Here is a 243,793-nt window from a genome sequence, read left to right on the forward strand (position 1 = left end):
GGGATGTTCCAAAAAGAGAGGGCCCTGGGGGCAAACTGCCTGTCCCCGGGTGGCAGCAAACGCAGAAGAAAGTGGCAGTGGTGGCTGCTCAGAGGGGTCTGGACTCGGCGCTGCAGACCCGACCCTGCAGGAGGCAGGCAGAGAGCCCGCGAGCAGGAGACTCAGCTGGGGTCCGGCCGCGCCAGTTCCTGGCCGGGTGGGAGCCTGAGTTTCCTGGAAGTGGGAACAGTAGCAGTGCCGGTCTCTCCAGAGGATTCACAGGCTGCCATGTGTAAGGGTCTCAACACATTTTAATACTAATGTGCACACCATTGTTATTCAGACGTCATCCCCACATCTCAGATGAGGAATCTGTGGCAAAGTGAGGATGAGTAGCCCCTACAAGGGATGCACTTTGGCCAAAGCCAATTCTGATGCTGCCCGGCCTCTGCCTCTTATGCAGGACAGAAAGGGGGCAGTCACCTGCCAGAGAACGTGCCGGGAGTGGACTCCGACCCAGGCCCCTCGGACCCCACACCCACCGCTCCAGGGTGGTGAGCTCTGCGGTGAATAGAAAGTGAGGGAGGTGGGGGTGGGCACGCGGGGGACTGCTGGGGACTCAAGAGGGGACGTCAGCCACTCAGGTCCAGCCACTTATTTTCAGGCAGGAATATGGCTCAGTAAGGCCAGAGCTTAAATGTTTTCCAAAAGAGTGAAGAAATCTGTATTTTTTTGGTGAGCAATAATCTCACTTCTAAAGTTGACAGCTAATTTGATGAATATATACTCCACCTGCTGACTGACTGGCCCCCAGTCCTCTGCTTGGAGAATTCTTCTCTATCCCGCACTGCCTGGAATCTAGAAAACCACATTCTCTTCTTCTGTGGCTCACACTACCACATCTGGAAGCATTAAGGAGGGCCAATAAACTCCAGGAAATGCCTCTTGAAGAAAAAGGTTGCTCATACCTCAATCCAGCCATGCACATGTCTATGCCCCCGTCATACATTCAGACATTCACTATTCCATCCATCCATTCCTCCATTTACCTTCCCAACCATCCAGCCAGCCAGCCAGCCATCATCCATCCATCCATGCATCCAACAACCCATGCATGCCCGCATCCATCTATTCGTCCATCCATCCATGCATCCATTGTCTATCTATCCACTCATCCATCCATCCATGGATCCACTAAACAACCCATCCATTCATTTATCCATCCATCCATGTGTCTTTCCATCCATTCATAAAACAAATCTACCATGTGCTGAGACTGGGAACACAGAGATGCAAAATGTGGTATATCCACACCACGAAATATTATTCAGCCTTAAAGGAGGGAAATTCTGCAAATTCTATACGATGGATAAACCTTGAAGATGTTACCCTAAGTAAATAAGCCAGTCACAGAAAGATGAATACTGCATGATTCCACTTACATGAGGTCCCTGGAGTAGTCAAAATCACAGAGACAGAGAGAAGGAGTGTAGTTTCCAGGGGCTGGGAGCAGGGAGAATGGGGAGCTATCGCTTAATGTGGGTAATTTTCACTTTGACCAGATAAAAGCATTGTGGAGAGGACCGTGGAGATGACTGGCAACATTAGGGGTGGGTTTAATACCACTGAACTGTGCAACTAAAAATGGTTAAGATGGTAAGTTTAATGTGAGATGAATTTTATAATCCTAAAAATTGGGGAAAATAGGGGGGGACAGGGAAATGAGAAACTCCCAGGTCCATTTTCCTGACCACTGGTGAGTGCAGGGATAGAGTCCAGGCTGTTCTAACACCACAGATCCATACTCTCTCCCACCAGACCCACCCCAGGCCCCCAACTTTTCACCAGCCCCCAAGGCAAGGCCAGCATCACCTCTTCTGAAAAAGTGCCCTCCCAGCCTGGCTGGCTGCCCTGTTTCCATTCTTTTTCCCATTCATCTTCCACGCTGCACTTGACCTTTGCAGAAAATTTAATTCATTGTTTTACTCTCCTGCTTAAACTCTTTCAATGGCTTCCCTTTATTCTTAGGATTAAGATCAAAATCCACAGATTAAGCCTCTGAGCTCATCTGTCACTGTTCTCTTTCAACACGAATACCACACAACGGCCGTGGTTCAGTCCCGTTTCCTGCCCCAGGGCGTTTGGTCAAGCCAGCCTCTCCGCCTGGAATTCCTTCCAGCCCCACGATTGGATCCTTCAGCCCTTTCAGGATTAGCTTAAATGTCACCACCTCTGGGCTCCTTTGCACCCTCTCCCCCAAATCTACCTCCTCTACAGTGTAACCACAATTTCTGATTAGACATTCACTTCCTTGTTGATTTTCCATCTCCTGATGGTAGGATGTGAGCCCTGCGAGGGCAGGGACTGTACCGCATCTGCCCTCTTCCACCAGCCAGTAACCAGCACGCAATAGGTGCTCAATAAATACACGTTGAACAAATAGAGAGCAAGACAAATGAAGAACAACCCATTTCTGTACTGTCAGTGGGCATGAAGGAGAAAGGCTGAGGCTGGGAGAGAGGGGAGGGGGCCACATCCGGGCAAGTACTTTGGTTTTCCGCGAGTTTGGGGTGCTTACTATTTCAGAAGCCACAAAGAAAGCGTCCAGGACTCGACGATTTCTAAACTTCTATGATCCAACCTCTAGGTTTGGAAGGACTTGCCAAATTTTATGTCACTTCCCATCTCTGGGAATGTAAGATGCCCTCTCTGAAAATGATGAAGAAAATGGAAAAGGATTAAAGTTCAGGGGTGTCAAGGAATTAACTGAGGTGCCTCTTTCTATGCAGCTGGTTGTTTCTCTGTTGAACTGGGCACTTCTATTAAGCAAGATGATGGATTTCCTTAAAGTACATCCTGGTGGTTTGAATTTGGAATTTTATTGGAAAAAGCAGAACTGAGTGGACAGTCATGCTCTCCTCCCTGATGCGGTAGGTTAACCACGTGCGACTCTTAGCCGCCAACTCTGCAAAACTGGGCCAAGAGGCGTCCCTAGGATGCAGCCGTCTCAGGACCCAGAGGAAACAAACAGAAACACAATAGCAAAAGGTGCAGCTGCTGCCCTCCAGCCCCCTAACCAGGCCCTCAGACAGCCAGCATTTGAGAACCCACAGCAAAAATGTTCAAATTCCATGCGGCTCCTGTCTGCAGGCCTCCCTTCCCACCCCCTTTCCTCCCTGGTAACCATAAGTTTGTTTCCTATGAATTCTTGAAATGAATCCATCAGTGTTCTCGTCCAGGATAGGAAAGACGGATGAGGACCCGTTGTGGGTGGAATGAAAACTGGTCCTTGCTTGTAGCAACAGCGACCAAGGCGAGAGAAGATCTAGGGGGAACAGAATCTGGAACTCTCCAAAGGCGAGCCACCCTGACTGTTAACGCTACATGGAAATCACAGAAGAGAAGACCAGGCAACCGCTCCTCTCTGAAAATTCAGGCAAGTTAACCTCACGTGGAGATGAGTAAACTCGTTTGACCTCAGAAAAGCACCGAGATCAAATCCCCTGCAGAACTATACTACGTTAGAGTGACGAGAGGAGAACGTCCCCGCTGAAATAAAGCCACGCCAACTGCGGTCTTCTATTTCACAGTGAAGTGAAAGATACAAAGGGAATGGGATATGACAGACAAAGACAATGGGAACCAGAATTAGAAAAACTTCAGAGGTGGGGTGACAGAACTCAGGAAAGAATGAGAAATAAAACAAAATAATAATTACAGAGATAAAGACTAAACTAGGAGAAACACACGCGTGTACAAACAGAGCAGATGATGCCCTCAGAGAAGCAGAACGTGAAAAGGAGAAGACATTTTAAACTCAGAAACACAGGCTTGCAGCCAGAATGGTGCAAAGGGAACGGAGTTCTGTTCCGGCCCCAAACAACGAAAAAGCCAAACAAAATACTTGAAACATAATTTTCAGACAGTGGAAAACAGGCAGCACAGGACAGAGAGTCCCTGAGAAAAGGAAAGGAAAAACAGACGGCAGTGCGCCCTCGGCCTGCCCAGCCATTGACTGAAGAGGCTCCAGGGCGTAGGGTTGGGGGCAGGGACCCACGCAGCCAGGCAGTCTCCCTGGGCTGGGAAGGCAGAGCTGACGATTCAGGGAGGCCAAAATTGCTAGAACTTAGAGCAGTGGAGCAGCAAGCAGAGAGCTGCACACAGAGAAGATTCCAGAAGCCTACAAAGCGTTTCTCTCAAGTCTTCAGGTAAGTACTGATCCGTGCCTGCATGTGAAGACGTGACCCCAGGGGCAAGAAAACAAGTCCACGAGGGTTACATCAAAGGACAGAGGAGCGAACTCACAGAGGCTCCCAATAGCCGAAGAGAAGGCAATTCGAACTTCAAAAAGGAAACGGTTTGTAACTGATTAAAACTCAGCTAATATGTTTAGATCTATGCGTACATGATGACACTTAAAAAGTAAAACTGAGCATCTTTGAGGGATGTTGGGAGTCACCTCGTCATCATGGAAACAGATGCATGAAGAAAGGATCGTCGCCTCTCTTCCTCTCGTGAGCGGTACCACTGGGGAATCGGAGAGCAGGTGAGGGGAAAATGCTCTTTCTGAAAATACTCCGGCTGATAAACGAAGAAGGAGAAGCAGAAGTAGAATATGGCCATTTTGCAGTTCCTGGTGGGTTAATGGGTTTAGCACAGAACACCAATCGCTACTCGCATCAGAAAGACAGAGACACCAAGAGACGTCAGACGGGGCTCGCCTCCTGATGAAAGAACACGGCGGCATCTGTGGTCCAGCTAAAAGCATTGAACCTGAGTCTGATCAGGCCACTGGACCAGCCGCCAATTTACAGAAAACACAGAGGACAAAGGAACATGTTAAACTGCCCAGAGTTTGCAATCAGCCAAACCCAGACCGTGGGAAATTCTACAGGTCAATTTTCTTGGATCCTTCTAGTTGCAACAAATTAAAGGCCAAAAAAGGAGGGGGGACGGAGAACGAAACTGTAGATTAAAAGAGACTGAAAAGACATAACAAAAATTTTCTAATGGGAAAGACTAAACCATAGTGGCTAGGGCAGCCCACCCGGGTAATAAAAGTATACAGAAATACAAGAAAGAGATTGCTCTAAAAGGCAGGTAGCAGATCCTTATGGAGGAAGGGGTGGGATACGTGGCGCGTCCTTGAGGGTGGAAGGCAGTGTTGTTTCTTTGTCCAGGTGGGGCTACAGGGATGTTTTCCTTACAGTCTTTTGTGCAGCTGTACAGTTGTTTGGTGTGGTTTTCAATCTGTTTGATTTTACAGTTAAAAAAAAGAAAAGCTACAACTCTGCATATACAGAATCATCTTGAGGACACTTAAAACCCACACATTGGAAGAACAGCAGAAAATACACTGAAATGGGGACAGTGACCGTCTCTGGGGGAGGGGGTCTTCTTTGTAATTTCCATATTTTCTACTTTTCAGTCGGAGAAAAAGTTGTATGTCTGTTTTCTACTTGTTTAATCTTTGATGTTTTAATCGGATGTCCCAGAGGGAGGAATGATCTGTGTTTGGGTTTTCCTGTCTTGTTAACCACTCTGTCCCCCTCACCTAAAACAGTGTTTGGGATGTAAAGGGCGGTCTATACATATTTATGGAATAAAAGGATAGACGGATGGGTCCAGAATGCTTAAACATCCTGGAAGGGGATCCTCACCTCAGTTCCTTTCAGAAAACAACTGACGCATCCATCAGAACTCATCTCGGCCTTCCCACCTGATGCTCGGAGGTCTCCAGGCCTCGTTCCGTGCTGGTCCCCCCATTAATGGACAGCTGGCCTCAGGGACATTGCTGGATGCACGCTTGTCAATCAGCCATCCTCCCAGAGGAAACATCAGGGGTGAAACTTGCTGTCCTGCCTGAGAGCCCCAGGGTGCGCCCCCACCCCCTGCGCTGCAACACCCAGCAGACCCCTAAGTGGGTGGGAACAGAGTGCCACCCAGCGTGTCCCAGGGAGTATGGGACTTAGAGCAATGTTTGAGTCACAGGAACAGAATCCCTAAAAACAACCCTCCCCTCAAGGGAAACTTCAAAGTGCCGATGACCAACAGGTGTGCTGAAGCAGAAAACAATTATGAGTGCCAATCCATCGTTTCAGTAACGGAAATGTAGTACCATTGTTCTCGGGGTGCAAAAAGAATGATAGAAAACACTGCTAACTAAAGGGTCTTGAGTGTTTGCTGTGTTCCAGGCACCATGAGGTGTTCATTGACCCCTAGGACCAGAAACCCACAGTGGGAGGAACTATTATCATCCCCAGGGGAGAAGAAAGAAAACCGATGCTCAGAGAGGTTATGTAACCTGCCCAAGGTCACACAGCTTTTAAGGAGAAAAGTTGGGATTTGATCCCACTTCGGTCTAACCTGGAGCTCTTAACCCAGTGCGGGGAGCTCAGGGGAGGCGGGGTGGGGGACACGATGCCCCCTGCTGTGTAACTGTGTCACTTTGGATGTAACAGAAAATCCATCTCCAAACGGCATGGGCTCATGTAACAGGAAATCCAGAGCAGGGGGTGTTTGGCAGCTCAGTGATGTCCTAGGGCCCTCCCTGGTGTCTTTCTGTTTGGTTCTGCAGTTCATCGTGCGTTTGGCAGGCCCTGGGTGGAAGCGCCAGGTCAGACCTGAACTTGGGGCTCTCCACAAAGGGCGGCAGCCCCCCAACCCCGCCCTGGGGGACAACGGGTGAGTCTGAGCACGAACAATTGTGTGAGTAGAAGTCACTCCGCGGTTGAATGACCACTCCCATCCTTTCTAAAAAGATGGGGGTTCCTCTTTGTGGGCAGCTGGATCTGAACCTCCCATCCCCTAAGAGCGGCCTGAAGGCTCTCTCCCATCGCAAGTCCACCTTTGAAGGCTTCTCTGTATTTTGCAAAGAGGGTCTCCTCCCCAAGCCCCTGTGACCCGCCTCACCCCTGTGCTCCCTCTGCTTCGACCCACTCTCTTTTTCAGCTCGTTGAGCTATTAAGCTGTTGACCAGCTGCCCCAGCAAGAGCTTCAGTTAGAAACCGGGGAGTCGCCGGTCTTGAACCCTGAACAGAGAGGATGGTGCTGGGGGCTGGGAAGAGGACAGCGGCCCAGACGCCCGCCCATGGGTCCCTAAAATCCCTCTGTCTCCTCAGCGCTGCACTTGGGCTGCGGTAAGTTCACAGCCCGTCCATCCACCAAGTGTTACAAGTAGCTGCGAAAGACTTAATTCTGAGAATACCTGGGGTTTGAGCCTGGGGAATGTGGGGGCCCTGCCTCCCGTTAACCTGCTGCCTGGGTGGGGTCACACTGCAAGGCAAGTTCACTGCCAGGGACGTCAGAGGGCCCTCGGGCTTGGAAGGGATTCTCTGGGAGCGGAATAACTGGCAGGTTCTGACGCGGCCACGGGCCAGATGTTTCCAGCCACTGAGGCCCTAAGGGGGGCACAAAGATGGTCACCCAGATGTCGAGCCCAAGATGACATAATCCCTGCCACAGATGACACCCACAATGCGCCAGCCTGGGACGTGGTGACCATTTAGTCTCCCCCAAAAGCCTACACAGAAGGGGCCATTCTGCCCCTGAGAGATGAGAGGCCTGGGCCAGGATCAAGGTCACCACCAGCAAGAGGCCAGACTGGCATTTCCACACTCACAGCACAGCTTCTAACCGCCGGCCTCCGCCCTTGCTCCCTCTGGTCCGTTCCGCACCCTGCGGTGAGAGCAGGACGCCCTACCCCAGAAACTGACACAGCATTGTAAGCTGACTATACTTCGGTAATAAAAGAAGGAAAAAATAGTACAGAATCCCAGCATCATTACTCAATCCCGTGAGCTTGTTTCTCTCGCAAGACCAGCAAAGCTCTTTGAAATCTATGTCCTGAGTGGCAGGAATTCAGACCCCAGCGCGACTGTTTCATCCTCTGAGACACATCTTCCTGAGGGCTCGTCAGCTTCGCTCCTGAGGCTGTTGTGGAGACTGGACGAGAGCAGGAGGATAACTCAGTCCGCACACTGCCTTGCGTGTCGCAGCTGTGAGCACTGTTCACTCCTGGTAGTAACGCTACTATTAACAAGGGAAGCTAGCATTTGCTAAGCACTGCCTGTCTTCCAGGTGAGGCTCTGAGTGCTTGACCTGGACTGACGCATTGAATCTCACCACCCTGTGAGAAGATCGTTGTTACCCCCATTTTACAGATGAGGAAACTCAGACACAGACAGGTGAAGTCACTTTTACAAAGCCACACAGCTGCTGAGCAACAGAGCTGGGATTTGAACCCAGGCCAGCCTGGCCCCAGGACACGATGCTAACGTTCCTACTGGACTTTATCTGCATGAGAACTTCACGAGGAAGGAAGGGTGGACAGGATGACCTCACCTCAGGTTGCTATTGCCATGTCTATAAAATGAATCTAAGTGATTTGTCCAAAGTCACCCCAGCTCAGAGGTGGAAGAGCGGACAGGAGCCTGGACCCCGACTCCCAGTGCAGTTCCTAGCCCCCCACTGCGCATCATCCTAGGTGTGTGGCTGGTACCTGATGGTTGCTTCTGAGTTTTCCAAGGCAGTTCCCTTCTGAGCACACCTTCTAGACATGGAGACGAAACTACAGACAGCAGTGCAGCAAGTCTGAGCCCGCCTTTCACCCGTCTCTGAAAGGTTGCTTCTTCCCCCTGAGGCTAAAGGCACAAGGGGTGATTACAGCCAGGAGGAAAGCTGGAAACAACAGAATCAGACAACGTGGAACAGACATTTTTCCCTGGTGACGGGTGCCAGGTATTTATGCTGCAGTGAGACAAAGGCAGATGATTTCTCTTCAGATTTCAGCATTTGCTTCCAAAACAGCAGAGGCCCAGGCAGGGGGACCAGTGGAGGATGGATGGGCGTCTGGCATTGATTGGTACCCAGCCTGAATAATACATCAAGGGCCTGTGACTTCATCACAAAAGCCTTGAGAGCCAGCCTTCTGCAAACCAGACTCCCCAGGGACTTGCCTCACCAGGTGTCTGCAATTGCAAATGAAGTGGGAGGGATGTTCCTGAACAGACTCTCAAAGTTGAGCTCCAGGCTGAGAGATGGAGATAAAGGAGCATTCCTGAGACTCCTGGAACTCAGGCATCATAATGGGTCCTAAGCCCGGGGAGTGGGGCCCCCATCGCTTCTCTTGAGCTTTGCTGCTGCTGAAAATGAGTTGAATGGGAAGATAAGGCTCCCTCCCAGGCTGTGCTCCCTGTGGGAAAGACACAGGCTGCTTAGGAAGGAGGGATGTGGCCACGAGCTCCAGGCTGAGAACAGGGAGAAGTATGAGCAGCCTGCACCCCTCCTCCCTCCTTTCTCCCTCCCTTGAACATTCACTGAAGTTCTGACTACGTGGCAAGTGATGTGCAAGGAAGCAGAAACACCGCACTAAGGAAGGCTGCCCTGGCCGTTGCCTCACACTCCAGAGAAGGAGTCCTCGGGAGCCCTTTTACTGAACATCCGTCCAGCACTTACTTGGTGCCCCTCAAAGGACTGGAAGAAGATCAAGCCCATTTTGCAGAAGAGGAAATTGAGACCCCAAGAGGGGTGATGCTCTGTCACTAACCCTGTGACCTTGGGCAAGTGGCAGAGTGGGGACTGATTTTTCCTACCCTACGTCTGGTGCGCTCCCCTCACGCCTCCTGGCCTTCTGTGAAGATCCGTGTGAAAAGGTCAGCTCTCCCAGTAGAAGAGGAACTCCTAGCTCATGCCTGTGTTCTAAACAGAACCCAGCACAAAACCAACACCATGGAATGAAGACAGGAAACCCTTGGCCTCATGAGCACCCTCTCCCGACCAGGTCTGGCTGCTGTCCATGGTACCAGAAAGAAGCATGGCGCCCGCTGAGCGTGGGTGGCTAGAGCAGTTCTAGGGGAACAGAAGACTCTCATCACCCACCTTCTGGTTCTGACAGCCTCCAACGTGCTCCATTTCTCACCTGTCCCCTCTTCCTCTCCCATGAGCTTTTCCGTTAACCAGTGAAGACCTTGTATTAGATGTCTTAGCCTTTTTTTTGTTTCTTATTTCTTAACCTTCGAAGCAGAGAAAACTCACAACTAGCTGTACCTGGCATAGCAAATGCCATTCCAAGAGACCTCAAATTAATCATAAAACATTTTTTGTCCAATGTGTTTAGCTCTTTTTGCCCATTATCCTGCATTAACAGAGACCCCAGTCGTAATACGTATTTCTTACATCATGCTTCCCAAATGTCAATCACCCACAGGCCTCCCACATGATTTTTGCCATATTCTTATACCCCCTACTGTATTCTGTATTGAATATATTTCCTAAAATCAACTCATTTAAAATAATTCCTAAATAGATCTTATTTTTAACAGCAGTTTTACATTTACAGAAAAATTGAACAGAAAGTGCAGAGAAGTTTTCCCCTCCTCCCTGCACACACTCTCTCTATTATTACCATCTCACATTAGTGAGATAAACTTATTACAACTGATGAACCAATGACCAGTTTAGTTATTATTAACTGATGTCCATAGTTTACATTAGGGTTCACTCTTTATGCTGTACATTCCATGGGTTTTGACAAATGCATAAAGACCCGTATCTTCCATCACATAAACAGAGTGCTTCTGCTATTTTGAAATTTGCCCTGGGCTCCACCTACTCATTCTTATCCCCTCCCTATGAACCTCTGGTAACTGTTGATTTTTTTACTGGCTCTGTAGTTTTGCCTTTTCCAGAATGCCATATAGTTGGAATTATACCATATGTAGCCTTTTTAGATTGGCTTCCTCAACTCACTACTTTTTTTTTTTTTTTACAGAACTAAATTTATTTGAAGGGGAAACTTTATATCATCATCAGGTAGATATTCAGAATCATGTGAATAAAAGGAAGTCATAGGGATTCAGCAAAAATGGCAGTGTAAGGATCTTTGACAATTCTCTATGCCATAAAAGAGATCACAAAAACTGGCAAAAAGTCAGAACTGACTTGTTCAGAGCTCTGGAAATTAACCAGAGGCTGAAAGCAATCTGAAAAGCATTTCTTCAAGAAAAATGGCTGAATCTCAGTAAGAACAGTGAGTTTCATGGCATTTTGACTTGTTCTATCTTCATTCTCTCCTGTCCAGCTCTCAGTTAGCCTTGGAAGGCAACAGCCTATGATCGTGGTGAGAACTAACAGCCTGGAAGCCACTGGAAGGGACAGAGAAATGCTGGAGCTCCATCGAAGTCTCACTCCCAGAGAAGTGTCATTATTGAACTTGTCTGGTGGACCCCTGGATGACTCTACTTGCAAAGTCTTTATTTTTAACTTTACTCTAACCTCGTTCAATATGAAAATCCAGGGCACTTATCGAAAACTATTTGAAGTAATTGACTCGCTTCCTGGGTACCTGAGGTGGTGAATAGCTCCTGGGGTAAACTGTAGGCTAATCAAAAAGCTTAAAATAAAAGGTTGGAGAGTGAGATGCCCACAAGGGATCTGAGAAGTTCCAATATATTCCTGAGACTCTAGAAGACCACGTGCACATACGGGTCTGTGAAAGCCCTGAGGAAGTCTTAAACTCCCACCTCTGTCTGACCTTGAGGTTCTGCACAAGCAAGAAGTGAAGGATAAGGCAGGGTTGTCAACTTCCTGGCCAAGTGTTGACGAGGTGCCCCGACGAGGTGCCCCGACATACACAGAGAGTTACCATGACAGAAACTCAGAGACTTATTAGTTCTAAGGATGAGGAAGTCTCTCTCCAACCATTAACCCAACTCAGTAAGCTAACTGGGTGGAGACTTCACTGGCCACACCTGAAAAACAATGTAATATATATACCGTATTAATGAATAAAGGGCAAAACCACATGATCATCTCAATAGATACAGAAAAAGCATCTGACAAAATTAATACACATTCATGACAAAAACACTCAACCAGCTAGGACCAGAAGGGAACTTCCTCAGCCTGCCAGAGGGTACCTATGAAAATTCGCAGCTAAAATCACATTTAATGGTGAAACGCTAACTTTCTCCCTAAAATCAGGGAGAAGACAAAGACAGACGTCTATTCTCGCCATTCCCATTCAGCACTGTGCTGGAGGTCCAAGCCAGGCAATTAATCAAGGAAAGGAAACAAAAGGTATCTGGAGGGAAAGGAAAAAGCAAAACCATTTCTCAGTGCATAATCTTGTACATAGAAAATCCTGAGGAATCCACAAATAAACTATTAGAGCTAATAAACAAGTTCAGAAAGTTTGCGGGACACAAGATCAATACGCAAAAATTAACTGTGCTTCTATGCATCAGCAATGAACAGTCCAAAAAGGAAATTAAGAAAGTAATACCGTTTATAATAACATCAAAATGAATAAAATGTTTAGAGATAAATTTAACAAAATAGGAGCAAGACCTATACACTGAAAACTGCAAAACATTGCTGAAAGAAATCAAAGGCATAAATAAATAGAAAGACATGCCAAGTCCATGGATCATAAGACTTAATATTGTTAAAATGATGTTACCCTAAGTTGATCTAAGGATGTAACATAACCCCTAACCTTGGATTAGGCAATGGCTTATTAGATAAACCAGCTAAAGCACAAGCCACCAAAGAAAACACAGATAAATGGTTCTTCGCCAAAATTTAAAACTTTTGTATTTCAATAGAGTTTGAGGAAAGTGAAAAGAAAACCCACAGGACAGGGGAAAATATTTGCAAATCAGATATCTGGTAAGGATCTTGTCTCTAAAATATGTGAAGACCTCCTTACAACTTGACAATGAAGACAAGATACTCCGAAGCAGACTGAGCAGTCAGAGGTCAGAGGGCACACGTCATCTCAGCTCTGCTAGCACAGCCAGGATGAGTCACATCCCACCCGTGGCTGAGCCGCCACTTCTCCATCCAGAAAATAAAAGAAAATCTTTTACTCCTGTGGTTCCCAGCTTTGACTGCACGCATATATCACCTGGGGAGCCTTCCGCCTTCTGGCACCTGGACCCTATCCCCAGAGGCGCTGAGGTCATGGTCTGGGCTTCTCAAGGTTTGGAAATTTCCAGGTGATTCTCAGGACCCACCACATGTGAGCAAGAATGGCTTCCTGTGGCTCGTCATCCTTGGACCACCGTCCACAAGGAGAACTCAGGATCCAGTGAAAACCCACAGGGATTTTGAACATGCCAGATGCCTCTTCAAGTACATCACAATGCCCTGATTTATCTGCTGTAGAATTTCAGTTCCATGCATTGAGCACAGTCTCAGTGTTGGTCTCCACCCACTGCCAAATCAAGTTGTGTCTACACGGAGCTCATCCCACCTGGACCTGAGATCTGTTGCTCTGCTTCTTCCAAGAAGCTTTTGTTCTGTGGTTTTCTTTTAATTGTCCTGTTATTTTTCCCCCTTTCTAACATCTTGGGCAGGTCTCGTCACTTTCTAGTCACAATGAGGGCAGCCTAGTTTAAAAAATACAATCTAATATTCAGTTAAAATCTTATCTTCTCCCTTCTACAAGGTTTGGTGGAGTTTGAGGCTCCTAGGACTTGGGGGAGGGGGCAGAGAAGGATACAACAAGCTATAAATATTAGGAAAGGACACCAAGGTGTCGAAGGATGCTTGCCAGAGGAGATGGTTCATTCTGATGGAGGCTCTCAGGAGGCTTTTGGAGACCGTGGCACCTGAGAAATGGGGTCATGATTCTGATAGGTGGACACCATCTGGGGGTGGGGGCTCTGCCCCCAGTGAGGATGTGAGCAGTCACCAAGGCGTGAGTGTACAAACAGGTTTGGAGGTGGAGATCAGGGACACAGGGTCGACTAAGAGTTCCATCCAGGCCGTGTCCAGGGCAGAGAGCAGGGCTGCTGGCACCCACCCTTTGGTTGCTGAGCAGGACCCTCCTACCCACGGATGCCGAGAGGGTCCTTTGCCAGCTCCATGAGGCTCCCCACCCTCCATGCTTCTCGGAGAAAACAAGTCCCTGTGCCCTCCTGGCTGGGCTTTCTGACCCAATTTCTGGCGGCCGTGTTTGCTCACTCCCACCCTCCCTGATCTACAAGTCTGAACTAACTTTTCACCCAGCCTCAAGGGGACTCAATTCCCAAATCCGGAGTTTATTTTATGGTCTTGAACTAGAGTGGCCCCTCCTGTCCCCGGCCACACGTGGTGGCTACTTTTACTTTATGAGGCCCCATGCGCCTTGGCTACTGACTGGACGGATGTGGATACCTGCCTGCTGCTGGAACAATCAGAACCTCTCTCCTGGTTATCTGGAACTAGGACTCCAGGCCCCAGTGTCAGCCTCGCCCAGCGGGGGAGCCCTAACCCTTCTGGTGCGTTTCACTTTGGAGGTGGGTCTCTGCTACTTGCAAACACGAGGACCACTTGGTAAGGGAACACTGGAACCGAGAGTGACTTTCTAAGCCTCTGAATGGCCTGGGCTCTCCGTCAGGAGAGTGGGAAAGGCAGCAACCAGCGCTATGCCCTCAGCATTCACTGCGTCCCTACTGTGCACGCAGCGCCGTGCCAGGCAACCACTGCTTCCTGCAGGGCTGGAAGCACCTGAAAGCACCCTCCGTGTGGTTAGGAATGCCAGGCTGCGTGTGTGCACGGCTTTGATGTTATCAGTCATCATTGCTTCTCCTGAGAGTCATCGAATCTCTGGCACACAGCGGCCCTTGGAGTCAGTTTCATTAGAGAAAAAGCCAACTTAATTCCAGCCCTGCGAGGAGGCTCTGAATCATACCGCTGCCTCTTCCCTCCAGAGCATCTCCAGGCTGACCCCCAGGTGCCTTTGTGTCAGGGGAAAGATTGGACCGCCCGGCAGTTATCGACAGAGACGGCAGACGGACATTGATTGGGAATACGGAACGAGTCTCTTTCATTTCCAAGCACCAGCTGCGAGCAGGTGATGGACGGGTCTCGGTGAGATTTCACGTCTCCCGGAGCTGGGTGATACTGGGAAGTCGGTGAGCAAGGTCTGCCTGACTGCACAGTTCAGGGACATAATCACCCGCAACAAGTCGCTGACCTTTAGAAGGAGAAAAATAATAATACAGCCCAGCAGCAGCTGCTGACTGATGGGCAGGCGACAGTGAGAATTTATAAGTTCAGATGACTTCAGAGGAGTAGCCACATGCTTCCTCCAGCGCAGATGTTTGGTCCCACTTGGAATCCTCCTTCCTGTCCCTGCTGCCCCCTCCCTACAGGTGCTTCTTCCCTGGAAGGTCTCCAAGCTGGCCCCCTTGCCTCCCCACTCTGGTCCGCCCCAGAGCAGGTGCCAGGGAAGAGCAGGTCCTGACAACAGCTTTGTGGGGCTCACGCCAAAAGGAAGGGGAGCAGCTCCAGGGCACCGCTGGCTCTGAACCCTGCTTGCCTTCCGAGGTTCTCGCTAAGGGAGCCGCCGCCAGTCACAGCAGTTGCCATATTGCACCGCACACCTGCTCTGCCACCCAATCCTCAGCACCACACCCAGGACCCACCCATGCTGCATGTCCAGTGAGCTTTCCAAAAAGCTTCTGGAGAGTTCCTGCGGCCGGGGGCCTTCTGCAGGGCTCATGAGCCTTGGTTTCCCTCTCCAGGGCACAGCTCTGCGGGTGCTTGTTCTGTCTGGCTCATTCAAAGCCACTGGCCAGCCTTCCTGCACACAGGCATCCTTTCAAGGGCAGATGCCCTGACTCTCGCCTTAAGGAGATTTAATCTCCCTTGGCAGCCAGGCTCCCCTGTCGGTGAGAAGGGACTGCAGCCCACCTCTCGTTCCACCATCCTGGGAGCTGGGGCTGTGGGAGGGGAGGTTAGGGGGATGGATGCTGGGGGGAGGGACAGATAGCCACCAGATTTATGAATCAATGAGGTGCATCTGTCTGCCGCTTTGTCTACCCAGCTTTCAGGGTTTTGTCATTCCTTTGTTTCAAACTCTTTTTTTGGGGGGGGGTTGTCATATTGAGGTTTTTTATTGTCATTATCACCACTTTTTTATTGAAGTAGAGTCGATTCGCAGTGTTGTGTTACTTTGTGGTCTACAGCATAGTGATTCATTTATACATATATATGTATTCCTTTCCATATTCCTGCTCATTATAGGCCATTGCACGGTATTCAATAGAGTTCCCTGCACTATACAGTTCCCTGTGGACCTTGTTATGTTTGAAACTCCTTTCGTGGGGACCTTCCCACTCAAACAGTGGATTGGAATTGAAGCCCACAGGAGCACTGCACGGTGAGCCTCAGCAGACAAGGCTGTCCTGCTTCTGCTCAGCACTGTCCCCGGCAGGAGCCCGAAAAATACTGAACAAATGAATGAATGAACGAATTGCTGAGCCGCTTTGTTCGTCCTCATGTTCTCCATTAGGATAGGGTCTCCCAGAAAGCGTCAGAGGCCGGGAGATTGAAGTAGCCCAGTGCTGAAGCCTGTTTCACCAGGTCGACCTGGAGCTGCTGGGGTGGAAGCAGGGCACCTTCCAGAGAAATCTCGTAGGGAAAGTGCCCAGAGTGGGACAAGCATTCACCGCACCCCTGAGGAACCGGAGCTCCTCCTGGTCTTCCTCACGTGCATTATCCCACATGAGGCAGACCTTCTCACCCTCCCCGCCTCCCCTGCCACCGCCCTGGCCCAGGCCACCGTCACCTCGCCTGGTCTCCTGGCTTCTCCCACCCACACACTGTCTGTTCTACTGACAGAAGAACCGATCATTTTAAATGGGAATCTGAGCCCGTCACCAGCAGCCCTCAAACTTTCAGAGGCTTTTCATCCCACACAGAACAAGATGCAGAATCCTTCCTGTCCTGGGCCTGCAAGCCCTCGTGATCTGTCCCCAGCCCAGCTGGTCTCATGGCTCACCCCCTCTTCCCGTCACCCACTCTGCTCCCCAGCAAGGGGCCCTGCTCCTGAGGTGCCCTTCATCTGGATTGCTCTTCCCCCAGATAGTACCAAGGTGTTCCCCCTTGCTTTCTTCCATCCCTGCTCAAATGCCACCTCCTCCAAGCAGTCTTCCTTGATTGCTTGGGTAAAACAACTGCATGACCAACAGACTCTGCACCCACTTACCTTCCTTTACATCCCCTCTCCCGACCTGGCATCCCATCCCATGGTACAGGTTTGTTTATAGTCTCTGTTATTTAAAAGAGAGCTTTGTGAGCACAGAACCCATGTCTGTCTAGCTCGCCACTAACCCCAGCGTGGTACAAAGTCGTGTGCAATCCAGAGCTACTGACTACACTAATTCCCAACTCAGAGATGACATGAACTGAGACGTGGAGAGATGAAGAGACACCACCAGAAGATGAGTACAGAGGCTGGTCCTGCCTTCTACCTGCTGGGCTAATTCTTTCCAAGTCAAGCCGATGGTGGCTGCTGTGGGGGGCCTGAGCCCCTGGGAGAGACATAGGTCTTTGCTCAGAGAATGACATTTTATGGGTTTATTAAATTTGGCAAGAGATAATTCACCACATCTTGTATCAACAGCACTGGAGAAAGAGTGGCCTTAGCTTCTGCAATTGCCTGGGCAGTTTGCAGAATAATTTAGATCATTACTAAATATCAATATTTCATGAGGCTTGCCCTCCAAATCTCCCTTCCTTGTCTACAGTCGTTAAATAGAATCTTGCAGCCAAAATTCCAACTCAGCTAAGTCTTGTGTGGGAAGAGGGAAATTTCAAATCCACTCCAGATTCCAATTAACTTTCTTCTTCTTTACTCTTAATAACAGATTAAAGAAAAAAAGACTAGACAGATTATACCAACACTTTTCAAAAGCCCCAGTGGGCATGGAGGCGGGTTAAATGGTGTCCCTCAAAACCTCGCGTCTCATCTCATCTTGAGATGTAGTTTCAGAGAGGGTAAGTGACTTGCCCAAGGTCACACAGCCCACACGTGACAGGATCAAGAGCCCTGGCTGTTTCCACTGTGTTACCTGTTTTGAGAGTAAGCAACTTCCTGGGATCGTTTCCCACCTGGAATGATCCTGAGAGAACAAACAGGGGAGGGAAGACTGGGGGGACTTGCCAAGAAGGACCAAATTGTGTAAATTACCAGATCCAGCCTAAGGCACACGGGGTACGCTTGAGTCTATGAATAAGTGAACGCCGCCGATGAACGCTTCAAAAGCAAGTGCTCATGCTTTTTGAAAGTGGTACTTCCCCAGTTCTCCAGCCCTGACTGTGACCAGTGTGTATCGAAGGAATGCAGACAAGAACGCAGGGCCAGAAGGGTGGTTTAGAAGGGCAGACCCTCATCATGAATTCTGTTCCTTAAAGGGAGATGCACTTTCTCTCCTCATGCAGAATGAATTGACTTCCACGTCAATCAGAATGGAGTTCGCCTTCCACTAACTCACGTAGCAGATTAGGAAACTGATCAAACGCTCTGTTAACATGGCACTTCAGTATCACTTAAATCTCACACCGCTTAATTAGATTTCACTCATCACCATCACTCGCCTCATTGGAATGGCTCGTTTATAATTTATGATCTTGATGCATTTAGTTGTTCATTTGTAAAATGGGAGAAAACAATCACCAGACACAAGGAAAGCTGGAGAAGAAAGGAACTGGACTTTTATCCAGGGCCAGGGGGCCTCCACGGTGAGGCACGGGGCAAAGGGGGGAACCTGCTCAGCATCTTCTGCCATTTCTGTTAGATCTCCTGAGGTTCCTCTGGAAGCATCTCCAGCTCTAAGTCTTTAGAACTTAGACCCACTCCTCCAGCTCCAGAAGGGATCCCAAGGCACAGGCCCCACCCATCAGCTTGTCTGACACCATCTGCCCAGGGATTGGTTCAGGAATGGGGACATGACCCAACCCTGTCCAATGAGAGTGAGCCCTGGGACATTTGCTGCACCTACTGGGAAAGAGGCACCCTGGACTGGGAATCTCAGCCTGCAGCTGCCTCCTTCCCGAGGTGGTTGATGGCTGCAGGCTGAGAATGGTACCAACACAGAGGGAAGCAGGGTGGGGAGGTGGGGAGGACAGATTCTCGGTGACATTTCTGAGCACCTGGATCCAGCCATGCCTGAACCACTCCTGGATATATTAATCTTGTGAGTCAGGATGTTTCCCTAAGCATACTGAGTTGAGTTTCTTTCACCTGCAACAGAAAGATGCTCAACTGATCAAATACCTGAGAGAATCCGCATGAGAAGAGCCCAGTCGCCAATTCTTCTACAAACCCAATTAGCCACCAATTTCTAAGTATAAAAAATGTTAAAAGTGCTGTGGTGACACAAAATATGCCATTTTGAATTCATAGGGAAGACAATAGTTACTTTAGTGAGGCTTTCCCTGAGTTTTCATCCGGAATTTCAATATCACCCCAACCCCCAAAACATACCCCCTTGCCTCACTTTATTTTTTTTCCTTGTAGCACTTATGACCTAACACACTAAGTGTTTTCCTTGTTTCCCTTCTTTTCTCATCTGTCTCTCCCTATTAGAATGGCAATTCCATGAATGACAGGGATTTTTCTATGTTTTGTTCTCTGGTATGTCCTCATATCAATGGGAACGGGAGCATAGTAGTCATTCAGTAAATTATCATTGTATTTGAATATAGAGTGATTTAATCTGTTGGAGGAATTACATTCAGCTTCTAAAAGGAAATGGAAAGCAAGCAATATATGGGAGGTTATCCCTCTTGCATATAAAAGAAATCCCAGAGTAGATGGTCCAGGGCTGGTGTGGCAACCATATGTTGTCCTCTGGGACTCATGCCTTCTTTCCTTATGTTCCTCTGCTCTCGTGAAAAGCTTCCTTCCTCAAGGTCATCTTATGGTCCAAGGTGGCCGCTGGTGCTCCAGCCACATCATCTGCATTCCAGGCAAGAAAAAAGGAGAGACCCACATAATGTGCTTTCCCAGAAGAACAAACAACTCTATCTACATCTTATCGGCCACCCTGGCTGCAAAAGAGGTTGGAAAAATGTAGCCTTTTAGATAAGCACATTGCTACTCATGATGTTCTTTTACTAAAGAAGAAGAATGAAGATCTTGGATAGGTAACTAGCAATCTCTGTGGGGGAAATAAACCCCACAACTGGAAGCCATGTAGACAAGTAAATGACGGACATCAACAAGAGGAAACTACCCAGCCATTAACAATCTAGATTTTTGGAAAATTCTTACTAGTGTGAGAGAATGTCTATGACAAAATGTCACACACAAAAAAATCAGATATAAAACTACCCAAAGATCTCCATTTTTGTAAACACACTTCCCAACCACACATACAAATGCATGTACACACACACACACACACACACACACACACATCAGCACACATGTGTACAAAGGACAAAGATTTCAAAGACATACATCGTGACTTTCATAGCATGTTTCTCTAATTAGAGCAATTACGGGTCTTTTATTTTCTTTTTTATGCTTTACTTTATTTTTCAGGTATTTTCAATAGATATATTTTGCTTAATGGTGAAAGACACATTAAAATTTTAGTAAAAAGTAGGAGTGGGTGGAATCCTCCCTCGTGGTTTAGCTTGGTACCATTTCACAGTGTGGCATAGCCTGGCATCAAAAAAGAAAAGAAAGCCAGACGGAGAAGAAACGGGAAAGGAAAAAAGAAGGTGAGAAAAGCAGAGGGGAGGGGAAGTGATGAGAAAGGAATCATCAGGAAGGGGGAGGGAGGGGAAGGGGAGGGGACAGGCGGGTAGGGAGGGGGAAGCAGGGGAGGGAAGAGGGGAAGACAAAAGATTCCGGAGATGCTGTGCTTTTGGCTGGGAAGGACTTCAGAAAGAGCAGTAGAGTCGTGTTTCTCCACAAACTCCCAAAAGCCGTGGCTTGCCCCTGACCCCTCCCTAACGTCAACCCCCATCCTCTCAAGGGCAAGCTTGAAGGGAGGCCCTTGGGTATTTCATTTGATCAAGTGAACCATGCAGGGAAGTCCACAGCCGACACTGACTCACCTCCTCTCCCCAGCCTGCTCCCTGCCCGCAGCCCCTGTTGCTCATTTTTGGCTGCTTCCTAGGAATCCTGCAGCTGTCTCAGCTCAAAAACTTCCCCAGACCCCAATCCTGGCTTGATCTTGGACTTGGACTGGGGAGGGAGGGCTGGAGATGGAACTCTCGAGCCAGTTATGCCCTAAGAGGAGATGGAAATCAAAACTGATAGATAAATAATGTGGTTCACCAGCCTTTCCAGACATCCTGCTTGGAGCAGAGTCTGACCCTGGAAAAGTTCGTGGGAAATCCTGGGATCAAATGCTTACTCAGCAACCACAAGCTCTATCTTGGGTCTGAGTCCCAAAAAAAAAAACATGTAAGTTTCTCTTACGATGCTCTCCTCCCCCGGACCAGCCAGCACCCCATTTCCAAATACGAGGACCTCCAAAAACAATCCTAAAACAGAACTTGAAATTTAAATTACATTCTCAAAACTCATGCAGTCAAAACACAGGCTCGACCCCAAAGAGTTAATGGGCAAGGGTAAATGTGGTTCCACCCATGCTCCACTCTCCTCTCTCACTGCTTCCAACCACCAAGAAATGCAGGGACGCAACCAAACCTGGACGGCTAGCCATTAGGAACATGTGGTCACTGAGCACCTGCATCGGGCATGGTGCAACTGGGGAGCTGAATTTTTTATTTAAGTTTCATAAACTTTAATGTTAAAATTGTACAGTAAAAAATATTTTTCTGAAAGACAACTTTATTGTTTTGCAGAAGGTATTGCTGCTGGGATAAATCATCAGAAATTTTGTAGCTTGAAACGACACAATTTTTTTTCTCTTACAGTTCTGGACATCGGAAGTCTGAAAGGGGTCTTACAGGCTAAAATCAAATTGTCTGCAGGGCTCTGTTCCTTCCCGATAACTCTAGAGGAGAACCTGTTTCCTTGTTTTTCAAGCTTTTAGAGGCACCTGCAATCCTTGGCTCATAGCCCCTTCCCTTCAAAGGGAAGAATGTTGAGTCTGACTATTCTTCCATAGTTAGAGCTCCCATCTGAGCACAGCTGAAGAAGATTCTCTGGGCCCTTGTAAAAGATTCTAAGGACTCTTGTAATTTCACTGCACCCACCCGGGTAACCCAGGATAATCTCCTCATTTCAAGGTCATCTGATTAATTCCATCTGCATCTTTAATTCTCTTCACCACATAAGGTGACAAATTCGCAGATTCCATGGATTAAGATGTGGACATCTTTGGGGCACCTTATTCTGGCTACCACACTGCAGTTCACATCAACCTTTCCATCCTGTCAGCTATTGTTGTAGTATTATTGTATGTGTGTTGGGCAAGCACACTATTTCTGGTATTCTGCATAAGCCTATCACTGACCTAGCTGGTATCAATGGATCGGCCCAGTTAGGATAGTTATTTTTCTATGCACTAATGTAATATTGTAACATATTTACTTTCATACCTTATGCAGATAATTAAGTTGAAATTCTTATTTTCATTTTAATATACTTAAATTATTTTTCTAGTTTAAAAAAACAAGTATGAAAAAACTTTTTGATCTGAAATGGAGGAATTCTACTGATGCAAAATCAAGTAGACATGCAGAACAGTAAAGGAAACCTGAGACAACAAATTTCACAATGAATGGTCATTGCTATTTGCTTTGGCAGGGAAAAATGAAAAGTTTTTTATTTGCTGGGTAAAAAATAATGAAATAAGTAATACTAACAGATACTTTTATCAAATACATAAGGAATTTGAAAAGAAATTTCCTCTCAGCCATCAAAAAAGAATCAACAAAATAAGTCAACTAGAATCAGAGTGAAATGTCCAAAAAAAATAATCTGTAATGAATCTTAACAAGATCTGAGCTTGTAACTCTGGCCAGCTATAATATGATTTGAATTCTCACACAGAAAAAGGGAACTATTTTTAGATGGAGAGAATTTTTTAAATTATTATGTCAGTTATAAAAATTGTGTTAGAATATGAGGAAAAGAATAAAAAAGGTATTTCACAAAAAGTATACAATCTTCAATTAAGCTAGCAAACAACTGACTGTGGAATTCAAAACCTCTCTAAAAATATCAGAGACTGGAAGTGCTAGTTAATGTGATAAGACAAGAAAAGGAAACAAAAGGCATACAAGTTGGAAAAAAAGAAATGAAACTGTCTTTGTTCACAGATGACATGATCATCTATGTCAAAAATCTGAAAGAATCAATTAAAAAACTCCCGGAACTAATAATCAATTATAGTAAGGCTGTAGGATACTAGGCTAATATACAGAATCAATCCTTTTTCCATATATCAGCAACGAACATGTGGAATTTGAAATTAAAAACACAATACTATTTATATTTCCCAAAATGAAATACTTAGGTACAAATGTGACAAAATATGCATAAGATCTGTTGATGAAAATGACAATATTCTGATGTACAAAATCAAAAAGGAACTAAATAAATGGAGAGAGATTCCATATTGATGGTTAGGAAAACTCAGTGTGGTCAGGGTGTCAGTTCCTCACAACTGGATTCAATTCAATCCCAGTTAAAATCCCAGAGAGTTATTTTGTGGTTATCAACAAACTGATTCTGAAGTTTATGGAGAGGGCAAAAGACCCAGAATAGCCAACACAACACTGAAGGAGAACGAAGTTGGAAGACTAACACTGCCTGATTGCAAGATATACTATAAGGACACAGTAATCAAGACAGTGATATTGGCAAAAGAATAGATAGACAGACCAATGGAAGAAAACAGACAGCCCAGAAGCAGACCCCATAAACACAGCCAACCGATCTTTGACAAAATAGCAAAAGCAATAACAGAGAGAAAAGACAGACTCTTCAACAAATGCTTTTGAAACAACCGGACATCCACATGACGGAAAAACAAAAAAAAAAAAGGAACTTAGACACAGACCTTACATACATCACAAAAATGAACTCAGAATGGATCACAGACCTGCTAGCAAACTCCTGGAAGACAGTAGCACAGAAAACCTCGATGACCTTGGGTATGGAGAGGACTTCCCAGCTACAACACCAAAGGTACAATCCACAAAAGAAATAGCCAAGAGGCTAGACTTCATTAAAATAAAAATGTCTGTTCCATGAAAGACAAGATTAAGAGAATGAGGAAGCAAGCAACAGACTGGGAGAAAATATTTGCAAAAGACACATCTGATAAAGGACTGTCATCCAAATAAACAAAGAACTCTTAAAAGTCAACGAAAAGAAAACAAACAGCTCTATTTAAAAATGGGCCAAACACCTTAACAGACACCTCACCAGACAAGATACACAGATGGAAAATAAGCATACGAAAAATATGTTTTACATCATATATCATCAGGAAAAAGCAAATTAAAAGAATGAGATACCACTACCCACCTACTAGAATGGCCAAAATCTGGAACACTGACAACACTAAATGCTGGTGAGGATGTGGAGCAAAAGGAACTCTCATTCATTGCTGGTGGAAATGCAAAGTGGTACAGCCACTTTGGAAGATGGTTTGGCGGTTTCTTACAAAACCAATCATAATCTTACCATACGATCCAGCAATCACACACCTTGGTATTCACCTAAAGGAGTTGAAAACCTGCACACGGATGTTGAAAGCACTTTTATTCATAATTACCAACACTTGGGAGCAACCAAGATGTCCTTCGGTGGATAAACGGATAAACTTGGTCCATCCAGGGGTATATTACTTAGCGCTAAAAAGAAATGAGCTACCAAGTCTTGAAAAGACATGCAGGACTGTTAAAGGCGTATTACTAAGTGAAAGAAGCCAATCTGAAAAGACTACATCCTATATTATTCTGACTGTATGGCATTCTGGAGAAGGCAAAACTATGGAGAGACTAAAAAGATCAGTGTGCTCCAGGGTTTGGGAGCATTGCATGGAGTGCTGACAGCAGAACACAGAGGATTTGTAGGGTAGTGAAAATACCGTGCATGACACCATAATGATGGATACATGTCACTCATTTTTCCAAATTCAGAGAATGTATGACACCAAGAGTGAGCTGTAATGGAAACCACGGATTTTAGGTGATGATGCCCTGTCAGTGTAGGTTCATCAACTGGAACCAAGGTACCACTCTGGTCTGGGATGCAGATAATGGGGGAAGCTGTGCATATGCGGAGGCAGGGGTGTGTGGGAACTCTCTGTACCCTCCCCCCAATTTTTCTGTGAACTTAAAACTGCTCTAAAAATGATCATAATTTAAAAAATAAATAACGCATGACATAGATAATTTGGAATCTTCTATATCTGTCAAAAAAAAAAAGCATTTCAGCTAGAAATGAGAAAATTAGTTTCTATGACGACAGATGATACTCCAGCTATGTTAGATCAAAAATTCAGATTTACTGGAATTTTAAAACAAGAGACGGATGTTTCCCTTAACGTTTTGTTTCACTCTATGATACTTATAAAATATTTCTGTTCAGTTTTCTGGAGCAGACTCTGAGTACTGTCATGGATACATTTAAAATCATTTCATATTTACTCACAAATGCTATGAATCACCCTCAATTTAAAGAAGGGAAAGACAATGAGTTTAATGACTTTATGCTCTTTGCTCATTAGTTGAGTCATGGAAGAGTTTTACAAAGATTTGCTGCAGTGTTAACTCCAATTCAAGATTTCTTTTAAACAAAAGATACCCTTGCCATGGAGTCTTTAATCAAAGACCAAAAAATGCGGGTTTGATTTAAAGTTTTCTCACTTTTCTCACACAACAAATGAAAGGCCTACATTTGAAGCTCCAAAGAAAAGAAAAGCTAACTGATGACCCAGCTAGACAGGTAGGAGAAATCATACTGAAACATACACCTTTCATAAGACAAATCAGTAACAACTCCTTTCACTTTTTTTCCAATGTGAATCAATATGCAGATTTTAATTGCAACTGACAACGTTATGTAAATCGGCCACAAAAGCTATTTTAAAAATTTGAGGAACGCTTTGTTGATGATGAGAAATCTAGAGTTTCTTTTCAACTTATGTGATGCCTCAGTTGCAGACAATGGTAATAATACTGAGTTAGCACAAGACTTAGTGGATTTATTTAACCTGGTTTTAAAACTGATACGTTTTTACTTCAAAGTCAAATCATTTCTAAAAAAGATGGACCAATTTTGTCAATGGGGACGCAACGATTCAAAGAAAATGACTTTTTCATGCACAACGCAGTTATTGGAAAACTTTTCTGTACTTGGAATAATTTAGGAACAGGAGTCTACTTTTCTGACTGCAAACTTTGCAAAATCTGAATACAGATCAAGTATTTCTGATGAAAACTTCGCAGCTAAGTTGACATGTACTGTAAGTATGAAACACCCATACTAGATTTCAGAGATTTAAAACATAACAAAATGAATGTAAAATAGCTCATCAATAATTTTGTATTCATCACATGTTGAAATGATATTTTATATACAGAAAATATATTTTAAAAATTAATTTCATCTGTTTGTATTTTCTTTAGTGTGTTTCTGATTTTTTACCAGAAAAATTTAAATTACTCATGTGTCTCCCATTATATTCCTACCAAACAGCGCAGGGTTAGACTTTCTTTTCAGAAGAAATGAAGGTTATAGTAAGGGGATACCTTCCCTCCGTTGGTTCCTTGTTTCAGGCCATGGGTCCAATTCCAGTCTAGTAACGACTGCAGAATGGTAGCCAGACCCAGTCAGCAAATTTGATTTTGTCCATGTCGGGTGTTTTAAAAAAACCATGCGTTAGTTGCCAGCACAGAAAAATTGGAAAATTACACACAAACATTCAATTCTTGGCCTTCTTTGAAAAGCCAGATCCTGCCAATCTGAGCCCGTATTTCCAAGTGGTGATACCTGGGCCAGAACCCAGTGCCAAGCGGTCCTCCTTTGCCCAGCATGGCTCTGCTTATGAGCCAGTTTATCAAAGATGGGCGTCCAGAGATTGGCAGCCTCATTAAATTAATTAAGAAGATTTTGTTCTTTCTCAGTAGTCTGATAAACTTTAAATGGAATTACCGCTTCTTTGAAGATTAGCTTGAACCCACATAAACTCAAATTCTTTTAAAGTATTTTTTATGAGAGATCATTGATAAACTTTTAAATTTCTTCCATGGCTTCTCTAATTAGGAGTTTTTTAAGTCTTCTTGTGTCAATTTTACATATTTATATTATTCAAGAAAGTCATTGATTCACACAATTTTTAAATGTCCTCTTATAATTTTAAAATATCCTCTATAATTAAAAAACTCTTGTTCCCGTCTGAGATCATATACCCTTTCTCTATTTTTATGTTGCAAATATTTGTTTTACTCTCTTTATGATAGTAACAAACTATCAACTTTACTATTTTTCTTAATTAATTTTGGTTTTAATCTCTCATAACTTTCTGTTTTCTGATTTATTTATATTGTTTCTTTTGCATTATTTACTTAAACTATTAGTTAATTTATAGCCACTCACTCTTTTTATTTAATAATAAAAATATTTAGGCTACGGAATTCCCTCTGAATGCAGCCTTGGCTACATCCAAGGCATTGCTACAATATATTAATGCCTAAAAGAGCTACCATTTAAGTCTCCATTCCCTCCTTGATCTGAAAATTATTTAGAAGAGTATGTGTTAAACTTTCCCAGTCAAATTATCCATCAACAAGAGAAAGAATCATTAAATTGTGGTACCTTCATGCAGAGAAATACTACACAGCAATGAATAAGAAGGAGACCGATACACACAACAGTATATATGAATGTCAAAAGCATCATGTTGGGCGAAAGAAGCCAGCCGCAGCAGGCTACTTGCTGCATGATTACATTTGTACATGACTCAAGAGCAGATAAAGCTAATCGACGGTGACTGGGGTTAGAACAGCGGTTGCCTCTGGAGAGGGGGCATTGACTAGAAGCAGGGCAGAGGGATGTTTAGAAGGTTCTGGGTGCTTTTCCACATATAAAAATTAAGGTGCATACTTAACATTTGTGCACTTTATGGTATGTAAGATATACTTTAATTTTTTAAGGGGAAAAAATCTAATTTTCTTATAAATATCATAAAGCATTATTGTCAGAGAATGTGGCCAGTAAATGATCTCTCTCTGGGATTTGTCAACATTTCCTTCCTGGCAAGAGTAATGGACCATGCTGATCCCTAGTCAGCATCCTTCTCCCCTCCCTCCTTCCCACCCGAACACTAATGTTGCTCTCTCCATGCAGCCCAGGGGGAAGCTGGCCCCATCCAGTCTGGAGCCAGTTACAAGTGGTCTCAGACATTGTGATGAGTCCATCCATCATGTTGGAGTTTCCAAGTCTAAGCCCATCTCTGTGTTCTCTTGGCAAAACGTTCAGAATTCAAGGGCAGCCATCTGATATCAGTTATCCCAAATATGACTACAGGGAAGGGCTTCTATTCCACTGATGGAAAGAAGTTCCCCTCACTTTCTCAGGGAGTCCTACCCAGGTCTTTGAAACAGGCCGCCCTTCCCAGACCTCCTGGGTGTGGGCTCACACATTTGCTCCTTGTTTAAAACCAAAACCAAAAAAACCTGTTTGAGTCCAGGTTTCTGCTCATTGCCTCTAAGAACTGTTACCAGGGAGCCAAGTCCATGACTAAGCAGTGAAAGTACTCCATGGGTTGAGGAGAAAAATGCGGCTGTTCCTTTGGAACAAAGTTGTATTAATAAAAAACAAATCCAGTTTGTTCATTGCGTTGCTCAAATCCTTTATCTTCTTAAAAGCGATCTACCCACTATGAGAGAAGGATGTGGATGTCCCCTGCTGTGACCATGGCTTTGTCGAGCCCTTGTATTAGAGCCTGTGTCCAGTTTGGTGGATTCAGATTTGTGCCTCTTACGTCATCTTGATGGATGGTAGATTTTATCAGTATAAAATACTTCTCTTTTTTCCTGTTTACTGCATTTGGTCTTTGGTTCTGCTTCATCTGATATTAATATTTCCACTCCAACCTTGGCTTTTCCCTTTGTGCCACCCAGTGTATCCTGGTTCACTACCATCAAACTTTCCAGATCATCTTATCTGAAGTATGTCTCTAGGTAACAGTATATAGTTCACTTTTGCTTTTCAAACCAAATCTGAGTCTCTCTCTCTCTGCCTGTTTGATAACATACATTTGCCATCTAACTTTGTTTTGTGTTTACTATATTATTTCTTTCCTTTAATTCTGTTGAATTCATCAAGTTTTCTTTTCTCCATATTTTCTTTTTGGACTTTGGAAATTTGACTACTGTTTCTGCCTTTAAAGATTTTTACCAAACATATTTAAACCTTTATTTCTTTGTCAATATCAAAATTTCTTAAATATTTATTTCTTAACACCTCCACCCCTTGCCCAAAGGAAACCTGCAGAAAACTTCTTTGAGCAAACTGTGTACAAATGACCCTCCCCCTCCAAACTGGTATTTTTCTACCCTCCCCCCAATTGATTTCCTCCATCAAACTTATGGCCAACTGGCTGCTATAGATTGAGTTATTTTATCTACTATCTTTCCAAACTAGCTCCAAGAGGGCAGAAATTTTTATCTTTTTTCATTCGTTATATCTCAAGGGCCTGGCATAGTGTCTGGTACATAGTATGTGCTTCCTAAATGTCTGTTAAATAAATGAATGAATGCCTTTATATCTCTCTCTTCCCAGGCTATAAGTGATTTGGAATTTCAGTCCCCAGATACAAATTTTTTTCCTTGTTTATATAATTTACCTATAGAACAACCTATGAGGCAAGTACAAGTGTTATGTCCACGTTGCAGGTGAGAAAATGTAAAGCCAAAAAGGTTAAGTCATTTCAAGGTAACACAGGTTAGGAATGGCCAGGCTGGGACTTGAACTCAGATTTCCCCAATTTAAAATTTGCATTCTTAACCACTCTGCTAGGCACATGCCTAACTCACCCCCCCCACACACACACACACACAAACACACACACACACACACCACGTCGTAAATGCTTGCTTTCTGTCACCTCTCAGCTCAGGTGGAGAAAGCTCAGGATGAAACCCACAAGTCCTCCTGATCAACGCCACCCCTCCCTCGGGGTCCAGCTCCAGTGCCTCCTCTGTGATGCTTCTCCAGGTCCCATCAGCCAGAATAAATCTGAACTTGTTACCCTTTCTTTTTTGCCGACGGCTTATGTTTTAGATGTGTAGGAGTGAGCATCCTCTCAGCTCCCTAAGTAAACTGTTTCCTCCCCACAGGGCTCCATCTGAGGCCCCTGGCCTGACTGCTGCGCCCAGGACAGTACCTGGCCACACTGAGGACTGAATTGCTGAGATGTGGTGCCAGTGGCCTTGAGCCATCCAGACCAAGATCCACCTCCCCCAGGCAGCCTTCCTGGACTACTTCTTGTAGCTGAATTTCAACTCCCCCTCTCTGACCTTTAACTGCGGTGAGAATTAATTCTAAGATTTCTGGTGCTTGGTTGTTCTCAGACAGAAGAAAAGGCAACCAAATGAGAGTGTCACTGCAAAGCCCCTGGGGAAGAAAGCAACGCAGGCTTGGAAGCATCATCTCTCCAGTGCTGCCCCCTTGTGGCTGGATCCTGTAACTCCAAGCAGGCAACCAGATCTATTGCATGATTTTTCACCTACGGTCTGATTTCATGCCTAGCTGGCTAGCCCAGTGTTGCTCCAAAAAATTATTACACTCTGTTACCTTATTTTAAAATTCCTGCTACTTTCACCCAGAGATCACCACTTAGAGTTGCCCATGTATGACGCAGCTTGATTGCAAACCAACAACTGCATTTTGCAGCATCTGCTGTTGTGACTTCAAGTTTAGGGCTCAATTTTGAAAGTTCTGTTTGTTTCAGCAGAAACAACAGCGAATGGAGCAGACATATTCCCTGTATCCATGAGTGAACATGTTAGTAAGGGAAGACAAACATTTAACAATAATCCCAGATACAAGCACGCTTGTGATCACGGGCTGTGAATCCGACCATCGAGTACAGAAAATGATCGATGTCATTATGGCCCAAAGTCATGATGTCCCGTGCTCCATGCTGTCCTCTCGGACTCAAGTATACTGAAGTGCGACCGTACTTCCCTGGGAGGAGAAGCCAGTACCGAGTGGTCCAGGGCCCAGACTCAGGAAATAAGCTTCTTGGATCCTCACTCTGCCTGTTGCAACTTATTTGATCTGGGGCAAGTTATTCTGAAAAGCCTGCACTTTCTCATTTGCATAATGAAAATAATAATAGTGCCCACCTCACAGAGTTCTTGAGAATAGAGAATCGTGCTTTAACACCCAGTGCTGGGCATACAGTAAGCACTTAAGTGTAGCTCCTGTTTTACTCACTTGTGTGCCCCGTGTATGAAGCTGGGTCTAAATCCTTCCTAACTGATTGACAGGCATTTATGTGCAGGTAGATTCCACTCTATAAAGGCAGGTTAGCACCAGCCACCTCTGCTTTCCTGGACAGTGGCAGGTCGGTGTTGAGGACAATGCCACGTAGGATACTATCAGATCCCTGCCCAACATCCACCCCCTTCTTTATGAACAGCTCCCAGGCTGGATTTGGGCATCAGTGGTCAGCTGTGGATCATGAAACATCCAAGTTGATTCAGAAATCTAGCTCCTCATTTTTCCAGCCTCCCTTGCAGCTAGGAGTGGTCATGTGGTTTGGCTCCGAGTGGCAATTTGACGATGGCTTTTCTGGGAAAGCTTTTTTTTCTGATAAATGAGTCGTGGCTAGCACAACCTTTTTCCTTTCTTCTTGCCTTGAACTCAGATGCAACATCTGGAGCTATGGCCACCTTCTTGTGACCATGAGGCAAAAGCATGAGTAAGATAAGTCAATATGATGGGGATGGTGAAACAGAGAACTAGAAAAGGCTGATTCCCTGACGGCACAGTTGACAGCTGAGCTGAGAACCAAGAACCCACCTAACCATGGCCTTGCTTATAAGGAATCTAGGGCAGGTAGATTTTATTTAATCTGTAGCTGAATGCATCCTTCATAGGTTTGCTTTGCATGACCCCCAAGGAGCAGCTTTCATCGCAGGGAATTTTCTGAAAGTGGCTCTTCCCTCTTGGGGCTAGTTGGCAAGGTTAGGCTCCTCTGTTTGCCCAGACAGTGGACTGACCACTAAGAAGAGGAGACTTTTTGTCAAGAGGAAACCCAAAGCCTAGATATTTTTCTGCCTTCCCATGGCCTACATGGGTCCAGCCTGCAGGAAGATATCAGGGCAGTTAAATAAGACGTTCTCAGCCTCCCCTCACCAGCATTCATGATTGGAAACATGCGGCAGACTCAGTGACCCCAGAAAAGAATTCTGGAAAACTGCGGGTTCCTGAATTTCCATCCACCCCTCCTGATAGGCTCGCCAGTTTCTGCTCAGGGTTCTTGTTTATTATTATTAAAAATTCATGGTAGTTGGCCAACTGCATGAAGTGCGAAATTCCTAGAGCCGGCAGGGGGTGGGGGGGCTGGGCATATTGAAGTAATTTTATGGTTGTCATGCTTCAGGGTAAAAGGGGTTGGCATGTGCCCAAAACAGCCACATCCCTCCCACCCCCTAGTTGGCACACATCCAGTGTGCGCTCCCAGACTGAACCCAAACCTGCCCTGCGTGATGGACACGATTCCCTTGACACATCAACCGGGGTCCTCTTGTCCTCCCTGCTCCACTGGAGGGACAGAATTCTTGACACCACCCCAATCCCAAACCCGTCCCTCCCCAGCCCTCCATCACGGTAACTGCTGCTAGCATCCAGCACCCAGGCGTCATTCCTGAGTCCCCTTTCTTTCATCCCCTGCCACCAACTCAATATCAGTCCTGCCCGAAATATCCACCAACTTGCCGCTTCTCTGTAGCTCCACCATTCCCCAGCCCGGATGCACTTCACCAGCCTTGTTCACCTGCAGGAAGACACAGTGCTTCCGGCCCTGCCCCACTTCCACCCACTCCCTCTCCTCAGCCACAGTGCCCTTTGCATAACCCAGATTTGATCTTGCCACTCCCTTGCCAAAGCCCCCCGCTGGCTTCCACTGCACAGAAAATCCAGGTGCCTGAGTTCGCTCTTCCTCGAGATCCACGAGCCCAGAAGCCTGGCTCCTGCCTCCCATCGCCTTTGCTTGCTCTGCTCCAGCCTCAGTGGCCTCCTTTCTTTTCCTGGGACAGGCCGGTATCCCTTCCGCCTCCTAGCCTTCCAGCTTGCTGTTCCTCAGCCTGCACCATCTTTGTAGGCCTGGGGGCTCCACGGCCTCCAGAGCTCAGCTACCTTCCCCGCCCACTATGACTCACGTAGCCCCGCCCACTGTGGCTCACGTAGCCCCGCCCACTGTGGCTCACTTAGCCCTGCCCACTCTGGCTCACGTAGCCCCGCCCACTCTGGCTCACGTCGCTCCCCCCACTCTCCCCCATCACCCTCCGTCAGTGATCGTCTTATTTCCTTCGTGGCCGTCTTCACCAGCTGCGGTTGTCTTGTGGATTTATCTGATATTTGTCAGCTTCGCCGCGCTCTCTACCTCCAACTAGAATGTAGGGTCTTTCAGGGCAGGGGTTCTTCACTTCTGCTTTCCCATTGCCTAGAGCATTGCCTGGAACATAGTAAGTGCTCAGTACATCCTCACCGCTCCCATGACTCTTCAAGTTGGAAGAAACCCAAAACACCATTTAGCATAGGATTGTAGGTTTTAGAAGAATAAAGACGTGCAATATGCCAGTTAAATTTGAATTTCAAATAATTCGAATAAACAACGAATCATTTTTTTTAGTGTAAGCACGTCCTCTGCAGTGCTTGGGACATATTTGTACTAAAACCTTATTCGTTGTTTATCTGAAATGCAGAATTAACTGCACACCCTATGCTTTTCCTGGCACCCCCAGTCTGATGGAGCTGTCACTTCCTGCTAAGACCCTGGTTTACAGTCCTGGCTGGGAAGCTTCCTAGAATATCCCCACACTGCCCCTGGACGGAGTGATTTGGCCTCTGGTTTTGGACCCAGCTGCTCCCTGATTCTGGGCATTAGCCAAGTTTGAGGAGCATGGTGCTGAATGTCTCAAAACATGTCTAGCAAGAGATGACCCCAGCTTTGAGGGGTTGGAACTCACTGCCAACACTGGGGAGCTCTGGCTATTGAGAAAAACTCCCAACGTCCTCTCTTCTCTGCACAGAGGGAGGCAGCCCAGCCCCAACCTGTCTGGCCGGTCCCATCGATCCACGTGCTTAATTCTAACTCCGGGTAGTGCGGAGAATGGTGGCCCCCAAAGGTTATGTCCACAGCATAACCTCTGGAACCTGTGAACATGACCTTATTTGGAAACAGGGTCCTCGGAGATGTCAAGTTAAGGATCTCCAGATGAGAGCATCCTGGATTTAGGGTGGTCTTAAATGGCTTCTGTCCTTGCAAGAAAAAGGAGGTCAGAGACATGGAGCAAAGAAGCCATGTGAAGACGGGGCAGTCTCCAGGAGCCGGGGGACAGGCAAGAAAGGGATTCTCCCTCCGAGCATCCACAGGGAACCAACGCCAACATCTTAGTCTCCAACTTCAGGCTCCAGAAATGGGAAAGAATTCATTTCTGTTTTAGCCACCCGACTTGTGGAGCTTCGTTGCCACAGCCTGAGTCCTCAACTGGATTCCAGGCAAACGGAGGGCAATGACTGCTTCCTTTTTACAAGCCCCCCCCCCCCCAGCACACACTGAAAGTGCCTAGCTTCTTCCTAGGGATGCAGCGAGAGCTTAAGATGAACCTAAAGATGAGCTGAGGCCAGTTAATGACCGTTTTCCATGACACACTAAGATCTCAGGATCGGATAAATGAAAGACAATGTAGTCTTTCGGTGGGTGACCCCCAGCAGGATTTCCTGAACGTTGCTTATTTGCACAAGGTATTGAAATGTGAAGCCCAAAGTAAAATGCATCCAAATGATGGCTCTTCACAGCAGGGGCTCTCAAACGCAGCCACACATCCCCAGAGGTCTTGTTAAAAGAGCCTGTCTTGCCGGACATCACCCCCCGCCTCCCGCCCAGTTTCTGATTTGGTAGGTCAGGTCAGGAACAAAGCCTGAGACTTTGCGTTCATAACATACTCCCAGACAAGACGCATGCTGCTGGCCTGTGGACCACACTTCGAGTAGCTGGTGTGGGGATTTCTCTATAAGCTGTTGCACAAGAAGAACATGGGACTCTGTTGCTCAGTGAGGCATCGTTCACTCAGCAAACCAGGAACCATGCTCAGCCCTGAGAATGTAAAAATAAGGGTGGCGTCCCCACTTCCACTGCCACAGCCTCCAAATGGGACTCCTGCGTCCACTCCTGCTCCTCTCCAACTGCTCTCGGAGCTGTAACCCGGGTGATCTTCGAAAACTCCAGATCCTGTCTTGTCACCCGTCTCTTTGCCCTCAGCCTAAAGAAAAGACACTTCAACATCACTGCCAAGGCCCAGCACTGGGGTTCTCAACCCTGCAGGTCAGCACCCCCTGATGTCCAGGGCCAGCCCAGTCCATTCACGCATCGTGCCCGGGGCCCAGGCAGCGGTGCCTTTGGAAAGCATTCAGGTGATGCTAACGTGTAGCCAGGGCTGAGCACCCTTGCCCCGTGTGGTCTGAGCCCTGCCTCGTGCATTCACATCACGTGGAGTCTGTTTTCCCATCATTCATTCATTCAACAGATTGTTACTAAGCACCTACTAGGTGCTAAGCGCTGAGTGGTGAGCAGGAGGTTACAGTCTGGTGCAGGAGGCGTGCACTAAGGAAGCAGCAGGCAAATATATAATCTGATGCAAGACAAGGCTGAATGGCAGGAAGAAAGGAGGAGCAGAGCAAGACAGAGAGGGGTGGGAGAGGGCAGGGGTTATGCAGACATGAGATGGGGAGTCCTCTCCCCCACCTGAGGGGTAAGAGAAGGGCACATGGCAGCAAGTGGGGCAGAGCAGAGAGGGCAGCATGTGCAAAGGCCCTGAGGTGGGAGCAAGCTTGGTGCCGTGGCCAGCTGGCCGGAGCAGGGTGAGGGGGAGGGGAGGCAGTCGCCCATCGCCCGGCCTTGCAGGAGAGATGGGGAGTGTGAACACCAGCAGTCGTAAGGCTGGGCTTTGGGAGGAACACGGTGTGAGCTGATTTTTCTTTTAAGATCGCTCTGGTTGCGATGAAGAGGACAGGCCAGGAGGGACTAGAAGAGAAGTAGGATCCCAGGAGGGGGCCTGGGCTGCGGTGGCCCCATGGGACGGGGAGAAGTCCCAGACTTGGCGCACGCTCTGCAGGTGTGAGTGGAGGGGACAGGCTGCCTTACAGGCCTCCTGTTGGAGGGGGTGCACCACTCAGTGCCCTTCCCCCGACTGCATCCCCCCAGCTTACCTGCCGCCGACCCCAGGCTCCACAGGAGTCCCCTGGAGTCCCTCTCACAGCCCCAACCCCACCCCACCCCATGCTTATATCCCAGAGGCCCCCTCCTTCCCTCCCTCCCCAGCCCACCCTCCAGATGGGGAAGAAAGAAACCTAGGCATTCACAAGGTGGGCAGGGGCGTTAAGGGAGGTGACAGAGGCAAGCAAGGTCAGTGTCAGACTGGGTAGGGTACAGCCCCAAGGTCTGAGGTGAGGAGAGAGAGACAGGCTTGAGGAGGGGCCACCCCAAGAGCTGGATGCTCAGCTAGTCAGGTGCCCATAGTGGGTCTGGTGTCCCCCGCCACCACCATCAACCAGCCCCAGACACCCGCCTGCCGGGCGGGGGCAGCAGGGCCTGGGGAACAACCCCAGGAGAAACAGCTGAGTGGTGGCCTTCCCGCTCCCTACGCCCCTTCCCCAGAAGGTAACGGAGGGACCCCTGTGGGACAACAGAGTTCTCCATATGGCCTATACCCCATTTGCAGCTGGCTAGGCCTGTGGGTAATTAGGAGCAGTGTGAGTGTTTCATCTCATGGCGGGGGGTAGGGGGAGGAGGCGGAGGGAGGGGGAGGGAGGGGAAGGGAGGGCCGTCTTTCAGGCTCCAGTCTGAGAGGCAAAAATTCAGGCCCTGTAGCTCTCCCTTGGTGGGGGCGACAGGTCACCCCAGGCTGTGTAGGGGCCACACATTGAGGCCCGTTCTCTCTGGTAAGAAGTCAGACAGGGCCCACGGAGAAGAAGGCAGGGTCATCGGGACAAGGGGCTCCCCCGTCTCCCCCCATAACCTGCCTTCAGGGGGGCACAGCCTGGCCAGCACGCCCTGGGGATGTGGCCTCCTGGGACAGCCATCATGCCCTGCAGGGACTCCACACCCCCGGTTTCGGCCACAGGCTGTCCTAACAGCCACCCCAACCCTGTCCTCATCACAGCTCTGATCCTCCCACAGCCCCCAAGCCCCCGGAGGGTCTTTCAAAGGACTGAGGTCCCGGAAGGCATAAAAGAGCCCCTTCTCCTGCCCCTGAAGCGCCCTGTTGTTCTCTGATGCTCACAGGACCTCTTTGTTTGGGGAGAAAGCCGAGGGCGTCATAAAAGAAGCTGTGAACTGACTGGTCCCTTCGTTTGCTGCAAATCATAGCGCGTCCCCTGAGTTCCAGACAGCTCCCTCAGATCACTCCTCCTCCGCATCCCAATGTCTTTCCAGGACTTTGGGGGGCTGAAAGCAGGAGTGGGTGGAGGTCCAAGGCCAGTGGGGAGAGAGCATCAGGCCGGGGGCAGGTCCCTACTCTAGGGTGACTGCGTCTTGCACTGCAAGTCCCTCTCCTACCACCCAGAACCCCCTTGGTCCTGGGAGGACTGAGACCGTTGGCCACCCTACCCGATGGCTCCCACTTCTGGAGTGATTTGCTCTTGGCTTCCTGGACAGTAAGTGGGAACAGAGAGAGAGTGTCGTGCAGAGTTTACACATGTACTGTCTGGAGCCAGGTTCCCTGGAGTCAAATCCCCGCTGCACCACATCAGAACTGTGAGACCTCTGGACAAACCTACAGTCTTCTCTGGGCCTCAGTTTCTTCATCGACAAAATGGGCATGAGAATAGTTCCCACCTCAGAGGATTGCTTCTGGAATCAACTGATTTAATGTAGGTAAAGCACATAAAAACAGTGCCAGGCACAAGGCAGTGGATGTGATGGCTATTGTACGATTAATCATTTGTCTAAATAGTCACCTAAGTGGTCCAAGCCTTCATTTTTCCTGCAATGAGAATAAAGGACATTTAAGGTGATTTCAGTTGGGTTCAAAGAGAACACCTGCTAATTCACCATTTATAAGAGAGACACTAAAAATCAAATTACCTCCCCCCCAGACAAAGGTAAAGAGATGTGCAAAAGAGACATATGCAAAGTGCACACACACAAATGTGTATCATGCACGTACCTGTGTGTGTGTGTACATACAGTCAACCCGAAGAGGCAACCGTGAAAAGGACTACTGGAAATATTACACAATAGAATTCAAGGCAAAAAGCATGACAAAAAGCTTTACTTTGTGTGAGTATATATATATATATGTCTATATTCATATGTTTGTATATATATTATATGTCAACATTCACAATAATGATATAATAATCATGAACCTTTATATATTAAGTAACATAGCACAAAAATGTATGTAGCAAATGGATTGGAGATGCCATTAATCTTAGATGGTCGTTCCTGCAGAAAGCCATTGAGGGCACCTCAAGGTCTCTACAGGACACTCTACGGGTCTCATCACAATATTTATGGTCAGTATTTGCAATTACCTGTTTAACTTCCCCTCCGCTACTCCCACGAGGGTTTAAGCCCTGGGTGTCCCAGAGAAGTCTGTCTTGCTCGTTTTCCTAACTTCAATGCCCAGCCCGAGGCTCACCAGCTAGTGACATATTCAATTCTGTATCCCTGATGAACACATTTTTTTTTCAGATGTTCACAGATGTTTATAAAAACCCATCATACACATTTGGTCCAAAGAAAACTTTAGTAAATCTCCAAATGCAAAGTCGATACAGATAACATTGTCTGACTTGACAGCAAAAGGATAAACAAAAATAAAGGAACAAATAACAAAACAAACAAAAAATCCCAACGCACCATAAATCCAAAAGCACTTTGTGAAATGACTCCAGTCAAGGAAGAAATCAAAACTGAAATTAGAAGTTATTTATAAGACATGACGCAAACAGCAATCCACATGAAGATGGATGAGAGGTGGCCAAGTCTGAGCTCAGGGGAAAAATGAGAGATTGAAATGTTTTATTTGAATGAGAAATAACTAAGCTAAGTGAAGAAAACAGTCAAAGCAAGGAACTAAAAAAGAACAGAATAAACCCAAGGAGAGCAGGAGGAGGGAGTTAATAAAGATAAAATAAAAATTAAATTAGAAAACAGAACAAAACATGGAATTTATAAACAGATTCAAGAACGTGTTCTTTGAAAGGCAAATAAAGTAAACATGCATTTGGAAAGTTCAACAGATAAACATAAAGATGTAGTCTCTTCACAGTTGCTTTTTTAAAAAAAACTGTAAAATACCTAGGAGTGAACTAAGGCACAACTTTGCAAAGTCCACAGGAGGAAAACCAGAAAATCACAGCAGATTAGTAAAGAACATCTAGAAGACCTAAATACCCAAAGATACAGAAGGTGTTTCTGGAAGGAGAGATGCAATGTTTGTAACCATAGCAGCCTTCCCCAAATTAATAAGTGAATTTAGTATAAATCCAATCGCAAGGGGTCAGAGAGAGGGAGGTTCTGACAAGCGGATATAGAATTTCCCTAGGGAAACAAATGTGTAAGAAAAAGAAAGACAGTTTTGAAAAATAGGATGATGAGGGAAGCTGGACGAAAGCAGGGGTGGGGTTTGTATATGGCTCAGGAGTGTGGATGAGAAGTGAGTGAATAGGGGTTCACTGTCCTGGGTACCCCGAATTCTCTCTCCCATCCTCCCAGCCTGCTGGCCAGACTAACACCCCACCTTGTTGCCCCACAAAATGCTTTGACCCACCCCGAGTCCCTCATCAGATGAGGTCAGCACCCCTTCTCTGCCCCCATCCAACTTGGACTTATGCCAAAGACTTAAAATTTGGTGCAGATGTCTGAGTCCTAGTGCTTCCAAGTGTAAGCCTATAGCTGTTGGTATGGGGCCAGTGAAGAAAGATCATTCGTAAACAAAGTTGGGACAGACCCAAAGTCATAAAACACAGTGTGACCCTTCAAAGGCCTTAAGGACGGCCTTAAAGGACAAGGAGATAAGCACTGGTGCCACACTTGCTCAGGACATTGGACCAACACAAATGGAGGGGCTGGGGAGGTACCACCTGAGGCACAGCATGCACTGTGCCCCAGGCGTGGGCACCCTCCGTGGCCAAGGGAAGGTGGAGAACCTCGGTTGGTCCAGTGGATGCGAGACCAGAGGAGGGTGACACGACTGTTGGCGCTGTGGCTGCAACTGCAGTGACCTGTGACGACTGAAGAAGTGAAGAGGCTGAAGAACTGCTCAGACGGCTACACGCTTTACAGACGGAAACCAAAGGAATGGGGCACCGCCATCTCTCACCCAGCGAGAGAGGGTTGGGAAAAGGAGTCACCAGAGTAAAGAAAGGGAAAACACGGGATGACAACTTAGGCAGCACTGAGAACACGAAAATCAAGGGCGGCTTTTTAATCCATATTTGATTGACATATCAAAAGTCCTGAAATATGAATTCCAGGATGCTTGCAGTGAAAAGAAACAGCCTAGTTCTGGTCTCCAGAGGACAGAGATATTTCTTCTCCATCAGTGCCAGAGAAAAGCCTAGATTCTAAGCTCTCATTGGCCAGAACTTGGTCACGTGCACATCCCTGAGCCAATCACAGTGGGCAAAGGAATGGACCCCACTGATGGGTTTAGACTGAGGTCTCTGGCCGTCCATGCAGACGAGTGGTGTCAACTCCACCATGAGCACGGGGACTCCAGGGAGAATCCAGGTGTATTGGGGGCAGGCAGACAAGACAGGTGGGAATTACAGGAAATGGCCATGAGAGTCCACTTCCCCCAGAAGAGAAATGCAAGGTGTGACGTCAGGCTTGGGGACAGATCATCTTTCACTGGGATTCATTTTAAAGAACAAAACTCAGAGCAGTCTCGGCAACGCAGCCCTGATACCCCACCAGCCAGCACAGCGGTGCCTCCATGGAGGCAGCCTGGGTCCCCGCAGTCCTCACCCGGTGGGCAGCCCACATGGACAGTGAGAAGCGCCCACCTGGGCCCAAGGTGGGCGAGATCACTTGCCACCTTCATCGACACCGGCCAGGACAGCAGCAGTGGCCCTCCCCACCAGGTACAGCAAGGAAGATCACGGTCACACCCAACTACGCTAAGGAGACCCACGGGCAGCCCCTGCCACTGCCCTTGACGGCTCTTTTTCAGACCACGTTGGGGGCTGTTTCTGAGCACGGTGCTGAAGCCCATGTTCCTCTGAAGCGCAGCGCCCAGCTGGCTAGTGGCGCGGTACATCGGGAGGGGGACGGAACAAGCTCTCACCCCAGAAGGTGGCAGAGGACGCCTCAACCTGCGGCCAAAACGTTGGCTGCGAGGTGCTCCATCTGAATCTGCTTAATTGATGGATTCTCATCAACTGGCATTCAGATGAATAGGATTCTATTGGCACAGATCAAATGTTCAAGGAGACGGGTACACACACAGTGTCATGCGGAACAAAACCTGCCAGGCAGTCAGCAAGTAACAAGAGGCCTTCCAGGCAACCTCACAAATACCTCTCTTAGAGCACGTTGCTTGGCCTTTAGTGGGGGACCATCGGTCTCCCCACCAGCCTGTGACCCCCACGAGAAAGTGGGCCACGTCTTGTTCCCCTGGGAATTACAGTCATCACTCAGTATCCACGGGGGTTGGTTCCAGGACCCCCCAGAGACATCAAAATTTGCGGATGCTCCAGTCCTGTATATAAAACGGTGCATATCAAATGCGCACACCCTCCTGTATACTTTAAGTCACCCCTGGATTACTTATGACACCGAATGCAATGGAAAGGCAGAGTAATAGTTGCCTTTGAGCAACAAATTCAAATTTTGCTTTTTGAAGCTTTCTGGAATTTCTTCCCCAAATATTTTCAATCCTTGTTTGGTCGAATCCACGGATGTGAAAACCCGTGGATTTCCCATGGATAAGGAGGACTGATCGTACCCTGGGGCCCAGCACAGAGCGTGGGGGCCATAGGTGCTTAGCAGATGTTTGGCAAGAAGGAAGGAAAGGAGGAAGTGAAGGAAGAGGCAGACGAAGAAAAGAGGGGCGATGGAAGGAGGGAGGCCTCGTCCAGGCATCTCAGACCCTCCGAGACAGTCGCAGCCACAGGAAAGGAGCTCCAGTCCAAGTCTTCATGGAAAGGAATAGAAAGATTTTTCACACGGGAACTGATTGTTTCTTCCCGGCCCCTTCCCCCGCTTCCAGGAATTTTCACCTTCTCTTTGATGGAGTGAACCTTCGGACCATCAGAGCCCCGGCTCCAGGTAGATTTCACAGGAAAGGGGATCTAACCTTAGCTTCCTGGTTCTTCCTGGAGGCGGCTGTAGCTGGTGGGCGCACACTCTGAATCCGAGGCCAGCGGTGGTGCCGCTGGCTGTCGGGTTTTCGGAGGCAGTCCCGCCCTCCGTCTCCTGCCTCGTCCTCAGTCACTTCCTACAGTTGCTTCCTGCTCATGAATCCCTGGGAGAAAGATCCATCCCACAGATCCGGGCATCAGCAGAGAAAGTTCAAGCTCTTCCGTGGGATCGCCGCTGTGTCTTCCCTAGAGGTTGCTGCTGGGTGGGAAGGGATAAATTGGGAGTTCAAGATTTGCAGATATTAACTAATATATATAAAATAGATTTAAAAAAATTTCTTCTGTGTAGCACAGGGAACTATATTCAATATCTTGTAGTAACCTATAGTGAAAAAGACTATGAAGACGAATATATGCATGCATGTGGATGGCTGGGACATCATGCTGCACACCAGAAACGGACACATTGTAACTGAGTGTACTTGAATTTTTAAAAAAAGCGTTGCCGCTAAGAAAAGCTCCTTCTAGGGACACATGAGAGGGAAGAGGGTTGGGTCGGGGGTGGGAACCTGTGTTCCTAGTGAAATCACTGCATTTCCACTTGTCATTTCAAAACAGCCTCAGAAAAGAAAGGCTGTTCTAAGGGAAACAGGCTCAGGGAATATTCATTTCAAAAAATCCATCCTCCTGCCCTTTCCTTTACAAGATCCCAGGGGCAGCCACTTCCAAAGCAGTGTGGAGCAGAACGGATTTTGGCCAAAGGCTGGTCTCAATGCGACCATGCCGGTCCCCAGGGGTCTTCTTCTCTGGACCTTCACGTCCCCCTTTGTCACAGCAGAAACTGGGTCATTGTCCCTAAGATAAACTCATGATAACAAGTAATATCTATATTGCATCTTATATTTTTAAAGAACTTTTATTTCACTTGCCACATGTAAGCCTATGAGTCGGGTACTGTTTGTGTCCTTGTCTTATAGACGAGGAAACCAGGACTCACAAAGATGTTGTATCTAAGCTCTGAATAACCATCTAGGACTGGATCAAGACGGCAGAGTAGAAGGACGTGGCGCTCACCACCCCCCACAAATACATCAACAATACATCTACACGTGGTCCATTCTCACAGAATACCTGCTGAATGCTGGCAGCAGGCCTCCTAGGTCACTGTCTAGATAATCATCTCAAAAATATTGAAGTTAAGACTGATTGATAGCCAGTCCTTCGAGAACACACACATCATTTAATTCTGCAAGTTCACTGTAAAAATAATAATAATAAAGCTTAAATTAGCCACTCGCAATCAATGTTGCATTTTAGTGTAACATCCATCCAGATTACGTTTCTTACCCAAACTGGATTCTTTTGCAAATACTATTTTCTAACTTGCTATTTTCTCTGTTTTGACGGTTGAAGAGCATTTCCTTGTGAGTCTGTTTGGTCATTTATTTAACCAATCCCCTCTCGCTGGCTATGAAGGCTGTTTCCAGCCTCCCCATCCAGGCTTTCTGGGGCAAATTCTCAGTCCTTCCTAACATACAAGGCAGCACTCCCTCCAGAAAGAGACTTCCCTGAGTCACTGACTTAGTGAGACTTTGCACCTCAATTGGAAACCGGAGTTAGAATAGCCCTCTGCCTAACTTGCTCATTCACTGTCACATCCCCAGGGGTACAGGAGGAGATGGTGACAGAGTGTTCATTCTGAAGCCGCTGCTGCCCGCCTCCCCTCAGCCTCCTTGTTTCAGGCTCACGTCCGCAGGTCTCTGGGCCTGCTTCCCTTGGCAGCCGGGACCTGCTGAGCGGGGACGGCGGTGTGTTGATAAATGTTCAACGACAAGCTCTCTGGGGAGAAAAGGAGCCCTGATTTGTAGCATTCGACAACTTCCATGACATAAATGTTCTTACCACGGTTGATTGTAAGCTACTAAAGCAGCATCAGTGGACGCAGGGTTGGGGGGAGCTGAGTGCAGTGGGTGCCCGTGAGCCGGTAGGAGTTGAAGGTACCATCCGTTGGGGTAACTCAGTTACATGCTCCACACGTGCTCCCAGGTCTCCCCAGTGGCACAGGCTCCAGGTACTGACAGAGACAAACTGCTTAATAATGCTTGGCTTGGCTTCCTTCCCTCTCCTGTCTTCTTACACCCCTGTGGAGCTTCCTGGGACCATCTTCCAAATAAACTATATAAACTCCGAGTCTGCACCTGGGGGCAGGGAGTGGAGGGGAAGTCGACCTACGATGCCCTTTAATACAGACGTCGCAGCAACGGATAGTTTTGAACTTGAAATCACAAGAGGAAGACGGGTTCAAGGCAGGGGTGGGAATTATTTCCCACAAATGTTCCCCATCAAAAAAAACTCCACTCAAGTTGGCTGCTGCAAGGAGATGCCAGGAAATTTGGGGTTGGCTGCAGGCTGAGCAAGGAAAGGATGTATCTCTGCAGGAACAGAGGGAGGGGCATTTCCCGGGGTCTGGAAGCCAGGGAGGAAGAGGGCATTTCTCAGTGCTGTCCCCACCTGCGACTGCCTGGTTCAAGCCTGCATCACCTCTCGCCTGGACCACAGCAGCAGCGCCCACGTGGGTCAGCCTCACTCCACATACCGCCTCCCCAGTTCTCCACCCAGAGCTGAAACATGTGACCATGCGAACCTCTTCCTTCTGCTACTTAACACACTTTAGAGGCCCTTAAAGATCCCAGCCTCTGCACCATGGCCTCTGGACCCTTCCATGGTCCTGCCCAGGCTCCAGTCCAAACCACAATGTTCCCAGCCCCTTGTCCCTCCTTCCGCCACACCCCCTGTCTGGAATTCCCTTCTCCTCTTTGCCCAAATCCTGCTCATCCTTTTAAACTCAGCAAGAAGGGTCTCTTCCACCCAGGAAGCCCTCCCTGACTCCCCCTAGCCCAGCCTGGCCAACACGCCTATCCTCTGCTCCCAGGGGTCCCCGTGGACCGCGCTCCTGCCTCACACAACCTACCGTATCGTAATTCTGTCTTCCTGCCTCAGTTTCCTCTATGAGGCTACGGCTTCCCTGAGGGCAGAGTCTTTGTTTTAATCATCTCTGCATCCTCATAGCTTACCATCTTGTTTGGGGAATGGTGGCTGCTTGATGAGAATTTTATGTCCATTCCTCCATTCATTCATTGCTTCTGGCTGCACAGACAGCCGCAGTCCCTCCGTGACTGGTGGCTCAGTAGTGAGGGGACAGGGAGGGTACAAGCCAGGTAACAAGATGGATTAAGTGTCTCTGTATGCTCAGTATAGCACCGCTGGCTCTAGGTCTGGAGGAATGGGGTCTCTGAACTCGAGGCGTCCACCAGGAGACAGGATTCACACACCTCACATGTCAGATTGCGGCGCCTGGCTTTTCAGCCTGAACACAGACCAACCAGGGTTCGTGTTAAAGCGCGGACCCCCCCCCCCCCAGTGGGCTGGGGAGACCCAGGGTTCTGCGCTTCTCACCAGCTCCCAGGTGACGCCGACCTGCGGGCCTGCAGCCCACTGCGAATGGCTCTTAAAGAGCGACGGCCGGTGGCTGTAACCCAAGGGGAGGCTGCGTAGCGCATCCCCGACAATCACCACCCCAAACTTAATACAACCTTTAAATCAACTCTCGCTTTTGTAGCCTGAATGTGTTTATTTATTTTTAATTACTTTTTACTACCTTGTTTCTTTTTTTTTTAATTTTTTGGGGGGAGGGGGAGTTAATTACATTTATCTATTATTTATTTGTTTGTTTTTGTTTACTTTTTTTAATGGAGGTACTGGGGATTGAACCCAAGACATCATGCTCTCTACCACTGAGATACACCCTCTCCCCATCCTAAATGTATTTAAAAGTAAATTTTAAATTACTATCGTAAAGAAAAAAATAAGCATTACTTTCCACAAGGAAAAACTACCCAGAAACAGAAATATAATAGAATTTTCTAAATGTAATTCGCCTCTGGTTACATATCTTCTCCAGAAGGTTCTGAACCTGAGTCCTACTCTGTCTTTGCTAAAAAGGGAGATGAGGAAACATTAGAGAAGGTATTAACAACATCTTAGCACTAGGCTAAGACTTTCCCCTTAATGTGGTTGGGGGATTAAAAACACTAGAAAAGGGAATGAGTTTTTCAGTTTGTGGTTCTCTGTTATTTGAAGCCACACCAGGGTGCTACAGGCAGCAGTCAACCCAGGCTTTGGGAGACCCTGGATTTAACACGTCCGAAGGGCAGTCTGTCCAGCCCAGGCATTCTCCAAGCTCCCAAGGGCCTTGGCGAGTTTTGGAGCAAATCAACAGAGCACAGAGTCAATTGACCAAGGGTGGGAGGGAGACAAGACTAGACACTATTTGGCCCGAGAGTCTCCATGCACGGTCAGAGCCTAGCAAATGCCTTTAGTGCTTCCATCATTTGACCAGCTTGTCCCATTTATGACACCACACAACATAATATACCGCAGCCTCTCAGCTCAGGTCCAGGAATCTCATCACCCTCCCCGACCCCACTGTAATTGCTCTAGATGAACCCTGCCCATAGGCTGCAAGAAAGGAAGTAACAAATGTGGAAATAAATTACGTGCCACGGGCAGCAGAGATTTAGCTGTGTGGCTTTCCCTCCTTTATTGTGAATGTGTCTGGGAGCCAATGGCATTGGATAAATGATGGTGATAGTCATCAGGCAGCTGTTGCTACACAGCCACCAGAGGAGAGGCAGGGAGCAGGGAGAAGGATGAACACAAGACTAAGGTCATAGATTGAGGAGCGAAGACCAGTCCACTCAGCCCCTGCCACTATCACCAGGAAAAGAAAGTCTGAGCACCTACCGTGAGTCAGAAATGACCAGTGCACCTGCCCTCTTGGAGCGCAGCCAATTGAAGGGGAAACTCCTGCTGGCTTCTAATTACAAGCTCAGCCTACCCTAAATGCCAGTCAAATGGTTTCTCCCTCTCCTCAAAACCCTTTAACGATGTAAAGGACATCTTCTGTGTTTGCTTCGCCGATACCAATCTGGCCTCTGGTGAAAAAGATTCTGGTCTATGTGGGGTGATATGGGGAGTCTCTATCTGTGATGGTTGATTTTATGGGTCAACCTGACCAGCCCACCAGGTGCCCAAGGATTTGGTCAAATATTATTCTGGGTGTGTCTGTGAGGATGTTTCTGGATGAGATTAACATTTGAATCCACAGACTAAATAAAGCAGATCATAGACCCCAATGTGTGTGGGCATCATCCAATCAGCTGAGGGCTCAAATTGAACAAAAAGGTAAAAGAAGGCTGCGTTTGCTCTCTGCCTGACTGTTTGAGCTGGGACATGCATCTTCCTGTGTGTGTGTATGTATGTGTGTAAAACACATTAGTTAATGCATATATATATGGTTGACTCCTGAACAACATGGGGCCTAGGGGCACCAACCCACCTGACAGTGGAAAATCCTCATGTGATTTATAGTTGGCCCTCCATATCCACAGCTCCCCCATATGTGTGGTTCTGCATCTATAGATTCAACCAACTTCAGACGGTGTAGTACTGGAGTATCTACTATTGAAAAAACATCCATGCATAAGTGGACCCACGCAGTTCAAACCTATGCTTTTCGAGGATCAACTGTGTGTATGTATGTGTGTGTGTGTGTATATATACATATATTTTTTTTTCCTCCCTGTTGGTTCTGTGTCTCTGGAGAACCCTGGCTAAGACCATCGCCTTGGGAGAGGCCCTGCTCTAGGACAGCATTGTGACCCAAGGCTTCAAACGGTGCCAGGCACATGGTAGATGCTCTTCAAACATTTGTTCAGTAAACAAATATTCCAAGAAAATCACTTTCAACTTCACTGAATGAGACCCTTGGCACGACATGCCCCACCACCCACAGTCAGTAAATTAACATGTCACAAAGCTCCCTCTACCATCATTGTCCCCTAATTTCCTAAGGGTCCAATTGGAGTCGGGAACGGTTGCAGCCAGTTTGTGCACTATCGCAAGGGCTGAGCTAACATCCTTTAGAAATAAACTAGGACAGCATTTTCTTAAGTGTCACCAATTTTTTTCCTGCAGTCTATCCTTTTTTTCCTCTTGCTTTTGACTGGGATTGAAGAGCAGACATGCTAGGAGACTTAGAACACAAAACGAACCCCAGGTACTGCATTCAAAGCAAGCATCAAACACTTCAACCTTCTTTTGGGCGAGTAAATAGAAACTTCTCATTCTCTAAGAGAAGCCCCAAAGGCAGGGGAGTTGTCTTCTGTAGGTAATTAGTTAGAATACGTTCAATAGGGTGGCCCTGGTCCAATATGACTGACGTCCTCATACGAAGAGGAGATGGGGACACAGACAAGCACAGAGGAGAAAGCGAGTGAAGGCACAAGAAGATGGCCATCTGTAAGCCCAGGAGGGAGGCCTCAGAAGAAATCAACCCTGCTGACACCTTGATGTGGAACTTCCAGCCTCCAGAGCTCTGAGAAAATTAACTTCTCTTGTTTCAGCCTCCAAGTCTGCGGCCCTTTGTTCAGGTGGCCAGAGCTGGCGATTATAACTGGACAGCAGAGAGGAGAAGCCTGAAGGAGAGGCTGAGATGGGAGTCACCTGTTCCAGAGACAGAGATGGAGGCTCCCTGGCTCGTGGCATCTTTCCTGTTTCTGGTTCTGAGCCTTCATGGGCTCCGACTCTGCTTCCCAGTCTTCAGATCTCGGAAATCACAAATCCCCTGCTAGTCAGTGGAGCTCTGTTCTTGGAACCAAAACAGCCTTAAGCACATAATTTGGTTTCATGATTCCAATCATTACCCAGAGACCTAGAAAAGAGACATTTAATGCAAAACACTTTTGTGGTACACAGAACGATGGCCTCCCAAAGACGTCGATGGCCAAGGAGACTTTGAGATGTGATTGCATTAAGGGTCGAGGAGGGGAGACATCCTGAGTTATTCTGAGTTACCTCGGTAAACTCAATGTAATCATAAAGGTCTTAAAAGAGAAAAAGGGAAATAGAAGAGTCAGAGAGGAATTGGAAGATGCTGCACTGCTGGCTTTAAAGACAAAGGAAGGGGCCACCAGGCAAGGAACACAGGCAGCCCCTAGAAGCTGGAAACGGCAAGGAAATGGATTCTCCCCTGAGCCTCCAGGAGCACAGCCCTCCTAACACCTTGACATTGACCTCCTGAACCGTAATAAATGTATGTTGTTTTTAAGCCACTAAGTTTGCATTAATTTGTTAAAGCAGCAATAGGGAACTCTGACTAGTGCACTGCTCACTGAACTTGTTTAAATTCTCGTTTCCTTTACCCCCCAGCTATTCATACTGAAGACGGGTCAATCAGAGAATGCACCCAAGTGTTGAATTCTGGTTGAATTCCAAACAGGAAGCAATTCATGGAAAGAACAATTAGATATTCAGCCAAAGTAGTTAAAACCTTCACAGCCATGGGAATCTTCAAAAGCAAATTCCCCTCCCTTCCTCCTGCTGTTCCTTGCGCTCAAACAGTTTATTTGGTGGAGTGTGTGTTAACAAAACATCGGGGGGTTTGGAGAAGTGCTTCAGCTCTGCCTTGGCGCCCTAGCTCATGGGCCGACCAGGGGCCCCCACCCCAGCAGGAACGGAAGACATCAAGAGCCTTCAATCCTAATGCAAGCAAAACAATGAAAGAAAACAGTCAGCTTTTCCAGTTGCTGATGGTTTGGCCTTGTTTGGACTCTAGTGTCCCAACAGGTCCCCACCCACACCTTAAGTGACATCGCAGGTTAGCGGAGTGGAGCTGGCCAGAGAGATGCTCTTTTGCCTACGTCGGTGCTGCGGGGGCAGTCACAAAGGCCTCAGACTGGAAAAAGCAGACAGCTGCGCCCGGCAGGCTCACATGTGCCGGCTCCATCTGCTAAATCATTAAAACTGAGCCTTGGCAGAGTCTGCAGAAAAACACATTTGTTTTCTCCATAAAGAGGAAGAGTAAACTTTCCTGTCGTCCTCATAAGTTTTTGCAATTACTTTCATGTGCAAAGCACCTTGTACCAAGGCAGGAAGCTGTTCCACAGGCGAAGGGGCCAAGATGCAGACTTTCACAAATTACGTTATAGGTTAAATTGTATGTTCGCTCGTGCTGGCGGCTTCATTATCATTTCACAGTAATAAGACACGTTAACGCCAAAGCTCACAACGACGCTCAGAGCTTGGGGACATGCCTCTCACACTAACACACGTCCTGGGGACACGTCCAACATGGTGGTCTGGGAGGGTCACTCAGAGAGAAGGGACTGTCTCGGGGAGCGTGAGAGGTGTAATTCACACACAGTCCTGGAGTGACCAGGGAAAGAAAGGATGAGTCCATGAAACCTGAAAAACAGGGGTGTCCCAGCTTCTGAATCCAGAGATAAGCCTTTATTTCCATCTTTTTAATGTGTGACAGAATCTGCCCCAGATTTCATATTTCATTCACCACTTACATTCCCAATTCACCCCACCCAACGTGGGATTGACTGGAGCCATTCGGACAGCCTGAATGTCCTCTCTCTCTCGCTTGGTAAGTATGAGACTCTCTGAGCTTCAACTTTCTCTTCTGTTAAATGGGTGTAACAATAATAGCTCCTTGTTAGAGCTGGGAGAGAATTGAGGAAGACAATGTATGTAAAAGATTGAATACAACGCCTGTCTATCAATACCTATCATTAGCATCGTTAGCATTTCTCTGTGACGAGCATATTAGATACTTCAAAGCTTACATCCCTTTCAAACGCAGTCCTCAGCCCCCATTTTAAACCTGGTACCGACATCTATGAGACTTAGGGCAAAGCTTGTGGGCCAAACCCCCTGCTAGCCACCTGTTTTTGTACACCTGTTGAGCAAAATAACAGTTTTTACATTTTTTAATAGATAGAGGAAACTAGTCTTCTTACAAAAAAGAATATTATCATGTGATGTATGGAAATTAAATGAAATTCTAATTGCAGGGTCCACAAAGTTTTCCTGAAACACAGCTATGCCCATTTATTTACATACTGTCTGTACTTTGTGCTAGAACAGTAGAGTTGAGTAGATTGCAACTGAGACGTCACCCATAAAGCTGAATGTACTTACTACATATCCCTTACAGGAAGTTCACTGACCTTCATTCAAGGGAATATAGCCATTATCTTTGGAAGCCTTGGCTCAGTCTCACAGTCGTTGAAAAACTCCAGGACCTGACCTAGTAGAATGGATGTGAGAAGCAACTAGAAAGACAGATATCTTTACATCTCAAACAAAGACAATGCCAGGAGGGGCTAATGATTTAGAATCATGGGAAGGACTGTAGCATCAGAGCCACGTTTGAAACCCAACTTGACCACTGCAGACTGTGTGGCTTGAGACTGGTGACCTAACCTCGCCAAGTTCTCTGCTGTAAATTGGGGTATCGATCCCTTTGGCACAGGGTCGCCATGACAACAGAAATAAATGACATCCCCTCTCCAGAAGATCACCTGCCCTGCTGGTGAATGAAATGTGTTGGCTCCCTCCTTCCAGTTTGTCTTCCTGGTCCATCAAAAAATAAAACATACCAAGAGAGAAAAAATAGTCCTATATTATAAAAACAAACAAACAAACAAAAAACACTGTTGACTTCAGTTTCAGCTCCAACAAGTGAAGAGCTTGGAAGCCGTCCCTCCTATTCTTACAACAACAACAACAAAAGCTGAACTACCTGAAAAATCAATGACTTTTCTTGGACCCATCAGATAACTGAGTTTTCAAGGTACACTGCCACTCTGAGCTCCGGAAAGACCGATGACTTCAGAGTCGCAGCTGAGCTGTGCTTACCTGGAACAGAAGCTGCTGGAGTCATAATCAGCAGTAAGAGTTCGATGGTAGTTTTTATGAATGGCTGGTGGCTGGGTACGAACTAGCTGAGAGTGAGAAACTCATGGGGACTGTGGTCCTTGGCTTGGTGGGGGGAGCAGATTTCAGGGGCTTTATCTCCTGCAACTCCACCAGTTTCTCTCTGTGAAGATCCAAGAAGGATCCCCTCCTGGCTCTGGCAGGGGAAGGGAAGCATAATCTTTGTGAAATACACTTTCTCCATAACCAAGGCCCACTCTGAAGGGGAAAGAGAAGAGCATTACCCCAGCTGGGGAAAGGGCTTTCCTCTGCCTTTAGCCCCTCCGGTCTTCCTGCCTCTTCTAAGGACAGGGATATGGGTGAGAAACACTCATGAAGCTCACAAGCCAGATATACACTGGTCCACTAAAAGATAGATTTAACCTGAAGATTATAGAACACTCCCCTTCTCCCAATCCTTACCACCAGACCAACAAGACTCCACTATAATGGCAGCATGTTACACCTGAAAGTATATTACTTGATATGACATGTCTGGCTTGCCACAAAAAAATTACAAGGCATACCAAAGTGGGGAAAAAAGAACACAGTCTGAAGAGACTAAGTAAGCATCAGAACCAGACTCAGATACGACACAGATGTTGAAATCATCTGACAGGGAATTTAAAGTAACAATGATGAATAGATCAAGGGCTCTTGTGGGAAAACATGCAATACAGATGGGTAATGTAACCAGAAAAATTAAAATTCTAAGAAATAATCAAAAGGAAACCCTAGATATCAAAAACATTCTAACAAAAATGAAGAATGCCTTTAACGGGCTCCTCAGCAGGCTGGATGTGGCAGAGGAAAGAATTGTGAGCTTGAAGATACAACAGTAGAAACTTCCCAAACTGAGAAGCAAAGAGAAAAAAAGGATAAAAACAGAGCACCCAAGTAGTGTGGGAAATTGTCAAAAGATGTAACATACATGTTATCAGGATGCCAGAGGGAGAGGAAAGAGAATGGAGAAAAATATTTGAAGAAATCACGGCTGAAAACTTTCCCTGATGAATGACAGATACCAAGCTACAGATCCAGGTGGCTCAGAGAATACCAAAAAGCTACACCTGGACACCTCCTATTTGAACTGCAGAAAACCAAAGATAAGGAGAAAATTTTGAATGAAGCCAGAAAGGGTGAAAAAAAAAAAAAACAACTTACCTCTAAATGAAGAAGGATAAGAATTACAGTGGACTTGTTATCAGAAACTATGCAAGCAGAGAGTGGAGTGAAATATTTTAAATACTGAACGCGAAAAAGGGCCAACTTAGAATTCTATATCCAGATAAATTAGACTTCAAAACTAAAAGAGAAGTAAAAACTTTCCCAGACAAATAAAAATGAAGAGGAACTGTTGTTTGTAGATGTGCTCTGCAAGAAATGGTAGATTTTATTCAGGCAGAAAGAAAATAATAGAGGTCAGAATTTTTTATATCTGCATTTTAAAAAAAAGAAAAACATCAGCAAAGATGTAAATAAAAATAAAATCTTTTCTTTTCCTTATTTGTATTTAATCTTAAAGATAGCTGTTTAAAGTAATAGTGGTTTCTTAGTCTGTTTAGGCAGCCATAGCAATAAACCACCACCAGGTGGCTTGAAAAACAGACATTGCTTTTGGCTCAGTTCTGGAGGGTGGGAAGTCCAGGATCGAGACTCTGACCAGTTTGGGTTCAGTGAGGGCCCTCTTCCTGGCTTGCAGACAGCCGTTCTGCCCTCACATGGCCTTTCTTTGGTGCATTAGCACCAAGAGAGAAAAAGAGCAAGCTCTCTGACGTCTCTTCTTAGAAGAACACAACCCTGGGTGGGTCATGGCCTCACCTTTATGACCTCATTTAACTTTAATTACCTACTTATAGGTCCTGTCCCCAAATACAGTTGCATTGGGTGTTAGGGCTTCAACATGTGAATTCAGTACATAGAAAACAGTAACACTGCATTGGGTGATTATAGCATATGGATAAGTAAAGTGAAGGACAGCATCCCAAGGGATAGGAGGGAGGAACTGAGAGTACTGTGTTATGAAGTATCTGCACCACATATGAAGCTTTACAGAACTGTGTGATGGTGGACTTAACATCAGTTAAAAATGTATACTGTGAATTCTAGGGCAACCCCTAAAAATGTTTTTAAAAGAAGTAAAACTGATACACTGAGAAGAGATAAAATGGAATTATATAAAACGGCCAATGAAAACCAGAGAAGGCAGAAAAAAAAAAAGAAGTCTCCAGCAATGAATAAAAAGCAGTTCTACTAATAAAATTATACTAGTGGTTGATAGTAATACAATTACATCAGTAGTCAATTTAAATGAGCAGGATCTAACGTGCCAATTAAAAGACAGAGAATGTCAGAGTGCATAAAAACAAGACCCAATATATGTCATATACTAGAGATGCATTTTGAACATAAAGAACCTGATAGGTTAGAAGTACAGGGAGCGTGGAGAGGATTCAGGGAAGACGGCAGAACAGAAAGTGTTAGGAATCTGTTTCCCTGCTCAGACAACAGTTGCTCAGGCAAGATCTGTCTGGTGTAACTATCCTGGTATTCTGGGGTCTATTGGAGGCTTGCAACTTGCAAGGGAAGGCATGGACAGTAAATTTTGGTTAATTTTGGTCAATTTCAGCTCTTAGCACAGTAGCAACTACTCATCCTCAACCTCCAGCCCTATGGCAGGTAGCTGTGTGCACTGTCCCTGGAGCAGTGTGTACACAGCTTGAGGGAGCCAGGGTGGGCGAAAATGTTCCTGTCTTCTAAACGTCAGCGAACTGTGCTCTGATCACTGATTGCTGCTGCTGATCACAGAGGTGCAGACCAAAAGGTCAACAATTGTTATACCTCCCTGCATCTTTGCAAGGTACCTCCTCAACCCTCCCCAAAATGACATGACTTTCAGGGGATTTAAAGGGGAAGTGCCCTTTTTGCCCACCATCATTTTTCTCTTTTTCTCCTTTTGGGAACCAGACACTAAAGCCTAGGACATTCAAAACATAACTGAAGAAACAGGAAAAATTAGAAAGTGACTATGCATGCCCAGGGAAAGGGTCAGAAAAGACCTCATACCCAATGGTGAAAGACGAAAAGCTTTTCCTCTAAGACCAGGAATAAGACAAGAATGATTGCTTTTGCTATTTCTATTCAAAATAGTACTGAAATTTCTAGCCAGAGCAATCAGGCAAGAAAAAGAAAAGGGATCCAAATTGGAAAGGAAGAAGTGAAATTATCTCTGTTTCACATGCTTGATATGATTTTATATGTAGAAAACCCTAAAGAACCCATTCAAAACTTGTTTGAATAAATTAATTCAGCAAAGTAGCAGGATACAAAGTCAACACCCAAACGTTTGTTGCTTTTCTTTACACCTGCAATGAATGAACAACCCAGAAAAGAAATAATGAAAATAACTCCGTTTATTTACAATAGCATCAAAAAGAATAAAATACTTAGGAATTAACTTAATTAAGAAGGTAAAAGACTTATACAATGAAAACTACAAAATATTGCTTACAGGAATTCATGATATAAATAAATGGAAACATCTCACGTTCATAGAATAGAAGACATTACTAAGATGTCAGTACCACCCAAAACAATCCACAGATTCAATGAAATCTCTGTCAAAATCCCAATAGCATTTTTTGCAGGAATAGAAAAAAACCCATCCTAAAATTCATATGGAATCTCAAGGAATTGTGAATAGCCTGAACAATCTTTTCAAAAATAAAGAAGAACAAAGATGGAGATCTCATATTTCTTGATTTCAAAACTAACTACAAAGCTACAGTAATCAAAACAATGTGGCACTGCTATAAAGAGACCTATAGACAAATATAATAAAATAGAGAGCCCAGAAGTAAACCCTTGCAAATATGATTAAGTTATTTTTGACACGAGTGCTAAGAACGCTCACTGGGAAAAGGACAATCTTTCAGCAAATGATGCTGAGAAAACTGGACATCCACATGCAAAAGAATGAATTTGTACCCTTAACTAACATCATAGACAAAAACTAACTCAAAATGGATCAAAGACCTAAGGATAAGGTCTAAAACAATAAAACTCTTAGGAGAAAACATAGGGCAAAAGCATCATGACATTGGATTTGACAGTCATTTCCTGGATATGACACCAAGGACAGAGTTAACAAGAACAACAAAGTGACAAATTGACTATATGAACATTGTGCCATCTCAGGATATCTGTCATCTGTGGTGCCTTCCCAATCTGGACGTTTAAGGGTGTGTTGTGTATTCACACAAAGAGACACAGACATGCACCAAGACCCGTAGGGCAGACAAGCTGCACACGTACTGCTGGGGGGACACACTCTGACACAACACATACAGACACGGAGTGACAGCAGACATGCATTCTGTGTGCCTATACAGATATGCTGTAATAGTAGTTGAGGTTTGTTTTGTTCCCAACCAGAACAGAGCCTGAGAAGACTTGTGTACAAATAATTCACCTGGGAGGCACCCCCAGGGAGCAGTAGTACAGAAATAGGAAGGGAGGGTCTTCCATTTCTGACCATGACAGACAAAGTGGTATCGGACTAGTCTTCCCATCCTAAGAATAAAAAATTGGACAAGACATATGAGGCAACAGTCTCCAGTCAATGGACAACAGGCAGCATAAGGCAATAGCCCCTAAGAAGGGGAGAACCCACAGGGTGAGCCCAGCCGCTGCTCGGTGTGCAACTGGAGGCAGTTCTCAGCTGTGCTGCAGGAGCAGCCTGCATCGGGCCTGGCGGTCCCACGGAGCTGAGATGGCAGAAAACAGAGTTCAAGGCAACTGAAGCAGCTGCGCCTATGGACTGGGGCATCAGAAGTATGGAATCTCATAGGATTGGGGCTAGTGGCATCCAGTTTATGACAGTCTGGAGATTTTGGCACTGGAAACACTCTTCCTGCCTCCTTAGGGTATCCAGACACATATCATTTATTTTGTATACATTTATTCAACACACATGACTGAGCGCCTACTGTATACCAGGCACTGGGGTCCCAGCAGGAACCATTTCTGTTGTTTTACTCCCAGTGCCAAGGCCAGTGCCCGGCATAGGGTAGATGCTCAATTTGTTTCCACTGGGTGGATGGATGGACAGATTATGGGTGGATAGGTGGGTGAATAGATGAGTGACACAGGCCCTATGCAGAGGGGTGCAGGCTGACAAATAAGACACAGTTGTCATCTCACAGGAGTCCACCCTCAGGGGCAGAGTAGGGCCAGTGGTAGAGTACGTGCTTAGCATGCAGGAGGTCCTGGGTTCAATCCCCAGTACCTCTGTTAAATAACTAATTAAATAAGTAAAAAACCTAATTACCACCCCCCAAAATCAATCAATCAGTCAATCAAACAATTAATTAACTAAACAATTGATTGATTAATTAAATTGAGTTCAAAGGAGTCCCCCCTCTAGCAAGGCTTTGCGTATGCCAGTCTGTTCCCAGGTTACCCAAGTTCTAGGAGGGAAGACAGGAGTAAGGAGAGAGGTGCCACATCCAGCTGGGATATTTTAGGCAGAGCATTTGGGGGAAGCTTCTAGATGACCTCAAGCCCAGTTGAAGGAGCAGTGCCCACCCTCCGTCCTCGTACCTCACAGAAAAGATTAGCCAGGAGGGTCCTTACTGGGGGTGACCTCGGGGCCACTGGGGCCACTGGAGTGGGAACTGGCATCCGGTGGTTTAATCAGGTGCAGCCAGACGTGGCTCCTTCATAGTATCCACCCACGTCAGAGGGTTTACTCCGCTTTACCACAGTCACAACAGGCGGGTGGGCACTCTCAGAGGGTCCATCTCATCATAATCACCCCCGTTTCAGCATCTGTACCCCGCCTGGCTGGACACACGTGCCTTCAGCCTTCACACACTGCACTTCAGCACGTGTGCCCCTCTCACGTGTGCACCTCCTTCAGTGAGGCCCTTCCTTCCCCAAATGCCCCCCTCCTCACCAGGAACACGGCACTCCAGGGGCAATCAGTGATTAGACCTGCCCAGACTGGACCCACTTCCAGGCCACCCCAGAGGTGTAATAAGCATTTCTACAAAAGCCAGCCCAGACCCGCAGCCATGAAACCCATTCCTGTTTTTAAAAACAAGAACACCATGGAATACTACTCAGCCATAAAAAAGAGTGAAATAATGCCATTTGCAGCAACATGGATGGACCTAGAGATGATCACACTAAGTGAAAATCAGTCAGAGAAAGACAAATATCATATATTGCTTATATGTGGAATCCAAAAAAAAAAAGACAAATGAACTTATTTACAAAACAGAAACAGACTCACAAATGTAGAAAACAAACTTACGGTCACAGGGGGAAATGGAAGAGAGAGGGATAAATTGGGAATTCAAGATTTGCAGATACAAACTACTATATATAAAACAGATAAACAACAAGGTCCTACTGTACAGCACAGGGAACTACATTCAATATCTTACAATAATCTATAATAGAAAGAATATGGAAAGGAATATATATGTATAACTAAACACTGTGCTGTGCACCAGGAACTAACACAACATTGTAAATCAACTATACTTCAGTAAAAAACTAAAATAAAAATAAACACAAGAACATCCAAGCAAGCGGGTACCCCCCAAATTCTACGCTGTGTCACAGCAGAATGGCTTCAATACTGAGTGTCCCTGGGCATTCATGGAACAACTGTATTGAGCCAAGGACTGGAACCTGCTCAAAATTTTTGTTTCTCGTTTAATTGGCGGGAACAAAAAGTCATGGATTCCAACCAAAAAACATTCCACTCCATCAACCCCGTTGTCAAAACTGCTCCTTTCTCGAGCTCCAGTCTCATTGTTATCGATGTGTTTGGTTGACAGGCAAGCTGGTTTCCCCACAATATCAGGTCAGAATTACCCCAATTTTACCTTCCCCCCTGCCCCACCCATTCCAAGCATCACTGGAGATTCAGGGTAAGCACGAGTGACTTTAAAAATGCAGCTCTTCCCTTCCACCCCCTCAAACTCAAGTAGTGACTTTGGAGCTGTTAATAAGGATCGCGTGGAGCCAAAAGTTCCTCCAGTTTTTCTTCTGCACTTGCCGGGGAGGTCATGTGCAGACTTTGAAGGTTGCCATGGAACTTCAACAACCAACCAAAAGATGTTTCCTTCTGCAACCCACGCAGAGATGTCCCATCTCTTCCTTCTCCCACCCTTGCCCTCCCTCCTGAGCCCTCATGTTCTCACACCGTCCATTTCAGACCTGGGCCACCAGCTGGGGAGGGCCTGTCCTCCTTGGGTTGACAGCAGCATTTACCACCTGGCTTGTGTGCTGGCGCCTCGCCTCGCTCCCCTGTTGCCTCCATGATCACGCCCTCCCCTTCCCCGCAGTCACACGGAGCTCCACGGGGCAGGGACTAGGGTCTTTTTCCTTTCACTCTGTAGGTCACCCACAAATGCTCCCTGGATTTGTAAGCCAATTGTCTGCAGGCTTGTACACCAGATGTAAACCTACAGCCACAAATTCCAAGGCTTCCAAACTGTCAGGTTCCTTTTTTTAAATTTTTTTCCTTTAACACAAACAAAATCCCACCCTGATCTCCCATCTTCAGGAAACTGGACCACTCTCCTTGTAGTGAGCAGCCGAGGGTCTGCAGGCGTGAGAGCCAGCGAAGGTGGCCCAGGATACACTTCCCACAACTCACTAGCTGTTGGGCCTCAGGCAAGGAACTTACCCTCTCTGGGCCTGGTGTATAAAGTGGGAATGATCGCAATCACCCGCACACACAGGCTGCCCGGGATAACAGGTTACAGCACCTTGCCGTCCAAGGCAGAGAATAAACAGGCCCTGCTAGTGCTGTGACTAACAACAGAAAACCAGAGTGTTTGCATGTTTCTGTTTCTCTGGATCCCTCCCCCTCAATAACTTCCCTTCTAGAGGTCAATTTTGTTATGTCACCAGTAGTTACAGGCTGCCACAGTCCCAGCTAGGGGACGGCAGGTCCCAGGGCTCTGAGTAAAGACTTTGCAGTATTGATCACTGAATCATGCAAGAGCCCGTTTCACACGCCCTCACCATCCCATTTCACAGCTGAGCACACTGAGGCCCCAACAGGATAGAACACACTCAGGATCACCCTACTGCCGAGGAAAAGATGCACCGAGTTCAGGCTGGGGTCTGGGGGAAGTCCCCAGGAAGCAGGAAGGAGGAGCGGAACAGACAGATACTATAGAACACTGTATCTTATGAACATTAAAAAGAATTTTTAAAAATTCAAGCTTAGGGCAGTTTCTAAACATTTCTGAAGGCTTTTCAAACCTTCTCCCCCTCCAGCTTCATACCAGCAAGTCAAACCCTTGGACAGAGTGTGGGCACTAGTGTTTGTCAGTTTCCCTTCCTCCCTGTCCTCGCCCCACCCCCGGCCCCCTCCGATCTGCCCAGTGGAGGCTGAGGAATCATTTGGCCGATGGCTTTGAACGTGGACCCTCAGGGGGAAGCCTGTATGAGAAAATGAGAACCTTGTTCAGATGGGTTTGCAGTTTTGTTCCCCTAGTGAATTCTTTTCTGATTTTCATCCTGATTCCTGCACAACAAACTGAAGCCATCTTATTTCCCACCCACCCCTTCTTTGCCTTAGTTGAATTAACTTAATTAGGGCACTTGCTTTTGACTGTGCTGGGAGATTTTTAGATACTGAACCCCCCTTGGGAGACCAGCAGAAAGTCTGACACTCTCCGTGCACAATTACGGAGTGAATCGCTCAGAACACACTCACACACTCTGCGTGTTGTATCTATTTCCATCCTGGGATCTAAACCTTCATTTCCATTTTCTTTAGTTCTGCCACTTATGCCAGGGAGTGAGCTAGATGCCAGGGGCAGGAGATGAGCCCGAGTTTACGGACAGCAGCTGGACCCACAGGCATTGCCAGATAGTAACACACAGAAACATCTAATTACAGGGTGCAAAGAATACTGCCTTCTCTCTGGAGTTCTTTGGAAGACGGCAAACGGGAGCACACCTTTCAGAGAAGAGTGAGCTCTGCTTTTTTAAATATTCTGCTTAAAATCAAATCCATTCCTCACCATAGCCAATGGTAGGCTCAAATGCCCTTTCTGTTCATGGACTGCCTTCTCCCGTCCCCAGGGCCCAGCGCAGGGTGCACTCCGAAAGGGAGTGCACTTCTCAAACTCCCACTAGAGCTACAATAGCAGAATTCTCGATAATTAGGCCTATTTGCCAGCTTTTCCTTGGGTCACGGATGCGCTGTTTTCTACATCAGCTCATCAAAAAGACAAACCGTTCAGTGTCAGTAAGGAAAGCAGAGATGAACAAAACAGAAAGGAAAAAAAAATAGAAATCTCAAGATCAGATTCTCTGTTCCCTTCTGACTTGCCAGAAATGAATGATCTTTCCCAGCAGTGACAGGCAACCACTCTGAAAACTACACCGAATTATGACTCCTTCCTGTATAAAAAAAAAAAAAAAAAAGGCAAGGGTATTTAGTTGTCCTTGGCTACAACCAAATTTCTCTAAACATTTCATGGCATCTCAAGATACTGTGCTGACAAGTTCAAGTCATGAAAAACTGCATCGGGAGTTTTGAAAAACGCAGCAGTAGGGTTGTGCAAGTTTCCCTTCCACTTGAGGCCTCTTCTAAAGACATGTTCATTTTTAAGCATAAGTTGTGGTATTTGTCAGACGGAAGACTGAACTCAAGCTATGCTGGCTTCAGGGAGCCCTGCTGTCTCCTCCCATCCAGTGCCACCAAATTAGCAGTACCTGGTGGGGGACACATCCCAAGGGGAGGTCACAGGGCGATCCCAGAGGTCAAGTGGCTGCAAAGAGCACAGAAACACACACTGCCAAAGTTCTTCCTTTGTAATCCTTCTGCCTTGGCCAAGGAGAGCCTCCGCGGGGGGCTAGCCAATTTTGAACACATCCCGAACACCGCCACCACCCTTTTTAATAAACAGAGTGAGCAACATGGAACTGGAATTTAATGACATCGCCTTACGTTCATTTTATGACTGCCTTCTACATATGGCAACTACCACTGGGTTTCCATTGGTGGTAATGATTTAAAGTTTCCTTTTTGAGTAAATGTGTGTTTTCCAAAGGGTGTAAGTGTACAAGAGAAGATTAAGTAAATCATAGCACAGATATGGTCGGTAGGATGCAAATGACAGTTTTGGGAAAGAGTACAATTAATAAAAATAAAATCCACCTTGGTTCTCATGCTTTCCCATCCCTGCAACTCCAACAAAAACTAAAATTAATTCCTCTTGCAGTGAGATGCAGGCGGAAGAGCCTCCAAAAGGAAATTCACTAAATCATTAAAAGTGATGTCCCCTGGGGGAGGGGCTTGGGGGCAGGGGAAAAATTCACTTTTCACCTTAAACACATCTGGATTATTTGGAAATGTTGTGTTGCATAGAAATGAACCCTTTTGGTCTGACTTCTCAGTGAGAAATATTTTTTCCAGATTGGTCAGATTGCATCGTGCCTTTGTGATGTCTTTGGCATGCAAAACTTGTTAGTTTCAGAGAACCAAAAACATCCATCTTTTCTTCATAGCTTCTGGGGTTCCGGTTTGGTTAGGAAGGTCTCCCCAGCCCCTAGATTGTGCATGTCCTACTGTAAATTTCTTGCAACACTATTACTATTGATTTATTACTCGTAAATCATGAATGCATCTAGAATTTATTTCTGTATGTGGTGGACGACCGGTTCCCCTTTTCTTTTCTCCCATTTGCTAGTGGGTCCAACCTGCCCCTTCCAAACTGAACCATGCCATTGGCTCGAGAGAGAGTAGACACTGTCTGCGTCCTACCGGCAGTTACTGCTTCCTGCACCAAAACTGACTCGTTTGCTGGGCCTTTCAAGCACATACTAATACCTGGAGGGGTTCATTCCCCATCACGGTCCTTCTTTTTCACACTTTCCTAGCCATTCCGGGGGCATCTATTCCTCCATGTGAATTCTAAGTATAGTTTTATGATATATGTGACTCTACACAATATATGACGCTGTATTTGTGACATAGTGACTATGCATTATTTCAGTAATTTTCAAAATAAATTTTCTTTCATTATTAAAAAGGAGAAAGGGGTCTTTTAATGTCTCTTCCTAATATACCAAGAACTGAGATATGCCAGCATCTGCAATGGAAAGTGGCTGAGGGGTTATTTGGCAGCAGCCCCTGGTCCACAGGGAGGTTCCCCGAACCTCCTGGACCGGGAAGGGAGGGGCATGGGAGGATGGAGCTCCAAACACAGACACTGTCCTGTGCCTGAATCCTAGCAGACAGCTATCGTTACCCCATGTCACAGATAAGCGTCTCAGAGAGCTTAATTCTTTCACCCACGTCCACACAGCTCAGGGTACCAGCTGAGCTGCTCACTCCACACCCATACCACGCTCCGTGCAGGGGCAAGGCAATACACTGCTGGCACCACCCTGGAGGAGAAGATTCATCTCTGACCACACATCTCCCTGCCACGCGGACGCACAGGGACAAGTGAACTCAGCGCTAGCGTGTACGTACACACACACACACGAATGAGCATGAGCCATCGTCTTAGAAGCGGAGGAGATACAGCAGCACTGATGCTGGAAGCCGCACCTTCGAGCAGACAAAACCAAAAAATGAGAATCACTCTAAGTATTTTTGCATCAAACCCCTTATCTGTTCAACCCTTTGCTGTTGCTTAAAGGATGTTGAAACTTTCCAGTGCACAGCTCAGTAAAAATCTTCATTATTCCACCTTCGTGTGTCTCGGCCTAAAGTCCTCGTGAGAGAGCGTGAATAGTACGAGACAAATAAAAAGCTCTGGGCGGCTTCTCCCTTCTTGACTTTATAAAAGTTTGGCGTCCAACTGACCTGACAAATCCAGACCCTAACAAGCGAATACGGTGCAGAATTCTGGGATCAAATACAATTTCAAAAATAATGTACTTTCTGACATCCCCCCAGAAAAAAAAATGACTGGTTTCTTCCCTGTAAAAGGCTTTAGATGGGATAACATCTGTGTGGAGAACACTGTGAATTTGTTACACTGACAGGCAGTCTCCCAGGCGCTCCACTCACTACCGCTCTGTGCATAAAATTAAAACTTGAAATATATTTTTAAATCCATTTTGAATCATTTAAGCAATTCTCCCGCAAAGAAACTATTGTGCTGAAATAATATATTTGGAGTGAGGAATATGAAAGCTATTAAAATGTCTTAGACCCCCTGCCTTTCACAAGAAGAAGAGGGTGAAATGTTCTCACTTTCGGATTTGAAACACGCTCTCTATAAAATAGACCCAAAAGAAAAAAACCCTACTTTGAAATTACACTCAGAGCTTGACTTTAACCCACAAGAACCAAAGAACTCAAGTTGGGTGTTCATGCTTCTACCCTAGTGTACCTGGCAGAGCTGGGAGCGGCCAGCGGGGGCGTGGGCAGGGGGCGCACCTTCCCCGGCCAGCAGCGCTCACACCTGGGGGCATGAAACCCCAAAGGAGGGGGCAAGACAGAGGCGCAAAGACAGTCATGGTTTCCTCTCACCTTGTGCTGATTTCTGCAAACACCTCCGCATACGGTCAGAACACTCATCAGCCCGGTTGGGCCTTGGAGCTGTCGGCATGAGCGTGTGCTAAGAACAGCAGAGAGAGATTCTCTCATCGTCTCATCCCTCCACTTATACAAAGAATCACTGAATGTCAACCAAGAGCCACCGCCGTCCTAGACCCTGAGAGTTCAGTGTTGAATAAATGGAAACCATGGGGACACACAGTGAGAGAAAGGACACGATGCTGTGAAAGGGTGGGGAGGCCATCTGGCTGGTCTGGGAAGGCTTCCCGGAAGAAGTGAAAGCGCAGTGACATTCTAAGGGAAGAGGAGAAAGGACAAGTGCGTTCCAGGCCAAGGGAACAGCACGTGCAAAGGCCCTGGGGGTAGGGATTTGCCTGAAGTGTTTCCTAGGTGGAAACCAGGACAGCGCGGCAGGAGCACAGACTGTGGGGAGTTGCTGAGAGGGCGGAAGTGAGAGCCAAGGTAAAGGGGTCAGCCCGGGGGGAGGGGCGTGTCCCCCGTGAGAAGCCTCAGCCTGACTCTCACTGTCCTTCGCACAAGCCGGGCCTTTCATGTGTGGTATGAATTTGTCTCTTCTTCACAACAGCTGCCAAGGTGGGTGCGATCCTGACCCCCATTCCACAGATGAGGAAAGAATTTCCACAACTTCTCAGAACTGGTACACAGGAGCAGAGGATGGGAACCCGGGGCCTCGCACAGCAGCCCAGCCCTCACACCCTGTGGCATCACCACTGGGAACCAGGGGGCATCCTGCAGGGAGGGTGACCCTGTCCAGCCTGTGAGTGTCCAGCCCACTCTGGCTGGAGCGAAGGATGGGGACCACCAACCGGGGAGGGTCACAGAAGGGCAGGGACCACACAGCCTTGTCCTCTCTCCACATGAACAAGTGGACTCACTTGTCGAGTGAATTTCAGTGTGGACCAAACTAATCTGAAAAATACATGCAGTCGTGAACCCTTAGAGCTTCCAGAACCGACGAGGGCGTGGATTTCTGGCACCTTTCGGCTTAAATAGCTGAGGTTCTAGGAGATGGCTACACTGTCAGCCACCTGAGAACGTCTGAGCCCGCCTGCACCAGGAGGACGTCCCCTCTCATCTTGTGCTCCAACGTCCCATGTGCCCAATATTTCACCAAATCTCTGGCAGAGATATTTCATCCACTGTCCCCACTCCCCTGCCACTAGGACCTTGAAATTCACTGTCAGCCCTCAAGACAGAGATTAAATCTGCCCCGTGCATGACCTGGGAGGGAGCAGCAGAAGTGCACTGTGCAAACGCAGGGATGTGACCTGGCAGGAGAGCCAGGTGCAGGGCGGAGCACTGGGCTGCACCCTCCTGCTGGGCTGGCACTGGTCACGCAGCACCTGGCTTGGAGGGGACCAGCCGAGGAGAGGCCGGGCCCCTTCACACTGGACGCTGGCTGTCTGTTCTCAACAGACCTGGGTTCAAGCCCTATATTTCACTGAATCCAAAAGCACATTATTTCACATTTTAAAGGCTCTGAAGCTGAGACACAACTCACACTTGATGAATGTCAGGCTTAAAGGGCAGAGTGAGGATCACATGCAGGTGGCTTCTGAGGTTTAATGTCTCCCTCTTTGGAGAGCTTCATGCGGAGCTGGCCCCGCAGGTCTGAGTTTGCTCTGCATAGAACAGGACAACCCAGCTGCGAGGACCCGGAGGCTGTCTGTTCCAGCAAGGCCACCAACAGCTGTCAGATGTCGCCTGGCCTCCATCCCTGTCCAGGGGTAGAGCATGGCGAGGACAGAATCCCTCTGTCCAAGTCTTTTCTGAGCTGCTCCCCATCCAGCCAGGCCCAGCCTGGCCGAAGCTCATGTCCCCCACAACAGCAAGAGCTCGGGGATTGCGTGGGCTCAGCTGCTTCTTGGCCAAGTCCCTCAGCAGCAAGCTCGATTGTATGTGCATTTGTATACAAGCCCCCTTTCCACATCACAGCGTTTTTATGGTACATGAAATAACAGCAGGTCTACCAACTGAAAGCACTTTAGATTTCATCACACTCAGTGGTCAGGGGACCTAGGCTGGTAGCGCCTCTGAGCCTCAGTTTCCTTATCTGCATAATGAGATAATAACATCTATCTTACAGGATTAATGCAAAGACTCAAAAGAGTACTGTAAGTGCACAACACCGGCAGAGAGGAAGTGCCTGACAGACACTGACAGCCCCAGATGAGGTCACTTAGCTCCTTTCTAACTTGGGCTCTGTTGATTAAAGTTTGCAGTCGGATCTAGAAAAGGTCAGTGTTCCAGCCCCTCGCCCCCCAACCAATCTTTCCCAGAAATTTTCCTCAAATCCCTGTTTCCTGGGGAAGCTTTCAAGAGAGCGAATGTGTAGCCATTTCACAAGTGAAATGAATTATGTAACAGAGCCCAGAGCAATTGGAGATGTCTTCTGCACCAGGCTGCACAGGTTCCTGGGACGATTAAAATTTCAGGCAGACATTTCTGGCAAGATCCTCAAAGCAGCCTGAACTCCCAGAGTCCTGTGTGATTTCCCCTCTGCAATAGGCATGTGTTTCTTCCTCATCTCTTGTCTGCCACCCTCAGTCTCCATCCCTCTGCCTTCTTCTTCTTGTTTCCAATTTCAGCATCTTCAGGGAAAGCCCACTTATAAAGTATAACTTGTGTGCATCACAAGCACAGAGCCTTCGTAGGGATGTGGTCCCCTCAGCTCCAGGAAGATGCTACAACCCTCAGATAAGCTGAGGCAGGTTGGTGTCCTTCCCAAGGCTTTCCATGCACCAAACTCCCTGCTGAGCCCCGTAGGGTGGGTACCACTGTCTTGCCCACGTTACAGAGGTGACAGAGGCTCCAAGAGGCCAGGGGGCTGGGCTAAGAACTCATGGCCAGGGGCTGGCAGGGCTGGGATGTACGCCCAGGTCTGTGAGGCTGAAGGACCGAGCCCTGGAGCTCCACCCACACCTCCCTCCACGCTGCACCCTCACCACCTGGGAGACAGGGAGGGTGGGGTGACGGCGGTGAGAGAGGAAGTCAGCTGTGTTGGGCCAGGATGGTTCCAGTTCACTGAGTAAGTCGACAGTTCACACGCAAAGGCAGCTCCTCTTCCCAAGGACCCACGTGCGTGATGGCATTCTGCTCAGAGCCCCAGTGACGCTGGGTGTTTGGCTCCTGTGTCTTCCTCAGGTCCCTTCCAGGAAGCTCTCCCAGGCTTTATGAACCTGGATTCCATGCCCGCGGACCTGGCTTGTCTCCGTCTAAGCCCTCAGCACCGTGTGCCAGAGTTGCTGAGAACTTGTGCTTATGTCCTGGGGCTGTGAGAACAAATGACCACAAACTCAGGCAGCTTAAAACAACAGAAACTTATTCCCTCAGAGTTCTGGAGGCTGGAAGTCCAAAACCAAGGTGGCGGTGGGGCCGCATCCCCTCCGAAGGCTCTGGGGGAGGATGCTCCCCGCTCTTCCAGCCTCTGTGGCTGCTGCTTCCTTGACGCTCCTCACCTTAACCAACTCCATCTACCAAGATCCTATTTCCAAAGAAGGTCACATTCACAGGTTCCGGATGCACGTGAATTCTGGGGGACACTCTTCAGCCCCGTACAACCCCCGAGCAAGATTACTGCCTTTTGAGATCAGAGCTGGTGCTAGTTTACCCATGAGTGTCTGATAAATAAATGAATAAATGCATGTATTAGGTGCGGAAACGCTACTTCTTACTGCCAAGCGTCACGAGCTTCTGAAATCTGCCCAGCCTGGGGGCACCTCAACACACAGGAGCCCCCCGCTCACCGGTGGGGTCTCCATGCCCAGCTCAAGGGCTGCCAGATGGCAGCGGGGTCCCCTTCCCTGGGAATGCTGTGAGTTTGGAACATAAGGCTCAGGGGTTCTCAGCAGGGCCCAGGGAACACTTCAGAAATGCTGAGGGGAGGCACATTTGGGGGTTACCACAATGATGGGGCCGCTGGTGTGGTGAGAGGCTCACAACACATAGGACAGGGGGTCCCACAAAGACTCCCCACCCCAACGACTTGGGAACTTTCCACTGAACATTCACAGAGGTTCGTTCATGAAAATCTTGCTTATAATGCTCTGAGCCGGGAAGAGTCCTCCGTTTTACATATAAACACAGAACCATTTCACACATATAAATACAATGTCCTTGCTCAGTTTTAGTTGACTTTAAATTCTCCAGGAATAAAACTGTATTCAAGGAAGATGAAGTGTTGTTTCACAAAAGCATGTCAACAACAGCCCCGTCACCAGTGGCACTTGAGGAGCTGGATATGCTCCACCGTGGGCATCCTTGACCGTGGGCATCCTCGACCGCACACCCCAGGGCTCCGCCAGGCCGTGCCCGAGGTCCGGATGCCTGCCTGGCTCCATGGCTGGGCTCCTGCCTGGGGCACTTGCGTTATTATTAGGGACCAGAGTCCGGGTACGGTGGAACCCAGGGCTCCTTCGAGCCCGCACCTTTCACCAATTTTGAACCACAGCTGAGAGGGGAGCCAGGAACACCGTCATTTACAGACAGGGACCAGCCACAAGCACAGGGACCTCAAGGACAAATGGGAGGACTCGAGGTCAGTCTTCAAGGGCAAGGAACATGTGAGTGGGAGAAGGCCCAGCAAAGGGCCAGAGGTGGGTTGGAGTCCCCCAGGCTGGGTGGGGATGGAGCCTCTAATTTTAACCCAGAGCTGCCCTAACACACCTGGAGACACCCCTGAGCCCAGGTTCCAGCAGTCCCCACCATGGACTCGCCAGCAAAATGTTTTCTGTATTGGACCCCCAAAAATAATTTTCCTATAAAACCCGTCCTGATTCTCGTCAGTGTGATAAGCCAATTGTCCCTGGAGATAAAAAGCAAAATTGCATTGGTTCATCCTTTTCCCCAAACAAGGAATGGCGAACACATCACAGGGTGACACGATCTTAATTGAGAGATAACGTGGAAATGACAGCTGAGTTATAGGCAAAGGCCGGGTCATCACAAATCTTTAAATCAGGAAGACCTAAATAAGGCAGAACCAGACTTAGTTTAATTTGGTCCAAATGTTGCTGTCTTTGCTGCTCCCTCACCCCTTGGTCAGTGGGCCCAGGTCACGGTACTGAGCCCCAGCCCGGGGTCACACCTCAGAGTGATGCTCAAAGTCACCTGTGACATCTACTTCCTCCCTCATGTCCACCAGACCTCCACGCCCTGTGCAGTGGACGTTCGCTGGGTTTGCCTGCCCGCACCTTGATCACTTCTCCAGGAACCAACGTGCCTCCCTGCCCCTCCAGGTGTTTCAGTGAACACATGGCTCCAGCCCGTCCATCAGCTCATTTGGTCTGCTGGCTATGGTGATCCTGCCAGAGATCGGCACACAACAGGGACAGTCCAGTCAGAGAGAATGATGAGACTGGTGTGGGATCAATGGGGAAAGGAGGAGCTTCCATCCAGCCTGAAGCCTGGAGCTGCCAGCGGCCACTGCCAAAAACAACCTGCCCAGGATGAGCCAGCAGGGAGGTGCACAGAGCCCAGGAGTGGAGGAGACCAGGTCCTGATGGCATTATTCTAACTCCTGGATACAGCCTTACCTGAAGCCTCCCAACTCTTCAAACACAGGAGCTAAACAACTCTCCTTTTTTATTCAAGTGATTTGAGCTAAATATCTAACATTTTCAACTAAGAGTCCTGGCTAATACCGCCTCGTAATTTCTCCCATATCCCACCAACTCCTTCTCCCCATCCCAAATGCCACTTCTCGGGGCCCAGGCCTCATCACCACTTGTCCAGGTATCATTACCCACCTCCCAACGGGTCCCCTGGCCTCCAGCCTGCTTCACCATCCATTGTCCAGGCCAGAGCATCCTAAACAAAACAGGGCATGGCACCCCCTTCCTCAGAGCAAAAACTAGGACCAAGTCCAAGCTGATTTCAGGGCATTCAGGGGTCTTACACTTGTCAGTTGGGCTTTGGGGGTCTTCACAAGTGGGCTTCCCTTTCCTCCAAGCTCCCTCTCATCCAGGGGGGACCAGCAGCTTCCCCGGTGAGTCTGGAAGATTCCCTGTATCTTGGAGACTAGGATCTCACCTCCACAACGTACAGCATCGGAGGACCACAAAAATTTCATAAACTCCATCCTGGCTGTTTCCCCCCCCTCCCCTAATCACAGAAAAAGCAATAAAGGGCCGTGAGACCGACTGCAGACAGCGGCCCCTCAGCTGTGTGCTGGGTGGCCTCCCCAGATTCCCACTCGAATGCCCCCTTTTAAAACCTCTTCAATGACGAGACAGACGGGCAGGAGCTGGGAGCCGCTGCAGCTGCTGCTCTTACCAACCAGCTTTTAAAAACCTGGCAGGCATGCAGCCCCTCAGTGATCACAGCGGTAGCAAGTCTCTGAAATAATAGGTATTCCCAGCATAGCCTTCCGGATTTCATAGAGCCCCCAAGCTTTCATTTAAAATCCATTTTATAAGAAGTTATCCGCACATGAACAATGGGGGCCTCCTCGAGATGTCTCCCCAGACGCCAGCACGACGGAGGCAGAGAGAGATCAGTGCACAAAACCAACCTGCCTCTTAGATCAAACCTGCAGAGTCCCGGCGGGCCCAGCCTTCACGTCCGGGATGGGAGAGGCCGCTCCTTGACACAGAGATGGGGGACCGCGTTTCTTAGCCGCTCGTGTTGCCTTTTCACGTCCTGGGTGAGGTTTCTAGCGGCAGTGTGGCTGGAACAGCCCTCACTCAACCAAACGAGTACCTGCGGAGGGCCTACTGTGCGCTGGGCCCTGGCCGGCGGCTGGGCCTGGGGGGAGGAATGAGACCTAGACCCTAAGCAGGCGCCTAGTAGGTCCCTAGCAAATGCCCAGCGGCTACTCATCTGAAGGGCCTGTCACTCAAGCCTGTGGGGCGGGGCGTGCGGGGTGGGGGGCGGACACAGAAGCGTGCAATGCTATTGGCTTCCTTTATTGGCATTGCGTGTTCAGACGGTAACATGGGAAAGGTCATCTTGACTGTTATCTCTCTTAGAGGCCTAAACAAGGCATTCCAGGTGATCTTTCTCCTTGCAATTTGCCATGTTGATGATTAAGTGCACCTGGAGCTTGGCTTTCTATCGTTAACAGCTGTGTGACCGTGGCCAAGGCGCTTAACTTCTCTGATTCTGTAAAATAAGAATGTCATCATTCCTCCAACTGTTGTGAAGTTGAAATGCTGTGGTGCTGGGGAAGCGAGTGTTAATCCACTTCAGCTATGATTTATCATCGTCATCAGATCGGCAGCTAAGCGGTAAAGGAAGCAGGAAGCCCTGCTCCCAGCACCATAGAGGAACGAAGGTCTGGAAAGGGACAGCCACAGAGTAGCTCCAGGTGCTGCCTGGAGCCATGGGGAGACATGAGGGTGTCCCCAGAGCTCTCAGAGTACAGTCGCAGTCCTCAGGCCACCCCTGCGGCTCCTCTCTGCTGCTTCCTTATTCCTCCAGCAGTGACTTTTCTCCCAGCCGCCAAGTGGCAGTTCCTCAGGGCACTCCTGGGACTTAGCCCAGGTCCTGGCACGGGCAGCGGCTCCGCGAACACTTGCAGAGAGAGCCAGTGAGCTGTAGCCAAGCAGGGCCTGGTCCCTGGAGGCAGCTGAAGCCGCAGGGCAAGCGGGGGATGGGCGGGTCAAGCAAATTAAAACAAAGACCATTTGACCAGAAGGATCTTAAGACGCTCAGTTAACCACATGACCTTCCCCCAGGCAGGGAAGTTAGAGGACACTCCAGAGTGAAATCTGTTTTGTTGTAAGAGATGAAAACCTACCACAAACAAAACTCAAGTGGGATTCAAATCATCGTAAGATTCTTTCTCTCTCTCCTTCCCCCTTCTCCCCTCTGCACTCCAGCCTCAGTTTTTTCCCACAGCATTTAGGCTTCTTCTCTATGAGGCGGGGGCGGGAAGGGGGTGGGGAGCAGTAGCTGCAGGGGTGGGAAGAGAGGGGACCGGCCACAGGCAGCTCTAAGTTTTCCTTACCCCAGACACAAAAGAGACGAGTTGTCATCCCATCCCAGCCTGGTGTCTGCTTATAAAATCTCAGGGAAGGACTCTGAGCGGCCCTGCTTACATCACATGTCCTCCTGCAGGACCAATCACTGCCGCCAGGAGAGTGAAGCCTGGGGCGGGGGCTGGAGCGGGGCAGTCAGATTGGCTGCTACCCCAGAACCACTTCAAGCACCAAAGGGGATGGTCCGTAGGTTTCAGGAGCTCAAGCTTTCTCCTCTCTCTCACGGGGTCTCAGCCCTGAGCTCGCTGATGCCTCAGGCCAAACCTGGGAAGCAGCGATGAGAACAGCAGAGGATATCGTCTGGGCGGCGGCGGGGACACGGGGTGTCCTCTGCCAAGCCCAAGGCAGGAAGGCCTGTGTGTTGGGCTGCACAGAGCTACCCAAACTCACTAAGGATCTCCCACTGAACTCAGGATAAGGTCCAAACTCCCGACCCGCACCTGCAGGGCCTGCCGGGCCCAGCCCCTGAGGACAGCCTCTGCTGTCTCCGGGGGGGGGGGGGCTCCATGTTTCACTCGGGTCTCTGCTCAAATGCCACCTTCCCTGACCACCTGCCGAGAGAACTCCCTGACCCCACACCTCCCTTTATATGTTCCCATAACACTTGTCCCTGCCTGAAAAGCTCCTGGTTTCTTTGTTTACTGGACTGGAAGCTTCCTGAGGTTGGAACTGAACTGGCTTGTCCCTGCTGGGTCCCCTGAGCCTGGCACGAAGCCCAGGACATAGAAGAAACTCAATAAATAGTTGCTGGTTGAAGGAATGAACGAATGAATGGTCATTCAAAGCTGTCTTGCCTTAAGCCTCACCAAACAGAGGATGGAAGATGCTTGCCTGGTGCCACCCTGTGAGTTAATGAATGTATGTTGTAATCTTGTGGAGCAGAACAAGGAAACCGGCTCCCTCCTCCCCGCCCTACCCAGCGATCCGCCTTCCCTTCCAAACTCTCTGACCCTCTGTCGGCAGAACCCCGGGCAGCCGGGCCTCTCTGGGAGCAGAGCCCTCCATGTGGCCAACCCAGCTCCATAAAGCATCTCCGGGATAACGGATCATCGCAGCACTTACACGCCCGCTCAGGCTCAGTGTTTGTGACTCAAAGCTACATCCAAACCCTTCAGAGGCGACACCTCTAACCTCAGCTCATGTGCCCCTCTGACCAGAATCCTTCTCAAGTGCCTCGTTGCAGGCGCACGGACACCCTCTGCTTCCAGGCCCAACAGCCACCGGAAGAGGGGTTGAGGCGCCTCACCCACCAGCGTTACCGAGGCCGGCGAGCCTCATCCACACTTGGAAATCAGAGCTGGTCCTTTTCCCTTGCATTCAGACTTACTTTTCTTTTCACACAGTGGTTGGGCTTTTCTCGCCTCCTGAGAGCTGGGACAAGAGAGGCTGGGGAGGAGGGGGCAGGGGAGAGTAAAAGAGCAGGACAGACCCCTGGCCCCGGCGCGGCGCGCGGTCTCTAACTGGAGCAGTGATGGGTAATTAAGCCCAGACGAGGATAGGCTCGGGAGGGAGGCTTCCGGGGCGCTGCGGGGACAGGGGGCGGGGACAGGGGGCGGGAGCTTGCTTGCTTCCACAATAAGATGCAGAGAATAATGTTAATTGTTACCTTAGGTGTGTGGAGTGTAGACTCTTTGTGAAATAAGAGAAGCGTTTTTTTCACTGTGACTAAGGAGAGCATGATGGGTGTGTGAAGGCTAGAACTTTCGAGCTTCTTACGCTGAAGCTCGGTGAAGCCATCAAGCACATTCCCTGCAAATTGGCACCTTCAGTTCAAGCCTCCACGTCTTCGTGGTGCAGTCGGGGTAATAACCACCCATGCTGAGAAAAAGGCACGCTGGCTGGCAGGGACCGCTCGCCGCACAAAGCCTTCTTTGGTTAAAAAAAAAAATGTATACAATAAAAAAGAAAATTGTTTAAGCTTAAAAACTAAAAGAAAGCAGTTGGCTCCCTTGTTGAAAGGTTTTGTAAAGCAACAGCAAGAGGGAAAAAAAATAAAAAATAAAAACTCGATGGTCCCAGAGTGCTGAGAGAGGGCCAAAAATATTAATATCCAGGAACATGGCAAGCCTTCTGCAAGCTGTAAACACTGCCTTCGTTTCCCACATATAATCAACAAGTCTGTTTTCTCCCTCAGCTCTCCCTTCAAACTTCCTGTTGGAAATCTATGCTGCAAAACACTTTTGCCAAATAAAATCAAAGCATCAGGGGAAGAAGTTGTGTCCATGAATTTTGTGTTTCAAATATCATAGGGAGGAGGTTTCAACCCCTAGAACCAGGACAGAAGGATATGGATCTATATAAAGCACAGAAAAACAGACCACCAGAAATAAAAAAATAAATAGAATTTCATCTATGTGAATGCATTCATTTGCTGAGCATGGTAGGCACACTGATGAAGAAGTTCACAGCAGGTAGGGTGGTCATGTAAGGTACAGGACACCCAGCTGAATTTAATAAACAATAAATAATTTCTTAGTATAAGTATAGTATAGGTATGCTGTAAGAAATCCAAATTTAACTGGAAGTCTTGTATTTCCATACGCTAAATCTTGCAACCCTACTGATAGAAGGTGCTGGTGGTTATGCTAATTAAGGATTAATAATGCACATTCCAACTTGACAGCGAGTCCAGGCTCTGTTCACACTTAGTTGAAGCAAGTCGGTCCCCATCAGTCAGGAAGGAGCCTTCAGAAAAGTCCAGGGAGCTGGCATCTCGGGGTCCTGCATGATCTCGGTCTTCTACCAGCTCCGCCTGCCTGAAGCACAGCAAGGAGAAACTTCGCCTTCTGCAGACGTCACCTTGGAGAAGCCAGAACTGAGCTGCTTCCCCCACCTGCCGTTTGCTGATCATTTCAACCCGCACAGCTAAGCTTCAGCCACTTGGAACGCATCCAGAGGGAAGAGGACTGGCCAAGGGAGACAGGAAGACCAGGATATGTTGACTCCCCCACCCTCCTGCAGGGTCCTACCCCTGGGAATGTGGAGCCATCCTCTAAGGAAAAAGTTGATGGTAAGACTGTGGGGGGAGGGCTTTGGGGTTTGGTTCAAATCCTTTCTCTTCCACTTATGGTTTGAGCCAGTTTTTCCTTCTGTGAAACGGTCACAAATGAATCCCTCCTACACGAATTTCATGAATCTCCATGAAGTTAGATTGTGGGAAGCATCCAGCCAGTGAATGCTGGCGCCATGATGGTCACTACATCACTGCAGGGGCCTCAGGGCAGGGTCCCGGGAGCAGTCCCAGGGGAGCGTAGGGCTGGTTCCTCTCTCGCATTTCAAGAAAGAAGGAACCCTGCCTTCCAGCCCAGTCCCCTGACCGTCCACAGCCTCGTCTTCAAAACTGACATCTTCAAGAAGCCAACCCCAGTTCCACTCAAAGCCCCATTTCCATCTGCCCACACTGTCCCCCGGACTTTTGTGTGTTTGTCTCTTGGGCTGAGGACCCCCTCCCGAGCAAAGGCTACCAGCATGCCATTCCTTGGGTGGCACTCTCCATTCCTGGTGAGGACCAGTCCTCCAGCCACTGTGTGGAGCCCGTTTCATTTGCTCCTCACAGCCTCCTAAGATCCCTACCAGCTCATGTTACAGGTGAGGAAACTGGGGCTCGGAGAGGTTACCCGGCTTGCCCACGATCAATGAGATGGTCCACAGCGGAGCCAGGATTTGAGCCCACATCCAATCCCAAAGCCTGTAAACTTAACCACCATTCTCTACCCAATTCTCACCCTGGACCCGTCCTCCAGGGTGCCCTGTGCAGATATTTCTAAGGAGAATGGGCAAGACTGGCAAATGCCTCTTCATCCTTCAAAACCCCACTCACTCATCACCTCCTCTGCACTTTTCTGCCTCATCTGGGGCTCGCTCATGCTTTTATCTTGTAGGCTGCATTATCATGTGGCTGCATTCATACCCATGTGCCCTTCTTAACTGAACTCTTAGAAGACGTGCTTGCTTTTCCATTTCTGCACCTGGCACTTTCTAGAGAACCCTCCAGCTGCACCGGCCTCCTTAGTGGTCTTCAAACACCCCAGGCTGGTTCCACCTCAGGATCTTTGCCCTGCACTTCCCTCCTCCACAGAGAACTCCTCCGATCCCTCCGTAAAGGGCCCTCCCTCACCAGATCTATGCTCAGACATTCCATCCACAGAGAGGCCTTCCCTGACCACCAACTTAGAGCAGTCCCTTCCACACCCCTTCACTTGACTCTCCTTTAGCCTCCTTCCCTGTTTTCACTTCCTGGGCAGCAAGCGTCTCTCCCTGGCATTGTGCTGTGTGCCTTTGTTTATCTGTCTTCATTTGCTTCATAGTCTGTCTTCCCTCCAGACAAGTCAGCCCCAGGAGGGCAACGACTCTGTCAGTCTTGTTCCTTCCTGCAACCCCAGGCACGTGGGAGGTGCTCAGCAAGCATCTGTAGTATGAACGAACCCTTGGTGTCTGGCACATGGACACTCAGTAAACGAATTTATTCTTTTTTTTTTTTTCTGTTTTGAGAAGAGGGAGGCAATTAGGTTTATCCATTCATTCATTCATTCATTCATCCATGTATTTATTATTTCTTAATGGAGCTACTGGGGATCCAACCCAGGACCACACACATGCTAAGCACACACTCTACCACTGAGCTATACCCTCCCCTGCTACAAATTTATTCTTAATTAATCATTTTAACAGAATCATCTTAGAAGCATCCCAAAAGAGCTGCACTTTGCCTGCTCTGCACGATGGCTCCTCTTTTCTTCCCAGCCATCCACTATTCACAGTCCTTCCCAGGATACCTTCCCTCCTATTGTAGGAATGGCGGCCTCAGAGAAAAGGCTGGGAAGAAAACCCCAGGCGCACCTGAAAACCTGTCCACCTGAGGCAGTCCAGCCTGGCGGGCCGGCTTGCTCAGCCGTGGCCCTGGCATGCTACACATTCACTGCTGAATCCCCGCGGCTCCCACTCGAGCCCCTGCCTGCCCCCTCACTATCTGGGCTGGGGCAGCAGTTGGGACCATCCCAGTTCTAGCCCTTTACCCAGCGTTTCCAGCAGCCACGTAGAGCATCACACACCTGGAGCATGGGGAATGTCATTGAGAGGGGAAAACACATCCTCCCAACACCCCCATCAAAGCACAGACCTGCAGGTGAGGGAGGAGACCAGGGATAGGGAGATGGAGACACAAGCCGGGAGAGTCACCGGTACCCAGTGAGGAGATGAAAGTGCCATGTCCTCTAGAGAGGTCTTGCTCAGTATCTGGGACATAGCCTGTAGGTCAGCGGAAGCATGCTGCCTCCTCTCAGGCCCACAAGGCTCTGGACAGCTGCACATTCCATGGTTGCCCGAGTAGAGGAACACTCCCCGGCCCATGCCGCTGATGCTCTTAGTGTTTTCTTTTAGACACATTTTCCAGTCCCAGACCTATGACAAGTGATGTGATGGAAGCCTGGGGGGTGGGGGTCAATGATTCAGTCAACAAACACCAATTGAGCACCCCAGTGATGAGGGATTAGTGTTGACAGGCATAAAAGAGATAGTGTGGGGTGCGGGGTCCGGAGGCAATATTATCTTTGAATTCCACTTGGAGATGGTTATAAAGAATGGATGCCAACAGAAGGGCAGGCGTGTGTTCTCCACAAGCCATGTGCGGGAAATCGCAGCAGCACTGTCGTGGTGGCCCGGAACTCAACCCCCGTGCCCTCAGCATCAGAAGGGAACACTCTTCCGGAATGGAAGTGAACACACTCCCGCTACTCACAGAGAGATGGATGAACCTCTCACATGTAGCACTGGGCCAAGAAAGCCAAGTAAAACCGACACGGGGATGATTCCACTTACACAAAGCTCACGTTGTGAAACAAATCTCTGCCAAGAGAAGTCGACAAGGCGGAGCTGGGGTGGACTGGAATGTCCTATTTCTTAACCCAGGCGGTGGTTACAGGGGTGTGTTCTCCATGACAGAATCCATTAAGCTCGGTACTCTAGGGTGGGTACACCTGGCGTGTATAGGCACGTGGCAGGTCTAAATTTTAAAGGAGAAGGCGTAAGGTCTTGAAGTTTCCTCAAGGTTTTGTGCAGAGGAGGAGGCTGCTGCATCCCGGTGCCAGGCAGGTGGGCTGGGAGGCGGGCGAAGAGCGCAGCTGCGGACAGACTGGCAGCGGGCGCACAGACACAGCCCTCGAGAGCGCAGCAGCCCCAGCCCCGCCAGGTGCTGCGCCATCTCCGCCTCCGCGTCCCGCGTTGCTTAGCAACCGGTCTCCCAGGCGACGCGAGACGCGAGACGCGGAGCCCAGGGCCGGAGCCCGCGCGGCGAGCCAAGACCCCAGGCCCCATGGCACAGAAACCCATCGGCACGGAGGCGGCCGAGCGCATGAACCTCGTGGCGCAGGACGAGATCTGGTAACGCCCGGGATTCGGTAACCCAGTGGGCAGGGGTCGTCCCTACCCGAAGTGCGCGCACCTGGAGGCCTCGCTTTTCCCCACCAAGTCCTGGAGGTAGTCCTCTGCACGTGAGGAGCGTGCGCTGGAGGTGGTCAGGGGACCCGCGGAAAGGGAGCAGTGTTAGGGACGCCAGGGACACAAGAGAGCCTTTCTTTCTCTTCTCTTACGCACACCACAAAGGCCTGAAAGATTTTGCATCTGGCTTTACAACCCTCTGCAAAGCTTTCCTTGTTGAGAGCCGACTGATGTGTGCTTATTTTTAAGATTTATCAATTTTTTTTAAAAAATCGTAATATTTGTTCAGTTCGAATGAGAGCACTTTACATTCTTGCTTGTCTTGGTGTTTCAAGTAACAAGAAATTTTAATGTAAAGAATAGATCAATTTTCTAAAAGATTTCTATTCAGTGGACATTTATAATGGATGTTTTTATTTGGCATTCTATCCCATTGCTGAATAGTATCCCGTCTCTTTGAAGTTTTAACCAATATGGGAAGTTACTAATCTAGATGCAAGTAAGTGAATATTAGCGCCAACAAACCATCACTGCTAACCTCTTAAACTTCAGTTATCCTATATGTCATCGCTATGACTCTTACCATTTCCTTATAAACCCTGTAATAGTCACTTAATATCTTTCTTTAAATTGGATTTATTTCACTTTAAAAAACTTATTTTTATAGGAAACTTTACATCACTCTTGAAAATGGAAAGCAAGTATTATTTGCCATAAAATACATAGCCTTTTTTTTTTTTAATTCTTTATCCTAGTACCTGCAGTAGGAAATACTACAATAGCAGGGTCTGTTCCTTCTGCCTAGCATGCCCTTTTCTCCCTTTCCCACCAAACTCCTACTCATCCTTCAAGACCCAAATCAGACAGCCTCTCTTGTGTGAACAGAGCCAGTTAAGCCCTTACCCTGTTCTATCCCATGTCCAAAGTGGCTTTTGAGCACTTGAAATGTGACTATTCCAAACTGGAATGAGCTATAAACATAAAATGCCAGATTTCCAAAATTTCATATGCCCAAAACGTGATACCAAAATTAAGTTTACCTGTATATTTATACTTTTTTTAAAAATCTGGCTACTAGAAAATTTGAAATTACATACATGGCTCATATTTTTGGCTCATGTTACATCTCCATTGGAAAGTCTCTGCTTTAGATGCTCAGTGCCCAGGGAAAGAGCTTGGCTGGGGCATCTGAAACTGTTGAGACATGGGGCAGGCGGTGGAGGGGGGAGCGGGGGATGAGGTGCAGATATTTTTTCCAAAATAGGCAAGGAAATTTGAAAATCAAAGTGAATAAATGTTTAATTATATTTTTGCAAAATGTAACACACCTGCTCTTCAATTGCAACTCCATCAGCTCACAGGTAGTTATATATAAATTATATTTAATGTGGAGCAAAAGCAGGGCCGGGTTAGGGCGGGGTGAGTGAGGCACCTGGGGTACAGTATTTAAGAGGGGCTCGATCTCAAGGTCATGCAAGTGCCAGCTCTGCACTTGCAGGAACCCGGGACCGGGCATCTTAAATTTTCACTTCAGTGCCTCACTCCCTCTACCCTGGTCATTGCTCTGAAAACAGAGGTACCTCCATAATGATTTAACACATGCCCATCACTGTGAGTCACAGGGGCCCCCCAAATAAGGAGTCTAGTACCTAGAGGACCCCTCATGCAGAATCAGCCCAGTCCTGTCTGCTCCCAGAGGTACCATCCAACCAGCATCTCTGGTTCTTAGGCACGTGTCTGCCCCGCAGTGGTGAGACGTCCTCAGCGACAGGCACTCCCACTCCCTTCCCCGCACAAAATCATCATCCAGTCCACGTGCGGTGAAGAGTGGAAAATTCTCCCCAGTGGACCTTTCAGGATTTGCGACTTTAACCCTTTTCAAATGTTGTCCAGCACTTAAGAACTTTCTTTTGCAGGAAATATCGCCTGAAGGCTGAAAACGAAGCCCGGCAAAACTGGGCCCAGAACTGGGGATTTTTAACAACCCCCCTTGAGGAGGTAAATGTACATTTTATGAGCCCAGAAGTTATAGAATCAATCATTTCCAAGAATAAACGGTTATGAAGTATATAATTTGCAAGAATAAAATTAAGGAGCGTGCTGTCGGCGAAGGCGGCTGGCTCTGACCCCTGAAGGTTCCTGCTGTTCACGAATTTATTGAGAATGTGCCAGGCACGTTCTAGGTGCCTCCTCTGAACCAGCTCATTTAATCCGCATGACGACCCCTGTGCAGAGGGGGGTGCTGTTGGATGCCCATTTTCCAAGTTAGGAATTTGAGCTCAAAGAAGTACAAAGTCACACAGCTAATAAAGGGAGGCACCAAGGGGAAAGCCATTCTAGCCAATCCCAAGGTCACTTGGCCTCAGACCTCCCATCTGTAAAATGGGGTGATGGTCCTCACTGCCTCACTGAGTGACTATGAGGTTCAGACAGAATGAGAGGAGAAGCCAAATGAATACTTGAGGGATTGTTAGGAAAATGCTGTTGGTATTTCCTGCATGAAATAGGTAACAGACACGGGGGAGAGGACCTGGTGTACTTAATAGGGCGTGGTGGGGACGCCAGCAAAGAGACCACTGACCCCATCCAGAGGCAGCCACTACCAGCCCAGCTGAACAATCCCAGGCAAAGAAACTAGCTGCATATTCTGATTGTTCAGGAGAGTCCGGAAACCCACATGCTTTCGTGAAATCTTCTGAGTCTAGAATAGTGGCTCAGATTTATAAAACACCACACAGGTCCACGCAATGCTTGTGTGGGCTTCCCTGAGATGGCAGCCGGCGGTTTGCAACCTTTCAAACTACCCCCAGGACACAACATGAGGAAGCCACATTTCTTTGGAGAGACGCAGAACTGCATAAAAGCCACATCATTCATTCAAAACGTTCGTGATTCAAGGCAGCGTAAACTCCATTTGTAATTCACCCCATCCCACTAGCTCTGAAATTATGCCATTCTTAAAGAGTTTTGTTAAATACTTAGAGAGTTACGCAATTTGAAATTTTATGCATAAAATGAGTCCTTATTAATGTAATATGCAGAAGAGTCTATATTAATATTCTTTATGTGTAATTAAATCAGGTTTTCAAAGAGTTCAAAACTGCTTTAAAAATTAAAAGGTGGGGGATGGGCACTCTCTGCTGATATTTTAAAGATTGGTCCTGGAACCTTGCTAGCATTTTTTAGTTTGCGTCCATAACTTGTAAAGTGTTCTCAAATTATGTGCTGGGAATATAAATTGGCAGGAGCTTGGGGCTGAGCTGGCCTGAGTGCAAGTCCCCTCTCTGTCCCTTTTGTGATCTGAGCCCTGCCTCTGTCACCTCTAAAGTGTGTTGTTCTGGGGGGAGGATGAGGGGACACTTCCTTGGCCTCAGCCTGCGGGGCCCGTCTCTGGGGATTGTGTTTCAGTTGATCCAGTGTGGTGAAGAGCCCAGCACCCCGAAGCCCAAAATCGAGCTTCCCGGGCGGTTCCGCATCCGGCCAGTGACCCCGGTGGAGAAACACATCAAGGTTTGAAAAGATTCTTTAAATACTTGTTTAAGCAAGAACTCGCCCCACCAGGAATGGTGTTTGCTCCAGGTGGGCCAAGCCATCCCCACAGGATGGATAACAGCAGTGCCCGGCCCGTGGGGAGGCCGCTTTCCACGCCCTTTCCACGGGAGACACGGCCGGTCACTGGTCCCTACACATGCAGGCCCTTGAAGGCCAGAGGAAGGAGCTGGGATTTGAGCCCAGTTTTCAGGAGAAGCAGGGCTGCGGTGTGCTGAGAATTGCCTTGTTCAAAGATCGCTCTGGTTGCTGAGTGAGCGATGGGACCACCTGGTGGGGAAGATGCAGGTGATGTTCCCACCTGAGCCAGCCAGCTGTGGACCTGGGGCAGATGCCTCGAGGAACTGCTGAGCTCTGTACATCCCTGGGTCTAGGCTCACGGGCCTGTTATTTTAACCCTGAGTTCTGCCCTCTGCCCAGCCCTGGAGAACGACGCAGTTCTGTGTCCTGATGGGGAGAGGGGACAAAAACTCATGATGAAGGTGGCCAGGGGTGCGGAAGTTAGGCTCCTCACACGCCCTCAGGGTCTGATGAGGACACACCTTTAAGAAACACCCTTGTAGACACAGTGTTTGCTCCCCGTCGATAAGTTTATTGGGATAGGTGCCCAGAAACGTAGTCGTTGTTCAGTGAAATACACACCCCCCCCACATACATGGGGAGCTCACTCTGCTCACGGACACCCTGACTGGACCCCCAGAGCTGCCCAGCAGACAGACCAGGAGGGATGGGAAGCAGGGCTGGGTTTTAAATGTGGGTTTTAATCCAACTCCCTACCCCCATCTCCACCCCAGAAGGGGACACAGTGGTGAGGGATCCTCTGTCTCTCCAGCCACCAGCGGTCCCCATAAGTGCCTTGCCCTGGTGGAGCTAGACCCCTCCTTCTGCCCTGGTACCTGCTCGAGCCGGGCAGCTGCGACCAGAATCAGCATCCTTTCAGGGGAAGCATCCCCGCCTGGAGATCAGAACGGAGTCTCCTTCTGGAGGGAGAAGAGAGGAAGCGCCCTGGGGCTGGAACGAAACGGAACATGGTGTCCTCCTGTGTGAGCTTCTGCTTAGGAGAAGGGCAGGGCGTGGTAGAGCACGTACTTGGCGTGCACGAGGTCCTGGGTTCAATCCCCAGTACCTCTGTTACAAAATAATCATAATAAATAAATAAATAAACCTAATTCCATCCCCCCCCTCAAGAAAAAACAAAGATAAAATACTGGGCTTTAAAAAGAAAAAAAATGTAGGAAAAAAATGAATAAGAAAAATAAAAGTTCTTACAAAAAAAAATACAATTATGGTTTAATAGGTATTTTGTACCCAAAGGGCGTGCTGCGAAAAGCCCCCCTCCCTCCCCGGCTCCCAGGAGCCGTTTTCCCCAGTGGCTCCACTCTTCCAAGATGGGATGTGGGTATGTGGGTCTCTAGCCTCTTTTTTGTCCACAGATTATACCAGATTGTACATATTTTTATGCATCTTTTTTCTCTTAGTGGTTTATCATCAAAGTTGTTGCATCTCAGAACACACAGAGCCACCTAATTCTTTTAAGCTGCCGAGCAGTCTTCCACAGCTCAGAGGGGCCGTGGCTGAATGAGCCCCCATGGATGGACACGTAGGTGGTGTCCAGTTACTTGCTATTACAGATAGGGCTGTGTTGCCTCCCCGACACTCACACTGGTGTGTACGTATGTGGGTGTCGGAATGTCTTAGCATAAATGCCCAGGGATGGACTGTCAGCTCAGAGTGTTTGCGTTTTCATTTTTCGTAGATTTCATTTTCATGGATAACAACAGTATTGCCCATCACGGAGAATGAACGAGGGTGTTCCCACAATGCCTTTGTTAATGGCAGTTATTTTCATCTCTTTGCCAACTTGGTGGGAGAAATGTGACATCCAGGGTGGTTTTTGACTGCACATCTCTTACCAGTTGGGGATAGACTTGAAAGCTAGTGGGTGGGTTCCTGAGGGCTCCCCTGGACGAGCACCCAGGAGACCTTGCTGGCTGGAGGAACGCTGGCCCCGCTGGCATTGATTCCTGACCCTCCCGGCATGTGGCCTCTCCGGAGATTAATTTTCATACTTCATCAAGAACAGATGTTAAGGGGCTTCATCCTCCGGTGGCAGCTGGCCAACTAGGACCGTCCCCTCCCGCCTCCACCTCACTCAGACAGCCTTCAAGCTAAGCGTGAGCTCATAATCCAAGCATATTAAACCTGTTCATCTCAGCTCTGCTCCACAAGTACTCCTCACTGCGGTCTTGGTTCAAATCATCCTGTAAGAGCAGATCAGGAGGTTATTTCAAACAGAGGGAGGAAACCTGCATAAACATTTATCCTCTTTTTCCAAAATGTTTCCAAATTTCAAGGAATTGACAAATGCAATTTTTTTTTCCATTCAGATGGAGTCCCATTTCCCTTTTGGTTTTTAATTCAATTTGATTGCTTTTCACTTCTATGGTGTCTATGGTTTGAGGTATGTGAGTATGTACACACATATTATAAAGCTTTCTAATCAAAGCTGGAAGATGTCTAACTGCCAGGATACCATCTAACAATAGTGCCATATATTTTATAAAGGGCACTGTGAACCGTAATATTTGGTATTTTTGCACATTAATTTTCCTCCTTTTTGCTCTTTTACCAGAAAAAAATATATTTTACTGGATGTCGTAAATTAAATGTGCTAAGCATTACAAGACAAAGAAACATTGGAGAGGATGTGGAGAAAAGGGAACCTGTTTGATAATAGCCATGCTGACAGGTGTGACATGATACCTCGTTGTGGTTTTGATTTGCATTTCCCTGACAATTAATGCCTTTGAACATCTTTTCGTGTGACTGTTAACCACTCGTATATCTTCTTTGGAAAAATGTCTATTTAGGTCCTCTCCCCATGTTTAAATCAGGTTGTTTGTTGTTTTGATGCTGAACTGTAAGAGTTCTTTGTGCATTTTGGATACTAACCCTTTATTGGATACTTCATTCACAAATGTCTTCCCCCGTTCAGTAGGCGGCCTTTTCGTTTTGTTGATAGTTTTCTTTTCTGTGCAGACGAAGTTTTTTAGTTTGATGTAGTCTCATTGGTTTATTTTTGCTTTTATTTCTCTTGCCTGCAGAGACATATCCAAAAAATACATTGCCAAGACCGATGTCAGAGAGTGTACCGCCTATGAGTTCTCCTAGAAGCTTTATGGTTTCGGGTCTTCCATTTGTCTTTAATCCATCTGAGTTCATTTTTGTGTACGATGTGAGACGCAGTCCGGTTTGATTCTTTTGCCTGTAACTGTCCAGTTTTCCCAACACCGTTTACCGAAGAGGCTTCTTTCCCCATTGTATATTCTTGCCTCCTTTGTCAGGGATTAACTGATCACAAGTGTGTGGGCTCATTTCTGGGCTCTGTATTCTGTTCCAGTGAGCTATGTGTCTATTTTTGTGCCAGTTCTGTGGTTCTGTCTTTTCCACACCAGGCCCATGCACCAGTCCTGACGCCTCCGTGGACACACATCATGTTTCTGTGGCCCACGGCAACCAAACCCCTTGCATTTATCTTCCAGGTGCTTCCATCCCCCCCATTCCCAAAGACGACGCAGGGCTTCATCGGCTGGAGATCCGGGGTGCCAGGCCTGAACAAGTGTCTGGAGCACGACAGTGAGATCAGAAGCTGCAAAGGGGCATACGCCAAGGAGCTAAACTGGCCGAAGCAAGGCATTCACTGAGTCCAGGTGGAGACTCCGGCCCCTGGGGCAAGGAAGGCTAGACCACCGGGCACCTGCTGCCCATGCTCAGGGAAGGAAGAGCTCCCCGGTCTCCCCTGAGGGACGTTCTCCTCCACATTTGCTCATGGGACGTTGTTGCAGGAAACACAGAATCGCGCTCAGACATTTTCAACTCATCAATGCCTCCCTTCCAGAACATTCTTGTAACATATTCATTCTGGGCTAATGCAATGAATAAGGCAAAGTAGAGCCTCTGAAAGTTTTTTTAACACTTTGGGAATTTCTAGGTATAGCTTTAGAAAAAAAAACAGTGTGATTTCATTTTTAAGTGTTTGTCTAAACCCTCGAATGTCACCTTCACCCCCTACCCCTCACCATCCCGATTGTAAAAAGATTGGTGGCCAGCTGTTTCTGTACCCAAATACCCCTGAGCCTGTTGTTCAGGAAGAATAAAGCGTTTTAAGGATCCCTCGACACTCCTTTCCCAGAATAGGTGCTATACTTCAACAGTGTTAGAGCAGAAATGAGCCGAAGACTCGCCACTGAGTGAGGAGTCCCTGGAGGGGACGGGTTTCCCAAGTGCTCCATAGGATCCCTTCCCCACCTACCTGGTCAGGCCACCCCATGGAAACACAGACGGCAGCCCAGCTGGCCAACTAGGCCACTGTCCTTCCCTCACGGACATTTGACATTAGCCCCTTGGTCAACATTTTATTTCCAGCCCCTGCCTGTCCCTGAGGCTATGCTTCAGTCCCTGCAAATGTGGGTGTGGGGTGGGAGTGGGGCGTCCAGCTGGGGAAAGAGGGTGGAAAAGACCAGTCAGCATGCACACAGCCCCTGCCAGCTGGACCCCAGGGAGTAGGAGGGCAGCAGACGGCCTGTGAGAGCTGGCTTGTGCTTTGTATCTGAGGAGCAGAGGCTGGTTCCTTCTTCAGACCTGGGATGTGCAGGGTGGGAGGAGCCACATCAGTTACCTGCCCTCCGCAGAGATGCATTCCTCCCTCCCTTTGGCTGGTCAAGCATCACTGTTCTTAGGATGAGTTTCTCCCTGTGTTTGCTTGACTGAGGGGGGCCTGGGGACACTTGAATCTGGTGGTATCCACCTCCAGGGCCCATCTGTCCAGATGTTTCCTCTGAGCACATCTCCTTCACTGACCTTGACCCAGACTATGTCTGTAAGAGACCAGGTCACGTGGCTCACTCAACTCCAGAGGTGCTTCCCACCACCCAGGAGTCTAGCTTGTTCTAGACTCAACAACAGGGTGCTCGGCCAAGCCCATCCCTTTGACATCCTGATGTTTCAGTGTCTTGGTCATCGCTGCAGGCGAGGCACCTACCCCGGAAGAAACCCATGCTCCTTGTCATGATCAGATGCTGCCACCACAGCTGAGCAGAGGAGAACCTCTTCCGAGGGTCGCCTCGGCCCCACCAGGATCACACTTCCATCTGGCTGCCGTGCGTGAGGCAACATAAACCCGTGGCCCCAGACATGAGTTTGAGCTCAGACGTTGTTTTTTGTTCTAATTCCTAATCATAAAATGAATCTGAGCACCATCTTCCACAACAGTTTGACAACAAAAAAGCTTAGCAAAAAAAGATGGGCTCCTGTGAACTGTCTGGACACCAAGCCTGGACCGGAATTCAGCATGTCCGGTTTGACTTTCCTGAAACTTGCTGGTAGGTTGACTTTAATTCTGACTCTATCTGGCTGGTCTGTGTTGACCAGCAGCCTGGCTTTAGGGAGACTGGACAGCAGATACTGTCAACAGAGATGGTGAGCCGAAGGAGAGCAGGGCACGCTCCGGGGGGAGCAGCGGAACCTTCACAGCGACCAGCGGTCGGGGCTGTAAGGGCTTTCAAAGCTGTCCTGGCCCCTGTGGCCACCGCGTACCAGTGGAGGAAATGAGCCCATCTCTACTTTGATCTATGTTAAGTCCAGTTCCTTGGGAGAATGAAAGCTCCAGAGACTCAGGTCAACCCTGTGCCCTGTTGGTGGGAATGTAAATTAATGCAGCCACCATAGAAAACAGTAAAGGAGGTTCCTCAAGAAATTAAAAAGAGAACGATCATCTGGTCCACAGCCCCACTTCTGGGTATATAGCTGTGAGAAGCGAAATCTCTGTTTCAAAGAGACATCTGCACCCCCATATTCACTGTAGCATTTTTCACAGTATCCGAGATATGGAAACAACCCAAGTGCCCATTGATGGATGGATGGATAAAGAAAATATGGTGTGTGTGTGTGTATATATATATAATATATATATATATATATATTACAATGAAATATTATTGTCATAAAGAGGAAGGGATTCCTGTCACTTGCAACAACATGGATGGACATGGAAGACGTAAGGCTAAGTGAAATAAGTCAGAGAGAAAGGCAAATACTGCATGATTTCATTTACCTGTGGAATCTAAGTAAACCAAACTCATAGAAACAGAGAACTCAGACGGTTGTCAGAGGTGGGGGTGGGGAAATGGGGACGGGAGTCAAAGGCACAAACTTCCAGTCGTAAGATAAGTGAATCCTGGGGATGTAATGCACAGTATGAATACTTTAAGTTTCTAGATTTCTTTAAAAAGAGAGAGAGGGAGACTCAGATCAAAATCTAAAGACACACACCCCCTCAGGCAGTGAGAACACAAATGCATTTCAATTTCTAGGAGATAATTGAATGCTTTTTCTACCCCTTAATTTAGACGGCACTCACTCCAAGTTTCTGTACATGTGTTTAATGCCCCATAAAACTACTTCGACTTAAAACACTGAGGTTCCGATCCTTTTTTGCTCTTTCGCTGTTGTCAATACACAGATAGTTGGGTTTTCTAAACTAACCAACATCTCGGAAACATTAGTTGGTGGGATTTTTTTTTCCTGCCTCCAATAATTTATTCATCAACTAACCACGTTTGTGTTTTATTTAGAAATTAAAATAAGGCAACATTTCTGCAAGTATCAAATCACGCTGCCATGGTCCTCCCCGCTCCCACGGATCCCCTGGGACCCAGCCTGACCTCAGTAATTTGGGCTGCACTGGTGGGCTCATAATGAACACTTACGTCCAGTCAAGGGCTTCCGTTGAGAATGGAGGTGGACAACACTGGGGGATTCCATTAGCCTGGACAGTTTCAAACTTGACATTTAATCTGTGGAAATCAACCTCTTTGTGGGTGTCCAAATGGGCTCATAAATGTCACCACACACTGAAATACCACAACATTTCCAAGGTCAAGACGAGGCTGGTGAACCTGGGTACCCAATGCTGAAACATATCACAGCCATGAACGTCCAGAAGGGCCTCGGCCTCAGTGAGTGACCCCCAGAATGAAGCCAGGCATAAGCGGGCTGGGGACTCAGAACGGATTCTGTCACAAGCACAGCTCAGTCCAAGACAAGTTAGAAACGCTGAAGTTTGAGTTTCAAGAAAATGACACGATCGAATAAAATAAATCTGTTGGAAAATAAGACTCTTGAGTACAGCGGTCCCCGTGGCACTGGACTTCGAACACTCACGCCCCGGACCAGATGTGCTTGCGAACTTAGAACTCCGCGGATTTTAGGTGGCACATGTCCTGTATTGTATACATGCACTGGTACGGTCTAGGGCAGCCCCACGAAGTGAAATCCATCCGCAGTTTTGTAGCAGAACATCTGAATAGTCGCACGAAATGGAACCAAGATTCTAAGGAGCCACTGATCTGTTTGGTTCAGGTTTTGCCACCAAATGAGCTTTGCTGTCCAATAAATACCAGTATTTCTGGACTTGGGAGTGTTCGGGAGTTTGGAATTGGTAATAGATTTATTTTGGACGTAAAATGTTGTCACCACTTTCTGGATGAGGTTACACAGGTCTGTGGCTCCCTTCCTGTCACTGTCTCCTCTCCTTCCCTCTCCCTGTCTGTCTCTCTGATGAAGCCAGCTGCCATGTCAAGAGATGCCCAGTGGAGATGCCCACCTGACAAGGAACTGAGGGAAACCCCTGTCCAGCAGCTCCTGTGGCCTTACTCCAACAGCCCACAAGGAACCGAGTTCTGCCAGCGATCACGGGAAATACCATGAAACATCCTTCATGAAGCTCTTCCTTAAAATTGCAGAAGCTGGATCAGCATTCCAGGTGACAGTCACCATTTTAAGTGTGAGGGACAAAGCCAGAAAAGTAATTCACAATCCCTCTGTCTCCAAATGACACTTTAAAATTGTCTTTACAGGTCCACCAAGGGCCAAGGTCACTTCCCTTGTGTCAGTGGGAAGTCAAGCGGGGTGGTGTGGGCTGGGTGAGAGCCGGGCTCAGGACTCAGGCTGGCCTGCATCCAAACCCCACCATCACCTTTCAGACCGTGTGGCCTTGGGCAGGAGGCCGGACCACTCAGATCCCTGATTCCCCAGCTGTGAGGTGAGGACACAAGCTCAGTCTCACGGGAGGTGGTGTGAGGATTCCTGAGGATGAGGATGGAAAGGCTTGGCAGAGGAGAGACAGAAGGCAGATGTTAGCTCCATCCCTCGTTGCACAGGGATCGAGTCCGCAGACGCGGGGTGGAGGTGGAGTCCGCAGGCGCCGGGCCCGGCCGCGCGGCTCAGCCAGGGGGCTGGTGCTGCTCCTGTCACTCACGTCCTTGTGGATGGAAACGCCTCTCCCTCCACGAAGTAAGGCTTTCCTCAGGCTTTTCGGTGACGTGTACAACATCTCTGCAGCACCTGCCGTGTTTAAGGGTTGGCTGTTGCCGGAGCTTCAGAAGTTGGGAGCGCCTTCAAAAATCCATGAATCAATTAACCTTCCCTATGTACCCCCATAAAAAAATTAATGTCTTTCTGGGGCCATTCATCCAAACTTTATAAGCGAAGCCCAGGGTAGTCGCGGATTTTACACTCGCCGCAGGTAATTGTAGTTCTAGGAGGCGACCTGATCGGGTTTGCGTTTTAGGAGACGATCATGAGGTTAAAGGCTGTGTTCTGCCTGGGTGGGTCATGCTTCTGATTAGATGAGACACAAACGGTGACTCCTGGAGAGGCCGCGGCTTTTGGAATCCCAGGCACCGAGAGAGCCGCCCGCTTGCTCCCCCAGAGAAATGAGGCTCTGGTGGACACAACGGTGGTCTGTGTGTTTGCGCGTGGGTGTGAGTGACTGTGCGGGAAGCTCTTTTAATTAGGAAATAAATCTTGCTCTCAGTGTCTGACTGTAACACTCCCATGGGGATGCACATAGAATGTTGATCTGGGCACAGGGCAGAAAACACAACCAGCCCTGGAGACAGAAACCAGGGCATGGGGTGCCCACAGAAGGGGTGCGTGGCCCCAGCTGAGCCGGCTGGTGCCCCTTATAGGAAAAGGGAGGGTCGAGAGCCACTGGAGGCGGGGAGGATAAAACCAGGGCTAATGTTGATCACATTTATTGGGTCTCCGCTAAGTGCCAGCGGAAAAGTCAGACCCCACTTTCGCTGTTTGCCTGCTGACGCCTTCCTTGTAAGCCTCACCCCTCCCTCTCCTCTGCCGAGCACATCTGGGCACACTGGTAAGGAAGCTCCTTTGGCCCCGGAGGGAAGTTCAGACCATGCATGGGAACCCTCACCCCCACCCCAGCCCCTTGCCACCATCCAAATCCCAGATCAGTCTCCTTTCCCAACTTCCCTTTTTAAGACCAGCTTGGGAAGCCTGCCCTGCTCCCCCAGGAATCCTCGTCTGGCAGGTGATAGATTTGTTCCTGCGGTCTTGGTGTGCGTGACGCCATCAATCTCTACGTAGGACCAAATCTCTGCAGGTTGACTGGCTGACCACGGCAGCCAGATACCACACTGAGATCACGTCATCTTCACAGCGATCGGGCAAACGCAACCCTGTTGCAGGAGGAGAAACAGAAGTTACACCAGGTGAAGTCTTGCCCAGGCTAGAGCCGGATCTCAAATCCCACCTGCGTGACTCCAGAGATGCCACAACCCCGCCCTGGGAATGGTCCACATGCCGGACGCAGCTGCTCCCTCTGCCAGGGCACACCTGTGTGAGGACCCGAAAATTCCCTCCCGTCCCCAGGATCCCACCCCTCATCCCCAGATCCTGTGGCTCTGCGGAGACATCACAGTTGTGATGATACTACATTTCACGGCATCTTTGACCTCACACTGGGGAGATCATCTGGATTATCTCATGGGCCCAACATAATCACATGAGCTCTGAAAAGTGGAGGTGGATTAAACAGATAAACAAGCTCATAATGTGTATATAGCACAATATCCTGCAGTAACCTAGAATGAAGATGAAAAAGAATATGAACAGGAATATATGTACGTACGACTGAAACATGACGCTGGACACCAGAAGTGGACACAACATTGAAAACTGACTATACTTCAACTGAAAAAGAAATAACTAACTAACTGTGAAATTTTAAAAAAAGAAAACGTGGAGGTGGAAGGGGAAGTCAGGAGATTTGAAACACGAGAAAGATTTGATGTGTCGTCAATGCTTTGAAGACGGAGGAGGCCACGTGAGAAGGGAGGTGGCAGCCTTTAGAAGCTGGACAACAACCAGCAAGAAGACGGGAACCCTGGTCTTACCACCGCAAGGAACTGTGTTCTGCCACGAACCTGAATTAACCCAGGAAAGGGTGGGCTCGAGGAGCTCGGGCAGCCTTGAGCGATGCTAAGCAGAGAGCATCGGAGCCAGCCCGGATTTCTGACCCGCCGAGCTGAGATGATAAAGGAGCGTTATTTAAAACCCCTAATAGCATGGTCAGTGAGCACTGCGGCAATGGAAAACTAAAACCTACGACACCAGGTGTGCCCAGAAGGCAAGCCCCTGGACCCTTTCTCAGGGCTGAGCTGCAGCAAACAGCCCTGAGGGACAGGCCTGCTCGCTACTGGCTGTGAAAGGCCTGGCTCCCAGGCTCAGGGCTCCTCAGCCGTGACTCAGACCCAGCACGGTGCCCCCGTGGAGCCTGAGGGTGAGTGACACACATGATGACGTTCACGCAGCTTGTCATACAAGGAGCAGGTAGCACGTCCTTCGTCCCTGACCCAGGCGTCCCGTGTCTGCTGCCAGCGTTCGTACGTCAGTAACTTCTCAGCTTAGGAGTGAAGTCCAGTCGAACCCCAGACCCGGCAGCACGTCCTTCCCTTTCGCTACTCATCTCCAACTTGCTTTCCATCTTCAGCTGGCAGCGCTGCCTGAGGGCGGCCTTCTCTGCCCGGTCACCCCCCAACCCCTGACGCTGTCAGAAACACACAGCAGCCAGCAGGCTCACCTTTGTTTGTGTAATATTTTTCACTAAGATTTTACTCCCCTACTGGCCTGCTATTCCAGGTAAGCCAGGATCTGTGTCTAGTCTTTCCCACCATTACACACACAGTGTCTAGAACAATACCCAGCACGTAACAGGTTCTTGGTATCTGTTGAAAAAAGGAAGATACTCGAGATACTGAGTCACGGCCGTTCAGCCCCGAGAGTCATGGTCCAAAGTAATCTTCCTAACATAGAGCTCTAATCCAGGCACAGGCACCGTGGGTGTTCAGTATGTGCTCTCCTCAACACATACGCGAAAGGCAAATGTTTAACATCTTAGCAGTCGCTTTACGTGCCATAAGGAAGTTTCTCTTCTCAGAAAGTGGAACTACTTTAACCAAGTCCCTACCCACCCTTTGCCGTTTGGATGTGCTACTTAGGGCCAGGGTTCAAAGTCAGTTCCTGCCACTTTCTGTTGTTTTTTCCGAGACTGAGCAGGAAACCATCAGATCTGCCTCCCTTGGCACGAGCTCCCACCTGGCCGGGGATGTGCCCTGTTGTCCAAGACACGTGTTATGGCTGGTTGTGCGTGTTAACTTGACTGAGCCACAGGAGCGCCCAGATTAAATGCTGTTTCTGGGTGTGTCTGTGCAGGTGTTTCTGGGTGAGATGAGCATTTGCACTGGTGGACTGGGTAAAGCAGATCGCCTCCCCAAGGGGGTGGGCGTCCGCCAATCCATCCCAGGGCCTGAATAGAAGAAAAGGCAGAGGAATGAGGGATTTGTGCCTTTTTCTTCCTGCCTCACCATTTAACCCGGGACGTCTTGTCTCACGTTCTCCTGTCCTTGGACTGGGATTTACAACATCTGCTAAACTCAGAGTGGGACTGCATCACCAGCTTGCCAAGGGCAGATCATGGACTTGTCATCCCCCATAATCACATCAGCCAATTCCTCATAGTAAATCCTTAGATAGTACATAGATAGATAGATAGATAGATAGATAGATAGATAGATAGATAGATAGATAGATAGATAGATAGATAGATTGATAGACTGATAGATGGATAGATGGATAGGTGGATAGATGGATAGGCTGGTTTGGTTTCTTTTCTTTCTTTTTCTTTCCTTGAAGTTTTAGCAGGAGAGGAGCCTGCATTCCCAGGAAAGGGCTGCTCCCCAGAAGCCGCCATGATGTGCACTGAGCGACCAGCCCAGGGACCAGATCCCAGCTTGGACCCCCTTGCTGGCATAGTCCCCGGGGACAGGCTGCTTTCCGGGGGATCAGTCTGCCTGTGACCCCTCCAGGAGCCGGGAGAGGGCGCCCCACCCGGTGTCTGCACGCGGCGGGCACAGGTCGTCCATCCAACACCAGCCGCCCCTCCCAAGGACAGCCCCCGGTGACCCCACTGTCCAGGTTAGCATCTGCCCCAGACAGAAGTATCCCAGTTTTGTCACTTACTCTGTCCCCCCTGGTCACCAGCCAGGGCCAGCCTGGGTTCACGTCCCACCTCCACCACTTACTCTGTGTGACGGGGACACCCCCACATGTGGGACGAGGGCTCAGTGGTTCTGGCCTGACGCTGTGTTGAGGGTCAGTGTCGTGGACCATGAGGCAGGAGAAGCTCGGGTCCCAGCCCTGCAGCCACGGAGGCACTTACCTTCCCCGAGCGCACAGGCCTCGTACCTGACCAAGCACCTGAGGGGCCTGCCTTGTCAGGGTCCCTGAGGAGCAGAGCCTTTGAGGAGCCCTTGGAAGCAGGGATCGGGGGCGTGGGGCTCATGGAAAGAGAGCAGCAAGGAGGGCGCCGTGATGAGAGGGCCCTGGGCTTAATCCTGCTGGAGGCTCAGCAAGGAACCTGGAGGACCCGGATGCTGGGCACCTGACCAGCAGCCGCCCCACCACCGAGGGAGGCCCCAGGTGTTAACTCCCCGCTGGGGGCTGGGCCAGCCTGAGGCCAAGCAAGCTCACCTAGGTGCCTCCAAGTCCTCCAGCCGAGGGACAGGTGGCCTGGCCGAGGGGGGAGCGCCAGCCAGCAGTGTGGGGGCTCAGCTGGGCCAGCCGCTGCGGGCAGGCAGCACCCGTCTGGGCGTAGAAAGGACTCGGGATGGGGGGCTTGGCTCAGACCTGCTGGGAGGAAGCCCCCACCTGTTACCTGCGGTTCCAGGTGTAGCACCTGAAGCCCGGCAAAGCTCGGTAGTCAGCCGCCCCTCCGCTCCAGGTCGTTCGTTCAAAGCCCAGGGCCTCGCACCCGGACCGCTGCGAAGGCACCTCCCCCAGCTGACCGCAGCACCCGCTGACCCCGCACCAGCCTGTGCTGGTGGCCTTGCAGCTGCGTGTCGCGAACAAGGCCAGGAGCAGGCTCAGCACAGGGCCAGTCAGCACACATCAACCTGATGGAGACCAGGTCCCTGTGCCTAGAGAAGACGCCAGAACCAGCCAGGCTTCCCTGGGGAACACAGCTTGCCGTGGGGAGCAGGGGATTCTGCCACCACTCGGGAGGGTGTTTAGCACAAGAGTGAGGCTTGGGATCTGCAGGTGTTCCCCAGCCCCTGCCCAGGAGAAAAGAGCGAAAGCTCCTGGAGGAAGCAGACGGAGGATCTGACCACCGCGTGAGCACCAGGCCTGTCTCCCCCTCCTGGAACCCGCGAGGTAGAGCTGCGGACCAACACGCCCATTTCACAGACCACTTGGCAGGCGGGCAACTGAGACTCAGAGAAGGGGAGAGCCCTCCGGGGCCCCGTCACACAGCCAGGACGTGACAAAGTCGTCCATCTGTCTCCTGAGCACACACGTGGCTCACAGGTGGGGGGGGCAGGGGATACATCCCTCAAAGGGCTTGGTCCCTGAGCTCAGAGGTGCTGGGACCAGCTAGTTTCAGCACTGGAGATCGGAGCCTGGGGGCCCCCAGGAAGTCAGAGCTCCTACAAGAGCAGCTGAGTCCAATGTCCATGGTCCCTGAAGCAGACAGATCCCATTCCTGTTCCCTGGCCTCAGCTTGTCAGCCATGACCAAGGGGCAGTCCCCAATGGTGGCCCTGAGTCCCAGCTTTCTGGCTACAAAATGGGGGGCGTGCATGTAGCTCCTCTCAGAGAACACCAAGGAGACCCACTGAGATGACATGCAGGGTGGGCTGCCTTAGGGGGGCCTCCTGTCACTGGGTTACCCTTGGGGACACCACCCCACCAGCTGGCAGGCCAGCCCCCTGCAAAACACAGCAGGGAGTCTGACTCCTCCTGGGCTTTCCAAACACTCCCAGCCCACACTGTCCTCAAGCCCCCAAGAAATGCCTCAAGACCCCGTCCCTGGGACCCCAGCCCACTCCTCCTCGGAGCCCCAGGGGTGGGCTCAGAGCCACACTTTTGGGGCGGGGGGGTACAAGACCCACAGTCCACACTGCTGAGTCACTACTTACGCAAACAGCAAGAGCAAGCATTTATTGAGTGCTTCCTGTGTACTCCCTGTACAATGTGTGAGCACTTAATGAGCATTTGCTCAACTCCTGTGTGACTAAATCATCCTCACTGAAGTTGACAGGTGGGTGCTGCTGCCCCAGTTTGCAGATGAGAATACTGAGGCACAAAGGGCTGAAAGGGGGACCCAGCAAAGTAGGGGCGCCTGCTTTCAACCCTGTCCATTCAGACTCAACCCAGCCATCAATTTACATAGACCTTAGGGGTCCCTTCAGGGTGGTCGCCAAGAGCCAGGAGAGAGGGATCTTCAGAAACTTGGAGCCCTCAGCATGCAGGGTCCAGGCCATGCCACACCTGTCCCCAGGCTCCCCCACTGCCGCCCCGCCCCCTGCTGAGGCGCTCTCCTTTTGAAAATTAAAACCAGGAGTGGCATTGTCCTTCGGCACAGTCGGCTCTCTGCTCCCTGCCACGAAACTCTGAGGAAGAACAGGGGGCAAACTCCAGCAAGAACAAGTCACAGATGACTATCCCAACCTACCAGGAGGTCACACGGCTGTTTTCCGAGGCTCAAGAGTCTGTCAGGTGTCCCCCAGCCTGGTCCTGCTGGGATGCACTTCCTGTCTCCCAGTGACAGTAGGGGCCTGACATTTAATGCCGAAGATGTCTCTGAACTAGGCCTCGACAAACAGCAGTCACTTCTGAATCCATTCCTCCCAAAGGTCACCAGCCAGACTCCCACAGAAAACCCAGCCGTGGCCACCACCCACCCGGCGGCCCTGCCATCCGGTGTCTCTCCAGCCCGCCTCCTCCCCAGTCTGTTTGGCTTAGGGACCCCAGCGCAGGTGGGAGGGCACCAGCCCAGGCCTCCACCTGCCAGGACTGTCACCCTCCCGATTCCTGGCACCCCCTCCCCCGCCGAGGGACGGGGCAGTGGGAGATGCTTGTCTCTGTCTTCGCCTGTCGGGACTAGGAGGCTCCTGGGCCTGGAACGCTCCCCTCTGCCTTGAATCAGACGGGGTGGGCTGCCCTACAAGGCCCCCTCCCTGCACCTGGAGGAGCCGCAGCCCCAGGTGAAGGCCTAGGGAGGGAAACTCCTCGTGGAAGTGCAGTAAATGCAGACCCCTCCCCAGCTGGGCTCTGCGCAGGTCCCCATTACCTCCTCACTTTGTCACAGAAATGGCGGAGCAGCTGTCCCAGCCCATGTCTGTCCCCCGGGCCATCTGCAAGCCTTGGCCACCCTGCCACGTGCCAAGGTGCCGGGCCCAGGACTGAGAGTCTGGATTCCCCTACCCTGCTTCAGAGGGAAGTGGGGGACCGAGTCCAGGACAAGGCACCGCAGCCCCTCACCCACCAGAGGGAAGAAAGAGCTTCTCCCAGATGCAGGCTGGGACAGTCAAAGCGTGAGCTCAGCTGCTTTCCCTGGGGAACGGAAACCAAGGGCTCCTTGCATGATCGGCACACATTTTTTGTTTTTCTTCAAAGAGAAAACTGAACCGAAGGCCCGCCGCAGCTGACAACCCTGCCTTGCCCCTCCCCTGGCCACCTTGCAACCTCTCCAGGCTGGCGTGCGCACCTGCCTCCCTTCTGTTCATTCTTTCGCTCACTCATCAAGCACTTGGCTGAGAACCTAGTCTGTGCCGGCGCCAACCGGAGCAAGGCTGAGTGTCCTGGCCCTGGGGCCTGAGGGTCTCGTGAAGACATCACCCCAACAGCCTCAGACCTTGAGAGAGAACAGCAAACTGGGACCAGCGCAACCAGGGGCGCCAGCATAGGGGAAGGGGAACCTGACATAGAGAGGGGGCATCTTGGAAGAACCCCTGGGAAAGTCATGATGAAGCTGAGAATTTGGCCAGAAGAGGGCAGATGGCGGAGTCGAGGTGGAATGTGCAGACAGGGGTTCGGATGGGCGGTGGATGGAGGCCCCTGCAGGGGAAGGTGGCACCAGGGGAGACTAGAGGGTCAGGGACGGCACACCACCACTGCCCCGGCCTCTGCTGGCTCAGAGGCGCGCCACGGTGCCCCCACCTGCGGACCCAGCGGCAGGCACAGAGTCCACACCCGGCAGGTGCCGGAGGGCTGCTTCCTTGGCGGCCCCCTTCGGGCAAGGGCTCGGCATCTCTGCACATCAGTTTCCCCCTCCGAGGTTACAGAGGCAGGGGTGGGGCTGCAGGGCCTCACACACCCTGATCGGCTGGCCCTCAGCTTCTTCGGAGGACATCACACTCTCTTTGTTGACCTCAAAGTCTCTGGCTTGTCCGAAGTGAATTCACTAGCTCTGGAAATGTCTGCTTTTTATGGAGACCATGCTGGAGTCCTGATCGAGGTGGGGCGGGGGTTGCCAGGGAGCTACAATGGGGCAGCATCCCACTGGGGTGAGGACCTGGCTCTGGGGCCAAATTCTGAGACAAGAATTCTGATCCACCCCTTTTGTGTTCTGTGACCTTCAGCAAATTACTTACCCTCTCTGGGCCTCAATTTTCCTGAAAAATGGGAAGAATAATAATAATAGTAAAACCTACCTCATGGTATTACCACGGAGATGAAGACGGTTAACGACACATGGCCATCACAAAGTGTTAGTAACTGTCATGTCCCTAAGGGCAGGACTCCGGAAGGGGGGGCAGGCAGTGCACCCTGCCTTTCAGGAGGGGACAGTGGGCAGACACTGATCATCCAGGTCCAATCACCCAGTCACTCGTCTTCATCCCAGAAACCACTTTTGACCAGGCATGCTGCTAAGAGCTCACTTTAGCTACATTTGCTGTTAATTTATGTCTAAATGTGCTTTTATCTGAAAACCTTAATTTTTTATGGTTTTCTTTTCAAATTATGAAAAGTGATACACCCTTGCCTATGGTAAAAAAAAAATGAGTAAAATATAAAATGCACAGAGATAACCAAAGATCCCTCCGCCCAAGGTGGCCCCGAGTGGGAGTGGAAGCCTCCCCCTCCAGGTGTGACCCTCAGAGCCTGTGACGAGCCCCAGCTCCCCCAGACACACCCGTGATGTCACGTTTCCTGGAGCCAGAAGTGACTGTCCTGGGAGGAATCCAGGCCCCATTCTTTAGTCACTCCTTCATGCCTGGAAAACCTCTACCTGTCACTTCTCCACTCTCAGGTTCATTCAACTAGCTAAGGCTGTCAGACCTGGGTCTGACTCCCAGGGTCTGTGACCCGGCCCCTTCCTCATCCATAAAGTGGGGCTGCTGTAAGGATCCAATAAGGAAAACCCTGCAAAGCCCTTTACACAGCTCCTAGCATACAGTAAGTGCTCAATAGACAACACTCATAAATGTTACTGCTGGTGGGCGTGACGGTGGGACAGGGGAGGTGTTACCAAAGCCAATCACCACCATGGGCCCCTGAGGCTCCAACCCACCTGGAAACTGGGGCAGGGGTGCCCCAGACCCTCCAGCCATCTCACTTTGCGGGCAGGGGCTGGGCAGTGGTTCTCCGCTCCCAAAGCCTTGGCTGGCGGCTACTCTGGGGAGGACATTAACTCCTGGCACTTGGCCCTGGACTGGAACAGTGAGTGACTGAAAGAACCAGACAGGACTCCCAGTGAGGCGCCATCAAGTGCTGGATCCCAGCTTGGGGGTCTCCTGGGAGACCCCCACCCCACCGAGCCCGGGGCAGGTGCACATCTACAAAGTGGGACTTAAGTAGTGACTGCCTCTAAGGGCTGCTGTGCAAAGTCGGTGGGAGAAGAGCCTGGCACGTGGTAAACATTCATATATACTTTGTATGTGTGAACATGTGAACTTTTTTAAGCTCAAATCCAAGAAAAACAAAAGCTTCTCCCGAAAACAGAACTCAGAGGCTCCTCTATCTCGTCATCCATCCCCAGGAGAAGGACTGTCAGCAGGGGGATAAAAAGCAGCCTTGTGGGCTGTCACTTGGGATTGTTGCAAAAAGAAGGAAAAGCAGCAGAAGTCGGGGGAAACCCCGCCCCCAGGTCGCAGGCTGGGAATGCACGTGCCCACACCGCCCCCTTCTGGACAGATGTGGCGTTGCAGGAGCAGAGGCGCGGGCCGCGGGGACTTGGGCGCCCAGACGGCCGCTGCCTGGGTCCCTGCCGGGGAGGCTCTGAGCTGGGGTCCTCCGCTGAGCACCGGGCTCTCACCAGGGCCATCTGACGCCTTAAAGAAGAGAGGGCGGTGCTGACAGGCTGGGGAGCGCCGATGGCGGGGATCCTGGCAAAGGACCGCCCCAAATCAGAGAAGAAGGTGGTGCCCGCGTCAAAACAGCCCCGCCGGTGGCCCTTGAAAATGCCAACATCAGTTCCTACCGTGTGACTGACTGCTGGGAGCTGCTCCCCCAAAGCCGAGAGCGCGATGAACGGGCTGCAAATTTTAAGGGAGGGGGGCAAAACAGTGTTCAAGATAAATATGGTAAAAATTCGAAATTAGTGCAAGCGTAACAATGATGAACAAAATTTTTAAGTGAAGACAGGATCAGTATTATGGATTTTCTCTTTGCCTTAAGCTCCAGTGTGGCTCCGCACAGCCTTGTGACTAACCCATCTTTAAAGCTTTGATACTTTGTTCATCATGAATTTTTGCATTAATTTTAATTTTTTGCAAATTGCATGAAAATATCACTTATCTGGATTACTGTTTCTGGTGTCCCCCTGAATTTTTGCACCAGAGGTGAATGCCACACTGGCCTCACCCTAGTCCGAGCCCTGCTTGCCCCCCAACCCTCATTCTCATCTGCTGCCATGTGTCCCCTCTCCTTGGGCTCTGCAGGCAGGCAGACCTGGTAAAGTCCCAGCATGGCTTCTCACATATGTGCTACTTAGGGTCAGTTACTCAATCTCTCTGACGCTCCTCATCTTCTCCCTAGGGAGGGTCACAGTTGTTTCTGCCACACAGGTTGTTGGGGGCATTAAGTGAGCCACTAAGGCATGTGAGGCAGTGAGCCTTGGGCTGGCATCTTTGCAGAAGACTGTGACAGCCTTGTTTTCACAGGACGCGATTCAGAACCCAGTGACGGTTTAGAAGGATGTGTACATGTAGCCCATCAGCAGAAGGAATGACGGTCCACTTGCTGAGGATGCCTGTGGAGAAGCCGAAGCCTGGGGCAAAACATCCATGCCTTTCCCAACACCTGTCCCCCTGAATCCTCCATTACCTGGCCCGGAGGAGGCGGAGTCCCTCAGACCTGAATACCACCCCCGGCTCCACCTTCCCTCATTGGGACCCTTGGGACAGTGACTTTCACTTCCTGACCTTCAATTTCCTCCTTTGTACAATGGGAATGCTGTCCCAGGAACAAGTACTTGGAGAGTTCCTGGCACCAGGTCTGCCCTCGGTACATACCAGCTAATACTGTCTTTAGTAATAGCACCACAGTTGATAGTGTTGGATGGATCACAGGGCCAGGCCAGGTCTGTGGCCTTGCACACATGGCCTCACATCTCCCAGCCTCAGTTACCTGGTCTGTGAAATGGGGTGATGACTATGACCACATGACACATTCATTGGAGAAACTGAGAAAATACACATTGAAAGTTGCGCTCTCTGCCTGGCCCATGAAAGGGCTGCCCCCACCCCACCGCCCGCAGAAGGAGAACACCCCCAGGAGAATTGATGGGAGAACCAGCGTCCAGGTCTAGCTTCTCCTCGGTGGCTCAGCCCCCAGCCCCACACCCCTGCACCCCAGCACATCCACGTCCTTCAGACTTGGATTTGTCCCATTTTTTACATGATCAGCTGTCTTTTCATGCAATTTCTGGTGACAGGAACCAAACTCACAGGGCTCCCTACACATGCTCAGTGGTTTATGATCCCTGCAGATGGAATTACAGCTTTATTATGTATAATTGGTCATGTACAAGCCCACATTTTATTTTTATTTATCATTATTGCTAATTATATGGGCAAACCCTTGTCACTTAGGGGAGAATATAAATTATATCTCAATCATTTGTGCAGAGCTGATTTCCAAAGAAAAAAGAGTCAGCGGGCCCATCTGGCTCAGCAGAGACTTCATAGGACTGTATTACACATACACAGACATCCGTTCATTTACACATGCACCCACAGAAACACATATATTTACGCATGCATGTATACACATATGTACACATCTATAGATACATATATTTATGTTTTTTCCCACCACCTCCAACCTCCCAGGATTTAAGGATGTATTTTCAAGGGAAGATTGTGAAGGACAGACAGCTTGATGTACCAGTGTGGCCAGGCTACAATCCCAGTTATTCAATCTAACAAATATTTAGGTGTTGCTTGTAAGATACTTTGTAGCTGTGATTAAAATCCATAATCAGACATAAACTCCAATGTTCATAGCAGCACTACTGACAATAGCCAAGACATGGAAACAACCTAAATGTCCATTGGCAGATGACTGGATAAAGAAGCTGTGGTATATTTATACAATGGAATACTACTCATCAATAAAAAAGATTAAAATCATGCCATTTGCAGCAACATGGATGGACCTGGGGATCATCATTCTAAATGAAGTAAGTCAGAAAGAGAGAGAGAAATACCATGTGATATCACTCATACGTGGAATCTAAAAAAAAAAAAGACACAAATGAACTCATCTACAAAACAGAAACAGACTCAGACATAGTAAACAAGCTTATGATTACTTGTGGGAGAGGAGGTGGGAAGGGATAAATTAGGAATTCAAGATTTGCAAACACTAACTACTATACATAAAATAGATAAACAACAAGTGTCTACTGCATAGCACAGCAAACTATGTTCAATATCTTGTAGTAACCTGTAATGAAAAAGAACATGAAAACAAGCATATGTGTGTGTACATACGACAAACACTGTGCTGTACACCAGAAATTGACACATTGTAAACTGACTATACTTCAATTAAAAAAAAAATCCACTATCAGTTGACTTTAAGTAAGGGTGATTATCCTAGATGGTCTGGGTGGGCCTGGTCCAATCAGTTGCCTTAAGAACAGGCCTGGCGCTCCCTGGTGGAGAGGAACTTCTGCCTGCAGACAGCAGTCTCAGTCTGCACCTGGGGTCCCAGCCCCTCCCTCAGGCCTGTCCTGCCGATTCTGGGCCTGCCCAGCCAGCCCACGGCCACCTGCGCTGGCTCCTTCCCCTAAGACCTGCCTGTAGCTGATTTATTCTCCGGTTGAACCTGCCTGAGACAAGGACCCTGGAGACACAACTCGCAAGACAGGCCAAGCGCACCCTGAGCTGAGATCTGGCACAGGCATTTCAAATGGAATTACTGGAGCCCTCTGAGCCATAGGCCCTCCTGAGTCCGGGGGACTCCTGAAGACAGTGTAGAAGGCCAGCAGCCTGCTCCAACACCTTCAAACCCCTCAGCCCACGCTGTTAGTGGGGCCACTGAGGCTTATGGAGGATGTGGCTGCCTGGAGACCACACAGGAAGGCCAAAGCTGCCTCTGCCACCCCCCCATCTCCCCAAACTCCTGCTCAGTGCAGGTCCTCAGCGAGCCCATCGCTGACTCCCCTCTGGCAGAGGCCCTGTTTCCCGCCCTCAAAAGGCCCTCCCTGCAGCCGCTGATTCTGCAGTTTCTACAGGGTCCCTCCTTCAAGGGGGCCTCTCCCAAGTTCACACGCCATCGTGGCCCGGTGCCCAGCAGGGGAATGTTCAGAGCACGGTTGCTTACCGTAACAGCCCGAGATCAGTTAGGAAGGAGATGCTGGGGACTGAACCCAGGACCTCGTGCGTGCTAAGCACACACTCTACCACTGAGCTGTGCCCACCCTCCCTGGGCTTCTTGTTTTTGATTCTTATTAGGAAAGTGGGGCGAATCTCCTTCTGTTTTGGGTCCCCACATATTCAGCCATTCATGGTATTTGTTGTAAATGAATTCATGGGCATCCGTTTCCCAGACGGGAGGACGGTCACAGAGCTTAGAAATAGGGACACAAAAAACCACATTTGACCCAAAGGCCATCCTTTACAGATTACCCCAGACGAACGTGGGTAGAAGAAAGTTTCTCGGCCCCCAGGAGTCCCCAGATGACAGGGACGCCTAGGTGGCCCCGGGCACTGCGGAGGCCAGAGTTGTTGGCCAAGACGCGTCTGTTGGAATCACAGGTGGTCACAGGCCCCCCCAGACTCCCACAGACTTCCCACTTTAGGTGCTAAAACTCACGCCTCTTGGCCAGCTCCTACCTGAACCTCCCTTGCCTCCCAGAATAACAGCTTGGCTTTCAGCAAAATTTCAGCCGTGTTAATGGAAAAAAAAATATCCTGAACTTAGGCTTTTAATGACCAGTCATGCATTTGTCATCCGCCAGCCCACGGGGGAATGGACCTTGTCCATTTACTGTCCCCGGTGTGATTTGGGGTAATGTGTCCCGGAACCTGATGCTCAGTGTATAATGGCAGAGAAAAGCCATTTGGGGGCCACATTTTGAGGTAACGATACACACTACCTGAGTGTGCGGACGGCTAAAAGCAAAAAACGCCGCGGCTAGAAGATTACTGTCAAATCCTCCTTTTCCACTTTAATTTTGTTTTGTTTTAAGTTCCATGTGTCACAAGAACTGTGAAAGTTCTCAAAGGTAGACAAAAAGCCACACACCAAGTTTGCTTTCCAAACCAGGTCAATCTAAGAAAGGACAGAGATGTCGCCTTTGTTTAATTATCAAAGAATTTAATGAATAGAAAGATGTATTCCTTCTGCTCAGTGCATCTCATTTCAGCAAACCGCCTCCCGCGCTCCGGGGGTCCCGTGTGCCAGTTACGGTACCCGACCCCCAGCACGTGTGCAGGGGCGGGCCATGAACCGGGCTGGCCAATTAGAAGGCGCCATCCTACTGGGCACGTGACCAGAGCAGACCAATCAGGGGCTTCCCTGGGACGGAGCGCAAGGGGGGGCGTTGCTCTTTCTCAAGCCCTGAGGCCCACGGAAGCGGCAGCTTCCCGCCACTGCTGTCCCCTGACACACGGCGGGGCCCGACTGCAGGAGAAGAGAGCGACGCAAACACGTTAAAAAAAAAAAAAAAAAAAAAGCAGAGGTGTGTGGAGATGTGAGCAGAAGAGAGAGACCCGGGCGGTGCCGTTTGGCTCCTGGGAGCCCCTCAGCCCCGCAGCGGCCCTGGGCGTCTCTGTTGGGCGAGCCAGCGCCGCCCGCCGCGGGCCGCAGCCAGTCCGGGCTGACTGTCTGTCCGGCGCACGCAGACACCCTGCGCGCCGCGGAGCGCGTCTGTCCTGCACTCACTCGCTGCTTCGCTCGGACGAGAAGGGCGCCGTCCTGGTTCCTGGGGCGCAGGGCGGGGTGGGGGCAGCAGCCGTCGGACAGGAGCGGCCCGGAGAGCGGGCCGCGGCCGGGGCTGCCGGCGCCACCCGGGAGAAGCTGGGGTCTTCAGGGACGTGCGCAAGGAGGGCCCAGCCCCGGCTGGGAACCCGGGCGCGTCCCCTAGAAATGACCCAGGAGACTTGACCGCAGCTCTCAACCCTCTGCTTTTGTTTCAGAGAGTTTCTTTTTTGGGCTGTAAAGTCATCACGGATACTCAGGCCTCCGGGGGAAAACAAACATTGCCATTCTTCTGTCCCGAGGGAAACCTCTGCTTCCTCCCTACAGAGATAAACGCTCCCCTCGCTGCCACGGAGGCGGGGGGCGCGAACAATGCGTGGAAGGCTGTGCGCGCCCCGCCCCGCCCCGAGACCGCGCGGCCCAGCGGCTCCCTGGACGGAGGCCCGGGCCCCCGGGGGCTGGGAAGTCCCCCCACCCCGCCCGGGGGTCGCACCCGGGAGATCCTCCGGAGGAGGAGGTCTTCCAGACACACCGCAGCCTCACCTGCGGTCACAAACACAGGCGGAGGTACCCACAAGCAGACACACCCGCACACAGGTAAAGCACGGGCACGCGCAGACCCGCCTGCGCACAGACACACGCGCGCGCGCACGCAGACACAGTTCTCACACCGACGCAGACGCAAGCACCCACACGCACACATAAAGAGGATTCAACTGCCAACTCCTCCCGGAGCCGCCCGCGCCTCGGGGGGTCCTTCTGTGATGAGTGGAGATGACGGCGCCGCCTTGGCAGGGGCTGGGAGCCCCCAGTGAATGTGGGCCGTGAAGGTTTCAGCAGAGCCCCTGGCGCGGAGCGAGGTGCAGTCCCGAACAGCTAAACGCAGCCTCAGGGGTCACCAAGGAGAAAGAAACCTCACGTCGGAGTCAGAGAGAGAGAGGACGGGGAGCTGGACAGTCACATCAGAGGTGGCGGGCTCCCCCCGAACCCTGTGAGCGGTGGGCTCAGTCAGCATCGCTGGGGACCCCCAACAGCATCACAGCTGTCCCCAGACCTAACGCTGATGTGGCAGCTCCCAGGAACACCAGCAGAGGGCAGTCACGGCCAACAAATGGACCAGTCCACATGTACACGTGTGACAAACTGGAATCCTGCAGAAATGCAGGGCTGGAGAGGGGACGGGAGCTCTCCAGGGGCCCCAGGTGACAAGGGAGAGTGTCAGTGATGCCTGGACAATCAAGAGCAGAATTCGGTGCCCACCAGGAGACAGCACTCAACAGCCAGGAAGGGCGAACACTTCCACGGGGTGTGCAACGTTGCTGGCCACAGAATAAAGCCTTGCCCTGCTCCTTCTCACCCCCGCCCTAGCTCTGAGCCCCGGGGTGCAGGAGCAGCGGGGGAGGGGAAGCCCAGGAGCACAGAGAACAGAAGAGCAGACCGTCCGCTTCTCCAAGACCTGGTCCCCCCGTTCCGCTCCACCTCGCCCCCAACCCACTTCCTCAGTTCTCTCCCTCGGCCTCTTCCTCCTCACCCTCCAGGGTTCCCTGTAGGATTTCTTGTGGTCCTGCACCCATGTGCCTCAGAGACCCAACGTGGATGCTGCCGCCCCAGTGTCCCGCTGGCCTGAGACTCAGCAAGTCCCCACGCCTCCCACGCCACCCACCCACTGCGCCCATCTCACCAGCAGCACCCGTTCACCAATCACCAACATCCTTCTCGCATCTTTCCCTTCCTCCCATTGGGTCGGCAGGTCTCTGAGGACCCGACCAGGCCGTGGACCTCTCCTGCACTGCTTTCCCCACGCCATTGGCACGCTGTCCTGAATATTCACGGATTAAGTCGACTGCTTCTCTGCAAAAGAGAATTTCCTTTTCTCTTGAACTTCACAGCCTTTCATTTGTTTAAGTATCTGCAGGATGCTTTAAATATATACAATATTGTGGAGATGTAACTCACACACCATAAAGATCACCCACAGAAAGTACACAATTCAATGGCTTTTAGTCTTCTTACAGAATTACACAGCAGGATCCTAACCTCATTTCAGAACATTTCCATCACCCCCCACAGAAACTCCCAATCCATCAGCAGTCATTCTCCATTCCTCTTGGCTCTACGCAACCACTACTCTATCTTTTGCCTCCTTGGATTCACCTGTCTGGGGCATTGTGTATCAACGAAATCCTACAGGGTGATGGTTCCTGTCACTCAGCACCGTGTTCTTGAGGTTCTGCCTTTTAGATGCCGCCCACAAAGACACGATGTAAACCTAGAGGAGAGGTGGTCCCTTCCCTCGTGCAGCCCACCTCCACGAAGGAGGCAGAGACAGAAGAGTCATGACACCCCTATAATTCATGACAGTGTTAAATTAAGAACCAAGGGCTGCTCTAAGGAGTGTGTCAGGGTGATGAGGAGGAGCGGGCTGGGAAGGCAGCAATGAGGCTGCAAAACGGGAGAGTGGGTGGGGTTAGCTGGACGAGCAGAGGCAGGAAGGGCACCCCAGGTAAAGGGAACAGCATATGCAAAGGGCCTGCTCCAGGAAGGCCACATGCTTGGGACCCAGAGGAAAGGAACATGGCCCAGAAAGATCCACAAGAAGTCACAAGGGCAGGGAGCCTTGAAGCCTTCAATTGGGGGCTTTGACTTTATCTGAAGAGCAATAGGGAGCCACTGAAAGTTCAAAATGGAGGAGAGATGTCATCACAAACTTCATATGCAAGATCATTCTGAAGGCTGGGTGGAGACGGGGGGCCCTGCAGGGCTGGATGAGGGACCTGGTGGTGGAAGGGGAGGGATGACTTGCCGCAGGCCTTGGAGGCAGGTTGGAGGTAGGGGTAAGAGAGGAGAAGGGGTGAATAGAGCTCCATCCTGAGATAGGATGGAGCCACAGCAGCCACAGGGCATGCAGGGCTGGACACCCTCTAATCTGTATTCCGCACGATTCTCGGCCACAGCAGCTGGTGACTTGCAGGCCCCAACCTCATTACCTAAGGCTGCTCATTAGCCCCTCTGTGCTGCAGAGGATTCAGGATGCACGTGGCCTGCTCCTCTGAGCGGCCACCCCCTCGCTACTTCATGTCCTTGGCCAACTGGCACCGCTGTGAAATCATGCTTCACTCTCAGTCCATGCATTAAACTTAAATGTTTTCTATAACCAGCGCACCCTGTGCCTGCTTTAATTCCCAACTGATTTATCTACCCAATTCATTACCAGGGCTCGATCCAATCGATACTGGCTGGGATTCAGCCCGCAGAGGCGTCTGATTTATGCATGCAGCACCCCCCCCCCCCACTCCAGGATGCCTGGAGATGCCACGCTGCAGCCCAGTGCCCCTCACCCACAAATGGATGGGTCTGCCTCCAGCTCAGCATCCAAAGGACCAACCTGAGATCTGTCAGACCCTCTGGGTGCCACAGACACCCTCTCCCGTCCCCAAAGAGTCTCACAAACGTGCTCTGCACCTGCCCTGGACCAGCCCTGACCTCAGGACTCCCTGGGGGGAAAAAAAGTTTCACAGACTACGCAGGCTTTGCGTTAATCTGGGCAGAAACAGGCTCTGGGAAGAGGGAGGCACGCATGTCTCGTATGAATTGTGTCTTATTGCACTAGGATCAGAGTTTAAATTAGATCCTTATCTTTTGCTCTGGACATATAAAAACAGGATGTTGGGGTTTCTGGTTCCCAAGGATTTAGCAAAACTTTTGCTTAAAAAAAATTGAAAAAGATGCCAGAAGGATTTTTTCCCTTCCAAAAGGAGGGTCATGGGGTCTGAAACCAAATAGAAGAGGTCAAGGTCTTCCCTCTTGAACTTGCTCTGGCAAGAGTTCAATAGAATCATATCCTCTGGTTCTAATTCTAAACTTCCTGGAGGAGGGGCAGCAGGAGGGTTTGCTCAATCTATAGCCTTTCTCAAAATAAATCACCAGCAGGTCATGGCAGCAGCCGTTATGAAGATATTAAATGATTTGACATCTTCACGTTTTTCACTTCCCCTTTCTTTCAGTAGACTTGGAAATGCCTTGAGGCAGGGAGAAAACATTTTAAAAGCCTGAACCATTCATCTAGTACTAAATGCCTTTAGGAGCCTGGCAAGTCATGTAAATGGGTGGCAGGGCTGGGTAGGAGAGGCAATAGGGACTGGTAGGGACTGGGGCAAACTCGGGAAGGGGGCAGCTGCTACTTGCGCCAGTCATTGCCCAGGAAGAGAACTCTAAGGAGCTCAGCGTGACTCCACTTTCCCTCTCCTGCGCCTCTGCCAGTGCTGCAACAAGACCACACTCCAGGAACCTGCTGGTCCAAGGAGGCTGAGAGGCACGTGGAGCAGTGCTGCGCCCCTCCCCCTGCCCCTAAGCCCAGCCTAGAGCAGTCAAACCCCAGCCGACCTACAGAAGAAAAGTGCTCGCAGACATCCATGTCTGTTGGCTCAAGTCACCGAGTTCTGAGTGGTTACCCAGCACTGTGGTGGCAAGGGCTGACGGACACAGCCTCTGTGCCCTGCCTGACCCGGACCCTGCCTGCCTTCCCACCCCCATCTTTTACTCTGTTGACCTTGTTGGTAATGGTTTCTGGAAGTTTCTAAACCTGCCCAGATTTTTCTTCATTCATCAAATCTCAGCTTGCATTTGACCTCCTCTGAACAGCCACCCAGATAGATGACTGCTTCTAAGTTGTCCCCTGTGGTCACTCTCTGCCACATCAGTCTGCAGATTTCCTCCCTAGTGCAAGCCAGCTGCGCAACCTCCTCTACTGCGTCTGTTGTGTCACCCCCAGCAGGCGGTAGCTTCACGAGGGCAGGGACCGGCTGGCCCACCACATTTCTCAGGATGTCAGGATGCATCCTGCTTTCTCAGAATCTCAGCCGAAGCCCGTGCTGAGAACCAGTGATGTGTCTCCCATCTTCCAAACAGAGGCATTTACCATGCAGGTAACATCCGTGCTTGCTAATCCAGCCAAAGCCATTTCTGAGACCCACACCCTCTTCCCACACACACCCCTCCCCCACCAAAGCACAGCCAGCCACTGCTTTCTAGAGCATTAGAAACTCAGTGTAGGGAGGGAGGACCTCTCTGGAGAGAGTTATTGCCCGCAGGCGCGCTGGGTGTTTCCCCACCGTCCCCGTCACCGCCCACAGCCAGGCGAAGAGCACAGGAGACCCTCCGTGGGGACTGGGGCTACCCCCGGGGAACCTGACATCTCAGCCTGGGGAGTGTTCTCCACGCTGCATCCAGGGCAGGACCTTGGGAGCAGCCCATCCTTCAAGATTCCCATAGGACAAGGACAAGGACCAATTTCCCAGGGGCCAAGTGGACCCACGGAAGGCGGGTCATGGGGCAGGTGCGGTCTTAAAGGGACAGCCGCTCCCTCCCCACCAGTGCCACCTGTGGTGCCACACAGCCCCCGCCCAGGGAACAGGCAGGGGGAGGAGGAGGGTGGCGCTTAGCGGTCAGCAGGACATTACCCCTGTGACAGTCCCAGGTGGGGGACTCCAAACCCACTCAGTACCTGGTACCCCCCGACAGAGGGCCTGGGCGGCCAGGGGAGAGACGCGCATCCCCTCCGACTTCCCCTGCATCCCAGGCCCCCACCAGAGGCACAGAAACAGCTGGATAAGTGGAGACCCGTGGGGGACAGAGCATGAGGGCTGAAGCCACGGAGCCACCAGCAAGCCCTGGCCAGCCCTGAGCCGAGGGTGGGACAGTGGGGCCGGCGGCCTCTCTGCTGGGGCCAGGCTGGACTTCCTGAGATTTGCAAAAGATGGCTACTGAGTCACAGCTGCAGATGGTCAAAGGATCTTGTAACTACCCGAGGCGGGGAGAGGAAGCTGCGGGGTGGGTGTGCAGAGTGATGGGGGCTGATGCGGGGCTTTGTCCCACTCGAGGGCTCAACCCCGCATCTGTGGAAGGAGGGGCGGCGGCAGTAGGTCAGACGCCTCCCCTCGGGGCCGGCACGTGCTGAGTCCGTCTAAACCTCCAGCGCTCACAGCTGCAGGGGACCGATTCATTTCTTTTCAAAAGCGAGCACTTTGTTCCCCAAGCCTCTGTCACCCTGGGGCGGGAACAGTAACGCCTTATGGGGTCCTTACAAGAAGCAAATGAGGTACTTTATAGCGCTGGCAAGACCGGATCGGACACATTTCTTTTTTCACTATTTAAATAGAATTTCTAAACATGCATGAGATGAACCAGGTAGGAAATAAACCACAGGTTGCTGAAAGGTGGAGATAAATCATGAAGTTCTTTGAAGGTGTAATTTGGTTAAAAAAAATGCAGCAATACTGACGCATGCTTGTTTTCAACCTCAGCCCTTCTCTGTGGACTACAGCTTATACTGTGCTTGGGGGATGTGATACTGAGGATCTTGAGCTTCGAAATACCTAATTCAGGGGCTCACAGTCTTGAAGGCACTAGCCTGCCGTGACTCCCTTTGCCCAGCAAAGCAATAAAGCTGTGTTTTTCTATCTTTAAAAGAGAGAAAGAAAGAGAAAAATAAATACCTAATTTAGCAAAATTCTTTCTTGCTTTTCCTGTCGCAGACCCTCTTGGGTGATAAGACATTAATTTAAATGTTAGTGAGAGTTGCAAAGGAGGTCCTAGACTTTTCCTCCTTTTGGTGGTTTAAAAGAACTGAATTGCTCGCTAAAGCTGGCTGGCTCTTATCCCTGACCCTAAGACCATAGTTCGTGAGCCCCTAGAGGAAGAATCTTTGGAGGACTTAATTTCTTTCTAAAATTCTTGTACTATTAATCTTATGTGAAAATACTACCCACATAAAGTTAGATTTTTAAAATATTCCATACGATACAGAGATCAAAACAGAATAAAAGAAACGCGCGGGGAGTCCTTGGGGTGTAATATCTAAAGGGAGAGGGGAAGATTAGACGCACCAGGACCGACCGCCTGGACCAGGGGCTCACGTACAAATGTGCTCTCCTCGGATCAAAGGACGTTGTCGGTGTGGAGAACTGATCCGCGGTCTCGCTGCGACACCTGGTGGCCGCCGCATCTGCCCATCTGCGGCCACAGCGCGCAGCAGCGCCACCTGGCGGGAGCCATCGAGCCGACTCACGGGAGGGCTGGGGAGGGTCTTTAACTGAATCAGAGCCTGAGAGGGGAAGAAAATACTCAGGACCCCCGGGGCCCTGTCCTGCTGGGCGCTCTGATACACGCAGAGGTGAGGAGGAGGTGTGGGTGAGGTCTGATTACCTGCTCTCCATCCTGTGCTCTGCCCTGCCTGGTGGTGCCCAGCCCAGTATCTGTCCTGGCAAGGTGCTACGTGGGCACCTCTGAGTGAGAGAGAGTGGGGGGTGGGAGGGTGTAGGGTATAGCTCAGCGGGGAGGGTACAGCTCAGTGGTAGAGCGCATGCTTAGCACGCACGAGGTCCTGGGTGCAATCTCCAGAACCTCCTTTAAAAAAAAAAAAGTGCCAGTATTTTCTGTGCTTAGAGAGGTAACCGAGGTCAGAGCCTCCAGGAAATCCTTCCAGGCAGGCTGGTTCGCCCCCAGAGAAGGATAGTGGTTTGTGATCTGGTGAGCTTAACACTATCACGTGCTTGTTTATAAACCATGGTCTAGGGTCAGGCATCCTCACTCTGCCATTTATGTGCGCGCTGTGTGACTCCGGGCAAGTTGCTGACTTCTCTGAGCCTCCGTTTCCTCAACGAAAAACAGGCACGGACTAGACCTTGCTCAGTGCCATTCGGCACCAGCATCCCTGGGAATTTGGTAGAAATCTCAGGTTCTGCACCCCCAACCTCCTGAATCCAGGCTCTATGGGAGGTGAAGCGAACCAATCTATGTCTTAACAAGCCCTTCCAGGGACTGATTTGAACTCAAGGTTGAAAACTGCTGACTTACAGGATTACTGAAAAGATAAAATGAGATCATTCATGCAAAATGTCTGGCCCAAGATAACTGCTCAATAAATGATTAATTCTCAAACTTTGGAGAGCTCGGGTTGGAGGATTCTTTTCTTTTCCTTTTTCATATTTTTTAAAATTACAGATGTAAGATATGCTATTAAACACAGAATTTCCTATCACCTCTCCTGGGTACGTACTGAAAAGAACTGCAAACAGGCATTCAAACAAATCCTTATACACCCATGTTTGTAGCAGCATTATTCACGATCAAAGATGGAAATAACTGATCTTTGCCCATCAACCGATGAATGGATAAACAGCGGAACATTATTCAACCATAAAAAGGGGTGAGTAATGATACATGCTTCAACGTCGTTGAACCCCAAAAACATTACATTAAGAAGCTGACACAAAAGGCCACATCTTCTATGATTCCATTTATAAGAAATATCTGGAATGGGCAAGTCCATAGAGACAGAAAGTGGACTGGTGGTTGTCTAGGGCTGGGGAGAGGGAGGGGTGTGGGAGGGGGCTGATCATGGGTCCAGGGTTTCTTTTTAGGGTGACAAAAATGCTCTGGAACTAGACAGTGGTGATGGTTGCATAACACTGTGAATGTACGAAATGTCATTAATGGCAAATTGTACGTTACATGTATTTTACAACAATGAAAAAAAAAGAAAAGACAGGTAGGTTGTGATCATTTGGAAATCTGTAGAACAAGCCTGCTGCCCGAAGTAAGCAATGCTAAGAGTTTGAAGATCTTTGACATCATCCATTTTGCTCAAATAAACTTATGTGCACAGTTATCGGATTTGCCTCCTTTTTAGAATGGCAACTCAATGAGCTCAGACACGTTTCCTGGGCAACTTGCTCTTTCTCACTTAATGACACATCACAGACACCCCTCGCGGCCGTCCCTTGGCCTGGATGTACAAATCAAGTCAGTTTTTTAATGCACGGCCCTCCTTCCCACTGGTGGGCATTTGGAGCCTTTCCAGGCACTTGCCACCAGGAACAGCTGCTGTGAACATTTACACGCACATCTCGTCACGTCCTGGGGCTTTGTCTCCATAGGACGGATTTACAGAATCAGGCAGCCAGACCTTCAGAATACCTACTGTCAGAGAGGAGCCCTGCGAGGCTGTGGGACTCTGCAAGGCCCCGCTCCTGAGAGACAGCCCCGTCCCAGACACCCGGGGACGCGCACGCACGTCGCAGCACCAGGCGTTATCGGTGTTTATAATGTTTTCCAGTTGCAAACTGACAAGGCACACCCACCAAATGGGTCGAAGGGGATATTGCATTGCTGCTCTGGTTTGATTTGACAACCAGGGTGGTCAGTCTCCCCGTCTGTGCCCAGGTTTGGGGGATCCACAGACCCTCCCAGGAGAGGACGAGAGTTACGAAAGCTCTCCCCAGAAAATGTGTGTGCGCAGACATTTTGCAGACAACTCCAGGGGCTCAGGCAGAGGAGCCCACCTGGGAGCCCCCACCGCTGAGCCCCGCTCTTGAGTGTACAGCGTGGCGCAGACTGCGGCAGCTCTGACATTTCCGGGGAACACAAACACCAGCGTTTTGCTAAATGTTAATGGGCCTCTGTGCCCTCTGCTGGATGCCGGTGCAGTCGGTGCGCACTGCGGAGGGAGAGCCGAGACACTGGAATTTTCCTCTGCCTCAGAGTTTTGTTTTTTTTTTTTTCCTCTCCGGCAGAACTGGTCCTAGAGTTTTGGGTTCAGAACGACTTTCTGGAAGTTGCTGAGGAAGCCCTGTACTTAATACTAAAATCAGCAAGTTTCAGGAAAATTATTTATCCCCTGCTTGAGAATGATTAGTTCTGGATGGAGGCTCATTGTAGAAGATTTGCTGAAAATTGATGAGCCTGTCTGGAAACCGGGAAAGTATTGATTCCCAGTGAGTAAACATTTTAAGCAAATTAAGTGGTGGCAGTAATCGTAGTGATGATGGCTACTATTTTTCAAGCGTCTGCTCTGTGCCAAGCATTTAATTCCTCCAACGATGACGGGGCGGGTTTTATCACCCAAATGTTACCAACGAAGAAACTGAGGCTCTGAGAGATGCAAGGGCTTGGCCCCATGCCACACGGCTGGTGGCAGAGGAAAAGTCTAAACCAGACCCATCAGACTGCAAGCCTGGGCCCTGCCTTGGGGCTGCGGGGTCCTGCCGACGGGGCTTCAGGCCCTGGGAGCACAAGTCATGTCTCTCGTCTCAGCCAGGCTGGGATGGAGGTGAAGGGCGCCCTCGATGGACAAAGAAGCTGGGGCCCTTGGGAGGTGACCGTTTGCCCCAAGTTCACATACTTCACATAGTTAGGAGTGAAAAATGGAAGAGACTCCTGGCCCACAAATATACTGAAAACCAGACAATATTATTAAATCCTAGCAAAACACTGTTGCCTACAGAAGACCGCTCTGGGTATTTTTAAAAGGGAGATTAGCGAGGGTCGGGGAGGGATCTGAGACAGTAACATCACACAGGGACTTTCTCCGTGTTGGAATTAAAAGGAAGGAGCGGGATTCGTAAACGGAATCACTTTCTCACCCTGTGTTGCTTTGTCACTTAACACAGCATCGGGAGCCACCTGAAGTCCCCTGAGGTGCCACCAGTGGGTGCCATTCTGCCTCTCTAGGAAACTCTGGTCGGAGAATACGCTTCTGTAAAGGAGCATTTGGGTCTGGGACAGAGGGAGGAATCAGCGGCCAGAGCCCAGACGCGCAGCTAAAACCTCAGGGACGAGTCTTTGGAGAGAGGAGGCAAGGTGCCCAAGCCCTGGATAGGGCTGAGACACCCAGCCGGTGAACAGGGGTCCAGAGGGGCAGCCAAGGCACCCTCCACCCCCAGGTTCCAGAGGATGCTGGCGACCAGGCCAATAGACCGGATGCAGAAGAAAACTCAGCCACCCCTGAGACAGTGGGGACAGGAGGAGGGACCAGAGGCTGAACGGCGGGGAGCCAGGGTCAGGCAGACCAGGCTTGGGCAAGATGTTTGAGTCATCCACCCTCCGAACCCCACAGTTGCTGTGATCTCTTTCTAATCAACACCGCAGTGGCTTCCAGAAAGGATTGGAGGCAACTTACAATTAAATGTATAAAGGAGGAGGTCGAGCTCAGGGGTAGAGCACATGCATAGCATGCACAAGGTCCTGGGTTCAATCTCCAGTACCTCCATTACAAAAATAATAATAAAATAAAATAAATAAACCTAATTACCTCCACCCACCCCAAAAAAAATTAAGTGGTTGGACAAGACATGGAAACTCATTATAATTCATTCAGGAGAAGAGAAAAGGCAGGGAGAGTGGGGCTGGGCATTTGCCCCAGGTGGGTGCTAACCGTGGCTCTAAGCATCCCAGAGCCAAGGTAAGTGGAAATCTGTAGGGGTGCGGGGGCACCCAGCAGCCATCATCCGCTTAGAATGAGCAGTCCAACTGTCAGTCCAGTCTTCTGTGGCTGTGGACATATTTTATTGAATAGGGGACGCAGACTTGTTTGAATATAATAGCTAAGATGTTAAGATCGTCTAAAATGAAGAGCCCCCAGGACTTACAAAGGTGTCCGAACGACCCTGCCCCGGGCTGAGCGGCAGCTCACCACGGACACTTTGGAACTCACCCAGCTCCTGACCACACGTTTCACAGAACTGGGGGCATGTGAAGATAGAGTGCTTCTCCCTCCAAAGTTTTAGGGACAAGTGTCAGGCAGCTGGCTCGCCCGGCGATAAAGACAGCAGAGCAAAGCTCTCGGAAAACACAGGACTTTGAGTCATGCCACTTGTTAAGTTAAAAGGGTGCCCAGGTCCCCCTGCCAAACACACCTCATTAGCTAAATGAACTGACCCCGCTGGTCGAAGTGATTTAATATCTGCCTATTGACTTTGGAGAACGTCTGCCAAACACATGCTCTCTGTTGTGACACAGTTGATACTGAGCTGTATTTTTTTTTCCTGACTATTCTTTGTCAAACAGATTGCTGAGCTGGGTGCAGCCAGTCCACCGAGTGTCAAGCCGTGTCATCAACGCGGATCTCACTCGCACTGACAGCAGGAAATGCAGCCAATTAATGTGAAAGCAGAATCCAGTGGTTGGGATGCAAGTCTGAAAGAAGGGCGGTCAGCAGACAGTCCCATTTTCCAGCACCTTAAAAAAACAGAACTTCAACAGTGGAGAGACTGTGGCCACGCAGACTGATTCTGGAAGTTGGGTCAGGATGGACGGCTTTAGGGAAGCATCGTGGCTGCGGGGTGGGAGGGTGGGCAAAGCGTGTCACCCAGCAACACCCATTCCCACCCTGTGGCTTCAGAGCCATGGAATGTTCCAGCAAGCCTCAGGTTGTTTCCACCTCCTTTCTCAGTGAGACAAGTTAGTCTGTTAACGGCAGACAGTCCCATTCGTGTGCCTCAGATCTCCTACTCCTTCTGTACCCTGGGCTGATCTTCAAAAAATTCAAGCCAATGCTTTAAAAAAGCAGAACTTATCATATCAAAAAGCCGGATTTCCAGCTCTGGAAAGCTCTGGAAAGATCTAGCTGCCTTTGGCTCACTTTTCTGCTGGAGCTGAGTCATGGCACCCTGGTCAGACAAGGGTGCGCATGTCAGTCTGCCCCAGTCCTCACCTCTCCCTCTTGTCTCCCACAACCAGCTCACTCACCCACAGGGCAGGCCACCCGGAGGTCTACAGCTTTTGTGGGGCATGGAGCCTCAAGTTAAGCATAGACACTGCCCTGCAGTAAGGATGGTGAAGCCACCCTACTTCTGGCAGGAAAGGCGGGAGCTAGTGAGAGGAGGGTGCTTGGAACTTTGGGGTTGGAAAGAAAGGCAAAAAGCAGCTGCCAGCTCTGATTCCCTCCCCTACGAGCTCATCTTCTTCTTTTATGCCATGTCCTCCAAATCCAGTGCTGACTCACCACCTTGAAACCAAGAGCTATCAGGCACCCCTCGTGGAGAACCAAGCTCTCAGCACCCCCGACCCCGCCAGCCTCATGTCTCCCCCAGTCCTGCCACTGACTCAGGCAGCAGACCCGTCCAGGAAGGCTCAGGAAAACTTCCAGAACGTTGCTAGCTGTGAGAGCACCTAGTTCCATGAGTTTTACAAACTGAAATTCTCAGGTCACCCTGCACACTGACCTCTCGACATCTGCCCGTCCTCGTTTTGTCCGGAACAACAGGGCCATTGTCATTATCGCTATTACCCCTGTTACGCCAATGCATTAGACGGTGTCCAGACGGGAGGGGAGGTAATTGGTTCCCATCACCCCAAGCAGCGTTCCTGGCTACAATGAACAAATAGCTGGCTACAATGAATTAAAGGCTGGCATGGGAGCCTGTTCAGTCTGTAATGGATGAGGAAATGAACACAAATTCACCCCCTTCCGTCAGTCCCCTCCCCAAGTCATTTGCCAACAGGACAGGTCATCTCGTATCTGATGCAGATTAATTGCCATGTTTCCCTGCCATCCTGCTCTGCGGGGGACGTGAACTCTGGAGAGCAGCCCCGAGTAAGTGCCGACACACAGACATTCCCAGCGGGAGCTACTTCTTGCTCTCCTTCTTGGAGCCAAACCCGGTCTTAACTCTCTGAAAACCCTTGTTCATGGTGGGGTCGGTCAGGCCCTTGGTCCCCAGCTTCGTCATCCAGTAGAAGAGGAACATCCGCCGCTCGCTCTGGCTGCCGCTCAGGCGGCGGGCGACGGACATGGGCGTCTCGCCCTTGGCATCCCTGGCATTGATGGAGGCCCCATGGTTGAGCAGGAGGCTTATACAGTCCAGCTGGCCCATGGCTGCGGCCACGTGCAGGGGGGTCCTGCCCACGGGGGTCCTGCCGCGACAGCTGGCTCCTGTGAAATAAGAAAGTTGGCTGAGGGAGGACCACCATGCTGGCTGTGAGCCACACCTTCAGAAACCTATCCAAGAAGAGAAGCACAGGAGGGGCCAAGGCTGGGAACAGAATGCCTGGGAGAATTAACAACTGCCCCCCACCCCTGGCACCCAATGCAGCAGAGGGGGGCACTGCTGCTCCCCTCAGCATCCAGCACTGCCTCACCTCCCGTGTCCCTCTGATGCCAGCCAGTGATCTTCCTACAATGCCCTTATCACTCCCTCTGCTGCTCAAATTCCCTTGTTGGCATCCACAACACTTGGGGCCATATTCTAGGTGTTTACTGCGCCGTCTCACCCCACCTCCCCTTATCACTCCAGGTTTAGCCCCCTCCCCAGTGCTCTTCCTCCCTTCCTCCATGCTCCACTCACACCAGCCTTCTGGCTTTATCCCTTCAGTATACCCGCTCCCTGATCCTGCCCCAGGATCTTTGCACATGCTGTTCCCATTGCTAACACCACTCTCATATCCTTCTGTTTGTATTTTGTTTTCTGGGCTAACTCTAACTTCTTGAGATTTCATTCACTTCCCCTGGAAAACCTTCCTTAGCCACCCCCCTTCTCCACGAATCCCCTGCCTTTGCTCAGTAGACATTCTGTGTCTCCAGAACACGCCACGCACCATTGACCATGGAATTAATTATTTGTAATAATTTGCTGACTTCCCTTCATAAACTCCACAAGGGCAGAAAACACACTTGTTTTGATCACGGCTGTTTTCACCCTCAGCACGTAGCACAATGCCCAGCAAGGACAGCCGCCTGGAATATGACAGACGACCAGCAGCCTGTCTCATGGACAGATTTCACTTCGATTGAATTCCTCCCTGCCTTCTGCAGATGGATGGACTAATGACAGTTGTCCAATATGGACTTGTTGAATTGAATCAAATTCTGGGTAACAAATATCATGACACAGAAAACAAGGCAATTCAATTACAGGCAGCTGACATTTTGGTAGCCAGTTTTTATGAGCTATGGCTGGTCTGTGAGGTAGAGTTTTAAATAGGTTCTCACAACGCCCAGCCTCGGCCCTGGCGCCTCTTTGCAGCCACTGTCTGCAAAGGACAGAAAACTTTGCAAAGCTGGCTGCAATTTTTTAACTGGTGCTTCCAAATACATCCCAGTTCCATCAGAGTGAAAATGACTTCTTACGAGCTTAAAGGACTGCTGGGCTGTGAAAAGCCCATATTTCATCGTACAACAGGCAAAGTCCAGGAAGCAGGGGAGGAAGAGGGGAGGACAGTCGGGAGAACCTTCACCCATCACAGACACGTGGTCCCATCATCCTGCCCGGGCTTCTGAGATGTTTTCCCAGCTTGGCTGGTGGAAGTGGGGGAACTAGCACAGAGAGCCTGGGGTCAAACCCAAAGCCTGGGAAGAGGGGGGTCTCTTTCGGAGACAAGTTGATATGGGAGACCCTCAGAGGAGGCTCCCTCCTAAGCCTCAAACTGTTGACCGAATGCTACGTTCTCCCTTTTCCCCAGGAAACCTGGGCTGTCGGCAACTATTGCTTATGGCTCGTGAAGGGTCTACATCTCAATCAGTGGCCTCTTTCCCCCCAAAATATCTTCCATCCAAGGAAGATAAAGTATACACCCAAAAACCTCAGGCACAGCCCTTTAATTCAGACACCAGGTGGGCTAAGGCTTCTATCTATGGATGGAGAGAGAGAGAGAGAGAGAAATTGCCTTTTGGTGGAGGAGAGAGAAAAAGAGACTTTGGGGCAAATATTTCGAAGGCTTGGAGAAAAAGGAGATCGGCCAGCCTATCAACCACCAAGAGAGGGATGCCGGCCTGGGGTTAGGCCCCTCGGGTCACTGCAGACATGGAACTTCAAGTAGGGAAGGAAGAACACAGGCGGTTTGGGGATCTCCCCAGCAGTGTGTCTGCTTGGACATAACAAGCCAGGAAACGCTTTCGGCTGCTCCTTGGTCTTGGTGTCCTGAAAGCTCCGTCGCCCCACAACAGAATGCATCTTCCTGAGACCTGGCCAAGAGGGGGGACACAGCCTCCGATTAACAGGTCCTAAGTCCCCTGAGACAGGGACTGAGTGGCCCGTAATGGTGCTTGACAAACCTGGGTCCAGGGAAGCCACTGCTGAAGGTCCAGGAGGACGAGCCACGCTGTCCCCTTTCCCTGCAAAAGGCTCCCCCCACTCTTGAACATACTCAGCTTCAATCAGAATTACCGTGTTCTAGAAGGTACTGCACCACCTCCACATGACCTCGGTGCGAGGCGATGTACAAAGCCACGAATGCTCTCTGAGACACCCATGTCTTCCACTGCTGGTTGTTAAAACGCTGCGAATTTGCAGTCTGGTAGAAAGAATCTTCAGTAACACCGAGGAAAGACAGCTGGGCAAGAGAAACAGAGACCAGCCCCGTGAGCCTGAGTGGCGGCAGGAGCGCAGACACACCTGGCTGGGGGGCGACTGACGTTCCCGAGGAAAAGTTCGCTCAGATGCCAGATTCACGCTGGGATCAGAGAGGGGCAGCCCCCGACGGCGCAGCTGGAAGCCGCCCAGAGGGTGACATTGTGTAACGCTCTATACATGGTCAGGAAATACGAATTTACCATCAGGCAGGCTGGGGAGGCAGGAAATTCTTCCTGTCCATGTTTTGAAGAGAGAAAATAGCTTTTCTGGGTGTCCAGAGGAAGGTGGTTGCGAGCACAAGGAAGACCCCAGCCGGCACAGAACAGCCTCCCCAGAGGGGCGCAGGCTTCCCTAGAGACTTGATGAATTCTGGTCTTCCGGGCTATTTTGGGGCCCATTGTCTCCACTAACTTTTGGAACACTCTGAACTCTGCTCCCAGATGAATGATAGCCTCGCGATGTCATCATCTCATGGTGAATTAAGGCTCTGAGCACGGGAGAGAGACCGCGGGCTCCAGCAGAGAGGAGCCCTGTCCCAGACGCGGGGCATCCCGGACAGGGCGGTGAAAGAAGTGAGGGCCCCCAGGGAGGGTGATGGCAAAACTCTGGCTCGAGACAGGAGGGGATCACCCCATGTCCAGGGTGGGAGCCCAGGCACAGACCCGACTGCCCCAGGCAGAGGGGAAGCAAGGAAGGGGCGGGGGAGAAAATCGGAGAAGGGACCAAAGGGTTATGCCAACAGCTGGGATGGAACCCAACCATCCTTCCAAGGCTCAGGCACACAGGACAGGCAGTGGGGTTCCCTGCCTCCCAGAGCCCACCTGCCCTCCCCAGACCTAATCCCAGCCCTCTCTCTCCCCCAACCTGATCCCCATCCCCACCAGAAGTAAACTCCGTCTCCTCTTCTCCGCAAGCTCAGTTTTTCATCCAAATTTATTTTCCAGAAAGAACAAGCACTTGCCCCCTCGTGTCCGAGTGATTCATCCTCACTGTGGGGTGGACATCCTGATCAGAGCCCAGCTCGAGGTCTGGCCACGAGTGGAGACGCCCGCTCTGTCTCCAGGCAGTATGAGGTCTCTCCCCCTCTGGCGGGGGCAGCCCCCGGGAGGGGGTCTGCAGCATCCCATGCTCTGGGCCGCGCACTTGCAAGTTATCTGGGGTTCTCCACTGTTACACTAGGTTTTCAACTTTACAAAATATACATGCGAATAGAAAACGTGCTGCCCTGATTCTTTTTGGGGTGGGGGAGAGTGGGTTATAAATCACAACTAGGCAAACGCGGTAAAATCGCAAACCCAAAGAGCAAATGGAAACACTCACTGTAGTATCTGGTTGTGGTAACACGAGTCCTTGTTATCTTTTCTCTCTACTCAGAAAATTTTGCTCAAATATTCACATGAAAGACTAAGCGATTCCCGCCCCCCACCCCACCCCCGCGCACGCGCACACGCACACGCGCACACACACACACACACACACACACACAATTTACAGTTGCTTCACGAAGTAGAAGGTCCATTTAAAGAAGCGTGAAGACACCTTACTGGAATCTCCTTCCACAGCCGCCAGAACGAGGTCCATCCATCCATCATAGTGCCAGACACATAATGAAATAATTCCACCGGGAACAACACCATAGAACTTCAGTGGAGCGTCATCCATCAAAATTCCTGCGGGGAGTCATTTTTTCTTTAAAAAGAAAAATTGAATATTAAAGATAAACTATTACATTAGTTAAGGAGATGATCTGACCTTGGATATCACAAAGATCATTTTAGAACCTCAAGCACTAATCTCATTTGACAACTCCGCCTCAGTCTGTGGTTGTTAATGCTTTTTAGAAAATTAATTTGGGTTAGCTCAAATAGAAGCCAAACCAAAAAAAAAAAAAAAAAAAAGGCAACGATTTATAAACTCTGTACTTATAACTTGTCCTATTGCAAAAAAAAGTACATGAGTGAAATAAAGTCAATTTAGGAGACAAACTCTAAGTAGAACTACCTGAGCTTGAAGTAACTGTATATTACAGACATGACGCAACGTGGTTATACAACTTATATACGTTAAGCTGAAACAGTAACTAATTCTGGTTAATGCTGTCATCAGTTAGCTTAAAGAGGTAATGATGACAAAAATCTGTTGGATGTTTTAAACTCTGATCCATGGCAACATTTCTTAACCCTGGTGCTACTGACATGCAGGACTGGCTGAGTCTCTGCTTTGGGTCTGTCCTACGTACGGTAGGGTGTTTAGCTGCATCCTTGGCCTCTATCCACCAGATGCCAGTAGCCTACCCACCTAGTCGGGATCATTAAAATGTCTAGATGGTGCCAAATGGCCCCTGGGGGACAAAACTGTCCCCAGAGGAGAACCTCTGGAAATGCACGCATCGTAACATTGACATCCACCAGAATTTGGACTCTGGATGGGAAAATTCCTTTTCTGTGTCATCACCCAAAACAGCCCCTGACTCACATGAAAAAAAAAGGGGTGGGTGAATCTATTCACCCTTCTTAAATTCAGACTTTTGGGGGAAGACCGTCAGCATTAGTAGATTAGGACTATAGAACATTTTAAGAAAACGAAGTTGTTTTGGGCTTACCTTTTTAAATGCACACACACCCCCTCTTACCCGGCCACCTGTAATCTTGCTTAGGGATAAGGGGACTAATTTGCTCTCTCCAATAAGCAGTGCCCAAAACATCATGTCTCAGCGCTGCCCAGGTTGGATTATCATTTATTCCGAGTAGAATTCATGAGTTTTTTTGGTTTCCTGAGTGAGTGATTGCTAAGTGCCTTTACTCAGCTCCTGCGTTCTTTAACCCTCACAACAAGCCGGGCTGGTCACTTCTGACTGCCGCAGGAGCAAACAGAGGCTCTCGAGGCCAGGGGACGGCAGAGCTGGGCAGATGCGCCTTCCCGCCAGCACCGCGCGCTTCTCAGTCCTGACTTCCTTGCCCCCCCGATGGTTCCCCGCAGTTCCGGGTGGTGGATGTAAACTCGGTATAGTGATTAGAAAAATCTGTTAATTAAGGTCTTATTTGTGGTTCTAACACAGAGGATAATCAGTAATTAGTCTAAGTAAGGCAGCTTGACTTCCTAACAACTTTGAAAAAACGGAGTCAGGCTGTGTTTCCCCAAGAAAGACAAGGGTACAGTTCACACATGCTAAACAGCTCTTAGAGAAATCAGAGCAATTCTCTTTTTGCAGCCAGGCAGCAACTGCCTTCAGCTTAGACAAATACTAATTATCACCAGCTAAATAAATTATAAGAGTTGACGACAGCAGGGGAAAGGCGACCCCATCCGTGAACACGCTCACTCCCTTTCAGATTTGCCTCACTCAAGGTTTTCACACACATTATCTCATTTCAACCTCCCTGGCAACCTTGGAGGTGGGGAAAAAGGCGTCAGACTGATTCTTTATCGGCAGAAGCCCAAATTTCTTCTATCAGCAGAGGGCCCCTTGTCTCCTTCTTGTTTGCCATCAGCAGGAAGGATGGCAATCCCGAGAGAGGTCAAGCTTCTAACAGTTGCTAAGTGCTTGCTGAGTGATAGGATTGTGACATCAGTGTTAAGTTGTCCCAGCTCTTCCCTTCCCTCCTAGCTTTCTCAAATTTACTGCTCAGCATAACTCACCAGTGAAAATAAATTAACAGAAGGCATGCCAGGCATTGGTAGTTCAGGATAGGTAATTTTCAGATCTCTTGTTTTGAAATCTAAGTCTTTCTTTGCCCAGCTCACTTCACTCTTAACACATTCAATTCAGGCACATTTCTTTCCAAAGACAGCCTCAAAAATGCCCCCCACACTTCTTCCAAATCCCCCCATAGCAAAGCAAATACATCATGAAAAATGCTGAACTCGTTTCCAGGACGGCAAAGGGAAGGATTTCGGCCTTCAGTATACATTCTGAGCTTCCCAAGTCATTCCTGCCTGGAGTGGAATGGCGCTGAGAATTTTAGCGTTAACAGGGTTCTGTCTCACAGGTCAGGAAAGGGCAGGGCCTGGGAGAACAGAGCTCCCGGAGACAGGCTGCTTTCAGACCTGCCCCCATCACTCCCCGGCCCTGGCAGGATGACCAGCCTCTCTGCAATATCGGCTGTTCACTTTCTCTGTACAGCAGCCTAGAGAGCTTTTAATATCTTCATTCTCTTGAAGTGTTTTTGTGTTAATTTCACAAAGCCAGGGGCTTTCATTCTGTCCTCATATCCTAAATATTGCAGGGATCGGGACACCCCAGGTCCTCTGGCTGAGGGAAGGGGACTGACGGAGGGAGAGGTGGGGCCCTAAGGCCCTGGCCTGCCACTGGGTGCCTCTCGTGTGGGATCTGTCTGGATAAAGGGGCGCTGGGGTCCTGATTCAGCCACCGTGAGCTTCAGGCTCTGGGTTCCGATTCCGGCTGGGCTAGCTTTGAGTTCCTGACGTGGACAAGGACACAGCTTGAGATTCGAGGTCCTGATATGATCTGGGTCAGTGCCAGTATTCGGGATTCTAACGTGAACAGTGCCTGCTTTGAGATTTGGGGTCCCGATTAGGGCACTCTGCCCTGGATTTTGGGTTCTGGTGAAAGCAAGGTTCGCTTTCTGCCTGGGGGTCCTGGTGGGGGAGGGTCTGTTCTGGGATGCGGAGTCCTTCTGTGGGCAGGATTTGCTGCGGGACTGGGGGCTCTGATGGAGTCCTGGGTAGTGTGGCAACTGGGGGTGAGGAATCAGACAGGTCTGCCCTGGAATGTGGGGGTCTTGATGGCTCTGAGATTTAGAGTCCTGATGTAGGCAGGGTTTGGTCTAGAATTGGGGGTTCAGTGTGGATAAGTTTGATGAGGGATTTCGGTTTCAAATACAAGCAGAGTTCGCTCTAAGTTTCGGGGTCCTCACGCAGGCAAGGCTTGTTTTGAACTTTTCCTTACATGAATATGGCTGGCTCAGACCTTAGAGTGCTTGTGTAGACATGGGTTCTGTGGAGGTTTGGGGCTCAGATATGGGTAGATTGGACTTGAGTTCTGGGGTTCTACTGTGGGCAGAGTTTCTCTCATACTTTGGAGCCCTTGTGAAGACACTTGGCTTGGGGTTCCGGGGTAGTCATGGTAGCTTTCAGATGTGAGCAGAGTTAGCTCTGAATTATGGGGTCCAGTGTGGGAAGTGTTCATTGCGCTGGCATCGTTATGTAGACAGAGATGGCTGATGAGTTGGGGTTCAGATGCACGGCTGGTTGGGTAGAGATTGGGGGCTCAGAACTGGGTGTCGTCTGCTCTGGGATTCAGGGTCATGATCCGGGTAGTCTGCTCTGGGATTTAGGTTTCTGCTGTAAGCGGGGCTTGCCTAGGGATAGGGTTTGAGGTTCAGACATCGGTATGGTTTGTGGACAGACACACGGTCCTGAGGAGGGCAGAGTTAGTTTAGGGCTTTAGAGTCCTCGAGTCTACACGGCTATGGAGGACACAGAATTCTGATGGTCACATGGTTAGCCTGGGGACTTGGGGTTCAGTCTTGGGCAGGTTTGTCCTTGGTTTGGGGTTCCTGAAGTGGGCAGGGCCTGTTCTGAACTCTAGAGTCCTTTGCGTGGACACAGTTGCCTGAGGATTTGGGATTCTGAGGTAGTCATGGTAACCCTGGAGATTTGGGGTTCCATCTTGGGCAGGTTTGTTCTGGGCTTGAGGTCCTTGCATGGACATGGCTGGCTGGAGAACTGAGGGTTCTGATGTCCCACAGCCCAGCACCGGGACTTGAAGTTTGCCTCCATTTGGGGTCCTGACACCAGCAAGGTTGTCCTAGGTTGTGGGGTCCCATTGAGGACAGGTGTTTCAGGCTCGAGGTCTTGTGAGGCTGGTTTGGTGACTTGGGTCCCTGATGAAGACATGGGAATTTGAGAGTCCTGCTAAGACCCTCAGACACCGTCTGTCTTGGGACTTGGGGTCCTGTCACAGGCAGGGTTTGCTCAGGCTGGCAGGTGGGACTGGACAGCTTGCTTTGGGATCAGAGCGCCAGCACAGGCAGAATGTCTTGTGGATTAGGGTCTTGCTGTGGGCAGGGTCTGCTTGAGATCTGAGGTCTAATGTGAACCTGGTTTGTCTGGAGTTGGGAAGTCCCTGTGTGGCCAGGGTTCGCTTTTCCACTTGGGGTTTCAGGGGCTTGGGGTTTGTTCTGATATCTGAGGGTCCTCGTCTGGGTTCAGAAAGGGACTGGGCACCCCGCGCGTAGGGAGCGCACGTGGCCGGGAAACGGGTTGGGCAGGGGCCACCTTGGTCAAGGAACTGGAGCCGCTGGAGGTTGAAGGGAATGCCAGCCATCAGGTCCAGCTCCTCTTTGAGCTCCCGCACGGTCATGTCGCTGCGGCAGTTTGTCACTCGGAACATCTCCTCGGAATCCTCCAGCAGCACCCGCATGGCGAAGACGTCTGGGGTCACGCTGAGCGCCAGACTCGTGGCCTGTGGGTCCCCGAAGCGGGTCCGGCCGCGGGTGCGGGGCCGGGGCTGCGCGGGGAGGGGTCGCGGGCCCGCCGAGCCCGCCCCCTGCCCCTCGCGCCGGCCCGAAGCAGGGCCCGGGCCAAGGGCGCCCCCGGGCTGCCTGGCCGCCCGCGCCTCGCCGCCCGCCGCCGCCCTCCGCATGGCCGGCCGGCCGGCCGCCCGGCCCCCGCCGCGCGTCATCCCCTCCACGCGGCGGCCGCGCGCCCCCGCCGCCCCCGCCGCCCCCGCGCCCCGCCCCTGGCGCCCACCGGCCCCGCAGCTAACCAAGGCGCCGCTCCTCGTGGACGCAGGTGACGCGCGTTAAGTAACAGGAAAGGACCCAGGCGCTGCCTCAGTTTATTGCGATCGGTACAATTGGCATCGCTGAGAGGCCGCGCGTCCCCGCAGGCCCGGCTCCGGCCACACCCCCAACTCCTGGCAGCTTCCAAGCTGCTCTTAATGTTAGCTCCTTGAACCTGGAGAACGAGGCGGCTTGTGGCCGTGGTTAGGAAAACTGCCCTCTTCTCCATGTCAGTTTAAAATACATTCATCGCACAATTCAGGGCCAACTACCTGGACGAATTATGCGTGAATAACAGCTCTAAATCACCCTGCATGCATCGTCTACAGAGAGCTGTTGTCAAGCACAGTCTTTAGTCATGCTTAAAAATCGTATTTCTAGCGTGAATGAGAAAACCAACATTGCAGAAATATGACTTTTTTCAAGCAGATCTGGGCCCAACTTGACAGAAAAAAAAACCAGTACTGGGCCACTCCGGAAGCAGGAGAGAGACCATTGTGAACACGTGCAAAGCTGCATCAAAACGCAGTCCTTGAGGTCCTTCCAAGGAGCGCTGTCTGTGACAGGGCGTCTTGTGCTTCTCCACTAATTCACCGGAGGAGGCGGAGGGCTCAAGTAAACAGCAGCAGAGGTGCGGAGGTCCATCACAAACGCTCACCTCCGTTACCTGTGACCAAGAGCCAAAGTGAAGGCAAAGCTGCAGGAGGGAATAGCAAAGGGAACCAGGACAGTCTTAGAGAAATCCCAGTTGTTACCAAAAAAAAGGAATAAAATGGGAACTTTAAACATACTTTTTGCAGAGAAGTTACAGTCATAAAAATATCTCCGCACTGGAAAGGCATCCACAGTATATGACAGAAAAATCTTAAGACATAAACTGATATTTTAAAGGTGATTATTTACCAAAAAGTCTCGACAGTCTTTACCAGCACATCTGATTCGGCAGCAAATCTCACACATCACAACACAAACAGAAGCTAATTTTTCCCCCTTAACGGAAAATTAAGCTCTGCTCAGGATACAAGATTCCAGTTGAATAATTCTATCGCTGCTAGATCAACTGATTTTAACAACATGACAATCTCAATTTCAAGACAACAACAACAATAAAAAAAATTTGCTTGTTACTGAAGCAAAACAATATCTCTATTGACTTTTGGCAAGGACTGAATGCAAGACGGACTGATTTTTTTTTCTTAATACGTAGCCTCCGATGTATCAACTCACTCCTTGCTGAAGTTGCCAAAATGCTGTCCTGAGTTACAACTGAAATTCTCATACATGTGCCTTATTTTCCTTGGCACAGTATGGACTCCTTCCTTTATTTTTGAAAGACTCAGCCAAATGGAATTTGGGGGTGGGGGGACATCCTGTATACCAGGAAATTCAATATATAGCTCCAGAAATTTTATTTATAAAAAAAGAAAGATAAGGAAAAGATGCAGGGGAAGACTGGAAACAGCCAGCGTGCCCTCTGCAGCTGGCTCCTGGACCCCAAAGAGGCTGCTCCTTCCTTCCCTTATGCTTGCCTTTGAGAAGATAAAAATAGAAACAAGAAAAATAACATCAGCATACATGTATGCAGAATTTAATCAAATGTTGATAGAGCCTTGAGTTATTGATTAATGTAAAACCTATTTAAATTCTAGAGTCTCTTTCTCTTAACCTAAATTTTAAAAGCATGACATAGAAGTTCTGTGTACTTGGATCAATTTGAAGCGCATCATCATTTAAGCCCCCAAACCACTCGTATTTGTGGGCAGTTATATGGGCTGATCAGAACTATGGCTTCCTGTTTTTTGTTAAGATTCTAAAGCATTAGATGTAAAGTCACTATCCGCATGTCTCAGTGATCAATTTCCCTCCCAAGTTCTTAAACAAATGATAATATAACCATAGAAGAATGAAAAATCTTTCTGCTCTATGCCTCTCTCAAAGGCCAATACACATCTTTATAGAAACAGTTCCGGCAGGAAGAGGAGGCATGACGGCTTGAGGAAAAGTTCCAAGTACAGTTTATAACAAAGTACAATATTAGAAAGACTACCATAAATCACTGTTTAGTAGATTTCTTTATCACATTTTTCAAAAGTAAACAAACTGAGCTATATTTGCAGCAACTCAAAGTGGAGCATAAATTTAAATGATGTATTTGTTCGATTCACTGATAGGAGGCTAACAGGACATTAATATATTTTCTTCCTGTCAAGAGTTATTTACACACATACAGTATTTCAGTTAAAAATGAAATATTATACCATGAGTTGTATTTTGTAGGAAAGCATAAGGGAAGTCAAATACGCAAGTCTGTTAAAGACTTAAAAGACTTCTAACAAAGTACTTTATTTTGGGGGTGGGTTGGGACCAAATAATAGAGCCTGCAGTAGAGAAAACACATCGCTCCCAGGCACTCTGACGCCGCGGAAGTCCCCAGACCCTGTTAGCCACCTGGTTCCTACAGCCTCTTCTCAGACCTCCTGATCAGGCAGGTAGGGGCGCAGGGGTGCAGCACAGGCCCTGGTGCCCATCCTGGGAGGGGTCCCTGTGGCTGCAAATGGAGCCAGTCACCTGAGTGCCCGACAAAGTTCCAGACATCTTTTCTCCCTTGGCAGGTATGACACAAGCAGCTTCCCTTCAAGCCACAGGAAGGAACATGTGCCAAACGTGAAACGGGCAGAATGTGAGTGACCATAGAGTGGTGAACTCTGTTTTTCTAGCACAGAAGTGTCTATAATAGTCTGCCACTTTGGCTCCAAAGTGGCGAAAAAAGACACATCTTGGTCTGACTGCAAAGCTAAGATGGTCTCTTCAACGACTTCAAGATGAGGGTTACCAGCATTTCTAAACTATGCTGAAGGGAAAAAACACGACATTGAATCACATGAGCCATGAACTGTGTTCTGAAACATACTCTGGTTCAGGGTTTTTTTTTTTTAAAACCACATCTCAGGGACAATAAGCCATTTTTCATATAATAATCATATACAAAATTCCTTTAAAATGATAAAATTGCTTTAATAAAAGAGTATTTCCTAAATCTTAAAGACAGACTTCCAAGAATAGGTATGTATGTTTTTAAAACTCTAACTAAAAATCTTCTAATACTATTTTTTCCTCCCTCTGATACAAAAGAATTGGCAACATGGAGAACACAGGAAATGGGGAGCAAGTTGCTGGCAAGATGGGGTGAAGGATGGGAGGGCAGTGGCAAGAAAGGTATGCGCAGGTCAGGATTTAAGATGCTTTCCTACACATGTGATGCAGAAGTGAGCGGTCCGACTGGCACAGTCTCACGTTAAGTCCTGTGCAGGTTTAAAGTAAGTGACATGGTTGGGCCATAAACTTTTTCTGACTGACTACAAAATTAATACCATTAAGATATACTCACCATTAAGGCTTAAATTTGCTGTTTCATAATCTCTATGTCATAACAAAATTTATAAAAGTGTCCCTCATTTCTAGAAGACTATTAACATTTTACATTTTAGTCTATGTTTATTAAATATAAAAGTGAACTATATTAATTTCTTTTGTCATTTTATAAATAAGGTTTATGCATAAAAATTAATAGGTCAATTTATATAGCAAATCTGAAATGTGCTCTCACATGATTTGCCACAATTTCCTAAAGAGAAAATCGAGTTGCCACCTGATGAAGTTTAAAATCTGTACGCTCAGAAAAATGGTCCATGTTCCCTTTTCCAAGGGTAGCATCTGCCTTAGAGCTATGGCTAGCAAAACCCTTATGTTTGGCACAGGGTTTGATGCAAAGCTTAAGAGGCTGGGGAGTAAGTTTTCGACAAACTGGTCCACAGGGATACACTCCTCACTCACCACTGCCTGTGATGAAGAGAAAGCCACAGCCCAAAAAGGGACATTTTTCCATAGTGATCAGCATGGTTTTTCTAACAGCATACACTTCTGTAATTCCAGAGAAGTAATTTCAGGATCTTTTGGTCTGAGGAGTGTGTGTGTCTGAATTTTAAGGAACTTTTTTTTTAATTGTTTTTGGGTTTCTGTTTGTTTTTTGGGAGGGAGGTAATTAGGTTTTTAAAATTATTATGATTTTTAATGGAGATACTGGGGATGGAACCCAGGACCTCGTGCATGCCAGGCACGTGCTCTACCACTGAGCTACCCCCTCCCCACCTCGTGTGTCTGAATTTGAAAATCTCAACCACTGGATCTGGTTAAAAATGCAGTGAACATGTTACAATTCATTACCAAGCACTGGGATAACATTCGATGGAGAAGGCAAAGGCTTCTGAGCCAGAGAGGTCTACATTCACAACCTAAACCTGGTCATTTACTAGCTGTGTGGCCGTGGGTAAGTGGCTTCAACTTTCTGAGCTTTAGTTTCCTCATCTATGCAGTGGAGAAGTGACAGGGATGGCAGATCATTTTTGCAGTTGAGCAGAGTGCCCACCAATACAGGTTAGGAACCCTCAGCTCTGTTACTCACCAGAACTCAGGTTCTGAGGGCGGGGGCCGTGCCTGTCATGCGGCAGCCGAAGCCCAGACCCCAAGCCAGTGCCTGGCGCTCTGCAAACAAAGTAGAAACACTGCTTCTGTAATGACCACCAGCATCTGCCCAGCGCTTCTCTGCTTACAGAGTCTCACGTGTTCACTCATTTAATCCTCACCACCAGCCGTGGAAATCAGAATGAGCCCGGCTCTACAGGTGAGTCCCATGTGGTGGTGACACCCAAAGATCTCATGATCAGGAAGCCACAGCGGGGTGGAGACTCCTAGTCAGGACTGTGGACCCTCCCACTACAGGGTGACTAACAACAGCCACTGGTATTTACTAAGTGTCTTCCAGGGGCCGGTGCCGCGCTAGGTGACCTGGCTGCATCATGTCATCAAAGCCTCTCGACCACACTAGGAGGCAGGCCTGTACCACTGGTGCTCCGTTCACAGAGGATGGAAAGGCAGTGCAGAGAGGGTGCTTTGCCCAAGGCGACTCAGCAGGGAAGCAGTAGACTCAGGCTTCAAACTAGCCGGTTTGACTCTAAAATCAGGCCCCGAACGTCCAGGTTATAACCTCCCCCTGTATTTAAATAACCCATATGCCCCTTGGCATGCGTCCTTAGCCCCTCCTTCTGTTAGTTACTGTGGCTTTTCTAAATCTTTAATAATCAGTGAAAACATTAAAAAAATGATTTTTCTTGGCCAAAATTAATTGGTGCCTTTTCCTTTTGTTTCACCATGGATTGTTCAAATCTTCTGAACAATCTTTCAGATTGTTCAGAAGATTCTCTTTCTAATCTATGAGAAAGAGAATTTTAAAATACAAGCAAAAATAGCTCACTTACCCTTTCTCCACAAAAGAATTCAGAGCACTGAATTCTTCTTCATAGAAGTCTGTAGTGTTGGGCCTGTGGTTTGTGAGGTTGACATTTTATGCTGGCAGGCCTCGTTCCTGAGGATCAGAGACAGGATAGGATGCCTGGTACTGAGAGGTGTTCAAGAAATGACAACCATGGTCCCCAGCCAAACACATCACACCCTCATTTCCGAGATGCCAGGGAGAGAGGGTGACCCGAGTTGCTAAACAGGTAAAGTTTTGCTGACATGAACTTCACCTTAAAGAGATGAAACGGTCTCTGCCCTAGTCTGTTGCTCTGTCCTTCACCCCACCTTCCTCCCGGCTTCACTGAGGCGCAGTGCTGACCAGCCCTGACAGAAGCAGGGTCTGGGCCTGGCCCTCACCCCACCAGATGGAAGGTGCCAAGAGAGCGGCGGTTCACTTTCTGTCTCCAACACCTAGAGCATACCGGGCACACGGTACGCACTGCGCGCCTAATCCGATCCAGAGGATGAAAGCCTGGAAGGATTGGGGAACTCTGAGCAAGTCACTCTACCCGACTGGGTTGGACCCGATCTCCTGTGAGATAAGGGGGTTTGGTCACCTGGCCCCCCAGTTCCCGGCGAGTCAGTCCTCCAGGGCTGCGACTCTCTGCCAGGCGCACCTGACAGCAGCACATGGCACACACAGGCTCAGGGGAGATGCTCCCCCCAGCCAAGCTACCCTGACCGAGGAAAGCAAAAGCTCGCCTTCCGACCCACTTAGAACAGTGCCAGAGCCTCAGGATGAGTTCACTGATGAAATTTAAACCCAGTGCACTTTTGCTGTTGGAACAGAATTTCTGCAGAGTTGCCACAACCTGGGAAAAATATCAAAAGAGCAAATTTTAAATGCTGCCATCTCTTTGAATTACGAATACGACTCTACCTGGAAACGAGACATTTGTATGCACCCTTCCATCTTTAAAATGAATTTATAAGCACAGGAGAAAGTCATTTTTGTCACAGTCATCATTAGAACACAGAGAAAAAAAGATGTTTAAATAAACGGCCATACATACTCATACACATAAAATGCCTTCATAAAAAATGAAATTTTACAAGGGACTGGCGTTAGAAAAATACATTAATCTTAAGATTCCAAATTTTAGAAAATGCCCCCTCGCAGAGTAACTAACTCATTACCTTTCAGAACATGTCACTTTTATACAATTTTAACTCATCAGAGTACCTCACTAAATCAGTATTTTCAAATGAGATTTTTTTTTTCCCCTCGGTATTCAGCTGGTATAAGCCCACATAAAACGGGATTGGTTTTTCTGTGCTGGAGTCTTTGCTTGGTAGCTACCTTTCTACAAAGCTCTGCTGGAGGGTAAACCCAATCTGAGTTTAAAAGAAACACTCAGCCATCGTTTACAGGGTTTCATACATAAAGTGATTTACCCACAATTTGCGTCACTCAAGCATACAGCTGAACAAAAGAGCTATCTTGCACATTGATAAAGCTAAAATTCAGTTCCTATTTTCACAATTTAAAAGTTGCTCTCATGGGTAAATTAATAAATTAAGCCCAGAAAAATTAAAGGAGTTAAAAATGGAAGAAATATAAATATTTCTTTTTCTAAAAATCATATACAGAAAAGGCCAGGATTCCTTACTAGTTTGAAGGAGATCCGCCGAACTTCAGAAGCTGGATCTGCACACAACTCTAAGGAATCTGCATTAAGTAATCGTAAACACCACTGGGATTATAGAGTTCCAAAATCAGCATCAGCTGTCTGAAAGTTTTTAAAAAGACATTGTTCTGGGGTGAAAAACACATTATTAGTTTTTCTTTACTCTCATTTCACAAGCAGAAAGCTGAGTGAAAATGGTCACACAAAGAAAAGTGGGAAAAAAGAAAAAAATCTTAATTCCTCATCTCTCTCACACACACACAAATCAAACAAAAAGGAAATAAACTTTGTAAAACAGAGGCTGAAAAATTTATGAATAGGGATTTAATATTTCAACTTTAGGTTATCAGTTCGAAAGCACATAAAACTTTAAAAATCAGATAACATAAAAATAGCCAGAACATTTAAGTTCCCAAAGATCAAGAGATCAAGGGAACACAGATGCGACTTCCCGGTCTCCGCGGTGCTCCCGACGCTGCAAATCACATTTTCTGCTTTCGCTGGCGGCTCACGCACGGCGCACGAGGCTTTTCAAACCCAGCCAGGTCGGCCTGGAGAGCACTCGGAGCGCTAGCCCTTTACTCCGGGGAAAAAATTCGTAAGATGGCTGGTTGGAAAAACCTACCGCCAAAGCTTTCACTATTTTCTAACTGGGGATGGGGAGAAGGGTAGGAAAATAAATGGCGTTATTTCCACACTGACCAAGAAAGGAAATGAAAAAGAGATTAGAAGGAAGTTAGAACCAGAAGCCAGGAGTGCCGGTAACACTTTGATATCAAAAAGCACTGTTTTCAGAAAAATGATACCAGTATCATGGGCACGGAAGCACAGAATTCGTATCAGCGGCTTTGGCTTCAATAACCTAGATAGCCCGAGCTCGGAGATAACGCCGTCGGGCGAAGCGAGCTGGACCGGCCCGGCCCGGCCCCGGGAAGCGGGTCATCCCAGCCCGGCACCGGCTCCAGCTCCACACCGTCAGCGGCGCCGTCCGCATCCCCGTAACCGGCCCCGGGAAGCGGGTCGGCCTGTCCCCAGCGCCGACTCCATCCCCGGTCTCCGGCCCCGTCCCCACCCGGGTCCCGGACCCCCGGTTCCATGCCCACCCCCGGTCCCGACCCCATCCCCGTCTCCATCCCAGTCCCCAGCCCCAGCCCTGGCCCTGGGAAGCGGGTCAACCCGCCCAAGGCGGACCTCGCCGAGTTCCCGCACTCTGCCGCTAGAGGGCGCGATGCCTTCATGGAAAAAACGTGGGCCTGTTTTTCTCTGTTCTCTTAGAATATACGCCGGAACATGGCATAATGACTGAAACCTCAATTTCTCAAATTAAGCGTAATGATTAAAGATCACAGCAAAGAGAAAATCTTTTAGTTTGCTCCTGGCATCGGCCAAATCATATCCTGAATAGCTGCAAAAGCCTGATGGATTTCTACAGGGAAGACAATAATTTGCGAGATTTCTAGTTGAGAGCGAGAAAAAATGAAAACTACAGATACTGAAATAAATCTCAAGGTGAAAACCAAAACCCAAACACCACCACCACAAACAAACCCGCTCCGTGCCGCGGAAAGCACATTGTGCACCTCCCCAGGAAGGAGGATTACTTAACGTGACGCTTTCACTCTTAGAATCACTAACATCTTTTAACATTCCTTTTACCGGCACAAAATGGAATTAAATAACTCCTTCACGCACAAAATGATGTACAGATCTGAGCCACCTTGGGGGACGTTTTTATTTAATAAACGTCTCGGCCGGGTGAGACCTTTTCATCTCTCTCGCTGGAGCATAATTTTCTTCAGGAGCTGAAGTGCATAAACCACGCTGTGCCCTTACGGAGCAGGCTACACGCAGAATGTTCAAGAAAGCTCGGGCAAAAACTGCTCCGATTAATAGGAAAACATTGCAGAGCGGGTGATTCATCTTTTGTTTGGTTCGAATAAATTGCCTTACAGAACAGCACAGCACTCTCGTTCCACAGTGACTCGCGCCCTGTCTGCCTCTGAAAATGAATGTCTCCCCGGAGAATGAGGCATTTGTAACTTCGAGCTTTGGAATTCAGTTTATCCCTTAATAAAAACATAATCTCTTTAACCAAAAGAACACTATTACTGCTGGTTTAGAAATCAATTAGGAGGCAGGAAAATTAAGAATTATTCCATCTAATTTGCCTTCTCATCTCCCCAGACAGGTGTTAGTCGGCTAGTTCATATGGAAACCTCCAATTCCTGCTGTTAGCAGTCACTACAAATTCCTGAAGCTGATAAAGTTATTCTCTCCTCTGGTCTTCATGAAGCAACTATTTTTTAAAATTGTATACATCAATAAAAAACATATAATCCTTCAAAAGGTCCCCAAACACAGTGTTTTATTACACTCCAGATTATACATTTGTCACCGGCAAAACCGTGCATTCCCTGGCGTCTGATTCTCCATTACCCAGTGTGGCTGTGAATTAGCTTTGCTGTTAACAGACGTCAAATGCATCACTGACTGCTTCGAACCTTCTCCCCTGGCCAGTGTATGTGCCTGTCTGTTTCTATATGCCCCCTACTCTGCCTTCTTTCATAATTTCCTGCCTGAAAAAAAACAAACAAACAAACAGGCACGTGTGTTGGGAAGATGATGCCACGGCTGTTTCCCAGGGAGCCGGCCCCCTCATGCTCGGTGCCCCTGCGCCACGAGAGGAAAATCTCTCCCCCATCCCCCGAGCAGCACGCGCCAGATTCCGCCAAGGGCAGCTCTTGTATGCGAGTAATTAGTTTCTCGAGGTCATTTTTAAACTCTTATTTTTTTATGCTCATCATACCTCTGGGGAGGGGAAAAAGGGAAGCAGCCACATCTTGAAAGAAAAAGCCCTTCGTGCAGAACTGAGATTGGATTTCAGCTGGGCTCTTCCCTTAGGTGACCCCAGGCAAGTCACGCACAGCCCAGGACCCTGGTTCCTTCTTTCTCCCGGAGCATGCTGGGCCATCTGTCTACCATCCTCCAGAGAATTTGAGCTCTAAGGGACAGGAAGATTAGGAGGAAAGATACAAAAATATTTAACCATCCCTGAAAGAATACCCACTTTAAGATTTTGGATGGTATGTTTTCCCGGAAGAAATCCAGACAGCTGCTTTTTTTTTCCCACTGATACTTTACAATCTAGGGTTTTAAAAATTTGTTTGGAAGAGAAGAGGTTTGTCTTTTTTGTTTTGTTTTGTTTTTAATCCTTCTTTCTACCTTTAGAAAATCACACAGGCGTTTAAGGACTCCTATTCATACTTCGTCCAGGTCTTTTAAAAAGCCATTGAAGACGGACACCAGGTCAGCTGCTGTTAACTGGTGCCCAAGGATCACGGCCAGCTCACCAATAGAGAAGACTAGGGTCCGACGTACCTTCCACTGCGCACAGCACACACACAAACTGCAAAAGGCAAGCATAGTCCAGTGTTATCGAGAGCGTGAGTGGCATTTCTGGAGCAACACTGATGTTGCCAGGTGTTGGCCACTTACAGCTTTATTTCACCAGAGGCCAGTAAACATGCCAATTGCGGCCACATAAAACACGGGTCAATGAGCCTTCCTGCAGTTCCCCTTTCTTCCTAATGAGAGGGCCCATCCTATCCTGGGCAGGCCTCTGAAAAGGCTCCTTTTACCTGCACGTGGGAAGCCAGGGTTTTGAACATCTCTCTCAGACAGCGCCAATTCTGCCTGCCCAGGGCCAGCCACGCCCAGGAGGCTGCAGGCGTGGTGTTTGGCTCTGTCGGTATTGACAGTCTGGGCTCGAGCTGGGTCGGGCATCGACACGTCCTGATCTAGCCGGGGCTGGGGTATTATATCCTGGGAAACAGGAGAGAAGGGAAACCATCATGCTCGCAGGGGAGAAGAACAGTCACGAAAAACAAGGAGGTTGGGACTGGGAGCTGAAAACAGCAAAGGAGAAACATACGAGGAGCAAAGGGCCTTCTTAAAGCTCCGGCTCTAGACTGGCGACCTCTGCTCTGCAGGGAGTGAGCCTTCAGCCTGGACTAACATTAAAGCAATGTCCACACTGATCTTTTCTGAACTGGGCCAACACTCGATCCCACAGAGAACAGTCTAGAACAGTGTTTGGTGAGTCTGGCACACACAGCTCTGGAGAACGCAAACTAGCTTTTCTTACAACTACCCCCAGCACCCGCGGCCGGAGCCCCACGCTCTCATCGTAACTGTCTTTAACTAACGGGATACTGCCTTCACAAACATCACCCACTTACCTTTTTCACTGCAAGGACAAGGGGATACAATAATTAAAAACATTTAAGGGAACTTACAGAGCACAAGAAGCTAAGCCATGAGAAGGAACAAAACTAAACACGATTCAACCAAAGAAGCTGTCAAAAACTTCCCAGACGAAAAGAAACTAAATGACTTGTATAAATAGACACTAAATATTAATGTGTACTTGTCAAATTCTTTTCTCTTATTTGATTTATTAAAATACCATTCGAGACTGTTCAGAAGACTTCAAACACTACTTTAGAATTTACTCTTCTTAAGTTAGAGAGGAAATATTATCAACACAGATTATGAACTAAGATATGTCATTAATATTGATGGAAGGAAAACATTTGGCTCCAACAGGCATTCTTAAACTTAACCTCCAGAAAATGTAAAGTTTTGAGTTGCTTTTCTTTTCAAGGAACAAACCAGTAACTTAGATTTATTCTCTTCAAGTGGGGTGGGGTCCTGCCTCTGTTCAGTCTTCAAATGGTCGCAGGTTCCACGGCAGGGTTGGCCTGGGTCCTGCAGGGTTGATCTGGCACATTACCAACTTAGTCTGAAGGAGGAAGCTGTCCTATCGCACCCCCTTCAGAAAATCCTCTTTCAGGGCCAGAAATGACTTCTGCAAACCAAGACCAGAGCTTCCCTTGAAGTCAATGGTCTCTCTCCAGATGTGAAAAAAAAATACATTTGCAGTTATTTATGACATTGTATATAGGTCAGTCATTTTAAGTGCTGAGGCAAACAGATTTCATACATTTGAATTTCAAGACTGCTTGAGGCCCTCACAAAAGATAGACTAACATTGGTGAGGACCAACAACCCGAGTCTGCATTTACCATTCTTGAAGCCCCAGGGTCCAGGGCCCCTCTATGGTTAATGCCCGCAAGTACTAGTCACACACTTAAAGCACAGGCCACTCCAGAAGGCAGGCTGAGGTTTGCAAGAAGTGGCGAACCAGCTCCTCCAGCGTTTCTGGGTGACTGGGGATCATGGCGACGCTGGACTCCAGAGGGGAGGCGGGAGGGGCAGGGGGGGCTCATTTAACTTGAGTGCGAACACGTGGCTGATAACGGAGTGTTTCCTTGGAAAATTATTCTCCATTTTCACGCGTACAAATACTTTTAACGTTTGCTGCCGAACCTTTCCATTAGGTTAACAATTAAAACGAGCCAGACTATCCTGTGGTGACATACTGGCCTCTGATCATTGATCAGCGTTAACTGAGATGGATCTGAGCTTCTCCTTCAAACAAAACACGGATTTTCCTCCTCGCACTTGAAATGCCATACTGTCTCCCAGCTTAATGGATTCTGACAAATCAGCTCAATACACGATCCAGGAAAGTCGATTAGCACACTGACAGACGCTTTGTTTGCACTGAGGCACATGACCAGAACCTTCCATTCCCAAGGTTTTCACTGAAATGTATTTTAATAGCAGACATGACAAAACAGAAATATTTTGGTATGGTAACCTAGGACCTCCATTTCTCCAAGTTAATACATTCACATATATTAATAAATAATGAATCATTATTCTTCTTTCGGGAATTAATTTTATTCCAGAGTCTTTGGCTCAGGAGCCAAGCTAAGGTTAAGTAAACCACCCCAAGTCAAGACTAGCCCAGCAGCAACTGGGAGGTCACTCCCCGCAAAAAGCACCTGGCAGTCAAGAGAGACAAGTAAGAAAGGGGTCCCCCCGTGCCCCGGGCCTTCCAGGGCCGAGACGGCACACTAATCAGGACGGCGCAGTGGAAGCTGGACCCAGGTCGACGCAAGGGCTGAGGCATCAGCCTCCCAGCCTCACCTCCTCTTCTGTCCTCATTGCTTAAGCCTTTTCGAGTTTTTTGTTTCTTTTTCCTTCTTTTGCAAGTAGGAGCATCCTGACTGATCCCAGAGGGACCTCAGAGTCACACTCAAGAGCCCCGACGTCCCTCGCCACAAACCAAAAGCCCAATGGCACAGGCCCTTCTGGAGCTTTTGCTCAAGAGAGCCAGCTTGGGGGCCTCTCTTCTCTCTCTCTCTCTCTCTCTCTTTTTTCACTTCTGTAGACGACAAAGGAAACTGAATACCATTACACCTCCCGTCACAGTAAACGAGGCCCCACCTTCCCACTTCACACAGACGACAGCTGTACTCCAGAGTAACAACGCATGTTTTCTGGCCTATTTTTTGAAACAAATCAGCAAAACAGGCTATCATCTCACTCCTTACTAACCAAAGGCAACCTTAACTAACTCTTAAACATTTTATATTCAGGCTTTTGAAATTCATCTTTTGCTTTACTGGAGCAGACCAAGGGGGTAAAAGGAGGTGATCATTTAATCATGAAAATCAAAACATAAACTGTGTGAATGAAGAAACAATTGGTATTCTGGCTCCAGGGACCACAAGTTTGAAGTGAGTCTCCCCTGTGGCACGTGGAAATGAGAGGGTGCCAACACTCCCACGCCTTTACGATCCTGGATCTCTCTCTGATTTTAATTTGCTAGTCTTACCCCTACCTGGGAAGGACCCCAGCTCAAAATGGCCCACATGCAGGTTCAGGAGAAATCAGGAAGGTATCAGAGCTTCCAAACACAAGGGCACTAAAAAGCTTCTGGAGAAACTCAAAGTAAGAAATAAGTGTCTGGCTTTCTCCTCGCCCCAGAGGCAGAGTCCCAGCCTCACGGGGCTGGCTCTGGACTGCAGGATAAAAAGTCGTGAGCTGTCAGCTTCTCCAATGCTCTCCTCCAAGAAAAGGCCTCCAGGGCCACTCCTGGAGCAGGCACGTGCCCAAAGAGCACACACAGGATGAGGGCTGGCTGTGGTGCTTGGTCCCCTTTGTCACCTTTACATCCTGGGAGCTGTGCGATTCACCTTCCCCTGTTACTGAAAGATGTCCACGTCGGTTAGCGGGGAAAGAGCGCTGACACGGTTCGCCCCCCAAAGAAACAGGCCTTGTGGTCTTCAGAGAGGAGGAAGGTGCTTTTTGGTCTCCCCGCCTTTGTTTTGGTGGAGGAGACTCAGGGTTATCAATCACCGGATTGATTGGTTGTCCAGTTATCCAAAACATGACCTTAAGAAGAAAATTAAATTTGCCATTTATCATCTCTGCCAGGATATATTAATACAAGAAAATGCAGCTCTGTGATTTCTGTCACACCCTCCGTGGCTGAGGGAGGGGGCAAACACTCACCATGCTTCGTAATCTCCTGGCCCAGGGGAGCTGGGCCTGGGATGACGGGGCCGGCGGGGCCGCCTGACCGTTAGAGGAGGGGCAGGAGTCTGGAGCGCACAGTCGGTATAGACCTGCTGCCTGCTGGCGCTGGGGCTGACTCACAGAGTCAAGCTGTGCGGCTCTCAGGGCAGCGGATAAAACCTGAACTTGAGCTGCGGGAAGAGAAGCTTCAAGAATTTTAATAACTGTCTTTGGACCGTGGGGACCGACGTCATAACAAGACAGCCTGGACGTGGATGCACCACACGAGCATCCGCCCGGCGGCCCCTCCGGAGCACGCCCCCACAAGGTGGGGGATGTCTACAGCCATTAACCTTAACTGTTCCAACTAAACACCAGGCGTGCACAGGGCATCAAATCTGAACTTGAAAAGCCTCAATTAGGAAAAGCGGGGTTCAATGCCAACATCTTCCACGGAAAGACAACACGATGTGCCTGAACGCCGCTGCTTGGGAGGCCCAGCAACGTGGGGAGGGGCCTGATCCCCCAGTTACAAAGCACAGCGGCTGCCTTCCCTGTCACACACGTACGTGTGCACGTGGGAGCCAGAATCAATCCATCTACGTCCGCACAGATGAGGGAAGATCTCGCTCACCGAGCCCCAAGGGCTCCTTGTTCTTTCTGCCCACAGCACGGCTATTTTAGACCCTCCTGACGGTAAAGATGACATATTTTCCATGCCTTTCTGTAAAAACAAACCGATGTTTCCATGTCCCCAACCTCCAAACACAGGCACACACAATACCTCCTGCGTCCTGTTTTCTACTAGTTAAATTCAACAAGATTCATTAAAATGCTTAGAGCTCGTAACGGCCCCATCCTGTGCCCAGGGCAAGGTGCCACCTGCTTCGGGCAGCACATGACACCTTTCCAGGGGTCTGAGTGCCATTTCCAGTCACGGCCAGTTCACAGATACCCAACGTGCAGTTTACTGCTGAATCTTTTGGGGTCACAGATCCCTTTAAACTCTGATGAAAGCTGTGGGCCCTTTCTGACAAATTAAGGGACACAAGATTTTACAAAAAGCGGTTTCAGGAAACTGAAAGAACCCCTGAAACCAACCCTTGACTTCTCCAGGTGATGGAGTGCGAGAGCCCACATCAGCTGCCAACTGCTCTGCGAGGGCTTCTCCCAGGCACTTCCCCTGCCCCCGGGCGTGAGCGGCTTCCTGCCCTGAGCCCCAGCCCTGCCACTCCCGGTGCCGGGTGGTTGTCCCCCAGTCCCCTCAACCAGAGCACAAGGGCTTCGCGTGTGGTCATCGCTGGCCCAGCACCCAGCCCAGGTCCAAGAGCTGGAATTAATGCTGCTTGAGAAACGTGTTTTCCAAAAACAGACCTTTGTCTATAACTTTTAGAAGCAACATGTTACATGCGCCCGTTCCTTCAGCAAACGCTGGCTTAATTTCCTTTATAAATGTAAAGACAAAGAATAATCACAGGGCTAGCTGGATTTTCACGTTTCCTTTCCCGAAAGCGTCACAAATCTTTGCCCGGCAACAGCAGCAAGTGTTGTTTTTTTCCAATTTCCCCAACTCAGGGAAGAATACAAATAGAGCCCTGGTTGGAGAAAGAAGAGGCGTGATGATGGATATGGATTGCCAGGCCTGGCTCAGTGGGAACACCAGCCGCAAAAGGAAAAACACCTCAAAGAAGAAGATGTGCTTTTCCTGGCTGTACGGAGGCAAAACCCTTACAGCTGAGGTGAGGGCTGAGATAAGAGGCTCCAAAACCAGCGCTGTCCTCAGCTGTGACCAGCAAGGGGCACTGAAACATGAGAAGTGGGGGGAGGGTATAGCTCAGTGATGGAGTGCGTGCTTAGCATGCACGAGGTCCTGGGTTCAATCCCCAGTACCTCCATTAAATTAATAAATGAATAAATAAATAAATACAAACCTAATTGCCTCCCCCCCCACCAAAAAAAATGGGAAATGATATAACAGTGTCCACGGAGCTAATAAAATTTCCACTGCTGCAGACACGCCCAAGAACTACCTGCTTTTATCTGGGGACCGACTGCAGACCTACACGGCTGAAAATCCTGGCAGGCACCTGCAGGGTGGGATCGCTGCTGTTCTGGCCGTGGGGAGACTGGGCCAGGCTCTCCCCTCAGCATCAGGAAAGGGACGTAACACAGGCAGCAACACACAGGCCCGTGCGAGGTACAACCCAGAAGGACCCCGTCTTCCCTTCCATCACCATGGACGGCAGTTACCTTGGACATCTGGGTCATGCATCACGTGCTCCTGCGAACTACCCAGGACTCTCTGAATCCTGCCGCTGGCCACACCGCTCCCGAGCACCGTCTCAGTGTGCGGCAGCCTTCCTCCCGCGGCCCCGCCTCGCTCAGGAGCAGCTCCAAGGCCTTGCTTGTGTCCGGGACGGCTGTGGGTGGGGAGGGCACCGATACTGGGGAGCTGCGCGAAGGCCCTGGCCTCTGGGGAAAGCCTGGTCATCTCGGCTCCAGCCACGACAGAGTCTTCCACTGGGCTTTCCATTAGGCCCCTGGAGAAGCGCCGGCGTGCAGGAACTTGCTGGAGTCCGTGGAATGTGCCTTTCCTGGGTAAATCTGGCTCTGTCTCTACTGCACAACCAGCTTAAACTGAGGGAAGCAACTTTTTACCATCAGGCGATAGACGGGCAGAAAAATGGGAACACGCGAACCCACAGCTCCGTAAGCCCGGTCCTCCTCTCTCCCCGGCCACCCAACTGCCTGTGTCTGCCAGGCCAGGAGACAGTGACGTCGCGGGAGGGTAAGAGGTGCAGTCTGTCCCCTCTGCCCCATGGGGAGCACCCTGTGCACTGAGATGCCAGGTGAAGGTTCAGCCCATTATACTCAAGTGGTGCGACAGCGCAGGCTGCTGCTCACACACCATCCGGGGCAAGATGCCAGGCACTTACTGCGCATCAGTGCCTCCACCAGGGGGCGGGCATTAGAAAACAGAAGATGCCGCAGCTGGTGAGTGCCGGCTCCTCGTGAATCACCTGCAAGGTCCACATGAGGAAGACGTTGCACACAGGCCTGACGTTCAGCAAGAACTCAATGAATTTTGACAGAGAAAGATGGAGGGAAGGATGCCCCAATCTTTAAAAGGACTCGTACCCTCTGCAAAGTAAATTACCTCCTCTCACACTCCTGAATAACAGTGACAATGGAGAGAGGCTGGTGAGCGACCCCCAATGGTCTGGTTAGTGTGCACCCATCATCTTCGGGGAAGGATATGAAAAACTCCCAGCTCAGTCACCAGCACTTACCAGAAAAACAACCCAGGGTCTACTAACAGTGGGCCAGGGATGTCCCACTTGACATGCATGTAAAATCCGATGGCCCAAAAGTCTATTGGGGAGACTTCACATTCTCCCTATGTAAATTATCAAAGGACTTCATTAATCAAAAAGTAAGAGAAAATTTTCTTTATAGGTTATTTAATCACTACTCTCAATGAATATTTTATCTAAATTTAGGAGACACGGTAGCTTCATTATTTATAACCCAGTAGTCATGTTTCAAAATCATTATTGCAATTACTTTTTGCTTCTTTACATAATTAAAGCTCTAATATTCCATCTTGCCCAGAAGGTCACTGTAACTAAAACTCCAGACAAGATAATTGCTAGAATTTTCGGTGGACGCTTGAGGTAAAGCGGGGATCCTGTTAATTATCCTGGCCGGAACCTACCAGGCTGAGGACACATTTCCACAGCTGCCTGCACTGGGTGACTCGGAGGTGAAATCAGGGTCCAAATCTGGAGCCGGTGGTCAGTGCCCAGAACGCCATCGTCTTGTACATACAGGCCAGCCCTAGAGGGGTTTGCAAAGGTGGAAATGAAGGGGCCGAGGGACAGGAAGGCAGCCTGGCGCACCTGAAACCAGAGGGAACATCGCAGTGAATGAGGTATCGGCCAGATCTAATCCAGGGCTAAACAGATGGCTGGTGACCAGACAATTCACTGTCCGCCAAATTATGTCTAAGCAGACGTATCGCTTTCTAAAGCAGTCCCTAAATTCCAAATAAACAATTTTTCAATAGAAAAATCAGGAAAAATTTAGTACTGTCATATATGTCATACAGTTTGTATTCGTCCAGAATATTAATTCTATATCAAACAATTCCGGGCTTTGTAAAGCATCTGAGCAGACCTTATTAATCACTACAGGCATGTTTATGACAGGAACAGAAAAGAGAACAATTCAGTTACAGTTTCTTCTTCCCAGTTCTCATTTCTGTTAATATTCATCTGCCACCAATGTTGAGGTGGGTGCCACCCCCTTAAGAAGCAACAGGCTTCTATTATAGGTGCCCTAACCACCCTCACGAAGTCTAAATACACCGGGCAGTTACCGAAAAGACAAAATACACTGAAAGTCACTAGTCCAGGGGCTGAGCTGAGGCCCACAGGCTGCTGCACTCACCCACCGACAGGGGACGCTGATCAGCCTGATGAAGAGCGGGGGGCAGCCTGGCCCTGCGGACCTCCGGGGGCGCGCTGTGGGACAGCGCCAGGAAGCACCCCCCACAGGCCTTCCTCACCCCCCTCACGCTATCCGCGCAGAGCTCAAAAAACTTCAGGAGCTACCAGAGCAAACAACATCGTGTTACTCACACGTGGTCGCCCCGCGGACCTGTTTCCATGGTGGAGTTAAGGCATTTCCATAAATTAATGACACAGAAGAGAGAAATCTATATGAGTCCAAAAGGAATCATCTGAAACAGGCAGAATTTAGAGGTAATTTTCTTCACCTCTTAATTCTGGGAAGTAACCTGGTTAAATTTAACAAGATTATAGAGAAACCCCCAAAGGATTCTGAATGACTGATACTCGTTATGTGAACTATTGTGAGAGATTCTGGATTTCCCAGCTAGCACACCAACCCAGGTATCAGGCCTTTGACTAGGGTATTTTGGCAAAGGAAAGCAGACTATTAAAAATTGATAGTAACACAAGTAATTCCTGTCCACAGAATGCAAAATGTGCGGTGGAACGCGATTGATCCTCACCCTGGATGTCGACAGTTTGGAATCCACTTACAAGTTCACGTCAGTTCTCCCCGGTGTGACCGTGAACGTGTGGTGCTTTAGTTAAGCCAGTTGCTGCGTCTTACTGGTTCCCTCATTAATTAATGTGTTAAATGAAATCTTTGACCTGTGTTCATTTTACTTCTGTATGAAGGTCGTGATTATGTCCTCTTTTCAAATTTATCCTTTAAAAATAAGGCTTTGTTTTTAATGTCCTAACAGAAAAGAATCAGCCAAAATGCTTCACAAACAGAAATATCTGATCGTGGAAATATCCACCTACGGAGAGATTAGCATGTTGGTCACTGCTGTTCTTCATTCAGACACGTTAAGTAGAGGGTAACACTGTGTGTTCAAAGCAACAGCCCACTACAAATTGTTTTGGGATTAGAACTCTGTTGAATAGCTTAGATTTTAAATAGAATTGAAATGAGCTTCTGAACTGAAATCTAAAAGTCAACTTAAAGAATATACTTTTTGAGGTTAAATTCCAACCACACAGGTAGCACATCCTGTCACGTAAAAGAGGCAAGTGCTTCCTCAGCACAGTTGTCTGGGTGTCAGGGACTGGGTGGGCTGCAGAGAAACAGAGGTGGACACGATTATGTGAAGACACACCCCCCCCCGCGCCCCATCAGCAGCACCGGGACGAGCGAGGTGTGCTCAGGGACATACAAGCACTAGGACCAGAATGCTATGGAATGCTGAAAAGAGAGAGACGATTCCTCACTGACACAGTAGGGAGGTGAGTCTAGACAAGCAGAGAACTTGACAGAGACAAATGCATAGGCAAGAGCCGAGTCTGACGTGTGAGCAGGGACCCCCGGGGAAGGGGAGATGCCGGAAGGAATGAGCAGGGGCGTGGAGGTGCCCAAGAGCTGAAAGCCCCCAGCTGGCTAGTGCCGTGGTTCTCCACCTTGCTGTGCACAGAATCACCAGGGACTTTATCAAAAATACAGGCCCCGGGCCCTGCCCCCTCCCCTCCCCATGATGCAGATGCACGACCAATGGTCAGGGCAGCACTGGGACCTGAGGGAGGTGACCAGAGGTGAGGTAGGAAAGGTACTTATAAAGGGGCCTGAGAGGCCAACAAGGGTCTGGATTTTAATCTGTCACCAAGAAAAAAATCCCACTGGCTTGAAGCCCAGGATCGAGGCGGCAGAGCTGAGTTCGAGAAAAAGCAGCTGAGAAAGGACAGGGTGACTTGGGAATTGAGAAAAGACTGGGAAAGCGATCGGTGAGGAAACGACAGAAAAATCCACAGGACTTGAGGGGAGGGTCTAACTCAGTGGTAGAGCACATGCCTAGTGTGCACGAGGTCCTGGGTTCCATCCCCAGCACCTCCATTAAAAACAAGTAATTAATAAACACCTAATTACTCCCGCCCCCCAAAAATTAATCAGTCCACAGGAAGAAGGGCTGGGGCTGCTTCTGCTCTGGCCCACAGACCAGCTGCCGAATGCTGATGAGAAACATTTGCTGCAGAAGTCAAGAAATCTGAAACTGCTGCATGCAAAATCGAGCTGCCACTCCAACATAACAGGCTCATAAATACAAAACTTCACAGCTAATTTCCAAAGTGCCCTAAGAAGCGCATCAGCAAGACGGCTGGCAAAATTTCACGTACCAAAAATTTCTCAGTGGCTTCTTGTCCGACCGTGCGACAAATTTCGTCAAAATTGGTGGCACATACCTTAAAAAGGCAAAAGGCACATACATTCTTCTCAGCTTTCTTTTTGTGTTAACAAACTGTGAAAACTAACAAGTGGGAACCTGGAGAGCAATTACTCCTCTAGTCAGGCAGCTAACAAGCACTAACCGAGCCCAGTGCCCACGCAGCACCGCCCAGGTGCGTCCGCTGCGTTGGAAACGGGAGATTTACAGTAGAGGACCACACTCTCGGACTTTCTGGCTCCTAATTATCTCAATACATAATGCATTTGGTTAGCCATAGAGGAAAAGAGACTCTCAATATTTTCTGCCTGGTAAATGAGACCCACCTCCTTGTCTCTGCGTCACCAGGAGAGACCAGAGGGGAGATGGGCAGTTGCGCAGCAAGGTGGAAGGTGTTTGGGGAGGGGTGGGAACGGCCTTCAGAAGGAAAAATCTGACAACCGAGGGACAAATGACTGAAAGGGGAGAGTGGGGGAGGGGCTACAGTTGGAAGGTGAGATAAGCAAGACAAGACAGCAAAGGTAAGAGGGACCGAGAGCCCATCAGCTGGGTAATGAAAGGCCTTGCATGTCTGGGCAACAGCATCAATGCACAAGGTCCCACACCTCCTCCTCCTGCGCCTGAGAGCTCTCATCAGCCTCTCTCCACATCTCCACAAATGCCCAAACTGCAGGGACAACTGGCAGCCTGTTCACTGTTTCCCTCGCACGGTTCACGCCGGCCACATTTTCCTCCCAGACTGCGTCTCCTAAGGAAGTCTGGAAACTTTAAAGGAATCGACTCTAAACTTTTTTTTAACTTTTTGAATGTTTCGAGTTTTGAAACTGTCCATTCCCACCTTCTGAGCCTGAAAGAACTCCCCATCACCGCATGATTCGCAGAAGCGAGGGAGCAGCAGGCGTTCGCTGGGGCTTTAGCTCAGCACCGAAACCAGCCTGTAGATCATCTATAAACGGCCAGAAAACTAGGGTCACTTGAAATACCAAAGCGTAGATGTTGCACATATCACTAACTAGATTCCAAAAGCTAATATTCAACATATTGCCAAGACACCCAAGAGGTCAAAACAGAGAATACCTTTTTTTTTGAGTTCTGTCAAGTTATATCAACAGAAGGGCAATACATTTCAAGTTGTATTCAGATACGGTTTGTCTAAAGCTCAAGGGTACCATTTGCCCAGCGTGCCCAACATGTAAATGAACAATCTGTGTGCATTCTTCCCTTCTCCAAACCCTATGATATGAGGATTCATCATCTTCATTTTTCCGGGTGAGGAAACTAATGCTCAGTGTTGCTAAAACCAAACAGCAGTTGAGGTGGGACACACAGCAGGAGCTGGACAAGTCACCAAAGTCAGCCTGCAGGTGGTCCCTGGAGAGGGACTAAGCACTGGTGGAAGTCAAGAGGGACAGATCCCCGAGAGGGTGCACCACACCGGGTACCACAAGCTTGCTGCTGCCTTTCTGCCCTGGGCACCCCTCATTCAGCACGGCTAGGCAGGAAAGCTGGATCTCCAGCAGAAGCTACCATTGTGCTGGCTTGAGAAGTCAAAGAGCAGAGACTGAGGTGGCCAGGGCAGCTGGAAAGTGAGGGAAGGCAGCCATTATGGAAAACAGTATGGAGATTCCTCAAAAAACTAAAAATAGACTTATGCTGTGATCCAGCAATCCCATTCCTGGGCATATATCCGGAGGGGACTCCGATTCAAAAAGATACATGCACCGCAATGTTCATAGCAGCACTATTTACAATAACCAAGACATGGAAGCAACCTAAATGTCCATTGACAGATGACTGGATAAAGAAACTGTGGTATATTTATATAATGGAATACTACTCAGTGATAAAAAAAAAAGAATAAAATAATGCCATTTGCAGCAACATGGATAGACCTGCAGATCGTCATTCTAAGTGAAGTAAGCCAGATAGAGAAAGAAAAATATCATATGATATCACTCATATGTGGAATATAAAACAAAAAGAAGAAGAAGAAGAAAAGAGGACACTAATAAACTCATCTACAAAACAGAAACTGTTTTACAGTTACCAGGGGAAAGGGAGTGGGAAGGGATAAATTTGGGAGTTTGAGATTTGCAAAGGTTAACCACTATATATAAAAATAGATGAAAAATAAATTTATTCCATATAGCACAGGGAACTATATTCAATATCTTGTAACAACCTTTAATGAAAAAGAATATGAAAATGAATATATGTATGTATATGCATAACTGGGACATTGTGCTGTACACCAGAAATTGACACATTGTAACTGACTATTTCAAGAAACAAAGAAAGGAAGGAAGGGAGGCAGGGAGGGAGGCAGGGAGGGAGGAAGGAAGGAAGGAAGGAAGGAAGGAAGGAAGGAAGGAAAGAAAGAAAGAAAGAAAGAAAGAAAGAAAGAAAGAAAGAAAGAAAGAAAGAAAGAAAGGAAGGAAGGAAGGAAGGAAGGAAGAAAGAAAGAAAGAAAGAAAGAAAGAAAGAAAGGGAAAGAAAGAGAAAGAAAGAAAGAAAGAAAGAAAGAAAGAAAGAAAGAAAGAAAGAAAGAAAGAAAGAAAGAAAATAAATGAGGAAAGAACTCCTGGGAGGGAAAGAGGAAGGAGGGAGCTAAAGAAGACACAGCCCCAAACTGTGATTAAATCCTATTGTAATCCTTGGCTGATCTTGGCACTGTGTGGGCACAGGGGAGGGGGTGAGGTTCCTGGAGGAAAGCAATAGTTTGAAGGCAGAAGGAACCACATGGTTTCACCTCAGGGGACTGCAGAGGAAACAGAATCTGAACTGTTTGCTAGAACAAAGCCAACCACTCTTCAGAGGAGACAAACAGAAGCCAGAGTTTCTGCAATGTTTCATCAAGAAGATACATGGTGGGGAGGGCAGTAGCTCAGAGGTAGAGAACATGCTCCCAGGTTCAATCCGCAGTCCCTCTATTAATAAAAAAATATTAGCAAGACAAGACATTAGACGACAAAAATTCACAGACATGAGAAGAAATGGGGAAATGTGACTTACATTCAAGAAAAATACGAATCAGTAGAAACAAACCCACAGAAGATCCAGATGTTAGAAGGACTTAAAAGCTGTTATTATGCATATGCTCAGGAACTAAAAGAAAGATAAGGTCATACCAAATGAACAGATAGGAAATCTCATCAAAGAAATGGAAACTAAGGGGAGGGCATAGCTTGGTGGTAGAGTGCCTGCCTAGTATGCACGAGGTCCTGGGGATTTAAATAAATAAATGAATAAACAAATAAATAAATAGGAACCTAATGACCTCCCATGCCTAAAAAATAATTTTTTAAAAATGGAAATTATAAAAAAGAATCAAGACTTCCGGTACTAGCACAGTAGCTTGGTCAGATCTATCCTCTTGCAGATAACAGATTCAGGAAAGGAAGCAAGAGCACCAAAAATGGTAAAAATGTGTGTATAAAAGGCTACGTACTTTTTCTCTTTTCTTACTTTTTTCAAAAGATGTAATTGTTTAAATAGAAAATTATAATACTGTATCATCAGGTTCATAATGTAATGTATATGTCATAATGCATATGAAACAATAGCACAGAGGAGGAGGGGGGGTGAATGGAACTACACTATTGCAAGGTACTATATTTCTTGAAAATCTTCAATAGAGAAATTACAATGCAATATTACAAAACAATTCAATTAGCCCAGGAGAAGGTAGGAAAGAATTAACCAAAGAACAAATGAGACAAATGGAAAACAAATAACAAACCGGCAGAATCAAATTCAAATACATCAATAATTACATTAAACATAAATGGACCAAACACTCCAATTAAAAGGCAGAAACTATCAGATCGGATATAAAAGCAAGACCCAACTCTACACTAACGAAGCAAGAACATTTTAAGCGTAAAGACATAGAAGGTTTTGAGTAAAGAGATATAAACAAATATACAATGACAGACAGTAAACATAAGAATGATGGAGTGGTTACAGTAACATCACAGCAGACTGCAAGATACAGATCACCACCAGAGATAAAGAAAGTCACTTCTCGGTAAAAGAGTTGATACGTCACAAAGATACAAACACTAACTGTGCACCTTTAAATACCTGAAGTGGAAGAAAAGGTAGGCTGAAAAATACTGTTTCCTCCTTAAGAAGCTAGAAAAATACAAGCAAACTGAACTCAAGTAAGTAGAAGGAAGGAAATAATGAGCAATAGAAATCAGTGAAAAAGAAAACAAACAATAAATCAACGAAGCCAAAAACTGGTTCTTTGAAAATATTGCTAATATTGGTAAGTCACTATCAAGACTGATAAAGACAGAAAGAGAGAGAGAGAAAATATAAATTACCAACATAATAAATGAAAGGGATAACACCACAGATCTTACAGGCATCACAGATTCTATTATAGGGTAAGGGAATACTGAAAGCAACTTGACCCCAATAAGTTAACAACTGAGATGAAATTAATAAATCACCTAAAATACACAACTTACCCAATGACCCAGATGAAATAACAAATCTGAACGAGCCCCATATCTGTGTTGAATCTGTTATCAAAAACCACCTCACTAAGAAAACCCTAGAACCAAAGATTTTACTGGTGAATTCGAACAAATATTTAAGGGAAAAATAACACCAATCTTAAAATCTTTCAGAAAATAGAAGAGCAGGGAATACTTCCCAACTCATTTTTGTGGGGCCAGAATGACTCTGATTCTACAACCTGACAAAAACATAATGGAAAAGAAAATTGCCTACAATAGTCCTCTTGAATACAGATGTGAAAATCTCAACGAAATGATAGCCTATAATGGAGAAGGGGACACTCATTACAGCCAAATGCCAACTGGAATCAGCCCTGGACGCTAACACTGGAGGATGAAAGTTTGATGAAAAGCAAACTTGTGTGGCTGCAAAGTAACCCTCCTGGTTAGCTCCAGAGGGAAAGGAGTGCGGAGACCACCAGTATCTGTTCAGTCACCAGAGCTGTCACCAACAGCAGGACAAACTGCAGCCTTGGGCCTCCTGATGTGAAATGTGAGAACGTGACATCACTTCCATGACATCCCTCCAGAAACGCAGAACATGAATCCAGCCATGAGGAAACATCAGACAAACCTAAATTGGGAGACAAACCTGAATTTCCACCAAAGAACTGGCCTGTCCTCTTCCAATATGTTAATGTTATGAAATTCAGAGAAAAAAGCAAGATCTGTTCCAGGTTAAAGGAGGCCAAGGAGATGTGACCATTCGTTGCCACATGAGATCCTGGACGGATGACGACATTTGACCACGAGCTGTGGATGAGATAGCGGCATTGCATCAGTTTCCTGATTGTGATCAATGTATCATGCTTGTTTAAGAGAAAATTCCCTTGTATTTAGGAAATAGGCACCGAAGCATTTAAGGGTGAAGGATAAAGGAGCACAGTGTATCTAATTTACTCTCAAATGGTTCAGAAAAATACATACACGTGTATCTGTACATCCGTGTGCACACACATGTGCACGTGTGCAAAGAACAAGAGGAGGTCATTAAACACACAGAGGTAAATATAAACCACTGGAGATGCTGGATAAAGAGTGCACAGGAGTTCATTGCCACAACTTTTCTACAACTTTGAAATGAAGACAGAATGAAAAATTACCCCCCCCCAAAATGTTGAAAGAACCCATCCATTACCCCCACAACTGAAAAAGGAAAGGAAAGAAGGAAGGACTTCCTATCTCTCAAGCCTGTCCTGCCCACTGCCCAGCACTGCCTCTTCTTCAGAGCAGAGTAAGCTCCCAGTTAGCAGCTCACCCACTATTCTATTTGGAATCTGCAAACAGCAGACAAGAGGGGAAAGAGAACAGTTGGGGTGAAGGGAGGGGATACCAGCCCCACAACACGAAGAATGGAAAGGCTTGTGTCTTCCGAACTCAGAGGACACAGATTTCTGATCTGATGCTAGGCAGAGCTGCACAGAGTGACAGCCACAATAAATGAGGATGTGAAGCTTCCGTATCCAGGGCAACGGGCAACTACAGAGTGCCCCGCATCTCCATCGACCCTCTCCATCTGCCACACCCACCTGACCTTATTACTACCCATATAGAACAAATCCAGAATCATTAGAAGTCGGCATACTGAGTGACAAGAAATGATATTCTCGTGGCCCTGGCAGCCACTTGTGTGGGATGATGGTCTTCACTGAGCTGCTGAGAGCCAACTATTCTTCATAGCACATAACCACAACCTTCTTTTTAAATAAATGCACAAATAAAAATGAGCTTAAAAATAGGAATGACAACAAAAAATGAGGAAGCCTTAATGTGAAAACGTGTTGGGAGAGAAAAATAGGCTTCTGACAATTAGTTATAATCTCAGAATGCTAATGGCCTTCCTGCAAGCAAGAGGAATTATAATTGGTCTCCGGTGGCCTGTTTATGCTGTCTAGATATAATTACAGGATACAGCGCTTCCAGGTTTTACCGATTCATTCATTGAAAAACTATCGTTTATTTAGTACTGACTCTGGGCCTGGCACTGTGCTGCGCCAACGGTGGAAAGACACCTGTGTTTAGGGAGCTCACCATTCTGAAGGAGAAATAGACACACAAATGAAGTTCGCTATTCAAGTGCTAAGTGACAGCAGACAGATACGAACCGGGCCTTCTGGCCGCATGAAGGAGGGAGTCACTAGTGTCACCTGGCATATTAGCCAGACTTCACGAAACAAAGCGCATTGATGTGAGAAACCAGGATGTGAGAAACCAACACATACTACACACAATCCAGCCTGCGTAACTCAATTTCAAAATGCCCAGGACATGTCCAGTTGGCCGGCTTTGATTTGGTTGCTGGCGGCAGAAATCAACTGATTGCAACTTTCAGGGAGAATGAGAAATCTAATGAACAGACACACATTTTGTCTCCAGAGGCTCGCCACTTCCTCGGAGCAAGAAGCAATTCCTTTTAAATTGCACTGTTTGGAGTGTGTGTGTTTACTTACATATAGACAAAGCAACAACCACACAACACGGGCTGCAAAGAAGCCCCAAACACGAGGGCATCGGAACAGGGTGGCTGGCTTCTTTTCTCCCCATCACACCTCCTCGCAAATACACGTTGGTGGCCACGGTGTCTGGGGCGTCACAGACGAGCTAAAAGAGAACCCCAACCTCCCGCGGGAGCTCTGCCAATCACACACGTGGCCCCTGTTTCTTGAAGTGTGAAATCCACACTCTACCCACACAGTCGTTTCTTAGCTAAAGAGAAAACAGCGCCCTCTGTGCTCCAGGGCTCTGGTGGCCCAAGGAGGGAGACCCCTCCCAGACTCCTTGGCCTCCAGGTCACCAGGGAAGAAGGACAGAAGAGCTCCTGAACGTGACCCAAGCATGCATGGGCCAGGAGAGGCACACCAATTGCTGCTTCCCTCGGGGTTCCCTGGGAGGAGACGTGGCCCTCCTCCAGAAACCCCCAAAACATGGATGTGCCTCCACCTGGGAAGGCACAGGACCATTTTTGCTCACTGCAGCCACACGTGGAAGCTTATACATTTCAAGTAATGATACCGGCAACCCGCTTTGCGTGAAAAATACAATTTACGTGAACTAATTTGTTCTGCAAGTGATAATGTAGACAGAGGTTTTGGAAGACTTGTATTTTCCAAATATTTTCACCACCAAAAAAAAAAAAAAGACGAAGAACAATATTGCTGACAAGAATGGAGTGGTTGGAAGCAAAACAAAACAAAACAGAAATCATGCAAAAATGCCGTTAGCATTATCTTTCACAGCTACTCTCAGGCTTTCGGGATAAGCTGTTGGGTTGTCAGCTCCAGCCTTGGAAACTCACCAAACCAACTTTCCAACAAAAAAGAAGATCCAGTTGGCAAAGTTCACTGCTCATCTGCCAAATATTCCAACCAAATGATATTATCCAGGTTCATTTTGCAAAATAAATTTAATTTCTTATAGGGAAACCTGAAATTTATAAAAGAACCCTGGAGAATTTGAATTTTAATAATCAATTATTCTTCAGTCTGATTCATCTTATAAACATATGGAATATGCAAAAAATTAAATTAGTTTAAAAAGCCAAGCCTTTAACTCATAGTTGAGGATAACGTTCACATAAATGAAGAATAATTGCCCAGTGTTCTGGTGCTGCATTACACAGTTTTAGCTCCATGGTGCAAAATGTTTCCACACTTTGAAAAAGAAAAGAAGTTCTTTCTCGAACGTCATCTTTTTCCAACCAAGAAAACAACTGTCTGCTCTATCTTACTGTACTCATAAATGAGGCCTTAGATTTTTTAAATCCTTATTATTTTCCTCAAATAATAAACTGCTAGAACAGTCCTGGAGCTATTTACCTCTCTAACGCCGACACAAAGGGCCCGGCTGTGCAGCACCACTGGCGTGGGGGCGGGGAGAGGGGGCAGCAGGCACGGAACACAAGGTGGCCTTGGATGAATTTCCCTTGAACCATGAAGAACAAGCATGGGGACAAGTTGGGGGTCTTGGTTTAAGGGCGACACGCTGAGGCCTGCACTGGCTCATCCACAGCTACCCTGTGAACAAGGGTCCCAGAAGCAGGTAGAAAGGCCCTGATTATATGACCACTTCCAGTGGGTACAAAATCCTACCAACCCAAGGATACCCCAAAATTAAGTACTAAAAGTAGAAGAAACTCAGTCCTTACACTGTTCCTTTCACTGTACACCTTTAACTGATAAGAGCACAAACACTTGAACACAGCATTTCCCAAGCGGCCGTAAGCATGATGGCCGAGTTCTTCATAGTGACTCTTTCTTATCTGCTCACAGACCTAGTTTAGTCTTGTCCTAATTTATAAAACAGACATATGCATCTATTAGGTTTTTTTAATTGTCCAAGTACCTCTGAAAATCACCTCCCCTACCACACACAATTCCTTACTTTGGGAAACAGAGTCCGTGTTCCAAGGTGGCTCCAGGATTCACCTATAGATCTCCGCGGCCTGCCCAGCAGAAGTCCAGGCCCGCTGTCTCAACTCTGCGCACACGGCTCGGATTTTCCAGGCTGCACTTTCTTGAGACAAGCAGGTGTAAGGATAACCACTTGCGACACCAGCTCACATCTGAGCTGTGAGCCTTCTCTGACCGAGTCCACATCTCCGGCCACCTCATTTACGGGAACAGTGCTGGTCAACACCCAGCGCACGTGACACTTCAAGTCACGCACACGCCACAGTAAGGGGCAGGCCACCCAGGCATGGGGCTGCCCTTCCCAAACAGACTTACGTTCACGGCTTCTGCTTTCTGCTCGTCACCACTGTCGGGGGCGGATGGCGCCAGCAGGACTGGACACACTTTGTTTTCATTATCTTGCTGGGAAATGAGACCTTGTTCCAGGAGAATCCACAGCACCTCCTGACTTGATTTTCTAACCTGGAAGAGGCCAAAGGTGAAACACACAATGAGCCAAAGTGCTTTCAGGATCAAGACCAAACCCCCTAGGCCGAGTGCCAAGCCGACCCCTGTCTCCTGTCCCTGGTGGCGCCAGAATCACTCAGATCTTCTGGGACTTGGGTCAGTCACATGTCCTCCCCGAGATTATACCGCTGATGGACGTGTACTGTTCCCTTGCTCTTGAGCCGAACATCCCCTTCCCCATTTCGGGTCAGGCTCCCCATCTGTACTTTGATAGCGTAACAGAGCCCTGGACTTTCCTTTGCAACTCGTATCCCAGATTCCCACACACACGCGCGTGCACAGTTTCCCTGTATGACTGAACATTTCTGGTGGTCTTCCCTGCTGCAGAGAGTGAGCCTGGAGGGTGGGTACCATGTCTGGTTTACCCTTCATCCTCCAGCACACCCACAGGGCCCGGCAGCCAGTGCAGGGCCTGGAATGCGAGTTCCCCTCCGTAGGCACAGGGATGGGAAAAGCAGGTCCATCCTCCCACCCCCTCGTAAAGCCCCAGCGGGAATTCTCAGCCGCGAAGGAAGAGCCCTCCAAGGCGGGACCCAGGAACGCAGGCTCCTCAGTCCATTTTGGGGAAGTGAGGGCCCAGGAAACCCCCATTGTCAGGGCTGAAAAGCAGAGGAGTGACAAGATTGTCTCGGCTTTGGTAAGGGTGACAGTTGAGAAACCTCCAGTGTTTCTGAAAAGCTCCAAGAGCAGGCACAGGGCTCCTGGGCAGGGACGCTTCCGGCTTTGACCCAGGCACGGACTCAAGGCAGGGGACAGAGAGGAGAGGGCAGGTTTGAGAGACGCTGCCTTGCAGGGAGCCGAGCGCATCACTGAAGGTGTTCAAGGAAAATCACAGGTATGTGTTCGATGGCCATGAAAAGTACCTGAGGATGAACAGAGAGAGACAGGCTGGCCTGAAATACAGATGCTGGGGGACGTGGCCCACTCACACTCACACGCGACAAAATCCCCATCTCTGCCAAAGTACGAGTCCTAACTGACTGGGGACCCGCCGGCATTCCCTGCAGCCCACACTGTGGATCTCTGGGAGGGTGGGCATCAAGCAGAGCAAAGTGGGGGCGGACAGGAGTGACAGAGGTGGGGCATTTGGAAGACGCAGGGAGGTAGGTGTAAGCAGAACGAAAGGGACGGGGCAGGAGCCAGGGTGTCAATGGCGGGATGGGGATAGGTGGCCCATGTAGGCATCTGGGCCTTAAAGGCCTTAAAGAAGTCTGAAGACTGTCCAGTAAGATGTGACTTCATCACATTTTTGTGTTTAAAGATGACAGGAAGGGAGAAGAGGGGGTGTCCCCAAAGGGTCATTTATTTGTTATGGAAACAAAGGAGGCATGGGTCCACGTACATGTGGGAGGTGAGAGAAGGAAGGCTCTGGATGGTCCCCAGGGTGTGGCTCTGTGGGGTTAAATCAAGTGGACGCTGGTTCCCTTCACTGAGGGAGGGGATGAAGATGGAAGGCCTCCATTTTCTCAGCGAAGTAAAAGTCAAGGTCACCAGCTAGGCGTGAGGCCGGGCGAGGTGAAGAAGCTCGATGAAAGTAGCAAAGGTCTCAAAGAGCTGCCAAGGATAATGTGAAAAGCAGCTGATGAGGGACAAGTAAACGACTGCCAGGCAGCACTGCGACTGGGATCCACACGTTGGCAATGGCACCAGTCAGTGCAAGACGGGGCAGCCCTCCCAAGCTCGGCCACCCGGGATGGAGGAAGTGGCTAGGCTGGGGACGGGTGGGCCGTCAGGATGATGGAAGGGCCATTAAAAGGAAAAAAATGGAGAGTGACAGTGGGGCCCACAGGATGAGACAGGGAGGACCTAAGGAAGCAAGAGAAGTGAAGTGGAGGGAGCACAGGAGTCAGGGAACCAGAGATCTCCAGGGGCAAGCTCCGGACAGTGGGAGCGAGGACAGGAGGGCAAACCGTGGTGAGAGAATGGAAGGCCAACTCTCGGACTTCAGTTCTGGAGACACCAGGAGAGGAGTGACCGTGACACGGCGAGGTGGCGGGGGTGTCAGGATTGGGGGGCGGCGGGGGTGCATAAGCTGCACAGGCTGACGGCAGGGAGGGCCTGCTCTCGGCCGGGGCCACGCAGGCTGACTGTCAGGAACCATGCGACAGCCTGGGAGCAGAACCACCGTTCCTGCCTCTCTGCTTCTGGAATCAAGCATATGACAATGATACATGGCAAAGGTCAAGGAAATGTCACAGCCCCCCACCCAGCAGAATCTCATTTCTCAGAACACATCCAGAGGAAAAAAGAAAAGCCAGTGGAAAGGTAAAAACCGCATCCTTTGTGAGACTCACTGCACCTACCGCACAAAAAACCAGAAAGAAACCTAAGCGTTCAGGAAAACCGAAAACACACCGACGACGAAGGCACACGGCACGCACGACGCAGAGACGAGCTTCGGGGACGGAAACCCGGCCCTGCGCACCTCCTCACCCCGGCGCGAAGCCCCGCTCTCAGGTCCGCGCGGGCGCTCAGAAGCTGCCCGACCGCGGGAGTGGGCAGCTCGGCGGCAGCGCGCACGTCAGCACGCACGAGGCCCTGGGTTCAATCCCCAGTCCTTCCTCTAAAAAAAAAAATAAGTAAACCTAATTACCTCCCCCCAAAATTAAAATAATATATAAGTAAGTAAAATAAAAATTAAAAAAGAAAGAGACAGCTGAACAAATGAATGAGTGGGAGTGACTGAATCCTTTAAAAAAAATTTTTAACATGGCAAAGAGTAGACGTCAGCCTCAGGTCTCTGGATAAACAGTGCTGCCTCTGCCAAGTGGACAGTAGGATGCTGGAAAAAGAAACGAGTGTGCCTTCCCTTCACTGCTATGGACTCATCTCCAGGACACCCTGGACAACAGAAAAAGCAAGGGACCGAGCATCGGGTACAGCACGCCCCCTCGCAGCTCAGCTTCCAGGATACAAAGACACATGTGCTCGCTTGGAGTTATTCGTGCATGCGTTTTTTGTAAAGGTAAGAACAAACCCAAACCCAATAAAAAGGGTCAGCGGTGGGGGCAGGAGAGAGCAGTGGGGGAGACCTGAGCAGCAGTCAGATTTCTCTCAATGTACTCTCTCTTACAGTTTTGACTTTAGCATCATGTAAAAACATTTTAAACAATTATGAGTCTAAATTAAATCAAAATGCAAAAGCGAAAGCAATTCCTAAAAATGAAAAATAAATTAAAACAAATGTGCCCAACTGTGTATCAAGTTGGCAGCTTAACCACAGAAAGAAGAGTTAATGTAAGTGACTTTGAAACACAGTAATATTACCATGACTGTGCGTCTCTGGTGGGAGACAGCCTAAAACAAAAAGAACTGCCAAGAAATCTTGAACTAGACTCAGTAACCCTACCATGCTGTTAGTGTAACACTGGTATTTTTGTTTTAGATAAACACACACACACACCACACACATCAATACCGTTAAGAAGGAAGATTTGTACTGTGTTAAAAAAAAAAAAAAGATACAAATATAAAATCAAGTAACTAAAAGCCCTATAATCCTAAATTTGAGTTAGAAAAATCAATATAAACACATGAGGAATTTTTTTTTTTAAGAAAAGAAATTGCTCTGTGGATAGAAGCCATGACCAATCTCGTAGCAATAAGCACCCCTGCTACCCACATTCTGGTTTCTTATTATCATTTCTCTCATAAAGGAATGGAGGCTCCTTGGAGAAATGGCTGATTTCAGGTAGAGGTGAGCTATCAGTCTACCCAGTCACATGAAGAAGATTCAGGAGCCAACCTGAAGGGCTCCCACCGGTCAAAGCTGGAACAATTTGATATCACAAAGATTAACAACTACATGGAGGGGAGGGTACAGCTCAGCGGTAGAGTGTGTGCTCAGCATGTATGAGGTCGTGGGTTCAACCCCTGGTACCTCTGTTACAAGTAAATAAATACATAATTACCACCCCTCCCCACCCCAAAGAAGAATAACAACTACAGTGGATTGAAACATATCTAATATGCTAAAATTCAGGAGTTCACAATCACACTCAAACAAATTTTTGAAACCTAACGGTAACACTGTAGATTATTCGGATACCAACTAATTATTCCAGCAACTGATGAATAAAGGGGAAAAGTAAAGCATTTAAGCTCTCTTCCCCAGACAAAGTTTTTCGGGGTTACCAAATAGCTGAGGGGGAAGTTCTTTATGGAAGAATTCCAGCTACTAAATTAAGAAGGGATGATGGAATTAGGGTATCCCAGTTTTGCAACCTCCATCAAAGTCCTGCATGCAGGTGCTGATCACCAGTGGTTGCTCACAGGCTGAGGAGGGACTTCATAGTAAACAGGTAAGGCTGACAGTCCCTAAGTCAGTGACCACACTGCTTTTGTGCCTCCTGACTTGATGCAGCAGGGAAACCCAGCAGCACCGAAAAAGCGTTCTCGCTATACTATACAAAAATCTGAGTCTGACAGAGCCTCTGGACTTCAGCAGTTTGGAGGAAATACTGGGAACAGAGGGACATCTCAAACAATGCTGGACACGCCACTAGCCGAATCCCAAATGTGGGGGATCCTACAGGATGAGTGACCCCGTTTCCTCAACAAATAGCAGGATAGAAAAGGGGGAAGAACTGTGAGAAATTAAAAGAGATGTGAAAGACACGTCAACCAAAGGCAACGTGTGGACCTTGTGCGTATTCTGATTTGAACAGACTTTTCGCAAAAAAAAAAAAAAAAAAAAAAAAGATTTCTGAGAAAACTGGGAAAATGTGAACAGTGACCAGAGATATTAGGTGACATTAAGGAACTACTGATAATTTTTATACTTGTGATAATGGTACTGTCATTATAGGTTTTTGTTTTAAGTGCCTATATTTCTTAGGGAGCAATGCTAAAGCATTTATAGCTGAAATGTCTGGGAAATGCTTTTATCTGGCTTTGATTTATCTAGGCAAGATAAATGGGAGAAGACTGGTCAAGTGTTAATGATAGTTGAAGCTGGGTGAAGAGTACATGAACATTCATATTAATATTCTCTCTACTGCTAGGTGTGCTTGAAAATTTCCATAATAGAAAGGTTTTTTTTCAAAAAAGAAATATCTCATGATAAGAAGAATGAGTGTGGGCTACCGTCCTCTGTGATTAGAGAAACTGGGCACAAACAGACCTTTTGTTCTTGAATCACTTAACTCTAAGAAGCTGTCTTCTGCATTATGAATACTAGCTAAAATACGACAAAAGAGGATTGGCTCCAGAGATCTTTAAAGTTACCGTTTTTCACACCTGATTGTTTGGATCTGTGAGGTACCCCACCACGATGGGTGGGAGAGATTCGGAGAGCATATTGGAAATTAGGATCTATTTTCTTGTAAAAAAAAAAAAAAAAAATGCCAATGGGAGGGATCTGCTCCGTCAGTTCAGTCCGCACTGTGGTCGCTGCAGCAACAAAAAAGGAAGAAAAGAATTATATAAGAATAAGCCAAGCATCTTCTATAGCATGTATTGAAAGTTTCTAGCTTTCCTTACTAAAATACTTCATCAAGGAAATTACACAAACGCAGTTTAAAAATCATTTCCCATTTAGAGTATTTATGCTACAGACAAGCTTAAAAAGCTAATAAGCTATACAGCAATATAAAAACATAAAAAGAAGAGAGAACGACAACTCTATTATAACAAGCCATACATAAATCCAGGAGGGGGCAAGAGGTCTCCACGCTGGGCCAGCGTCCAAAAGCCATTACAACTAACGGCATATATGCCAGACCTATGGGCTGTGTTTATTTAAATTCCAGCCAGAATGTATACATTATAAACAATCCTTTCATAAATGCACTCCCCCACAATCCACGCACCCCAATTATTTCTGAGGCAAAGCATTAAACAAAAGAGCAGCTCGGGCTCCAATAGACCACATTAAATTTAACACAAATATATAATTGCTTCAGCGCTGTAAATGGTGACTCATTTACCAAGAGAATCCATTTAAGGGCTCAAAGCATCCACTTGGGCCTTTTTAAAAGCGGTGTGTCATAGTCATATGAATATTTTAAACGAATAAGGGAGCTATGTGGAAGGCTTATTTTTCTATTTTCAGTTAAAAATGACCAAAAGCTAAAGCAAGCCTAAGATTTCAGAAACTGAAGCTGTTCACCGGTCGCTGTAAATGCGGGGTGTGGGGGGTGCAGAGCGGCCGTCGGTACTGGCACCCCCGCTAGTCACTCACCTTACCCACCTTGACTCTGTGTGTGGTGGGGGGCGGGGGGACGGACAGCACCTTAGTGGCTACCGTAAGGCAGTGTGTGCTTTTCTTCCAAGAGAACAAGCCTGGAGAGGCAGAAAGAGAAAGAGAAATCAAGATTAGCCCACAGAGATCACAGGTGAGGACAACTAACGACTGGGACTGTTCTAATCCAAAGGACTTCTTCTGATTTGGTATTTCTTAGCAACCAATAGTCTGGAAAAACACAAAATACAAAGGGCCTAACTGCCAGGGCAAATAGCATTCACAGCCCTGAGTCATTCTAATTTTCTAAAAACAAGGATAATTTGATGTCAAGTAACATGCCCATTCTTCATGACAAAATCCATTCATGGTTAGACACTGCTTAAAACTGACCGATTAATAAACAAGTTTTACTGCAATTAGCTATCAAAGCTTATATGCAGTTTCTTGAAAATGCACAAGTGAAAAATAAAAGTATACGATCCTTTTAAGAACCTGCATTTTCTGACAATCGGACCATGATTTCCATTACCATTGTGAAGTCTTCTTCATTGTTGCTGAAGCCTCGGAAGCTATCAAGTAGCCCCCTGGCAATAATCTAACTGTGGAGACAAGAAAGGACCCACAGAGCCACGTGTGCTGATTCCGGCATGTGCTACAAGCAGGTAATACAATCGGGGGCAAAGGAAAGTCAGCCCCCTCCAACCAGAGGGAGGAGAGATCCTCAAGGAACGTCCAAAGATGGTCATTCCAATGTGGACCAACATCCTATAGGAAAGGGACCCATGTTCTTCAGCCTGGCAGTCACTGGAGGTGGAAACTGTCCACTTGGACAGAAGAAAACCATTCTCCCCTTTTCTGACTGATTCTTAAGGCCTAGGTAGACTTGGAAGAGGCCCCGTTACACTGGGAAGAGACGAAGTGACCAACAAATGCAGAAGGAAAAGGTCCAAAGGCACAGCCGACAGCCATCTCAATCTCGACTGGCCTCTACCTGCTCCGTGTTAGTAGCACTGCCCTGGCTACCCCATCCCCGTGATGTGACAATCAAAAACGTCTCCACATATTGCCAAAAGTCACCTGGGACAAAATCACCCCAGATCAAAAACCACTGCGGTACAGGATACTGGGAAAAAGTTGTAATAGAACTCTCTGCACTGGCTTTACAACCCTCCTACAAGTCTAAAGGTACCTCAAAATCAAGTTTAAAGACAGCATGAACACAAAGACCAAAAAGAGCCACAATGAGGTAACATCGCCCCCACTAGACGAACTGAATTTGTACACACAGTGCCGGCAAAGATGCGGAGCAACAGGAACTCACGGACTTTGTTTGTGGGAATGGAAAATAGCCCAGGGGATTTGGAAAACAATTTGGCAGTTTCTCGAAAAGTGAAGTACACACTTATCATTCAACCCAGCAATTCCCTCTAAGGTATTTGCCCAAATGAAATGAAAACATATGTCCACACAAAGACTTGTACACATATGTTCATATTAGCATTATTCATAATGGCCACCAAATGCAAAAATCTCAGTGTTTGTCACCTGGGGAGTGCATGGAATACAATTCAGCAATAAAAAGGGGAGAACTACTGGTAACAAGAGGGAGGAATTTCAAGTGCATTTTGCTAAGTAAAAGAAGCCAGAGAGAAAAGACTACATACCAGATGATTCCATTTATATGAAATTCTTAAGAAGGTAAAAGTATCAAAAGACAGATCAGTGGCTGCCTGGACCAGTGGTGGCGGGAGAGGGGGGAGACTGATTACAAAGGGACAAACGAGGAAACAAAGGGATGACGGAAATGTTCAAACTTGACGGTGGGGTTGGCTGAGTGTATTCAATTTACCCAAACTCATCTCACTGGATGCTTTAAGTGGGTGGATTTTATTGCATGAAAAGGATGCCTCAATAAAGCTATTTTAAGCAAAGACACTGATGAGGGGAAACTTGATCAGCAGAGGCTTACGGTGGCCTGGAGGCCTCAGTGTGCCCGGGACAAGGGACTGGCCCCCCGGAAAGTTTTCTCTGAGCCAATGGGAAAGAGACCCTGCCGGCCTCTGCCTGGTCCTCTGAGCACCTGACAGTCCAGGAACAATACTTGTGTACATGGCACTTCTGGCTACGCAGCAGGAGGAAAAGCTGAAGTCGAAAACCCACCTTGCCTTTCAGGAAAAGATGACTAGAAATGTGGAATTCAAAGAGGCAGTGCTGGCCCGGCGTGCTACAGGGGAGAAATCTATCAGCTCAGGCCCGTCCACGGAGGGGCTGACCCCGCCCCGGGATGAAGGGTCACGACCTGGCGGCCAGGAGGTTTGGGGAAGTTGGAACAGACACGGTAAAGTCCCTGATTACATTTCCCTGGACCACATTCATGTCAACCTCCCCTGGGAAATCAAGCAACTAAGATCCCCAGTCTGCTGGTCGGGCCATAGAACAGAGAGACAGAGCTGCATCCAGCGTCACGTGCTCACAGGGGGCCCGCCCTCCTAAGGAAAGTGAGGAATGGGGTGAGAGGGCCCGCAGGCAGCGCGAATCCACCACTGTGAATGCGGAATGGGAGCGAGGTAACCCACTCCAGTACTGTGGCACCGACACCTTGGAGAACCTGGCTGCCTGACACTGGAATGACCTGGGGAGGTCACGGTGGGTGTGCAGAGTCCAGAAGCATCGGCCCTGGTACTTCTCACTGTCAGCCATGCGAACAAGATGAAAGAGAGGACAAGATGAAAGACGAGAGAATGACCAGGTGGCTCAGAGCAGTGGAACTGAGGCTCTGTGAGGTGGTGCCCAGGAAGTTCAGGGCGCGGTACCCAGGCACAGGTAGGAGGCCCTCCAGCACGTCAGCCATCAGTGTCCTGATATAAGCAAAGAACTGCCAATCCAAATGCCTATCAAGGCGGGAGGGAACAGCTCAGGGTAGAGTGCATGCTTAGCATGCATGAGGTCCCGGGCTCAATCCCCAGCACCTCCATTTTAAAAGAAATGTCTCTCAAAAGAAGAAAATAAATTATGATAGATCTATATACCGGCTCACTAGACGACCATTTTAAAGGAACCTATCGATGTGCACTGAGTAGGAAAGATTCTGTGATACATTAACTGGAAAAAGCAAGGTGAAGAATTTTACCTATAATACAAGCCCATTTCTTAACACAAATTATGTCTGTGCATATTTGTGCAGCACACGTGCACAAAAGTACACTCATATATACACACACTCGCTTAGGAAAAGTCTGGAAGGACACACCCTGAGCGGCTCACAGTCACTGTCGGAGATTGTAGTGGGAAAGGGAAGGAAAATCTCACTAACTCCTGACAGTGCTAAATGTTTCAAAGAGCTTGTTATTATTTTTGCGGATGTTTTAAAATATAAAGAAAGAGGATGGCTCAGTTTTGCACAGTGACGTTCCCTGGAAATGGAACCTCGGAGGGAGCCCTTGTTTCCTGCCCCGTCCTCCCTCACCCTCTCGTCGATTACAGTTTAGCCCGCGAGCCCTAGACACCGGGCAAGCAGCCGGGGCCAGAGCTGGGCAGGTTCCAGACCCTGCCCCGAGGGAGCTCAGTCCAGGCTGAGGAGGCAGGAAAATCAATGATGACGAACAGCAATGAGATCCTTAAGCCAGAGAAGGGCGTGGAGGAACAAGGAGGGAGATGGGTGGGAGGATGAGCGGGCGCCAGGCAGGGAGACGGGGAGGAGTGAGGACATCGGCCTCGGATGTGGGAATAATCAGATGAGGACTTTAAAATGAGTATGATTCACAAATCACAGGTCCATTGGAAGAGCTGGACGTGCTCGGACAGTTAAGGAAGACAGGAGCTGTCTGCACTTTGCTCAAGTTCTCTGCAAAACTAAAATTGCTCTCAAAAATAAAGCCTCTTAAGTAAAGAAAAAAATTAAAGTGAAATAAAAACTTTCCAACAGACGAAAGCTGGGAGAACTCACTGACAGCAGTCTTGTACTAATGATAACTGTTAAAGGAAGTTCTTGAGGTGAAAAAATACCTGACAGAAATGGACATTTTACAGAAAGAAAGAAAAGGCACAAAAACGGTAAAAATGACAGCAAACACAAAAAATATTTTTCTTGTTTCTGTTGCTTTAGAAGGTAGCTGATGGTCTAAAGCAAATACAGGAACATGGTTTTGTCGGGTCTATAACACGTATAGAAGTAAAATACGGGGAAACAGCAGCCCGGAAGACGGGGTGAGGGAACAGACGGGCACTGACGTCAGGCTCTCACACGACGCCCTGCACTAGACTCAGAGTGGGATCATTTTATTTGAACTTATGTTGTAATAAGTCAAAGAAATATACCACAATCCCTAGACTAACCAATAACATTTTTTAAAGACGCATAACTAATATGCCAATAGTGGAGATAAATTGGAATTATTAAAAAACTCATCCAGTTTTTCTTAAAAAGACAGGAAAAGAGGAAACTGGCAAGAAGAGTTGAAACAAATAGAAAACAAACAGCAAGACAGTAGATTTAAACCAAACCATATCATTAATAACATCAAGTGTAAACACTTGACACATTCAAGTTAAAAGACAGACTGATAAACTAGATGAGAAAGCAAGGCCCTACTATATGTTTTCTGCAATAACTACACTTTAACTATAAGACACAGATAAGTTTAAAATAAAAGTATGGGCAAAACTATACCACAAAGCACTAATCAAAAGAAAGCGGGAGTATATATACTAATATTAAACATAGCAAGCTTCAGAAAAAGGACTGTTAGTAGGGATAGAGAGGGACATTACGCAGTGATAAAGAGGCCAATTTATTCTAGAAAACAGAACAACACTAAATGTGCATGCACCCAAGAACAAAGCTTAGAAACACACAAAATAAAAACTGTTGGAACTGAAAGAAAAACAGATAATCCATAATTGTAGCTGCAGATTCCAATGTTCCTCTCTTGGTAACTGGCGGAACAAGAAGACAGAAAATAGATAAAAATATAGAAGACGCGAACAATGTTTTCAACTAATTTTCCAAACTGACATTTATAAGATACTCTACCTCAAAATACTGGGATGCACATTCTTTTCAAGTGCACATGAGACATCCAACAAGTTAGAGCCGATTCAGAGCCACAAAATAAATCTCAACAACTTTTAAAGAAGAGAAATAATACAAAGTATGTTCTCTAGGGGAGGGTATAGCTCAGTGATTGAGTGCATACTTAGCATGTACGAGGTCCTGGGTTCAATCCCCAGTACCTCCGTTAAACAAACAAACAAACAAACCTAATTATCTTCCCCCTCAAAAAAGAAATCACAATAAAAAAGAAAAAAAAATGTGTTCTCTGACCATGAAAGACTTAAAATAAAAATAACAGAAAGATATCTGAAAAACCCCCAAATATTTGGAAATTGAATAACACACTTCTAATAACTCATTGGTCAAAGGAGAAACGATTATGGACATTAAAAATACTTTATACTGAAAGGTGATGAAAATATCACATATCAGAACGTGAGGATGCAGCTAATATAATACTTCAGTATTTATAATACTTAATACAGTACTTGATAGCCATCTTAAAATGTAAAATGCAAATATTATAAAAGAAAGGCCAAAAAATAAAATGTTAAGCATCCCTCACAAAAAGTAAGAAAAAGAATAGCAATTAAATCTTCCCCCCCAAAAAAACTCCAAGGAAGAAAATAGTACAGATTAGAGCAGAAATTATTGAACTAGAAAATAATTATACAATAGAGAAATTCAAAGGGAAAGCTTGGGTCTTCAAAATAACTAATGCAATTGATCATCCTCTAGTAAGAATCATCTAGGGGAAAAAAAAGGCAACAATAACCAAAAACAGGATGGAAAATGCAGCCATACTACAGATTTCACAGACAATAAAAAGAAAATTACCATTTTCCAACACACAATGAAATAACAGATCTAAGTGTTGATTATTTGTGACCACTAAAATGATTAAAGGAAAGGTTGGTGAGGAATTTTATAATGAAAACATCGAACACCTGTGCCCACTGCTCAATATTAACAGCTCTAAAACTGGGACAACCAAACATTGTTTCCTGATGTTTTGTAACAAGTATATAAAACAACATATTAAGTATTCTTAAAAAAAAATTGAAGCAAAATCTAATCAAGTCTCCAAGTATAATTTTTAGTGTATAGAAAATACAGAGAACAAAGGAACATGTTAAATTACACCATGAGAGTAATGACCACCAAATTCAGAATGTGGAAAATTCTACAAGACTAATGACCCCTTCAACAAATAAATGATGTGGGGGAAAGATGAGATTGAGAATCAATTAGAGAGCAAAAGGGATTTAAGATCAAAAGGAAAAAAACAATAAACAAAAAAAAAGACTTAAGAGACACATCTACTAATGAAATGTGTGGATCTTATTTGGATCATGATTCAAACCAACCAACCATAAAAAGGCATTTTGAGACAATCAGGGAAAATTGAACATAGATTGGTAGGCTGGAAGGCAATTTTGTTCATTTTGTAGAGTGTGATAACGATACTGCAGTTAAGAGTTAAGTCTTTAGCTGGATAAAATGATGTAATATCTACCTTTAAAATACACGGGCAAAAAAAGCACAAAACTTCTACAGAGAAAATGATCAAATTGTATTGGGACATTAAAGAAAACCGAAATAAATGGAAAGATACACCATGTTTATGGACTGGAAGTCTAAATACTATGAAGAGGGCAATTCTTTCCAAACTGACCTACAGATTCAATGCAAAGCCAATCAAAAGTCTAATAGGTGTTGTTTTTGTTTTGTTGTATTAGAACCTGAAGAGCTGATTTTGAAATTTATATGGAAATGCAAAGGACCAAGAATAACAAGCCACGTTAAAAAAAAAAAAAAGCCAAGTGAGAATTCTTACTCTACCAAATATCAAGGCTCACTACAAAACTACAGTGATCACGGCAGTGTGGTAGCAGCGGAGGGAAAGACAAACCGACCACGGGAAGAGGAGCCAGTCCAGTCACAAACAGACACTGGATTATGACAGAGGGGGCATTCCCCCAGCACGGGGAAAGGACGTGTTTTTGGTGAGTGGTATCGTGACAGTCAGGGAAATGAAACTGGACTCCTCTTCCACACAATGAACAAAAATCAATTTCAAATGGATTGTAGACTTAAATGTAAACAGACAAACAAAAAAAAAAACAACAACAAAAATCTGAACTAAAGCTTTTAAAGCTTTAAAGCAATATAAAAGACCATGTTTATGATCTTGGGGTAGAGAAAGACATTTTAGAGAAACTTCAAAATGCACTAAGGATAAAAGAAAATGTGGGTAAATTTAACTCCATTAAAGGGAAGAGCTTCCAGTCACCAAAAGAACACCACAGAGAGCCAAAAAAGAAAGAGGGAGGGTGTTTACCACACATGGTTGACAAAGGGCTGAAATCCAGAATTTACAAAAAACGCCTACAAATCAATAGGAAAAAGATAGACAGTCCATCTTCCCCCCTACATCCCAACAGAAGACTTAAACAGGCACTTCACTGAAAAGAAAAAGTCAGGTGTCCAGCAAATATGTGAAAAGGAGTTCAAACTCATAAACAAGGAAAATGTAAATTAAAATAATGAATCGGTATCGTTATACACACTACTGCACTATCAGAGGGGCTAAAAGTTTAAAATCTGGCCATACCAATTGGCAGATAAAATGTAGGGCAAAGGGGGGAGTGTTAACTGTGGCCAGCATTTTGGAAAACTGGCCCCACCTACTAAAGTCGGAAATAAGCATAGCCCATTACACAGTGATCCTTTCCCGGATACGTGCCTTAAGGAAATGCATCCTCATGTGCACCCAGAAACACATACAAGATTGTTCCCAGCAAAATGGTTCATGACAGTGAGAAAACCTCAACTCCTCTAACAGCAGCAGGTAAAGGTCGATAAGCAACAGAACAGTGTTACAAAAGGAACAAACTCAAAACGACGTGCAAACCACAAAGTAACGTATCCTAAATGATTTCATAAATTTCAAGTTTAGAAACAATAAAATTAAATTATATTATTTGGAAGTAGATACTTTGGTGTTAAAACTCGGGAGAAAATGGAGGATGTAAGGAGCATAAAAATCAGATGATGGTTACCCTCGGGAACTGGGGGAGTCCAGACTTCTGGGATGACTTGAGCAATGGCATGTAGGCATTTGCTTCATAAAAATTCCTTAGACTTCACATGTTTGTTTTATCCAATTATTTGTATGTGTTATATTTCACAATAGAAGAAGTTTTAAAGAAAGTTGGAAGAGAGATGAAAGGATAAAGACCAACCATCTGATAATCTCAACAGATAATGAAGAAGCATTACATAAAATTCAGACCTCACTGAGGGATTTTTAAACCTCTTAGTGATTTTATGCTATAAAATAAATGACCTGTACTCTTCAAAAATGCCAACGTTATCAAGAAAGGCAAAGAAAGGCCAAGAAAATGTCAGAGATTAAAGGAAACTTAAAAAAACACGAAACTTAAATGCGATATGTGATGCTGGCTTTGATTCTGGACATAAAAGTCAAACAAACAAAAAACCTAATTTAAAGGACACTATTAGCACAATTGGTAAAATCCAATTAAAGTCTATATATTGGGTAACAGTACTGTATAAGTTAAGTTTCCTTATTTTAATCATTGTACTGTGATTATGTAAGTGAATAATGAATGTCCTCGTTCTTAGAAAAGTGCACACTGAAGTATTTAAAGGAAAAGCAACAGAAAGTCTCCAACTCTCAAATGGTTGGAGGAAAAAAGGAAAAATTAAAATAGAGATATAAATCAAATGTGGCAAAGTGTTAACAAATTGACAGATCTCAGTGAAAGATATACAAGAATTCTTTATATTATTCTTGAAATTTTCCTAAAAGTGTGGAATTTTTTTAAAGTTTAAAAATAATCTACTAGCAAAATAGATACATAAATTTTCTTAAGCTGGTAAGAGGCACTACTAAAAAAAACAAAACAAGATAGGAAAGAAAGAAATAAAACTATCACTTTTCACAGACAGCATCACTGTAGTAACCAAAGAATCCAGATACAGAAAAGATATCAAAATTAATAAGTGAACTTGGCATAATCCATGGAGACAAAATCAAAATCTAAAAATCCATCCCATTGTCATATGTCAACAACAATTAGAATATAAATCTTAAGAAAAGATATAATCTACAGTAGCATAAAAATCACATACCTAGAATTAAATCTAACAAGATACAGAAGATCTCTACGACAGAAAACTCTGCATTATAACGTATTACAGTTTTAGTTATTTACGTGTGTGTGTACACAGATATACATATACACAAGGAAGCTGAAGAAAATCTTTAAAAAATGGAAGGAGTAGAAAACTAAATACTGTAAAGATGTCAATTCTTTATCTCTTGATCTATAGATGCAATGCAATTCCAATGAAAATTCAACAGGTTTCTTTTCTCTAGAAGTTGATAAACAGGTACTGAAATACATTTGGAAATGCAAAGGGCCAAGAACTGCCAGGACCATCTTAAGGAACAAAGTGGGAGGACTCACTCTCCCTGATACCAATCTGATGACAAAGCTGTAGTAATGGTGCAATGACAGACCAACTGACCGAAGCAGTAGACTAGGAAGTCCAGAAATGGGCACCTGACTGAAGACAATGGATGGATAAAGGATGCCATTTTCAGTCAATGGCCCTGGATCGACCGGATACCGTATGGGAGGAATGAAATCTGATTCCTCCCTCACATCATATACAAACAAGAAACACAGTTCCAGGTAAACTGTGGGTCCAAATGGGAAAGGTAAACAATAAAACCTCAAGAAGACGATGTCAGAAAATATCCCGGCGGCCTTGGGGAAGGCAGATGTTTCTTACACACGACACAAAAAAGTACCAACCATAAAAGAGAAAGTTGATAACTCGTGAACTACATTTCAATGAAAAACTGCTCATCAAAGACGCTGCTCAGAGTACCATCATTTCCCCATCTGTAGAATTGGGATAATAACTGGGCTCATTCAGCAGCAACTGCTGCGAGCCCTCTATGATTTAATAGATGTAAAAGCACAGAGGATAATTTTTTAAAAGAGTAGTGGAAGTAAGAAAAGACACTTGGTGAGGATGAGCCAGTCTTGACAGAACCGTGTCCTTCAGGGAAGAGATGAGGGGAGGCGGCAGGTAGAGCCCTGAGGACCCTTCAGAGGGAGAGACATGCAGGGGTTTGTAAGCAGAAGGGAAGGGCATGTACGAGGTGGGAAGAAGAGACAGAAGGCAGATCTGATGGCACGAGGGAGGCGCTGAGACGGGGGGAAGAAGTGGCAGACGCAGGTCTGGGCGGATGGTGGACTGAAAGAGATGCCTTAGATTCTATGTTCTTCGTGAAATAGAGTCCAGGTCATCTGCTGAAGGTAAGGGGCATGGTCTGAGCCTGGAGGAGGGTCCCGCCAGCACCGTAAGGAGTGAAAATGGTATGTGCAGGACATGTGGCATCAACGTCCCTGAAGCCCGGCATGGTCAGGACACAAAACAAGCGAGCAAGGCGCCAACCGATGCTTCCCAATGATGGGGACGCGCGGTGCTTCGAATCCTTACTCCCCGTGTGAAGGAAGCCCAGGCAGCAACCCTAATTCTTTAAGCACCATTAAATTTCATCGCCGCTTCTTTCCTGGCTTACCGGGCGGTCAGTAAAACAGTAACCAGAATACTGGAAAAGCCTGGTAACGCAGTGCTGTTCAGACAGGCTCCCGGCATCCTGGAGACAGTCCCATTCCAACCCCTCCTCCAGTCCCTGCAAAGCTGTCACAGACACGTGGCCACCAGTGTCTGCTTAGCTGGTCCCAGCAGAGAGCTGTACCCACGCAAGGGGCGGGCTGGGCTTACCGGCTGAAGACGTGACCGCTGAAAGCGTGCTTTTCCAGGCAAGTGAGTGGAGGCAGGTTGTTCTGGTGCAGGGCGTCCAAGAAGGCTGTTACCCTCATGCTGTCGCAGTCTGGACCGTAGTCCTCAAATCCATCTAAGGGGGAGAGGGGAAACCACACTCGTAAGTGCACATCACCTCTGACGGGTCGCATGCTTTCTACTGGGCCGCCCTCTCCAGCTGAGGCCTCCTCCGAGTGCTGCAGGCTTGATCGTTCATGAAAATGAAGTGGGCATGTTTATAACCCAAGGGGAGGGGGTTAAGACCAGAGCCATCAAGAAGAACCCTCTCCTTTGAGTGTTGTTGGTCTGATGCCTGAGTCGTCTCTCACCACCGTGGACAGGACCTTCCCACTACTGGGGACACAGAAGCAAGAGAACAGACACTCACTCCTCTGAAAAATGGCCAGGGAGCTCCATGCCAACAGATTTAAAACAGTTAAAAGCAAAAAACTTTGACCTCTAAGCCAGAATCTGATGGAAAGTCCACCCCATTATCTTGTCTTGACCTCCGTGCCCTCATCACAGAGCTTTCCCCACTCCACGGCATCCTTCCCATCCCAAGGTCCTCCAACTCACTCTGGACAGGTGAGCCAGCAGGCCTGCTGACTCTCCCTCCTTAAGGCTGCTCTTCCCTGTACCCCCACTGAAGCAGGCATCCCCTTCTCTCTGATGGAGCAGGGTGGCTGAGCCCAGGGGCTCTGGAGTCACCAGAATGGAATGAATCCCCCAACTACTACTTATTAGCTGTGTGACCAAAGTAAGTGACTTGACCTGTCTATACTGCCATGTTTTTTCGTTTTGTTGTGTTTTGTAATGGAGGTGCTGGGGGTTGAACCCAGGACCTGGTGCACGCTAAGCACCCACTCTACCACTGAGCTACACCCTCCCTCCTCCCATGTTCTAATCCATAGGACGGATATGAAACCCTCCCCTTGTTCTGTCCAGATGTTGGAAGAAGTGAGTTTGTGCACATTGACTGGCGGGATCTGGCCCCTCGTGTTCTGGCCTTGACCCTGGAGACCACCCTCTATGCACCCAAGCTTCAGGGGCATCCAGGCTTCCCTCCTTCTCCCTGCACTGACACAGCTGTGCCAGAAGCACTACTGGTGCAAAAGAGCAGAGGGGTCCTACCTGGCAGACAGGAAAACCACGGTTCCTCCCGGCAGTAACTGACAAGGGCTGAAAACAAGAGATGGCAAGTTTATGCTCAGGTGCTCACTTTTCTTTGAAACACTAACTGCATTTTTTTCTCAACTAATTCTTTTAGGCTAGTAATTTGAGTTTTTAAAATGTACACTGTATAAGTTACCCAGACACTTTAAATAAAGAATTCTATATTTGTAGAAAAAATGTGTGTGGCCAATCAAATCCATCATTTCTCTGCAGGGTCCCTGCCGGGGATGAAGAGGCCCCCACCCACAGTCACCTGGTACGAGCTATTCTCACAGCATTTCAGGGCCCAGGAGGAACACGAGGCCTCCATCCCATAGACATTTACAGAACACTGCAGGCCCTGCCTAGCGCGGGCTTGAAAGCACTGAGTTTAACTCTGGGCCCTGACGGTGTCCACAGATTCACATGCGCCAGACTTTGCATCAGTCCGTGCAGACGGACGATACAGTAAAAACTGTAACATCAAATAGGAGGGCAATAAATGGAACGACACAGGTGTCAGCTTTCAACATTTTCCATGACGCAGCACATTATTAACTTTACGTGGACTGTTTCTGTCTCCACAGCTAGACTTGGAGGCCCTTGCAACCCTGGGACCGTGTCACATAGCGGCTGGCAAACGGCAGGTACTTAATAAATATCCGTTTCTGTAGAAATCAGTCTCCTGAGACTTTGATTACCTGGATTCAATTCATGAGAGTCTAACAGCCCCTGAGAAAACTGAGAAAATCCAGTTTCCACACAAACAAACGTGAGGTGCAGTGGCTCACCTCAAGCCACCTGGAGCTGCACCTACAACATGAGTTATGAAGACACGGACACATTTTGTGGGGAGGGTAGAGCTCAGGGGTAGAGCACGTGCTTAGCACGCACGAGGTCCTGAGTTCAATCCCTGATACCTCCATTAAACAAACAAACCTAATTATCCCCCCAAAAAAGAAACTGAGACATTAATCCATTCACCTCTGCCTGCAAAAATGAAGAGATCTTAGTTTCAAGAAAAGATGCAGGTCAAAAACTATCACAGAATGACTAAAACAAAATACAGGAATTTCAGTGATGGATCCCAGTGATGGATACACTAAAATTAAATTTTGGTAATTCCTATTAAGTATGGAAACAGGGGCGGAAGGAAGGAATATGTATAAAACTCACTGGAAAGAATAAGAAATCTGAATTACAGGGATTTTTGCTTTGTTTTGTTTCGTTTTAAGAAATAGAATTACAATTTTAGTCCCGTACAGAGCAAAGACCCAGGTTATCTGAAGGCTACCCTCTGGGAGTTCTGCATTAACAGAATGCTGATGGCCAATCAGAGCCAAAGAGAAGCGGCCACCTTTGTATCACAGGTTGGTCCCACATCTCAGGCTGCAGCTCTGACCCCAGCAGCTCGGCTGCAAAGGCACAGCTGTCACCTGGCCTCAGTGCGGACAGCTTGGGACAGGGTGCCTCCCAGTATGACACAAGGAAGGGACATCAAATATCACTAAGCCACAGAATGGGAAGATTATTTATTCCCTTCTTAATTCTCTAATTAATCAGATAAGTTTCCTTTTGGCACTAGTGTGCCTGAACCCTTCTCTAAAGCTACTTACTCTTGCTTTGGAATACAGAGCAGCTCTCACACTCAGTCTTGAGCAGACCACGGTGTCTAACTAGAATTTTATAACGCTATTTTACTCTTTGTCTTATGATATTTCAGTTACGTTTCACGCCCAGCAACGCATACAAGTTTCCCAAAATGCTTTTAAATAAAAGAAATTATTTGATATAAAGAAAAATGCAGGTGGTATATAGACAAAGCAAAAATAGGAAAAGTAGAACACAAATGACTGAGTTCTGAGAAATACTGGATTGGTGTAAGCCAAGGAAAATACTCCCATTAGCAGCATCACATTTATATGCAAATAATGGTGTCTTTTATTCCAAATACTCAAAGTATCTTGAATACTTTTGAATAAATACTGAAATATATAAACATACATACATACATAAACATTATCCCTTGTGTAGGTCACCATCCTGTCCCCTTTCAAAATCCTACCTGAATCCAAATTAATGAGATTATCAGTGAGATTATTACTATTTACTTGTAAACGGTGTATTAAAATTTTTGAACTGCTCCCTAAAAGTGCCAGTTTACTAAAATGTACATGCCAGGAAGATCTGGAACCCCGTCCCACAAAGCGAGCGAGAGCTGCCAGCACTATCCCCCTTGTCAGTTGCAAGGGCATTCAGACCAGACGCCGTGATCAGTAACCTCTTCCCGTGACATTTTACTGTTGGGGCTTTTTTTATTAAGTATTCAAAGACAAGCTAGATCCGCGCAGAGCTGCTGCAGCACGTGATCACAGAGCCGGCACCACTGACGGGCTCATCTTCTGTCGTGCAGGCCAAGCACCACAGCGCTCCTGGCCTCAACTCACTGGATGCCAGGAGCATCCTCTCCCCGACCTGGGAAAATCAAAGCCGTCCCCAGAAACTTCCGCGTGCCCCAGGTGAGCGCCGCCGTGAAACACGATGACGCAGCACGTGTCGTTACCTGGGCAGCCCCTGCTGAGGGGATGGCCCCACGCATGAGGGGGTTTCAGATCAGCAGGAATGGCCGGGCCCACCCTGGCCTCTCTGACCTCATCTCCCATGACTCCCTCTCCCCTCTCCTCCAGCCACACAGCTCCTGACTGTTTCCCAAACACCCTGGTCACTTCCCTGGCTCGGGGCCACCGCACTGCCTGGCGGTTCCCTCTGCCTAGAACTCTGCTCCCCAAGATGTCCTCTCTGAAAACTCCCTTCTTCTCTCTGAAATCTTTGCTCATTCATCCTCACAAAGAGGTCCCCCCAACCACCTTATTTTGAAACTGCAGGCCTCCCACCGACACCCCAACTGACCCTGATGGACTTTTCCATTTTTCCAGAGAATTTATCACCTTCCGACACACAAAACGTTTACTTCCTACGTTCACTGTTTAGCAGCTGGTCCACTCCCACACCCCCACCGCCAGGCCCACGGCAAAACTCTTTTACTGACTCCTTGATGTACCTGGCACACAGCAGGCCATCAGTAAAAGCTGCTGAATGAATGAATGAATGAATAAGATCTGTCCAGCTAGCTTGCTGCACCTCCCGACAGTGGCAGTAACACATAAAGTGACTCTTGCTCTCAAAAAAGAATTTTCTAGAATTCACATTTCTAGCCACTGCTAAAGGGGCATATTGTCTGGCAACCGTCCCCGGGAAGAAGGAGTAAAGGTCTACTGACATGGTGATGTCAGGAGCGGTCGATTATCCTGAGACCCCACAAAGCCCAGGTCCCCCAGAAGCATCAGGAGCCTTAAGCATTCGAGTTAGAAATGAAGTAGGAAGTAGGCAACAGAGAATTCCTTGTTCAAACGTTTTCATTATATTTTCTTACATCAGGAAAAAAAAAAGTGACCTACTGCATTCATGAAAGCTTAATGTCATACAGAAAAGCAAAGCCTTCTTAAGAAAATAGTTTCTGATACCTTCAAGCCTCCTTGGCGCCACCAAAACATCTAAGAACAGCACTCATCATGGCTGCCTTGCACGTGATGATGCATGCTCGAGCAGCAGCTGCTCCTGAAGTCTCTGCAACGTGTTTCATGTGCGAGTTTCACGGGCAAGTTTACACGGGGCATCACTGGCCCTTTACCAACAATGACTAATAGGTTAAAGCTAACAAAGGCCAATAGGGGATGGGCTCAGGAGAAGTGCTAATGTGATGGGGGGGTGGCCCCTCCCACCACACCTCCTGCTCAGCACCCAACCCCCGTGCCGCACACCCACATGCAGACAGGCTTCCCTGAACTGGAGGGTCCATGTCCCGGTGGCTCTGTTGCATCTCAGTCGACAGTGGTGGCTGCTACCTGCCCTCCAGGGGGACAGTCCAAGTTTAAAAACCCAGCAAACAACCAAGAGGTATAAAGCTCACCTCACCATCCAAACAAAAGCAGAGTGGTTCTGAAGCAGTAACCTTGAGCTCACTCAACCAGAGGTGAGGCTGGCTCCTCTTCAGTGAGGCCATGATCAGTTTGCAAAGTAAAACAGAATTATTATCCTTTAACCCTGATGCTAGGTAACTAAGTAAAAAATGAGGGAAAAAAAGAACTCTTCCCAAAAAAAAGAAGAAGAAGAAGAAGAACTCTTCTCTCATTACATATATTCCTGGAAGCTACAACTCTGGGAGGAGGGGAGGATTTAGCCTCCTCTATGCTGGTTACTCAAGGGTTATCTACCAAAAATAACGGACACTCAGTATACTTGTCATTTAAAACAGGCTGGGGCGTGAAATAAACCGGAGAAAACACACGATGGACCCCTGAGGACGTGCCTGTGTGTCAGTGCTTTTCACAAGACACCAATCTGTATTAAAACAGACTGATGACCAATTAACATTTTAAGCACAACGTTAGGTGAATGCTCTTTATGGGTTCAAAGCACAGTAGATATAATCTAATAAAAAGAGAAAGAAGAGAAATTTTACAGGTCATTTTGCATCCAGAAAAGGATCAAAAGATCTAGTACAGAAACAGAAGGCATGTTAACAGCAAACACATGCCAAATACCCACTCACCACCGTGGTTAATGCCAGGTGACAACAGCACACCAACATTCAACATTTGACAGAGTACTGGTGTTTCAGAGGTGAGAAAGGCATGGTCCCCAGACTCCAAAAGCTCCCAAGAGAACAAAGAGCCTCCCACACATAACCACCCGCACTATCCGGTGGCAAGAGCCACGGGATACGGGTATAAACAAACCGGGGAGGGGACCAGCTCTGCCCGGAGGAGGGAGGAGGTGATGGGAGACGCTTCCTGGGAACAGGAGCGATACATACTTGAGTCGGGCCTTGACAACCAAGGCGGAATTCACCACATGGGAAGAGAGAGAGGATCTGGGAAAGGGGGAAAGCACATTCCAGAGGGAGGGAAGAGCCCAGCAAAGTGCACTGGTGCCTGCTGCCTGCGAGTGCTTCAGGAAACCTGAGATTTCACGGGAAGCCGCCAAGCCCCGACTGAGCAGCCACACCAGAACTGGCTGTATGTGGGGAGGTGAGAAAAAATAAACACAACATAGCATGCCCAATGAGATACCTTTATTGGCCCAGACATGGACGGAGGTAGAGACGGAGGCAGAGAATGTTACAGCACGTTTATCCTGGCAAGTGTTTTCATTAAGAATCCGTTCCCCAGGCATTCCCAATATTTACGATGCTCCATTCAACGTGTCATCCTGTCACTGTAACTCCATGTGAGATATGTCACCCTGGGCCAGTCCAGTTATCCATACGAGCCAATGTTCTGTCTCTAACACAGCACTAGGGACATCGGTTGGGAGAACATGGTGGACGTGGCCTCCTCCGTGTCCGTCTCAAAATGTTAGGAGATTGGTTGATGGTGGCTGAGGAGGAGTCTAGCCTTATTTGCAAAATGTGTACTTTAAAAAATAGAACAACATGTTAATGTAGAACTTACATAATTCATCACTCTTAGCGCTTCTCATTAGCCACTCTTCGGTGAACAATAACTAAGTCTTCATAAGGCCTTAAGTGATTTGGGGGAAAACTGGAGCAAACCATCCATTAATGTATTATTTAAAGTGGTTTCATCCTTCTTGCTAACAGGCTAATAAATACTAATGCAGACTCTGAAATTGGGACTACTTCTAAAAGACAGACAGGACAAACCTGACCCCTCCGAAAGATAAAGAACATTCGTGATTCTTCACTGCCTTTTGGGGAGAAACTGACCCCCACACACCACAGGTCCTCGCTGACTTCACTAAATTTCAAAAGCAGGTTGCCAGGCAAACTTTCTCTCTATAAATGCCATTCTCTAACGAGACCCACATTGATTTATTAGCTCTTGTATGAGCAGATCCATCCAATGCATAATGTTTTCTATCGCAAATCTTTGCGGGCTGCTGATGGCTTTTACTAGCACTACACGATGGGCTGGCTGCAAAGACCAACCTAATTCATCAGCAGCCGTCCTCTCTACACCATGCATACATGGAGATTCCTCTTTGATTTGTGGCTTTAATCACAGCTTCCAAAACCTGTCATTATTTATGACTCTGACTTTTACACTGACGGTCAATGGGAAACATTTACTCAGGTTACTTGAGAGGCAAGAACTCTGCAGCTCCCAGCTGTTCGTGTGCTCTGTGGTGACATTCCGTATCTCCACTTTCCTGCCGACCCACCTGGTTGGGGACAGAGTTGGAGGAGGGAGGCGAGGAGGTGCCAGACTCCACACAACATTAATGAACAGAATAATACCACTTAAAAATTCAGCAACTTCTCTAGGCAGACTTGACGCAGATTCAAAAGAAAAAAAGGTTGCGAGAGAACACCAACAACCTCTGGGGTGAGCGTAGGTTACTATTAAAATATTTGGGACAATCAAGCCATGCTGACCAACATTAAGTCACTTTTCTAATGACCACCTTGGCCAAAACCCTAGACAGGTCACCTTCCTCCTTCTGGAAAGAAGCAAAGTCCTCCGTGGATGCACCGAGTTCCATTCCTGCCTTCCACGGTCCAACCCCACTGTCACCCCCTCTCTCTGCTCTCCGCCCTCTTCCCCTGTGCACCAAGTCCTCCCCAGTCCGTGGTTATGCTCTCCCCTGGGTCCTGATCTTAAAAAGCAATGCTTTTTTTTAAACAATTGAAGTATGCTATTCACACAGCAAAGTGTACAAATATTAAGTGTTCCACTCTGTGAAATTTTAAACTGAACATGCCTGTGAAACCAGCACTCTGCTCACGAAAGACGATTTTACCTGCATCTCCAAAAGCCCCCCACGCTCCCTCCCGCTTACTACCTTACCCACAGGGGACGACTCTCCCTGCCTTCTAACAGCCCAGATCAGCTTGGCTTGTTTCTGTCCTTTGCATAAACAGAATCACGTGCCTGTCCTCCGTTGCGTCTGGCTCCTTTCACTCACGACTGTGTCTGTGACGTTCATCCACACTGTTGAGTAGAGTTGTAGATCATTCATTTTTCCAGCTGCATAATTTTCCATTGTGTGAACATAACCACAATTTATAATCCACTGTACTCCTCATGGACATTTGGATGGGTTCTAGCTTTCAACTGTTAAGAACAGTGCCACCACAACCATGTCTTTTTGAAAACATGTGTTCACATTTGGTTGGGCAAATAACCAGGAGTGGAACTGTTGGACCATTCAGATCCTCTCCCCCTTTCCTTTAAGGTTTACAGAGTAGATATAAGTAATGCATATATGTTCTGGGATCTTCTGTTCAAGAAGAAAATCAACTGACCTCAACCCCTTGAACCCCTCCAGCTGCTTCTTCTTGAAAGGGTCTGCTTTCCCTGCTAGACTGTGAGCTCCCAAGCACAACCACCATTCCCCAAGATGCCCAATGGCAAGTCAGGGACTGGAATCCCATGGGCGCTCAATGCATGACCACTGAGCTACTGGACTACAGGCAACATTGCCTCAACTCCCAGTGCCTTCACAACTCATTCTGGTCTGGCTTCTGCTCCTTGGCTGCACTGGTAAAGCTCTCGCCGAGGTCACTGAAGACCTCCTAACACCAAAGCCTATCTTTTGTCCTCTTCTTACCTGACCCTTCTGCACTGGGTGGCATGAACAATCAATCCGAACAAAACCTTGGCTTCCAGGGTCTCCTGGCTTCTTCCCTCTGGGATGTTTATCCTCCAGGCCTCTCCCCCCTTCCCTTTCTTTCCTCCTGCCACTCTCATCTATGCCTCTGCCTCCAGATCCGATCCACCACTCACAATGCTCAGATCTAATCTCTGGTCTTAACTCTGCTCCAGAGCCCTACAGAAGGGGCTTTTTAGCCTCCTAGGTCGTGCCCCAGGCTCTACTGTAAGTGTCCCAAAAGTAACTGTCTCACATGGAAAGTATGAACTCCGCCCACTCCACCCCACCTCCCAAAGCACATTCCTCAGGTAACACGGGTTCATTCACTCAATACACATTTCTGCACATCTGTTAGGTGCCATTCGCGACGCTAGGCCACAGTGATCCAAAGACAAGTAAGACCCAGTCTGGAGGACAAGAACAGACATCGGGCCAGGCTGGTGTTAAATGCTGACACAGGGAGACTCAGGGGCCCGGAACACACAGGTGGGGTGCCCAGCCCAGCCCGCTGGGAGGGGACCAGGGACGCTGCCCACAGGAGCTGTCTCTGAGTTGACTCTCCCCTGACCGTCAGAAATACCTATCAACATCGTTCCCTGCGCTCACACCCACTGCCTTCCCTGAGACCCCACCGCCCTTGCCTGGATCCCTGGGACACACTGGTTTTCCCAGCTCTGGCTTGTTCCTCCGCAGACTGTCCTTTCTTTAAAATGCAACTCTGCTCTCGTCACTCCCCTGGCTGAAACTCTCCAGTGGCTCCCCATGACTGAATGGAAGGCAAGCTCTCCATCTGGCGATGGACTTACGGCCACACGTGATGTGGCCCCACCTGCTTCTCTCCCCACCGTGTCCATCACTCACCACACTGCAGACCCACAAGTCCTTGACAATGACCAGCTCATCCTGCCTCCGAACCTTCACCCCTGCCATTCACTGTACCTGGGATGCTTTCTTTGGCTCTTCATGGGAACAGCTCCATTACATTATTCAAAGCTTAACTCTAGCACACTTCTCAGAGCTCCAGAGAAGCATCCTCCAGCCACCCGAGGTGAAGCAGCACTTCCACCCACCCAGCAGCCCTGTCCTGGCACTACTCATCACACCTGTTACAGGTGCCCTGCACTGCGCCTGCCACACCTGAAGGTACCTCGCTCACATGTGCTGATGTGACTGGCTATCTCTGATGCTGGACTGGAAGCTCCAGCAGAGCAGAAATCAGGTCTGCTCTACTCACTGCTGTGTTCACCAGGACTAGCGTCGTGCCTGGGACTTAATAGGTCCTTAACAAACACTAGCCACACGGATGGACAGGTGGCAGGCAAGTCCTCCAAGGTGCAGTGGCTAAGAGCCTAAATGTGGCAGTCAGACGTCCTGGTTTGAATTCCGTCTCTGCCACTCACTAGCTATGTTGTTCTCGACAAGTCGCTTAGCCTTTCTGTGCCCCTTGTGAGCCTTGTTTGGCAATAAAAGGGATTTGAAAACACCTGCCTCATAGGGTTTCATAGTTAAGTCAAAATACTAGAAGCACTCACAACAAAGCTTAGCACATTATCAGCCTTAAATAAATGGTAGATTTGTACCACTGCCTAGATTGCCTTCCTAAGATGTAAGTCCCAGTAAGACACCTAGAGATGCCCTACTTCCTCTTGGGTTAAGTCTAAACCCCACAGCTGGTGAGGCAGATTCTTCACTGACAGACCCCAACCCTACGTTCCCCGTCTCAGCCCACACTTCCACCCCATGACTCTGTTCCCAAGTTCCCAAGTCTCTGACCTTTCACTATAGCTCTCCCATTGCACACGCAGGTCCCTCTGCCTGGAATCCCCATCGCCCTCCTTGGCCAGACCCACCTCAGCCGGCCCCTCCCCTCCTGGTCCCGGCAGATGCAGTCATTCCATCTTCTTCACGCCCAACTCTGCTCGCTCTTCTGCCCGAGCCTGTGCCACCTCAAGGTGGCAGCAGCTCCGGGGCAGAGCCCAAGGCTTATTCATCCCTCTGTCCCCAGCGTCTCCCCCCAGGCTGGTGCCTTGGAGGAGCTGGGGAAACACCTGTTACATGGATGAATAATTTCCCAAATGGGGAAAGCAACCACCTGCCCTCATCTCTTATTTTCTCCCCATCAGAGTTAAGGCTAAGTGATGTTTTGAAACTCAGCACCACTTTCTTGGGCCGTGGGTATAGCTGAATGGCAGAGGGTGTGCTTAGCATGCATGAGGTCCTGGGATCAATCCCCAGTGTCTCCATTAAAATAAATAAATAGCCTATTACCCGCCTCCCCCACAAAAGATAGGAAAAAAATAAAATTAAAAAAAATTTTAACCACTTTCTCTCATCAGCTAGGTTTTGTTGCAAAATTTCTGTTTAAAAGATCCTAACCTGTGATGTAGAAAGCCATACAAAACTCTCTTTTTAAGCAGAGACAATTTCAGGGAATCTCTGAGGCTCATCTGTTTGTCTCACAGGAAATGGAAAATACAAAACAACAAAAGTAAAATGCGTTACGATGTCAGAGGGGAAGCACAGTTGATTCTGCTTCCATCACTCTGACTCTTTTGATCCTTGCCACCCTCATCCTGTTGGGAGGAGACAGGTATGTGTTTTTAATTCCCAACACACCAACAGGAAAAATGAGACATGAAGTTCGAGCTGCTTCTCAGGGGTCACTCAACAAAGCAGAGCTTGTCCTGGAAAAAGCTCAGCTCTTCAAGTTGAGCCTAGTGGGAAAGACAGCCTCTCAGGGTGGCTCAGCTCATCGGCCGACTTCTGGGCTCTGAGAGCATGAAATCAACTTTGATTTAGAGCAGGGGTTGGCAAACTATGGCGCAAGGGCCAGATCCAGCTCACTGCCTGTGTTTGTAAATAAAGTTTTATTAGAAAACAGTGATGCTCCCTTGTTTACATCTGTCTGTGTGGGCTACCAGGCTACAAGGGCAGGCTTGAGTGGTCGTCTTTGGGCCCATAAATTTACTACCCGTTCCTTTACAGAAAGTTTGCCCATCTCTGATTTAGAGATGAGTCTGATGCCCGGATTTTGCTCCATCTCCCAAGTGTCAGCACACTCAAGTTCCTACTCCTGGTCAAACCACTCAACAGGGAGGTTTTCAGTTATGTTTTTTTTAAGAAACTGACAATCTTCGCTTCAAGTTAATATTATAGTTCAGAGGAAAAGTTCACTGGTTTGGCTTTGGGCTCCAATTAATATAGTTTCTCTGTTTTGGGGGGCAGACAACTCAGCTGTGGTCCTCAAGCACAACATTTTCACAAACCGGGAATAAAGTGGGCAAGTGAGATGAAATGCATTTTGCTCTGGAGAATGTCTTTTATTCAAGCTTGGACACCATTTCTTCGAGCATTAAGATTTGAGGAGTCTCTCTATATGCCTCTGACTTAGCTAATCCAATTTTCAACCAAGGTCCAGACATCATTTGTTGGCACCTAGCTCTTTTCAGCAACAGAAGTGCACCTTCTTCCAACTTCTTTCATAGACACCTCTTAAGAATGAAACATTTGAAAAGAAATACACAGTCCCCCCCAAATCTAATAGATTCTCTGAGTCTGTTTTTTGAAGCTAAATGCATCTCACAACAGCACTGCAGCCAACTTCAGAACTGAAATCCAGCTCACCAACTCTTCATGTAGATGGTACCATATACGAAATACGAAACATTCGTCTAATTTTTAAAAACTTTTGATTAGGGAAATTTTCAAACATACACAAAAATAGGATGGTACAATAAACCCCCACACGCCTAGCAACCAGCTTGAACAAGGATCAATACTCTGCCATGTTTCCCCCTCGCCCTTCTTCCCGACTTTTTGTTTACTGTTTGCTGCAGTATTTGAAAGCAGACCTCGCACATCAGATCATCTCACCCGTAAATGCTTTTTGTTTCTGTTAGATAAGGCCCTTCTCCTTTGAACAAAACTGTGACACCCACTGTCACATCTGAAGAAATTAGTAATAATTCTTAATATAATCTAATACCGAGTTCAAGTTTAATTTTCCCCAACTGCCTCAGTAATGTCTTTTTATAGCTGATTTGTTCAACTAAGGATCCAAATATGACCACATATTGTATTCTGTTGATAGGTCTCTTAGGTCTCTTAATATCTGCAAAAGATTGCCCTCATTTTTTTTTCACCCATCACTGGCACACACTTAAATTCTAATTGGTCAAGCAAACCTTACGAGGAGTTCAGCCTCTTCAGCCTCCACGTGCTTTAAGCGACCCAGACATTTAGAGGCCTTCCAACCCCTGCAGCACAGACGCATCCAACTGCACGTGCAGTCCAGCACCGGGACCCCGCGCGGGGCCATCCCACACACTTTCTACTCTCAAGAGAAGGAATTTCAATTGCTTCAGTGAGCTAATTCTTGAAAATTAAATCTTCTCTGTGCTGTGATGGCCCCAAGTCTCTGACTGATTTTATAAATCAAGGCATCCATTCATCGTGGCTTCTTTTTGAAGTTAGCTAAATTTGATCAAGAATCACAAAGTAAATCAGACAAGCCTCATAATCCACTATTGTCACCAGTAATGATATTAACGGAACACCTAGATCATGCAGGTCTCTGGGTTATAGAAGGATGACCTGTGTCCCTGCCCAAAGCGACGTAAAGTTTAAATGGAGTGGTTACTCCATTATCTAGACAAAAATGCCCCAGAAGTACAATAGACTCAGAACCAACCGAATCACCTTGACGCCTCCACCATCAGGTTAGGAATACCTGTGAGGTCGACCTGTGCGGCAGAATAAAAAGAACAGAAGTCAGAAGCAACGGCGTTTGATTGCTAGTTCTGCCATTTCCGACCTGTACCACGCTAGATAATTTTCTTCACCTCTCTGAATCTCAGTTTTATCATTTGTGAAATAGGAATAATCCCACCTCCCTTTACAGAGAAGCAACCCTCAACACAGAATCAGAAAACCTTGTACGAACGCCTAGCAATAATGATGATGGTTAAAACAGTAATAATAAAATCACTGAATGTAACACTCATTATGCCAGGCACTGGGCTAAGATGTTTCGTGGGTACTGTTCCATCTAATCCTCGTATTAGTCCTATGAAGTATCACAATCCTTATGTCATTTTCCAGATAAAGAAGGTGAAAAGAGAGAGCAAGTGATCTGCTCACGCTGACACAGCTAAAGGCAGGAAGTGGGTCATAGGACCTCGTGGTTCTTGCTGTCAATCATGGCATGACGATGCCTCCCAAATACATATTTGGATAAATGCACAAGTGGGACCCAGGGCAGCATAAATAATTGGGGGGGGCCTCCTATTACAGTTATTAATTAGAACAATTATATTTAAAAGCCACAGGTACAGCGTCTGGAAGCCCCCATCCGTGCTCACAAAGGAAGCCTCAGGAGACTCCCAGAGTTGCCCCATGCACGGCATGGGGATGTTCAGGGCCAAAATGCTGGTTTCCCTCCTTATAGGGACAGCCGTCTGCTAAAGAGTATTTAAGGCATTCTTTATTACAAGTCTCAAACATTTGTACAAATAGGACCAAAGTAAAATCAGAAATATTTTTTCCTACATAATTTCCTTTCCTTTTTCGAACAGGAATGCAAAAAAGACAAAAGGAAGCTAGCCACCAGGAGAGCAGTCCAATGGCCTGCAGCCGCCATGCATGGACAAGCCCGACGTAGCCAAGTGGGTGAGGACGAGGAGGAGGACTGAGGCCCCAACCCAGCAGACTTCTTGGCCAACAGCCACATGAGTAAAGCTATTTTGGACCTTCTCACCTCCCCAGAGTTCAATGACAACACACGAAGCTTCTGTATCACACAGTCAATGCACAGAATTGTTAGAAATAACAAAATGCTGTTGATTTAAGCCACTAAGGTTGGGGGTGGTTTGTTAGGTAACTGAAGTAGCCAGAAGTCAGCTTTTCCAGCCAGGCCAATATCGAATCGATGAATGAGAGGTGCCTTAACAGCAGCTCACTGCTGTTTATCAAGAGAAATGCTACATTCCTTCCAGTCAAAGACACCATTGGCTAAAACAGTCAGTTCTGTAAACCCCAAGCCTACACTGTACCTTGCTCCACAGTGTTAAAAGAATGTTATGAATAATGATCACATTAATAACAATAATGGCAGCTAATCTTTACCAAATGTTTCTTATGTCCAAGGCTTCACACTAAATCTTTTATTATTTAACCTTCGCCAAGGCCTTTTGAGGTGGACCACTATATGTGCATTTTACAGATCAGGCCACTGAGGCTCAGTGACTTGGCCAGGATCACACAGCAGGTAAAGAGTTGCTCAGGACTTCACCCTCTGGCCATCTGACTCCAGAACCCAGGCTCTTAACCACTGACCCCTTCAAGTGTCATTCTCCTTTAATAAAATTGTCTCCTCCTAGAGATAATGTGTGTAACGGGTTTAAACTGTGCCTGACCTCTGGCATTTTCAGCAAACACCAGCTCCCATCAGTAGGAAACTTGTGATGGGTAAGGGTAACAGTAAGCCCCTGATTAAGGGTAGTTATTTTGATGGTTTGTACAGGCCTCCTTCACCAGCAGGCATCCTGGGGTTTGGTGATTTTCTGTTTACAAGTCTGCTTTCTCCCTGAACCATGAGCTCCCTGAGAGCGGGTCCTCGTTTCCGATTCATCTTTGTAGGTCCAGGGCTCCACACGTGGCCCCGCCCACAATAAGCAGGTGCTCCGTAATAAGCAGGTGCTCAAGAAATGTTTGTTGGATGGAAAGGAAATACTTCATTCACCACGAATGCGAACTTGCATTTCCAGGAACCTCTCCCTTAGCCATCAGTCTTTAAAGTGATTCTAAAGGAGAGGGCAGGAAGGGTCAGGGGAAGGAGCCCCACCCGGGAAATGCAGGTGCCAGTGGGCTCCTTGGGATGAGACGGAGCTGGGCTTGTGGCCAGGACACTTGAGAAGTCTGTGCAGCTCTGTGGTCGGCCACACGCAGAGAGAGTAGGATCTTTCAAACTCTTCAGCACTCTGAAAAGTCCCAGGGAAAAAGTGGAGACCCTAGGTGGAAAACCCCCCACCTCAATGTGGCCACGCCTCCACTTGCCCAGAATCACTAGGACTTGAGACTGGTCCTCCTCCTCCTCCTGGGCCTCCACAGGAGGAGGAGGAGGACGACGACGACGATAAAGAAAGTGACAGGAAGTCATAAGTATCCCAACAACAAAAATCCTCCCTGCGGTGGGGACAGCTCCCCATCCTCGGCCGCCCCTCCCAATGAGGAGGGGCCGCCACAAGTGATCAAGGCAGTTGGGGGGGTCCCACTATTCTGGTCCCAACAGGGAAAGCCCAACCTGTAGCTCCTACCCCCGCGTACCGTGCACCCGAATTCTGTAAGCGGCTCCCAGGGAGGGGAGGGGACGCCCCAACTGTTACTTACAATCTTCTAAGTCATCCTGCAAGTCCACAAAGTACAGGGGGATCTCTGAAAACCAAGAGACACACAAGAAGTTACGAGGGGGCTGCGGCAGACGGGCTCAGGGGCGTGGCAGGGGGGGGAGACCGGGGCTCTCGGGGTGGTCCCGGCTTAGGGGGGTGGGGGGCGCCCCGGGAGCTCGGCCCCACTCACCCGCCATCTTGGGATGGGCCTGGAGGCGGGGCCGGCGCGTGAGGGGCGGGGCCTGATGCATAGGGGCGGGGCCTGGGGCTCCGGGTCCCGCCCCTCGCCTCCGGTCCCGCCCCGTAGGCCCTGCCTCCTCGCGAGCCTAGCGGCGCCGGCCGGCCCCGCCCTCGCGGCGAAGGTGGCTGCCGAGGTGGGCGGGGAGGTCAGGTGACCGGATCGTCGTCCCAAGATGGCGGCAGCGGTGGCGCCCGGGAATCCGCTGCACCGTCCCGGCTGCTGAGGCGGACCCCTCGCGTCTGGCGACGGACGGGCCGGGCCGAGAGCCGGCGAACGGGCGGCCGCCGCCTCTACGGTCCCCGCAGCCGGGACTAGGCCGTGCGGCGGCGGCGGCAGCGCCGGGGGATGCTGGTGCTGGGCCGGGCCTCTCCCTCCTCAACTTAGGGCGGCGGCGGGCCCGCGCCCCTGGCTCCCGGGCCATGGCGCTGAGGGAGCTCAAAGTGTGTCTGCTGGGGGTGAGTGGCCGCGCGCCGGCCGGGAGGGCCGCGGGAGGCCGGGCGGGCCGGGGACCCAGGCGTGCCCACGTCCCCTCCGCCCCTTCCCCCAGCGTCGGTTCGGGACACCGCGTACCTGCCCCGGGACCCTCCCTCTAGACCCCGGGTCGTCCTGCTCACCTTACCGCACCCTCCCGAAGGTTTTCCGGGCAGGTGGGACCCAGGGGCCCTCCCCCTTGTCCCTCCCTGGATTCAAGGACTCTGCCTGTCCCCTAAAGGGTGAAGAGCCCTACCTGCCTCTCCATTGCATCTAGGTTAAGAGCAACTCTCAAATAGATTCCTATCCAGGTACTAGTTAGGAGTTGGCCAAGTGTTCCAAAGTAAATACAGTAACAGGTCTTTAGGTTTTACAAGCAGCATTAGTCTTCTTTCCTGTCTGCGTGGTGTTTTTGAACTTGTGGGATACTCCTGACACTTAAAGCAGAGTTACTTTCCTGGGGGCGACGTTCAAATCAGGAAGCGCCAAGACTAGTATGAAGCTTCAGCTTCCTGTCCTGTCCAGGCAGCTTTGCTGTTTGGAAGCATACTTTCTGAAGTTGACTCTTGCCCGAGTCGCTGCTTTAAATACTGAAAAAGATTTCCATAACTAGCCCTTCCCCTTCTCAGATAGGGTGGGGCTGAGATTTATCAGGGGTTACTCAGAAGTAATTCAAGAGTTCATAGTTTACTTAAACATGTTAGAAAGCAAGTGAGTGTCACTTTTCACACTAAGCAGAAAGTTTGGGTCTTTCAAAAGGTGCTAAGATCTCTTAAAAACTCAAAACCCCTCTCCTACGATACATGTTGAAATCTCCTCCACTGAATTTTTATGAAAACCTCTTTCATGTTCCTTAACTTTTAAAGTTTACTTATCTAGGATGATTTTTCTAAAATTCTTAAGGAATGGCACAAGGTAGTTTTTGGTGTCTGCAAGCAGGTAATTTTTTTTTCTTATTTCCCTGTCTCATTCTCTTTCAGGATACAGGTGTAGGTAAATCAAGTATTGTATGGCGATTCGTGGAAGACAGTTTTGATCCGAACATCAACCCAACAATAGGGTAAGAGGTTAAGTTTATTGAATATATATCTAAAGGTGTATTGAAAGTTCTTTCAAATAAAAAGTGTGGTATGGGGTAGGCGTCGCCATGTTAAATGCTAGTGAATTTGAAGACAGTGGTTCCCATCATCTCTGGAAGGACTTGAAACAAGACAGTGAGAACTGGAAGTGTTTTAGGAAAATTCTCTCTTGATTTGTGAGGAGGAAAAACTTCAAAATGAAAGTATGAATTAAAGTTTTACTTATTAGAAGATACCTAGTTAGACCTTGAAATAAGACGGAAGAAAACAGGTTTTAATACTTTTTTTTCCCCAGAATGTCAACTGACAGATGTTTTAGATGGTTTTAGTTCTTCTTGAAAAGTAGGTTGGGGTCTGAACTCTTCTCCCACATTCCTGCGCTGGTAATAATAATGAATTAAGAAATTAATGTCAAGATGTAAGATTTGGGGGGGTATCTGGTTCTTAGGGTAAGTGACAGACTGTAGGTTTTTGACTCTGTGAGAAAACTTTTCAGGGTATTTAAATATCATAATATTAACACTTTGTCTGTGAGAAGTTGTGTTTTATAGGTTTTAATACTTTGTTACATTTGTAAAACTAAATAGCTGCTATGCTATTTATATTGCAAACCCCCAAATAGTTTCTTCCATTTAAAGAAAGATTCTGCCTAATAGGGAAATATTTTACAGTAGCCACATGCACATTTGAAGGCATCAAGATGGAACAGTCACTTACTTTGTGAAATTAAATGCCTTTCAGTAGCCTTCAAGAAAGAACTGGGTCTGTCTACATGTTTAAAGTGTGAACTCATCCTCCTCAGGGCCTGCCTGTTATTACCTGCGTGAGGTGACAGGACAGGAAGTGACAGCAAGTAGTGTTGGTGACTCAGTGACTGACATGCCTCACCCTGAGCCAGTGTTGAAAACCCACATGCCACGGTGGTTAGAAGTGCTCGCTCGTGGTTAGAAGTGCTCGCTCGGAGAAGAAGAGGGGAAGATGAGGGGAAGGGGGAGGCGGTCCGGCTCTGGCAGTCATGCTGAGAGGCTTGTGGCCCTTTCCTGGGCGTCCAGCCCTCCCAGCCTGGCAGGTGCTGGGGTTCTTAACCTGCTCGAGTGAGTCTCGCTCTCTTCCCAACTAGTCTAGGCTGACATTTCACAGGAAGGAGGAACACGGGCTTTCCCATCACCTCCGCCCTGCCTGGTTTCTCTTTCCTTATCAGGTGTCTTCCTCCTTCCTGACCACCCACACCCACAGCTGAGCTCTGAAGACCCCCCTTCGTCAGGTCTCCCCTTTCTCCCCCAGCCCTGCCTTCTTGTCGGAACTTGCAAACCTGCTCCCAGTCTCCCGGCTCCACTAAGGCAGGTCTGTCCCCCAGGCCCGCCTTAAGGGCACATTGTGGAGCTCTCAAAAGAGAAGTTACCACTTCCTCTACTAACCCACTCTCCTGGACCCACTGCTGTCTGCATCCCACCCCCGCCATTCCACTGAAACCACCGTCCCTCGGCACCTGTTTCCATCTCATTGCTAAAGCCAGCAGCTTTTTTCTTTATTCGTTCGCTCATTGTGTGCCGACTGTCTGCCAGATGCTAGACTGGGTGCTGGTAATTTAGTCCAGGGCTCAGCAAGCCCTGGCCCTTTGGCCCGCCTCCTGTTTTGATAAAGTGTTATTGAAACAGTCACACCCTTTCCTTCACATACCATCTCCACTGCCTGCAGGCTGCAGTGGCGGAGTTGAAGAGTTGTGACCAAGACCCCTTTGTGGCCCGCAAAGCCAAAACTATTTCCTATTTGGACCTTTTCAGAAAAAGCTTGCCAATCCCTGATGTAGATAAACTCTGTTCCTGCCCTCATGGGTCTCACCTGGAAGGAAGAGAGAGCCATTCTGTAACTAACATACAGGAAGTGATGTATTTGACCATTTTCTGTGCTGCAAAGGAGAAATGTGGAGAGCGTGTAACCGGGGCCTGGCCTAGGCCTCAGAGGATTGACTGATTCCTCAGGGAAACTGTGAAGGTACAAGGCACTTGGCAGCCCTGACATTTAAGTTCTGAAAGATGAATGGGTTATATTTCGGTAATATAGATTAGGGGACCTGGCATGTTGGAGGGGTGGCCGGGAGGCTGGTGAGGCAGTAGGGCCAGGCCCTGGAGATCTTAGGGAGGCTCTGACATCGCTACTGCAGGACATCTTGGAGCGAAACCCCTGTCTTCCCTAGTTCTCTTCCTGAGTCCATGATTGTCCCGTGTCCACTGCTCACCTTACCGTTGTGATGGCGTTTAACTGTTTTCTCTGATCCTTCTTCCAGATTTTTTCATAACATGCATATACTGCTAATTCTTGATCCCTTTCTCTTCTTCGCCCCCTCCCTCCAATTTTAGACATTATCTGCTGCTTGTTTTCTTTGGAAAATGGGAATTCACTCATCCTGTTCTCCCACCTCCCTCTGCACGTCTGCTCTCCCTCCAGCTTTCCACGCAGCCTCTATCGCTAAGGTAGCGTTTAGAGTGCAGGCTCTTAAGCCTGGCTGGCTGCCTCTGCCTCCCAGGTCCAGCGCTCAGTTGCCCAAGGCCCTAAGCAAATTGTTTAACCTCTTTGTGACTAAATTTGCATAAAGTTGCAGCTTATTCTAGAGTTACGAAAATCAAGTTAAAGCACATAAAAATTACCTAGGATGATACTTGGCATGTGTAAGCATTTGCTGTTTCTTAGCAGTTATTTTTTTGGTAAACTTTGAACACTATGGTTTCTTTTATGTATTACGTTTACCTAATCAAATTAGTGTATATTGTTTTGTGTCTGCTGCTTTTGTTCAAACATTGTGAGAGTCATCCATGTTGTTTCATGTCGTACTCGTTTATACTTTTTCATCTCTGTATAGTAGGCATCCCATTGGGTAAATTTCTTCTGCTGTTGAACATTGTGGTTGTTTCTAGTTTGGGGCTCTTACAGATGATTCTGCCAAGAACATTTGTGTATGTGTCTTTTGTGCCCATATGCATGAAATTTCTTGGGGATGTTGGCAGTGGAATTCCTGGGTCAGAAGGAATATGCATCTTAACTCTAGTAGGTGTCTTCTGAAGTATTGTGCCAGTTTATATCCCTGCCAGCCGTGCACAGGAGTTCTAGTTGCTTCATATCCTCTGCATCACCTGGTGTTATCAGTCTTTTCATCTTAGCTATGTTGGAGGGTGGATGGTGGTATCTCATTGTGGTTTTAATTTGTTTCCCGTATGACTGAAGCTGTTGAACACTTTTCCATATGTTTATTGGTCATTTGGATATCAGCTTGTAAGAGTGTCTGTTCACTTTTCTGTTGGGTTGCCAGTCATATTCTTAGCGATATGTAGGTGTTGTGTATGTGTTCTGGACGCCAGTCATTCATTGCTTCTGGGGATTGCAGGTCCTTTCTTGCACTCTGTGACTGATCTTTGCACTCTCTGAAAGGATCTGTTAAGGAACTGTTGTTATGTTTAATGTAGTCCATTTGATCAATCTTTCCCTTTATGGTTAGTGCTTTTTATATCCTGTTTAAGAAACTTTGATTTACCAAGGTCATGGAAATACTGTCCTGTTATCTTGTAGAGATTTTGTTTCACTTCTCAGATTTAGATTTAAATTTTACCTGGAATTGAGTTCTGGATGAGACGTAAAAAAAGATTAAATTGTGGGGGAGGGGTTTGGGCTTTTTTAAAATTCCAACAGGGATATCAATAGCCCTCGTGCCCTTTTTTTTTTTAAAAGACCGCCTGCAACCCACTGCTCTATACTGAGCCACGATTGTCATAAATTGAGCATCTGTATTTATAGTGCCCTTTTTATGGATTTTTTTTTTATTATATTCCATTGATCTGTGTTTTTAATTGACTTAACTGAAGTTTAGTTTACATGCAATAAAATGCACTCAATTTTAGTGAACATTTTGATGAATTCTGACAAATTTAGACATTTGTGAGATCACCACCATGATCAAGATACAGAACACTTCCTCACTCAGTCTGTTCGCCTTTGCCCCGTCCTGTGTTCATGCCTGCCCCACCTCTGGCTCCAGGCCCGCTGGTGAGCTTTCTGTCACTATAGATTCTGTTTGTCTTTTCTAGAGTTTTCATATAAATGCAGCTACCACTTACGTACTTTCCTGTATCTAGATAATTTCTTGAGATTAATCTATATGATTGTGTACACTAGTAGTTCATTCCTTTTTAATTACTGAGTGGTATTCCATTGGTATACCACAATTTTTTTATTTATTCACCATTTAATGAACATTTGAGTTGTCTACAACTTTTTACTATTATGAGTAAAGCTGCTGTAAACATTTATGTGCACATCTTTCTATGAACGTATATTTTCTTCTGAAATTGCTAGGTCATCTGCTAAGTATATGTTTAATTCTGTAAGAAACTGTCAAACTGGTTTCCAAATTGGTTGGGCCATTTTACGTTCCCTCCGGTGATGTATGAAAGTTCTAGTTGCTCTCCATCCTTGCTGATGCTTTGCATTGTCAGCCTTGCATCTTAGCCTTTCTACCAAGTGCTTGGTGGTGTCTCACTAGGTTTAATTTGTGTTTCCCTGATAACTAATAATGTTGTGGATCTTCTTCATGTGCTTATTTGTGTCTGTTCAAATCTTTTCCCCATTTTTAATTGGGTTGTTTATCACTTCTCCCAGTCTACACCTTTTTATTTTGGAGTATCTTTTGAAGAGCAAAGATGTTTAATTTCAATCAAATCCAATTTACCGATTATTTTTGTGGTTCATGTTTTTTGAGTCCCATACATCCAAGGTCACAAAAATTTTCTTTTGTATTTCTTCTAAAATTTTTATAGCTTTATGTTTTAAATTTTGTTTTTATGATGTTTCTACTAGCTTTTGTTCACCATGTGAGAGAAGAGTTCGGGCTCTTTTTTTTTCATCTATCAATCCAGTCATTATGGCAACATTGGTTAATGTTGAATTCGGCATTCATTTAATTAAATTACCTTGGTACCTTTTTCCGAAATAAATTGATATATATGTGTGGGTTTATTTCTGTTCCATTCATCTATTTGTTTATCCTTGTGCCAGTACAATATATGGTTGCTTTAGATTCATAGCAAGTCTTGATATCAGCTAGTGTAAGTCATCTCATTGTGTTCGTGTTTTTCAGAACTGTTCGACTCCTCTAGGTCCTTTGCATTTGTTTAAATTTTAGAGTCACAATGTCTAATTCCTGAAAGAACCAGCTGAAATTTTGATTCGAAATATATTGAAGCTATTGATTAATCTGGGGAGAATTGACATCTTAACAGTGTTGCCTCTTCTTACCCGTAAACATGCTGTATTTCTCCACTATTTGAGATGTTTGACTTCTGTCAACACAGTTTTTCAGTTGTCACTGTGCAGTCTTTGTACAGGTTTTATTAAATTTATCCCAAAGTATTTTATGGGTTTTGATGATTTTAAGTGGAATTTAAAAATTTCAGTTGTTACTTATATATAGACATGAAGTTGACTTTTACATACTGACCTTGTGTCTTATGACTCTGCTAAATTTGGCTAGTTCAGGCACCTTTTGAATAGATTCTTTGGGATTTTCTTCGGTGCACAATCATGTCATCTGTAATAGACAGTTTTATTTCTTCTCTCTACTCTGTATGCCTTTTTTTTCTTATCACATGAGCTAGGACCTCCAGCACTTTGAGCAGTGGTAAGGCCAGTCATCTGTACCTTATTCCCAGTATTGTGAGGGAAAGCAGCCTGTCTTTTCCATTAAGATGGATGGCTGGTTAGGCTCTTGGTGTTTTTTGTAGGTGCCCCCTCCAGGATGAGAATGTTCTTGTCTTTCTCTAAATCAATGAGTTTTTGTTGTTTTTTTTAAATCAAGAAATTGTGTTGAATTTTGCCAAGTGGTTTTTTTTCATCTTTTAAGCTGTTCTTACACTTTTTCTTTCTCAGTCTTAAAATAGTGAATTACAACAGTCAGTACTAAAATAATTAAACCAATGTTGCATTCCTCAGATAAATTTCACTTGCTTATTGTGCATTTTTTAATACGTTACTGAATTTGATTTACTAAAATTTTGCTAAGGATTTTTGCCTCCATGTTCATGATGGACATTGATATCTGTAGTTTTCTGTAATATCTTTTTCTAGTTTTGGTATCAGAGCCTCATAAAATAAGTTGGGAAGTGTTTTCTCTTCTACTTTTGGGGAAGAATTCAGGTAGAACTGGCATTTCTTCCTTAAAGTTTTGGTGTAATTCACAAATGAAGCCGTATGAGCAAAGAGTTTTCTTTGTCAGAAAAATTTTAACTACAGATTCAGTATCTTTAATAGAAATGGGCTATTCGTTTCTTCCTGAATAAGCTTTTGATAGTTTGTGTTTTTCAAGGAATTTGTCCATTGTAGCTGTTTTCTAATTTATGGGTATAAAGTTGTTCATAATATTCCTTTAGTATCCTTTTAATGTCATTTGGATCTGTCCAGCTATAAGTTTACCAATGGTCTTCGCAAAGAACCAGTTTTTCTATTTCGTTAATATTTCACTATTTTCTTTTTCATAATTTTTGCTTTTATCTTCATTTTTTTCCTTCCTTTGCTTATTTTGGCTTAATTTCTTTTTTTAGTTTTTTAAGGTGGAAGCTTATAATATTGGGGTTTTTTTTAATGCCTTTAATTTCTGTGTGTGTGTGTGTGTATATGGGGGGGCAATTAGAACTATAAATTTTCCTGTGAGTACTGGTTTGAATGAATCCCACAGGTTTTGACATAGTGTGTTTTCATATTTGTTTAGTTCAAAGTATTTGTTTCGCTTGTGACTTATTTGACCTGTTGGTTGTTTAGAAGTATGTTTTCTAACTTCCACTTATTCAGCGATTTTCCAGAAATTTTCAGTTAGTGTTGATTTCTAATTTAAATCCATTGTGGTCAGAGAGCATATTCACTTATTATTTCAAACGTTTTACATTTAACATTTGTGTCATGGCCCAGGATATGGTCTTCAGGAATGTTCCACGTGTGCCAGAGAAGAATGTGTTCTGTTATTGTTGTGTGGTATGTTCTGTAAATGTTAAAGAAATCAGCTTGGCCAGTAGCACTGTTCATGTCCTCTGTATCCTTACTGATTTTTCACCCTTTTCATTTGAAGTGAAAAAGATGTCTGAAATCCAACCCTAATTGAAGATTTGTCTCTTTCTGTGTTTAGTTTAATCAGTGTTTGTTGTATTTTGAAGCTCTTATTATTGGCTGTATCTTCATGTTGCATTGTTATTTTTCTTGATAACTTGACCCCTTCGCCATCGTGAAATGTCCCTCTTTTCCCCCTGGCAACAGTCCCAATTCTGAATTCTACTTGGTCTTGTATGAATCCGGATTCCTCAGCTCTGTTGGTTGGTGTTTGCATATAATGTCCCATCCATTTACGTTTAACCAGTTTATATCCATATATTTAAGTGGGTTTCTTACAGACAACATCATGGGTCCTGCCTTTTAACTGGAGTGTTTACACCTGTGCTGTCCAGTGCAGTTGCCAGTAGCCACATGTGGCTATCTGAATTTCAGTGAAAATCAAAATTCAGTTCCTCAGTCACGCTAGCTACCTTTCAAGTCCTCATGGTAGAAAGCTCCATTGTATAGTATTGATTAGGCCATTTTTATTTATTATAACTATCCATATGGTTTGGCTTAAATCTACCATCTTGCTGTATTTTTCTACTTGCCCCATATTAATGGTTCCATTTTGTCTCCACTGTTGACTTGTTAGCTGTACGTCTTCATTTTATTATTTTAGTGGTTGTGCTAAAATTTACAGTGTCTTTCTTTAACTTACCAGCTTACTTTCAAACAATATGCAATTTCACATGTAGCCTAAGAACCTTACAAGAGTATATTTTCATTTCCCCTCTCTCATCCTTTGTTATTATTGTCACATATTTTACTTCTACATCTTATAAAATCTACAGTGCACTTACTATTTTGTGCCTTAGTCAGTGATCTTTTAAAGAGTCTTTTTTTCTGGGTTCTTGTGCTGGTGTCACAGCTTCTTAATTCCTGCATCTTTGTAATAAGTCTTAATGTCCAGTGATGTGAGGGCTTCTGTTATTCTTCAAGAATTCCTTGTCTGTTCTTGGCCTGTTACATTTCCATATAAACATTAAATATCATCTTTCCATTTACACACACACCAACCCACTAATGCCCACTGTGTTTTTGATTGGCATTCCATGGAATTTACAGATTGGTTTGGAGAGAAGTGACATCTGTATAATATTGAATCTTCTAATATATGAACATAGATTATTCTTCCATTTGTTAGCTTCTTTATTTTATCTCAGTATTTTTTTCTGCTTTTCTGTGTAGTGGACTTGTACGTCTTTCGTTAGATTTAATAGAAAGGGTTTGATGTTTCAGTGCAGTTTTATGCTGTTAATGTGCTAAATGGTATTGCTTTGAAATATCTCTACTTATAATTCTTAAACCTTTTATGTGCTTTATTGAATTGCATAGGATCACCAGTATAATGTTGAATAGAAATAATGGTACTGGGTATTCTTACTTATTCTGATCTTAGCAGAAAAGCTGTTACTGTCGTACCACTAAATATGTTTGCTGTAGGTATTCTGTACATACCCCTTATCACATTGCAGAGTGTCCTCCTTTTCATCATTTGCTGGGATTTTTTTTTTAACATGAATAAGTGAAATTTACCGAAAGATTTTTCTACATCTATTGGCTTGATCATGTAGTTTTTCTCTTTTATGCTGTCAATGTGGTAGATAACAATGTTGAATTTTCATGGAATAAATGCACTGAGATCGTGATACATGATTCTTTTTATAGATCACTGGCTTTGCTTTACTGTTACTTTTCAGGACTTCTGTGTATGTTTTTAAGTAAGATTGTTAAGTAATACTCCATTTTATAATGTGCATGTCAGGTTTGGTGTCAAGGTTTTGCTTCCCTTATGAAACTAGTTGAGATACTCTTCTGTGGAAGAGTTTGTATAAAATTGCTCTCATTTCTTCTTTAAATGATTAGTGAAATTCATCATTGATGCCATCTGGGCTTCAAGTTGACCCTGTGTATTACAGTTTAAGGAGTCAATTTCTTTCATAGTTTATTCATTTTCAGATTTTCTGTTTCTTGTATTGATTTTGATAGATTGTGGGTTTGTTTTTTTTAAACATTTTGACTTTTTCATATACTTTTCCTGATTTATTGGCAAGATGTTAAGACTTTATGCTTTTTACATTTTACAATATATCCCTTTTACATTTCTACTATTAGTTTTGCCTTTGATCAGCTCTACAGTATTTCTACTTTATTTCATTAATTCCTGCTCTTATCTTTAGTTTCTGTCCTGTTCAATGTGCTGTTCTTTTTCTACCTTCTTGAAATAGGTGATTATATCACTGATTTTCAGTCCTTCTTTTCAGTTATATTCCCTTTATTTTAAAACTTTGACCATGGCTTTTGCTGGATCCAACAAGTTTTTATATATCATCATTTCATGATCATTCATTTCAAAATATTTTCCAATTTCTCTTATTATTTTATCTTTGATCCAAGTGTTGTTTAGATGTGTTTCTCAGTTTCCAAAGTTAGGGAAATTTTCTAGTTAACTTTTTGTTAATGATTACTGGCATAACAATATTGAGGTGAGAGAACATTTTGTATGATTTAAATCCTTTAAAATCTGATACAGTTTGCTCTGTGGCCCAGCATATGTTGATTTGGGTAAATGTTTCATAAGTGTTTGAAAAGATTGTGCACTCTGCGACTCTGAGGTTCCATGTTCTGTGAAAGGAATTAGGTCAAGTTAATTAATTGTGGTATTCATTTCTTCTGTTATCCTCGCTGGCTTTTTGGCCTACTCAGATCCATGAGTTACTAGAGACTTGGGAGTTAAAAATCTCCCAATATTTGTCTATTGTAAATGGAGTTGTAATTTTTAAGTTTATTTACAGTTAATTGTTACGTGTAATAGATATACCATTGATTTTTGTATATTGACCTTGTATACTTTAACCCTGTTAAATTTATTCTAACAGCTATCTTGTAGAGACTTTAGGGTTTTTTATATACATGATTATGTTGTCTGAGAATAAAGTCAGTTTGATTTCTTCCCTTCCTTTTGGTTTTTTCCATACCTTGCTTCGTTGGGTAGGACCTCCAGTACTATTGAATAAAAGTGGTGACCAATGTCCTTGCCTTTTCCCACTCTTAGTGGAAAAACATTCAACATTATACTATCAAGTATGATGCTAGTCATAGGTTACCCATTATTAAGATAAGAAAGCTGCTTTTTTCTCATTTGCTGAAAGTTTTTAAAATCAAGAATGGTCCTTGAATTTTGTCTTAATTCTTTCCTGCATCTATTTAGATTGATAATAAGGTTTATCTCCTTTTTTGGTTAATATTGTGGATAACTGTATTCTTTATAAATTGCTGAGTAATAAATCATCTCAATACTTAGCTGCTTGAAACAACAAACATTTGTTCTCACATTTCCTATGGGCCAGGAGTCAGAGTGCCTTAGCTGGTATGATTGTGGCTCAGGGTCTTGTGGTGTTGCAGTTAAGGTGTCCCTGGGGCTGCAGTCATTTGAAGGCTTGACTGGGGCTGAAGGATCTGCTTCCGAGATGGTGCACTCACATGGCTGTTGGCTGGAGGCCTCATTTCCTTACATCTTCACCGGATGGGCCTCTCCACAGCGCTGTGTGAGTGTCCTCACAACAAGGCAGCTGACTTTCCCTAGGGCAAGTGATCTGAGGGAGAGCAAGGAAGAATCTGCAGTATCTTTTATGACCCTTAGAAGGGAGTTACTAAGCCCATCCCAAATATGCAGGGTATGGAATTAAGCTTCACTCTTGAAGGGAAGAATATCAGAAAACAAAAAAATGAACTTGTTCTATAACCACAGTTACACCAATTGAATTCCAAAAGTTTAATCATCCTTACTGTATCTAATCGTAGATAAACATCAAACTCAAACTGAGAAACATTTTACAGAATGATGGGCTGATAGTCTTCAAAAGTCTCAAGGTCTAAAAAGTCAAGGATAGACTGGGAGGCTGATCTAGGTTGAAGGAGAAGGAAGAATCATGACAGCTAAATACAGCATGTGTTCTGAGCTGGATGTTTTACCAAAAAGGATATCATTGGGACAATTGGCAAAACTCAGATGGCTTCTGAGGAATGGATGATATTAATGTGTCGGTGTTAATTTCACAGATTCCGTTGTCTTATTCTGTGTGTGCAGGAGGAAATGTCCACAATATTCAGAGGTAATGAGGCGGCTTACTCTCAAATGGGTCAGGATAAATAAATTCTCTACTTGTAACTTTTCTCTAAATAAAAGACTGCTTCCAAAACAATTGTTTTTAACGATGGCTATTTTACTGTAAGGAAACACAGTAAAAGACAACCAACTTTCCCCCGCTAATGTCATTAAAAGACAGCTGGCTGTTGGGTGCAGAACACTGCAGCACTGAGCACTGACGCCCTCTGCCCGTCACCCCGCCTCTGTGAGCCTGGGCCGCCCTGCTTTCCTGGCGTGGGGACTCCTTGTCTTGGTCAGCCTCTGATACCTCACTCTGGGCCACCCCATCCCCCAGCCATGTGTACCCACCTGCTTGGCCCACCTAGTGGCTGACATGAGATTGAATAATTATTCAGAGCAGGAAAAAAAGGAGGAAGTGCAAAAATCACTTCTTTTTATTTTACACACGTATTACCATTTCCACTGCTCTTCAGTCCTTCCTGTGGAATTGAGTCCTCGTCTGACGTCATTCCCTTCAGCCTGAGAACCGCCTCAGCGGTCCGTGAACTCCCGGCTGCGGGTGCCGATGCCCTCGGGTTCTGCTTATCTGAAAAGGACAGTATTGCATCCGTACTTCCGAAGGATATTTTTGCTAGATAAAGTTTTCTGGATTTTTTCTTCTTGTTTTTTGTTTGTTTTGCGCAACAAATGATTTGATGTTTGAACACATTCGGACATGAGTACACAACAGGTGTAGTTAACATGCATCACCGCACACAGTTTTTTTCTTGTGATGAGAACATTTAAGACTTGCTCTCTTAGCAGCTTTCAAATACGTAGTAGTATTAACTATAATCACCATGTTGTACATGAAGCTGGCGAAGGTGACCAAAGGTACATCCTTCCAGTTATGACTTGGAGGAGTGGTGTACAGGCACACTTTCTTTCTTTAGGCATTTGAAATACATTGTTCTGTTCCAGTCTCCATGGCTCCTGCTGAGTGGTCTGTTGTCATCCTTAACATTGTTCCCCTAGATATAAGGTAACTTTTTATTATCTGGCTGCTTTTGAGGGCTGTCTTTTGTCTTCAGCAATGCACTGTAATATGCTCGGTGCTTAATATACTTTGGGTTCACTTAGTTGCTTGGTTAGAAATAGGATGTTTGGGACATTTTCAGCCATTTAAATATTTTGTCTACCCTATTCTCTTCCTCTACCTGCAGGATTCCAGGTGCACGTGTATTGATACTCTCAGATATTATCTCACAGGTGACAGAGGCCTGGATTTGGTTTGGTTTTTCCATCCTTTTCTCTTTACTTAGGATCATATTATTTCTACTGATGTCTTTACAATTGATCCTTGACTTTCCTACTGACCCTTTCCTCTCCTGTTCAGCACATCTAGTGTATTTTTTTTCACTTCAGATACTATCTTTAATTCTAGAATTTTTGTTTGGTTGTTTTTTTATATTTTACATGCTTATCTGTTCACTCAATATGACCCTTTAAGTCCTGATTATATTTATAATAGCTTTTATTTTATTTTTTAAACATTTTTTATTGAATTATAGTCAGTTTACAATGTTGTGTCAAATTCCAGTGTAGAGCACAATTTTTCAGTTATACATGAACATACATATATTCATTGTCACATTCTGTTTCACTGTGAGCTACCACAAGATCTTGTATATATTTCCCTGTGCTATACAGTATAATCTTGTTTATCTGTTCTGCATATGCCTGTCAGTATCTACACATTTTGAACTCCCGGTCTGACCTATCTGCTAATGCCAACGTGTGAATCAGCTCAGGGTCTGTTGCTGTTTACTCTTTTTTCTCTTGATCTTGGGTCACATTTCTTTGTGTATCTAATAGTTTTTAATTATTATTGTATATTGGATACTGCAGAAGATACATTGTAGAGATTTGAGATTCTCTTTACGTTCTGAGGAGCACTAAGTTTTGTTTTAGCAGACAGTTAAACGATGGGCTAATACCTTGAACTTGTGGAAGCTTGCTTTTACACTCTGTTAGAGTGTTTCCTTTAGCCTCGTGGCAAATCCTTATTCCTAGAACACGGTCTTTACTTCTAAAGACCTCTCTGGGTTTTCATTCAAGATGTTCCCGGGGCCCTGTAACTTGGCAGGATTCAGACTTCCAGCTCCCTTTCCTGCAGTTAGCAGCAGCTGAAATCTCCACTCAGCTTTTTTCAGCCTTCCAGTGTTGCTGTCCTGGGAGTCTCCCTCGTGCATGTGTGGTCTCGAAGTCACCGTGGGTTGAGAGGACTTTATGCATAGATTTGAGGCTCCTTCTCCAGCTCTTTCCTGTCCAGGCATTCCCTCACTGTCTCCGGCCACGCGGGCAGCCCAGAACCTCATCCTCCGGCCAGCGGCGCTGCTTTGCGGCTTGAGTTTGTGAGTTCCTTCCGGTGCGGGCTCCCGCCGCTGGGCTGGGCCCGGAGCTCCCCAGCTTTGACTTTCCCTTTGAGTATTTCATTATTTCACATGTAATATAATTACTGATGTCTTTATGTTTAAACACTAGAATTTTACACTTTGCTTTTTATTTACCCTCTTTGTTCTGTGTGTTTGAATTTTGTTTTGTTTTTAATGCTATATTTCCCCCTTTGTTATCTTGGTAATTATGCATTCTTAATTGTTCTTTAAGTGTTTACTCTAGAAATTACCTTATGCATCCTTGACTTATTCAAGTCTAACTTTCACCACATTCCAACAACGCGAGGCTCTCAAGATCCAGTTGTTTCCTGCATTTTATGCTCTCACAGTGCATTTTCATTCTAGACCTCGCAGGACATTTATTACTGTTACACAGTCAACATTCCTGTCAGTTTTCTCCACGTGTTTACTCCTCCCATTGCTTTACATTCCTGCCCCCATTTCTGACCTTCCATCTGGGATTATTTACCTCATTCTGAAGAACACTGTTTCTTATTTCCTTTTGTATACTCTTCTGGTGCTGGACTATCTGTCTGAAAAATGTCTTAACTTTATCTTTTTTATTTAATGTTGAGCTTTTATTTATATACAGTACAATGTGTGGTTCAGTGAATATTTACTTGTTCTTGTTTAAGTACCATTAAGTCACAGAACATTTCCATTCCCCAGAAAGCCCCTTCCTTGTGTATCCACCCAATCACATTCTGACTTCTATCACCAGAGAGTAGATATGTGTGGGTTTGGGGGGCTTTTTTAAATGATTGGGGGGGTGATTAGGTTTATTTATTTATTTAGAGGGAAGTACTGGGATGAACCCAGGACCTTGTGGAGGCTAGGCTATTGCTCTACCTCTGAGCTATACCCTGCCCCTAGTTATGTGTGGTTTTAAACTTCATGTAAATGGAGTCGTCTTATATGTACTCATTTATGCTGCGTTCTTTTGCTCAAAATACTGGTTTTCGAGATTCATCTGTGTTTTTGCATATATCTTTGTTCGTTTTTATTACAGAGCAATATCGTGTTGTATGCATATACCACAGTTTGTTTATCTAGTCTTCTATTGCTAGAGCCCAGTTTGGAGCTGTCGTGAATAAAACTGCTGTGTGCACATGTGCACACGTTACTCTTGAGTATGTACCTGCGCGTGGAGTTTCTGGCTGACAGGCATGTTTGTTGTCTCTCGTGTGACAGGTTACCCCAAAACTTAGCAGCTTAAAACAACAATGAACACGTATTGTCTCACACAGTTTTTTGTGGGTCACGAATTCAGAAGCAGCTTAACTAGGCGATTCTGGCTGCTGCCCTGTTGACCTCTCCCTAGGGCTGCTTGAGTGTCCTCACAGCATGGGAGCCGTCTGCCTCATCACGGATAATCTATCCATGGGAGCCCAAGATGGAAGCCACAGTGTCTTTATGACCTCACTTCTCATTTCCATAATCTCCTCCTGGTTACACGGGTCAGCTCTCTTCACTGTGGGAGGGGACTGCACGAGGACATAAATGCCAGGAGTGAGGATCCTTAGGGCCATCTTGGATGCTGGCTGCCAGCATACGTTTTAAGGCGTGTTTATCCTTACGAGAACTTGCTGTTTTCTGAAGGAGCTGCACACACTTTTCCATTCCTACCAGCAATCCATGAAGTGTCCCTTTGCTCCACGTCGTCAACAGCTGTTTTTAATTTTAGCTGTTTTGGCAGGTCATAATCATTTTTGAGGTCTGTTTTCATTGGACCTAGAATTCTTGGTTTTCAGTTATTGTCTTTCAAACCTTTGAAAATATGTATGCCATTTTTTTATGACTTCATCTGTTTTTATTGAAGTCAGGTGTCGGTCTTGCTCTCTTGATGTTAGTATGTCGTTTTTCCCTCTGAGGGCCTTCAAGATTTCTTTTTCATCATTGGATCTCAGCAGCCTTACTGTGATGTGCCTGGGTGAGATTTTTGTTGTATTCATCCCGCTTGGGTTGCTTGTATTTCTTGAACCTGTAGTTTGATGTCTTTCAGGTTGGAAAATTCTCAGCCGTTGTCTCTTCAATACTGCTCTTGCTCCATTTTCTCTCTCGCATTCTCAGGCTGCTGTTACATACACGTTAGAAGTTTTACATTTTCTGTATCTCTTACACTCTTTCCCATCATTTCTTCCTCCATGCTTTAGACTAGGCATTTTCTTGTAGCCCTTCATCCAGTTCTTTAATCACTTTTTTCAACTAATTCTAACCTTATTTTAAACCTATCCATTAAGTTCTTTATTCTAGTTATTATTTTTCTGAAGTTCTGGAATATCCATTTGGTTTTGTTTGTTTTGGATTCCTTTTCTCTGCTAAGATTACCACTCCAGTCACTATTACCACGCAGTGTTTTTTATCTTCATACTAAGTATTAAAATTGATAATCATTTATCTATTTATTTATTTACTTACTGTCTGTCCCCACCACCACTCTAAGTTCTGTGAGAAAGGGAACCTTATCTGAAATGACCACAGACATATCCCAGTGCTAGCCCATGGTTATGTGCTCAATAAAAAATTGTTCTTTAATTAGGAGATGTTTCCAGTTGTAAACATCATTGTCTCTGTGTACCAGTCTCTCATTCATTTCAGATCCTCCTCTCATCAGCTTCTGCCCTACTGTTCCACTGAAACCAGTCATAGGGTTTAACATCAACTTGTGAGTGACAAAGTGTAATCCATTTTATTATATTTGTTCTCTCTACAAGTTTCTGGCATTATTTTGATGTTCTTTTTTTTCCTGCAAAGCCTGCCCCTAAAATATTGAAGCAGTGAGAATTTCTTCCACAGCCCTGTGTCTTCCCAGGTGATTTCATTCATGCTCACAGCCTTGAGGGCCATCTTCTGCAGTGACTGCAGATGACTGCTGTGTCACTGAGAGACCCTTGGGAATCCACACACCTGCCACTGACTCCTCCCATCCCCAGAGACCCCATCCTTTCTCGTCAATAGGTCCACCACTGAGCGTGCATTGGTACAACCACTGTGAGGTTCGGGGAGTGGTAATAGTGTTGTTCATCTTTTATGCTTTAAGTATATCATCTAATCCCTAAAACAACTCTGTGTACTTTCAATTCGGATGTAGAAAGTCACAAGATCCTCATCCAAAAAAGCAAAACAAGCAAGCTAAGGTTTTAAAAGCCCGTTGGACATCTGCACTCACAGAGAAACCTAAACGCACTGAACGTCAGTGGGTGACAAGCCACTCACAGGAGAGGAGTGATCCTCGGCCGCCCTCCTTCCCTGCGGAGTTGGGATCGGGAGACACCGCCATGGTGGGGCCCTCAGGCTGTCAGCTGTGGATGCTCAAGGCAGCAGGTGACTCAGGAGACCCTCTCTGAGGGAGTCCCCGCCTTCACTGGACATGGGGCGACAGCAGCCAGCACACAGGGTCCAGGGTGGGACCTGGCAAGCCCGGAGAGTGCCGCAGAGTCTTGATCATGTTTGCTGATCCTCCCTCTTCTGTGTCCAGTCAGCCGTGAAGCTCATCTGATAAAATTTGTATTTCAGGTCAGGTCAGTGGAAAGTATCCAAACTGAAACACAAAGGGAAGAGAAGAGTTACCAACAGCAGCGAGAGGACGCGTGAGACCTGGAGGGCATTATCAAGGCAGGCTCACTGTAACTGGTTTCACTTCTGACACTTCTTCCACCAAAAGTGAGGGTTTTTTCCACATTAGCAGTCAGCTCTCCAATGCTCCAGAAAACCACTGGGCGTCCTTCAATTCAGTTCAGTTTTGACACTAACTTCCCAGTTATATCAGACTTCACAGGTTCAGGGCTCAGTCCCACGAGCCTGTCAGCTCTTCCAATGATGGTCACCAGTGTTGAGAACCAGGGTACCCACACTTCTGTCTGATGTGGCTATAAAGTTGACAGTTCCCAGACACACCTACCCCAGTGCCCTTTTGAGGTTCAGTAATTTCCGAGAATAGTTCACAGAACTCAGGAACATGCTTTGCTTACATTTACTGGCTTATGATACAGGATACAAATGAACATCCAGGTGAAGAGGTCCATAGAGGTAGAAGGGTCCCAGGGAGCTTCTGTCTCGTGACATTGGGGTATGCCACCAACCCAGAAACTTCACACCCCATCGTTAAGGCCTTTTTATAGAGGCTTGATTACTGTTGGCTGACTGAATAACTCATCTCTCCCTGGAGGAGGAGGGTAGGGCTGAAAGTTCCAACCCTCTAATCAGATTTGGTCTTCCTGGTAACTGGCCCTCCCACCCCCCGTTCTGGAACTATCTAGGAGCCTGCCAGGAGTCACCTCGTCTGAGCAAAAACCACTCCTCTCACTCAGGAATTCTAGGAGATTTAGGAGCTCTGTGTCAGGACCTGGGAACAAAGGGCAAGTATGTATTTTTTATTATGCCACACCTACATGCTCATCATTGGCATCCCAGGAAGAAAGGAGAAAAAGAATGGAACAAAATAAATAATTCAAGAGATAAAGGACAAGAGCTTCCCAAAACTAATAAAAGTGATCAAGACGCAAATCCAAGAATATCTCCAAACTCTAGTCAGGATAAATACAGAACAAACTGTAGCCTAGATGTGCTGTAGTCAGATTGCTGGAAACCAAAAATAAAGAGCAAGTCTTAAATGCAATCAGAAGGCTATTAAAAAATACTTGTATACAGAAGAACCGTAGTAAGAACGACCACTGACTTCTCAGCAGAAACACTGGAGTCCGGAAGCCAATACGGCATTTTCAACGTAGTAGATACAAGCAGGGAGAAAGCAGAACTGCCAGGCAAGAACTCTGTATCAGGCAAAAATTTTCTTCAAAATGAAGGTGAAGGGGTGGGTATAGCTCGGTGGTAGAGTGCATGTTTAGCACTCAGTCCCCAGTGCCTCCATTTAAAAAGAATTTTTAAATTTAAAAAAATGAAGGTGAATTAAAGACATTCTCAGACAAAAGTTTAAGAGAATTTGCCTACAGCAGACCCATGTCATAAGAAATACTACAAGACATTCTAAAAAGACTGTTGGCTTTTAAAACAAAAATAACAATCAGATTATTGTGTTTATTACATATGAAGAAGTTAGCTATAAGGCAGCTGGAGTACAGTGGGTGCGAGAGGAGCACGTGGAGTTCGACTGTCATCTGCCTTACAGCATTCATGAAATAGCATCCTAGTACGTGGACATTTAAAGACACGTGCTGTAATCTCTAGAGAAACCCTGGGAAAAATAGACATAACACAAAGAGGTATAGCTAAAAAGTCAACGCTAGAGAGAAAAACAGAATACTAAAGTAAGCGTGGTTTATCCAAAAGAATGCAGACACGGAGGAGCAAAGAAGCAACAAATAACAAAATGGGAAACTTAAAACCAGCCATGTGAGTAACTGCATTGAATGCCAGTTTTCTTATCTCTAGCGGTCACATATTTTACAGACTCCATAGGTCATACACTGTCTTGATATCTCTGAGTATGGTCTCCGTGACAGTTTTACTGTTGTACAGTCTTTGTGGGGGGTTTTTGTTGGTTTTAGTTTCTGGTTTTGTTTGCCGTATTATGCTGGCTGGACCCTCCAGTACAGTGTGGAATGGAAGTGGTAAGAGTTCTTCAGGCATGGCTAAAATGAAAGAATAACAACCAAAGTGTTGGTGAGACTGAAGCGGCTAGAACTGTACACATTTCTGGTGAGAGGAGAAAATGGGGTAACTGTTTTGGAGGACTCTTTTGTATTTCCATATTAAGTTAAACACACATCTGCCTTGTAACTCAGCAGTTCCACCCTTAGGTATTCACCCAAGAGAAATTAAAATATATGTTTAGAGAAAACTTGTACAAAAATGCTGTATTAATAATAGCCAAGAACTTGAAACAACCCAGATACCACTCAGCATAGCAGTGGGCAAAGTGTGCTGTGGTCACACGGTGGAGCACCATACAGCAGTAGAAAAGGATTAGCTACCAAATAACATAGTTTAGTTTCAAAAACATGGTTAAGTGAAAATAGCTAGATACAAGAGCACATATTTTATTACTCCATTTATATGAAATCCAAGAACAAGCAAAATTAACCTATGAAGTACAAGTCAGAAATGGCTTGCCTGGGGTGGGTTTAAGACGTAACTAGAAATGGGCATAAGGGAACTTTCTGGGGTTATGGAAATGTTCTTTATCTTGTTTTGGGCAGTAGTTACACGAGCATATGAAACATCAAAACCCTATACTGCATTTTGTTATTTGTTAATTATACTTCAGTAAAATATATGTGTATGCATTTATATATATGCACATATTATATGCATCTATATATGACATTTTAAAGCCCTGTGTTACAGGTACTGAAGTTATTCCTGGTTTTCAAGTGAGAACTGAGGCAAAGAGAGGTTAATTGATTTGCCCAGTTGGTGGCAAAACTAATAAACAGACCTGGGTAGTCTGGCTTAGAAGTCTTCAGTCTTAGTGAGTGTGCTGTTGTCTCATATCCTTGCCCAGAAATTCTACTTATAGGGCTTTATTCTTCTGATACGCTCACATAAGATCCAAGCAGCAAGGTTAGTAACTGTACGAGGTCAGTAATGCAGCACTGGGGATTAGTAGGGGTCTGATTGTATCCTAGTGCAGCCTCTCAATACACTACAATACAGGGGAAAGGACCCGCTTGAGAAAACTTTATATACTTACATTGGATGACCTCATGGGGTACAGAATGAAAAAACTCAGAGCTATGTACCATAGTCTACCATCTGTGTTAAAAATAAATAAAGGAGGTTGTAGGGGAAACTATACACATACGCTTGTAGAAACCTCACGTGTGTCTGAGAGGAGACCTAAGCCACAGATGGGATGGTTTCCGGGAAGAGGAGTTGAGTGGCCGGGGCAGGGGTGGGGAGGAGACGTTCAGTGCAGCATACCTGTCCCGTGCATTGTGGGTAACGCAGCATATGAACGTGTTGTCTATTCAGAGAAGTAACGACTACAGTTACAATGTGGAAATGACTGAAGTAGCACATCACACACACGGTTGCCTGAGCTGACAGAAGCCTGCCTCAGACTTCTTAGAACCGCCCTGTCACCGGTCGACAGCCTGTGGCTTGGGTGTGTCAGCCTCAGAGTGTCCCTTCCCACGTGTCAGGCCTGCCTGTCTTTCTCCATGATCACCTCAGGGCCTCCGAGCTCGCTCCCTTCCCCAGTTCTTTTTTCTCTCCTGTTCCATCTTGTCCGAGCTCTCACAGCACTTAGCATTCCGCAGGTTTTGCCTCAAAATCCATTTCCACTTCTGCCCTGTAAGGTCCTTCAGACAGACATTCATCTCACTCATCCCTGGGTTATTAAGGGCTTAGTGTCTGGCAGGAGGCCCCTGAAGGCCTGTGTGCCTCCAGAATACGCCTGTGAAACAAGGCTGATGACACAATCCCTTCCTCCCCCTCCGGGGCTCCCCTTCATTTCGGCTGTCTTTCCCAAAACGTCGTCTGTGAGATGACTTTAGATGGTGTCCAGATGAACATTTTACATTTAAATTGTGAAGTATTTTATTATCTGTTAGGTAAAATAAAAGTAGTCCATGTGAACCCTGTGGGTTTTTATATTAACCGATATTATTGCTTACAGAAGTTGAAGTTAAAAAATATAGAAGAGTGAATTTTTACAGTATTCAGCAGTAACAGAAATGAGAGATGGATAAGGCAGAACTGGTGACAGTGAGGCCCAGCCTCCCAGGAGATGCTGACTTACAGGAAACGGGGCCCCGCCCCGAGCACACACTCATAAGTGTGAAGACGCAGCCTTGCACTGACCTTCTTCCCCACCGGCTGTCCGGCCTGCCTGGAGCCTTCTCTGTGGTTACCTGCCTGCGCTCCGGCCCCGCCCCACCGCGCCCAGTCTCACTCTGCAGACCAGAGATTCTCCTTGCGTGTTCGCCATTCACCGTTCTGTGTTTTGATTGCTGCTGGTTCTCTTTGTGGCCTGTGACCCACTCCTACCTCAGTCCTGTTGCTGAGCATCTGCTGGGCAGATTCCCTCCTTAAACTTCTGGGTTCAGCTCAAAGTTCACCGCTTCTCATTAAGTCCTCCCTAGGGTACTAGTTTTCTGTTGTTGCTGCAACAAATTACAGCAAACTTAGTCACTTGGAAGAGCACAAATTTATTGTTTAATGGTTCTGGAAGTCCGAAGTCTGGAATCAGTGTCACTGGTCTAAAGTCAAGGTATTGGCCGGGCTGGTTCTCCCCAGGGGCTCTGAGCAAGGAATAGGCTTCCTTGCCCTTTTCAGCTTCTCAGGGCTGTCTTTCATCCAGCCTCCCACACCTGGCCCCTGGCATTACCACTCTCCCGGGTACTTTTTTCCCCCCAGTGTAGACGGTCTCTATTGGCAGGTATTAAGAGTGCAAAATAGTAACAAATCCAGAGGGATGGGGAAGGCGCTCCCTCCCCATGTGACGGCCCTGAAACTAAGCCAGTAGAGTGGGAGCACTTGTCCTTGGCCACTTTGGGCCCAGCACCCTCTGGAGAACAAGCTCCCCAGCAGGAGGGCTCCTCACAACACAGAGGAAGGAAGGGAGCAGCACCCTGGAAGATGCCTTTCTTTCATCTTCAGGACATGTCATTCTGGTCTCCACTTCTATCTTATACCACCTTCTTATCTGGCTCTGACTTCCCTTGGTCTTCTTATAGGACCCTTGTGATTACATTGGGCCCACCTGGATAGTTCAGAAGCCTTACCCCGTCACAGGAGTCCTAACCTGATTGCATCCGTGAGGTCCCATCTGCTGTGGAAGGTGACATATTCACAGGTTCTAGGCTTGGGGTGTGGACATCCTGCTGGGAGGGAGGGCCAGGCATCACCCAGCCCCCCTCCCCCCCCGCACCTGGCGCCGCCACCCTCCTGGGCGCTTTGATTTGGCTTTACCTCTGCTCCTGCAGCTCTCTGCTCCTCCTCGTATCTCATTGAGTGTCTGCCCTGAAATCATCTGTTCACCTGACCCGTCCTCCCACTGTGAGCCTCCCTGGGGGCAGGGGTGGGGTTGCACTCGTCTTGTCTCTACAGCAGGAGGCGTTTGTGGGAGTATGCCGCCCAGGACCAGATGGCCTGGGGTGCTGCATTTCAGGGACAGGCTCTGGGGCCCGGCCGCTGGTGTGGATCCTAGCTGTGCCACCCACTCCTCTGTTCCCTCCATGTCTTGTGGTCCAAGTGGTGATGAAGAATCGAACCCAACCTGGAGGCCCACAGTGAGGGCTGTGGGGCACAGGGGTAAAGCGGGAGAGCACCTGCTGATAAGGAGCGCGGTCGGGCGGCCAGCCCCGTCGTGTGAAGGTTGCTTTTACTGTGAATGATGGGAAAGGCTTTTCCATTACATAAGTTATTCTTGACAAACTTAGGAAAGGCTAAACTCTTATTAAATTTAATTATCTTTAAGTTTAAAGTAATGTTCTCCTCAACTTTAAATATTTTTGGAGAAGTTTTTAGAATGACAAAGATGTAGAAAGCACTAAAGGATTTGCTTAGAGGGACCATGAACCTGTGGAGCAAACCATCTAGTGTGCACCCTTCTCCGCGAAGCGGGCAGGAGCTGTGCAGAGTGGCCCATTCATGGCACCTTAACCCTTACATCTTGTTAGTCTGAGAAAGTTTAAAGATATGCGTGACTGTGGAAGCCACATGAGTAACTGGATTTGTGGACCCTCAGAGACTTCCTCAAAAGGAACCACATACTATGATGGGGATGACTGTCCCACGTGTCACTCCGGGAAAAGGGCTTGGAGGTTGTGGAGTGTGATGGCCGGGCACACCGATGCTCTGGGAGCACTAAACAAGTCTATTGCAGTTGAAGGAACGAGAATTTTAAAACCCCTTGTAGCCATGACTCTCATTGGGAACCCATACTCTGACCAAGGATCATGACTACTTGGTGTGCAGGAAAGTCGTATTTTTAGAGTGTCATGAAAAATGGAGAAGTATATGAAAGGCATTCTTGCTTTAGGAAGTAATGCTAGTAGGGATTTCAGATTAAAGAGGCAATAGGAGCTGCCTAGGCAGTGAAGAGAGATGGTTTAGGGGTGAAAAATAAGGTTATCAGACAAGTGAATGGCAGGCTGGGAAATAAAAATGTATCATTTGGATGGCAGGAAGCCGTCGCCTGTTTTTCAAAAAGCAAGATGTTGAAGTTATCATATCCTCCGCATCATTTAACGTGAACTTTAAAGGAGTGATCCTGGAGTTGGAGTGACAGCAGGATGGAAAATTGTAGTCTTCCTGCCCAAAGAATAGGGTCTAATTTATGAGTTTATTTCAGAGATTGTGGTTCAAGTGTAGATTAAATACAAAATGAAGAATCAGACAGTTCTGTCAAGTCAGATGGAAGTAACAAAGGACGAAGAGTGGTCGCAGGCCAGTTTCCGTTCTGTGGAAGGCAGGCACAGCGCTCTGACGGAGAACTGTTGTGGGGATGGAGTGGAAGTAAGCCCTGTCTTTACCATGTTCCGAGTGAGATGGTGATGAAGTGTCGAGATTATACACTCGTGCTGAGGTCGGTCCAGTTTAGGAGAGAGCTGTCCTCCACAGATCGAAACCTGAAACTATGGGACGGGATTCATCCCGGTGAGTGATGGAGGAGGCCTCTGCCCAGGGCTGGCCAGGGCCAGGGCGCCGTAGGAGCTGCCTGGGAGAGACGAGGGCAACACCCCCTCCCGTGTTATCCCTGAGTCCAGGTATCACCGCTGTGTACACTGACCGAATCCAGCAGCTGAAGAGGGCTGAGGGAGGATGGTTCTCGCAGATGTGATGGCCCAAGGCCTCAGGTTCTCAGTGCTGGGGGGTGAGGGTGGCAGTTACAGCTCAGGGGTAGCACACATGCTTAGCACGCATGATGTCTTGGATTCTATCCCCAGTACTACTTCCATTAAAAAAAAATCAGCAGGGATGCTTGTCGCAGTAAGGAGGCATCACAGGGCTCAGAGAGGAGAGGTGAGGGAGGCGTGTGCACGTCTCGCTGTGGCCGCCTGAGCTGGGGCCCGGAGGTCGGGAAGCCAGTGGCAGAGAGCCCTGCCCCGGCAGGGGCGCAGAGGTCTGGGCGATGGAGGGACCCGGGAGCTCTTCACTGCCGCTCCAGACTTTGCCTGTTATGTTGGCTCGCGTTGGGTTAGAGCTGGTGGCTGTGCAGGAGCTGGGAGCAGGGACTCCCGGGACGTCGGACATCGTCGGCCCTACAGGCTGAACCGCACCCCTCACACCCTGGCTGCCGATAAAGAGCTGGAGCCCCGGGAACCTCAGCTCTGCGCTTCAGAGCACTTCTCACCTTGCCCTGCAGGAGCGCTCAGCCGGGGCACCCTGGGACCAGGGAAAGGACACAGAGTAGCTCATGGCGGCGTGGGAACGTCTTGTCAGAACTGCAGGGTAGCAGGCAGGGAGATGAGGAGCGGGGCAGCGAGGCCTCTGCTTTCAGGGAGCGTGCGTTCCTCATGGGTGAGTCAGGCATAGAACAGGTGAATATTAAAATAAATAAGCCATTCAGACATGGTACAGACCTCGCAGCGGGGGCCCTAAAGTCAAAATGTGTGTGTGTGTGTGTGTGTGTGTTGCAGAGTGAAGTTGGGGTGCAGGGCTGCCCAGCTTGGGTTTCCGTGATGGTTGGCGGTTGAGCTAAGACCTAAAGAATGAGAAGCATTTAGCCAAGGGAAGAGTATTCAAGGAGATGGGACAGTCGGCATGGAGGTAGAAACAGGAACAGTTGGAAGGATTTGAGTCTGGGAGGCAGAGACCAATTTGATGACTGCAGTGGCCCAGGGAGGTTGTGCTGGGATCATGAGCAGGGCAGTGGCAATGGGTGAATCAGAGAAAAGACATCTCTGACTCAGCAGAGTCAAGAAAGTGGAAATCACAGTTGGTATGAGTAGAAATTGGTTTATTCTCAAGTTGGGAGGGGTGACTGGGGGATATTTTGGGGGACTTAGGGCTTATAACCTCTGTTTTCTCTGAGAAGGCTGAAAAGAGCTGTTGCCCGGAAAAGAGGGGTAGCAGGAGGCAGCAGGGAGCTGGAAAAAAGTCGTAAGAATGTGGACTAATTGCTGTGTGGAATACGAGGTCTGAGGCAGGTCCAGCTGAAGCAGTCTTCACACTGGTCCACGTAGCTTTGTGACGTTCCTCCAGCAAAGTAGCCACCCCACCTGTGTGCAGAAGAAGGCGGTAGAGTTTTTTCTGGGTGGTTGAGACAGGACAGACGAGATTCCTACGGAACTGGTAGCGTGGGCAAGTGGTGTTGGGGATAAAAGGACAAGCGGCCAACAGACGCTGGTGCCAGGAGACCCACGTGGAGAGCTTTGGACACAACAGGACCTCAGCGTTGACAGCAAGGAGTTGTGTTGAGAGTGACCATGGAGGGGAGGTGGAAGGATGCTCTAGGGTCAGAGATAAGAAGTTGGGTTTAATCCTTTAAGATACTTTCATTACTTTACAGCTGCCATTTTGTCTTTTCTCTTGAGTAATGAATTTGTGCTTGCATTAAAGGGGAAACGGTTAGCAGGTAGACTGAACTTCAGTGAATTCTGATCCAGTAATGAAGCGTTCCCTTTTCATTGTTGCCTATAGCTTTGTCAGCTTTTTGTCTACTTGAAGCATATTTCTTCTCTTGTTCTTTGAGCAGCCAAAACAGACGTGTTGGATGCGTTGGCTCAGTTAATAGGTCTCTGTCAGATGCCCGTTGTCACTCTTAAATCTAACACCACAGCCGTACTTGACGGAGGTTTGAGTTGCAAGCTTTTAGGACTAATTGCAAAGTCTAAATTAAAACATTTCCTGAAGCTGCTTTAAAAAAATAATCATAATACCTTGCATAGGGTTAGTGCTTTACAGTTTGCAGAGCACTTTCACGTACATCATATCATTTAATCTCCAAAATAAACAAGACTTTTTGAAATGCTTCAGTCTTTCCTAAGTGAGAAATTATATTGCTCATCCTGATTTAATCATAATGAGTCGCCAAAAGTTCTTGATGCGGTAACCATTTATTGAGCACCTTCTGTGCATAAAGCACTTTGCTAAGGATACCAAGGGGTAAGTTCCCAGTAAATAAATATCCAATAAGTAGTTGCTATCTGATAACTGTGATCTTGCTTCCTACTTCACTTCCTCTTCTTTATCACAGTCACCCACAAATTTATATAAGTATTAATAGGAATTTATTGTATCAGAGTTTGCTTTTTAAACTGAGGATTCTGATACTTTTCTAAGCTCAGTAGTACTTCAGAAAGTCATTTTCTACTTGCACTTTCTTGAAAATTATGTATCTGTCACTTGACTCTCGAAAATATTTCATATCCAGCATATTTGAAAATGTCTATCCTTTGAGTTCATTGTCATGATTAGGATGATTAGGGTCTGATTCCAAGAGTACAATTTAACCCTTGGCCCCAGGACACTTATTCAGTGGAAAAGAAGACATAATCATCTCCGGGTTCTTGAGCCAGACTGGAATGCGTTGAGGAGACTGAGAGACAAAGGACTTCCGGGAGAGCACTTTGTGGGTAGGATGAGAAATAGAAGATAGTGTTGGAGCCGGGCGCAGGAGCCCCTAGAATGTCCAGGCACGTATTCCGGGTCAACTTGGCTCCTCAGAGAGTCTCCAGACCCCCACCCCCCAAAAAATAATAGGAACCCCTGCCTTCAAAGGCCCCCGAGTAGAGTGGTCCCTCAGAGTGAGCAGTAAGCCCTGCGTGTCATTGTTCCTGCCCCCGTTGAGGGCGGGACAGGCCCTGAGGACTGATGGGGACAGCTCAGCTGAGGGGCTGCTCTGTTCCTGGAATACAGAGGTGGTGAGTGGGGGTGGGGGGGGGTCGCTTCTCCAGCTGTCTCCTGCTTCTTGTTTGGCAGAAGTCTGGTATTACACTAGCTCTTTTTGTGGTCATGTGGCTTGGGAATGGGGTGAGGACAAACCCAGATGGCCTAATACTTGTTACTAGTGCACTCATTTCCTGAACACACAGTTTTTTTTAGAAAGTTTTCCCGTGGTGCCATCTTTTTAAATAACGGCTTCTGTATATTACAAAGGAGGCTGATGTCTGGGTCAGATCATCTCTTGGTCCCTTGCTATGGCACATAGGCAATCACAAGCCAAAGAACCCTTCCTTCTTGGTGCTGGACAGATGTGCCCAATGCTGAATTTTGACACAGAACATGCAGCCAGCATCTGAGCATCTCCTAAATACTCCAGGGAGGACCACAAGTAGGATAGAGTGTGGAGTCGGGGTTGGAGCATAAAGTCTAACTGGTGTTTCCGATGGGGGCTGGTGACGTGCTTTAAATAACTGTATTCTGATCATTTAGGTCTCTCTTTATAGGGCATCTTTTATGACCAAGACTGTCCAGTACCAAAATGAGCTACATAAATTCCTAATCTGGGATACAGCTGGACAAGAACGAGTAAGTCACTCTTTCATTTGCTGTGTGTTTTTCTGAGGCCCAAATTGCAGCTCCAGTGAAACTGCCGACACTTCTGTCACTCTACATCGCTCGCGGCTCTTCTCTGCGCCAGAGGCACGTTGATTCCCATTTGCGTCGGCCAGCCCTTATCTTTTCCGTCAGAGCCACAAAATCCACTGATGAGGAAAGTGAAAATGGGCGCTGAGGGCATCTTTATACTTTCCAGTGTCTTCAAGTAAATGCTGACCAATAGGCCTGATAAAACCCTGCTCAGAGCATTGTGTTTGTACTTCAGGGCTCCACCCTCGAGCAAAGATAGAAAAGAATTAGTGGTAAAAAGGAAGAGTTAAGCACATCTCATTTATAGCTGCCGTTTAAAAGCTAAAGAGGGAACTTTACAGCATATAAAGTTTGAGATTTAAGTAAAACGAATGAGCGAACACAGTGCCGTGCAATGGATACCTAATAATTGCCTGATGATAAAGTTGTCCGTGACAGCTATCTGCCTGAGGAAGGGCCTGGACCAGAAGTGGGACCCAGGCCACTGCAGCACCACGCAGATTGGGGTTTGGGGACGCCCACCCAAGTCAGACGGGCTGGGAAGGCGGGAAAGGAACCAGACACTTGCCTGCTACCTCATTATCCCTCTGGGTCCTCAGTCTGACTTCCCTGTCGAGGTGTGTCTGGCAGCTACCCCATTACTCAGCTGCTGTTTAATTTCGTTTTCAAGCAGTGCTATCAGAACAGAACATCTGATGGATGCATGGCACTATCTTAAGCTCTTAGAAGTATAGCAGGAGTGATCAGGAGAGACCGTCTGTCATCACGGTCTTATCTAAGACAGCGTAGCTGCTGTGTACGGTGTAAAGTTTGACAAGAATCATCGACAAAGGGAGGAAAACAGAACAAGCCATTACTGCTGTCCTAGACGGACAGCGTGTATCTGTACAGACTTAATCTCTTACGTTTGCTCTGTTTAGTTTCTTCTGTTTTTTTTAAAATGCCTGAGGTCATGCCCTGCGTCCAGTTCCTCACCTGCCGTGCGTCCGCTTAGCTCCCCACTGCCCCTGCGTCGTTGGACGTGCTTCTCCAGTGGGGCTGGGCCTTTGCTGCCCATCACTCCTCCATCCCTCAGGAGGGCTGCTTCCCAGAGTCTTCCTGAATTTATCTGCAGACCCAGCCCTGGCGTCTGTCCTGTTAGCCACGAACTCGTGGCGCTTCACACTGGTAATATCTGTGCCCTTTCACTGAATCCCTCCCATATATTTGATGATGCAGTAAAACCCTCATCATAAAGAGTCATGCTCTGATATAGATTCCATTATGCTTGAATGAGAGTCTGTCCCTCCTGGTAGACACGTGAGGTGTAACATCTCTTTTTTCTGGAACATAAAAAAAGAATAACAGAGGCTTATGCCTCTCCCTTACCTGCTACCATAATAGCAGGATTCTGTGAAGGTTTGTAATTAGCTGGTTTGCCTGCCTGTTGTTTCTTTCCCCGCTCCTAATTGGTTCTGTACCAGGAACAGTTGCTCGGAGACGCAGATCTGCCTCACCCCAACTTGAAGCTCATCCCTTAACCCCCCAGGGGCTCGCCCGGGGAATGCACACGAGGCTGGCCAGGTTCCCGAGAACTGCCCGGCAGGACCCCGCATCGTGGACAGTCAGGAGAGGGCGCCAGCGGCGAGCCCTCGCTCCAGCTGGTCGGTGCCAGACAAAAGTTCACGTCCAAGATTGCCAGATCAGTGTTTAAGGAGAGCTAAACATCTGACAGCTACTCACAAACTGTTTGAAACACTGTGAGGGTCATGGCAGGCGCATCTGTGAGCTCGTCCTGCCGGTTTGTCCTGGGTAAGGCCTTTAAAATGGGCCCTGGCTGTGCCAACCTCGGCCAGGCCCTCCATCCCTCCTTCTCCCACCAGTTTATCCTCTAGGACCAAACTGCTTAGAGTTCTCCAATGCGCCGTGCAAGCCCCACCCTCACACCACGTCCTGTTGTCCCCTTTGCTTGGAGTGCCCTCCCTCCCACCGTCAGCCTAGAAAACACATGGGCAGATGTCTCCTCGGGGGCTTTCCTCACCAGCCCTGCTTTTCTCAGACAAGTCACCATGGGCCATACGCCTACCTTGCTCAGACCAGAGCCTGGACTCCTCTTTGATTCCACTGCCCCTTATTCAGTCTCCTCGGGACCCTCCTTCCAAGTCGTAGTTGGGAATACCCCTTCTGACGCTCTCCCCAGGGACAGTCCACTGTAGGAGCCAGGACCAGCACAGGGCCTGGCCCAGAGCTGCTGCTCAGATACTGGTTGGACCAATTAGCATATTTTTTGTATCCTGAACAGCCTTGTGGTTGCCTCACCCACGGGCTTGTCATCTGTCCCCTTCTTTGTTTATCTTGTTAGACTGTGAGCTCCTTGGGGGCAGGGACTGTCTTCATGTCTGTGCTCCTAGCCCCTGGCGCACAATATTATTGCCAGCGGATATATGTCAGTTGACGGCCAGCCCTACTTTGGCACAGGTAAGGAGGGCCAGATCCTCCGCCTGCTTTTACCATGTGAGTATTGCATGCCTCAAGTTAAACATTTCTGGTATTTGCATATTCATTATTCAGTTCTCTATAGTAATAAGGTTTATTACGACACCAAAAGTCATCACAAAATGACAACCCTTATGATGAACTGGCTGTTCAGACCTTATCCCCATTTGACCCTGGCATTTGTTGCTGTGTGTAGTTTTCACATGTGGGTTGTCTTTCCTATGGTCCAGTCACATTGATTGTAAAGCGATTTCGTTAAGCCCATGAAAATAACTTAGGAGAGCTTCACAGATGTCACACAAGGCCACTGATGGTAGGGATCCTGTTAAATTAAACGAAGGGAAAGCTACTGATCAGGATGATGATACACGTGCTTCAGAAGATAATGATTTGTGTATCAAAAGATTGTGAGGCCTAGGGAAAACCGATGGAGTCCTCAAATATTTTGTAAAAGTTCCCTTTTTGTGATAGGACTAGGAGAGGCAAACGTGAAATGAAAGATAGATATCACATTGTGCTAGCATATGGTTTTATCAGAAGAATCACAGTCAAGTGATCAATCACCTTTGATTCCATGTTCACTCAGGAAGCTAGCTCCTGGTTGCAATATTAAACCTAAATTTTTTTCTAACATCAGATAAAATGAAACTGTTTTCATAGTTTTTTTGTTTAGATAGAGCCTTTGTCAGACCTCTTCATCCCTGTTGGCTATCCTAAATGAATTCATTTTAAGTGACCTTTGCCCACCAGTCATCCTTCACTAACAGGGACCCCTGTGGTAGTATGGAGACAGACCCAGCCTCGTGCACAAACAAGCACCTCGGGTCCGTGTCATTAATACACAAGGAGTGTAGCAGCAGCATCTCAGATACGTGCCAGCTGTCTGTGATCGTGTAAGAGAAAGCTTCTTAACCAAAGTCTATTAGACACTGCATCCAGTCCTTGAAGATTTATGTCCCTGAATCTTAATGTGGTTTTTCCTGATGGCTGTTTCTAGAGGTCAGAGCACCAGGAAGACATGGACTTGTTCATTGTCATAGTGGCCATGTAAGGAGTGGTTCTCACGTTTGAAATCAGGAAGAAGTAGCTTAATGTCTAGAGCCTGAGTCAACACTGTGGCCTGCAGGGCAAACCCAGCTTGCTGCCTGTTTTCATAAATAAAGTTTTATTGGAACACAGCCATGCTTATTTGTTTACATATTGTCTATGGCTACGTTTACTCCTTCATGGTAGAGCTGAGTAGTTGCGACAGAGATACATAATCCACAAAGCGTAAAATATTTACTGTCTGGTCCCTTCCAGAAAAAGTTTGCCAACCCCTGATCTAGAGCCAGAGTGGGAACAGAAATGTGCTGACACCCTCTGAGTGTCTTTTTAAGCTGCCACCTTCTTTCTTTACACCAAAAGGACATGGAAAGAGATTCGTAATGGTGGAATGGCTTGTAACAGGCTAACAGTTATATATAAACTCTGGGTAAAACATTAAAAGATAACTGTCTGAAGGCACTGCCAAGAAACCAGATGCAGTCAGAGATGGAAAAGACAAGAGCACTGGGTGAGGCTCGCATTTTGTGGCTTTTCCCCGGAGGCCTCTCCCTCGTCCTCGCAGTGCAGGGTAGCTGGGACTTCACAGCTTGCGGAACCTGAGGACAGAGTTTAAGGTTGCGAGAGCAGCCGGAAAAAGAGGAGGCAAATCCCAGAGAAGATGGATCCAACAAGGAAGGAAGCCCCCAAAATCTGCCTATAAATTCTCTTCAAGGCTTTGCTCAACACCCCAAATTATGGCTGCACAGGAGAGGTGCTGAGCCCAGCAGAAGGCACAGCTGGAGGCGGTACAAGGCCGAGCGGAGACCCTCACCGGCTGGGGAGGCTGTGGAGTTCAGTCCCGACGTGGGGAGGGGTTGACACTCACCTTGGGCTTCCCTTGAAACTTCAGAAGGGCTGTGTCTTAGGAGGAGAGACCACGTCCTAGGACTACAGGCAGACCTGAGTCCGCCCACCCTAACCACAAGTAAAACCAGCCTCAGGGTGATTAGCCAGGATTTTAACACTGAATTCAGCGAAGATGACCGAAACTAGACAGTTTAAATATGTTCAGAGATTTAAAGGAAAAGTAGTCTCCTCTACTTAAGTACAGATGGGGAATCTCGCACAGGATGGCAACTAATAATCAGATGGAAATGCTGAAACTCAAAACTGTAATACTTAAAGAGAAAAATCCACTGGATAGGTGACAAAACAACTTAACCAATCAGAAGGACAGAGGAAGCGTGGAAAACTACGAACATAGTCTTAGTAGCATAGGGACGAAGTCAAGCAGTCTAACGTGTAGCTGGAGACCCAGCAGCTATGAAGGGGGATGGGGGACAGGAAAAAAGATGCTTCTAGAAATATGGCTGAAAATTTCCCAAATTTGAAGGAATGTATCAACTCAAATCTAAGAGTTTAGCAAACCCATAAGTACGGAGAAAACCTTATCTGGGTCCATCATAGTCAAACTGCTGAAAGCCAAAGTTAGGGAGAAGAGTTTTGAAATCAGAGCTGAGCGCATAGACACATCGCACACAGGGACCACCAGCGAGCGCAGCTGCGGCCTCCAGGCCCTCCAGGCCGCCAGGAATGGGGGGGGGGGGGGGGGGGGTGTCTTTAAAGTGCCGAAAGCAAAAAAAAAGAAAAAAAGTCTGCCAAAATTCTTTCAAATACAAAGTCAAAGAAATGACACTTTTAGAAGAACAAAAATTGAGAGGATTTAGCAGCCACAATCCCAGAAAGTTGTCCAGGCTGAAGGGAAATGACACCAGATGGTCAGTCAGATCCAGAGCGAGGAATAACCACTAGAAATGGTAAATACAAATAGCCGTCTTTTTTCTTCTTAATTCAACGGCTACAGGCTATTTAATGCGAAAATTGTGATACTGGATTGTATGGCTTGTAGTATAGATATATAGGTGTAATATGTAGACATAAAATATCTGACAGCAGCACAGTGGAATAAAGAGAGCTAGCCCCTCGCAAGGTTCTGGGTCTTTTACGTGAGGTGGTGCATTTTAAATTCTGAGTCAACTGTGAGAAAAGTATATTATATGTACAGGAGCAGACACTTAAAAAGTAATACAAGAAAGTATAGCTAAAAAGCCAGTGGACAAATTAATACATTAGAGTCAAGTACTAAAATGTATTCAGTTAATGCAAAAAGAAAGGAAGAACAAAGGTTTGTTTTTGTTTTTGCTTTTGCTTTTGCTTTTTTAATGGAACAAATAGCAAAATGGTATGCCTAATATCAGTAAAAACCAAATATATTAGAGAGTCCATTAAATGTGAAGGGACTGAACATTCCACTTAAAGAGCGGAGGTTGTCAGGTTGCATCAAACACCAGGATCCAGCAACGTGCTGGTTATGAAGATTACCTTACATATAAAGCCAGAGGTGGCTTGAGAATAAGAGAGAGGAAGAGGATATTGAATGCAGACCGTAAGCAAAAGAAAACCATTGTGGTTATATCAATATCAATAAATACCAATAAAATAGACTTGAAGACAAGAGTTATTATCAAGGATAAACAAGGGGCATGAAAAGAGAGGCATTAGGGAACTTCCCCCTTTTTTACTTTTTTTAAATAATTTTTTCATCTTTATTTTATTTATTTTTTTTAATTATTTTAATGGTGACACTGGGGTTGAACCTAAGACCTTGCACATGCTAAGCATGCCCTGTACCACGGAGCTTTTCCCCATCCCCAGGAACTTTCTGTGTTGACAGAAATGTTTTAGGTCGCAATGGGGTGGTGCTTACATGGATGTATACATACACATTTGTCATTTTACCAAAATGTAAGGCCTTTTATCAAACTTAAGATCTTTGCACTTTTTTGCTTGAATTTTAACTTACAAATTTGAATACCAAACAGACAGACCAACCAACCAGTCACCCTGTAAACAGTGTTGCCAGCATAATGCATCGGAAGTGAAGGCTGACATCACTTCCTTTGCTCCATCCGTGGGCTCCTGGTGCTCTTACCCCGTGGAAGGCAATCCAAAGTCTTTTCCACCTAATAATCTAGGTTTTTTTTGAATTTTTATTTATTTATTATTGTATTTTTTTTTTTGGCAGGGGGAAAGTAATTAGGTTTTATTACTTATTTTAGAGGAGGTACTGGGGATTGAACCCAGGACCTTGTGCATACTAAGCATGCACTCCACCACTTGAGCTGTACCCTCCCCCCCAATAATCTAGTTTTTTTTTTAAAGTTGCTCACAACCTTTATTATTATTTTTTCCTCTCTGAAATGTAACATTTTGTTGAAAGTCACCAGGCTTTCATGCCAGAGGCAGGGATCTTCCTCACTGAGACGAGTAAAACTCCCTATGTGTGGATGTCTGGGTCTCGCATTTAGATTGACGTCACCCTGTCCCTAAACAGTTCTTACTCACTTCCTCACCACTTCTTGCTTATCTACACTGTGCCAGGCCCTTGGCCTAGAGATAAAACAGTGTACTGAATAGACATGCGCTTTTCCCTCCTGGAGTTCACAGTCATAATTTCACTTTCATTCATAAAATTCAGATTAATAGGAAAGTTTAAAAGCCAGAAGTTAAGCTTATTGGATAAGAAGTTGCAGAATCTGTAATTCTGTATGTGGATTGTCCTGAGCTCACTTCTGATGGCAGCTCCTCCCTGTGTTTTGGTGGGGAAGACACAGAACAGAGAGCAGGAGGGGAGTCCAGTGGTATCTGTCACATCGTACGTAGGGTTGAAGTGTCAAGGTCGAGTGTAAGACAGCGATCAGGCGGAGGTGAAACTCCTGTCTGTAAACACGGGCGTCACATTCACTGAGCAGGATGCTCCCTCCCCACGTGCACGTGCCCGGGAGCCGAGCTTGGCTGGGAAGAGCCTCCCACTTTCCACCCCGCACTCATCGAGGGAAACGGCCTGCTAAGTCAGCCTCGCTGTTCAAATGGTGCCTCCTCTCACGTTCCTTCGCCTCCCTCCCTATTGTACGTGGACGTGGATGGGGTGGGGGGCAATTGGTGGGAAGGCGCCCGGCGTACGAAGTTAGATTCATGTAAATGAGATGAGATATGGGCCTGCACTTGGGAATTGCCACATGCGTAGAGATATCAAAAAAGCGAATTACAAGCTCATCCGAGTCGTGCATGTAAATGTGTCCTCAATTCTGTAGCACAATCAGCATTTAGATTGCAGGGCTGTCTTTATGACACCCAAATGCAGCCACTTCTCTGGAGAACTATTTACCACATCATTTTTATCTCCTTGATAGTTTGGGAAGACAAAGTTTAAAGGACTATTGAACAAATGAATTTGGGAATTATAACATTGAGTTCAATTAAAAAGCCTTTTTAGCTGAAACAATTGTTTGTAGCACCATATTTAATTCCTATAAAACTGTATTCTAAACTACCTTCTGAGAGGCATTTCAGTGTTACATTGAAAGTTTTTGCCTTTTGGTAATTACTGGTTCATTTGCTTTAAAGCATCATGTCATCTTCTTTGGCTTAAGAGAAAGATTACCTTTTGCGTAGGGATAATGGGCTTAAAAGTCTAGTAAGAAAACATATTTAACCAGTTTTCCCAATTTTGTTGTCTGTTTTTCCCTCTCCCCTGCAGTTTCGTGCCTTAGCACCCATGTACTATCGAGGGTCGGCCGCGGCTATAATTGTTTATGATATCACAAAAGAAGTAAGACCTGCATGCCGTTTTCTTTAGATTATTTTGAAAGCTCTGTTCTGGTGGCGTCGGTCTCCAGTTGCTGTCCTCCTTTGTGTTGCAGGAGACGTTTTCAACACTAAAGAACTGGGTAAAAGAGCTTCGACAGCACGGCCCGCCTAATATTGTAGTTGCCATTGCAGGAAATAAGTGCGATCTTATCGATGTAAGGTAAGTCCCCAGGACGGGAGATTACAGCGCTGATTATGTGTTCCTTTTCTGGCAGAGCAGTATCCAATATAAGAATCTTGCTTTTATTTTATCTCTGACATTGAAAAATTCCTTTTTGTTGTTTGGTTGGAGTCCTGAAGTTTCAAACTCAAATTAAGAGTTTAGACATTTGGAGCTAATTAGGTTATATTATATATCAAGACAGGTGTGTAATTTATTTCAATGTCGGTTGCATCATACTTGACATTATCTGAGATCAGTGTACCCCTCAGCTCCCGTGACATAGGATACTTGAATGGGGAAAGCATGTTTTCAGAAAAGCACATTTATTGGCAATTTCTCTGGACCACTTCCATGATTTCCAGAGCAAGGGCTTTACTTTTGAGGGGAGGAACACCTCGGTCATTCTCTGATCATTTCATTAGATGCCTTGCTTACAGTCCCGAGTTCTGTTCTGTTTAACAGAAACGGTACATTTGGGAGAACCACGTGTCAAGGCGCATTCGCCAGCCATTCATGACTGCCTTTGTCATCATAATCTGGTTCCTTACTGGGTCGATGGGATAACAGTAAGCTCTTGATGGGTAGGATTTCTGATTTGCAATTTGTTGCCTTGCAGAGAAGTCATGGAGAGAGACGCTAAGGACTACGCCGACTCCATCCATGCAATTTTTGTAGAGACCAGCGCGAAAAATGCGATAAACATAAATGAACTCTTTATAGAAATTAGTGAGTATCTCTGTGCTTTATGGGTTTCCTCTGTGCAGAGCGGCTTAAAACAGAATTAGCTTGCTGGGTAGAATTTTCCCCATATGTGGAGTAGTTTCTGGTCTCTGATATTGTTCCCAGTGGAATGAGATTTGAGAATTTAAGAGTGACGGCGGGTTTTCACATCACGCTGTAATTGCTGGAGAGCCGCTGCTGATGGCTGTGGCCCTTCTAGAAAGAATCTTGCTGCTGAATAAATAACGTGCAGGGCCTCGAGGTCCTGGAAGCTGTCACCTCTCCGTCTTTCTCTCTTTAAATGTGTTTCTATTAGTCATCCAAAGCCATTAAAATGAACAAAATAAGTAAAGGGAAATGAAATGCGTGTGTAATTCCACTGTAAGAAAACCCTCAAAAATTAATACTAGGCACTCGCTCATGAAGGTAAGATGGCTCCCCCCTTCCAGAAGTGTTGCTATGATGGCATTAGATGGGAGAGCGGCTGCTGGGTACCTTTGGGATCCTCTACAGATTGTATCTATGTTTATTCATTTCATTCAAATTCATCAAAATATTTATTGAGAGCTGTGCCGGGCTCAGGGGAGACAGCGGTGAATGAGACCAGCGCGGCCCCCGCTGCCCCGGAGCGCACATTCTGTTGTGGGAGGTAGACAGTGAACACAAAGATGAGTGAGATCCTCTCAGGTGATGAGCAGTTGCAGGAAGAAACTAACACAGGGCGAAGTGAAAGAGTTTCTGCAGGCAATCAGAAGGCTTCTCTGAGGAGGTGATACTGGAGCTGAGATCTGATGGAGCATGTGTGCAAAGACCTGGGATCCATGTTAACTGAACACATGAGACTTCTGGCTGGAGAACAGGAGAGAGCCAGCAAGGCACCATGACCTTGCTCATTGAGAGCCGCCGTCTAGGTGGGATCCGAGGTGACTGAAGCTGGAAGGGCACTTGGCCAATGTGAACTCCTGGCGCTCTGCAGGGCCAGGCAGGGACCCACCGGTGGAGCAGGCGCGGGGCGAGCGCTGAGACGTGGGGGCTGCAGCGAGTCCGGGTGACCCTGATGGCCGGCAAGCGCAGGCCCGGCCCCAGCAGTTGGACACCCTAGAATGTAGGCTCCTGGTTGCTCAGTTGCTGGGGTTATTTTTGCTTTTATTTTTATTTTGTGATGTTTTTAGTTTGTTCAGAGAACCAGAGATCTGAATTTTATGTAACACGTCACATTGTTTAGAATGGCCACTAATTCAAATATTTTCAGAGTAACGTGCAGGCCTCCCAAGCCCATCTGCCTCCAGGGTGGCCACTGGACGGCTGGTTTGCAAGCTCAAGTCCAGCCCCTTCCTTTCAACGTTAAAAAGTCATGATATTCATTGTCTTCCTAGATTGTAAATAGCAGTTACCCAGATGCATTTTTGAAAAGCAACACGAAGCCAGTCAGGAATTTTTCACAGTTCAAGCTAAAATATCTAAGTGTGTGGTGTCATGAGTACTAAAGTTCTCACTATTTTTTTAAAGTTCTCTTTAGCAGCATTAAAAACTGGAAGATAGTGAACTCTACCAACAATGAAAATTCTTATATAAAAACTAGCCCTTACATACTCACTTTAACTGTGAAAAATAAAAAATATATGTTCAAAAAGATTAGGAAAGTTTAGAGAGATGTAAAATGAGTTTATTATTTACTAGGTGTTGTGAAATCACTGACGCTCTGTTGAAGCATAAGCCACACACAGAAAAACGCTCACATCAGGGGGAGGGCCGAGCTCAGGGGTAGAGCGCATGCTTGGCGTGCACAGGTCCTGGGTTCAAGCCCCAGCACCTCCTCTAAACATAAATAAATAAACCTGGCTACCTCCCCTCCACCAAAACAAAATAAAACAAAAAAGTGCTCATATCAGAAGTATAAAGCTCAAGGGATTTTCACAGACCGAGTGCACCCCTATAACCAGCACCCAGGCCAGGAGCCTTGCCATCCCAACTGCTAACTCCTCTTGTTTTGCCGGGTTTTATACTTTTTTGCTTTTTAAAACATAGTGGATTTACTCCTTTGTGTCTGGCTTCTTTAGCGCACCATTGTATTTGGTAGGTGTGTCCACATCAGCGGGTGATTCATTCTCATCACTTTGGAGTGTGTCCGAGGTGGGCGGGAGGGAGAAGACCACGGTGTGGTTACCTATGATGTCGAGAGGTGTTTAGGTGGTCGCTTCCAGTTTAGAGCTGTTATGAGCAGAACCTCTGTGGACATTCTGCTTCGTGTCCAGTATGTGCACAGCATGAACGCACTTTTGTTAGGTGTGTTTATACTCGGGAGAATTGCTGAGTCACTGCGTAGGCACGCGTTCAGAACAGTCTCCCGCCAAGCAGCCCCCGAGGGGCTCTGCCGGCCACAGTCACGCTGGTGGTGGCTGAGGATGCCCGGAGTCCGGCCTGGGTGGGTAGGGCAGTGGTCTGCACTCACTGCGGTTCCTGAAGTTGAGCACTTTTCTGGATGTTTGTTTATATTTTTATAGTACCCAGCTATCCTCTTTGGTGAAGTTTTGCCTGTTTTCCTGTTGGGTTTATCAGCCTTTTTCTTCCTGTTCATAGCTTGTTTTGGGCATGAGTCTGCTGCTGACTATGCCTGTTGGAAAGACCTTCTGCTCTGGCTTGACTTTCACTTTGGAATCAATTCTTTTAATGAATTGGAGCTTTTAATCTTAATATAATCCAGTTTATCCTTATTTTCCCTTTTGGTTAGCACTTTGGGGCTCCTGTTTAAGAACTCCTTGCCTATTCCCAGGTCATGAAGGTGTTCTCTGCTTTCTCCTAAAAGTGTTTCAGAGATGGCGCTCTGATACCAGCTATGTTTTTAGTATCCATATATTGAGAAATACAGAATGACAAGAGGCTTCTGTAAAACTTTTAAATAAATTTGCAGTTTATTCACAACAGCATCTCTGGGCATTTGGAAAGTGGTTGCAGGACACACTGGGGGGACACTTTCTAGCCCTGCAGGCACCATGCTGTGTACACCCCCACCCTCCAGCCCCAGGTTTGCAGGCTGCTGCACGTGCCGGAGACTCCACGCTTGGCGACCAAGGACCTGGGAGTTGATGGACTCCAGCTTGGCCTTGTTAATGCCAGAAGAGCTTTGTGTCAGTTCATTCCGTATTTTCAGAACACCTCAGTGCCAGGTAGCATGCTAAGTAGATACTGGAGACATAAAAATGAAGAAACAGGATCCATCCATCGAAGAGCTCAGGGAGACACTTGCATAAACAAATAGGTGATAACGTGCTTCTGGCCGATTTTAGTGTCTGAGGCGTTGTACGGTGTTAGGAAGTGGGAAGGTGTCCAGAAAGCATACAGGAAGCAGCCTTTGAGCTATGGCCTCGGTGGGTGGATGGGAGATTTAAGGTTTCTCTCAGAATTGACATTGTGCTTCACAGAGCAGTAAAGTGAAGCCTGTTCGTTCTCCTGCATTGTTGGTAGGAGAATAAAGTGGCACAGCCTCTTCAGAGAGCAATTTGGCAGCATCTGTCAAAATTTAAATCGCTCATCCTTCTTGCATTTGTGCAGGACAGACCGTGGGAGTGCAGTGTACATGTCACATAAATACCCAGGAGTAGAAGAGGGGGACAGCCTGTTCGTTTATCCTGCACAGGAGCTCATGGGTTCACGGAGATACTCTTTGTATTGTTAATAATATCAAAATATTGGAAACAAACTAAATACCTATCAATAGGGGAACGGTTAGATGTGGTACATCTACACAGTGCAGCCTCAGAGCTGTTGAAAAGAATGCCGTGAAGGAACAGTATCTACCCCCATCTGGGTTTTATGAAGAGGGACAGGTCGAGGGGGTGTGTGCTGTGCATGTCTGTGCACACGTGTCTGGAAGGTGGCCTCTGCCACCAGACAGACAGACAGGCATGTTCTGGTGGAATTTTTTTTAATTAAATTTTTTTTACTAAATGCCATGTGCTACCCTTATTTGGACCCTGGAACAGAAATAGGAAATAAGTGGCATCTGAAAAAGTCTAGAGTGGGGTTACGAGTGATGTTCCAGTGTTGAGTTCATTTTGACAGCTCCCAAGGTAATAATGTGAGATGCTAAAATCAGGGGAGACTGCGTGAGCGGTATAGCCATTTTCCACGTTACTGTTGCAACTTCCCTGTAAATCTAAAATTATTCCAAAATTTTAAATTTTTTAAATTTTAATGAAACCCATCAAATTGAATCTGCAAAGTGGTTGTGTCTGAGAATGAACAGGTTTGGAAAGTTAAAGCTCATTCCCTTCTCTCCTGTCGATTTAGGTCGAAGAATTCCATCCACTGATGCCAACCCGCCGTCTGGCGGGAAGGGCTTCAAACTCCGAAGACAGCCTTCAGAGCCGAAGCGGAGCTGCTGCTGACCGAGCCTCGGCCTCCAGGCTGATGATGAAGTAGGTGGTCCTGAAAGTTAGCAGGAGGGTGGGGCCCTGTCGCCAGGTGTCGCCTCGCCAGTCTTGGATCTTCTTCGGGCAAAAAGGATTCCCAGATATTGGCCGGTTCTGTTTCCTCTTTGGAGACCGCAGCAATAATATTTCAGTCTGTGGACTTGGATCATGTAAAGACTCTCTGGTGTACAAAGGGACTGCTCCATCCTTGGCTTTTGACCTTGCTCAGAAGGAGCGTATAATCTTATGGACGGTGGGCTTAATTGTTGCGTAGTTTTATAACCCAGATTTTATGTAACATTTGTAAAGGGAAGATTCGCACTTTGGTGGTTCTTGAGGGAAAAAAGACCCTTGTGGAGATGACCGTTTTCTTGGTTTCCCGTGACCACTGTTGGAGGGAGCTGTGTCACTTAAGATGTGGGCACCATCAGCGGAGGGGTGGCAGTTACTATTTGCAGCAAAAGTGTGTTGTTTATAGTGCTGAGGAGATGGTTTCACCCCCACCATCTCTAAAGCACTTTCCACTGCTCGCATCAGCCCCGGACCCGCACAGGAAACGCACGGCAGCAAGTGCGCGGCTTGCCCTGGGTTTGCCGCCTGACACGGTCATGTGTGTGTCACCAGGCATACGATTGGCACCTTTTTAAAAATAAGCTCTGATGATCAAGATGGTGATGGTGGAGGAGCTGCCTGGAATAAGTGGAACCACATATGTTTAAGTTGACGAGCAATGGTTTAAAAAAAGAAGAGGGAAGAGGAAGTGGTGTAAATGCTGTCCATTTTTATTTAACCGAAATATTTTGGTGGGGAAAACAATTACCTGTTGCTTAGCATATGTAAAGTTGTAGTCTGTATTTATGAGACCATTGCTTAAAGGTTATAAATTATGTAAATACATTAATAAATTCTATGTTTCATTCAACACTTCATTTAGTCTTGCACCCAGCCTCGCGCATGCCCACCCGTTTCTCAGCCTGCCCACAAGAGGCTCTTGGAAGTGCCCGTGGCTTGCAGTCCCGCCTTCCCTTCCACCCCCTCCACACCCAGCTGGAAGTCCTTGGAAAGACAGATGCCACTATGACAAGCCAGACCAGCCCTCCCTAGCCTTGGGGTAAAAGATCAAGGTCATCATTTACCTGGTCTTGGTACTAAGTTTCTTTGAGCTTTTACAGCGACCTCAGACCTCAGACTGGCGGTTTTAAGGGAGCTTTCCTTGTTAACAATTCAGCGTGTCTTTCCCTTTCCCTTACTTCCCCGCCTCTGTTAGTGGTTAACATTCTTTTCCCTCAGGGAGCCTAATGAGGTTTTTAATATAATATAAAAATAAAGCACTGAAGTGAAGTTGGTGAAAATTTGTTCCTGGTCTAATCTGGCACCCTTCCAACCTGAGTGTTGTAAGAGAAGGAAATTTACAAGATTAAATAGGAAATGAAACAGCTTGAATTTTGAACTAAATTGTGTTTTCTGAGCTATCCTTAAACTGAACAGTCGAAACTTTAAAAAATAATGGTTATTTCTTTGTGCCCCCCACTTGATACGGATAGATTTTAATGGGAAAATTATAATCCAAATTAAGTAACAACTCCCTTTTCCTTGGTGTGTCTCTTAAGCATTTGGAATTGTTTATCCTCTTACTGAAATCATACAGAAGGAACATAGGTTGCAAAAATTCTGACATTGCTTTGTTTAAAATATATGTGGACTCTGTACTCCCCTGGCATTGTACTCCCTTCCCGGCGTGAAATCAGCGAGCTTTGAGGCTGGGCTCTTTACCCCGAAGGTGGTTTAACTTTATTTCATGTGCATCCAAATGGATCAGGGCATCAGGCCACTGCCCTGGTTTGTCCCTAAAGTTCCCACTGCTGGGCCTCTATCTCCATGACAACAAAATAAAAACAAAGGTTGCTGGACTCGTTACCGAAGAGGCAGTGCTTGTGTGGCCCTTTCTGTCTTATTTCCCCAAAACATGACGCAGATCTGTGACCTTCACGCTTTTTCCATCAAACCTGTTGGTCAGTGTGGACGATCTCACGGTATCTGGGTGCACAGGGAAAGGCAGGGTGCTTCGTGCCTCATCTTACTGGTGCGGCCTCCGAATGCCTCTGATCCCCTTGTGGCATCTGCTGCCTGTGGCCCTGCACGGCCCGTCTCTCCACCCTCTGCAGCTGCTCTCTCTTCTGACTTCTCACTCCCCTTCCCGGGTCCCCCCCCAGGGCCTCTTCTCCCGGTTCCCTCCGTCTGTCTCGGGAGCTGACGTGGTCCTGTTTCTCATGTCGTTTCTGACGCTCAGCAGCAACTGCAGCTTGCTGTCTCAGATCCGTAATCCATACTCGAGAGAGAGCGGGGTGGGGGGTTGCTTTCCAGTGATTTTCTTTGCTTCTAAAATGCAAAGATGAATATTAAAATCAGAAGCAGTGTTTTAAACACATTTCGGATTATTAACCTGGCTAAACAGTGATCTGATACATATTTTATATATTCTTCATTCTTATTTCTTACGAGAAAAGGCTAGATTTTAAAGGAATTGAGACATAGCCCATCCATAAAAATCTCCTTTTGGTTCTCTTACAACGCAGGGCCATTTTTTAAAACTTTGGGGACTGAAAAAGAGAAAGATCATTAATTAGCTGCAAGTGTATATTGATTCCTCTCAGAGAAATTGAAATGAGCTCTTTGCAGGTGTCCAATCCTAGTAACCATTGGTCTCTAGAACTCTTCTTTCACACAAGGGTTTTTCTGATTCTGTGATAACTAATTAACTATCATTTGGTGATTAAAGATCATAAAGTGTGAGTATGATTAAGTGCCCTTCATCTTAAACTCTCTTTAAGAAGTGATTAGGGAGAAGTACCTATCGCAAGCCCTTCTGATTCCAGATGAAACCCCTATCACCTGCTTTTCAGCCGTAGTCAGGATAAGTTCAACACACAGCAACTGAAAGATTTGGTTCCTTTAAAATAACACACTTCCTTGTCGCCTGTTTATGATTTTGTTTGAAGTGCCCACCTCCCCTGATACGCCCCTCCCGAATGCCTCCCCACATCCGAAAGGACTGAGCCTTTTGTACTGAAGGCTTCATCTCCTCCTCTCTGTGGGCTGGTGTCCTTCTTGAGGTCTTTTTTATTATTTTTAAGTATATAAAAAGGGATAGAAAACCACACTTAATTTCAGGACTTCTCTTAAAGTTTTGTATTTCTTTCTTTTCTTAAGAAGGAAAAGAGGCCTAGAAGACCTCCTGAATTAAGCTCTGGGAGAGAGAGTAATGAAAATGTCCTTCAATGGGCGGCCCGGGGCTTTCCTGGAGTCACCAGGCCAGAACGTCTGTGCCGTTACAGCGCTGCGTTAAGGTGGGGCAGGTGTGATGCAGGCTACCCTGCACCAACTGGCATATCAGCCTCAGAGCTCAAAAAGGCATCAGTTCATTGTTACACGCATCTTCTATAGTCTGAAAGCAAGTTGCAAAAGAGGTTATATAAATTCTTATAAGCATTTTTTCACTCATTTCTTTTTCAGAATACACTAAGAATGTGATTCATGGCACCTTGGTGTATAAGAAATACGTACACAGTATGTTTTGTATGCGCCTCCCACACATTCAGGTGTCTTAGCAAGACCCTGTATAAGTCATGAGAGAATCCTTTCCTTCTGGGGAAAAGTTACTGTAATTCCCTTAACTCTGATCTGTACCAGGTTCCTGCTTTAGAACATCTGGGGGGAAATGACAGCCCACAAACTCAGGCTGGCTCTCCTCCCTAAACTCATTAGGCTGCAAATGTTCCTCCTGTCTCCGTAATGAAAGTTAAATGACAGTGATAAGCTAGTTGGTGGAAAGCTGTAAAACGTCTTCGTTATTTGAATTTGTTTTAAAGGGACTAGCCGCATGACATCTGTTGATGGTGTGACTGCAAGAGGTAGTCTGCCTCTTAACAGTAATTTTTAAAGGAAGAAACGGAAGGTACCTTCAAGGGTCAAGCTGTTACTATATACCTGCCCTCAATTAGCTTGGACCATCAAAACTGTTCAAATAATTCGAGGGAACATTTAAGGGATGTGTTTTAACTCCTGTGGTACTATGATAAAAAACAGTCTGGGGGGAGGGTATAACTCAGTGGTTAGAGCACATGCTTAGCTTGCACGAGGTCCTGGATTCAACCCCCAGTACCTCCATTAAAATAACTAAATAAATAAACCTAATTACCTCCCCTTCCAAAAAAAAAAAAAAATAGTCCAAGCAACAGATATATCCAGGAGATAAGCATTATACTGTGTAATTTTAGAAGAGGGACGTGGGGGTGCAGTTTAGCCTCAGACTGAAAGAAACAACCTCTGGCAATTTCCCCTGACAGCAGAGTTACTTGTCTTGACTTCCAGTGATACACATCCAGGCAGTGTGATTATCTGATTTGCAAGAAACATTAATGGAATTCTGGGGCATTCATCCTGTTTTATATGCAAATGAAAGTGTAAAAAATATTAGGCAGGTATGACATTTTTCAGGAGCCTCCCCTTTTTCAGTCTAAGAGAATGAAAAGGGAGACAGACCTGTTGTGATCAAGTTTCGTTAGACATAATGAAGAAAGTGAATGCGTAGAACCAGGAATCTCCATATGTCTCCGTTTGTCCTTCAGGATTCTCTTAGTCTATGGGAAAATGATTTACTTTCCAAATCTAGAAGGAAGGATTTCCAGTAGCATAAGGTCAGCTTTAATTTGATGGTCTGTCCCCTCAGAAAGAACTAATATCTGTGTTCTTTCCTTTGAGAGTATAATCCATTATAGACATGCTAGAATAGTTTTAGCTTCAAAACAAATGGATTCAGACATTTAATAAAAAGGAAAATCTTAAATCATCCATCATTTCCTTTCATTACCTCGAACATTTTAGATAGATAGTAAGATTAGGATCTGTCATCAGTAGATACCAGAATTACAACCATGGGGTCTTAACAAAAACTTGAACATTTATCGCCAGTTCATTTTCAGACCTGTGTGGTCCTGGTGTCCAGTCCCTCATCAAATGCTTCATAATTGAAACAAACAAAATTCTGGGTAGCTTTCCATGAACAGGAATTCAGGTGCCAAGAATTCAGCCAAGTAATGGGAAATCCGGAGATAGTAATGATTTTTTGAAAGAGCCTTCCCTAGTTGGCAGTTTTAAACTGTAGCCCTTGGTGATCTCCTTAATTCTGCAAAAGAAACAAAACATGCTTGTTTTGATGCAACTTCTTGAGTCAGGAACTTTTTCGTGTTTCTGGAAGCATATTGTTGAATGCAGTACTTCAGAGGAAATCGTCTTTAAAATAGCATTTCACAGGTAGGGCTGATAATCTTCACTCAGAGTTGAGAAACTGTCCAGGAAACTCCCCTGTCTTACGTCTTGTGGAGAAGCTGGGCCTCCCTTCTTCCCCAAGGCAAGCCCAGAGTCCGCTGAGCACCTGCGGGTGTGCGGCGAGTCCACTCCCACTTAGAACGTCGCCAGCCCCCAGCGGCACGTGGCTTCACCTTGAGGCTTAACCCTTCCTCAGTCTTCATTCATTTTTTCACTAACTTTGTCCTTGAATAATCAGTTTCACCCCCTGGAAAATGTCATAAGCAGGGCTTGAATTTGTGCACCTTCGCTTACTTTGTGAATGAGGTTATTACACAGTTCGTGGAACTTTTTCTTAATTCAGATCATGCATGTGATGTCGGAGTGACCGGCCCGTGCAGTGCGAGGAATGTTACCGGCAGCTGGCTCGTCAGAGCAACGGACCGGTGGCTCTGTTTTTAAACCATTTGTTGTATTGTGTAGACAGAGCTTTATTGCCCTGGAAGAGATTTTTTTTTCACTCTCACCCAGCTCATACTGTCATCTCTCTTTATGAGTCACTCACATAATTGTCAGTCATGCTTCTGACCTTCTTAAGAATTGACGTCTGGCCTTCTCGGTGATCAAAGCCAACCTCTTGCCTTACTTCCCGCTCCTCCTCACTTTGCGGCAGGCACTCCCTTAAAGACACACGGCACCAGCCGCCTCGTCGGCACACGTGACATTCCTCCCCGTGCCGCCTCACCTGGTGGCAGCAGTAGGGTTTGCCCACCACGTCCGGCAAGGGAGGCCCGAGACAACCAGTACTGTCAGAAAACACAAAGGCTAATTTTAGGTGAAGAATCCGGTATTTCCAAAGTGGGGAGAGGCAGCAAGCACTAGCTTACAGCGGCAACCCAACTGCCTAACAACGTGGTTTTTACCAGTTGGTGATGAGACGGTTTTAGTGTCAGAACTTCACTTCCTTTGTAATAGAGCATTTGTTACAGTGTGTAAAATTCCAAGTCTAAAGTCTTAAAGAGAAACAGCTGAGATGAGCATTGACATTTCAAAAAAAAAAAAAAAAAAAGCTAAGCTGTTGTACCAGCAGTTATTTCTTCTAAGAATGTCATACCTTTTCAACACCTGATGCAAGGAGTATTTGTGCCTTTGTATAATAGCGTCTATTATGGAAAAAAAATTAAGTTGCTTACAGTTTAGGCCGGCTTGTAGCACTATAAACAGCCCAGATTTATAGCCGTGGCTTCCCTGCATGAAGCGTCGCTTGATTACCTGTGGTGAAATATTGTAATGATGGTTTGCCAAGCTTATATGGATGTTTGAAGACCTTATTTTTGCAGTCTTAACCTTGGGCTGGACCTAAGTGTATATATAAACCATATGATGTCTGTACTGTTGTAGATGCTGACGAAAGAAAACTAGATCTTTTGATTTTTGTTGTAAGATTTTTCTTTTTGTACTTAGGCTGGTAGTAGATAGTTTGCAAATGGTGTTCGATTTGGCATACTTTTAAACTATCTTGTTTTAGCTTGAATATCCGATACTGAACTTTTATAGAGTATGACGTGACAAGTCACTACAGCATTTGTTGTTACTGTAAGGAGGGTGTAAGCGTTTTGTTAATAAAATGCTATGTTTACAGATACATGTATTTGCCTTTCAATTGGTTTCTCTTTGTGAAAGTTTTCATCACACGTTTTTCTTAACCAAATATCCAGAAGTCATTTAAAGTGATATTTGAAAACCGCAGCGCCGGAACTTGGGTGGTTGGAGGGTCCGGCGAGCCCTGCAGTTTTCATGTCCATTGATCTGGTTCCCAGCTTCCTGCCTCTTTCTCTTAGACAGCTCCCTCCCCTGTCCGTGTCCTTCCAGAGTTAAGATGGGGACGATGCCGGAGGCCAGCCTGCAAAGCCTCCAACGAGCACTTGGCGGGAATGTCGCTTCCCCCCTCGAATAAGGTAGGTGGGCAAAAAGGTGTATGGGGTCTTCTGTCATTGAGGGGATTTCATCAAAGGTGCCGGCATTTCATTTCCATTCTCATGAGGACTTCAACCCCAGAGCCCCTGGCGCCGTTCCTTACCTGCGGAAGCCCACCTTCACAGGCTCGTCTTCCCTTTGCTGTCCCTCCGGGCGCATCTGT

General features: G+C 47.2%; 4 protein-coding genes and 1 long non-coding RNA gene across 8 annotated transcripts; 2 read left to right on the forward strand and 3 right to left on the reverse strand.

The window, feature by feature from the left end:
* The first annotated feature begins 78,823 nt into the window (after window positions 1-78,823).
* Window positions 78,824-86,772, forward strand: CIMIP1 (ciliary microtubule inner protein 1). 2 transcript variants are annotated; one of them, XM_074347491.1, is made up of 5 exons: window positions 78,824-78,988; window positions 80,962-81,043; window positions 82,454-82,555; window positions 85,227-85,343; window positions 86,137-86,254. In XM_074347491.1, exons 1-4 carry the CDS (start codon window positions 78,921-78,923, stop codon window positions 85,323-85,325), a joined length of 351 nt encoding a protein of 116 aa, XP_074203592.1. In that variant the 5' UTR covers window positions 78,824-78,920; the 3' UTR covers window positions 85,326-85,343; window positions 86,137-86,254. The 2 variants fall into 2 exon arrangements, with proteins under 2 accessions (XP_074203592.1, XP_010956874.1); XM_010958572.3 differs by lacking the exon at window positions 85,227-85,343 and having other exon boundaries at window positions 78,830-78,988; window positions 86,137-86,772.
* Window positions 86,773-117,485: 30,713 nt separating this feature from the next.
* ANKRD60 (ankyrin repeat domain 60) lies at window positions 117,486-128,800 on the reverse strand. The gene is made up of 4 exons (XM_010958571.3): window positions 128,532-128,800; window positions 123,831-123,961; window positions 122,106-122,271; window positions 117,486-119,875 (listed from the first exon to the last, which is right to left on the reverse strand). Exons 1-4 carry the CDS (start codon window positions 128,674-128,676, stop codon window positions 119,571-119,573), a joined length of 747 nt encoding a protein of 248 aa, XP_010956873.1. The 5' UTR covers window positions 128,677-128,800; the 3' UTR covers window positions 117,486-119,570.
* A 276-nt stretch (window positions 128,801-129,076) lies between these two features.
* Window positions 129,077-134,346, reverse strand: LOC105071808 (uncharacterized). 2 transcript variants are annotated; one of them, XR_006726198.2, is made up of 2 exons: window positions 133,500-134,346; window positions 129,077-129,704 (listed from the first exon to the last, which is right to left on the reverse strand). It is a non-coding gene; the product is annotated as an uncharacterized LOC105071808 (long non-coding RNA). The 2 variants fall into 2 exon arrangements; XR_012500679.1 differs by having other exon boundaries at window positions 129,077-130,566.
* An 8,225-nt stretch (window positions 134,347-142,571) lies between these two features.
* Window positions 142,572-193,185, reverse strand: LOC105071964 (putative serine/threonine-protein phosphatase 4 regulatory subunit 1-like). The gene is given in 17 exon segments (XM_074347904.1): window positions 142,572-143,325; window positions 143,446-143,654; window positions 145,699-146,082; window positions 146,331-146,468; window positions 147,164-147,347; window positions 147,898-147,939; window positions 147,941-148,057; window positions 150,129-150,194; window positions 151,014-151,121; window positions 164,856-164,914; window positions 164,917-164,947; window positions 164,950-165,008; window positions 166,294-166,400; window positions 176,684-176,816; window positions 177,854-177,901; window positions 192,935-192,979; window positions 193,124-193,185. Coding segments are annotated over 17 exon segments (2,139 nt in total). The 5' UTR covers window position 193,185; the 3' UTR covers window positions 142,572-142,977.
* Window positions 193,186-193,302: 117 nt separating this feature from the next.
* RAB22A (RAB22A, member RAS oncogene family) lies at window positions 193,303-243,298 on the forward strand. 2 transcript variants are annotated; one of them, XM_074347492.1, is made up of 7 exons: window positions 193,308-193,629; window positions 194,626-194,705; window positions 222,699-222,780; window positions 230,942-231,013; window positions 231,105-231,211; window positions 231,831-231,940; window positions 236,225-243,298. In XM_074347492.1, exons 1-7 carry the CDS (start codon window positions 193,594-193,596, stop codon window positions 236,320-236,322), a joined length of 585 nt encoding a protein of 194 aa, XP_074203593.1. In that variant the 5' UTR covers window positions 193,308-193,593; the 3' UTR covers window positions 236,323-243,298. The 2 variants fall into 2 exon arrangements, with proteins under 2 accessions (XP_074203594.1, XP_074203593.1); XM_074347493.1 differs by lacking the exon at window positions 230,942-231,013 and having other exon boundaries at window positions 193,303-193,629.
* Window positions 243,299-243,793: the final 495 nt, after the last annotated feature.

Source organism: Camelus bactrianus, chromosome 19 (assembly GCF_048773025.1).
Source record: "Camelus bactrianus isolate YW-2024 breed Bactrian camel chromosome 19, ASM4877302v1, whole genome shotgun sequence".
Classification (NCBI taxonomy): domain Eukaryota; kingdom Metazoa; phylum Chordata; class Mammalia; order Artiodactyla; family Camelidae; genus Camelus; species Camelus bactrianus.

Excerpts from the sequence above, each read along its gene's own strand:
- CIMIP1 (XM_010958572.3), top strand. The coding sequence starts at position 78,921 with ATGGCACAGAAACCCATCGGCACGGAGGCGGCCGAGCGCATGAACCTC. Across the intron at positions 78,989-80,961 it reads GTGGCGCAGGACGAGATCTG|GAAATATCGCCTGAAGGCTG; the intron begins GTAACGCCCGGG and ends TTTCTTTTGCAG. Across the intron at positions 81,044-82,453 it reads TAACAACCCCCCTTGAGGAG|TTGATCCAGTGTGGTGAAGA; the intron begins GTAAATGTACAT and ends ATTGTGTTTCAG.
- RAB22A (XM_074347492.1), top strand. The coding sequence starts at position 193,594 with ATGGCGCTGAGGGAGCTCAAAGTGTGTCTGCTGGGG. Across the intron at positions 193,630-194,625 it reads TCAAAGTGTGTCTGCTGGGG|GATACAGGTGTAGGTAAATC; the intron begins GTGAGTGGCCGC and ends ATTCTCTTTCAG. Across the intron at positions 194,706-222,698 it reads AACATCAACCCAACAATAGG|GGCATCTTTTATGACCAAGA; the intron begins GTAAGAGGTTAA and ends CTCTCTTTATAG.
- ANKRD60 (XM_010958571.3), bottom strand. The coding sequence starts at position 128,676 with ATGCGGGTGCTGCTGGAGGATTCCGAGGAGATGTTCCGAGTGACAAAC. Across the intron at positions 123,962-128,531 it reads GCTCCAGTTCCTTGACCAAG|GAATTTTGATGGATGACGCT; the intron begins GTGGCCCCTGCC and ends GACTCCCCGCAG. Across the intron at positions 119,876-122,105 it reads GCAGTACCTTCTAGAACACG|GAGCCAGCTGTCGCGGCAGG; the intron begins GTAATTCTGATT and ends CTTATTTCACAG.